This window comes from Rhinolophus hipposideros (assembly GCF_964194185.1).
Source record: "Rhinolophus hipposideros genome assembly, chromosome: 13".
Taxonomy (NCBI): domain Eukaryota; kingdom Metazoa; phylum Chordata; class Mammalia; order Chiroptera; family Rhinolophidae; genus Rhinolophus; species Rhinolophus hipposideros.
Genome location: NC_138059.1, coordinates 57,004,832 through 57,288,788, shown reverse-complemented (window position 1 = coordinate 57,288,788; position 283,957 = coordinate 57,004,832). Strand labels below are relative to the sequence as shown.

Genomic DNA, 283,957 nt, shown 5'->3' with positions numbered 1-283,957 from the left:
TATGGAGGTATCTCAAAAATCTGAAAATGGAACTACCTTATGATCCAGCAATTCCACTCCTAGGTATCTACCCGGAGAAACCCAAAACTCCAATTTAAAAATCTGTATGTACTCCTATGTTTATTGCAGCACTATACACAATAACCAAGACATGCAAACAACCGAAATGCCCATCGGTAGATGACTGGATTAAGAAACAGTGGTACATTTATACAATGAGTATTACGCAGCCATAAAGAAGAAAGAAATATTATCATTTGCAACAACATGGATGGACCTAGAGAACATTATGCTAAGTGAAATAAGTCAGACAGAGAAAGACAAATACCACATGATCTCACTTATATGCGGAATCTAAAGAAAAGAATAAGTGAATGAACTAATCAGAAACAGTTTTGGAGAAAAAGAGGAAAAACTGAGGGTTGCTAGGTGGAGATAAGGGGGAAGGTGAGGGGATTAGAAAACAGTTGGTAACCACAAGATGGCCACGGGGTTTTGAAAATTAATTTGGGGAATGTAATCAATAATGTTATAAAGATTTTGTAGGATAACCGATGGACACGTGTCCCATTTGGGAGACTACCTCAGGGATGATGTAGATGCCTGATCACTGCGCTGTATACCTGAAGCTGAACAATAATGAATGCCAACTGTAATTTTATATATACATATATATATATATGTATATATATATGTATATATATGTATGCATATACTTACAAGAAGCGGAGTACAGCATTAGGAATAGAGACAGTGAAAATGTAATGGCTCTGTGCGATGTCAGAGGGATAGTGGATGGCGGGAGGGAGGTTCATACAGTGTGAGGGATATAAATGATAAACATCTAAGTATTACTTTGTCTTGTGTACCTGAAACTAATAAAATAATTAAAGAAAGAAAGAAAGAAAGAAAGAAGTTTATGGTGGTTTTGGTTTGGGGTACTTCTGAAGGTATTTTCGATAAAGGACCTGAAAAATAATTACTTTACAGTTGGAAAAGGAAGAAAAAAAACATTTTTAAGTTTTTAAAAATTATATTTCAAAGCAGTTGTTTTGAGAATACAAATGACAATGTAGCTCCTAAAAAGTCTTTTAAAAAAGGGTTGTTTGTTTCCATCCCAAGTCCTTAAGGATTCATGTGGTTCAACAGAGTAAACAATTTATTTCTATTTTTTCATTAACTTCTTTGAATACTTTTATGGGAACTCAATATTTTCCTACCTTGTAAACTCATCAAACTATTATAACAGTTGATTATGCATTTTACGTTTTAGGTGAAGAAACTACATTAAATTTAAATAGGCAAAGCACAGCTTTAGTTGAGCAAGTTTAAAGTACAAATAGAAATTTGGCTATCATCTTATTCCCTAAAAATAGTCTTTTCTGGTACTATAGTTTAGTAATCTTTATTAGGAGAACTGAAGGCTCATGTCATTTTGGAATCTTATTATTATTTTTTTAATTTTTTAAAAAAATTTTTATTGGGGAATATTGGGGAACAGTGTGTTTCTCCAGGGCCTATCAGTTCCAAGTTGTTGTCCTTCAATCTAGTTGTGGAGGGAGCAATTCAGCTCCAAGTCCAGTCGCCATTTTCAATCTTTAGTTGCAGGGGGCACAGCCCACCATCCCATGCAGGAATTGAACCGGTAACCTTGTTGTTGAGAGCTCATGCTCTAACCAAGTGAGCCATCCTGCTTCCCTTCCGGCAGCTCAGCTCGTTGTCTTCAGTCTAGTTGTGGAGGGCGCAATTCACTCGCCCATGTGGGAATTGAACCAGCAACGCTGTTGTTCAGAGCTTGTACTCTAACCAACTGTGCCATCTGGCTGTCCTGGAATCTTATCTTGAAGTTTTCATTACTAGACCCAATGGAGAATATTTTTTACTCTTAGTAAAAGGATGTTTTAATTTTCTTTCTCTCCCTTTCTTTTCCCTCTCTTTCTTTCTCCTCCCCCCCTCTCTGCTTCTTTCCTTCCTTCCTTCCTTCGTTCGTTCCTTCCTTCCTTCCTTCGTTCGTTCCTTCCTTCCTTCCTTCCTTCCTTCCTTCCTTCCTTCCTTCCTTCCTTCCTTCTTTCTGTTTTTTTTTTTTTTTTAACATGTGTTTTTCCAGGACCAAGTCAAGTAGTTGTTTCAATCTAGTTGTAGAGGGCGCAGCTCACAGTGGCACATGCCACTGTGGATCCAACTGGCAATCTTGTTATTAAGAGCACCGCACTCTAACCAACTGAGCTGACCGGCCGGCCCTATTTTTTAATTTTCTTGATACTGCATTTGATAGAAATTATAATACAAAACCTCTATTAGAAAGAGTAGATTATTTAACTTTGACATATTATACTTTTTCTTAATTTTTCCTTTAGAAAAATCAATTATAGATCTTTAGAACTAGATCCTGTTTCCTCTCTTTGAATTGACTGAATGCATTTCTGGGTGGTTCTCCTTTCACTTCACCCCAAAAGACACTAAATCCAAACACCAAATGTGTGATTGTCTCATCTGAACCCTGAGATAAGCTATTTTGTTTATTTATAAAAGAACAGACTGAGGTTCTTAAATTACTAATTAAAACACAAAAACTGAATTATTTACCTTTTCTTTCTTGGAAACAAGCAGAGATGAGGAAGTAAATATATAATGTGTTTTATTATGTGACACAGGCTATAGGAAATTGAAAGCGGATTCAGTATATAGGCATTCCTCAATTAACATTAATTCACTTATGAAATTTTTGAAGTCACTAACTCACTAAAGTGAACGACTATTCAGTGATTAATTTAATGTAGCTTTCTAAGAAAGAATTATTTGCGACCTGCCACTCATATGGCAGGTATTCTGCCAGGTGCTAAGGATAGATGTGTAGATTTACCATGAAGCTAATGAGGCTTGAGCTCAGGATCCCTTACTTCCAAGGCAAATGTGTTCACGTGGCATTTTTCTTTTTTTTTAATTCTTTGGATAAAATTTGCAAAAGTAAAACATTTTTAACCTTAATCATTAAATTCTGTTCTTTCTCTCCACTCAGACTTCCTATGGGTCACATGTCCCCTTGTGCCCCTTGTGTTGGGAGGTGCTAGAGTGTCCACATATATATACACACACACACGCACATACTCTGGTTAACGAAGAGTTGAGTTGGGAACACATTTATCTTCATAAGAAATATTTATTCAGTCACTCGTGTGTAGTTGAATTATTGCTAGTTGTTCAGTGTAGAAAAGGCTTCCAGGAATACTGCAAATCCCTGCAGTGCTGACTCACACCACATCATATGGTACAGAGGTCATATCTCAGTGTAAGCATATCCTACTGGATTTATTTTTCTATTGCTGAGTAACAAAATACCACAGACTTAGTGGCAAAAAACAACACCCCTTTATTATCTCACATTCTGTAGGGCAGAAGTCTGGGTAAAGTGTGGATGGATTTTCTACTCAGGGTCTCACAAGGCTAAAATCAAGATGTCAGCTTAGCTGTATTCTCATCTGGAGCTTGGGGTTCTTTTCCAAGTTCATGTGGTGTAGCAGGATTCAGCTTCTTGCACTTGAAGGACTGACGTCCCTGGTTCCTGGCTGGCTATTAGCCAGGCTCTGCTTGCAGTAACTAGAGGCTGCCTGCTTTCTTTGCCACATGGCTGACTCCATCTTCAAACCGGCAATAGAGAATCTCTCTCATTTTTAATCCCTTGTGCTTTGAATCTCTTTGTCATGAAGAGCCCCATCCCTTTTAAAGCATCAACTGGTTAGCTCTGGCCTGCCCAGGACAATCTCCCAATCTTGAAGTCAGTTGATTTGGAACATTAATTGCACCTGCAAAATCCCTTCCATGAGCATCGAAATTAGTATTTGATTGAACAACTGGGAGAAGGTATATGAACGCCAGGGAGTGGAGATCTTGGGGGATATCTTAGATTTCTGCCTACCAGCACTGGACATAGGTAGGTTAGTAGAAGGTGTACCTATTATAAAGCTTTTCAACTCAGAATAGGTATTTTCAAAGACTTGGAAGAATTCAACATAAATAAGGTGAAAATTTATTCAAAGAGTTGGCACAGCTCTAATATACCACTGTAACTGCAATGTTTCTATTAAAATTATTTATTAAAAACCTAGAGATTCTAATTTATTAAACACAAAGAGTTTATGAAAAATTAATAGAATGTGCAGTAAAATCAATAAAGACGAATGATAAATTAATAAAAATTATCCTGTCATAGAGAACTAAATTGTAATAAAAGACTTTACAGAACACACCAAAAGCAGTAGTTCATTACAAAGGAGAAATAAATTTTGAAAATAAGTAATAAGCAGGCTCAGTGCCTGTCTTGGACTCAGAGAAGAGGGGCCTTGCTCTGATCCCTGCCCTTTGGACTCCCTTGCACATCACAAATACTCAAGCACAGAGAGAGCTTTCTTTTTGACCTTCTAGGAGAGGTTCCTGAAAGTCTGGAAACTAGTGAAGGGCCGGAAATTATCAGAAGGGGATGTGTAAGGAGAGCTGGCCCTGAGGCCAGAGGGGAATGGCCGAGAGCAGAACAGAGTGTGTAGGGTTAGGAGGAAAACTGTAACCCAGCCTGTGGAAACCAGAGAATGAGGAGCTGGTCACCGCAAATCATCCAGGAGGGTGTCTAGGCAGATCGGGGTCCCTAGACTCTTTTCTCTCTTCTGCTCTGCTGGTGTAGTGTTGAGAAGTGAACTTCCAGAAGGCAGGGAATTTTTTGTGAGACAAGACGGAGAGTATGTGCCCATGCTGACTCTCTGAGGAGCTTAACCATGTCATTCCCTTCTGGCTTCCGGCTGGGTACATGTACCACTCAAGGTTCCAGGGTCCAGCCAGGTCCAGCTTTCTGGTGTAGTGTGTGTGGAAGGACTGGGGAGAACAGTCAAGCAGATTCCTAGCCATTTTGCCTAATGAACAATGTAACACAATTCACTGAGCCAGGAGAAGAGCAGGTGTGTGGGACAGGGGAGATAACGAAAGATTCTGTTTTTGACATGTTGAATTGAGATGCCAATAGACATCCAAGTAGAGATGTCAAATGGGCAGTTGGATATTTGTGTCTGGAGCTTGTGGTAATGGTCTGAGCTAGAGACAGAAATACCATCACACAGGTATTGTTGTTGGGGCCAGATGTTTTTTCAACTACCTGGTTCCTCTATTACAGATTATATAGTTGTTTCCACTACCTATTTGTCTATTGAGTCTCTGATGATTATTGTTAAAATTCCCTGGAAATTTAATACAACTAAAAATGTGTAACAGATACCCCAAATCATCCAATCATCACAACAGTTCTGATACAGTTATTTTTAAATTTAAAATCCTCATAGAGAAAGAGGGTTCAAGAGATTAAATAATTTCTCACATGATGACAGCTAAGTGGCAGTGCTGGAAGCTGTATATATGGGTCTAATGAGAGTTTTGACCTCCACATACAAATGTAGAAGTTACTAGCTTATAACACATAAGAAAAATGTATTTGTCCTCTAACAGGGAGTGATGAACACTCGATGTTCATGCAGAAAGGATATATTGAGTCCCCAAGGGAACTCACAGGATGGTATATATAGTAAGTCAGGTTTAGAAACCTGATTCTTTTCACAGCAAGAGTGAATCCATCTTTCAGAATGTACCGACATAGTTTATGCATCTGATTTTTAAAAGCAGAATGTCAAATTGAAATGAGAAATCCCTGTCCAAGAGACAGGAGTGTGTAAAAATCCATGCAACTCACTTTTTTCTTATTCTGGACAAAAGGTAAAGTGTATGGAAATACTTAATGACTTTAAGAGAACATGAAGCGTCCATCTCACTTTCGAGATGATCTTTCCAGGGAAGAAAATCTGGCACTCCTAACGCCTTCTGTCAGCTCATTCACTCTCATTTCATCAGTCTGACCACATCCTGTTGTCTCACTCTCAGCTGCATGATGCATCTGTTTCGCCTCTGAAGGCCAATGGCCTTAACCAGGTACCAAATTCTCTGATGAGTGAAAAACTCCCCTGAGTAGTATTTCAATAAAGAATACCAATTCTTATCTCTGAGATCTCCCTGTTGTCAAGGTTCTAAGGCTGACCAACCCTCTTGATGGACAATAGCTTCCGATATTCTAACAAATTCAGTCAGATTACCATGAAGTTCTGGCCCTGGCATCCAATCTGGACTTTTCGGTCACTATTATAACTTCATTTAGCAGGATATTAAGGCTTCTGTCTCATTAATTACCAACTATAGGACTTAGCCAAGCCCTTGATTCCATCTGCACTTCAATGTCTTAACTTGTAAAATAGGGAAAATAAATCAAAGTCATAGGGTTACTGTGAAGTGCTTAGCATGTGTGATGTCCCCAGTGTGTTATCTGTTGTTATTACGACATGTCACCATTTTGTGTTGAATTTTAACATAAACTCAGAGGGTACAAACTATTTTCAAGTCCTTAGGTGAACGCTTGCTGTAAAACCCAATGACTAGAATGTCAGTCACATGTGGTTTGAAGCTTAAAAAAAAAAAAAAAAAAAAGAGGAGGGGGGAAACTGTGGGCCCTGTAATATGAGCTTCAAAACTGAACTGATAAACAGTAATCAGAGAGATTTAAAAAACTATTAGGCAAGAAACATTATGAGGTGTCTTCTTTTATTTCATTTTTTTTTTTTCCTTTTAGCATTAGACCACTTTAGCAGTCTGGTAAAGGTCATGGATGCCTTCTCAGAATAATGACCTTTTTTAAAAAGATTTTTATTAAAATGTAGCTAACAGAATATTATGTTAGTTTCAGGTGTACACCATAGTTATTCAACATTTATATATCTAAAGAAGTGATCACCATGGCAAGTCTAGCAACCATCTGACACCGTACCACACTATTACAATATTATTGACTATATTCCCTATGCTGTACATTATATCAGGTGGATAGCATAATGGTTAGACATTCATATAATTTAAGAAGTGATCCCCCTAACTAGTCTGGTACCCACTTGGCAGTATTATACATAGTTATTACCATATTATTGATTATACTCCCTATGCTTTATTTTATATCCTATTGACTATTTTGTAACTTCCAATTTGTATTTCCTAATCCCTTCACTTTTTTCACCCTATGCCCAAACCCCTTCCCAGCTATCATCCTGATAACTAGTACCCATCTGACACCATATGAGTACATAGTTATTACACTATTATTGACTATATTCCTCATGATATACTTTACATCTCCGTGACTACTTTGTAACAATCAATTGGTACTTCTTAATCCCTTTTTCACCCACCCTCCAATGCCCCACCCATCTGAAACCATCAAAATGTTCTCTATATCTACCGTGTTTCCCCCAAAATAAGACCTAGCTGGACTATCAGCTCTAATGAGTCTTTTGGAGCAAAAATTAATATAAGACCCAGTCTTATTTTACTATAACATAAGACCAGGTCTCGTATAATAATATAATATAATATAATTACAATACAATACAATATAACATAACATAATATAATACAACATAATATAATACAATACCAGGTCTTATATTAATTTTTGCTCCAGAAAACACATTAGAGCTGATAGTCCAGCTAGGTCTTATTTTCGGGGAAACACAGTATGAGTTTGTATCTGTTTTGTTTGTTTATTTTGTTCTTTAGAGTCCACTTATAAGTGAAATCATATGATATTTGTCTTTCTCTGTCTGACTTACTACACTCAGCACTATATATTCTAGGTCCATCCATGTTGTCCTATATGGCAAGATTTCATTCTTTCTTATGGCTGAGTAATATTCCACTGTATACACCTACCACCTCTTCTTTATCCATTCATCCATTCAGGGAAACCCAGGTTGCCTTTTGCCTTCGTATCTTGACCATTGTAAACAATGCTGCAATGAACATATGGGTGAACAGGTCCCCTCAAAGTAGCGTTTTGGTTTCTTCAGATCAATACCCAGAAGTGGGATTTCTGAGTCCTTCTTTGTCTCTTGTTATATCTTTTGTTTTGAAGTCTGTTTTGTCTGGCATAAGTATTGCTACTCCAGATTTTTGTTTGTTTGTTTCCATTTTCATGAAATAAGCTTTTCCATCCTTTTACTTTCAGTCTGTGTGTGTCTTTTGATCTGAAGTGAGTCTCTTGTAGGCAGCATATGTAAGGGTCTTGTTTTCTTATCCATTCAGCCACTCTGTGTCTTTTGATTGGAGCATTTAATCCATTTACATTTAGAGTAACTGTTGATAGGCAGTTTATATGTAGTTAATGCCATTTTATTATTCATATTTTGTATCTTTTTTTTTTTTTTTTTTTTTTTTTTTGGTCTTAAAGAAGTCCCTCTAAGATTCCTTGTAATACTGGTTTGGTGGTGATAAACTCCTTTAGCTTTTTCTTGTCTGGGAAGCTCTTTATCTGGCCTTCAATTCTAAATGATAGCTTTGCTGGGTAGAGTCATCTTGGTTGTAGGTCCGAGCTTTTCATCACTTTGAATATTTCGTGTCAATCCCTTCTGCCCTGCAAAGTTTCTGTTGAGAAATCAGTTGACAGTCATGAGTATGGGAGCTCCCTTGTAGGTAACTAACTGCTTTTCTCTTGCTGCTTGTAAGATTCTCTTGTTGTCTTTAACCTTTGGTATTTTAACTATGATGTGTCTTGGTGTGGGCCTCTTTGGGTTCATCTTGTTTGGTACTCTCTGCACTTCTTGGGCTTCTTTATCTACTTCCTTCGCCAGGTTAGGGAAAGTTTCTGTCATTATTTCTTCAAATAGGTTTTCAATTCCTTGCTTTCTCTCTTCTTCTTCTGGTACCCCTATAATGTAAATGTTGGTACCCTTGATATTGTTCCAGAGGCCCCTTAAACTATCCTCATTTTTTTTTTTTGGATTCTTTTTTCTTTTTGCTGTTATGTTTGGGTGTTTTCTGGTACCTTATAGTCTAAATCACTGATTCAACCCTCTGCTTCATCTAATCTACTGTTGACTTGCTCTAATGTATTCTTCATTTTAGGTATTGTATTCTTTATTTCTGAATGGTTCTTTTTTATGTTTGCTATCTCTTTGTTGAAGTTCTCCCTAAGATCACTGAGCATCCTTATGACCAGTATTTTGAACTCTGCATCTGGTTGGGTGCTTGTCTCCATTTTGTTTAGTTTTCTTTCTGAAGCTTTGTTCTGTTCTTTTATTAGGGACATGTTTCTTTATCTTACCATTTTGGCTGCCTCCCTGTGTTTATTTCCATGTATTAGGTAGAGCATCTATGTCTCCTGGTCTTTTTATTTTATTTTTTTTATTTTTTTAGGTACCGCCCCCCACCCCCTCTCCCCCACACGCCAGCTCTATGTCTCCTGGTCTTAATAGAGTGGCCTTATGTAGTAGGTGTCAACCCTGTGGTACAGTCTTCCTGGTCACCTGAGCCAGGTACTCCAGGTGTGTCCCTTGTGTGGGTTGTGTGTGTCTTCCTGTTACAGTTGAGCCTTGATTGCTGTTTGCACATTGATGGGAGCAATTGACCCTTTGGCTCGTTGGTTGTGAGGACTGGCTGTGACGACAGTGTTGGAGCTGTTGTGCAGGGGCCGACCCTGTGGAGCAGAATTCACTTTAGCAGAGTTCTGGTGCCTGCCGAGTCTGCCCTTTAGGTGCATCATTCTTGGAGATGGCCAGGTGATGCTCCAGCTCAGTTAGAAGCTGGCCACTGGGCATGCCAACCACAAGGTCACCTGGGAGGGGACCCATTGCAGCCCACATTCAGCTGTAGCCTGTGCCCTGCCCAGGGCCACCTGGCATGATCCACAAAGCAATCCGCAGATGGCCACCACCTGCAATATGCTTGGAAGCACCTTGAGAGGTCAAGCTGTGAACCAAGGCCAGCTGCTGCCAATGCTGGGCTTAAGGCTGCACAACCGGAGGTATGGGACACGCTGAAGCCAGATGCTGCTTGTTTGGCTTTTATGAACCTTTGAGAGACTTTAGGAAAGTCTGCAGCATGAGTCAAAGCTGGCAGTTTATAAGGAAAAGCAACTGGAAGCAGCTTGATTGTGCCCGAAAGTTGGACAGGGTGTGGTCTCAGGGAATCACTAGGGTTTGGCAGATGAAAGGTGATAGCCAGTTTGATGGAGACTCAGATATAGTGTCCTCCTGTATCTCCATGCAGGGCAAGGGAGGGCTCAACAAAGAAGCAATGGCTTCAACCAGCTCCTTCGCCTGGGAGAAAGCTGCCCTTCTAGCCCTCACCCTAAAGGTAGACAACTCCGTTCCTCCCAGTATGTCCCTTTCACCTTCTGAGCTGCCGGCCCATTGTTGGAGCTCAGAGCGAGTCAGTCTGTCAGTGAGTAAGTCCATGCATGGGCCCTCCAATAGTAGTACCTCAGAATATAGCTGCCCTCTGTCCCACTCAGTCACAATTTCCACTGGTTTTCACAACCAGCAATTATGGGGACTTCTCTCCCCAGCACTGGATCTCTGGGCTGGAGAGCGTGATGTAGTGCTGGGATCCCTCAATACTCTGGGGGGGGAGGGGACCTCCACAACCGAGATATCCCTCCTGATTTTTAATGGTCACACCCGGGATTGGGACCAGCCTGTTCCCATCTCTGCCCCTCCTATCAGTCTTGAGGTGGTTTCTTCTTTATATCCATAGTTGTAGAGCTTCAGTTCACCAGGACTTCAGGCAGTTCTCAATGACGGTTGTTTTGTAATTTAGTTGTAATTTTGATGTGGTCGCGAGAGAAAGTAAGCACAGCATTTATCTACTCTACCATCTTGAATGGCTAAAAACAGAATAATGATTTCTAAAGGTACAAAATAAAATACAGGTGATTACAGAAAAATTAAGTTATATTAGAACTGTTATTAAAAATTCCCCAAACAAATTTGTGTTAGAGTAATGTATGTGCTTCTTTGTTAACACATTAAATGCCAAGATCTAACAAAAAGCTTATAGTGTCCATACTTTAGCAGTTGGGTTGAGTGTAAATGATATGACAAGATATTTGTACCAATTACATTGTGTAATGAAAATGTCCATATTTCTGTTAGTGACAAAGCCACCGCTACTGCTGGCTAATACCACCATGGTTTAATGACAACAATCATAATTGAAGAAAATGTTAAATTTCAGTTAGAGTTAATAAAAATAAAGATACAGTTTCCCCCATCCACATCTGTGTGGTCCATGGACCTCAGATTAAGAAACTATGCCTCAAAATGTGTTAGTACAGACACCACAATAAGAGAGAATTTTTGAAGGAAGAATTGAATAATACAGTTAACAGAAAAATTAGAAATTACAAAGATGAAAATGCCTATTGGATTTATCAGTTAGGAGTTAATCAGTGAACATTGCTAGTACCGTTTCATTAAAAAAATTGGGGCATAAATCAGATAACAGTAGTTTCTTGCAGAGCAGGCTCTTGAATCTCATTGGCTTCATGAGGAGGTGTGGTATTAAGAAATATATTTGGCAACAGGATGGCCTCAGGGTTTTTTGAGAATTACTTTGGGGAACTTATTCAATAGTGTTTGGGGATTTTGTTGGGTGTCCGATGGACATGTGTCCTGTTTGGGAGACCACCTCAGGGATGCTGTGGATGCCTGGTCATGGCATTGTACACCAGAGGCTGGACATTAATGAATGCCAACTATAATTTTATGTGTATAATGTGATGGCTCGGTGTGAGGTCGGGGTGGTGGTGGATGGGGGGAGGGGGGTTCACGGTGTGAGGGATGTAAAAATAAAATAAAATAAAATAAAAGTATAAAAAAAAAAAAGAAATATATTTGGTCTTTGTCCCTGGTTCATGGCACAGAGCTCCTAAAACCCTTGGAATTTCCTGAGTGATAGGAGTGTCTTATGTAATACATAAGTAGCCGGTTTTTGATAACAAGGAGTTTATGCAAATGAGATGACTTAAGGTGGGGTCCCTACATAGCCTAAGGATGGGGCTGGTCACCAGAAAGACTAAATGATTAGAGGGTTGGAACATTCAGCCCCATCTCCCAACCTCTAGGAAAGGGATAGGGGACTGCAGATTAAGCTCTGTACAAACTCTTGAACAAGAACAACAAGAAAAACCCAAAACTCTTGAACAGTGAGAGAGATTCGGTGAGCTTATGGGTTGGTGAACATGGAGGTGCTTGGAGAGTGGTGTGCCCAGAGAGTGCATCTCTTCCATCTGGCTGTTTCTGAGTAGTATCCTTTTATAATAAACAGGTAAATGTAAGTCAGTGTTTCCCTGAGCTTTGTGAGCCAGTCTAGCAAATTATCAGACCTGTGGTGAGGATTCTGGGAACTGTCATTTATAGCCGGTCAGTCAGCAGGACAGGTGACCCTTGGGACTTGCGATTGGCATCTAAAATGGGGCAATCTGGTGGGACTGAGCCTGTAAGCTGTGAGTTCTAATGCTATTTCCAAGTAAACAGTGTCATTATTGAGCTGTTTGTAGGACACCCTGTCTATGTCCACTGAGAATTGGAGAATTGCTTGGAGGTGTTGGATAACACCTCAAGAGGATATGGATATCTGAACAAAAATCTGGAAGGAAAGGGTAAGTGGGTACAGAGGAGGTAACTAACAATAGCTACTATAGATATTGATCTTAGAAGCAGAGGGCCTGGAGTTTAAATCCTGACTCTGCCACTTTGGAACTGTGTGATCTTGAGCAAGTTAATGAACCTTTAAAAGGCTTATTTTGTTTAATAAGTAAACATGGAATAATAATACCTACCTCATGAGATTACTGCGAGGATTAATGAGACAATGTATTCAAGGAGTCTGTTAAATGTCTTGATCCATAGAAGGGACTCCATGAGTGTTTCCTTTCTTCCTGCTCTTTTGTGCATTAGTTTACAGTATGGCCAGTTGATCGGATCTGAAGGGATCAGTACTTTGCTATTTCCAACAAATTTTTTTTGAGGTGGTAATATCTTCTAATGAGAGCATGAGCCATCATTTAAACCATTAGATTAGGAACATTCCAGATGGTCCCAGCACAATGTGTTCATGTCACAGATGGCTGGCTCATAATATCACGTCTGGAGTAATAAGCAAGAATAGGCATATCAGTTTTAGCTTTGGGCTTTCATCTCCTTCTTAAATATACTATTGCTGTATAAAATAAATAAAATATGCAAGCACACATATGTTTGCCTTTCTACATGTTTCATAATTAGGTGAAAATACTTAAGAAAATGACCTTCATTCTGGTTTTAAATACATTGTCTTCCCTTCAAACATAGGCCTTTGTGCATACTGCTCTCGCTGGAAAGATAACTTTTACTTTTTCTCCCCAAGCCATGTAAATCATCAATGCCTGAGGAAAGGCCTCCCGGTTTTCTAGCCTAGATTGGACCTTTTGTTTGTGTTCTCATAGCCTCCAGTTTTTGTTATCTATTGCTGTGTTACAAACCACTCCAAAATTCAGTGGTTTACCAGTGGTATCATTTCCCATGATTTTTTTTTTTTTTTTGGTTGATCAGGTGGTTTTTCTCCTTCACGTGGTCTTGACTGAGGAGCTGAGGTAGCTGGAAGGTCCCAAGGCTGGCATATTGTGCCGGCCACCTATTGGTGCTCAGTTGGGGTTGTTGGCCAGGACCCTTGGTTGTCCTCCACACGGACCGTGTAGCTGGTGAGCTTCTTCAGAATGACAACTAGATTCTAAGAAAGTGCATTCCAGGAGGTCTAGTCCTATTGTGCAAGTGTTCATTGGACCTTGGCCTGTACCATGTATGTAATGTCCCAATTGTCAAATTAATTATATGGCCAAACCAGTGTCAACATGGAAGGGGGTCACACAAAGGCAAAATATCAGGTGGCGTGGAGGCCCCCAAATCTACCACATCTAGTGAACCCACCCTTCATAGTACTCATGGTTTACAATTATGTAGTTGGATGTGTTATTTTCTCTCTCTCAATAGACTCTAACATCCATACAAACAGGGATCTTTTTTTTTTTTTTTTTTTTTTTTTTTTTTTTGCTAATCATTGTAGGACAGAAACTTAAGGGCAATTTAAAAGTTTTTGAAGAAGCCCAAGTGACTGAGAAACTAACAATAGGTGCCACCATGTAGGTCTTGCTGAAAGTATTGGTCCAAAAATGGCCTCACCATTGTTACCCACTTCCACACTATTTTGGAGAGAGTTTTAGGTGTTCTGTGGTCCCTCCTCCATCATGGCTGAGGGAGGAAGGCTTCCCTCTCACCTGAAGTCGATGGAGAGGGATTTCAAAAACTATTTGGGAAAATAAAAATAAGAAAAACAAAACAAAATCTATTTGGAGAACTTAACATGGGACCTTTGGATTTTGAAGCACCATTCCTGCTAACGTTCCATTGTGTGCAGGCACCAGGATTGTTTGTGGGCATCAGATCCCGTAAGGGGATTGTCTCAGGAACCTCTTTCCAGGCAGTCTCTGTGAATGAAGGAATCTGTACAAGTCCTAGACAGGCACCAGTGATGCCTTCTACCAAACAACATTAGCTCCATTGTTGGACCGCCCATGCGCTAGGGAGATCACATTTATTTTTTTCTAATTTGTATTACAACCCTGCAAGGGTTGTAAATGAAAATTGAAAATTCATTCAGATTTAAAGATGAGAAAGCTAAGTGAGGTTGAATTACTTGTCCAATATCACACAGCTAATAAGTAGCAGAGTTGTGTTTTGAACCTACGTCTTTCTACAATATTCATGTCCTTCCGCTAGAGCCCCACTGTCCCAGCTCAGGGATACATGGAGGTAACACATGTTCAGAGACAGACACGAAGACCAACTTTGGGTACAAAATATTTAACAGGGAACAGAACCTGTGATAGGAAAGGAGAGGGAGCATATTGGGCAGATGGAGCAGGTATGCTGCAAAGCAGTCCTCAGCTACCCTGCAGGATTCTGGACCACACTTCAGTTAGTGTGGTCCCCCTTTGGGTGGAAGGCTGGACCTTGCACTTCTGCCTCACTTAGGATACACATTGTCTTAGTGTGATGGTTAATTTTGTGTCAACTTGACTGGGACATGAGGTGCCCAGGTTTTGGCTAAACATTATTTCTGGGTGTTCTGTGGGGGTGTTTCTGAATGAGATTAGCTTTAGAATTGGTACTGAGTGAAGCAGACACCCCTGCCCCCATGTGGGTGGACATCATCCCATCAGTTGAGGACCTGAATAGAACAAAAAGGCAGAGCAAGGGAGAATTCAGTCTCTGCCTGATTTGGGAGCTGGGACATTGGTCTCTTGCACTTGGTCTGGAGCTCACAGCACTGGTTTTCCTGGACCCCCAGCTCGCAGGTGGCAGATCACTGGACTTCTAAACCTCCATAATCCTGTGAGCCAATTCCTCGTAATCAGTCAACCTATTTCTCTCTCTTTCCCTCCATCCCACCCTCCTTCCTCCACCCCTCACTGTTCTCACAGGTCTGACTGGGCTCAGTTGATTGGTCCTCACCTGAGGTCTCCTGTGCCGATGCTGTGAGATGGCAGCTGAGACCTGGGCAGACGGAGCCTGGGCTGGGTTGGCTGGAGCAGCCACCGCTGGCTGCGTCTCTGTCTCTTCCTGGGCTTTCTCACAGTGTGGTGATCTCAGGGTAGTCAGCCTTCTTACATGGTGGCTGCCTCTCCCTGATGGAGCATTCCGAGGGACAGGAATTAGAAGCTGCCAGTCTCTTAAAGTCCGTGCATGAAAATGGGCATAGCATCACTTCCACTGTATTCTATTGGGCAAAACAGTCACAAAATGCACCCAGACTTAAGGGGAGCTGACATAGAACCCCACTTCTTAATGGAATGAATATCATATAATTGGCCTCATCTTCACTTTGGCATTTGGCACTGTTCACCACAAATGATATGATGTCTTGTTCCCTGTTTTAGCATTGATCTGTGACTATTATCTAGTCTCCTTCAAGGGTGTCTTCTTTCCCCACTACTTGCACAGCCTCTTCCCTCTTCTCTCTCAACACTCCTCTGCCCTCAATGACCATATCTGCTCTGATGACTTCAGTCACCACCTTGAGGCTGATGATCCCAAATCTCTAAAGATGGCTGCTCTACTCTTCTGACTCACGTGGCCAAGCAACCTTTACAACACCTGTGAAAGGTGTCTGAACAGTCTTTGTACTCCCCATCTGTAGGCAGAGCCACGACTTTCGTCCTAAAGGTGACTGGGTCTTCCTTGTATGGCCTTCCTGAGAGTCTCCTGCTTCAGTCCAACTGCACCACACTCATGGCCATCTCCAGGAATGACCTCCATGAATGACAACCTAGGATGACCTAGGCCATCGAACCCAAAAGTGTGGGATGTGGGAAGGCTGACTGGCTGTAAGAACGATTTACATGAACATTTTAAATATTCCACTGTAGGAGCTGTGTTTAGTGATTTCCAGGTTATTCAGCTGTGGGAAGCATACACAGAATGTATGTTTTTTTAAATTGTACTTTGCCATAATTGTACTTTTATAGTTAATAAATGAACAGCTCAGTCAGCCTATTCACGATGCATAGTACTCATTCCTATAAAAACAATGTCTAGCTGGATCCTTTCTCACAGAGCATGTGGACATAATATTCAGTAGTAAAAATGAACTGGTAGTGGCCCCTGAAAACATACTTAAAAACAGACGTAGATTTGAAAAAAAACAGCTTGCTTAAAAGAAAAAAAGAAATAGACTAGGAACATTGTTTAAATAAATCCTAATTTTGTTATATTTATATTTGAATTCTGTGTTGACAGACCATTTCTGTGACATATTACTTTTTTTAAATTAGTTTCAGGTGTGCAAAACAATGTAATAGACATTTATATCCTGCACAAAGTGATAACCCTTCTCCCCCAATCTACTACCCCTCTGACATCTTATATAGCTGTTATAGTTCCACTGACTCTATTCCTTATGCTGTACTCCACATCCTGTGAATATATATATATATATATATATATATATATACATATATATATGTATATATATTAAATTATAGTTGACATTCATTATTATTCAGCTTCAGCTTCAGGTGTACACTGCAGTGGTCAGGCATCTACGCTATCCATGAAATGGTCTCCATAATAAGACAAGTGTCCATCGGATACCCTACAAAATCTTTACAACATTATTGATTATATTCTCCAAACTCTTTCGTATCCCCGTGGCAAGCTTGTGGTTACCGATTGTGCTTTCTAATCCCCTCACTTTCTCCCTCATCCCCACCTCCCATCTAGCAGCCCTCAGTTTTTTCTCTGTATCTCTGAGACTGTTTCTGATTAGTTTGTTCATTTATTCTATTCTTTAGATTCCACATACAAGTGAGATCATGCGGTATTTGTCTTTCTCTGTCTGACTTATTTCACTTAGCATAATGTTCTCTAGGTCCATCCATATCGTTGCAAATGGTAAGATTTCATTCTTTATGGCCAAGTAATACTCCATTGCATAAATGTACCACAGTTTGTTTATCCAGTCATCTACCGATGGGCATTTCGGTTGTTTCCATGTCCTGGCTATTGTGAATAGTACTGCAATAAACATAGGGGTGCATACATTTTTTCAAATTAGTGTTTTGGATTTCTCTGGATAGATAGCTAAGAGTGGAATTGGTGGGTCATAAGTTTGTTCCATTTCCAGTTTTTTGAGATACCTCCATACTGATTTCCATTGTGGCTGCACCAATCTGCAATCCCACCAGCAGTGCACGAGGGATCCGTTTTCTCCACATCCGCGCCAGCACTTGTTGTTTGTTGATTTTATTGATGATAGCCATTTTGACTGGAGTGAGGTGGTATCTCATTGTGTTTTCTATTTGCATTTCTCTAATGATTAGTGAGGTTGAGCGTTTTTTCATATGTCTGTTTGCCATCTGTATGTCCTCTTTAGAAAAATGTTTCTTCGGGGCGGACGGGTGGCTCAGTTGGTTAGAGTGCGAGCTCTGGGCAATGGGGCTGCCTGTTGTACTCCTCAACTCCCCCAAGGGATGGTGGGCTGCGCCCCCTGCAACTAACAACGGCAACTGGACCTGGAGCTGAGCTGCGCCCTCCACAACTAAGCTTGAAAGGACAACAACTTGACTTGGAAAAAGTCCTGAAAGTATACACTGTTCCCCAATAAAGTCGTTTTAAAAAAAATGTTTCTTCATGTCCTCTGCCCATTTTTTAATTGGGTTGTTTGCCTTTTGATGTTGAGTTGAATGAGTTTTCTTATAAATTTTGGATATTAACCCCTTATCAGATGTATCATTGACAAATATCTTCTCCCATTCAGTAGGATGCCTTTTTGTTTTATTGATGGTTTTCTTTCCTGTGAAAAAACTTTTTAGTTTGATGTAGTCCCATATGTTTATTTTTTTCTCTTACTTTCCTTGCCCAAGGGGAAATATCAGTAAAATATTACTAAGGGTAATGTCTGCAAATTTACTTCCTATATTTTCTTTTAGGAATTTTATGGTTTCAGATCTTACATTTAAGTCTTTAATCCATTTTGAATTTATTCTTGTATATGGTGTAAGCAGGTGATCCAGCTTCATTTTTTTGCATGTGTCTATCCAGGTTTCCCAGCACCATTTATTGAACAGACGGTCTTTACCCCAGTGTAAATTCTTGCTTCCATTGTTGTAGAGTAAATGACCATATAGGTATGGATTTATTTCTGGACTCTCTATTCTGTTCCATTGATCGATGTGTCTGTTTTTATGCCAGTACCATGCTGTTTTGATTACTATAGACTTATAGAATGATTGACATATTGCTTCTTAACTACAAGGTGCAAGGACTTATGTTGTGAAATGGGCCATCAGTATGGTTTCTTCCCCATGACTGGTCCAAATCTGGGACTAATCTTAGCAGTCGGTCCATCATACAAGTATCCCCATTTAGTGATGTTCCACAATTTCGCACCTTCAATTTGATGACATCGTCAGTTAAATTCAGAAGACATTTATAAGGCACTGTGTTCCAAGTTGTGGAGGATGTAAAGAACCTAAGAAGTTAAGATAATGAGGGAGAGAGGAGTTACAGACAACAGTTAGACACTGTAGCTGGGTGACAGTGTCAAAGGGATGCGGATCTGTGAACTGCAGGGAATTATCTGTTGCTTCTCATTTGAGGAGAGAGGGATGGGATAGCACCCCAGACAGAAGGAACAGAGGCTTGGAGCAGGAGTTCAGGCTGTGGCTGGTAGTGATGAGTAAACCCTTGGCTAGAACAGAGTATATGCAGATGGGGGTATCAAGGAAATCGACTGAACAAAGGATTGGGGCTGCATCATGGAAAGAGACATTTGGAGAGGGTGAGTCATCAAGGCTTCTGAGCATAAGTGAGTTTTGCTCCTAACAGTGTTTCATGACTGTGTCTCCCAGGGAGTATCATGTCAGTGCTTGATTGCATGGGCGTCTTGTTCTCACTCTTCCCTGACTGAAAAGACTCAGTTTAAAATAAAGAGCAAAGCAAAACAAAACAAAAAACCCTTTCCTTGAACTGAGTCTCTTTCTAATAACTCCCTAAACAGCCAAGCCCATCAAAATAGGCTAGAATCTTGTGTCTGGATCCCCTACTTGTCAAATGTTCTTTCTTTCTTTTTTTTTTATTAACTTTTTTTAACTTTTCAATTGCAGTTAACGTATAATATTATATTAATTTCAGGTGTACAACATAGTGATTAGACATTTATATAACTTACAAAGTGATCACGCTGATAAATCTAGTACCCATCAACACCATACATTATTTATTACAATATTATTGACTGTATTCCCTGTATTATACTTTATATCCCCATAAATATTTTTTTTGTTTCTTTCTAAAGATCCTTATTAAAAATATAACTAACATACAATATTGTATTAGTTTCAGGTGTACACCATACTTATTCAACATTTATGTACCTAAGGAAGTGATCACCCTGATAAGTTCAGCAATTGACTATATATTCCCTATGCTGTACATGACATCCCCATGACTTATTTATTTTATACCTGGAAATTTGGACCTCTTAGTCTCCTTCCCCGTCCTCCCCATTTAAATTGATCAATTATAGTTGGCATTCAATATTATCTTACGCTAATTTCAGGTGTACAACATAGTGGTTAGACATTTATTAATTTAAGAAGTGATTCCCCTGACTAGTCTAGTACCCAACTAGCACTGTATATAGTTATTACTATATTCTTAACTATATTCCCTATGCTTTACACCCCAATGACTATTTTGTAACTATCGATTTGTACTTTTAATCCCATCACCTTTTTCATCCTGTCCCCCAACTCCCTCCCATTGGTCACCCCAACAAATCTAGTACCCATCTGACACAATACATAGTCATTACAATGTTATTGACTACATTTCTTATGCCATACCCTACGTCCCCATAACTACTTTGTAACAGCCAATTTATATTTCTTAATCCCTTTCCCTGTTTTTACTCACCCCACTCTAACTCCCTCCCATCTGGCAACCATCAAAATGTTTTCTGTATCTATGAGTTAGTTTCTGTTTTGTTTGTTAATTTTGTTCTTAGATTCCACCTATAAGTGAAATCCCATTGCATCTGTCTGTCTCTGTCTGACATACCTCACTCAGCACAACACCCTCCAGGGCCATTGGTGCTGCTGCAGATGGCGAGAACCCATTCTCTACCACGGCCAAGCAATATTCCATTATGTATACCACCTCCTTTTTATCCACTCTTCCATTGACAGACACCCAGGCTGCCTTCACATCTTGGCCTTTATAAACAATGCTGCAATGAACATAGAGATGAACATATCCCCTCAAAGTAGCATTTTTGATAAATACTGGGATTAGTGGGTTCTTTATTGCCTCTTCTTACAGCCTTTCTTTTAAAGTCTATTTTGTCTGGTATAAGTATTGCTACCTCAGCTTTTTTTTCTTTTTCATTTTTATGAAATATCTTTTTCTATCCCTCTATTTTTTGTCTGTGTGTATCTTTCAATCTGAAGTGAGTCTCTTGTAGGCAGCATATGTAAGGGTTTTGTTTTCTCCTATATCATTTGATTGGAGCATTTAATCCATTTACATTGCAAATAATTTTGATTGGTAGGTAGCTATTGCCATTTTATTATTCATAATTTAGATATTTTTTCCATCTTAAAGAAGTCCCTCTAGCATTCCTTATAATACTGGTTTTGTGGTGATGAACTCCTTTAGCTTTTTCTTATCTGGGAAGCTCTTTATCTGTCTTTTGATTTTAAATGATAGCCTTGCTGAGTAGAGTAGTAATCTTAGTTGTAGGTCCTTGCTTTTCATTACTTTGAATATTTCCTGCCAATCCCTTCTGGCCTGCAAAGTTTCTGTTGAGAAATCAGCTGACAGTCTTATGGGAGTTCCCTTGTAGGTAACTGTTTTTCTCTTGTTGTTTTTAAGATTCTTTTTTTGCATTTAACCTTTGACATTTTAATTATAATGTGTCTAGGTGTGGGCTTGTTTGGGTTCATCCGGTTTGGGACTCTCTGCACTTCCTGAACGTGTATGTCTAGGTTAGAAAACTTTTCAGTCATTATTTCTTCAAATAGGTTTTCAATTCCTTGCTTTTCTCTTCTTCTGGTACCCCTATGATGTTAATGTTGTTACGATTGATGTTGTATCAGTGGTCTCTTAAACTATTCTCATTTTTAAAAATTTTGTTTTCCTTTATGCTATTCCAATCGGGTGTTTTCTGTTACCTTGTCTTCCAAATCGCTGATTCAATCCTCTGCTTCATCTAGTCTGCTGGTGATTCCTTCAGTGCATTCTTCATTTCAGTTATTGTATTCTTTACTTCTGATTGGTTCTTTTTTTTGGTTTCTATGTCCTTTTTATGCTTATTATCTCCCCCCCCTTTACGTCCTTCCCCCTCCCCACTTCTGTTTAAGCCGTTGTTTCTCAGTCTCGTTGTGTAGGACACAGCTCCCTAGCCCATGCTGATATTATGATCCTTGTGCTCCCCCCCAGCTGAGGCCAGCCACTCACGCTGGCTGCCAGCCACTTACCCTGTCCACCGGCTGCTCCTGGCAGCACACGGTAGCACATGGTAGCACACAGAAGCCCGCGGCAGCACACAGCAGCCCATGGCAGCACACAGCAGCCCACGTCAACCTCTGGATGCTCATGGCAGCCCAACTCCAGGGAGAACTGTTGTTCACAATCTTAGCTGTAGAGGGCGCAGCTCACTGGCCTATGTGGGAATCAAACTGGCGACCTCGGTGTTAGGAGCTCGGCGCTCCAACCACCTGAGCCATTGGGCCGGCCCTTGTTATCTCTTTACTGAAGTTCTCACTAAGTTCCTTGAGTATTCTTATAACCATTGTTTTGAACTCTGTCTCTGATAGGTTGCTTGCCTTCGTTTCATTTAGTTCTTTTTCTGGATTTTTCTCCTGTTCTTTCATTTGGGACACATTTCTTTGTTTCCTCATTTTGGCTGCCTCTCTGTGTTTGTTTCTATGTATTAGGTAGATCTGCTATGTCTCCCAGTCTTGGCTGGGTAGCCTTATGTCGTAGGTGTCCTGTGGGGCCCAGTGGCACAGTCTCCCTGGTCACCTGAGCTGGGTGCTCCAGGAGTGTCCCTTGTGTGGGTTGTGTGTGCCCTTCTGTTATAGTTGAGCCTTGATTGCTCTTGGCACATCAGTGGGTGGGATTGACCCTTAGGCTGACTGATTGGCTGTAGGGTTTGGCCATGTCCACAGCTTATGGGCTTCTGTGTGGTAAGCTTACACCATTAAGTGGGATTTGCTCCAGTTGGCACTGGTGCCTGTTGAGACTGCCCTTTGGGTTTGCCACTTTTGGGGCTAATTGGACGGTGCTCTGCTATGGTCTGAAGTCAACCTCCAAGAATGTTGGTTGAGGGGTCTCTTGGGAGGAGCTCCAGTGCAGGTCCAGGTCAGCCACTGATTGTGACCAGTTGGGGGCTACCTGGTAGGAGCTACAAAGTGATCCACAGTTGTTCCCAGCCTGTGCTGGACCTGGAGGTGCATGGGAGAGGCCACACTGTGAATTAAAGATGTCTGCCATGAGTACCAGGCCTGGGGTAGCTCCTCAAAAACCAGGACATCCAGAGGCCTACTGCCATCTGCCAGCTCCTTTAAGGTTCAACCACTGATAAAGCCTTGTGCCGTATGCAAGTTGGGTGATGCAGGGTCTCAGGGAGCCTCTGGAGTGGGAAGAACTGTAGTAACAAGGTTAATGTAAATTCTGGTTTTGTGCCAGTGCTGACCCTTGAGTGACTCAGCAAAAGTCTTAGAGCACATTGAGGCCAGTCACCGCCCACATGGGGACTGCCGGACTCCGATAGTTTTCCAAGAAAGAATGCAATAGGGGCAGAGCTGGCTGCTCTTGCAGAAAGTGCCTCCAGCAGTATGAGAATTGGGTGGGGCAGGGTCCCAGCTGAGTCATTATGGCAGAGCAGCAGAGCTCACCAAGCCAATCGGATTCAGATTTGGCTTGTGAGGGGGTGGGCTCAACACAGGAAAGATGGTGCCTGCCTGCCGGTTGCACAGAAGGTGGACCCCTCACAGGGAAAATGCCAACTGTCTTCTAGTCCTCCCTGCAAAGCCACATACCTCAGTCTGCCCCCTGCCCCACATATGTGTCTGAGGTCCCTCAAGTCACTGTCCATCTACAGGAGCCCAAGGTGAGTGCCCGTGAGAGAGTGAGTCTGTGCACAGGCCGTTTAAGAAGATGGCTTGGTTTCCTGCAGCCTTTCATCGCACCCAAATGGTCAGATTCCCCATTGTTTTTCACAGCAGGACATTGTGGAGGCTCCTCTTCTGGATACCAGTACTCCAGCCTGGAGAGCCTGGTGTAAGGCTGGGGTCCCTCGCTTTTCCAGGGGGAACAAATGCAGGGGAGATATCTCTCCTGATTCTCAACCACCACACATGGGTGTAGGGCCTGTTCCGTGTCTCTGCCTCTCCTACTGGTTTTGACGTGTCGTCTTCTTTAAATTTTTAATTCTAGGACTTCTGTTCAGCTAGACTTCAGATGGTTCTCTAGGATGATTGTTCTACAATTTAGTTGTAATTTTAGTCTGTTCACAGGATGTAGGCACAGTGTTTATCTACTCTGCCATCTTCAGGCATTCAAGTATTCTTTAAATACCCTCAACCCCACCACCATCAACAAAAATCCACTTAAAAAAAATTACATGATATACCTGTTTATTAAAGAAAATTTAAAAAATACATATGACCAAAAATCTAAAATTAATGCCCACCCATTATTCAATGCCTCAAAAGCAACTATAGTTGAAATATTGGTGTACTTTCCTCTGTTCTTTCTTGTATTCATGTATTATCTATCTATATGTAAAACGCTTTATCTATAAAAATGAATATAGATTATTTTATAATCTTTCTTCCCTTATTAATACTACGTGGTCACTATTCCATGTCATTAAATATTCTTCTACAACTTCAATTTTTTCTGTCAGATTTATTGAGATAGAATTTACATGCAGTAAAACAGCCTTTTTAACTGCTCAATTTGATGATTTTGAAAAATATGTACGGTCATGTAAACCCTAAAAAAAACAAGATATAGAGAATTTCTGGTATGTCCAAATTCTTCCCTCCCTCCCTCTGGCCTTCCCTCCCTCCCTTCCTTCCTTCCTTTTTTCCTTCTTACCTTCCTTCCTTCTTTCCTTCCTTCTTTCCTTCCTTCCTTCCTTCCTTCCTTCCTTCCTTCCTTCCTTCCTTCCTTCCTTCCTTCCTTCCTTCCTTCCTTCCTTCCTTCCTTTTCTTTCTTTTTGGAATACCATTAGAAATCTTGGCATAGATATATATTCATTTCTTTGGGATAATTTTCTAGAAGTAGAATAGCACTGTCAAATGGTATGATCATATTAAAAACTTTTGATATAAAAATTCATCCTATTTATACTTCTAACAGTGTATAAACATTCCCTCTCACCAATTCTGATTGTAATTTTTGTTTCTGCTTTTTAATGAATTCTTTTCCATTTAACTTTAATCAAGTTTCTACCTCCACTGTGTCACTGAAACTGCTCGGCACATCACCAACTACCTGTTTCCCAGATCCAGCAAAATCTTTTCACTTTTTATCTTCTTTATTTCTCTGTGTCATTGAACACTGTTGACCATTTTAGTCTTTTCTTTTTCTTTCTTCTTTTTTTTTTTGGTTTCCATGGCACCATTTCTACAGTTTGGGCATCTCTGTGGTCACTCTTCTTGCACTCTTGCTTTGCCTGGCTCTTCAGTGTTGTGCCTATTAGGGTTCTTTCTTTGACTCTCTTCCTTTTCCATTAATTCCCTTCCCACCTGTGATGGTTAATTTCATGTATTCACTTAGCTAGGCCACCGTACCCAGATATTTGGTTAAACATAATTATAGATGCTTCTTTGAAGGTATTTCTTAGGTGAGATTAATGTTTAAATTAGTAGATTTTGGGTAAAGCAGATTACCTTTATAATTGGGTGGGCCTGATCCAATCAGGTGAAGGCTTTAATAGAAAAAAGATTGCTCTCCCCCAAGGAAGAGGAAATTAAGCCAGCAGACTGCCTTTGGGCTCAAGCTGTATCACCAATGCTTCCCTGGGTCTCTAGTCTGCCTACCCTGCAGATTTTGGACTCACCAGCTTTCACAATCTCATGTGCCAATTCCTTAAACCCCCCCCCCCCTCCAGATAGACAACCTATCTATCTACACACACACCCCACTGGTTTTATTTTCTCTGGACAACCTTGATTAACACACCATTGTCTATCAATGGATCTCAAACTCCAGTTGCATTAGAATCACTGAAGTTGTTGCATTCATTATACGAAGACCCAGTGAGTCCCTTTCTTACCATTTGGCTTCAGTAAGTCTGGAATTGGGCTGGGGAATTTGCATTTTCATAGGTTCCTCAGATGATTCTCATGTATGTGGTGAGAGAATCACACTGGTCTGCATATTCTTTCTGGATGATCTCATCAATTTTCATGTCTTTACCTGTTATATGCAAGATAATTACTTCCAAATCTATAGGTCTAGGCCAGAACTCCCCAGACCTTTCTGTCGGCTAAACATTTCACATAATTCACATAATCAGTTCCTTTAGCAACTGATCTCATTATTCCCCCTGTAACATGCTTTTTAACCCCCGTTTCAGTGAATGATACCTATCTATCCATTCACTTGAAAGAGAAAGCTAGGAGCCCTACTGAACCCCTTCCTCCCACTTATCCACTTACTTAGTATCTTTCATATCTTCTCTACCTTTTCACTCCACTGCTATTGCCATGGTCTGAACCATGGCACCATCTGGAGCCTGGGCAGTTGTAATTAATTCTACTTCCTGTCATTTGTCCCCATCCTCTCAAGCCAATCTCGACTGCTTTGCCAGATCCATTTTCTAAAATACAAATCTGATCATGCTTAAACCCTTTAATTGCTCTTCCTGCTCCCAGGATAAATCTGAATTCCCAGGATGACATAAAGCCCTCCATGTCTAGTCCTGCTTTAATGTAGTGTGTCCCTTCCCATATAGGCTTTAGTGATATCCAGCTGTTACATAGACACATGAGGCTGTCTTTGGCATATTCATGATACTGACCTGTCTTCTTAGAAGGTGTTCTCTGCCTTCCTAAGTGAAATGTTCATCCAGTGATCATTTACTCATCCTTCAAGACTCAAGAATCATGTCTGTTACCAAGCCTTTTCTGATATTCCCTGGTAAAATCAAATTTTCCCAGTCTTCTGGGTGGTGAACACACAATGTGATATATAGATGACGTATTACAGAACTGTACACCTGAAATCTATGTAATTTTGCTAACAATTGTCACTTTAATAAACTTTAATTAAAAAATATTTTCCCAGTCTTACTTTGATCATACTCAAATACTTTAGTATACTTATTTATTTATATGTGTGGCAGTAAATAAATGGGAAATAATTTCCTACTACATTGGGAATTAGTTTTTCACTTTTATATCCTTAGTACTGAGCACAGATTCTGACATAGTATATATGCCTGTGCCTTTTGATTAAATAAATGAATTAATTTTGGTGCAAAGAACATTATTCTGTATTATAAGGTCTGAGGATCTAATTATAACATGGTGACTATAGTTGATAATACTGTCTTGTGTAATTGAAATTTGCTGAGAGTAGAACTTACGCGTTCCCCCTCCACACACACAAATTACATATGTGTGTACTATATATGTGTGTGTGTGTGTGTGTGTGTGAGACGTGATGGATGTGTTAATTAACTAAATGAATTCTTTCACAATATCAAATACATGTATCAAATTATCACGATGTATACTTTAAATATCTTACAATTTTATTTGTCAATTATACCTCAGTAGACTAGAGAAAAAGAAAGAAAACATTGTTCTGTGAGTTCAATTATGAGTCTACCCCTGGTTCAACTAGGACTTAATTTACCTTGGACAGTTGTTAACCATCTTGGAGCTGAGGTAGCTTTGGGATTCGCTGGAAAGGGAGCGGTGCAAACAGCCAATGATGACAGAACTGGCACGCAGATGGTACTGTGACTGTCATGAGCACCTCCCAAACTTATGTGCTATCAATTCTCATTTTATGGCACCAATAACTCATGCATGCTGACATCAAAGGTTTGAGTCCTAAAAGAACTGAGATGAAGAGTAACTCATATTGCAAATGTAATGCAGACCTCCTTTCTGTCAATCTGGAGTATACGAAAGGAAAAACCCTGGGTAACCAGAAGTGAGGAGTGGTGTCCAGCTAGTGATGGGGCTCACATGCGCCTCTGTACCTTCATGATTTGGCTACTGGTGTAGGATTGAGAAGGGATATCCCCTTAGGTACTCCTCCTCCCCGCGCCCCCCACCATAGTGCCTAAAAATGAGGCTGCCCCATCATTGATATTTAATCAGAAACCCTGTGTGGCTGTTGGGTTTTCTGAATCTATCCTAGGCTTTAGGGCACATCTGTTGCTTGAGAAGAACCTTGTGCTCAGGCTTCCTTTCACTCAACCACTGGGGCAAGCAAATGAAAAGAAAAAGTAGGATTCTCAACTAATCTTTGTTTTAATTCCTTTTCCTTGAGGGCACAATTTCCCTGAAAGGTTAAAGAACACTTTCTTTGGGAAATGTGGGTCAGAATGTCCCCCTTTCTTCTAGAGGTCTTACATTTAGTCTCAGATATCACCATAACAACAAACAACAACAAAACAGCAGCGGCCACAGTTGTAGCAGCAGCTACCGTTTAGTGTAAGATATTGTTTTCTGGGCTTTGTGCTAATCATTTGGCCAGTTGCCTCATTTAGTACCTGTGATAACTAACCCTATGTGATAGATACTCTTGTTGGCTCCATTTACAGATGAGTAAATAGGCTCAGACAGATTAAAGGACTTGCCTGAAGCCACGTAGCTAGTAAGTGGCAGAGCTGAGAAATGAGCCCAGGTCTGGCGGATTGCAAATTCTTTCTTATTACAGTCTTCTCTATGTTTCCTGAATCATCCCAATTCTATAGCATACATTCAAAAATTGATATTCATGATTTTATATTCCTTAAATTCAAACCTTTGGATTGATTGAACAAAGTAATATGTGCAGTCATATATAATTATAAGAAAGCTTGTGACAACTTGAAAATATAGGTCCTTGAAGTTTTCTGATAAACAAACAACCAAGATAGCAACAAAACCTTCTGGCATTAGAAACTATGTCTGAAACAAAAATGCATTCTAAATATTGAAGCCATAGGTTCGTGGTTTTGTGAGTCATCTGGCGAATCATTTTTCATTTCTAGTGTGTAATGCATCCCTAGATACCTTTAATGCATGAACTCTGGAAGTCTTAAGAATTATTCACAATGTATCTTATTTGCTCATAAGCTGAATACTTTCCCCACCTTTGGTTCTGACCAGCCATTGCTTCACATAGTTGTATCTCCAGTGATGATGCTATTTAGCCTACTCAGGTTCATTTCTTGAGCCCTATGCCCTACCAAGTGCTTCTTTTAAAAACTGTTCTTGGGATTAATCATCTTTCACTGCCAACTGCTATGATTCATGGGTAATGTCAAGCTTAGAAGGTGAAGGCAAGACATTCTTTATTTTTATCTTGCTGTGGTTGTTCTAACACTGACTTACGTGCCATCCCTCCCACCTATACTTCTGTACTGTGAGGATACCTGATTGTTTTCTGTTGAAATCATAGGTCTGTGAGTTACAGGGAAAGATTAAGCTTGTTCTCTAAATACTGCAGCAGTTGAGACAATTCAGCTGGAAAGACCCATAAGCCCTTATTGCTTGCTATTCCTTATCAGCCTTGGGAATCATAAATACCTTCAGATTGGTTCCTCTTTGTGCCCTTGAAATTGGTAGCCAGGTTCCAGACTGCTGCCATCTGTGACTCACTCAGAATTCCCTCAACCACAAAAATTGCCCTCAAGCAGAGCCCTCACTAGCAGTTTTGGCCCTGGGGCTGAAAAAGACAAAACTTCTCTCAAGTCAACTTTGGAATTTTAACTAGTTATTCTTACTGATTAGGTGCTAACATAAAATCATGGTATTAAAGCCATGTACCCTCTACATTTGGGGGACCTGGCACAAAGCTTTGTCACCTCACCGTTTCTTGTGTGTCCCTGTGGTGGTCTCTGGTTGGCTACCCCAGCCCTGCTTGAGCAAGGGACTTGTGTCCCCGCTGCTGGGAGAGCTGTCTTCTGCCAGTCCCCCTCTGCTATCAGCCCCTCAGGAATCACCGTGCCCACGACCTCTCCCTGATCCAAAGTACTATGCACCTAGTAACTAGTGAATATCTGTGGACGCAATCACGTTGTCTAATAATAATAAATAAATAGAGCCAGTTTTCTTTTTAAAGCATTTTTTCTTTTTTTTTTTTTTTTTTAAGATTTTATTGGGGAAGAGGAACAGGACTTTATTGGGGAACAGTGTGTACTTCCAGGCCTTTTTTTCCAAGTCAAGTTGTTGTCATTTCAGTCTTAGTTGTGGAGGGCGCAGCTCAGCTCCAGGTCCAGTTGCCGTTGCTAGTTGCAGGGGGCACAGTCCACCATCCCTGCGGGAGTTGAACTGGCAACCTTGTGGTTGAGGGCTGGCGCTCCAACCAACTGAGCCATCCGGGAGGCAGCTCAGATCAAAGTGCCATGTCCAATCTTAGTTGCAGGGGGCGCTGCTTACCATCCCTTACGGGACTTGAGGAATTGAACAGGCAACCTTGTAGTTGAGAGCCCACTGGCCCATGTGGGAACCGAACCGGCAGCCTTCGGAGTCAGGAGCATGGAGCTCCAACCACCTGAGCCAACGGGCTGGCCCCATAAAGCCAGTTTTAGTTATTCCTTTTCAACTGTGAGTTTCTTCTTCCCTCTCTCCCTTCCTTTCTTCATCCTTAGAAATATATAGAAATACAAGATACTACTACTACTACAGATATTTATTGAAAATGTACAATGAAACAAATGCCTTTAGGGCTTTTTGTGCACCTTTGTAAAAAATTTGTTGTTCATATATGTGTGGGTCTATTTCTTGAATCTGTATTCCATTTTAATGATCTGTTTGTCTATATGTCAATAGCACCCTGTCTTGACTTAATAAGTCTTGAAATTACGTAGGATTAGCCCTCAATATCTGTTCCACTTTTTCAAAGTTGCTGTTGCTGTTCTAGATTCTTTGCATTTCCATATGAATGTTAGAATCATCTTGTCAATTTGTACCAAAAAAAAACAAACAAAAACCTTTGGGGTTTTGATTGGGATTGTTTGAATCTCTAGATCAATTTGGGGGCAAATTGACATCTTAACATTAATTCTTCCAATTCATGAGCAAGGTATCTCTCTCCATTTATTTAGGTTTTCTATAATGTCTCACTGTGATGATCTGTAGTTTTTACTGTGTAGGTTTTCATATCTTTTGTAGGTCTTTCATATATTTTATCCATAAGTATTTCATATTTTTGATGTTTTATAAGTGGTATTTAAAAATTCAATTTCTGATTATTGCTAATATAAAAATACCTTTGATATTTGTATGTTGATCTTATGTCTTGCAATCTTGCTACATTCACTTATTAGTTTTAGTAGCTTTTTAAATTTTATTGAATTTTATACATAAATAGAAAATTGTGACTAAAGACAGTTGAACTTTTTTTATATTGTTAGATTCAATTTGCTAAAATTTTATTAAGAATTTTTGCACATACAGTCATGAGGGATACTGTTCTATAGTTTTCTTTTTTCATATCTTTGTCTGATTTTATTATCAAGGTGATGCTGTCCTCATAGAGCAAGGATTTCCTCCACTTAAAAATTACTGGAAGAGTTTCTGTAGAACTGGTATTATTATTGTTACCTTAAATGTTTAACAGGGACCCTGTAGAGCTCCCTAGCCCCTTTTGCCATGTGAAGACACAGCAAGGAGTCTGCAACCAGGAGATGGTCCTCACCCAGCCATGCTTCACTCTGATCTTGGACTTCCAGTTTCCAGAACTGTGACGAATAAGTTTCTGTTGTTTGTAAGCTACCTAACCTGTGGTATTTTATGGCAGCCTGAACTAAGGCATCTGACAATCAAAATTATGCAACACATTTCTAAATGTCGCCTTGGAGAGAAGGTGCAGTTCAGACCCTGACTACCTGCATTAGGGAAAGTAAACTGGAAATAGAGGATGTTGTAATCAGGAAATCAGATGCTCCCATTTTTTTATTACTCATATTTTTATCATGGCCTGCAGGATGCTTTGTTTCAGTTATTCATTTCCACTTCTGTCTCCCTCTACTAACCTGTTAGTTCTCTGGTAGGAATCACGGTTCGATTGAGTGTATTGTCTCATTTGAATATGTGAATATACATATATATGTATATATATTTATACTTATGTCTTTTCCCTATTGGACCACCCAGCCTCCACAGCCATGTTCTTTTCCCTACCCTCTGACCCACCCGGTGGCACTCAGCAGGTATAGTGAAACAAAGCAGGGATTTGACATTACACATTGGCTCTGTGTTCCTCCCTGGTCCAGCTGTGAGTCAGAATCTGCTCTTGTTCCTACAGGTGTGATTATCTCCATTTTACAGATGAGGAAATTGAAGCTCATGTTCTTCATCAGCAACTCACTGATGGATAACCAATCAGGTCTTGTAACCTTCTAAACTTGTGACTTTGCCTCCATTCCAAAAAGCTCTACATGTAGCCTTAAGTCGTGATTTTAAGCGAAGGCTCTCCAGGTAGTAGGGGACAATGTTGATTAACAGTGTCATTATTTCAAGTCGGGGTGACTAATAGGCCTGAGTCTTCCCCTTGCTGTGCTGAGGGAGTGTGACCTTTGAGCTGTAGCAGCCACTAGGGCAGGCAGCACCTGTGGCTGCTGATTCTGCTGCTTTGTCTCCTGAGACATTAAGTGACCTGCTCGGATCCACTGAACTAATTAGTAACCTAGCTGGGACTGGAATTCAATATTCCTTTCTCCATGTCACTAGGCTCCCTCTATGCCTGGTGTCTCCCTGATTTCAGATATGCCTTATCTGTTAGGACCCTGGATCTCCATAACCTTCATTAGTCAACTCCCTCCCCCCAAACCCCTCAATGGATATGGAGTATCGCAGCAGGCTTTATCACTCCTGGGGTTTTGCCCTATACTCTTTCACCTTGGCGACTTGGGCTGGAACATATAGACCCTTTTGGTTTAAGGTTGGAGAGGCCTGGGAGAACTTTGGCCTCTTTCTTTTAGTCTGGACTCATATCCCACAATTTTCCCTGTGACTGAGGCATAAAAATATGTGTTCTTGTCCCTCAGGCCTCAGAAAAGCTTCCCCACATCAGTGTTTGCAAACTCTGGGTCATAAAGAGAGTTGTATAGTCAAGGTGTTGGAGTTGATCAGCATTAAAAAATGAATAAAATAGAATACAGCATAAAACATAAAAGTGGTAGTAAAGTACAATTCTGTGAAATCTTTTTTCGGTTGTGTATGTGTGAATGTATATGAGTATTGTATGTGTATGCGAGTACATACTAGATCACAGTTTAAAATGTATTATTACATCTTGTAGTGAAAAAGCGGGGGTTTCTCAAATTGCAGGTGGTAAATATGATTTGGTATAATGTATCAGAACGGTATGCCACTGAAGGCATAACAAGTCTGGAGGGAGGGGATAGGTGAATGTAGGGACAGAGTCCCAGAGAGCGTTTCCAGGCTCTTGGCCTCACATGGATAGGTGCTGGCTCCGTTATTAGATGGTCATCAGCTGCAACTAGTTGGCCATCAACTGTAAACAGTTAGCGATTAGCCACTAATATAAGTGCCGTGGCTATGCTGGCAAGGGGGTTGGTAGAGAAGAGCAGATTGTGGATCATGTGCCTCCTGCTTCCTGTATCTCCAGCCAAGCTGCCAGAGAGAATATAGCGGTGTTCCTTTTGGCCTCACCATATTGTGTCCACCTGCTAATAGTGGGACCAGAGACCCTGCATTACACTTGTCTCAGCGAGCAGGGTCTCAACCAGCACGGGAAACAGGAAACACGATCTGCCTGGGAGAAACATGACCCCTCGGCAAATTGGTAGTTCTCTCGAGCCTCCAGATGGCACACCATCCTCTTGGCCATAGCAAACGTTGCCTGCCTTTTGGTAGTCTGCTGCTCCCATAGGCTCCTAGAGTTGTGGACAGCTTACATGGGGGCCATCACCCACTCGGACACCTGGCGTGGCAAGCAAGATTCTGGCCAGGTAAGAATGATGTCTGACTCTGGGCAGGAGGACATGTGGCCCCCACACAGTGTCTGGTACCAGGTAGCCACTGTTCTCAGGAGTTGGACCCCCGTGGAGTTGTGGGAAGACGTGGATGGCTCTCCGGCCAGCGTGGAGAGGGCCCTAAAGGTTTTAACTGAGCAGTCGCCGGAGAAGGTGAAAAGCGCAGCCAACCATGTGGGCTGGATGTTCCTCACTGCGTTGCGTCTTAGCACTGGGAAGTGCTTACCTAAGCAGCCCAGGTACGGGACCGGCAGGCCCTGGTAGGAGGTGCTGGAAGCTCAGGTCCACCAGTTAGAGGAGAAACTCCACAGTGGAGACTGTGAGGCAGAGGTGGATGACCCGAGTGGAAGTTATGTACCTCCCCACCTCCACGCCTGGCCCACCATGCAGCAAAAGGTGAAGCATGAGCAACCTTTGGGCCTCGGGGGTGTTATTGCCAGTAACCAGCTGTGACTGAGTTCACAACATATACCCCTTATACTTCCACTGAGTTGGAGAAGCTGGGGAGGTGATGCCGACAGCCCCTGGAGAGCTGCACCCAGCTTAGCTGCTGCGTTTATGGGATGAGGAGGCAAACAGCATTCTCTGCTCCCCAGGTGAGATGGAAAAGCTAGCCTTCGTGACAGTACATCTGTCCCTGCGTCAAAGGTTACAGAATTACCGTAGGTTGGCCCAATACCAGGGCAACCACTCTCTAATGGAGTGGCTCACTGCTGCGGTACGCACAGTATGGGGACAGGCTGGCGAGCTGCCAGACATGGTGAATAAATGGCAGTCACATGCAGAACTTACTCAAATCATCCGTGAAATGGGTATGAGACAGGCTATGTTCAACCCTAATATGTAGGGATCAGATGACGAGCGTTTTACAACCAGCATGAGAGATCTGGTTTTGGATACTGCACCTGCAAGTGCTTTTGGATGCATTCTTAAGCCCTATATGGGGCGGCGGATCCATGCAGTTACAATTGCCATGGCCACCCTGGGGAATGTTGAAAGCCAGCGGCAAGGGAAGTTAAGACATGAGGTCCGAGAAGTCAAGGCCTAGAAGCCTAAGTCAAAAGTAAGGGGGTGAGGTCACAGACCTCAGAGAGTAACACACACGCAGATGTGCTGTGATCTTGTGTCAGCGGCGATTGATCAGGACAAAATAGACCGACAACCCAATGTACTCTTGTTGGAACTTTGGAAACAGTTGCGTCTGGAACAGCAATTCTGGTGAAGTCCAAAGGGGAAGTCTGGTAAAGTGCGACCCGTGTCTCTCCAGGACTTCATGATTTAGTGGATCATCTGACTGTCCGCCTGGGGACATATCACTATGTAGTGGACTTGGCCAATGCTTTTTTCTCCATTGACATTGCACCCGAGTGTCAAGAGCAGTTTGCTTTTACTTGGGACAGGCAGAAACGGACTTTTCAAGTCCTTCCTCAAGGATACTTGCACAGCCCCACTATCTGCCACGGGCTCGTGGCCCAGGATTTGGCACAGTGGGATCGTCCATCCTCTGTGGCCTTGTTTCACTATGTTGGTGACATTTTGCTAACATCTGATTCTCTTTCAGATTTAGAGCAAGCAGCTCCCTTTCTTCTCTGTCACCTGAAGTCATATGGCTGGGTGGTGAATGAGGGAAAAGTCCAAGACCCTGGCTTATCTGTCAAGTTTTTGGGTGTTGTATGGTCAGGTAAGACAAAGGTTATACCTGAAGCAATTATTGATAAGATACAAACATTTCCCTGGCCGACCAAGTTCTCTCAACTGAAGACATATTTGGGTCTGCTGGGGTATTGGCGGGTGTTTGTACTCCATTTAGCACTGATAGCAAGGTCCTTGTATTCCATGGTAAAAAAGGGGGCCGCATGGGATTGGACAGAGGCTATAGAGCAAGCCTTCGTTGCCACGAAACGGGCAGTGCAGCAGGCACAGGCTCTGCAAGTAGTGGACCCTGGCCGCCCATTTGAACTTGATGTTCATGTAACCCAAGAGGGGTACGGATGGGGCCTCTGGCAATGGCAAGAGTGTCTCCAGTCGCCAGTGGGATTTTGGTCCCAATTGTGGAAAGGAATGGAAGTCTGCTACTCTCTAGTAGAGAAACAGCTGGCTGCTGTGTACGCAGCCCTAGTGGCTGCAGAAGCCATCACAGGAATGGCATGGGTGTTGATTTGAACAAACTATCCCGTCCAGGGATGGGTCTGTATGTGGACCCCAAGGACTCAAAACGGGTGGCACAGACCACCACCCTTGCCAAGTATGGTGCCTACTTGGAGCAACGTAGCACCCTTAGTTTCAGCCCTTTGAACACAGAGCTACAGCAAGTCTTGGGGTCTGTGGAGTTTGTAGCCCAGGCTGAGCCAAGCGCTCTGCCTAGAGGGGAGGACTTGGAGCCCTCGCCCTACAGAGAAGGAAAGACCCCAATACCTGAAGATGCCTGGTATAATGATGGGGAGCTGCAGCCGTTTGGATGGCTATTAGTGTGCAGCCCATGGGGCTGGTTTGACCCATGCTTTGCAAGTGACACCAGGGGTGGTGACCAAGTGGCCACTGCAAGTGACTGTGGTATACAGAGGTCCTGATGCCGGGATAATTTTGCAGGGAACCTATGTGCTCTTGCTATGGCTTATTATGGGGTCCCCTGTTCTGCTACATGTTGAAACTACGCAAGGGACCCCAAGCACTGCCATAAAGGTCTGGTACCACAAACTGAGAAAGGTGCTGGTGGCAGTGACCCTCCTTTCCCAGGACAAAAAGCTAGCACGTATCCTCCCAGATGGAAGGGATTTGCCATTGACTACTATTTCTTTCTGCACGTAGGTGCCTATGGGCTAATATGATACTGGATTGGGCCCACACTTTTTTTTTTTTAATTAGTTTTAGGTGTACAAGACAAGGTAATACTTAGACGTTCATCATTTATATCCCTCACACTGTGAACCCCCCTCCCCCCATCCACTATCCCTCCGACCTCACACTGAACCATCACATTATATATATAAAATTATAGTTGGCATTCATTAATGTTTAGCTTCTGGTGTACAATGCCATGATCAGGTATCCACAGTATCCCTGAGGTGGTCTCCCAAATAGGACACATGTCCATCGGATACCCAACAAAATCTTTACAACATTATTGAATACCTTCCCCAAATTAATTTTCAAAAAAACCCTGAGGCCATCTTGTGGTTACCAGCTGCTTCCAAATCCCTTCACCTTTCCCCTTATCCCCAACCCCGCCCCCCCACACCCATCTAACAACTCTCAGTTTTTTCTTTGTGTCCCCAAAACTGTTTCTGATTAGTTCATTCACATAGTCTTTTCTTTAGATTCCACATATAAGTGAGATCATATGGTACTTGTCTTTCTCTTTCTGACTTATTTCACTTAACATAATGTTCTCTAGATACATCCATGTTGCTGCAAATGATAAGATTTCTTTCTTCTTTGTGGCTGCGTAATACTCCATTGTATAAATGTACCACACCTTCTTAATCCAGTCATCTACCGATGGGCATTTCGGTTGTTTCCATATCTTGGCTATTGTGTAAAGTGCTGCAATAAACATAGGAGTGCATACAGATTTTTGAATTGGAGTTTTGGATTTCTCCGGGTAGATGCCTAGGAGTGGAATTACTGGATCATAGGGTAGTTCCATTTTCAGATTCCTGAGATACCTCCATACTGTTTTCCATAGTGGCTGCACTAATCTGCAATCCCACCAACAGTGCACTAGCGTTCCCTTTTCTCCACATCCACGCCAGCATTTGTTGTTTGTTGATTTATTGATAATAGCCATTTTGACTGGAGTGAGTGGGCCCACACTTTTAATGGTGTGGTGAATCAGTCATCTTGTTCGGATCCACACGGAACTGTCCGTTATTTCAGCCCCAGGTTACTGCGGAAAATTAGCTGCTCCAGGTGGCAACAGCTGTATAAGTAGACATCGGGGGACACCCCCTGGGACATTACTTGTACTGCGCTGAAACCTTTTTAGTGAGCTGGGTTCCTGGCACAGGGCCCCTCGTGAAAGACGCTGGTTACGTTGAGTGTGAGGTGAGACCCTGGAAGGGTAAAGTCTAAGGACGGAGTCCCAGAGAGCAGTTTCCAGGCTCTTGGCCTCATGTGGAAAGTGCTGGCTCAGTTATTAGATGGCCATCAGCTGCAACTAGTTGGCCATCAGCTGTAACCAGTGAGCCATTAGCCACTAATAAAACTGCCGTGGCTGTGGTGGCAAGGTGGTTGGCAGAGAAGCACAGATTGTGGATCGTGTGGATCCTGCTTCCTGTGTCTCCAACCCAGCTGCCAGTGAGGATAGAGTGGTATGACTCCCTATCCATGGCTCCTTTGGTGTTCCTTTTCAGCCTCACCATATTCTGTGCCCAGCCGCCGAGAGCGAGACCAGAGACTCTGCATTACTCTGCATTAGTAAGTATGTTTTTTAAGTTCCAATTATAACCTACCTCCCTTGCTACTTCCCCAACACACACACACACACACACACACACACACACACACACACAGAGTCTCCACTGTTGTTGAGAACAACCATATCTTAGTCATTGGAGAGCTCCCGATTCCTGAAACAGTGCCTGTCACTCAGAAGGTACTCACTAAATGCTTATTATTGTCAAAGGGCAAATGTTTGAAAGGTAAAAAGTGGAATCTATGTAGTTTTCTTTCACCGGGCCGGGCATATACTTGGCACTTACAGATGCCAGTGGGAATGATCATAATGACTTATGGGAAACAAAAATACAACCATGAGAAGCTCTATGAATAAAACACACAGGTGTGATGAACAACCGCAGAACGGGTCTGGCCTTCACCACTGCAGAAGAAAGCGCCCTTTCCCCTTCAGTGCACTTCAACAAACCAATCCAAGCCTGCAAACCTCACAGAAGGAGTGGTTGTCATCTCCCTAAGTAATAGAGCCTATCTCCTCTTAACCTTTGTGACCCGCAAAAACCAGTAAATTCCTTCTTTTATCTATCCTAAGTCCTTTATATTACCCTCTAAGCCAATTTTCTGTTGTACTGTATTCAATGGGAATTGAAAACAGCTGGTCACCATCTGCTGTAGATTAATTCTTCATGTACTTGAAGCCTATAATTAGGTCATTCCTCCGCCTTCTCTTCTCCAGGCTAAATATCTTATTTCCTTCAGCCCTTCCCAAAAGGTTTTATTTTCCAATTATTTAATTGTCTTCCTAGTGTTACTCTCAACATCAGGTTCTCTGTTCTCCATCCACCGCAAGTTGAGGAGGTTGATCAATGGAAAGGGTTATGAGTATTTAAGGTCACCACTGCCACTTCTGAGGAGTCTGCTTTCTGTGAATTGTTTATTTTCAGAGGGCCATTTAGAAATGAGCAGCAGCCTTCAACTGAGCAGGACTCTGCCACGCTGAAATTGGAAACAGAGGAATCAGAATGTTATGCTTTGCTTCTAACCTGACTCCAGATAGCCTTGACTTTGCACCCCCAAATCTGTGAGATGATCACTACAAATCTCCAGGAAGTAAAATTCTTGATCATGCAGGCATCATTGTAATGGCAATTTGAGTGTTTTGGAAACCTGGTAGGTTGATAACAGCTGGAGAAAGATTTTTAACTTGATAAAGCTCAGGAAACGAGTCCAGTAGCGAGAAGTGTTCTTCCTCTTAAGTCCAGGAAATACACTGCTGGTGGAGTGACACAGGGAAGAAGAAAATGTGTCCAAACACCATTCTCCAAGGCACTGGTTTTTTATCTTTCTCCCTTCTGGTGTTATAATATATGTGCAACACAATCCTTACTATCCTGATTTTTATGAAATAAAAATTTATATATATTTGCACATATATATAGAAATACTTTGTGTATCAATAGATTCTTGAAATGACTGACAGTATATCTTCACTCCTGTGACCCTCGGCTGTGTCTCTTGAAACTGTGTTCCTGCTTTATAGCATGAGTTTTGGCTGGAAGCAGTTACTTCCTGGTTGTCGGTCCTTAAAAAGACTCCATCATTACTCAGAAATGATGGCTAGACTAGATGGTGTTTTTGCCTACCTCTATTAAATATCTGCTCCACGTAACCATGCCTAACTCAAAAACAGCCCAAAATTCATGGCTTCAGTTTATTTCATGTGCACAATCCCTTTATAAGGTAGATATTATCACCCTCATTTTTACAGATAAAATAGATATGGAGAAGTGTGTGTGTGTGTGTGTGTGTGTGTGTGTTTGATGCGCTTATGGTTACTTAGGTGGCAGAGCTGGCATTTGGATCCAGGTCTGGTTGGTCTCTGTAGAGTCATCAAAATCACCTGGGCATGCGTGTTAAAACACAGATATCTGGATCCCATGCTCAGATTCTGATTTCAGAGGCGAGGCCCTGGAATCTGTATTGTCAATCAAGTGTCCCAGCAATGCGGATGCAGGTAACCCAAGTCCTGTACAAAAACACCATCTGACTATCTGATCCTGTGCGGCCTGAAATAGAAAATCTAGGTCATTGTTTCTCAAGCTCTGTTGTGCATCTATATACCCAGGAGGTTGTTGAAAAGAAGCCTAGATTCCACTCTACAGCTACTGAGTCAGAATCAAGGAAGACCAGAGTCCAGAGATTGTATTGTTAACATGCAGCTGAGGGGTATTCTGAGTCATGCTCAAGTTAGAAAACCACTGGGGTGAGCCTTCCTGCCAGTGGTTTCCTATCCCCAGTAATTCTCGGTGCTTTTGTGGGCAATTGAGTCGGCTGGGGAAAGGTGGGATGGTAGTGGCTTCTTAAATGTGAAAGGAAGCCCCTGGCTAAGGGAACAGTGGGAAGATGACCCCTGAGAATGCTGCCTGCCTCAGTAGGCAGGTATCTCCAGAGAAGAAACCTTAACCCTAAGGATAAAATGCCATGGGTTTGAAAGCCAAGTGTTGCATTTGATAGCAGAAGTCTAGTGAAGGGGTAACCATTTGTTAGGATGTCATAACAGGTAGTGTTGCCTTGGCAACATAGCAGGGGACTTACAGAGGAGAGAGACAGGAGAACAGCTGGGCGGGGTGTCATTCTGTGGGGAGCTCAGGGGATACGAAAAGGTTTACTAAAAGGAGCAACATAAAAAAAATACTTGGCACACAGAAATCCAGTCATAGACGAAAACTCAGAAGACCTGGTTCCATGAATATATTTTAAATCTAAAAAATATGCTTTAACAGCAGGGAAGAATCCTCACAGACGTCTGAGAAATTTTCATTCTGCAGACCTCCTTTGTACGCAGCTTTCTAGTAGATCATGCACTGTACCATATGCTAGGAATATATTGTGTGGGGGAAACTGAATATAATGTTTGCACTCAAAAACTAAAGCACACGAGGACAATTAAACTCTCACTAGATGACCTAAAGATAATTGATTGAATTCAGCAGGGCAAGTTTTTGAGTCAGTATGTGTCAGGTAAATAGACGGAAATAATCTTGGAGGTTCACACACATTCGTTTTTAAAGTTCAGTATTATAATATTTATAGGCAATGGTTAAAGACAAATCTAATTTTAATTCTATAGATTAATTTGGATTCATGTTTATTTCATTCATTTTTACTTTGAACCAAAAAATGTTATTACATAATACCTCAACATCTATACTCCATTAATTCCTCAAATTTATTTTTTAAAGATGCTCTCTATTTCAGTAATTAGACTTAACTAGTTTCTGAGATATGCAATTATTAAATTAAAATTATTTCAAAAGGAAGCATATAGATTCTATACAAATGTTTATTTTATCACGTGATAAAGATCAAGCTGGTTTTCCGCCACCTTGGGCAGTAGACAGATGATGACCTCATCATACTGGGAACTGGAATTCCTCATGTTATTCTTGTTTGAATCAGTCTCTTCGCTCTAAGTACTCCTGAGGTTACACTGCTGAGAGACTGAATCCTTCCTCTAGGCACGAGTCTTCCCAACTTACTTTGGGCTGCTTCCCAGACCCCGTGCAGTTGTATTCTTCCAACTCCCAACTTCCTGTAATTCTCCTGTACAAACTTCTCCTTTGCTTCAGAGCCTGGTAAAATGGAACACCTTCCAAGGCAGAAAATAAGAGCATCTCTGCACCTTTCATGTTTTTGGAGGTACCTGATTTTTCCTTCACCCGCCCTGGGTTTCTGTGTGTTCCCTGCTGCTTCACAGATTACATCTTCCCAGGGTGAATCCCCGGACCACTTCCTCCTGTTAGAAGTGTAGCTCCTGCAATCCAGTTCTGAAGCAGGCAGACTTGCTCAGAACATCAGTGAAGAGCTGAGCTAGGTCCATGGCTGTCTGGACCCAAGCTGTCTATTCCTGGCCATCAAAAGCTCACTCATTTCTCACATCAGTGCTAAGGAGTGGTTTTGGAGAAAATCAAGACCTGCTTTTACAGTGTGACTCTGTGAGGAACTTATAATTACATGACGGAAATAGACTGGGATAAAAGACGGTCAGAGAGATCACGATTCAATTAATGATCCATGTGGTCATTCAGCTTCCTCAGTTAGTCTATGTTTGCAATCATTAGATCATTCCTGTGGATAGAAGTCTCGAAATGGAAGTTGTCTTTGCCAAAAAAGGAATGCCTCAAATCGTGGGATGACTTTCTTTATTACTTGGAACTCTACTGGTTACAAATAACAGAAACAGAGTTGAGGTAGCTTAAGCAAAAGGCAGGGGGTTTGTTTTAAAGGTAAGGGACTGTCTCATAAAATCCAAGGGCAGGCATACAACTTATGGCTTGAACAGGAACCACGGAATGGAAGTCCATCCCAGGTCTCTCCGTGTCGGCCTTTGCATGCTTACTCATTCCTCTTTCTGTAGACTGGTTCCCATTGCTTCTCATTCTCCATATTGGAAAGCACGGTCACATCCTAGGGTTTTGTTTCCTCCATTTAGGAGGGAGCACACTGAAGTTGGAATCTTTTGATTGCATTTCCAGTTTCCTCTGAGAAGGAGTATATAGGCTCAGCTTGGGTCAGGTATAGTTTGGGAAAACAGTCACGTGTACAAAAATGGCTGTCAGGAGTCCTGCTGCTCTGGCTGTATGGATGACAGTGGGATTAGGGTGCAGATAGGGCATTTCCAGAGCTAGGTAAACAGGTTTGAGCTGGGTGAGCTGAAACACTGCTCCCCTGCCACACACAGAGATACCTTTCGTTTTTTTCCCCTCATGCACTTAAACATCCCCACCTAAGATGACCTAACTGTATCGTGTCTACATAATTTCCATACAGTATACACCCTTTCCTTATGCAGGATACCCCAAAGTCATGTTCTGTCATTGCATTCAAAAGAGTGCATGGAGCTATTATTCAGAATTAGAGCACAGGATATCTGGAAGAATTTCATCTTACTCTAGTTTATTCCTCTTGTCTACATGTGATATCTCACTATCTTGCGACCCATGGACTATTTAAAGATAGACATTTCTTACACATCTGGTACAAAATGGTGAAGGAAAAATTGGAATAGCCTCAATAAAAACCTCCCACTTAGAAAACAGAGAAAGAAGAGCCTTCATTGGTAATAAGCTCAGAGCTCGTGCCTTCTGTTGATAAATGATAGGCTCCCAGAATCTCGTATGCATCAGTTAGTCATCTCGCTGCTGGCAGTGGAGTGAGCGCTTTGGTTAGCTGACCTGGTCATCTCAGGTTCTGACTTGGCACTGACCTTGTCCAGTACACACGGGATGATGTGGGTGTCTTCAAAGCAGTCCACTTTCTATCAGTGCAAATAGTTGAGCTTTGGGATCGCTTCAGAAACTATTGGAAAATTATGGGTCGCTCTTCACTAGGCCTGAGTTTTTTGGTTGTTCCTTTTTTTCCCTTCTTTTTTCTGGCAATGCAACTCCCTTAGATCATTCATTTACGTTCTGGGGAACTCCATTTGCTAATAACCGCCACCAGAAATCTTGTACATCTGTTTCTTAGCCCAGGGGGCGGGCCCTCTCTTCCTTGCCCCTAGCTTTCAACTGGAGAGGTGAGTTTTCTTCTTAATCTGCCCTGGAATGTTGCTCTAGTCTCCTCTGCAAGCTTTATCACCTTTGTCTGCCATTTGTTACTCCCTTCTATTCAGAGGCTGTCTTCAGGGGAGCCTATGGAGGTGTGGGGTGTGGAGAGTTGAGCAAAGAACAGTGATCATGGACTCCATTCCCCAGTGCTCGAAGCTGCACAGATGGTCCACATGGCACACGGGGGCTGGCTCTCAGAAATGAGCTGCACATGCTATGGGTTGAAGTAGTTGCATGTTTTAAACAATATCCACCACTACATATTGTTTAATAATATTTAAATATTGTGCTCGTTTCTACCCCTTGAAAGTCTGCTCACATTCACTGTCTAATCTTCTGCGTTGAACTCTTACCATATAGCCATCTACTCACAACGAGTGCCCTGTCTCCCTGTGACCTCGGGCTCCCTTCCTGACACTTGGAACTACTGCGGTTTTCGTATTCATCTGCTCCACTCAGGACCTCCCACCCCCATCTTGCTCTAGCCCTGTAACCCAGAAGATCCTGACCGTTGCCAGGCTAGGTCTGCCCTTTACAGGGGATGGGAAAACACACCGTGGGGGAGACATTTCTTTCCCTTCTTTGTCTCTAAATTTTCTAGTGTCTTTGCTCCTGGAGCAGCTGATTAATCCAGAGAGTAAAGTGGAAAAATAGTACATTCCTTAGAAAGCACAGACAGCCTCCTGAAACTTTTCCTCCCAATGGTCCCAGCTCTGAAAGATCAGTTCTGGTTGGGGAATGACAGTGTCATGAACAGACTTCATTTTGTATAAGTATTTGGATTTCAAGTTCTCCCCTGCCATGGCCAACCAAACTGGGCTGTCCTTTTTAAAAGAAGTGAGTGTGTGATGCTTTGGTCATGAAGAAGAGGTCCTTCTTCATCCCCCCACCCCTTCTTCCATGCCTCGTCAACTTGCTTTCTTTTAAAGATGCACTGAGTTCCTGTTATGTGTCGAGTGCAGTTCTCTGTGTGAGGAATAGAATGCTATACACAGACATTGTTCTTGTCTTCATAGAGTTTAAAGTCTATGGGGGGGTGTGTGGAGAGTCAGTGACTCCCGTATTATGATCATGAAAAGTGCTATGACAGGGGAGTGTACAGGGTGCTATTGTGCAGCCCACAAGCGATACTTAATCTGGACACAGGACAGGCCGGGAAAACCATCAGTAATTCTGAAATTGAGATCTGAGCGCTGAATGGGAGTTAACCAGGGGAATTTAGATTTGGTGATGATGGTGATAAATGGGGAGTAAAAAGAATTTAGGTAGCGAATGTCTAACAGATGTCAGCTCGGTCTCTCTTCTGCTAAAAGGTGGTTAGGATAGACTCCGGTGCCTGTTCAACATCTTGCCGAAGTTCAAAGTCTACCACAAGATCTCTGAAGCTGGTTCTTGGGTTTGTGCCTGCCCTTTCCTTAATTGCTACGAAAATCTGCTCACACAAAGAATTTAGTTGTGAATTTAACTTTCTTCAGCATTTAGGGGTCATCAGGAGGGCTACTGCTGTGCATACGGCTTGACCAAATTCAGCAGAAAGACAAATTAGAAAGTTTGTTTTTAAAAGTCCTTTGCTTGCCCCACCCTGGGGGTTCTCTCACTTTGCCACCTTTACCCCTGAAAGGTCCAAACCTTCACCTTTGTTTTTGTTCTCTTCTCTTCCTTCCCCTTTCATTTCTTCTTACCACTTCCTCTCAGGAGAATCCTCAAAATTCCTCTCAGTGTTCATGGGTTCAAAGTCTCACCTTCTACCAGTGGTCTCCTGAACATACAAGCCCTTGATTCTGGTGGTGGGAAATCCAAACACAAAAACTGGCTGTGGATGAGGAACTGTGAGTATTCTTGTCTTCCTAGATTCATCCCATAGATTTTCTCAAGCATACGGATGGTTGTAATATTAGGTACCCATTTAAATGGATTACTTGTTACTGCTGTATTACTACGATTACTACGACTACCTCCTATTTCTACTGTGACTTCTGAGCACTTATTAGATGAAGCATCTTACATCTGTCATTTCATGTTCTAATCACAGTTATGCCATTAAGTATGTATTATCCCCATTTTACAGTTAAGGAAATTAAGGCTTAAAGAGTTTAACTTAATTAAAGTCACTCACCTAGTAAATGATAGTGATAGCCAATCCTAAAGCCATACATTTAATCACCGTAATGGAACAGTCACTGTTACAAAGCACCTTTTCATGTTTCTTGGCTTTCATTATAAAATGGGTCAGGTTGTGTTCCTTTGTATATAGTGATAAGTAGTGCTATTCATACTGCAACAGAGTCTGTAACTGAAAATATGTACGTTAGTTGAAAAAATGGAAAAGTATTTTTAAATTTGTAATGAAAATCAGTGACAAAATATATTTCAAAATTCAGCTCTCATTTAAGAAACATATCTAGAGGGTAAGGCAGACTTGTAACAGTTGAATTGTGTTCTGTTTCAATTTCCTGAAACAGATTTCACTGTTGCACTTATGGAAATGATTTCACATTGAAATAATATTTGCATAAGAAAAAGCTTGTGATTAATTGCATGTTGCTTGAATGTCATCTGTGAACGTGAATAATAAGCTGTTTTTACTTATTTTTTGCTCCTCAGTAATACAATTAAAATCTTGGCAAATGTCTAATATTTTGGGGGACCACGTGTACAAATTTCTGCATTTATCCTCTCACTTCCTGCCTCCAAACTCAGAATCACTATGGTTAAATGTTTCCAAAATGTTATCTGTGAACTGGGATTCAAAATGTTTCACATACTCCCATAGCATCCTGATTTTAAGCTTCTTAAAATAATGCAATTGAAATGCAAGGTTTTCATGGGTAATGGGAAGCAGGTGTGATTTATAATCAGAAAACTAGTGTCCGCATTTTGGCTCCAACACTTAGCAGCTCTTTGACTTACAAGCATCAGGTTCCTTTTCTGTTAAATGGGGTTGTTAAGAAAATATAGATGTCTGGGGAAATATGGACGTTATCAGAGGTGGAGGGTAAGGAGTGGACAAAATGGATGAAAGTGGTAAAAAGGTAAAAACAAACTTCCAGTTATAAAATAGTTGTCTGGGAGATGCACTGTACAGCATGGTGAGTATAGTTTATAATACTGAGTTGTGCATTTGAAAGTTGCAAAGAGAGTAGATCTTAAAAGTTCTTATCACAAGAAACAAAATTTTGGATCTATGTGTGGTGATGGATGTTAACTAGACTTGTTGGGATCATTTTGCAATATGTAAATATTGAATCGTTATGTCTTACACCTGAAACTAATGTAATATTCTGTGTCAAGTATATCTCAATAAAAAACTTGCATTACAAAATTAAAAAATATCTATGGTGGGTTAGACATATGGATAGAGTTTCATAACTACAGAAGTTACTCATAAAAATATTGTGTATCTGTATTAAAAATGAGAAAAGATAAGATCATGTGGAGGTTTGGGGAAAGAAAAGGCATTTACTGGATACCTCATATCAGAAACGTGCCGTATTTAGTCCTCCTTATCTGCAGGGCCATTTAGTCTTCATGACAATCCTCTCTGGTAAATCGCATCGTCCTTTACTTACAGAGGAAGAGGACAAGCTAGGGGAAGTCCGGGCCCATTAACTGTCACTCTCAGGGGTGAGGAGCTGACAGGTGACTTCCTGCTAGGAGAAGGAAGCTCACGGCAGCTGAGTTTCATTTCAGAACCTTTGACTTCCTAGTTCTTTGACCAGGTTTCTCTTCAGCACACAGCCCGGGATGGTGTCCCGCAGCGGCTGCTCTGTGCTCCCTGACCAAGTCCTTTCCCTCTGGGCTTGCAGATAGCAGCAGGCCCTTTCGTCCAATTCTCTTTAGGTTCTTGTTATTACATGTCTCTGTCCCTCTCTCAGTCCACATATGGGGATGTGTGTGTTCATTCCTTCCCTCCGGAGTCTCTTGTCCTCATGCAGACTTCAGGTCTGGGCTTCTTCCTCTTTCCCGAGATGCCTGTTGAGGATCACCGCTTCCTTAACGCATTGTCTAAATATATATATATACACATATATATATTCTAAAATCATATATATATATAATATAAAAAAACTCTTTTGTAAACAGAAAATTATGAATCTAAATTTGTACATTTATATTTCCAATTATTTCCTTGGCTTTTCCTTCTAGATATCTTAAAAGTATTTCAAATTGAACCCTTTGAAAATTGAATTAATGATTCACTTGTGGCCTCTCAAAAATGTCTCCACCCTCCCCTTAACCTTCTCCTGTCTTTTCCTCCTCCTGCCCCTCCCTCACCTCCTTCCACCGTCCCTGTCCTGTCACTTACTTCTTGTCCTTTGGTTCCACATCAGCACCCAAGCCAGAAACACGGGACGTATCCGTAGTGCCTCTATCGCCATCGTCGTCCATATTGGATGCAATATCTTATTGGTAGTAGCTTCTAAATACCCATTTAAATTACATGTGTTTTAAACATAAATAAAATGTAAAGAATATGTAATGAATACCCTTGTACATTCCACTTATCACTTCTAAAACCCATCTTTTCTTCAGATTTTTATAAAAGATATGAAACATTATAATTTGGAGCCCCTGTGTTCTTGACCCAATACCATTGCCCAACATCCTTTCCCAGAGGTAACCATTATCCTTTTCTTTTTGTTACATAGTAGTTTTATTGAACTATAATTCACACACCATATAATTCATTCACTTAAAGTGCACAGTTCCGTGGTGCTTTGCTTCTTATATTCACAGAGTTGTGTGACACAATCACTTTTAGAACATTTGCATCGTCCCATAAAGACACCCATAGCATTTAGCTATCACACACTGTCTCCCCATCTCGACTCCAGCCCTTGGCAACTACAAATTTACTTTCTGTCTCTATAGATTTCCCTATTCTGGACATTTCATTGATATGGAATTATATAATATGTGATACAATTATACATTTCTATCATTTCCATTCATGGCTTCATATTGTTACTGTCCATGGTTTCTAAATTCACATTAATGACATCACACTATATATACTCTTCTGTAGATGGCTTTTAAAAAACTTCAACATTATGTTTTGTGATGTATCCATTTGATAGATTTGGTTCTAGAATTTTTAAAAAATTTATTGGGGTGACAATTGTTAGTGAAATTACATAGATTTCAGGTGTACAATTCTGTATTACATCATCTATAAATCCCATTGTGTGTTCACCACCCAGAGTCAGTTCTCCTTCCATCACCATATATTTGATCTCCCTTACCCTCATCTCCCTCCCCCCACCCTCCTTACCCTCTGGTAACCACTAAACTATTGTCTGTGTCTATGAGTTTTTGTTTCTCATTTGTTTGTCTTGTTCTTTTGTTGTTTTTTTTTTATATCCCACATATTAGTGAAATCATAGGATTCTCTGCTTTTTCTGTCTGACTTATTTCGCTTAGCATTATGCTCTCAAGATCCATCCATGTTGTCACAAATGTTCCTATATCATCTTTCCTTACCGCTGAATAGTATTCCATTGTGTATATATACCCCAACTTCTTTATCCATTCATCTATCGAAGGACATTTTGGTTGTTTCTATGTCTTGGCCACCGTAAACAAAGCTGCAATGAACATTGGAGCACACGTGTCTTTATGTATAAATGATTTCAAATTCTTTGGGTAGATACCCAGGAGAGGGATTGCTGGGTCATATGGTAATTCTATTTGTAATTTTTTGAGGAACCTCCACACTGCCTTCCATAACGGCTGCACCAGTCTGCATTCCCACCAACAGTGTATGAGGGTTCCTTTTTCTCCACAGCTTCTCCAACACTTGTTACTATTTGTCTTGTTGATGATAGCCATTCTGACTGGGGTGAGGTGATATCTCATTGTGGTTTTTATTTGCATTTCTCTGATGATTAGTGATGTTGAGCATTTTTTCATATGTCTATTTGCCATTTGTATGTCCTCTTTGGAGAAATGTCTCGTCAGGTCCTCTGCCCATTTTTCAATTGGGTTGTTTCTTTTTTTGTTGTTGAGTTTCATGAGTTCCTTGTATATTTTGGATATTAGCCCCTTATCAGAGGCACTGTTTGCAAAAATCTTCTCCCATTCAGTTGGTTGCCTCTTTATTTTGTCAATAGTTTCTTTTGCTGTGCAGAAGCTTTTAAGTTTAATATAATTCAATTCGTTTATTTTAGCTTTCACTTTCATTGCCTTTGGAGTCAAATTCATAAAATGCTCTTTGAACCCAAGGTCCATAAGTTTAGTACCTATGTTTTCTTCTATGCAGTTTATTGTGTCAGGTCTTATGCTTAAGTCTTTGATCCATTTTGAATTAATTTTGGTACATGGTGACGGATAGCAGTACAGTTTCATTCTTTGGATGTGTCACAATTGGATGTGACTATCCAATTCTGCCAGCACCATTTATTGAAAGGCTGTCTTTCCTCCATTGTATGTTTTTAGCTTCTTTGTCAAAAATTATCTGTCCATATTTATGTGGTTTTATTTCTGCGTTCTCAATTCTATTCCATTGGTCTATGTGTCTGTTTTTCTGCCAGTACCATGCTGTTTTGATTATTATAGCACTGTAGTACAAGCTAAAGTCAGGGAGTGCGATACCTCCAGCATTGTTCTTTTTTCTTAAGATTGCTTTGGCTATTCGGGGTCTTTTGTGGTTCCAAACAAATCTGATGATTTTTTGTTCTATTTTTTTTTAAATGCCATTGGGTTTTTGATAGGGATTGCATTAAATCTGTATATTGCTTTGGGTAATATGGCCATTTTAACTATGTTGATTCTTCCAATCCATGAGCATGGAATGTCTTTCCATTTCTTTGTGTCTTCTTCAATTTCTTTCAAAAGTGTCTTATAGTTTTCCACATATATGTCCTTCACATCCTTGGTTAAGTTTATTCCTAGGTATTTGATTCTTTTCACTGCAATTGCAAAAGGAATTGGTTTTGTATTTCTTTTCCTGAGATTTCATTGTTAGTATATAGGAATGCAATGGACTTTTGTACATTGATTTTGTAGCCAGCAACTTTACTATATTCGTTGATTGTTTCTAATAGCTTTTTGGTGGAGTCTTTAGGGTTTTCTATATATAGCATCATGTCATCTGCAAAGAGTGATAATTAAACTTCTTCATTCCCAATTTGGATGCCTTTTATTTCTTTCTCTTGCCTGATTGCTCTGGCAAGGACTTCCAACACTATGTTGAAAAGCAGAGGTGGATAGGGGACAGCCCTGTCGTGTTCCTGAACATAGAGCAAAGGGCTCCAGTTTTTCAACATTAATTATGAGATTATCTGTGGGCTTGTATATAAGGCCTTTGTTATGTTAAGGTATTTTCCTTCTCTACCTATTTTACTAAGTGTTTTTATCATAAATGGATGTTGTATCTTGTCAAATGCTTTTTCTGCATCAATTGATATAATCATATGATTTTTGTCCTTTATTTTATTTACGTGATGTATCACATTGATGGATTTGCGGATGTTGAACCATCCTTGTGCCCCGGGGATGAACCCCAGTTGGTCGTGATGAATAATCTTTTTAATGCATTGTTGTATTCGATTTGCTAGAATTTTGTTTAGGATTTTTGCATCTGTATTTAGCAGAGATATTGGTCTGCAGTTTTCTTTTTTTGTGTTGTCCTTACCAGGTTTTGGTATCAGGGTAATGTTGGCCTCATAAAATGAGTTAGAAAGTACCGTCTCTTCTTCAATTTTTTGGAAGAGTTTGAGCAGGAGTGGTATTAGATCCTCTTTGAAGGTTTGGTGGAATTCACTAGTGAAGCCATTTTGGGAAGGTTTTGGGTGACTGATTCAATTTCGTTACTGGTGATTAGTCTGTTTAGATTTTCCAGTTCTTCATGGTTCAGCCTTGGAAGGCTATATGTTTCTAAGAACTTGTCCATTTCTTCTATGTTATTGAATTTGGTGGGATATAGTCCTTCATAGTATTCTTGCATGATCATTTGTATTTCTGTGGTGTCCGTGATAACTTCCCCTTTTTCATTTCTGATTTTGTTAATTAGTGTCTTCTCTCTTTTTATCTTAGTGAGTCTAGCCAAGGGTTTGTCATTTTTGTTAATCTTTTCAAAGAACCAGCTCTTTGTCACATTAATTTTTTCTATTGTCTTTTTGTTCTCTATTTCATTTAGTTCTGCTCTGATTTGTGTTATTTCCTTTCTACTGCTGACCTTGGGTTTCACTTGTTCTTCTTGTTCTAGTTCTTTAAGGTGTAACATGAGGTTATTTATTTGGGATTTTTCTTGTTTCTTGAGGTAGGCCTGTAATGATAAATTTCCCTCTTAAAACTGCTTTCGCTGCATCCCAAAAATTTTGATAGGATGTATTTTCATTTTCATTTGTTTCTATGTATCTTTTGATCTCTCCTCTAATTTCTTCTTTGACCCAGTCATTCTTTAAAAGTATGTTGTTTAATCTCCATGTATTTGTGTTTTTTCCTGCTTTCTTTTTGCAGTTGATATCCAATTTCAAAGCCTTGTGATCAGAGAATATGCTTGGTATGATTTCAATCTTCTGAAATTTGCTGAGCCTGATTTTATGTCCCAGTATATGGTCTATCCTTGAGAATGTTCCGTGTACACTAGAAAAGAATGTATAGTCTGATGTTTTAGGATGAAGTGCTCTCTATATGTCAATTATGTCCATTTCATCTAATGTGTCATTTAGGGCTGCTATTTTGTTATTTATTTTCTGTTTGGATGATCTATCCATAGCTGTGAATGATGTATTTAAGTCCCCTAGTATAATTGTGTTTTGGTCAATTTCTCCCTTTAGTTCTGTTAGTAGTTGCTTGGTATATTTTGTTGTTCCCTTATTGGGGGCATAAATATTAATGACTGTTATGTCTTCTTATTGTATAGTCCCCTTTACCATTATGAAATGTCCATCTTTGTCTCTTGTTATCTTTTTCACCCTGAAGTCTGTTTCATCTGATATCATTATGGCTACACTTGATTTTCTCTGGGTACCATTTGCTTGGAGTGTCAATTTCCACCCTTTCACTTTGAGTCTATGCTTGTCCTTGTAGCTGAGATCTCTTGGAGACAGCGTATAGTTGGGTTTAATTTTTTGATCCAATCTGCTACTCTGTGCCTTTTTATTGGTGAGTTCAGTTCATTTACATTTAGGGTGATTATTGATACATGAGGATTTTCTGTCATTCTGTCTTTAGTTTTCAGGTAAGGCTGTGTCTCCATTGTTTCTTTGCCTTTTTGTTGTTGTCTATTATTTCTGTGTGGTGGTATTCTATGATGTTTTCCTCTGTTTTTTTTTTTTATTACTGTATATATTTCAGTTCTGGATTTTTTTGAGTGGTTACTCTTAAGTTTATGTAAAAGAAAGTTTGATATTTAGAGTATTCCATTTTCTTCAGCACGCTTACTTTCTCCATTTCCATATTCCGGTTCAGGCCTTTACTATCCCCCTTTTTATGTTTTGGTTGCCACAAATTGTCCCTGTTGATGGTGGTTGAATAGCCTCCTTTAGTATTTCTTGTAGTGCAGGTTGTGTATTAGAAAATTCCCTCAGCTTCTGTATGTCTGGAAAGGTCTTTATTCCTCCTTCATATCTAAAGGATATCTTTGCTGGATATATTATTCTTGGCTCATAATTTCTCTCTTTGAATAGTTTGTATATTTGGTTCCACTCCCTCCAGCAGAGTTTCTGCTGAAAAATCTGTTCATAATCTAATGGACTTTCCTCTGTATGTTACCGTCTTCTTTTCCCTGGCTGTCTTGAGGATTCTTTCTTTGTTGTTGATTTTAGACAGCTTCAATACAATGTTTCTTGGAGAAGGCCTGTTGGGATTGAGGTAATTAGGTGTTCTATTTGCTTCTTGGATTCGAGGATCCAGTTCTGTCCACAAGTTTGGGGTGTTCTCATCGACAATTTGTTTGAATATATTCTCTGTTCCCTTCTGTCTTTCTTCTCCTTCTGGTATGCGCATTATTCTTATATTGCTCTTTCTGATAGAGTCAGAAAGTTTTTGTAGAGTTCTTTCATTTGTTTTAGTCTCAAGTCTCTTTCTTCTTCCATCTGCGAATTTCCAGGTTTCTATCTTCGATGTCATTGACTCTTTCCTCCATCTGTTCACCTCTACTATCTAAGCTGGTTATTGCATTCTTTATTTCTTCTATTGAGTTCTTAATCTCCAGAAATTCCATTTGGTTCTTTTTTAAAATTTCAATCTCTTTCGTAAAATGCTCATGTTGTTCTTTGAGTGCGTTTCTGAGTTCATTACATTGCCTTTATGTGTTTTCTTGCATCTCATTGAGTTTTTTTCAGAATTGCAATCTTGAATTCTCTGTCATTTAAGTTACATATTTCCATATCTTTAAGTTCCTTTTCTGGAGACTTTTCACTTTTTTTCTCAGCTGCCTTGTTGCCTTGGTTATTCATGATAATTACTGATTTATTATTTATCTTCCTAGACATCTACAGGAGTGGCTTCTACAATAGGTTGATAGGAATAGGTCTTTTGTTTGTTTTCCAATACTTGTTGGTAGAATGTTTTATTTCCTCTCCGACTGCAGCCTTTTTTTCCTCTCTCACACAGTAGTGCTATGTTTTCTCTGCACTATTTCAGCTTCTCACACAATGGGCAGATTCCCTGGGAAACGGGCTTCTCCTCTGTTAACAGTTCGCCTGGGTCATAGGGCGCCACGTCCCTGTGGGTATGTGGAGAGCTTTTGAAGTTCCAAAGCTCTTTCTGCACCAGATTCAGAGCCCGTATGTTTCAGCAGTTCTGTTTACTCCTGCAGGGATCTGGCCAGATAGGTGGGGCCAGGGGCGGGGTGAGTTGTGAGAGGTGGCCCAGAGCAATGGCAGCAACAACCACCAGAGCTGGTCGTGCTTCCACAGCTCCCTCCCCTTTGCCGGAACTAGTTGGGCTGCAAATCTGTGTCTGTGGTCCACAGTTCTCAGAACACCAAATATTCTGTTCTTTTGATCTGAGACTGCTACTGTTCCGCTTCTAGCACTGGGCAGGTGGGGGCGGGGCGAGCTCTGGGAGGGTAGGGAGGAGGCGGCTCCTCTCAGTGCCTAAGGCTTTTGTTCTCTGCTTGGCAGTGAGGGCTTAAACCACCGTTTTCAGCCTTCTTCCCTCAGTCTTTTCTCCGAGGTCTCTGCCCTGAGCGTTGGGTTCAGCCGTGCTATATGCTGCCTCCTCAGCCCTGTGGGCCATAAGCGGAGCCCTAGCAGTCCGAGTTCTTCCCTGTCCCGCAGCTGCGGAAGATCTGGGAGCAGCGAGCTCGGAGCACTGAGCTAGGTCTGCGTCCTGTGCCCGCGCGGCTCTGTCTCTGCACTTCTCCCTTCCCTCCTCCCCCACTCATGTGATTCTCCCACCTTTAGGTGAATTCAGTAGTGGGCCTCTTCGTCTTGCCTGTCTGCTGTGCAGGGAGTCCTTTGTGGAGTTATTGTTGTTTGATTAGTTGTAAATTTCAGGGGAGCTTTACAGAGGCTCACCTCACGCCGCCATTTTGGTGACTTCTGGTTCTAGAATTTTAATTTTCACTTATAGTATTTGTCCATTATCCTGTTGATGGGATTTTTAGATTGCTTCCAGTTTTTCTTTCTAATAAACATTCTTCTACACATTCTGCCCCTACCTTACCTGTGCTATTATGCAATTATCTTTAGCTGGAAAAGGCTGGATCATGGGGAGTGGGCATCTTCAACTAGACTAGATATTGCCAGATTGCTCTCCAAGATTGATGTACTGATTTACTTTTTTCCAAGTAGCCCATGAGAGTTCCCATTGCTCCAAATTTCTATTTAACTCTGGTATTTTCAGACATTAATTTTTGCCAGTTTGATAAGTATAGAATATTATCTAATTATTGTTTTAATTTACAGTGTTCTAATTAGTCATGAGGTTAAATGTATATATTTTAAAATGTTATTAGCCATTTGTATTTCCTTCTGTAAATTGTCATTTTATTTGTTACCCATAATGCCAAGATTATTTATCTTTTTTAAATGACAGGTGCATTTAAGTTCTAGATCTTTAGTAGGATTTGTAAGGAATCTCTCACTGAACACTCTCTATCAAGCTTTGTTCCATTTAACCTAAGTATTTTGGGGACTTGCTGAGCTCTGTTATAACTTCTTAACCTTTCTGTGTTCTTTTCCTGGAAAACTCTTCTAGTTTCATCTGCCTGGTTGTCGCCCAGGATCCTTCAGGGTCAATGTCAAATGCCTTCCTTCTTTGGAACTCTTCCCTTTCAGACCCATTTCTTCAGAATGAGTCCAGTGGCTTTCCTCTGTGCCCCTTCTCTTTGTTCCATGGACACAATTTTACTATATCTCTGTTCTTTGCATTGTGATCAGAGTTTCTCCCTGGAGACTGAACAAGCCTTGGGGCAGGAACTGTCCTTTTATATCCCCAGTACCTAGCACTGGGCATATCTGATACATAATACATACTCAATAAACATTTGTTGAATGATGGAAAATATGGAAACAGGAATGAAAATACATTGCATCATTAAAGAATGAAAAGGCTATGCTGATTTCAAAAGACAAGGTACTGAAAATATTGGTATTTAAACATGTTTTGAAATACCACACTTTTTAAAAAAAACATGTTTACACCTAACTGGTACATGGGTAGAATAGCAATAGTTAAATATTGATAGGGTATTAAGTCTACTATACTTGGTCAAATGTAATAGGAATAGACGTCCACTCAACACAGAGGCACACTTGATAAACCTTAAGACTATTTACATAAATATAATACAAAAAAAACAAAACAAATGCTAGGAGAATTATCAGTGCATCAAACCAAAAACATGATGGAATGGTATTTGTGATTCAGGATGGGAGGGTGGTGTGCAAAGCTGACAGCATCAGGACTACTGGTAGGCCCATGTGATTCTGGATGCTTTTGCTGCCTGTAAGCTCCCTGAGGGCAGGGGCACGTGGTGTTGGGCACATAGCAGGTGCATGATACATGTGCATTATACCAAAATGTTCTTGAGGATACTCTGAGATATCCTTAATAGAAATGTAAAAAGTTTTAACAACGAAGTATAAACACTGGGGAAGGATTTTTGAAAAAGTGTCCTTCCTAATTTTTATTTATTATAAAGGGAATAATGTGGGAGAATAATCTAATGACTAACAGTAAAAATTTGTATAGCACTTATTTTCAGCTCTACATAAAATACACAGTGTCCTAAGCAATTTTATGTGCAATGACTTATTCAATTGTATACCAGCCTCACCAAGTAGGTATTGTTATCATTCCCATTTTAGAGACTGGAAACCTGAGTGACAAAGGGATTAAGTAACATGCCCAGTGTCTTGCAGCCAGTAACTGGTAGAGCTGGGATACAGGTACGTTACAAGAGCTTTCTTGTTTCCTATTCTCTCCCAGACTTCGGCCACATGTTCACATATTTCCATAGCTGTAGTTGTAATACACTTGAAACCAGATACTCAGACTTTTGCTTAGCATATTCTAAACAGTTTCTCTAATATTGCACAGACCTAAACATTACAATTTTAAATGACTCTATTACATTCTATTGGGTTGTGTATCATAACCAGCTTGATTGTTCCTTACTTGTTGGAAATTTAGATTGTTTTCAATGTTTTCTTTTAGGTATAATACTAAAATGATTATGTTATGCTAATGCATGTAGCTTTTTCCTTTTTAAATTTTTTTTCCTTAGGATAAAATCTTTAAAGTCAGACCAGTTGTAAAAGAATGCAAGTGATTTCATTTCCCTTGATATGTAACAAAATTAAGAAGAGTTATGTAAATATGTGCTGTTAATCACATGTCCGAGTCTATTTTCTTTCCAACTATACTTAATTTTTGCTTATTTTTAAGCAAGTAAGGTATTCTTGCTTACTTTTAAATAGGTATATAATACAGTTTTTCTCTTTTTATTTTCTCTTATTGATTAGGAAGTTTGGATACTTTTTAATAAAATATTTCTTTTCCCTTTTATTGCCATATTGCTGCAAATATCTTTCTAGGCTGTTGTTTGTCTTTACAGTTTTAATATTGATAGCTACCTTCACAGAAATTTAAAACTTTTATATGGGTCAAATAATGTCTCCTATTTCTTGACTTTTAGAACATCACCATTCTATTACAAATATTGTGGGTTGTTTGTTTATGGCCAGAGTGCTGGCCATAAACTGGAGTTTTGGTACACACAGTTTAAATTGGAGTTTTGGTACACACAGTTTAAATTGTTGAGAAATGGTAAAAGTCCCAGAAGTGTCTGAGTGAGGCTGGGAGGGAAATGCTGTTGGAGAGACATAGAAAACTGTGCCTATTGCTGTGACTCACCATATCTAAACTTGCTGTAGCAGTTCTCAATTTAATTTTCTGTGTTACTGAATTTATTTACTGTTCCAAGACCTTGAATCCTTTCCTGCAACACAGATCTGGCCCAAGACAATAATTCTTTCAGTTTTGCAGGCTTCAAGCTGTTTTACATTGTAAAGCATTTGAAGTGTACATGCATACCTAAGACTGTTATTTGTTTACATTTGAATGATGGCATGTGGCCGTGTTGGGATGTCATTAAGGAAGGTGGGTTTTGTCTGTGCCCACGTGTTTCCTAAATTAGCATTTACCTTCTGTAGATTCCACACTATTGATACTTAGTCAAGTTCTGAGAACTGGAGCTTCAAACATTTAAAATTTTAAGCACACTTGGTATGGATCCAGCTCTCAGGGAGTAGACTTCCATTAACCCAGGGGACGAGAGACTGATGTATAAATCAAATTGCCAGTATTATTTTGCATTGGGAACTCTGAGCATCCCTTTGACTGAAATACTATTTAGACCAGTGTGACAAGCGCGTTATCTTACTCTTGGCAGCTCTCTTTGGGGAGTAAAATTATAATACAACCAGGAGCTTCCCTAGTGAGTATAGAATCAGAGCAAAGAGAAGGGGTTGTCTGATTTAGATAATTAATCACATTGGGTTTCAGCAGCAATATATGGTCAAGTGCACTGATGGAATTGCTGGGGTCTGTGGGCCACTCCACCCCAGCTTCGTCAGAGCTTTTGTGAATCGGACCCCTTCTGCATCTTCAAGTTTACCTCTTCTGTGTAGAGTGGCACTGTAGCTTGAAGTCTTTCTCTTGATAGTTAACTAAGTTCCTGCTTTCCTAATTACAACCACACTCCAGGTCGGCCTTCCTGTGGTGATTTTTGTATCCCCTTGCTTACCATTTTGGGTGTTTCTGAACACATTTCAACAGTCTCTTGGAATAACCAGATGACTGACTTCAGACCTTTTGTGTAGACTCACCGGTTTAACTCTTTGGGAATAAACTTTTTCCTATGTTCTTGGGGGGTGGTCCCTCATTGTTACTTCACAACGGCCCTCTACATTGTGGTTCAGGGAAAATGAGGGGTTTGGTCACTCTGTCTCTAGCATCTCCTTGTTACCCTCTCTTGGGAATTTCCCCATCTAGACAGTTGGCCTTCATCTTTCTTTTTCTGGCGAATGTCAAGCCATGCAAATATGGAGCTTGCTTTTCTTCTTTCAAAAATTGCATGGGAGCCCAGACCAATCTGTGGAGCTACTCAAGCCTCCAAAATGCTCCATGTCAGCTGTTTTCCTGACCGTCACTCATTCTGCCCTCTGCTTCTCTCCTTTCTTGGGCCACCCTGCCTGCTCTGCTCACCGGGTCCTGGTTCCTGGCGTCATGCCTGGCTCACCAACCCCAAACAAGCTCTGCCAGCTGCTACGTGATTGATGACACTCCAGGGCTTGCTGGCAGTTTGGTTATATCCCAGGACAGTCTTTGTTAAAACCAACAAAATAAAATGTGCCTGACTATGTAATGTAGTACTTTGGGGAAAAACTTTAAGATTTTTAAAAGTATATTAAGAATAGTAAATTTCAGAATATTTCATAATGCCTAGCACAGTGGCTTAGACTAACCAATCAAACAAGAAACCAAAAGAACAGAAGTGAACAGTTTTTCATTGTAAAGATAGCAAATATAGCTAACTGTGCATAAATACCATGCCAAAACAATAACGTTTTACTTGTCAGAACTCTGTTAAGCAATCAGGACTTTATGAAACTTGTTAAATGTTACACTGTAAAGTTCATCTGCTAACAGTTTTGTCATTTAGTGGGTGAGAACACAGCACTGGCTACAGCCAGGCTGTCTCGAACTTAGAGCTTCTTGTCTTAGTTTGGGGCACTTTCCACTATAGTTGGTGACACAGAATCATTTCCTTCAGTGACCAGTATCCCAAAGGCAAATGGGGTAGGGAGGCCGAGGGGGAAGCAACCAGTTTTGAACTCAACCAGAGCTGGGATCAATCCTGACTTTGCTGGCAACAAGCTGAGAGACCTTGAACAAGTTAAACGATCGCTCTAAGTATCAATTATTTTCAGTTAAGAAAGTGAAATAATGAGAATTATTATTATATAATAAATGATAATAATACATGTAAAGTACACAAAGAGATTAGTCAAAAAAAAGATTTTTTTTTACATATATATTGTGTTATATTATTATGTAGCACTGTTTCATCAACCTAATCAGTGGAGACAGCAAAACTGGGCAGTTAAGGCTTGTGCAGACATAACTGTCTAAAAGAAGCATTTCTTTTAGAGAATAATTGTCATCACGTTTGCTGAGTGCTTCTCGTGTGAGCTCTTGGCTGGAACATCGCTTTGATAGTACTGACCTATGTATTCAATTGTATTTGCCCAAATAGTGTCCTATTTGAATTCCTGAAAAGAAAATTAGGAACTTGAAAAATTAGTTGGAAAAAAGGTAATATTGAATGTAGGTTATAGCGAATCTGATCAGCTGTTTTTTGAAAATGTCCCCGCTTTGAGAAAACAAATATATCTTGTATTTGTAGAGGACTTTTAGGTTTATAAATTACTTTCATGTCTATGATCTCATTACATCTTGTGATACTTTATGAAATGGTATAGTATTCACACTTTCCTGCATAAAGAAATTGAGGCTCATTTTATCAGTGGCACATCTAGGACTCTAATTTCAGGACTTTTCCTCCACATGGCTACCAGCCCTGCAGAAATGATGTCTGTATGTGACTAATGAAAGGCAGGCTTCTCATAAACACATTTTTTTTTTTTTACCAAGAGCCTTTTCATTGGGCTGTTACATTTTGTTGTTAGCAATGACAGTGATAAGCGCTGTGTCTTAGACTGTATATGTTTTTACGTGTGTGTGCTGGACATTTCTTGTTTGCTCTCAGGTCTGGTGTCCATCCATTTTCTCTGTTCTGTATCTCCGGGAATTACAGTTGTCCCTTGGTATCTGTGGGGGTTGGTTCCAGGACCCCCCCCCCCGAGGATACCAAAATCCACAGATGGTAAAGTCCTTTATATAAAATGGCATGGAATTTGCATATAACTTACATTTGCATATAGACTGCAGCAGGATATGCCAACACATCACTTCATTCACATGGATTCGGTATAGTGCTTGGCGTGTGGCAAATTCACGTTCTCCTCTTTGGAACTTTCTGGGATTTTTTCCCCCCAAAAAATATTTTCGATCTGCAGTTGGTTGAATTTGCAGATGTGAAACCTGTAGATACAGAGGGCAGACTGTACGCTTCTCAGGTCACCCTGTCTTCTGACTTCTACCTCCTCTGGGCAAGGAGAGGCACTGGCAGGAGACTGCAGGGTGGGAGAGGAGAGAAGCCAAGGCCTTTCTCCCGTCTCATCTGCCTTGTGTGGCAGCTCCGGAAACAGCAGCAGCAGGCTGTTCCGTGTGGCGATCGCTCTCCTCCTGCTACCACCGGGTCCTAGCTCCTGCTGGCCATCCTGGGCCTCTTTATTCTGTTTGGCTCTTCAGCTCTTCCATCTCCTGTGGAACCCTGCCTTGAATTATTCGAAAGACCTACAGTGGTTTTGTTTCATGATTGGACCATGCTGCGGCACCATGATATCACATTCAACCTTCACAACATTCCTGGGAGGAGGTACTGTTATTTTCTCCATGTACAAGCAAGGAAAGGAGGCTCAGTGGAGCTAAGTGGTGTGTCCAAGAGCATACATTCCGTAAACGGGGGCTCTGGGACTCAAATCCAGCCACCTCCAGGTGGCAGGTGACACTGGTTAAATGTATCCCGGTGCCAGGCCTGGGGCCCAAGTGTGCCTCTGTGCACCATCCCATGTAGTCCTCACAGCACTCTCCCCAACTACAGGTGAGAAAACAGAGTTCAGAGACATTAGCTTGCTACATGTACAGACCTAGTAAGTAGCAGAGAGGGATTCAAACCCAGATCCATCTGCCTGTAAGCCTGTTCTTTCTACTACTACTAGTGCTTCTCAAAAGTTAGTGTGTATCACAACCATGGTGTGGGGGGGGCATTGCTGAAATATAAATTCCCAGTCCCCATCCCTAGAAAAGCCAGTGTAGTACATGTGGGGATGGGCTCAGGAATATGCGCTTTGCCATTGCCCTAAGTGATGCTGAGGCAGGTGTGGGAGCCTCAGTTTACTCATCTAAAGTGAGGGCTTGGATAAATAATCTCCAAGGTCATCCCAGGTCTCTGCTGAGTCCCCTAAACCTGTGTGCTGCAGGAGTGCAAGGCAGGTGGTGCCATACTGCCAAGGGGACCACTGCTGTGCCACTGAGCCGTCCCAGGGCACGGCCGAGGGCTGGCAGTCCGACTTTCTCATGGACTCCCCAGGCTGTGAGACTCAACAGGAACCCTGTGGCTTGAGAGTAAAGGAAAGCCCTGTTTATTGGTTTGCAGTAGTTGGCAAACTGGCATTTTAAAAAGGAAGTGAGTTGTGCGGTGGGAGTTTTAATTCAAAGAAATATTTGAAGAACTCAGTGTTTGCTCTGAGAGGTCATTAAATGAGTTTTGTTCCCACACCCTCTGGAAAAATGATGCTTCATTAAAATGGCAACATGAGGTGTAGTGAAAACGGTGAAATTGGGAACACTGAAAAGACACATTCACTGGATTCCACTTAAAATGTAAAAGGAGTGTAAAGAAAACAAATGGACATTTTCTTGAGGCAGCTGAGCGATACAAAACACAGGCATCTTTGTTTCCTTCTTGAAAACTTCCACAATGCCTTCTCCTTTCTTCCTCTTGACTAATCTGTACTTCTAAGAGGTGTTGAGTTTCGGCCAAACTTTCTGCTCTACTCGCATCAAAGGCTGCCCCCTTGTGAATAGCCAGCTCTCACCTACCGATCCTCTTACCCACTCCTGCCCAGTGGACGCAGGTCATTTCCCATGATTAGCTCACAGACAGAATTTCCAGGCAGGCTCAGGAGCATCCATCACAGGGATGAATGGGAAGTCCATGTGTGGGAACGCGCTGTGGTCCCTCTGACCTTGTCACCACATATCTGTCCATGTGATGCTTCCTTAGTTCCCTTAGCTCCCGGTGGTCTGGCCCCCATCTTTGGTTGACAGAACAGGTTATGCTGGTTACCACACAAATTCAGAGGGTTCTGATGCCCCATGAGAGGGGAGGCATGCAAAGCCTCTGTTTCTGTTGTAACACCATCTCTTTACCTGGTTCCAACTGTGTCTTGGTTTCAGGTTGGGGTTCAAGGTTGCTTACGGAGGGCTTGGGGTGCGTAACAACCAACAGGGTACAAGAGAGATTGGGATTCTGCTTTTATTTTTACTGCTTTCTACTTAAAGTGCTGATTTCTTGTGTTTCGGTCTTTCAACTGGAATATGAACGTGATGGTCCAGAATTAGCTAATAATGAAAAAAAGTGAGGATAAAACATTTTGGAAAAAAAAAATAACATAAATATGAAATCCTTGTTGACTCTACCAATAACCTCTCCTAAGGCCTGTCTGACCTGCCATTCTCCCCTGACCAGGTCGGGGGCCCGTTTATTCTCCACCCGCTCTGGGATGTCTCCTCTCCTCCCCACCAGCCGGTTTCTGCTCCTTTCTGTTCCCTAGCACGTCAGGAAGAACTGGGGCCTGGGAAACTGAATTCAGCGCCAACATAACTTTGGTCAGTTCTGATGCCTGTATATTGTTGATACCTGTGCCTGGTGTCTTTACTCACACCTGTTATCTGGAACCACCCGTCAACACCAAAAGGCCAGCCTCGACCTGCCACTCAGACTCCCCGCCCAGCACCGCACAAGGCCGGCGGAGGGGTGGGAAATCTCAGGACAAGGGCCTGCTACCAGGGGCTCTGGGCGGCTACTCCTGGGGGCACTTTCAGATCCTTCAGAGTTTTCCTCCGGGGGAAAGGAAGGCGCTTTGTGACTAGAGAAACCCAACCGCGAAAACCTGGTGAAGTCTAAAGCAGCATTTGGTCTATGCTTCCCCCTGGTGGTCATACATTGTACTACAGTCAGCTCCCAGAGTGTAAAATTAGAATTACTCCTGTATCGTCTGTTATATAGACTATGGAAGTCAAGAGCTGCGAAGAATCAAAGATGTATTAAAGACAATAAAAGCATATGAAATCCCAGAGCAGGTGCAGATCTAAATTTTCTCATGGGATTGAAGACAGAAGTTTTACTGTGGGAACCATTCAGTCTTCACCTGGTAAAGAGCATAAACTAGTAGACAATGCCAGAATAAAAATAACAAATTTAATGGATTTAAATTGGTTTTGACATCTAAGAATTAAGATAATATTTATTTAAGACATTTTGAATTTTAATTTTAGAGTTCCATCTCATTTTCTTCCCTTTTACAATAGTTAAAGGGTTAGAGGTGATATATTTTTAATCCCCTTTTCAGTGATGTGGAAACAGAGAATGAGGTATAAAGTCTCTGCAGAGTCAGTAGAAGACTCAGGATTACACATCTCTGGGTCCTAAATCAGAAGTCGGATGTGGGACAGGAGGATCTGGGGTCGACCTGGAGAGCTTTAGTTTTGGATTTGTGGTTTCACGCCCTCTACTTTTCCTCATTCCTGTCACAGCACACTAGGAACATTTCTAGTCAGCTGTGTACTCTATGTTAGGCATTTCAAATATGTTTCTGGAAGTTATCAGTGCTGTTCTCTATGAGGCCTGAAGGCAAAATTCAATGTTTGCAGTAAATAAAGTACTAAAATTATATCAGCTATTAAAAGAATGGATTATTTCCAAGTCACTTAGCCATATTGGCTGAGTGTTGAATTCAGCATTGGTGCCAACATATTATGCACAAGAGTTGTTTATTCTTGGGTACTGAGAATGACATTGAAGATGGTACAGAGTCGCTGAGTGGGATATTAAGAAGGAGTTCATGGAGATGCAAGAGCAGGTTCTGGAAACTTTGCTTGGAGGGAACCTCCGTTGGAATACTTCCCAGAGCGGCAGATACAGAACAGACAGGCAGCATCAGAAGCTAAACGCATAGTATTTTACTAAGAGTAGGCCCTAAGGAATATTCCTTCCTGGAATTGAAGGCACCTCCCTATATGGAGTCTCTCTTCCCCTTTCTCTAAGGCTCTGTTGGGGCTGAACTGCACCCCCCTCCACCCTCTTCATTCATATGTTGAAGTCCTACCCTCCTAGTATCTGACAATATGACTATTTGGAGATAAGGCTTTTAAAGAGGTACTTAAGTTAAAATGAGGTCATTAGGGTGGCCCCTAATCCAATATGACTGGTGTCCTTATAAGAAGAGGACGTTAGGAAACAGACAGGCAGAGAAGGAAGACCATGTGAGGACACATGGCGAGAAGACGGCTTCAGAAGGAACCCACCCTGCCAGCACCTTGATCTTGGATTTCTGGCCTCCAGAACTGTGAGGAAATCAATTTCTGTTGTTGAAGCCACCCAGCCTGTGGTACTTTGTTACGGCCCGGTAGAAGTCTAAAACAGTCTCCGTTTGAATTTAGGGAACATGACTGGATGGCCCATGCATTCAGTATCAACACCAACCTAGAAAAAAGTGTCAAAAGCTACTCTATAAGGAACTACAAAATATTTAAAAAACAAAAGCAGGAAAGTGATGGGGGACAGAGCCCCAGAGAGCAGTTTCCAGGCTCTCGGCCTCACGTGGGGGGGTGCTGACTCGGGTAGTAGATGGCCATCGGTTGTGGTTACTTGGCCGTCAGCTGTAGCCAGTTAGCCATTGGCCACTAATATAACTGCCACGGCTGCGTTGGGGAGTGGAGGAGAGTCGAGGGAAGTCAGAGAGTCGGTTGGTTGGCAGAAAAGCAGACAGCAGGTCGCACGTCATGTGAATCCAGCCTCCAGTGAGACTATAGTGGTATGACTATTCTACCTATGGCCCCGTGGGTGTTCCTTTTTGGCCTAGCTGCATCCTGCGTTCTTATGTGGGGAGTGGGAGCAAAGCCCCCGCAGGCCGCCCCCCATGACAGTGACCTGTGAAGTAACATCTGGTTTGAATGGCATCCAGTATCTTTTACTAAACAAGATATATTAACATAATTTCTGGAGAAAAGCCCAATACATGCCCCAAATATATATACCACAGTTATGATTGAATATCAATCTTTTTTTTTTCTCTCCTGGCTCTATGGTGTCCTATGGAAGGAATCCAAATAGTATGAAAAATGTCCTTATGTCTAAATGAATCACAGAGCCAATTTTTATGGAACCAAGCTATAAATTATCAATTGTTATGAGAAAAAAATATTCACTTATGTTACCTTTACTTTTTTCCTTAGCTCTTTGAGATATCTGATGTTTAGTGTATAGATTACATTATTTGATGAAACTCTACAAAAGATTTCATAGAAAAAAGGAACCTAAGCACTGAGGACTTAGCATTCAACAAATCTGAGTATACTTTCAGAGTACAGGGTCTTTATTTTGTAGATTGCCCCTCAGTTTGAAAACAGATTTGTTTTTAATGTGCCCTTCTAGAAACACAGTTACTCTACTAAAGGAATGAAAAGATCGTGGGAATATGTGAGACATCATAACAGACACCAGAGGGGATTATTGAGATCGATGGGTCTTCTGATAATACCCAAATCTAATTACGTTAGTGGATATCACTAACTGATGCGAAAGTTGTTCTCTGTTAGTCTTGGTAAATCAGTTACCTCTGGATAAGGGTTTGGGTTTCATTTTCATGGTCTCTAATATCCTGTCTAGTTCTGGAATTCTTCTGACATTATGAAATTCTGATACACTGCTAATGACGCTATTTACATGCTTTCCTTGTTTAACTGTTCCCACATTGGTTTCTTCACAATGAGGAATATCCTACTTAACATCCCCTATTTCCAACCATTCAGTTCTTTCTTCCTCTAGTTTGACAGTTTTTATTCCACTTTCTCCACATACTCAAACGCCTATTTTGGCTGTGTGTCTGCCTTGTGGCTGCTCTTGGAATGTAGGCAATGCCTCATGTGCCAGGACTGTGATCCCACAGCACTTCCTCTGTAGAGGAAACTACCCTCTCTAGTGGGAAAGCACTGTGCCAGAGCTCCCAGCTTGTCATTCCTGCCCTGGTTGGTTGTAGTTTATTCTTCCCAAGAAATCATTCGCTGTGTATATACACCTGGCAGGAACTGAACCACCGGCTGGATGGCAATATAGACAAGGAATTGGCCTCAATGCCGTTGTTCCCAGGGTTCTCAGTTCTCAGGCACACTTTCTAGTTGTTATTTCCAACTAGCTCTGTCTGCTCCATACTTGCTTTGGGAGATTAAAAAAAGAGAGAGGCAGCAGGCCCAGTAGAATGTTAGTCTTTGGAATGGAGTCTGAGAATAACAATGCTAAAAAAAGATGAACTCTTGCTAACAATTACATAGGGTGTAGAGTTTCTAGTTACCACTGAAATGGCAAAGAATTGACTATGTACTTGCAAGGTAAGGGAGGGAGTCTAGGTAAAAAAGGAAGTTTGAGTTCCAGATAGCCATTTGTGTGTGATAGTTATAGAACAAATGGAAATGTAACAGTTTGCACTTTACAAAGCACTTTCAAGTATCCATGCATCCTTCCATCCATTCATTATTTATTTATTCAGCTGACCCCAGCTCCCATTGTTGGTCCTGAGAATGCAGAGGTGGAAAGAGGAAAGTCTCAGTGCACTCAGTGGGGCAGGCATCACAAAGTATAATTACGATGTGGTGTGGTAAGAGCGGCAAAGGGGCCATTGATAGGATGTTAGGGGGTACAGAAGAAAGACTAAGTCAGGAAATGTATATGGATTGGAGACATTTAGTCTGGATCTTGCAGAATGTGTAGGAGTTTGCTGAGTGGCTGAGTGGAAAGAGAGCATTTCAGATACATGCAGAGGCCTGGAGTTGCAGACAAAGAAGAACTGATCTTGTGAGTTTGGGGGAGGCAGAGCCTTGGATTTTGATGGGTGCTGTGGGTACTTGCAGCCAAGCAGCATCTGATTAGGCAGAACCAGCACAGATAAAATCAGGAAGGGGAGCCACTCACCTGAGTCCTCCATCATCCCTTCCTTTGTCTTCCTGGACTTCTTCTTTTGTCTATTAGTGGCAAGGGGCTCAGAAGGTTTTTGTTTAATGAAAGAGGAAAACAAAGAACAGTTTGATAGAGTTGTTCTTACCCAGGGCTGCACCTCACAGTCTCCTTGGGAAGTTTTTGAGGTTTACGTGGCCAGATCTGATACGTCCAAAAGCTGCATCTCTGAGGACTGGGGTGGGCCCAGCACTCAGCCCCTCCACAGGGCTTCTCAGGTGCGTTCTGGCTCAAGAACATATATTCCGTGCGTTTCCTCTGCCAGGAGTATCTGCCTATGGGAAGAAAAGGACACTGGGTCTACACACCCATCTCTGAAGACAGGACCTGTGGAATCTTTCATAGTAACCACGCACTTTATCTTGCTGTGCTGGGCGTAAACTCTAGTGATGGGAACATCAGCCAGTGTTCCCAGAAGACTGGCTCAATTTCAGGAGATACTTTCAAATAAGATTTTTCTAATCTCCTCTAGAGTCTCAGAATCTATTTACACCCTGTTCCTCTGTTAATTTTTATCATCTGGTTGGTCATCATATTAGAGGCGGGGTGGTGGTGTGTCGAGGGCTTCTGGGAAGCTGGCCATGCTCAATTTCTTGACTGAATGTTGATTACATGGGTGTATTCATGTCAAAATCCATCATGCTGCTCATTTACCACCTGTATACATTTTTAGTAAATGATACTATAGTAAAAAGTAGATTTAAAAATAAAAGAATAATTTTAGAGTTGAAATGGTAATGTAACAAATGTAGAGACCATTTTTCCCCTGACCAGATCCCCCTCAGCAGATGGGCTCCCAGGATGGCCTCCACCTTGGCTCCCCACTTTGGCAAGGATGCAGTTCAGGGTGTAGGCAGGGGCACAGAGTCACCGTGTGTGCAAGGCCTCCCTGGGCTGCGGGAATTTCTTGGATTTTCTAACTTTTGTGCATTGATGGTTTTGCTCACAGAGTCTCATTAACCCAGTTTTGTAGAGTGAATGAAACCATTGGTGACTTTCTGATTTGCTTTTCAGCCTCAGTGGAAGCTGGTAAATAAGGCAGGAATTCCCAAGCTTTCCCAGGCGAGTGTGGAGAAACACAAGGAGGCCTTTTCCTCTTCTCCGTCCATCTGCAGGCCAAGTGTGCATTGGTCAAAGGCAAACTCTGAATCGAGCTTTGTGCAAGTCTCTGGAAAGAGACCCAAGAGCGTGTGGTGGGGAAAAGTGACAGTGGAGGTGGCAGTGACATCTGTAGAGCTAGCCCCGTCTCTATCTGCTGCAGAATGCATGTGGGCATGCTTTATGAGAACAATTCAGCCAGGATAAAATGGGGCTTTTGACATCAGCTGAGGCCCAGGCCGCCTTACAATGAGAAGCCTTTTGGTCAAAGGGAGACTGTTTAATGAACTGAGAATCAGAGGCCAGCTCTGGCCATCTGGACTGTGGGTCTTTGGAGCAACTCTTTACTGTAACTGGCTACATTGAAGCACATTGCCTTTCAAAGAAAGCAACTGCAACAGTAAGTTCGTATTTCAAAATCATGAAATTTTTAAAAAGATGTGTGTGTGAGATGAAAAGCATTATATCAATATTATAGACTACCACTTTATTAGCAAGTAAGCCTGAAAAGTATCTATTAGCTCTGAGCTCAATCATGATCATGGCTTTTTCCTTATACCAGGTAACAATGTCCTAGCAAGGATATAAAAATACTTTATGAAAATGGAATTCATTAAAGCCCCTAGTAATCAGGCGAGGAAGGCAGGTGATCACGATGGTCACCACTCAGCAAGTGAAACAGTGAGGTTCAAGGAGAACAATGACTCATGACCAAGGTTGAATGGCAGGTGGGAGGTGGAGCTGGTCCCCGATTGTGTCCTCCAGCCTCTGGCACTGGAGAAGGACACGCAAGATTTGCCTTGACTTTTCCTGGCAGGCTTGTCATTCCCAGCCGGAATGCAGGTGGCAATGTTGTGATTTCTGGCGTAACCTTCAATGCTTCAATGATAATCTCTGTTTGTGCCAGGAACCAGCTGAGCGTCACAGCGCAAGTCCCAGGCTTAAGCGACGCGTGCCGAGGTTTTCAGAGCAGCCTCTCATTTATTAGTTGTGCTGGAAAGAAATCTCTAATACCTAACTGAGTACCTCTGGATTTTAACAGCTGTGGTTTATACGAGATTTGGGAAGGGGGTTGTTTTCAAAGTGCCTTTCAGAAAGTATCACCTCAGATTGGAGTTTCCATTCTGCTCCAGTAGAATGACTTGCAATGCTTTTGTGCTCATAAAACCAGGCTTTCAAGAAAAATCAGGCTACATTTTCTTATAATTCATTTTAGCAAACGTGCCTTCCACACGATTTTCCTGTCTTTTCCCCTTTATTGGCAATTGTCCAGGTGGAAGGGTCTTATGTCAGATGTTGAGTATCTTGGAAGACGTCCTGCCAAGACAACCGCGTGGCCGGGTGCTGGCGAGTCATGGTGGGATTGGAGGACATGGAAGGTCCCTTCCAGTCTGAGATGTTACGACTCCAGAACTAACTGGTCTCAACTCATAAAATGAAATGATAATAACTACCATTTATTGAGCACTTTCCGTGTTCTAGGCTCTGTGGTGAGATGTTAACATCATTACTCTAAATTCTAACAAAACCCCTGCCAGTATTATCGCCATTTTACACATGAGGAAACGGGGGTTAGAGAAATTAAAAACTTGTCCGATGACACAGAGTTAAGGTTTACAAAGTGGCAGTCACCTAGAAGTTGATTCCAGATCAGTCTGATTCCAAATTCGGAACCCACGACTTAACCAGAATGAAACTGAGCTACCTTGTGGTTGTCCTTTTCTCAGCTTAGCTCCTGCTCTCCAGCTCTCAGCATGCCTGGCATTGATGCTTTGGTCAGATTGGAAATCAGGGAGGAAGGCCTCCTACTAGGGCTGGAGGTGTCTGGGCCCTGAAATCTCCTCCAGGCTGACCAGATAGCCGAGGATTCCTGTCCTCCTGCCAATTAGAGATCCACCAATTGTAAGGAATACAAATGCTCTTGAAGAGGTAACACATTAATTGTCACCCATTAACAGTAGTGTATGAATTAGTGTAATTTAGCAAATGCCCAGAAGAAAGAAACTCAAGGTCCATAGATGCAGAGTAGAACGTCCTGAGCACTAGAGTTGGTGAAATCTGAGCATGGCTTCCCAATGCCCTGCATTAACCCCTGTTCAGTCAACTTTTGTTGACTTATCAATGCACAGTCTTGCTTTCCAGTGGATCAAAAACATAATGTTTATTAGAAAGAGTACTCAAAATTCTGACCTGTATATATGGAGAACATTTATGATAATAAAACTACAATTTATTTTAAAAAATATGGTCTTAGAAGTCAGGTTAAAAAAAAAGTCAGGTTCCTTATATATACATATATATGTACATATGTATATACATATATATGTACATATGTATATAATATGTATATATATATATATTTCCCCCACAAAAAGAAGATATCTATACATGTATATAGAACTCTTCTATCTATCTAAATATATATGTATATGGAAAAATTATCCCTACAATCAAATCCCAAAGGGATCTTATTTCTCATCCAGTCTGTGGCTAATTGTATTATAAAGTAAAGCTTCCAGTCTTTCCTGTGGGGTACAGGTGCAGTAGCAGTCTACACTGATTACTTTCAGCTATAAATGTTTTCTGATGTCAAAAGTCACTTTTCTTCTACAATAGACCCTAGAGGTTTCATGTAAACAACCAAAACATCTTTGTGATAAAGGAGATGTTACTAACAGCAAAGTATTATAGCCTAAAGCCATATGAAATATGAGTATGCAAGTGCAACCTAACACGGTGAGCAATACAATATTTTAGAGCAATTCAAGTTTTTCAGTTTGTGTTAACTTCAGAATTAAAATGAACTCCAATATATAAAAAAGGAAATAGCCTTCCCATATGTCAGAGTATTGAAATATTAAGGATATATCAGATATTGCAAGAAAATATGCTTCATCTCATCACTCAATGCCCATCAAAAATTAATACCTAATGCAGATTTCATCCATGAAGGTAATATCTTCTCAGATTTTATGAGGACTTTTCCACTTTGATATTTTTCAAAAACACACTGGGGCTCAGTTGGAAGCTGCCTGATAACATTGAGTGAGGAGGAGCCGGGCCGGCCTCCTGCCAAGACGAGGGTGGTCGGGAGTCCCCACAGGGCCTACTAGCAGAGCCCCCAGTGGTCACACACAGGCGATAAAGGGCAATGACAAAACTTTTAACAACTTGGGCCCTATGACGTCTGCAAGGATATCACGGAGGCTCTGCAAATCTTGCAAAATAAACAAAGAACGGTGACTCCCATATGTATCTTTCTCAAAGTGTAGGGAGGTGAGGTAAGATCTGTTCCATTTTAATAGCTATGAACTAGTGTGTGTAGGTTTTGTTTGTTTGTTTGTTTGTTTGTTTCCAACAAGCAAGGGGAGCATGGCAAAAATTATTTTGGAAAACATAACCAGTGGAAGTGCTTCATAAATGGGGAGCAGGAAAGGGGGTGTACGAAAGCTCGCTGGTCATCATCAGGCTGCCTCCTTTATCCAGGCTCACGCAGTGGTCAACTCTTTAGGGAGCGCTCCTGCTCTTAGGCCAGTGCTGCTGAAGCTTAGCAATTTCAGCTTGTATCCTGGATTTCTGCAGTTTTCTAGAGCTAGGGCTCATCCCGTATGCTTTCTGTGATTTGAATCTCGGCTGCTTTCCTGATCACTAACTAGCATTGCCTCAGTAGATAGAAAGGGGGAAAGTATTGGAAGTGAAATCAATTCCTCAGTCCATCAGTAAGTCAGTTTTGATTTCATATAATAAAATATCTGGTGCAAGAGAGGCTGGCTAACCTAGGATTTTAGGAGGGTTTGTATTTGAAATTTGATCACTAATCTATGTATTTTTAACACTGACATTTCACCCAAACATCAGTTCTGCATCTCCAATGTCACAATGTTTTTGTCTTATTATGCTTTATTAATTATTTTATTAAAGAAATGGTGCAAGTCTTCAAAATCTTTTGGGGTTGGTTGAATAAGTAAATCCTAAGTTAATGAAAGAGTATACATATATTTCTGCTTGTAGTTATATCATACCAAACCAAACAAGCCCTAAATTGAACTTATCTAGCTAACACATGTCAGTTCTAATTAGGATTTCTTCCCTTCATTCCCTTTTTTTATCCATAGATTTATCATTCTCCTATTCACTCAGGCACGACATTTGGGAGCCAATCACTTATTTATTTATTCATCTATTTGTCTTTCTAATCTGAAAATATTTATTAAAAATACACTAGGCACCGGAACCAGACACTGTTCTAGGCTCGGGCAATATAGAAGTGAACAAACTGAAAAAAAAAAAATCTCTATTTTCTCATAGCTTATAGATCAGTAGTGTAGAGAGTCAATAAATAGGATAAATAACTTTTATATTGGGTAATGATATATCTTCCCATGGCCTTCTTCACTTCTGGGTGCCTTTGTCTTCTCTTCTGTCTCTTATAAAGACATTTGTTATTGGATTTAGGACTCACACAGGTAATCCAAAATGATTTCATCTCAAGACCCATAATTTCATTACATCTGCAAAGACCCTCTTCCCCACTGAGGGCACAATCACAGATTCTGGAGATTTGGTTGTATGTATATCTTCTTGAGGGGGTGGGGAACACCATTCAACCCACTACAGGGGAGAACAAGTAGAGCTCTTTTCATTTATTTAATACTTTATTTATTTTGACATTCAATATTATTTTATATTAATTTAAGGTCTATAGCATAGTGGTTAGACATTTATATAGTTTAAAAAGTGATCCCCCTGACTAGTCTAGTACCCACCTGGCACTACACATAGTTATTACCACAGTATTGATTATATTCCTTATGCTTTCCTTTACATTCTAGTGACCATTTTGTAACTACCAATTGGTACTTATTAATCCCTTCACATTTACACCTGCCCCCAAATTCCTCCCATCTATCACCCCAATAAATCTAGGACCCATCTGACACCATACGTAGTTTTTACAATATTACTGACTATATTCCTTATGTTATATTTACATCCCCATGACTACTGTGCAACAGCCAATTAAGATTACGTCTTAATCCCATTTTTCACTCACCCAACCCCTCTCCTAAGTGGAAACCATCAATATGTTCTTTGTATCTATGAGTTTGTTTCTTTTGTTTATTTGTTTATTTTGTTCTTTAGATTCCACATGTAGGCAAAATCACTTGCATCTGTCTTTCTCTGTCCGATATACTCCACTCAACACAATACCCTCCAGTTCCATCCATGCTGCTACAGATGGCAAGAACTGATTCCCATTCAAGGCCGAGCAATATTCCATTGTATATATGTACCACCTCCTCTTTATCCATTCATCCATCGACGGACAGCCAGGCTGCCTCCACATCTTGGCCATTGTAAACAATACTGCAGTGAACATATGGATGCATTCATGCCCTCGAAGTAGCATTTTGGGTTTCTTCAAATAATTACCCAGAAGTGGGATTTCTGGGTTCTTCTTTGTCTCTTGTTATAACCTTTGTTTTAAAATCTATTTGTCTGATGTAAGTATTGCTACTCTAGCTTTTTGTTTGTTTATTTTCATTTTAATGAAATATCTTTCCCCTATCCCTTTACTTTCAGTCTGTGTGTGCCTTTCGATCTGAAGTGAGTCTCTTATAGGCAGCATATGTAAGGGTCTTGTTTTCTTATCCATTCAACCACTCTATATTTTGATTAGAGTGTTTAATCCATTTACACTGAACGTAGTTGTCGATAGATATGTAGTCATTGCCATTTTATTATTCATATTTTTTATTTTTTATTTTTTTGTCTTAAAGAAGTCCCTCTAAGATTCCTTGAAGACTGATTTTGTTGTGATGAATTCCTTTAGCTTTTTTTTGTCTGGGAAGCGTTTTAGCTGTCCTTTGATTCTAAGTGATAGCTTTGCTGGGTAGAGTAATCTTGGTTGTAGGTCTTTTATTTTAATCACTTTGAATATTTTGTGCCAATCTCTTCTGGCCTGCAAAGCTTGTGTTGAGAAATCAGGTGACACTCTTATTGGAGCTCCCTTGTAGGTAACTAACTGCTTTTCTCTTGCTGCTTTTAAGATTCTTTCTTTGTCTTTAACCTTTGGCATTTTAATTATGCTGTGTCTTGGTGCTGGCCTCTTTGGATTTATTTTGTTTGGGATTCTCTGTGCTTCCTGGGATTGTATATCTATTTTCTTTGCCAGGTTAGGGAAGGTTTCAGTCACTATTTCTTCAAATAGGTTTTTTTTTTTTTGGCAACCTTGTGGTTGAGAGCCCATGTGCTCCAACCAACAACTGAGCCATCCAGGAGGCAGCTCAGCTCAAGGTGCCGTGTTCAATCTTAGTTGCAGGGGGCAGAGCCCACCATCCCTTGCGGGACTCGAGGAATTGAACCGGCAACCTTGTGGTTCAATCCCCTGGCCCACGTGGGAATCTAACCGGCAGCCTTCGGAGTTAGGAGCATGGAGCTCCAACTTTCTGAGCCATGAGGCTGGCCCCAAATAGGTTTTTGAGTCCTTGTTCTCTCTTCTCCTTCTGGTACCCCTAGGATGCAAATGTTGATACACTTGATGTTGTCCCAGCCACCCCTTAAACTATCCTCATTTTTTGGATTTTATTTTCTTTTTTCTGTTCTCATGGGTGTTTTCTGCTACCTTGTTTTCTAAATTGCTGATTTGATCCTCTGCTTCATGTAATCTACTGTTGAATTCCTCTAATGTATTCTTCATTTCAGTTATTGTCTTCTTTATTTCTGACTGGTTCTTTTTTGTGTTTTCTATATCCATTTTTGTGTTTCCTATCTCTTTGTTGAAGTTCTCCCTAAGATCACTGAGCATCTTTATGACCAGTATTTGGAACTCTGCATCTAATAGATTCCTTGTTTCCATTTCATTTAGTTCTTTTCTGGAGCTTTGTTCTGTTCTTTTATTTGGGACATATTTCTTTGTCTCTGCATTTTGGCTGCCTCCCTGTGTTTTTTTCTATGTAGGGCTGCTATGCCTCCCGGTCTTAATAGAGTAACCTTATGTTGTAAGTGTCCTGTGGGACCCAGTGGTGCAGTCTCCCTGGTCACCTGATCCAGGTGCTCCAGGTGTGTACCTTGTATGGGTGTGTGTGCCCTCCTGTAGTAGTTGAGCCTTGGTTGCTGTTTGCATATCAGTGGGAGGGATTGACCCTCTGGCTGATTGGTTGTGAGGATGGGCTATGACTACAATGGAGGAGCTGTGGTTTAAAGGCTGACCCTACAGAGCAGGATTCTCTTTTGTGGGGCTCTGGTGACTTCCTTGTCTTCCCTTTCAGTGAGTCATCCCTGTAGGTGGCTGTGTGATGCTTTGGCTTGATCCAAAGCTGGCCATGGGCTGTGCTAGCCCCAGGGCCTCCTGGAAGCGGCCTCACTGCAGGCCAAGTTTAGCCACAGCTTATGCCCTACCTGGGGCCACCGTGTATTAGTCACAAAGCAATCCACAGATGGCTGCTGCCTACCCTGGGCTAGAGATGCCTCAAGAAGCCAATCTGCAAATCGAGGCTGGCTGCTCAGCCAGAGGTTGGGACACACTGAAGCTAGATGCTCAGCTTCTTAGAGTTTTGTGGACCTTTGAGAGATTTTATGAAATTCCACAGCATGAGCTAAGACAGACTGTTTGTATGGAAAAGCCCCTGGAAGTGGCTTGGTTGTGCCTGAAAGTGTGTGGGGTGGAATCTCAGGGAATCACCAGGGTGGGGCAGACGAAAGGTGATAGCCAGTTTGATGGAGATTCAGATATGATGTCAGCCTACATCTGCAGACAGAGAGGGGGAGGGCTTAACAAAGAAACAATAAAGAAAGAGCTGGCTTCCACCAGCTCCTCTGTCCAGGAAAAAGCTGCCCCTCCAGCTCTCATCCTGAAACTAGGCAGTTCAGTTCCTCCGCACATGTCCCTGGTGCCTTTTGAGCTGCTGCCCCAGCACTGGAGCTCAGAGAGGGTGAGTCCATCAGCCAGTAAGTCCATGCGTTGTCCCTTTAAGAGGATTGCCTGGGACTCTAGCCACCCTTGGACTCACTCAGCCACAATCTCGGCTGGTTTTCACAGTCAGAAGTTATGGGGACTTCTCTCCCTGACACTGAAGCCCTGGACTGGGAAGGGGCTGGGACCCTGGCTCCTCTAGGGGTTACCTGCACAGCTAAGATATCACTCCCAATTTTTAATGGTCACATGCAGGTGTGAGACCAGCCTGTCCTGCAGCTCTGCCCCTCCTACCAGTCTTGAGGTGGTTTCTTCTGCAAGTCCTTGGTTGTAGGGCTTTGGTTCAGCTAGACTTCAGAAGATTCTCAATAATGGTTGTTCTTTGATTTAGTTGTAATTGATGTGGTCCTGAGAGGAGGTGAGCACAGCATTTACCTACTCTGTCATCTTCACCGGAAATCTGTTTTTTAAAATTTTAAACTGGATGTTTTAAGGAAGATGTTTCTGAAAAGGTGACATTTAAATAAAGCCCTAAAATTGGTGATGGAAGGAAGCATGCAGACTTCTGGGGTAGAGTACTCCAGGAGCAAGAAGGGCAAGTGTGAAGGCCTTGACTGTGTTGTTCAAGGAATGAAGAGTCCAGAGAGAATGGATGGCAGGGGTACAGGAAGAGCCAAAGAGATCTGTTCAGACATGGTAGTAAGATAGGAGCATGTGGCAGCTTGAACCACAGCAGTTGCTGTAAAAGTGGTGAGAAGTGGTTGGATTCTGAATGTGCTTTAAAGATATTGCTGACACACAAGATTTGCTTCTGGATCAGAAGTGAGGGTGAGAAGAAAGGAGGAGTCAAGGATGACTCCACATTTTTGGCCTGAGCTGCTGGGAAAACATAAGTTGATGTTTACTGAAATGAGGAAGACTAGAGTGTCAGAAGCTTAGCCGTGTACAGCTAAGTTGTGGAGTTCCAGATGTTGAGCCTGATATGGCTTTTAGTCATCTGAAATCAGGTGGTGAATGGATTGTGGGGTATACAAACCAGTCTGAGAGACAGGAGGTCTGGACTGGAGACTGATGTCTGGGACTTAGAGCATAGAGAAGACACTTAAAGCCACAAGACTGGTGGAAAACCTCAAGTGTGGAAAGAAAAGAGAAGCAGTTCAGGGCCTGGATTCTGGGTCTCATCATACTCTACGGCTTAGAAGTCCAGGAAATGAGGAACCAATGACATCTGAGGAGAAGAGGCCGTGCGTGGTAGGCAAGTGAAGCAAGTGTCTGATTTTCTGCTCATTCTTCCACTTCCTCAGGTGCAGCCTTCAGTGTAGTTGTTTCTTCCTTTCAGTCATTTCTTCTTTTTCTCTTATTCTTCCTGTTCTCATTGTCTCCCTCATTTTATTAGCTCACATTGACGTGATAGTACTAGAGCCAGTTTGAGGTACTAAAGGTGGGATTTTGGACCCCCATTTCATCCATCACGTGGATGTGCTGGTTCCTCCCCTAGCTCATGGCTGTATGGTGCGGGCAGGGGTCCTTTATTACCAATGATGGGGGAGGAGAAAGGATAAGCATAGCTCATGGATGGGTCAGTTTGGAATAAGGTACAAACTAAGACTGGATTGCTATTGTACTCCAGCCCCACTCAGGCTGGTCCTGAAAGACAGATGTGAGGGGACATCCAAGGAACAGTGAGTTGGATGGTGCATCTAAGCATCCACTCAGCGTGTAAGGAGAATGGCCCAAAGCACATGGATTCATGAGAAGTGGCAGATGGCTTGGCTGGTTGGTCAGAGGCTAGCAAGGAGAAAGCCTGGACCATCAGGGACAAACAGGTCTTGGGAAGAAGCAGGTGGATGAGCACCAAGTGTGAAGGGCTTCATTTCTCCTGTGAGAGCATCCACCGTGCACAAGGCGCTAAACAAACGAGTAGGGAATGGCTCACTCAGCTGAAGCCAGACAGCCTCATTAATGGCCACCCAGTGCTGGCCACATGGGCCTGCAGATGGAGCAGCCATGATGGCAGGATTGGTGGCCATGTACGGGCCCAGCAGTGTGGCTCTCACTTACCAAGACTACTGCACTGCAAGTGTCCAGCCAAGACCAGTGCTGAGCCCTGATATGGCACCACCCCTCTGACTGACTACTCGGGGGTGGTGGGGAGCACATTGGACTCTCATGCCTGTGTCACAGTCTAACTGCCTCCTTTGCCCAGTGCCGTTCCCTTCACTCCTTTATGGCGGTCTTTCCTGAGAGCACTCCCCAATTAACGTCTGGCATGCAAGTATCTGTCTTGAGTTTTTCCTGGGGAACCTGCCCCAAGACAGGAAGAGACAGGAAAGGACCAGCAAAAATAGAAAAGGAGAAAAATGAACATCTGATACAATGTCACAGATTGATATACATAATACTACCAACTCTCTGCGTCGCTGTCTCTGTATCATAATACACACACACACACACACACACACACACAGACACACACACACACACACACACACACACAGTTTTTATTTCATTACACATTTTTTGAAACATCCACTAGGTGGAGAACTTGCATCAAGTTCCCCACAGATTGGGCCGTCCAGCCAGCCAGTCAAGGGAGCTGCATTTATTTATTTATTTATTTAACCATTATTGAAATGAAATGATGGATTCTAACCGACAATGAAATGCATTTATGGCTCTTCTTAGTGGCCTAAGCTTTTCAGACATTATAGACCTGAAAAACATTATAGAGAATTACATTTCTCTTGTGATTGACTGTTACTATGGAATATTTTTAGTAGGAAAAGATGAACTGTGTGAGGACAAGGCTAAAATTCCTGCATGATAATTTTTTTTTTGAACACTGCCTCTTGATTAGTTTACTCTGATATATTCTAAGCTCTTTTACATTTGCGAGATGGTTTTTGTTTTTTTTTGAATTTCTGGAACTCTATTCTGGAGTATTGATTGAAAGATAACTGCAGATTAAGAAAATAATTTTATTCATTAAAAAGCCTTATCCGCCGATGTGCTTTTTACCTTTCAATTTTCAAACACTGGGCAAAGGACTTTCGTTTCATATGCATTGTTATTCTTGCTGATGATTGAGAAAGTTTTTGAGGTCACAGAATGTAGGGTAATAGAATTTAGTATACTGTGCATTCTCGGTTTCACTTGGAGCAGTCGGTATGTGGCCCCAATTCAGCTGCCAGCGAGCCGGCCCTGCCACAGGAGCACTGCACCAGAATCCTTGCTGGCTCCAGGGGTGGCAGCTTATTTTCTGCCACCAGGGTCAATAGCCTTGGAGAGCATGGTTTTTCAGATCACATCCATGAAGTGTTCAGATCGGCTAAATGAATGTTGGCTACACCAAACACACCTTTCATTTCTGGAGCTGGCTCCAATTCATCCCTTCTGCAAAGCTGGTTGGAGACAGGTAGCCTTTACCACACCCGCCATTTTGCTGGTCCTGGCCTCGCTTATGCACAATCCCTAGCAGTTCCTACCTAAAATAGTCTAGACCTGGTATCTTTCTCTGGGTGTACTTGAAAGCAGGGATTGGCAAACTATAGCCTGCTTGTCAAGTGCAGCCCACTTCCTGGGTGTTTACAGATGAACATTTTTGATGTTTGATGGTAGAGAATACTAACTGTGAACCACAATTAAGTGAAATAGTGCCCTCCTCGCCCCTCCGCCACCCCTCCCAATTCCATTCTTCTCATTAACAGATCTGTATTACAAAAAGTTGTACTCAATGATTATATTTTGGATTTTATCAATTAAAAATTGTGGGAATTTGTTTTCTCTCTTGTTATAGAAGTACCTAGATAACATCTTTGATTTTCCCTCTTGACCCGCAAAGCCTGAAATATTTATTATGTGGCCTTCACTTAGGAGAAGTTTACTGACTCCTACTTTAGAGGGTCTGTTAATTTTTTACACTTCCTAAAATTATACGTAAAATTGTGTGTGAAGCATGTGAATATTTTCTGGACAGAAGGTACCTGGCTTTCTTTGATCTGAGAGGTGAATGTGATCATCGAAATGTTAAGAGTCACCAGTCTCACTGGATGAGGGCCTATCCATTGCCAATAATACCAATACTAACACTAATAATATTAATAATAACTCAGTGTTATCGGGCCAATGTATAAAGAATGACCAAAGCATTGTCCATAATGAATTTAAGGAACCAAGAGTAGGGCTGAATTGAATTATTAATAATTTGTGAGCAATTCCTTAGTCATAATCACAAAGTTTATTATATTCTGCTGGGAATGATATAGGTGGTTAGTAAGTTAATTTTAATCAACTTTATGCCATAATGTGAAAAATAGGAGCCTCTTTTTGGATGCGCTTGAGAAAAGCACAGTACTTGGCGCTAAATAGGTGTTTAGTTTGGGCTCATGACTGAATGACAACGTGAACACAATTAACTGGACATTTGAAAATGGATCACTGTCAAATGCACAGAATTATGGTTATGAAATCATTTATTCTTAAAACTTTAAAGCTAACCTAACCAGGATGGTGCCTACAAGGAATGAGGATATAAATAACGTTATTTGGCATTTCCCACATTTCGTTGGGCCCATTAGGTAATGACTGTAAGACTGAGGAATTAATGCTTTTTAGAAAACAGAGGGGCAGACAACCTTCTGAGAATCAATAGCAATTCCTTAGAATGCAAGTTCAATATTTTAGTTCCATTCAGTTAGAATCTCTGCAAGGCTGAGTCTATTTTAGTCTTTTCAGATCACATCCGTGTGGATATTCAGATTGGCTAAATGAATGTTGGCCGCACCAAACACACCCTTCATTTCTGGAGCTGGCTCCAATTCATCCTTTCTGCAAAGCTGGCTGGAGACACGTGGCCTTTATAATACCTGCCCATTGGATAAAAACGAGGGGCAGAAAGGAAAACGGAGATGAGACCATTACCTGGAATCAAAGCCAGTATATTCTTGTCCAGCAACCTGGGAAGTGCTGTCTCAAAGGACTGTCATTTTTTCTAACAGAATATTTGCTCTAGTTTATAAAAAGGAGGAGGAGGATATGTACACCTTCTCCTTTGATTGAACTGTTTGTGTAGCTGTGAATTCTGGTAAACGTCTCCTAGGGCTTAGGTGAGTGGCTTGGGTACAACATCACCAACTGTTCCAATTTAAGAAACTCTCACGAGATTGCATGAAGACAAAGAGTCCGCAGAGAGGCACAGCCCCATAGCACTCCAATCCAACATTCTAATCTGAGTTCTGCTCTGAAAGTCCTTTCTAATCCTCTTGTACCCTGCTGTGGCTAGCAGTCTAAGGAAGGGCAGCATGAGCAAAAGCTGCAGGATACAGATTTAATTCAATCTAGCAAACATTTACTGAGCACCTCCTGAGTGACAGACACTGGGCCAGGTTCTGGGGATAGGAAGATTAATAGGATATGATTCCAGAACTCAAAGGGGTCACGGTTTACAGGCTGAGACACAACCACATGAATAATAAAACAGAAGAGAAAGGCAGAAGGAATTCATCACTGAAGGGATGACATGGATGTGTCTTCAATGGTGAAGAGATGCTAACAGGTAGGGAAGGGCAGGTAAGCATCCCAGGCGGAGAAAACAACATAAGCAACGCTAAGAGGGTATCGAAGTCCATGGTATTTGGAGAGACAGTTGAAAGGATTTTGTCTTAAAGAGAGGTAAGAGAAAAGGCTAGAAGTGTGGACTGGGGCACAATTGTTGATTCATTTTCTGCTGGAGCTAGAATAGTAATGATAAATAAACACGCCCTGTGTAGGTTATCATTGGGAGTGAAGACCGATAATAAATACAAAAACCAAGCAGAATATATAGTATGTGTATTAGTTTGCTAGGACTGCTATAACAAAGTACCACAAACTTGGTGGTTTAAACAACAGAAATGTATTGTCTCACAGCTCTGGAGGCCAGAAGTCCAAGAACAAGGGGTTGGCTGGGTGGTTCCTTCTGAGGAACAGATTCTCCGTCAGGGATGGGGAATCTGTTCCAGGCCTCTCACCTGGCTTCTGGTGTTTGTTGGCTTATAGAAGCATCATCCTAATCTGTGCCTTCATCTTCACATGGTGTTCTCCCTGTGTGTGTGTCTGTGTCCAAATTTCCCCTTTTAATAAGGACTCAAACCATATTGAATTAAGACCCACCCTAATGACCTCTTTTTCTTAACTTGGTCATCTGCAAAGACCCTTTTCCCAAAAAAGTTACCTTCACAGGTACTGAGGATGAGGTCTTTAACATCTCTATGGTGATGTGATTCAACCCACAGAAGTATGTTAGAGTATAATAATGTCTTCGAGTAACAGGAAGCAGCATGTGAGCTGGGGTGGGCATCTGTGTATGAGGCAGGGCAAGGGGGAGGTTGGCAATTTTCAATGAGGTGGTTCAAGGTACGATTCCCTGCAGAGGAGATGTTTGAATAAAACCCCAAAGGAGATGAGGGAGTGAGCCTCGCAGATGTTTGGGGGAAGTGTTCTGGACAGAGGGGAAAACCAGTGCAGAGGCATTGAGTCAGGATGTGCCTAGTGGATCTGAGGAGTGAGGAGGAGACCAGTGAGGTTGGGTAGAAGGCAGTAGAAGGACATGAGGTCAGTGAGCAGGGATGCTGGGACATGCAGGGTCTTCCTGCTATTGGGAGCACTTTGGTCATAGAGCCACTGGGCAGTTTTGAGCAGAAGAGTGAGATGATCCAACTTAGGTTTTAAGAGATTTTGAGGTTGTGCTGAGAATGATCTGGGAGTAAGGGCCAGGGTGGATGTGCGGAGGTTAGTTAGGAGATGAATATAAGAGTCCAGGTGAGAAGTTAGTTAGGAGATGAATGTAAGACTGCGGTGGTGAGTGGAGGTGGTGAGAAATTTAAGTTTAGAGTTCAAGCTACATTTTGGCACATGGATATGAAGATGGAGATGGAGGCTGAGATTCAGGCTCTGGAGTTAGATAGACCTGAGCTCACAATAACTGAGGCAATTTCATACTTTTCATGGAGATAATAAGCCTCTCTTTTGTGAGGTAATGGACTTACATACGCCATAGGGCTCTCCAAGAGTGTTTCAGTTATATATTTTCTATAGTCTTCAGTGGCTTAGCTCCATTTTTCTCCTACCTCTAATCTGAAGACATAGACACTTAATGATGAGAATTGTGTACTGTGGACTCTATCTCAAAAATAGAGGACAGACACAGAGCTAAGTTATTCAGTATAATCCAGACATTCTGTTTTTGTATGTTTTGTGTCTGGTGCAATCCAATGCAGTGACTTTCTCTACTGAAGTGGTAGGCTTTGCAATAAGTGTGCCATTGGAACAGACTCTACTAGGTAGCGAGGTACAGACCAATCAGAGTGGCTTTGGGGGCAAAATAACCTCATTCTTATCTACTCCAATTCGATGGCCTGCCAAGTTCTGAATCCTTTTATATTCTTCCTTCTATCACTGCTTTAGTTCAGGCTTGACTCTCCCCTTACCTGTTCTATTACAATAGTTTCCTCAATGATCTTCCTACTTCTGATCTCTCTTTATTTCCTTCTAAACTAATATTCTTAAAGTCATTTCCAGAATGTTTCCCATAAAATATGAAACTGATGACACTCACTACTCCCTGTTCTCTCCTGAAAACTGTGATGGCCCACGTTGTCTTGTAGAAGCCTACATTTGTGTCCTGGCCCATGAAGCATTGCCATTCTGGCCCGGTTCCAGTTGTCAGCCTCCCCTGTCACTGCTTTCAACTTCGGATTTTATTCCTCATTGCACTAGTGCCTTTTTTCCTTTCCCCTTAACCTACCCACCTATTCTTGTGCCAAGAAGAAAACTTTCATCCAGAACAGTTATCATGATTTACTCTCCAGCATTTCTACCTATATTGGGGGTTAGCCAAAAGGGCATGGATATCTAAGCCAGCAAAACCTAGATTAGAATCATGGCTTTGAAAAGGATCAGCTATGTGACCTTGATCAGCTACCTGATCTCTCTGAGACTCAATTTCCTCATCTCTACAATGGAGACAACATCTGCCTCGCAGGGGGATTGATTGTTAAGAGCAAAGTCCTTAAAATGGCAGCTCAGCAGTGGACTTAGAATAAGCACTTAGTGAGGGGTGACTATGATTAGAAAACTTCTAAGTGTGGAGCTCAGGGGAGAAACTGTCTCGAGTCATAAATGTCTGTGGAAGCTGTGGGCAATTTACAATTTTTCTGGGCAGAGCACATAGAGAAAGACACAAATGACTCAGGGCAGAACATGCACAATTCATTGACGTTAGGTTTTAATCTAACACATAATCATACCTCGCCAACTTAAATTCAACTGATTTAGATTTTATGACGTTTCAGGAAAAACTGGGTTGCCACTGACTTCTGTGCTATTTATGAGAAAGTTAATAGGGAGGACGGGATTCAGAGCGCCTAATGTGGGGCTGTGTCACCTACTTAAACAAGTCACCTAAAGTTAGGTTGCAGTCAGTTTAACAAGAATAGTTTAATGTCGAGACAATGTGTTACTTTAAATGAGTTAGAGATGTAAAATTAGAATTTTGGAGCTGGAGAGGATATAGAGATTGCTAGCTAATGCCCCTCATTTTAAAGATGAGAAAAGAGAGGAACGAAAATGTCAGCTGACTTGTACAAGTCCATACGGAATAAACAACAAGTGAGATGAGAGTTAGGCCCACTTGACTCTGAATATGCTGGGCCATCAATGTGTGCAATAAAAGTGATTGGTGTTTTATTCTAGGCCACATCAGGTTAGCCAATAGCAATTTGTTTGTTTGAAAATTCTTATGGTAATTAAGGAAGTACTATTGACAAATGACGTAATTCAGATTTACTAGTAATTCATGCTGGTGTTCCCAGTGCATTCTGGAGTGGACTACAATGAGTAAAGTCTTGCTGGCATCGTCACTCTGAACAAATGTTCTTTATTTTTAAAAAATGGTCTCTAAATATTCAATTTAACTTACTGGTTGTTAATTAGGACCACTGTGAATTTAGATTTTTTGTTCAGAGTAGATTTTTTGAACGCTGGAGTCTGGCTGGCTTAGCCACTTAGTCTCAGCTAAGATCAAAATCATTTTATGAGCAATACAACACCCTCCCCTTGTGATCTGATCGTAGAGAACTCTGGTCAATGTATTTTTCAGGGTCACACTGTCTTAGCCTCTCTTACTGGCTGAAATGAGAGCATGTACTCCTTCGTGTCATTGGGGGGTGCTCTGAGAAAAGTCAGCTGACTGAGGTGAGAGGCCTCAAAAGGTGAATAGTTGATGCAGACCGTGAAACTTTTTTTTTGTTGTTGTTGTTGTTTTGTTTTTGTTTGGTCAAAAGTGTATGGGCCCCAGAATTCCTATTACCTGATTTCAGGAGAATCTGAACAGAAGGAACTCTAGTATGATTCATTTTCAAAAGGTTCATGTATTTGTTTGACTTAAAATTTTGTACCTTTAGTAACATTGCCCCAGGCTGTCAAGACAAAATAAATCAGTGTGTTAATTACTTGAATAATTAACAGTAATAAATAACAGTAGAAAACAGCTGCAACTAATGGAAAGAAAACAAATGGAAGCCATCAGTATTATTCCACTGTGGAAGATTACAAACTAGCCTGGACTTACATACCATAAGAAATCAGTAAAAATGGAAATATCTTAACTCTGCAAACCACACAACTACAGTTAAACAGTACAGACTTACTTCTACCTGGGGATGAAGGAAATTTTGACTCACTCTCTACCATCTGGGATATCCATGGCTTTATCTTGTCTTCTCCTCTGCCTTCTTCTTAGGTTTAATAATTACAACGGGATTAAAAATGTACACCAAACTTAAATATTACATTAAATATTATATACTCTTTATCTTTTTTGTTCAGAAAGATAAAAAACATACAAAGGACACTGGAATGAACCCTGCTGAACTCATAGGTTTTACCCACTGACCCAAACTTCAGCACGTTGGTGGGTGATTATGGGAACTGGGATATCCTGTGCCCCATTCTAAAGTTCATGATTTCTGACAAGTCCATTTTGCTGGTTAATGAAAGGGAATCCAAGGCTTTATCACTGAAAGCTATTTTTTTCAGGCAAGATCATAACTTTCAGGCAACAATGTAACTAGCTAAATTTTTTTTTTAATTTTATTGGGGAATATTGGGGAACAATGTGCCTCTCCAGGGCCCATCAGCTCCAAGTCGGTGTCCTTCAATCTAGTTGTAGAGGGTGCAGCTCACTGGCCCAAATGGAAATTGAACCAGCAACCTTGTTGCTGAGAGCTTGGGCTCTAACCAACTGAGCCATCCGGCCGCCCTTCTTGGGGCTCAGCGGCAGCTCGTTTTCTTCAATCTAGTTATAGAGAGCGCAGCTCACTGGCCCAGGTGGGAATTGAAACGGCAATCCTGTTGTTCAGAGCTCGCGCTCTAACCAACTGAGCCATCCGGCCGCCCCGTAACTAGCTAAATTATAAAAATCATTTATCATTTCTCACACTAAGGAAAATATATTAACATAAGCATATGGCCGGGACCCCAAAGCTCTAGTTAGTTCTTTACTTTGGGTAAAGTCAAGAAAATGTCATGTTAAGCCACAAGACAGTTTTTTCTCAGGCTGAGATATTTTCACAGCTTCCTCTGTTATTTCCTCCAGAAGACTGCAGAGTAGGAAGACTATAGACAATTGCTCGGTTGCTTTCCAGGGGTGTTTCCAGCACGTGTCCAAGGAGATGGCTGCCTGCGTACCTCTCAGGATGAGAGTGTCAGGGCACAAGAATGTCTCCTTCCTTGGTATTTGTCCTTATACCAAGCGTGCTAGATGGGGTATCCTGTGCTTTTGCTCAAATGTCAGCTTTCCAGAAAAGCTGTCCTGGGCCACACTATCTAAAAAGCTAAAAAGCTGTCCTGGGCCACCCCATCCTTTTCTACTCTTTTAACCATTTTATTTTTTCCTAAACTTCTCTTAACTGGCATGATGCTATGTATGTTTTTCTTATTCTCTCTCTCTTTTCCATGAGAATGTGTGCACCATTGGGGCAGGAATATTATTTTTCTCACTACTCTATCTGCTGAGCCTAAAAGAGCTGGCACGTAGTAGGTGCTCAGTAAAAATGTGTTAAATAAATATTATATGTACTGTGTTGAGAATAATTAATCAAACAGGAAAGTAAGGAAAGTTGTTACAGGAGATGTATTTGAGCTAGGTCTCGAAGACTGAGTACGAATTTATCAAACAGGAAGATTGGAAACAGTAATCCAAACGGGAGTGGAAAATACCACTTCCTTTGTAAAGATCCTTGGTTGATTTAGATCATGTGATTCTTTAAAGTGATGGCTAGCAGTGGAGTGAAAAAAGGTATGGTTACTGTGTAGCTGAGGTGGTTTTGAAAATATTTGCTAAAATTTATTGGAGATTTATCTTGAACAAGTTACCTTGGTAAACTTCATCCTCAAAACAACTCTTTGAGGGTGGCCGGATTGCTCAGTTGGTTAGAGCATGAGCTCTCAACAAGGTTGTCGGTTCAATTCCCGCCTGGGATGGTGGGCTGTGCCTCCTGCAACTAAAGATTGAAAACGGCAACTGGACTTGGAGCTGAGCTGTGCCCTCCACAACTAGATTGAAGGACAGCGACTTGGAGCTGATGGGCCTTGGAGAAACACACTGCTCCCCAACATTCCCCAATAAAATTGAAACAAAACAAAACAAAACAACTCTTTGAGGTTTCCCCATCGATTAAAATAGAACCTGGTAGATAGTAAGTGGTTGGGGAGCTTAAGTAATTTGCTCAAGGTCACACAGCTAACATGTAGATTTGAACTCAGTTTTCTCTGGTTTCAGAGTCTAAACCAGTGCTGCTGAATAACAATATAACGTGAGCCATATATGTAATTAGTAAGTTGGTGGTGGCCACATTAAAAAAAAATAAAAAGAAACAAGTGAAATTAATTTGAATGATATATTTATTTAACCAATATATTCAAAATATTATCATTTCAACATAAAAAAATTATTAATGAGATGATTTACATTTTTCTTTCATACTGGCCTTTGAAATCTGGTATATATTTTACATTTAAATTACGCCTCAGTTTGCTCAATAGCCACATTTCAAGTGCACTTTGGACGTAAGCCATGTTGGACAGCTCAGGTCTTAGCCTGGAACCCAATCCTTGGATCCTGTGTGATATTGGTTGGTAATTGGGTTTTGCAAAGGACCGAAATACAGATTTTCATCCTTTTCCTGGGAAACTCCAGATTCAGCATCTTGCTCTCAATGTCCTCAGTTTTATTTATGGAAACCATGTTAAGTCTATTTCTGGTTGTCATTTCTAGGACATCCCTATTTAACTGCATTTGTTCTCTAACCTTTGTTCATAAGAGACAGGATCGGGTTGATTATAAGACACAGGCAACACTGACTTGTAATTGACACTGAATATGATTAGTACTTGTCTCCAAACCAGCTCCGAAGGCTTCTGAGGGGAGGGGCTCACCGTTAGCTCTCCAGGGCCTAATGAATGATAGTCATGCTGTAAAGTTTGTTGGATGTCAAATGAAATGTTTCTACAACAAACACTGGCAACTATTTATTTTGGCTAAGTACTTAGAAATCATGCTAACTACTAGAGATCCTAAAAGGTTTTACCTGTAAAATTAATTATTCAACTCTGACATGGATTTTAGGGCCCAATAAGACCACAGGAGCAATCTATATAAGTGAATTTGCTATTCCTCTTGAGTTACCAGTGTTGCAAAATGGAAAGTTTTTAGAATATTTTTGAAACGTTGAAAAAAACCAGATTGAAGAGTCCATTAACAAGAATATGATTGAGTTTACAAATAATTCATAAAGTTCATGATCCATTTTTACTTTATGTTACCCCAGTTTGAAAGTGTCCTTTGCACAATAACCAAGACTAAGGTCTTCACGAAAACAGTGGACCTCAGCTGTGAGGACCTCACCTGCTGTAGGTGTTTTTTGTTGTATATTCCCACTTAACAAATATGATAGCTCAGGGTGAGACAAGTAGCTGATAGGAACAAAGAATTTCCTAACAGTGAGTTTTCACTCTGCTTTTTTGTTGCTTATATACCTGCAGGAAGTATAAGTTTAATCTAGCAGACTTCTATTTGGTATTTCAGCCACGTTCCCTATACATTCCCAAATGTCAGTTGCTCTCTCTGTAAAACTTGCAATGGAATTTTTACTGGCACATGAGTGTAGATTCAACCTTTTTGCTTTTTCTTCCGATCTCTATCAGCAAAATGAGGTTTGGGATTTGATGGGGTCACGTCAGAATCAAATTCCCTTAATTCTCATTCTAACACAGTGTTCTATCTAGTTGAAAGGTCTTCTGCTCTCTCGACATTTATTTCTTCAACATGGGATGTATCAGAGAAGGAAGTATTAGAGTCTTGGGTTTTAAACATCAATCTGAACTCTGGCAGTGATGGCTGATGTTGGCTTCTCTGTTACTGTCATGGATTCTTAACCACAGTGTATGAGTTCGAAGCTATAATTCTTAAATGTCTTATCTAAAATGACTTTACAAAAAAATCAAGTGTTGGTTACATGTCCAGATTTCATTCATACACTCAGCTGATATTATTCTTTCATCTTGTAAAATATATGTTATAGTAGCAATATGAAAGTATTAATTTTATGTCTATAGTTCCTATTCACCTTTTCTGAGGAATAATACTATTTTCTGTTTTGTCACTGTCTCCATGTTTTTTTGGACCATTTTGGTGGCTTTGTTCCTGATTTTTCGGGAAATATTTCTCCTATTTAGGAGTCTGGAAAAGGGCCTGAAACTCTCTCTCCTTAATGTCTTAGCTGGCAACAGTAGGATTTACCTCCAATGCTAGGACGTTCCGGAGTGAAACTAAATTGTGTGATTTTTTTTTTCTCCTAAGCCATAAACCATAAATGATGTTGAAATCATTTATTATGGAAACGGTTTCATAATCCAAAATATCTGGCTTTAGTAGTCATATAATAAATGATACTGAAAAATGGTAGAACTGTGTGGGATGAATAGAAATCTGGCTCCAGAATTGATACTGGAATGAAACTGTTTGCAGATATGAAACACAATTAGATAGTCAATTCCAATCTTTTCTATTTCACATCTTCCCAGAACATCGTATTTAAGACCTTTAAAATCAATGGGCATTTCTCTTGTTTTGCATTGGTAAAGATGAACAGACAGTGAAATGGGGCAAATAAAGGAAAGCTGACATAAATTATTACCAGTGTAGTAGGTTCATAGATTAAAGGTTAAATCCCTTGTAGGGGTCCCCAAGTCTCTGACTTTGAGCCACTGACTTGATGAAATTGAGGAAAGGGTGGTCTAATCACAGATTGGCACAGTCCTGAGCTCTTCACTGAGGAAGAAATATTCCTGTCAGTGGAAGCTATTATAAATAAATAGTAAATAGCCCCTTGCTCCTGTGAACTAGTCTGTTCTTTTGTTTTCTTAAACTCAGAGTCAAACCACAATATCTGACCAGCACCTCCTAATGGGATCTATTATATTATTTAATGTGAAAATTTTCCATTTGAACTGTTAGTATATTCTTTTTAAAAAAAAGGACTTTTTATTGGTTTTGGAAGGGTCTACATTTTTTTCAAAGTTAGAATAGAAGCAAAATGCTTACTTTTTCAGTTTAACATACCTAAATTGAGAAGGACTCAACAAAATTCCCATCCTGAGTTCCTGAAAATTAATAGAAGCATTGTATTATAAGCAGATCACATGTTTTTTGTTCAATGAAGAAAGAGTGACCTTAATTGACAACTGGCCTTCCTTTGCAAGTATTTCCAGAAAGGTGGACTTCAGAAACCAAAAATTTCATTTTTAGTACACCCTCCACCAACTTGTGGATACTTAACAGTTCTATAAAGCAGGTAAATCCAGACAATTACGTTAGGGCCAATTGAGTCACTTATCCTGTGTGTGTGGGACTCCAGTAAGTTGTCACACTACTTAAAGTTGGATGCTCAATAGGTGCTTCAATGAGAGTATTTTTATGGGGGGGTGGGGAGTTGGGAATTTGGTTAAACAGGTTTTCACACAAAGATGATTGTTTTCATGTTCTAAATAACAGCTTTGAGACTTAACTGCTCATTTTTCTGTATATCAGAGTAGAAAATCTTGCTTGTGTCTTCTGTACGCTCAGCTCACCTCGCTGTAGGAATGATGGGTTGCCTTCTCTTCTGCAGGCAACCTTTTATAGGTGTCTTAGCTTGCATAAGAACCTGTTAACCTTACCCCTCACTCAGTTGACTCTAGAAGTGTGTATCAGCTTTTAAATGGCAACACAGAATACTTGTACTTCTAAGTACTTGTCAAGAACGGTTACTCTGATCCTGGGGCTCTCTGAAGCAGTCTTTATGGAGGTGTGCCTGAAAGCTACGTAGCCCATCTTCTAGCTCTCATTTCTATTTCTGCAGCAAACCTAAACTGTATATTGTCTTTGTTCTCCTACACTGAAATTACTTTACTGAACTCAGTTTGTGTAACGTGCCATAGATACACCTTGAAGGAATTTAAAAAATTACCTTATGAATATTCTTGTGTTTAGTCTAAAAATATTGGTGAAGATACAGGATACTAAGTGAAAAAGAAAACTTTTTTACAAAGATCTATCCATAGGAGACATTTCTCTCAGATGTCAGATACTGAGAGAATTTGCTTATGATTTACATTTTGTAGTGGCTGCTAGAAAGCTTAGAGCCAAATTTTTAGGCCACCTCTAGCAAGTGTACATAAATTTATGGCATGAGTTTTATGCATTAATTTCATCTATTGCTTTTTTTTAAAATTTAAAACATTTTAAAATAATTGTTTTATTTTTCAACTAGAGTGCCATACAATATTATATTAGTTTCAGGTGTACAACGTAGTGATTAGACATTTATATAACTTACGAGGTGATCACCACAATAAATCTAGTATTCCTCTGATACCATACTTAGTGATTACAATATTATTTACTCTATTTCTTATGCTATACTTTACATCCCCATGACTATTTCCTAACAACCAATACGTACTTCTTCATTCCTTCCCCTTTTCACCCACCTCCCTAATTCCCCTCCCAGATGGCTCTATCAAAATGTTCTCTGTATCTATGAGTTTGTTTCTGTTTTGTTTATTTATTTTGTTCTTTAGATTCCACATATAACTGAAATCATATTGGCATTTGTCTTTTCCTGTCTGACTTACTCCACTCAGCACAATACCCTGTAGGTCCATCCATGTTGTTGCAGATGGCAAGGTTTCATTCTTTTTTATGACTGAGTAATATACCATTGTATATATGTACCACCTCTTCTGGACACCCAGGCTGCCTCCACATCTTGGCCATTGTAAACAATGCTGCAATGAACATATGGATGCATGTGTCCCTTTGAAGTAGTGTTTCAGGTTTCTTCAGATAAATACCCTGAAGTGGGATTACTGGGTTCTTCTTTGTTTCTTGTTATAGCCTTTGTTTTAAAGTCTGTTTTGTCTGGTACAAGTATTGCTGCCCCAGGTGTTTTTTTATTGTTTCCATTTTCATTAAAAAATCTGTTTCCATCCCTTTACTTTCAGTCTGTGTGTGTCTTTCGATGTGAAGTGAATCTCTTGTAGGCAGCATATGTAAGGGTAGTGTTTTCTTATCCACTCATCTACCCTATGTCTTTTGATTGGAACATTTAATTATTTACATTGAAAGTAATTATTGATAGGTATGTAGTTATTACCATTTTGTTATTCATATTTTTGATCTTTTGGTTTTTTATTTTTCCTTCTTAAAGACGTCCCTTTAACATTTCTTGTAATACTCACTTGGTGTTGATGAATTCCTTTAGCTTTTTCTTGTCTGGGAAGCTCTTTATCTGTCCTTCGATTCTAAATGATAGCTCTGCTGGGTAGAATAATTTTGATTTCCTTGCTTTCTATCACTTTGAATGTTTTGTGCTAACCCCTTCTGGCCTGCAAAGTTTTTGTTGAGAGATCAGCTGACAGTCTTATGGGAGCTCCCTTGTAGGTAACTAACTGCTTTTCTCTTGCAGCTTTTAAGATTATCTCTGTCTTTAACCTTTGGCATTTTAATTATGATGTGTCTTGGTGTGGGCCTCTTTGGGTTCATCTTGTTTGGGGCTCTTTATGCTTCCCCGGCTTGTATGTCTATTTCCTTCACCAGGTTAGGGAAGTTTTCAGTCATTATTTTTTCAAATAGTTTTCAATTCCTTGCTTTTTCTTTTTGCTGTTCTGATTGGGTATTTTCTGCTACCTTATGTTCTAAATCACTGATTCTATCCTCTGCCTCATCTTATCTACAATTGATTTTCTCTAATATATTCTTTATTTCAGTTATTATACTCATTTCTGCATGGTTCTTTTTTATGTTTCCTATCTCTTCGTTGAAATTTTCCCTGAGATCACTGAGCATCCTTATAACCAGTGTTTTGAATTCTGCATCTGGTAGATTTCTTCTCTCCATTTTGTTTAGTTCTTTTTCTGTAGATTTCTCCTGATCTTTCATTTCAGACATGTTTCTTTGTCTCCATTTTTTGGCTGCCTCCTTGTGTTTGTTTCTATGTATTAGGTAGGGCTACTATATCTCCCGTTCTTAGTAGAGTGATCTTACATAGAAGGTGTTCTATGGGGCCCAGTAGCTCAATTTCCCTGGTCACCTGGGTGGGTGCTCCAGGTGTATACCTTGTGTGGGTTGTATGTGCCCTCTTATTGTAGTTGAGATAGCATTATTTTTATCTTTCTACCATTATGTTTCTCTAAACTCAGTTCCTACTTGTTATCTTGTTTCATTGTACATTTTTTTGGGACTTTAAATCCTTTGGAACCAGATAGTGTACAAATAAAGAAGTAGCACAAAACTAATTATTATTATCACTGGTTTAGAAGCAATTGCAATGTCCATGGGATGCAATCTCAGTAGCCAGAGATGATGCCACACATTCATGTAATGGAGGGGCCTTTATCAGCGTGGCAGGCGGCAGACTGTGGCCCTCCCTAAAGGGAACAGGAGCAGAAGAACAATAAAATGATAGGTACAGGGTGACAGCAGACAGGATATGAGCCATTCTTCCTCCTCAATGAAAAACCTTCTAGAAATAACTGGAGGCAGGGACTTTCTGATGGCGGTTGCTATGATTGCAGGGGAAGGGAAGAATCAGGGGTTTACAGAAAATATTGTTTGGACAGCTTTATTTTAAATTACAAATTGGGCTGGCCTAAGGAGATAAAAATTACATACAAATAAAATAAACAATTCTTCAGAATGAATTTTGAGGAAAACTCCATAACCTGCTACAAATACTGAGATGCCATGATTTAAACTTATCCCTAAGAATGAAAGTTTTATATTTTCAGGAGTCTTTTGTTAAATATCAGATAAGTCTGACGGTAACACAATGATCTTTGGCTATTACACCAATATATGGGAACTAGCCTATCCGATCATATTGTGTCTGGGAGGAGATACAAAAAAAAAAAAGAAAAGTGTGTTATGCAGTAGCCCGCCCCCCCCCCCCCATCCATGGTTTTGCTTTCTCTGGTTTCAGTTACCTATGGATAACAGTGGTCCAAAAATATTAAGTGGACAATTTCAGAAATAAACAATTTGCGAGCTTTAAATTGTGTGCTGTTCTGAGTATCATGAGGAAATATTGACCTGTGCTGCTCCATTGCACCAGGAACTGAATCATCTCTTTGTCCAGTGTATCCACACTGTACAAGCTCCCTGCCTGTTAGTCATTTCATAGCTGTCTCAGTTATCAGACCGACTGTCATGGTATCGCAGTGCTTGTGTTCAAGTAAACCTTATTTTACTTCCTAATGGCCCCAAACACAAGAGTAGTGATGCTGGCAATTCGGATATGCTAAAGAGAAGCTGTGAAGCGCTTCCTGTAAGTGAAAAGGTGTGTGTATATAGGAAAAAAAGTAGTATACGTAGGGCTCTGTACTGTCCGCACTTTCAGGCATCCCTGGGAGTCATCCCTGGGGTAACATATCTCTTGAGGATAGGAGAGGAAAGTGTGACTTTTTCTTGGTTTGGGACAAACGGTGTTGTCAGGGGAGGTGGGAAGCAGTCTGGCACTGAGATAGAGAAGAAATGCCACGAGAATAGAACATAGAATTTTTATTATTATGTTTTAAAAACCATTTTTAAACCGAGGTGGCTAGAAGTGCTGGCGCTAACGAAGGTTGTCCTCAATTGTGTGACTTCTCATTTCTTCTAACAAGCCTCAACCTCCTTTTTACTGGCAGCAGTGCTCAATCAGCTTAACCCTTTACCTTCTTCCCTCCTTCCTTTGCTCTTCCCCTGCCTTTTCTGTATTCGTTTTCTGAGAACTCATGGCTGGTTTTTCCTTGCTGCACAACACGGCAGGACCTCACACAAATACTGACAGCAGCCAAAGCATAAAGATATCTTTTCTCCTACTCTGCTGAGGGCCACCTGTCAATCTGAGCTCCATTTCTTTCCAAGAGGAGTTGGACTCACGTGCCTGAGCATTTACTTTAGGTATCCTGGTGGTGGGCACAGTATTACCCAGGTTTGCCCCAGTAATTCCCTGTGTCTTCAGGAATCCAAGATCCAGGCCTGTCTGCCTGTGAAGCTTACGGAGGTACCCCCACTTGTGCTGCTGTGGCCTCAGTTCCCTGGGTAGTTCCCTGAAGTCACCCTCATGCACTGGTCCCATCCCAGCCACATACCTCGTCCTACACTTGTCAGGATGTTTCCACAGGAGTGCTTCGGGGCATCAGGCCCCATGGAAATTTGGGGTCACACTGCCCTTTGCTTTTTCTGCTCTCTGCCCCTCGTCCGCGGGACTCAGGTACTGCTCTTTGAAGTCTGACCGAGTACCCACGTCAGAACTGACACAGATATTTTCCCAAATAATGGCTTGAGCTCTACAATCACCTCCCTCTCTCTGATAAAAAAACAAACAAACTTGCATTTCACTAGAAAGTTTTAAATACAGGCATGTAACCCTTGTCTGTGGAACTGTTGAGGCATGAATCAAAGCCACATGCTGATTCGTCTTCTGACCCTGCATTCAAGGCCTGACGTTGGCCAAATACACTGACCACAACGTTTCTCAGTAGGAGGTCAGTCCTGCTTCTGGCTTTCATTAGTTGTAATTGAATTTGCCAACTTATTACCCAGTGTGATATTGAAGCTGTTGGGAGTCCTTACAATTTTAGCAACCTGCTGTGTAAGTCATGTAGATGTTCTGTAACTAGTATCTGAGGTCCAACTTTTCAGAAAAGGGGTCTGTTTATTTGTAATCATTTGTAAATGAGTCCCTGATGCCCTGTAAAGCACTGGGGCACATTATTTTAATTTTAACTTAAGAAGGCAGTAGGCAGAGGTTGATCATGTCTACCAGATATTTTTAGCATCTGACACAGTAACATTCTTGCTGAATTATTATATTACTTGCTTTCTGATGGCCTCAACTGGTTCTCCTTCTCAGAGAAAGTAATTAAGTTGTCTATAGCACTTACTGCCTACAGTTTTATTTTTATACGTCGCATGCCAAATCTCCGGTGATGGTAGCCCTGTCCAGTGACTCATTCCTCTGACACCGAGTCTAGAGCATTGCAAGCCTGGGGAGTTCCTCTCCTGTACCCGTACCTGAACGTGACTTGTCAGCATCGCTGTGAGCTCCACGAAGCAGGCATCCTCTCTGAGAGGGCACTAGACTATTTAATGGCAACAGAGCTAAGACAGCGACTCTTCAGGACACTGTGGGAGACTATGGAGTCTCATCCTTGCGATGTCCTGAAAAGCAGTTGATACCTGTTTAGGCCATTCAAGTGACAGCTTGCCTGGAAGTAAAGCAACATAATCATTCAGTAATCTTTCGGGCTTCTTTCTGTGCTCTGACTGTAACAAAGTAACAATTCTGATGTGTCATTATTATTTAAACAATGGAAATCATTGAGTGTTATTTGAAGAAAAAAAGTATATCCGTGGGCTATTATTCAGTAACATATGGATCTCTAAGATTCCATCTAACTGTTAACAATTCTATTATAGTTGGAATTTGTCTGGAATTCCCTACAGGTACCTATGATAAGTTTATCTTCAGTAAGTTATGTATTTGATACAGTACAAATCCATTAATTGTAACTTACTCTCACATGAGATTTAGATGCATCAGATTTCATATAATGTCCCTCAAAATATTATATTAAAATTCAGTGTCATATCCTATCCCAAAGGCTGATTTTAAAAAAATAATTTATAATCCCCACAGTTTACAGGGGAGTGACAGGGTTGATCCTGGGCTCCAGGAAGCCCTTTGTTTGCTCAACATTGTGAATATTATGTCTGAAGGTGGAAGATGGAGATGAGGCAAGGCTGACTTACTCCACATAATAAAGTGGGGAGGCATTTGAAGTTGGGGGAATGAAGCGAGGAGGAGAAAAACAGAAACCCCTGAAGTTGGGCCCTGAGTAGGGGACCGATGGAGAAAAATTACCCTGGTGGGGAGGACTGAACTTTAGAGATAGAACTGTTTAATGAAGAATTTTAAAATAGTATATTTTGCAGTGTGGGATTTGATGTTTCTCTTCCATTTCTCCTGTGAAATCATCAGAAAACTCTATTGCCAACTGTTTTCAGTGTGAATACACTGTTTCTTGGACTTGTGAAGACTGTTGCGTTGAGAAATGAGGTTGGCACAAAGCAAAATAGACGATGCGGATGGCAGGACACCCCACAGTTGGGCGTTGATGTCTCAGCAACAGGCGACAGAACTGGTGCAGAAATGAGAAGAATGGGCATCGTGGTGCGTGGAAGGGGGTCAGAAAAGGAACATTCGAGGGAAGACCAAGCACGGGACCACGGAGAGACGAAAAAAGATGGATAGGTATTTCAGGCCACATTTAAGGCCAGACTGAAATTAGTTGAAATTAGTCCTCAGGATGCGTGCGTGGTCCTTGGAAAAAGCCAGAGAACTGACAGTGAGTTACAGTTACTGTAGTGTTTGGTCTGTTAGTGACCATGAGAAGCCCACCTAGTTTCTACCAGGAACAGTTTCTACAGTCAAGAAGGTCTTAGCTTGTCGACCTGCATTTTCTGCGATTACTAAGCATAGGAAGATAAAAAGGACCACCTAAATCTAGAATCACAGGGAACAATGTACACACTGAGATAGCGTCTTAGGTGTTTGTGGCATACAGTAGTTAAGTAAACCAGAATCCCAGAACTTACTGTAGGGATCATAAAGTTCTCTGTGTGTGTGCTGTGTGTTGTTGGATGGTATAAAATGAGGGGGCCGAGAGGGTGGGGGTGTTGTTCTAATAAGCAGGAGGTCCCAGATGGCTCAGGAGGTACCAATTAGATCAAAGCAAAGCTCTGGAGTTAAGTTTTCTTCCTTAACATCACTAACTGCAGATTTCTTATTGCCTTTACTTCTGTAACAAAAACATATCCATTTTTCAGGTCAGTGGTTTTCAAACTTTCTCTCTTTTCAAAGCAAGAAAACGCTTTCTTATGCAGAGCCTTAATTCATAAAACAGAGCAGTCGAGTTTTCTGAGTGAGGTGGTGTTGGCGGTACTCATAGCCCCGAGCCCTTCCTGGTCAACAACACTCTTGCTCTCCCCTGTCTGTCTCCCTGCCTCCGGCCTTCATCTAAATCCAGGCCTCTTTGAAAACTTCTGGGCTTTGGAAACACTGTGTGCTTTAAAAAATGTAATTAATAGAAAAATCTAAACCGAAATGGCCCTAGCAGAGAGGCAGGAAGAAAAGGTTGAAACATGACTATGTGCGTCGGTGGGGAAAAGCACATTTTGGGTGAGGGTGGGGGGTAAGGGGGTAGGGGCAGCACGTCACACAGGTCTCAGTCGAAGCTGCGGAGGCAGAAGTAAAGTATGTGTATCCTGGGGCCGCCAGGGGCCCAGAAGCAGCATCAGACATACCCCCTCTTTCTTCAGGAGGCAGGAGGTGGGTATGTGGCCCTCCTCCTCCCCCTGTTCCACGTCCTGGGTCCAGCTGCCACCTTTGTCCTCTTCAGTGAAACTAAGGCTTGGCCCTGGGCTGTGAAGATGGTGCCCTCTCTGGACGCTTCAAGCGGTAGAATGCCACACTCTGACCCATGGGAGAGGCGGCCCCTCCTGGAAATCATCCTCCAGCCCCATGTAGATGGGGCTGCCCTGACCCTCCTCCAGGGGGCGCGTCAGAACTCGCCTTGTGGTTCGGAGACCCCTTGTTGTGGCCCAGGTCTGGTGGGTGTACTGGCCCCGCTGTCCCCGGTTGCTTAGGACCCGGCTGGCTCTCTGCCCCTGCCCCCAAGCCTGGTACTTCTGCATGTCCAATTCCAGCCGCTTGGTGTTCTCTGCGTTTCTGTGTAGGAAGGTGCTTCTCCAGTTAGTCTTTAGCGTTGTGTTTGTATTATATATTGGCTAGTCAGCTGCTGTGGGGACAGAGCCCCAGAGAGCAGTTTCCAGGCTCTCGGCCTCACATAGAAAGGTGCTGGCTCAGATAGTAAATGGCCATCAGCTGTGATTGGATGGCCGTCAGCTGTGGCTAGTTGGCCGTCAGCTGTAACCAGTGAGCCATTGGCCACGAATATAACTGCCGTGGCTACACTAGCAGAAAATGGGGGCTAGCAAGAAGATGGTGGCTGAGGTAGCAAGCGCGGATTGCTGTTAGCACGGCGGATGGCAGCTAGCAAGTGAGATTGGTTGGCAGAGAGAAGTGGACGGCAGGTTGCAGATAGTGTGGCTCCTGCTTCCTGTGTCTCCAACCCAGCCGCCAGCGACAATATAGTGGTATGACTCCCCTATCCATGGCTCTGTGGGTGTTCCTTTTTGGCCTCACCATATCCTGCGTTCTTATGTGCGGAGCGGGAGCAGAGACTCCACCTGACACCCTGCGTGACAGATGCTCATGAAGTTCTACTTCCAGCCCCCAGAGGGTCACACTGTAGGTGCAGAAACGAATGTCATATGGCAGCAAGTGTCTAGAAGATTAATTACAGGCTCTGATTCTGACTCGCCGATACTGTACTTAGGACAGGAAGTGATACTGGCTCTGAATGAGTTTTTGTTGTCAGAGGGTCACCTGCGGAGTTGCCCTGAACACACTGTAAGGCTGGAAGCCGTTTTCTTCTTTTTTCCAAGCTGTACTTGCTTTCTGAATTAAAAATATTATCTCAGATCTCAAACCCAACCTAACCCTGAGACAGAAAGAAAGAGATAGAGATAGAGATAGAGAGAGAGAGAGAGAGAGAGAGAGAAGAAAGAAAGAAAGGATGAAAGAAAGAAAGAAACAAAAAACATAAACTGTTACTCTGGTATTCTGGCAGTGAGTTTGTGTTGTGATTTTTTTCCTTCCAGTTGTCAAATCTTACAAATTATATTTTCAATGATAGTTCAACATGTTGAAGCATATTTCACTTAATTATGTTGGGTAATTATTTGTCATCTCTTATGTCTGTGTGGCAGCCGAATTTCTAAATCTGTTTCAACTCCCTCCTTTCTTTGGTGTTCAACTGTCACTCCTAGAATCCCAATGTACTCTGCTTTCTTAAAAATGATATTATCTGTATTTATCTTAAAATACAACTGTGGGGACAGAGCCAGGAGTGCAGTTTCCAGGCTCTCGGCCTCACATGGAAAGGTGCTGGCTCAGGTAGTAAATGGCCATCAACTGTGATTGGATGGCCATCAGCTGTGGCTAGTTGGCCGTCAGCTGTAACCAGTGAGCCATTGGCCACTAATATAACTGCCGTGGCTACGCTAGCAGAAAAAATGGGGGCAAGCAAGAAGATGGTGGCTGAGCTAGCAAGCGCGGATTGCAGTTACGATGGCGGGTTGCGGACAGTGTGGATCCAGCCTCCAGTGAGACTATAGTGCCGCCAGTGAGAATATAGTAGTAAGACTCCCCCATCTATGGCTCCGTGGGTGTTCCTGTTTGGTCTCACCATATCTTGTGTTCTTGTGTGGGGAACGGGAGCTGAGACCCTGCAGGCTGCCCCGCATGACAAACGGTGCACCACGCAGGGTACAGTGCTGGCCAAAGCTCTCAGAAATGCGGTGGAGTAGTTTATGTGTATGAAGGCTCAGTCTCAGGAAGACCAGGAGGAGCAGCTGCCTGGGGTGGAAAGACGTGGATGGTTCCCCAACCAGCATAGGCTGGAGAAAGCAAAGGACATTGCAGCCTTGTGGGAGCCTGGATGTGGAACTTGTCCCAGGAGGAAACGCTTGCTGAGTCCTCCATGGGAACTGAAGGTGAGGTCAAGGTTGTCCCTCACCCCCAGGAGAGCCCTGGCGAATGACTATGGACTAGGGGGAATTGCCTTCCATCCCTAATTTAATGGACTGCTTGACTGTTTGCTTGGGAACGTACCACCATGTAGTGGAACTGGTGGAAGTTTGCTTTTGTGTCTTGACCAGCCGCCGTGGAGAATATGTGAGAAAGACTGGCTGTGCCCAGAAAGACTGGTGGTACCGTGAGAACCCTGGCTGTGTCCAGGAAGTCTGGCTGTGCCCAGAGAGAGTGGCAGTGCCCTGAGAGCCCTGGCTGAGTCCAAGAAGTCTGGCTGTGCCCAGGGAGAGTGGCAGTGCCCTGAGAGGCCCTGGCTGTGTCCGGGGAGACTGGTGGTGCCCTAAGAAGCCCAGGAAGTCTGGCTGTGCCCAGAAGGACTGGTGGTGTCCTGAGAAACCCTGGCTGTGTGCAGGATATTGCATTCACCTCCAGGCTCCTCATACAGGGCCCCTCGTGGAAGACGCTTGTTGTGTAGATTGTGAGGTGAGACGCTGTAGGGGTGGAGTGTGGGGATAGAGCCAGGAGTGCAGTTTCCAGGCTCTCAGCCTCACGTGGAAAGGTGCTGGCTCAGGTAGTAAATGGCCATCAACTGTGATTGGATGGCCATCAGCTGTGGCTAGTTGGTCGTCAGCTATAACCAGTGAGCCATTGGCCACTAATATAACGGCTGTGGCTACGCTAGCAGAAAAAAGATGGGGGCTAGCAAGAAGATGGTGGCTGAGCTGGCAAGCGCGGATTGCAGTTACGATGGCGGGTTGCGGACAGTGTGGATCCAGTCTCCAGTGAGACTATAGTGCCGCCAGCGAGAATATGGTAGTAAGACTCCCCCATCTATGGCTCCGTGGGAGTTCCTTTTTGGCCTCACCAAGTCCTGTGTTCTTGTGTGGGGAGCGGGAGCTGAGACCCTGCAGGCTGCCCTGCACGACAACACCAGTCTGCATATTGAGACATTATTTGGAAATAAAGGCATTTTATTAATATTAGATCACTTATACACTGTCTACAGAATCCCATCTGGCCTGTTAAAGTACAGAGGTTTCTTACAGATATCATCTGTAGTACCCTTAAATACCATCATTCAGCATTTTGGTGTATCAGGGGTTGTCAGCTCAAGATTTAGCTCAGATAATGCCAGCCAGAGTTAAAAGTGATTCAATATCTTACATGCCATGTATTTTCTAGTGTGAATATGTGTGTGTTTGTGTGCACAGAATGCTAGTCTATAGTAAAAGTGAATTTATTGCATTTAGGTACTGCAATAAAGTAGTATGCCCTGGTTTTTAGAACTGTATTCTGTGAAGTCAATAGATATCTCACTAAATTTTGTGTTCTCTATATTTTTAATTCCATCCCTCCCACCCTCCTTCCTTAAACATTTGTTGAGGGGAGGGTGCAAAGCATTATGGTAAGGCTCTGAGGGTATGAACAGTATTGACCCTCAGTTCCTGACCTCAAGGATATGCTAGTCAGGTGGGAGAAAGCCATGGAAACAAAGTTATACAATGGAGAGTGCTGCAGGATAATGTATTTTGGTCCCTAAAATTGATCGTTCTTTTATTATCCTTTTACCCCCTCAATCACTTCTTTGCCCATTTGGGTTTGCAGTAGTTTCCTATTGCTGTTGTAACAAATTACCACGATTTTAGTGGCTTAAAACAACTGAAATGATCATTTCACAGCTTTTGAGGCCAGAAGTCTGAAATAAATTTCACTGGGGTAACGTCAAGGTATCAGCAGGTCTTCATTCCTTCTGGAGGCTCTAGTGGAAAATTTATTTCCTTGACTTTTCCAGGTTTTAGAGACTGCTCAGAGTTCTAGCCTGGTGACCCCTTTCCATCTCTAAAGCCAGAAACTGCATCATTGCACCTCCACTTTCTTTTCTTTTCTGATTCTCCATTTCTGCCTCCCCCTTTCACTTGTAAAATCCTTGTGATTACTTTGGGCCCATCTGGATAATTCAGGGTAATTTCCCTATTTTAAGATCAGCTGATTGGCAACCGTCCATCTGCAACCTTAATTGCCCCTTGCTATGTAACATAATATACTCACAGTTTCTGCAGATTAGGTCATAGCTTTGGGGGGCCATTATCTGTCTAACACAGGGTTATTCTCCAATTGCTACTTTGTAATTTCACTGCCATGTTGTTTTTAAAAGCATAACAATTCTTTAATAACATCAGTTATCCAGTGAGCATTCATATATCCTGGGTTGTCCTGTAAGGTATATTTGTAAAGGTTTTTTTGTTTTGTTTTGTTTTGTTTTTTCTTTTTTTTCCTCTTGGCAATTTGTTGTTTTTGTCATTAAGAGACTGAATCACTTCTGTAAGTTTTCCACAGTCTGGCTTTTGCTGATTGCATTCCTGTGGAATGAGTTGCATGTTCCTCTGCTCCCTGTATTTCTCATAAATTTGTATCTAGAAGCTTGATCAGATTCAGACTCAGTATTTTGACAGGGCTTTAAAAGGTAGTGTTGTATACTTCCACCAGATTTCGGTTTCATATTTTTGGCAGGATGACTTTATAGAAGTGGGTGAATTAAGTCCAGTCAGGAGGTAGAAATCACACCATGTACTGAACACAGAGAATTTAATATAAAGAATTGTTAATGGGAACAAAGCTATGAACAGGTAATGGAATAGGTAAACAGATAACTTTCAGGTACAGAGTAACAATTGTAAGAAGAAGCAATAATACTACGATTAAGACAAAAGAAGGAATAGGTTATATTTGGTAATGCTTTGAAGCCTAAGGAGGAACTCTGAGGAGCTGAAACTCAGACCTGGGGAGAGAAAGCCCTGGTGCTTGTAGGACCCAGAACTCCCGGGAGGGTGTTCCCCAGGACTGGTGTGTCTGAGCTCGGAAGTAGCATTTGTGAGCACTTTATTTCTCTTAATTTCCAAACACACTCCATTTTATTTATCCTTTAATTAATTGAGGGGCATTTTGGGACCACTTTTTGGCTTTTTAAAAAATATTTTTATTAAAATACAGCTAACATGCAATATTGTATTAGTTTCAGGTGTACACCATAGTTTTTGAAAGTTTATATACTTAAAGAAGTGATCACTATGATAAGTCCAGCAACCATCTGACACCGTACTGAGCTATCACGATATTATTGACTATATTCCCCATGCTGTACACTTTTTGGCTATTGTGAATAATACTGCTATGAACATTTGTGTATAAATTTTTGTGAGGACATATGTTTTCATTTCTCATGAGTGGAAATATCAGGAATAGAAATAAGAATTGATATTTTCTTTTATAATTATGTAATTATCTTTACTGGTACTATCTTGAGTCAGTTGGTTTTAGCATGAAGAACTTGATTAATATCTCCTGCATGGTAAGTCCAAGATTTCTCTCAGATTTTATCTGGGTATGTCTGTATTTTGACTTCTTTTATAATTATGTAATTATCTTTACTGGTACTATCTTGAGTCAGTTGGTTTTAGTCTGAAGAACTTGGTTAATATCTCTTGCATGGTGAGTCCAAGATTTCTCTCAGATTTTATCTGGGTATGTCTGTATTTTGACTTCATTTTTGAAAGTTATTTTTGCTGGATATAAGGTTCTTGGTTGACAACGTATTTATTTTACCACTTTGAATATGACATCCCACTGCCTTTTGGTCTCCATTGTTTGTCAGTAGTAGTCAGCTGTTAATCTGATTGGGGTTCTCTCGTATGTGATGAGTCATTTTTCTCTTGCTGCTTTCAAGATTTTCTCTTTGACTTTGTCTTTCAGCCTATGAGGTCAGACAATTAAGTTTGCGAACTCATCCTAGAAAAAGTGCTACGTACCTCATTGCTGAATATCACTACGGTCACCTTTGAAGCAATCCCCCTGGGAAGCTATGCACCAATGCCAGTGCCTAGTCCACCCTGCAAAGCAATTTTGGAACTCTTTCTGGAATGGCTATCAGAGCTGTCATCGTATTACCCTTGATGTCCTGAATATCATCAAAATATCTTCCTTTCAATATTTCCTTATCTTCAGTTAAAGAAAGAAGTCATTGGGGGCCAGATCAGGTGAGTAGGGAGGATATTCCAATACAGTTATTTGTTTACTGGCTAAAATCTCCCTCACGGACAGTGCCGTGTGAGCTGGTGTATTGTCGTGATGCAAGAGCCATGAATTGTTGGCAAAAAGTTCAGGTCATCTAACTTTTTCACACAGCCTTTTCAGCACTTCCAAATAGTAAACTTGGTTAACTGTTTGTCCAGTTGATACAAATTCATAATGAATAATCCCTTTGATATAAAAAAAGATTAGCAACATCATTACAAGTTTGCAAACTTAATAGTCAGACCTCATATTTGCTATGACATATCTGGTGGTGGATCTCTTTAAATTCATTCTACCTTGAGTTTGTTAAGCTTTTTGTATGTGTAGATTAATGTTTTTCAGCAAATTTGAGAAGTTTTCAGCCATTATTTCTTTGAATAAATTTTCTTCTCTCTTTTCTCTTTTCTCCTTCTGGTACTCTTTACACATATGTTGGTGTGATTAAAGATGTCTAATTATTCTCTGAGGCTCTTCATTTTTCTTACATTATTTTTTCTCTCTGTTCTTTGGATTACATGTCTGCTGATCTATACTGAAGTTTACTAATTCCTTCCGCCAATTCAAATCTACCTTTGAGTCTCTAATGGATTTTTCATTTTGGTTGTTATATTTTGTAATTCTATAATTTCCATTTGGTTCTTTAAAAAATACAATTTGTATCTCTCTATTGATATTTTCTATTTGATGAGATATTGTCTGCGTACCTTAATTAGTTTTGGGAGTTTCCTTTAGTTCTTTTAACATATAGCTACTTTGTCTGTTAAAATCTAGCCCCACTCACAGGTAGGTTCTGTTGCCTGCTCTTTTCCTTGTGTATGCCTTACATGTTCTTATTTCTTTGTATGTCATGTAATTTTTTGTTGTTGAAAACTGAACAGATTAGGTAATACGAGTATATTGTAGCAACTTGAGATACTGATTAACTTTTCTTCTCTCTGGAACTTGTTTTTTGTTGTTGTTTGCTTATTTATTTGTTTTGTGACTTAGCTAGGTTCTTCAATGAAGTCCATTCTCCCCCTCCCCCGCGCTGCCCCCCCCAGTGTTAAGCAACTCTTCAGAGGGCACAGCCCTTGGTGTGACAGTGGTTTTACCAGGACTCTCTTTGGTTCTCTTCCCCATCACTCTGCTAAGCTGCCTACCTCCTTTGGAGTTATATTCAATCTGTTAATTATCAATGGATTTCTTTATTGTTTTCTACAATGCCCTGGGGTTATTCCTCAGCAATCTGATCCAATTAAATTCATACAGAGGTAGTTTTTGAGGCCAATCTTTGAAGTTTGTCTGAATCCAGAAAGACTTCTTAACCATGTCTTTCCCTAGTTCTCTTTGGTGAACTAACTGGCATATAGTTTAGGTTGTTGTTCTTAATTAAGATGAACTACTGTTTTGGGGAGCACCCTTACTCTTGAACTTCCCCACAATCTATTTTAAATAAAGTCAGGTTCCTTATGAAAGAGCTTCGGAGCTGTATTTTTTTATGAGCTGCCTTTCCCCTGGTAAAACTTTTGGAATCATACTCTAGGGTGCTGGAAATGTTGATAGCCTCTTGTTTCCTCAGCTTGACTCGCATGGAGTGGCGCCTGTACCCTACAAGTGAGTTGGGTGCTTAGGGCTTTTATGTTACGCTGTGCCTGGGATACAGCGTCTGTCCTGTGGGTAGAGAGGAGGTGGAGGAAGGGAGCCCAGCCGCTCAGCTATTCTCATCTTAGCTTCTTCATCTTATAGTTGGTGGGAATGAGAAATGCTGGCAGACTGCCTCTCCCAGGGAGATAACCCTTGATTGAAAGGTGAGGAGGGGGGGAGATCTGTTTCTTTGCCACACCTGCTGAGGGTGGAGCTTTGGGGGAGTGGCTTATAGCTCAAATGCACATTCTCATTGTTCCTATGAGTTTTAGGAGATTTTCTTGAATAAACGATTCTTCGTTTGCTGTATGCCTTTAGGAAATTCCCAGAGTTTAAAAAAATTGTTAAAAAAAAAAAAAAAGATTTCATGAGCTTTTGTTTCACTGTGGATTGGGTTCCTAGAGCTCCTCATGCTTTTATCCCAGAAGTGGAACTCCAGAAGAGTGCTTTTCAAACATTTTAATTTTGCTTTAAGATTGTTTGAAATATTTATATGGTTCCAAAATAAAATCTACAAACCAAGATATATTCAAAACAGGACTAATTTATAATCTCTCTCTACCCTTTTTAATCCTTTATTCTATAGGGAACAATTTAAAAATTTTTCTTTCTTTAAGTGTATAACAGAATCTATTGTTTAGGAAGGTTTCTGTTTTTGTTCTCATGGTTAACTTTATACTAATACCTTTATGTCACACCCTTAGTACTACTCTCTTTGCTATTGTTTATTTTTTCCATTGTGAACAATATTGAAATTAGCTGGAGTCCTCCTATTTCCCCTCCTATTCATCTCCACATCATCTGACTTCATGTAACATTTCTTACTACTTAATACCTATAAGTGAAATTATTATACTTTCATATACTCTTATCATTCTTCCACCAAGTTTGATAGTTGTTTTATAATGTATATTATTTGATCATATTATTAATTACTGTACTGTCTACCTTGCAAACCATTACTTAGTATTACATCAATTAATGTCTCTTCTCTCATTTTGGTTGTCTGAAGTTCATTTTCTAGTAAATTCTTAGGGAGGATTGATCTGAACTACATTCCTGGAATTCAAAGCCATTATTCTGTGGTTCTTAAAGTTGAACATCAGTTTAGCAGAATACAAAGTTCTTGGCTTGCATTTTCTTTTATCCGTTCTTTCTTCTTTCTTTCTCTCTTTCTCTCTTTCTCTCTCTCTCTCTCTCTCCTTCCTTCCTTCCTTCCTTCCTTCCTTCCTTCCTTCCTTCCTTCCTTCCTTCCTTCCTTCCTTTCTTCTTTCTTCCTCTTTCTTTTATTTTTTTTTTTTGTATTTTAAACATATCTTTCCATTGTCTTCTGGCCTATAGTGTTACTACTAAGAAGTCAGATGACAGTTCATTTTCTTTATTAATGACATGATATTTTTGCTGAATGCCCAAAGTTTCCTTTTTCCTTTTTAAAGACTAACTGTGTTCCTGGAATATGTCTCAGTATTGACAATTCCAGGCCAATTTTCTCAAATATACTAGGTAGTTCAAGTTTTTCTAATTTAGGAAAATATTCTTAAATAACAGATTTATTTGTTCTCTTCCGTTACTTTGCTTGTTTCTTTGGGGACTCCTATATGTATATTGGATCTTATTTTTGCCCTTAAAAATTACTTTTTTAGTTTTAAAAATATTAGTTCTTTCAGTCTTATAAGTCTTTTTAGTGCATTTTTGTATTGTGTTCATTAAAGTTTGCATGATTTTTCTTTATTTTGAATCCTTTTGAGTTCCATCACCTTTTTGAAATACTCCTTTTCTCCAATCACGTTATTTCCAAGTTTTCTAATACTGATTTATGTTATGCTTTAATAATTTCTACAATTATGTTATTTATTTTAGTTCTTGTTGAAAGATTAGGTAACATTTTTTATTCGCTCTGTGGGCATGTTTTTCCATTGTGCTTTCTTTGTTTGTAAGAATATTCTTCTTTACTTCTCCCCTCCCTTCTTTTCTTCTCTCTCCCCTCCTCTTCCTTCCTTCCTCCCTCCTTCCTTCCCTTTGTCCTTGCTTCCTTCCTTCCCTCATTCCCTTCTTCCTTTGTAATAATATTGTATAGAAATTAACCATGATTATTTTCTGTTGCTCTTTTTTTAATGAAATTAATTTTCTGATGCTATTTTCAGGAGGCAAAGGTGGGCCAGGATATTTTTTCTAGCTTCATAGCTCTAGAGTTTCTTCGTCTGTTGTTTTAACAAAATGACTAAAACATGGCCTATTTTCTGAGCTCTGTCTCGTCTGCTCTTGTTCCTCGTGTTTATCTGGACTTCTCTTTCTTTGCCCCACACATCTTTGTCCTACTCAACTTAGGATTCTACTCATCAGTTTCTCCTTACTGAGAGGTTGGCTCTAGAAGTGAGCTGAGGATTGCAAGTTTTGAGAATTCTTGAGACCAAGACCTTTTCAGCACCTGCTGACCTTTCCACAGGTCCCTTGCTCTCACCTGTGAATCAGAATGTGCAGAACGCCCTGCCAGTCCTGCTGCTATGAGTAGGCAGTCACTGGTGTTTTTGGATTCTTCTGTTCTCAGATGCGCCATTTGTCTCTTTCCACTTTCTCCCACCCGAGTGTAGAATCAAGTGGGACTTGTCCTTGTTTCTGGTTCCTCCCCACTTCTCACATTTTGGGGTTCTTAACAACTAGTTTATTGTAGATCCTTTGATAGTGTGGTTTTACCTTAGATATCACCAGGTGAATAAATATGTGCCTTCCTTAGACCACACCTAGAAATCATTCTGTACTTTAAAATTTTGAGATGAATCACAGAATATTGCTTCTGAAGCAGAGAGGAGATGAAAAAACAGAACTATTTAGGTTTTTTTTTTTTTAATACATTGAGGAGGTCTCTGAATCTGGTTAAATCTGATGAACTGGTTTATCTAAATTTTATTATATTTGCATTTTATCTCTGAACAAATTCTAAAGAGCTACAGAATGGAGAAAATGGGAGTTTAGGGTCATTCCATTTCTGTGTTAAAAAATATTCTCCAACCTAAAAAATTAATTTCTTCACCCTATGAAATTCTTAGCCTCTTGAAATCACTGTTTTTGAATAACTAGGCCTTGATCCTCTATTACACATAAAATTACAGAATTCTTAACTGTAAATGTATTTGATGATTTACTTTCAAGATAAGCCTAAAGTTATAAGCTATTCATATATATGAGGAAAGAAATCACAGTTGAATTATGGTCAATTTTTCATTATCAGAGAAGAGGCTTAGAATTTATACTGAGTTCCCAAAGCCAGTTATTTTATATGTGTATGGGTTTAAAAACAGTGAACACTTCTTTGCTGAACTGCTAATGTATAAATGTGGGGCATATCCTACTTTAGGAAGTTGTTCTGTAATAAAATATAAGACTTGGAGCTATTTAAAGAAACAATGTCCTAGTATCACTGGAAGTTTCACTTGCTCAGGGGCAGAGTAATTGATAGGATCTTAAAAATCACAATCGACTATGACATTTTTAGTTTCTTTGGTCCAATTATTAATTACTGTAAATCTCATTTAGATTTTTCTGTGCACTTCCTCATCAACAAGGAAAAGCTCTTGATCTCTATTCCACGTGGAATCACATGAAGAGAGAGAAATAAAAAATAGGAAAGAGTGAAATAAAACAGAAAATGGAAATTATGAAAACATTTGTTTCTATATATTTTAAATATTTGAATTTGCACATCACAAGAAATTTGTTTTCTTTGAAGTTTTTTAAAAAATGGCAATTTAATGGTCTGCAAATAGACTACTTCATTTCATTCAGTATGTTTTACATATTTTTTGTTCTTGTAGTAATATAAAACAGTTTTTAGGTTGGTCTGCAAATTCTCTAGTCGCATGTCTCCCATGGTCCTGCTATCTATTAGAGCAGAGACTAAAGGGAAGCCAGGAAAGTTTGATTCATGATCTCTGCAGCACTATAAGTTTCTGGCAACATCAGAAGGAACATTTTAGTGAAAGGAGAGAAGCGAGAGTGTTAATGAGCAGGTGACCACTGAAGAAGTCCTGATCCCCCTCTGGAGATCACCGTCAGCTTTGTGCCTTTGGAAGCAGAATTTTCTATTACGTTCTCCACTTAGCATGCTACCTTCCATACACCAATGAATAAATCAATTGAAGTCTTGCCCAATCAGGATAAAACTCAAAACACTGCTTCCTCCATGAAGATTGCCTTGATCCCTAGTCAGATACCATCTCTGTGCTTTCCCTTCTCTGACCACCAATGGAGTCCTGACATGAGACATATTTCGTGGTGTTGACTAAATCCAGGGCTCACTCTAAGTTCTTTACCAGAGTGTAAGGCTGTGGCTGCTCCTATGTATTTTATTCCATCACATTCTGTTCTTACAATATCACTGACATTCTTCCCAGTAAGAGATGGGGCTGTTGGAGGATTATGATCCTTCGTCTTGAATCAGGGCAGGGTTAGTGACTGTCCCAACTGCCCCAATGGAGTATGGCTGAAAGGATCCCATGTGATGCTGAGGCTAAGCCATTGAAAGGAGTTCCCCTCCCCCTTCCCAACCCCATGATGCCGTGTTTCCCGAAAATAAGACCTAGCTGTACTATCAGCTCTAATGCTTTTTTTGGAGCAAAAATTATAGTAAAATAAGACTGGATCTTATGTAATATGTAATATATAAGACCCAGGACCCAGTCTTATGTTAATTTTTGCTCCAAAAGACGCATTAGAGCTGATGGTCTGGCTAGATCTTATTTTTGGGGAAACACAGTGCTTATCCTTCGAACCCAGAGCTCGTTTTGTAAGGAAGCCTAGGACTCTGTGAGATTAGTGATCAATGGCTAGCATCAACCACCAGACATTTTTTAGAGTCAAGCCAGTAATTTGCAGTGTAAATGGCAAATACTAGGTACATGATTCTGTTTATGATGACATTCTAAAAACAGAAAACACACAAATACTACAGGTTATTTTATAAATGGACAAAGGAGACACATAAGGGTGAATTGATTTTTCTCTGAGTAGATAGCAAAAGAAAATTCCTAAACCAGACTCTATAGTTTTAGTTGCTTATTTTCCTTGTTTGGGCATGTCTTTTTTGGGTTGTGATTTTTTTTCTTTCACTGAGTTAATTTTCAGAAATAGGATTAATGTATGGACATGAATTAAAGCATAAATGCACTGTCTCTTCATGATTGACTAGAACATGTTAGTTGAAAGAGGAAGAGACGTGAGTGAGTCAGGGAAGAGATAAGACGAGGAAGGAAATGAAGAGTGATCTGGGAATAATGCTGGTCTCGATCTCTTTCTGTTCTTTCAACATGTATTGTTTAACTATCAAGTTTGTGAACGGAAAAAAGTAATTGGCAATAATTTTCCCAAGAAGCAACAGTGAGAAGGATGTGGCATTCAATTTCAGTTAAGAAACAAGAGTACAAAGAGGCATATTCATACTTAAATTCAGAAGTCTAACGTCCTAGTATGATTTGGAAAGTATTATGTTCTAGATTTTCACCTCTGTGGCAACATATCAATGATAAATGACATCTCTTACATATTGCCCACCCATTTCCACATTCTTTTAACACATTTCATCCTGAAATTCATACCCCACCTCAACTCTCCCTTACTTTTAATTACCAACTATTGTATATAATAGTAGTCTCAACTTAGCATGGTTCATTTACCTTTGCTACAAAACTTACATGTAAATTAAAGGAGCATCTCTTACATAGCTTTATGCTAGTTTAGCCTTCTTATTATGGTACTGAAAACCTTCATCGTTTCCTCTCCATTTCAGAATAATAGAAGCATCCTGGTTATTATATCTCATTGCTTATGTTAGTGTGGTCATATCAACAATAAATAAATATGGCGGTTGTCATACCTGGTCTTGGAGACAAATTGAACCTAGTAGATTTAAGAGATACTTTTATATAGTGTTATAAATACAAAATATATTGACACATTGAAGGCATATCTTGAGTTATAAATGGATTAATAAAATAACTAAAAGGGATCATAACATATCTTGCAAATGTTATAGCTAAACAGATGTATAAGTTCTGTTGATAATTACCTAAACTTGGAAGCTGGGAAGGAAAAGATGCAGCAACTGTCAGACAGGGTATGGAGCTTTTCCATTATAGAGCATTGTTATATTTTCTCCCTCACAAGGAAAAAGAGAAACACAGGGTTTATTAAGTGCTTTGGCTTAAAAGGGTTCAAGGGATTACAGATAATTCTCTTCTGGCTAGAGAAGTATTTTGATTTCCCCTGTTGTCAAATCATTTCTTCCCAAGTATATAGGAAGACGTTCAGCTTTAGGTGACAAAGACCAGTGGAAAGCTAGACTTGCTCTGATGGACAGGGGTTGGGACTGTGGCAGGTTGACAGGGTGGGAGGATGCACTGTAAGAAGACTTACAAGGGTGGCCAGGAGGTGGGGCTTCCTTCTGGAACATCTGGCTTGCTCACGTTCTGTTTGCGATCCAATTAGACTCCTAAAACCTCCCCTAAAGAACAAGCCAAGCAACTAGACATGTCTCCCAGGTCTTCAGGTACCAACTCCAGAAGACAGAACAAATGACCATAACTTCCCATGCATTTTCAGTTATATCCATACTGAGGAAGACGTCTCAGGTCAAGATACTCATTTGAGGATCAGTATCAGAAGATTAGGGGAAGAGCAATTTCTTTGTCCAGACACCCAAATAAGTAGGTCCATTTTTCTTTTCTTTTCTGTACTTAGTTTTAAGATGCAGATATATTGGTTTAGCCTTGAGATGGGGTAATGGAGAATTGAAATAGGCTGTCTGTGACATTGTCAGGTGAACTCAAGAATAAAGTTAGTTATACTTTGATTTTTGGGAGGTACATCATATCTTGCAGGCAATTGAAATTTATCCTATTTCATGTCTACTTACCAATGGTTCAGTATCCTTAATATCACTTTCCAAGAAGGAGTCTGAATCAGGTACAAGTTTTACTATTTTTCAATTTTATCTTGGAGAATTTGCAATATAATGAAGTTGGATTAGTGAAGTTAAATTCAGAGCAGTGACTGAAAATAAAGATGCAAAAATTACGAACTGAGCATGAAAAACAGAGATCTGCCTAAAGTCTTTGTTTTTACAATGTATAATTATGATTAAAAAAAAATTCTAGAACTAAAAAACCAATCATCACACATAAAAGAGCAGATAATTCAGTTTGGAAGGAAATGGGAAGAACTGTAGAGTCTGAATTTCATTTTATTTTTACGGTGTCCTAAGTCACAGAATTTCATCAACTCCTTGTTTAACTTTGCATCAAAGAAGAGATAAACTCTCTGGGAAGCGGAGTTTTAGGGCTCCCCTGCATTATTGCAGAGCTATTTTCTCTCAACATTATAAACTTTCTTTGAATTCACATCCAAATTGTTCATTGTTGGAGTTCAGATATTCAGAGGTTGGCAACAAAGTCGGCTTCCTCTGATACATGCTTCTCAAGTGCATTCATATTAATCTTCAAAGAATTGTTCCAAAACCTCATTTGGGATGGCAGCTATAATTTTAAAATAGGAATTGATGAAGAACGTAATGTTTCATATCTTTTCTATAGCAAATAATCATTTTTCTCCTCACATACAGGGTTTTTAAAATAATAAGACAAACAACCAAACAAAAATAACAACATCAAATATCAAGCACACCCCTTTAGGCCTCCTGGACTCCTTCACTCTGATGCAGGCGGACAGTGTGAGGTTGCAGTTACATGGAGGCCTGAAGTTTTTGTCTCCTTTTTTTAATGTGTTTACCACTTTATTTTTTTTTAAATGTTTTTTTTGGGGGGGCGGGGGAAGGGGAACAGGACTTTATTGGGGAACAGTGTGTACTTCCAGGACTTTTTTCCAAGTCAAGTTGTTGTCCTTTCAATCTTAGTTGTGGAGGGTGCCGTTCAGCTTCAAGTTGTCCTTTTAGTCTTAGTTGTGGAGGGCGCAGCTCAGCTCCAGGTCCAGTTGCCGTTGCTAGTTGCAGGGGGCGCAGCCCACCATCCCTTGGGGAGTCGAACTGGCAACCTTGTGATTGAGAGCCCGCCCAACCAACTGAGCCATCCAGGAGGCAGCTCAGCTCAAGGTGCCGTGTTCAATCTTAATTGCAGGGGGCGGAGCCCACCATCCCTTGCGGGACTCGAGGAATTGAACCGGCAACCTTGTGGTTGAGAGCCCACTGGCCCATGTGGGAATCGAACCGGTAGCCTTCGGAGTTAGGAGCATGGAGCTCCAACCATCTGAGCCACCGGGCCAGCCCCTGTGTTTGCCACTTTAAACTTTAGATGTTAGTTTTAGGAAGCAAACGATGAAATCTACTGAGTCTGAGTTTCTTTTCCACGCATCTAATTCATCTGAATCAGGGATGTCCTCTAGGGCGGTTCACTTTGGTGAACTTCATTGCATGACCCCATCAAGCCCTATTCTGTGTGACTGGGTGTGGAGAATAGAAATATCATTCCCTAAATGCATCATCTTTTCCATATACCAAACACTGATTTTGTCTTAAAATGATCTTTCCTTTGATTCTTATACTTGTTCTATTGTTAACTGTTTGGGAGACGTTATAGCATAGTAGTTAATAACTCAAATATTAGAGTTAGGTAACTATAGATTTGAATTCAGACTCCTACACATAATAGTTCTGTGACGAAGACAAGTTTATTCAACTTTTCTGGAGCCTCTAAAATGGTGATATTAATATTTATTTAGCTCATAAGGTTTTTGGGGAAAATAAAATTTGCATATTATCTGACACAATTTTATGTGACAAAAGAGAAAGTTATTATTTCTCTTTGTTCTCAATTTTCTTTTCAAAAACAGTCAAAATGATTTTGCTAATACACTGTGAATTAATTTTTTTTTAATTGGGGAATTTGGGGGAACAGTGTGTTTTTCCAGGTCCCAGCAGCTCCAAGTCAAGTCGTTGTTTTCAATCCAGTTGTGGAGAGCGCAGCTCACTGGCCCATGTGGGAATCAAACTGGCGACCTTGGTGTTATGAGCACTGTGCTCTAACCAACTGAGCCAACTGGCCTCCCCTATTCTGTGAATTTTTGATCATTGGGAAATCTTTGGGTTACTTTCTAGTTTTTCTGTAGATTTTAATTCCAATATGGAGAAGATTGTATCCACTGATTTAATACAATGACAGTGCTTTGGCTATTGCAATTAGGTTACTATTTGTTTACCAGAGGTACATAGATCGGGCTCTGCTAACTTTTGACTGTAGAAAAGTTATTTAGCCTTTCTGAGTTTCATCTTCAAAATGGAGATAATAGCATGCATTCCACAAAGCTGTTTAATAAGTCGATGAAATAATATAAGGAAAGTACTTAAGATGGTGCCTGACGCACACCAATGTCTAATAAATGGTAATAGTGTTTTCACTATTATTGAATGAATAGTGTTTTCATTATTATTGAACATGAAAAGGTTTAAAGAATTTCTGACAAATTATGTGGAGGAAAATGGGGCAGACTGAAGAATGTAAATGATACAAAGTCACATAAGTACTATATATACAGGTCAGAAGTACTCACTGGACATTAGGAATACAGGTACATTTCCAGCTTCAGGTTGATGGTCAACTTATTTTAAGCAATTTTTGGTGACTCAAAGTTCTAGGCAAACAGAAACCTCAGGTAACCCTTTAGAGTTTATTACAGTATGTTGGGCCTTTAGTATCAAAATAGCAGTGGGCAATATTTGGCTGTGTTTATGCAACAGGCTTTGCTTTCTGCGGAGTCATTTGCCAGCTCAGAGCCTAAAGTTTTCTTCTGTGTAACGTTTACTCTCAGGGAGGGCACCCTCCTCTCTCTTATAATCATGTCTTGACTAAAGCACATTTTCTACCCTCCTTTCAGCCCATCCTTCATGCTCATTGGTTCATTAGCACAGATTCTACCAACATCACTGAAACTTCTTTTATTTTCCTATCATTTTCTTTCAGATACTATCCTCATTAAACATAATAGAAAAACTGCCCATTGAACCACAGAACCAGTAATAGCCCAGGAACGGTAGTTTTACCCTGGATTATTTGCTGGGTAACTGAAATGAGCAGTAATAATCAGTCCCCAGATGAACAGTAACTGTTCTTTTACCTTAAAATTATTTTTTAAATTACATTAGCCAAAGGCGTTTCTGAAAAGTTAAGGTTTCGCTGGCTTGATACTAGATGGTGTTTGATTAAGGGACACAAGTTCCTGAATCCTTTGTTGACCTAGCTACCTTGTTTCTTCCTGAGGTTACTGTGAGACTTAATTTCATGGAATAATGGGCATAACAATTGTAATGACATACATCCTCTCAAGATGGGCTTTAGCCCCAAACACCCATGCAGAACAGCAAGAGCTCGGCCAGACCCTTGGAGGGCAAGGCTTACCTCAGCCTGGTTACTCTGACTGGACTGGAACCAGGGCACACTGTTTTCCTGTTTGACTTGCAACACTGTACACATGTAAGTCTGGGAACTTGCTTTTTAACAGAACAAAAACCCATCTTGCCAGCTGGAAGAAAAATAGTAGAGAGCAGATTTTTTCCTTATGGGCTCATTTAACCTCCCTTGTCTTCATCTCTAAAATCTGGACAATTTTCCTTCTTACGATAGAGCAAAGGGGGTGGGATGGGGAAGAAAGAACTCCTAGCGTAGTGTCCTCTACCTGGCCTGCTCATTAAACGAGGTTTAAAAATATTGGCACCTGCAATGTCAGAGAGATAATGGATGGGGAGAGGTGGGTCCACAGTGTGAGGGATATAATGATAAACGTCTAAGTATTACTTTGTCTTGTGCACCTGAAACTAATAAAAAAAAAAAAAACTCATAGACACAGACAATAGTTTAGTGGTTACCGGATGGTAGGCGGGGTGGGGGGTGGTAGATGAGGGTCAAGGGGATCAAATATATGGTGATGGAAGGAGAACTGACTCTGGATGGTGAACACACACTGTGATTGATATTTAGATGATGCATTACAGACTTGTACACCTGAAACCTATGTAACTTTGTTAACCGTGTCACCCCAATAAACTTAAATTTTTTTAAAAAAAAGTAAATAAAAAGAAAAATATTGGCACCTGGGTCCTACCACAGACTCACCAGAATTCCTGGGGGTCGGGCCTAGGCATTTAAAACAAAGCATCCAAGGTGATTATGGGGTGCAGCCAGGAATGACAGCCACCTTCCTGAGGCTAACATTATTTGTTATGAAAAAATGAAAAACTACAGCCAGACAAAATCAAACAAACAAATGCACAAACAAACAAACAGTGATCCCACTACCACCAAATAATGACCATTTTCACTGTGGTCTTACCTGTATCTATAGCTATATGAAGAGATATTTTAAAACAATGTGAAGTATTAATTTCTGTAACCTAATAAGTGGTACATATGAAGTTTCCCTTTTATAATTTGTTCTCTTTCTGAACAGGATTCTTTCCTGAAGCCATTAGCCAAAAATGGCAAAACACCTCTGGCTTCGTCTGTTCAGACTGCTGTAACAAAATACCACAGACTAGGTCTAAACAACAAACATTTATTCCTCACAGTTCTGGAGGCTTTGAAGTCCGAGGTCAGCGTGCCAGCATGGTTGGATGAGGGCCCTTTTCCTGGTTCCTAGCTGGCACCTTCTCGCTGTGTCCTCACAAAGTGCAAGGGCACCGGGAGCTCTCTGGGGTCTCTTATAAGAGCACTAATCCCACTCATGAGGGCTCCACCCTCCTGACCTAAGCACCTCCCACAGGCCCCACCTGCTGATACCATCTGTCTTTCAGGATTAGGATTTCAATATAGACATTTTGTTGTGGGAGGAGCACAAACATTCAGAATATGGCAACCTCTCAAACATATTGCTTCCTATTTAAATTCTTCCTCCATCTTGTCCTTTTTTTATAGAGTGTGTTGCCCCCAGGCTGCAAATGGAGTTTTAGTTCTCTGATAAGCACAGCTCTACATTGCCTTGAGGCATCTGAGGTCCCCAGTTGTGGCCATGTAATTGATTCCCTTGAGGACAAGAGATGATCTTTTTACCACTTCGCATATTTACCCATAAACCCTTTCATCAGAAATCCTGCAGCTTCGTAACTGTGATGTTTTCACAACCCAAATAGTCTTCCATTTAATCTAAAATATTAGATGAGGATGGCTCCACTTCCTCTGGATAGAAGGAATGCCTTTTAAAAGAGTTGGGAGGCACTGTTCTGCAGTTCTCTTTTAGAAAATAATTGCCTGAAAAAAAAAAAAAAAGAGATTTGAAGGTGATTACTCAAGAAAAGGCCCTCTGTGTTTCCTCCCCACAATACTCTTGGGATATGTTTGGTATTTCTCCACCTCAAATTTCATTCCTTTTGAATGTTTCAGTTTCCATTTCCCTTCCACAATGTAGACAAATATCTCCATTTACCGTGTTGAAGAATCTTGTATTAAAATACCTGTATTGCACAAAGCAAGGCTGTAGCATAGGTCCGAGCCTGCACTGGGATGTTAGGGAGGAGGCAGACTGTGGAAGCCCGAATTAGGAAAGGTGTCAGGGAGGAGGTGGCATTTGAGTTGGGCCTGAAATGAATTTTAGCAGTGTACCTGAGTTAGGGGAAATGAAAATGTAAACAGAGGAATGTAGCAGGAGAGGATCCAAGTCAGGATTTCTGGATGTAGGGACAGAGAGCCGCAGAGGTTGTTTTGGCCTGGCCCAGGTTTCAGGACAGGCGATTGTGGGAGATGTGGTCGTGGACAGGTCTCTGAAGATTCTCACTGCCCAGAAAGGAGAGTGAGTGCTTTATTCTGTGGCACTGGGGAGCCATTGGAGAATCTGAGCAGGGGCGTGATAACAGCATAGCCCCTTATAAAAATGAATTTGGTAGCCGTGGGTAGGATGCTTTGGGGGAGGACATGGTGGAGGGCTGGTTACAAAGCTGTTGCCTGGGCTCAGGTGTTAAGAACTGAGGGACTCAACTACAAAAAGGGCAGTGGGAATGAAGAGATGGGGACGCATGTGACAAACACTGCACTGCAGTCTTCTGAGGATGACGTAGTTGGATGGGAGTGGCGTGCGGCATGAAGAGGAAGAAGAAAACAGGTGAAGCCAAGGTTATAACCCCGGGCAACACAGAAACTGGAAATGCAGGCGAGTTTGGGAGTTAGATCATTGAGAGAGATGCTATAGGTACAAGACAGAGCGTTACAAGTCTTTTAGATAACAGCAACAACAACACAAAGTTTAGCAGACCTTTGAACTCCAAACCCCCAAGAGAAGACAAAGTTCAAATGCTATAGTATATGAACAGTGCATTAGAAGACAGTACCCACCTGGCCACATTTGGAAGGGAGTTTCGTTTTTAAATCATCTCAATCCGTTTGGCTCATGCAGGTAAACTTCTTCCTAGAAAATCTCTCAGGAAATTGTGTTTATTGCTCCTTACATAATCATCAAATATTGACTTTCTGGCAAGGAAATTCCATGCCAAATAAAGAGGACCTCTTGTGTTTACAGTTACAACTAAGTAAAAATAAATGCCAAACAAGGTGGTTCTTAAAGTTAAAAAAAAAAAAATTACACTGAAGTGCCCTTTACTGAGTCCTATTACTGCTCCATTTACCGCTGAGTTAGGGTTAATTGTCTCTGTCAAGACAGTTTTACTACAAAACAATTAATTTGCTTCCTCCTTCCCACTTCCAGGTCTCCCAGAGGTCTTAATTATAACCCAACAAACCTGCTGCAGAAAACCTATCGATCACTTTATTTTAAGTTTTTTTTTTAAGTTTGTTTGAAAAAAAGTCATGGCAAAAAAGTGTACTGGCTTATCCGGTAATTTTAACATTAGCTTATTGTTGTAGTCCTTTTTCTAGAGTATTCACTTGCAGTATATGGGAGTCGACACCTTAACGAGGGCTTCACGTGTTTTGCAAAAGCATTTATTTGTTCAGGACCTATTAGGTATATATGTAGCTGTGTTCAATGCTTACATGCATTATTTCATTTATCTCTACAGCAACTTGCTGCAGTAGATACTATTATGACTGTCGATGTTCATTACTTGGGGCTTCAGTATTCGTGAATTCACCTACTTGTTAATATTTGAAATCCTGAAATCCACACTGGTGGTAACGTCACCATCATTGCTGGACGAGCACATGTGCAGAGCAGCAGCAATTCGAGTTGACCGGTACACACCTGCCCAGGTGAGGTTGAACGAGGCTACACTCTGCCCTCTTGTTGCAGCACTCGACTGTAAACAAGTGTCATTTCTGAGATCTATTTAGTGCTATAATGTTTGCATATTTTTTTTGCTTTATGTTGACAATTTCTTTGTTTAAAAAGGCTCCCAAGCGTAATGCTCTTCTTCCTAAGAGCAAGAAGGCCTGATGTGCTTATTTAGAAAATAGGTGGGTCAGATAAGCTTTGTTTAAATCCCAGTTATAGCGCTGTTAGTTCACTGCAAGTTCAATGTCAATGAGTCAACAACATATGTGTTAAATAAGGTGCATTTAAGTAGCAATACACATAAAACAACGTTATGTATGGATGGGTTGAGGAAAATATTGTGACCAGAGGCTCCCAGGAACCTAATCCTGTATTTCCCTTCAAAGTGATGATTTCATCCAGTGTTCACTAATTCAGTGTTTGCAATGAGTTTATAAAACATAACTACAGCTGGTATCAGAAAGGGGTTCTGTGTGTTTGTCACAGGAAGGAATTGAAGGATGCACTGAACAAGCCAAGCCAGCAGTAAATTTATGAAAGAAGCCCAGTCCAGTCTCTACGTGGCAAGAATGGGGAGGCTCAGAGAAGAGCAGCTGCCCTGGAGAAAAGCGGGGCTTGGGAATTTATTCCATTTAAAATGAAGGCATGAACAGTCAAGACTTAGGGGTGGCATTGTAGGTGTTCCTAGATGGGTCCTTGCTGACCACTCCTTCCTGACGGGAGGAGGGATTTTTGTCCTTATTTGACTCTGTTGGAACTGTCATGGCAATATGTGGGTGGGGTGGGGTGCAGATTTTCCTGAACTGTAATGCTAATAACATAATCCATTATAATTAGCTCAAGTTCACCTAAAGTGGCAAGATGGCATCCTGGATCTGCTCTTGGTTGCTGATACCTAGTTCTGGCCAGTCTGGGAGCTGCACTTTTTTCTTAAGAATGATGTCACCTCCTCTCTCCTTTGTCTCCCCTCACCTCCTCCTTCCCTTTCTCCCTCTGTCTGGGGCAGCCCTATTCTTCCTATGTAAGGTAACACAGTGAATATCAGAGTCAACGGGTGTCTCCTCCATTTGTCAATGAGAAAGCTGAGGCCTCAAGCCATGTGCCCCAGGGCTTTAAGTGGCAGAGCCTGGATTAGACTGGTTCTATTTAATGACTTCAGTGCTTTGCTGCCTCCAAAAATCTGGTTTAAAATTGTTCTTTCTCCTTCCCATGGTCTCCATGTTTATATTTTCTATATCAGCCGTTTGCATTCTGAGGAACATGTCTTCCACGTAGAGGATGAAATGCGTAGGAATTGGGGCGGGCCCTTCATCACTGAGTAGGGCTGGCCATTCCAGACTTCCTGGCTGTTATGTCACCCGCTCTCCTGAGTCTATAGCACCTGAAAGTGTGGCGACAGGTTCTTGAGGGCAGAGGAAAAGTCAGTGCATGTAAGAGAGGGTCAAAGGAATTAGCCTTTGTTTTCATCTTCAGGAATTCTGAGCAGAGCACCTGTAGATTGAAACCTAGTGTTATTTTATTCCTGAGCCAACACTTTTATACCTTGTCTCTGCTTCAACTCACCACCAACATTACTCATCCAAAACTTCCTGAAAAAACACCTGTTTTCAACCCCTTATGGGCATTGAAACATTACAATTTGTTAACACAAAAGTGTTAGCAGTAGCACATTTCTGTGTAACACAATACAAAATCAACGCACACCTTAATTTGCAAGCCTTTGTTCTCCCAGAGCTCTGAGCTCCCAATGACTGACTCCAAAATTCACTTTAGTGTTTTGGAAATTGCTTTTTTTCTGAATAAAAACTGATAGATATTTACTGTAGATTATTTGGAAAATATAGGATAGCAAAGAGGAGCCTAGAGAAGGTACTTAGGTGTTGGTCCCATCACATATACTACTTCTTAATGTTTGCGTGTGTGTCCTTTCAGTCTTTTCTCCTTTATAGTTTATGAAGTTCAAAATGTTGCACTTCAAGCTTTTTTATTGAATGTTATGTAATAAATATTTTCCCGTTTGGTTAGATATTACTATTAAATGATAGCAAAATATTTTAGTGTATGGGTTCACCACAAATTATTTAAAGATTTATATAGCTGTATATTTAGGTTTTTTGCTTTTTTTATATTATAAAACAACTCTACAGTAAGAATCCTTGTAGCTAAATCCTTGCACAAATATCTAGTTGTTTTCTTTGGAAAAATTATTAGAAATGAAATTGGTAGATCAACAATATGCACATTTTTGAGGCCTTTGAAAGACTCACACCCAGCTGCAATGTAAATATTGGTTAGCATCCAAACATCTTTTACTCTTTAACCGAATTTCTTTACATGCCAGCAAACATATTAGTGGTATGGTGGACAGACCGGGAGAGGCTTAGAGAAATATACTTCAAGGAGAGTGTGTTAGAAAAAAATTACTACCTTTTAAATCTTCCAAGTATTGATGGCAGAAAGTTAAGGGTCAGCTAGAATTAGATTGAATGTGTGTATGTGGGGGTGGGTGGGGTGGGATGGGGTGTTTGGTGGCTATTATAAGGGGCCCATTTTTCCCCTCAGCATATTTCAGACCGTCTTGATTTAGGATGCGTACTTGAACTCACTGGGAATAGCTGTTGTAACCGGATAGTGACTTTTGAACACTATACTGATTTTCAACTGAGAACCTTCACCTCTCCTTTAACTGACCACATTCCCAAACAGTACTCATCTAGAGCTTGGAACAAAGTAATTTTTGCAGGTGCAGTTGCTGCAGGGTAGAGCTCCATTGGGTAAATTCTTCTTAGTGGTGAAATAGAATGGTTTAGTCCACAAAGTCTGTATCTGCAGCTGCAAGTATCTATTTTCATTTCTTGGAAAGATAACATTGTATCATCTGTGTCCAATATCACTGGCTAACTTGTGACCATTATGCCTAGAGAAAGCCATTACCACATCAGTCTACCTGCTGAGAGAGTAATTAATGATTAAATCTTAGGAAAGGATAGGTGTTGTTTTTATCTAGCAATAACCAAACAGTCTGGCCCACTCGACTTCTCCTCCCATGGTGTGAGATCCATAAAGCATTACACATGGTTTATATGTCCAATCAAAATTTCTTTTTGGGGTCTGAACAAACCACATGGCAGAGAGCAATAACGTTCTTCCTTTTCACCAAGGAAACTTTTGTTGTGCATGGTTTTAGTTTAGGCATACCCAGATTTGTCATGACGACAATAATTTGGTCTTTCCTTTGTCTTCTGAATACCTGGTGGTAGCAACAAATAATATTTATTTTGGGAACTGTGCTTGCACTTAAACTCACTTATACATTGGCAAGTAATTCAAATGCTGGTTGTCAGGGCTGGCACAAGTGTCTGGTAAGCTGTTTGTTTTTGAGGCCCCTACCTTGTTTCTTGCACACTTTCTGTCCTCACTTTTCTCTTTTGCAACCTGGATCACAGAAAAGAAGGATCTGATAAACAAAATTTCAGTAAGATGATAAAAATGTATGTTACTCCTCCTAGGAATATTTTAATCTTAAAGTAGGCCTACAAGATGGAGAACACCCTTACCAAAAAAAGAATTGATTTTCAGTGTGTGATTCAATGCCTGAGCACTGTGTATCTGTTTCGATGCCATTGTCATATGCATGCATGTGTTCATAGAGGTATTTATTTTGGTGGTAAGAGGGTAAGAAATGTCCAAATCAAGAGTAGAAGAATATGTCTCTATAGTGCAGTTGTTTTTTTTTTTTTTCTTTTTTTGGCCCAGTGGATTGTTGATTAATCTGACAAGTTGTCAGTGTAAACAGCCATACGGCTGGTGGAATATTCATTACTTTTTCATTTATAGTTTTGTATACTCCATCCGTTTTCCTACTATTACAGGAGCAGAATTTAGAAGCTGTAAAGATTTGATTACTATTAAAATCACTTGACTATTTTCTTGCATTGTTAAAAAAATTTTTTCATGGTTCATTTCAGCAAATTTCTGCTTGATTATACTGGGCATGTTTTCATAGTTCATTGTTTTCTTTTTGAACTAGGAAAAAAATTGCTACAATTCCTAGTCACCTGTGGAACATACAGAGTTGTAGAAATGATAAGATAAATATATCTGGTCCTCTACTTACACTCTAGCACTTCTCGTTCTTTTAGAATTCACATTTCTTTTTAGGTACAAATATCTATTTGTAAACAGCAAAGAAAGATTAATGAGACTGTATTCAAATAAACAGAAGTTTTTCTTGTACATATCTTTTAAATTATGTGCTTTTATTAAGAAGAAAATTGTCCTTTTTGGTAATAGTATACATTTGAATCTACAGGAAACATTTCATATGTTTTTGTCTTTAATTTTGTTTAGAATAAACTCTCAAAAAATAATTAAAATATTTTTTGTTCTTTTATGACAATTGCTGGTATGTATTGTACAGAAAAAGCTCCACATATATTTTCATTTTTTAACTCGATTTTTAATGACTTTATTTTATTACAATGTACCAGGAGCTTCTCTTTGGGTGAATTAAGCTAAGAAGGTCCTTTATCAGTATGAGAAAATGGTTCAGTGCCACAGAAGAAAATGTGTCTTATAGTTTTTGTTGAGTTTCCCTAGTATTATTCAGTAGCTAAAATACAAGTAAGGTAATAAATATCGCACAACCAGACCAAGACTGTGGTCAGAGGTACTTAGTTTCTTAGACTGTTTTTGAAGAATTCATTTAATTCCTCATGTTGCATCAAATATTGTTCTGGTGTTGTAATTTCTTTGATTTATTTTCTCCAAATGCCAATAGCATTCACCCTGGGAAGCTCCATTTACATGTTGGCATTCTGCTGTTTTCTAAAATGGACCATAGCATTGAGAAAGGGCATAAACACCGCCACCACCACCATCCCCATCAACAGCAACAACTTGCTTCTGGCTTGGATTGAAGTAAATTCATCTTTGTGGGATTTCACAGAGCCAAGGTGGAGTGAAGCTGTATCTCCCCGTCATGCTGTGGTTTATTAAAGACGTGGATCCACAGAGGACTGAATTTGCAGCACTTCAGAAATAGGTCAGGTCAAGCAAATTAATAATTACTTAGCATAAAAAGCATACCATTGAAATGGATGGGAAACTCACAGGAAATTCTTCCTGGAACTGTCCAGGTAAAAAGCAATGCTCTGCTTAGAGAAAGAATTTAAGTGCTGATTGAATGTCAGTCCTTGAGGTATTAGGGCCTTATCTTGTAACTCCATAAAGGGATTAAGAATAGTATATGATGAGATTTCTGGAGAAAGCTTATACTAGTCATTTATCAAGAAGATGAAAGAAATGAATGTTGACATGCGAACTTCTTATAATGTGGAACTCAACCAATTCACAGTTACCATTTTCATGCTCATAGCCCACAGTCTATGTCTTCATCAGTCTAAGTAAGAAGTGTATGGCGAAGTTTCCCATGTACCCGCCATTGGAATAACCATTATAGATAAAAGGTGAATGAAAATCTCTGTGCTAAAGGAGCTTCTGGCCTTGTGTGAAGTCAAGTCTTCACATAAATAACTATGGAAATCGAAAGAGGCATTAGAATTGCTGTATCAGGATGGGCTAGCTAGACCACGGACTAACTCCAGCCTGTGGAGAGTTGGGGAGAACTTTGCAAAAGAGGTGGCATTTGTTGGAGCTTGAAGAATGAGTAGGATTTGGCCAGGTGGAAAAGGCAGGAAGCATTATAGGCAGCGTGAACAGCGTGTGCAAAGGCATAAAGCAGAACTTCTTAACGTCCATCAGAAGTGCCTGGGGTGCTTTCTCAATGCAGATTCCTGGGCTCACACAGATACATGTGAATAGAAATCTCTAGAGCTGGGGTCTGAGAATTTATAAGGCAGCATATTCCACAGCTGGGAATACTGCTCCAGCTCTAATACTGAGCGGAGCAAAAGCCTACTTAGCAGCCTTGAATGTGAGCAGAATTGCAAAGGTCTCTATAGCAGGTATGGGACATATGTGTCAGTGGTGGGAAAGATGCTGTGGGGTATTTGTGGTAAGCCTCGGTGGCAGAATCACAAATCAGGTCCCTAGAGTTCTGGAGTAAAGCCATTTAAACAGTAGTATAGAATTATATGCCTTTGAAAAACATCTTCTGGTGCATTACTGGGCTCTGGCAGAGACAGAGCGATGCACATGGAACACCAAGTGACTGTTCAGCTGGATCTGTCCATCATGAGCTGGGAAGATCTGTCAGTTCATAAGATCAGGCTGGCCCAGTAACTGTCATCGTAAGATGAAATGGGGACATCCAGGATTGAGCACAGGCAGCACTAGTAGGCATAAGCAAATGACGCAAATGGCTAGTCCAAATCCCACGGCCTCCACAACTGTTTTATTGTGTCGTCTCTCTGCTTCCACCTATGGCCGTATACGGGATCCTACAGGACAGGAGGAGGAAAAAGCCTGAGCTTTCTTTGTAGAAGGTGAGCTTGAGCTTAATCTGTGGGTGCAAACTGCAGACGGATGGCAGCCATCTGCAGGCTCACTCAGAGGTTGCTTTGATAGAAGGTGGTGAGAGAAAATCCTCCCAATGGGCAGTGCACCTGGTCACTCACTTTACAATGACAAAGAAGTGGCCCATGGTTAGAAAATAATGAGAATCATGGGAAACAGTGAATAGTATGGCCAGCTGGTCAGGGGTCTAGAAGGAAAAACACTGGACGCATAGATAAGACACATGTGGAGCTGAGGCGGGATAGGTAGCCTAGGAAGTTGACAACCCCCTCCAGGGGACGATGTGAGGGGCCTGACCCATTACAGAAGCAACAAGTGGCTGTATCCAGCACCTGTGGCTAGAGAAAAACAAGTACCAGTTTCATCCAGCATGCTAATCCCTGTGACCAGGACCTGACTTTAACTAATTATGATGTCATGTGCATCGTGGTTACTGCGACTCCCATCATGCACCTGATGCCACGACAGTTCCAGAGAACCAAATAAGAAAGCAAAAGCTGGGGGAGGAGATGAACGAACCTCATCAATGGGATGTCACCTATTCCCTCCCCAGGAGGTAATTACCCATGATCAGGACTTCCTTGGGAGCAACTTGTTCGCTGAATGTGCCCACATTTTCCTCTCAAGTGTTTACTTTCACTTTCTTTATAAAAAAAATTATTTTTTTCTTCCTTTTTTTCAAAAATTAAAGTTTATTGGGGGTGACAATGGTTAGTAAAATTACATAGGTTTCAAGTGTACAATTCTGTACTACATCATGTATATATTACAATGTGTGTTCACCACATCAGTTCTCCTTCCATCACCATATATTTGATCCCATTTACCCTCATATACCACCCCCCACCCCCTTACCCTCTGACAACCACTATACTTTCACTTTCAGTAAATCACTTTCGCTTTCCTGGGTCTGTCTCACTCTTGAATTCTTTCTTGCACGGAGACAAGAACCCAGTCACTGCTGCTCTGGGTTGAGTCCTCTCTTGGACTTTGCCGTGCACCTCCAGAGACAGAGTGGCCTGAAGGTAAAGACCTTTGGATCACATGTTAACATCCACCAGCGAGTGTCCACAGAAGGACCACTAAACAACCGAGCAGTCAGAATGACCCAGCCAGTTGATATCAGCCAGCCATCAATCACCCAGGTGCTGATAGGATGAGCCCATGAATTCAGTGGCTATGATGACCTCACATAGATGAGCCCAACAGCATGGAGCCCCATTCACCAAAATCCATGCCAGAATCCAATGCCAAAATCCATTGTCTGAATGTCTGAACTGCCAGCTCAGAGCGGATCAGTGTGAGAACTTCCATCTTCTCCAGAGCCCTGCCTTGGTATACTTCCAGTCCCCTCGGCCATGCTGGCTTCTGTCTATACTAAAGCGGTCTCAGAGTCACTGTTAGAATAGCTTCTTGAAACCATCAAAGTGTCTTTCAGTGGATGAATGGATAAAGAAGTTATGGTATATGTACACAATGAAATACTTTTCTGCCATAAGAAAACGTGAAATAGTTTGCGACAACCTAGATGGATCTTGACAGTATAATGCTAAACAAAAGTCAGACAGAAAAAGTCGAGAACCATATCATTTCACTGATATGTGGTATATAAAACTGAAAACAATAAATGAACAATACAAATAAATGAAGAAACAAAACTCATAGACACAGACAATAGTTTAGTGGTTACCAGAGGGTAAAGGGGGTGGGGGGAGGGAGATGAGGGTCAAGGGGATCAAATATATCGTGATGGAAGGAGAACTGACTCTGGGTGGTGAACACACAATGTGACATATAGATGATGTATTACAGAATTGTATACCTGAAATCTATGTAACTTTACTAACAATTGTCACCCCAATAAACTTTAAAATAAAAAGAATAGCTTTTTGAAAAATCTGAGAGATCATTCACTATGGAAATATTACCACAATACTTAGAATTCTTAAAACTTTTCAATGGCTGAGCTGCTAAATTGGGCAAATCTGGTTTTAGTCCTAGTAACATGATTTGACTTAAAAATCTTTTGGTTGTCTTTAGACAGTCAATTAATTGACATTTATTGAAGAAGTTGGTTTTAATAGCACTAAAACAGCATTACAGAAATCACATTAGAATAGGTGGAGGGCTCATGCCAAGTGGCGTGGATGATAAGTTGATTTTCTTTAAGATCCCACTTTCCCCCACCATCTTTTAAATCAAATGTATACCAATTACTGTAGGAAAACTCAAAAGCATTAATATTACCTTTTATCAACTCACAGTATCTTATAATAATGGGTTAAAATCTTATAAAATGTGCTTTAAAAGACCAGTGTGTTTAAGAGAAAAAAGCGATCTGTCACAGAAGCCATTGTTCGTCTAAAGACCAAGTCCATAGCTGGGAAAATATAAGAACATACATTTGTAATGTCTGTAATCTGTCAAGATGGCGAATATATAAAGTTTAGCTTTTGAGAAATCTGTTCTTAGCAGCAAAATAATCTCAACTGGGAAAAGAAACCCTTGAACCAGTTATGGAGTTATCTGGAGTTTCAGTGTCCAGATAAAGCCTGCTTATTTGGGATAAATTTGCTTTGGGGTTTCAAGATTAGTAGAACACTGCCCTGCCTTGTATTTTGAACTTTATTAAAGTGACCTACAGCCAGAAAAAGTCTCTATAAGATTTCCCAAAAGAAACACCATCTTTTATTGACCACTGGGGTGTTGCGTAACTGTAACGCATGGCAAAGGCTTCTGATGTTTGCTATAGTAGAAACGATCATCCTGTAATGTTGTAAGCTAATGGCAGAAGTGGTGTCTACACTGTTTTACCCCAGGCAACTAGAAGAGAACACTGAAGTCTCTGAATACCTAATAAATAATCCAATGGGCAAATGGAACTTTAAAGAGAACAGAAATTGCCTCAAGCGTTTTCCAAATATTAATTGTGCCTTTGGGGGACCTCTGATTATAGGGATTTCGGAAGCAAAATGATCAGTTTTTCTCATATTGAATTAATGGGTTAACACCGAGCTAAGGCATCTTAGGAACCTATGTCTTTGCTTTAGGGAAAACGTAGCTTTACATTTCCTGGGGTTCCAATACCCTTCTGAAAACACTGTACACCGCCCTGCCAGTCCCACTTCTCAGCTTGCTCTCTGCTACCTGCTGTGCCCTAAATTCTCCCTGTGTCTCACTGCTTCCAAGTCTTTGTTCTGCGGGAAATCCTCCTCTGTCATCTAAGCCTCTTGAGATCCTACCCATCCATTCTTTAAGGTCTAATTCAAATATCATTTCCTTGAAGAAACCTTTGATTCGCACAACTGGGAACAGTCTCTCCTCGCTAAGATCACTCGTAGCGCACAGGACTCACCACAGCCGTTTGTGTTAGAAAATCCATTTAGAACGTGTATCTCCTCCTCCTCCTCAGAGGAGGCAGGGACTGCCTCAGCCTCCCTCCGCGTCCCTCCCCTTCCCTTCCCTGCTGTGTACACAGCTGGCGGAGGCCTGTATTCCCAGATGGCAACACTTAACACACACCCCTGCCTCCTGAGGGCTTAATTGCCCCCCTCCCCATAAAATCTGGGAGGGGTGGTTGTTCTAGAAGTATCCTGAGAGCCATTGTTTCTAGCCACTAAGTCATTTGAGGAGCCCCCCAGACCCACAGAAGGCATTTAACACATTTTTGTTGCTTTATCCCTCTGCCATTTCTTTCATAGTGCATTGAAATTTATATATATATATATATTTTTTTTCATTTGGGTCAAACTGTATTTATTAATAAACTTTCCCAATCTGTCAAATGCTTTTGGAAATGAAATAATATTATTGTTGTCAAAACCCAGCTCAGTTTCTCTAAAGCATAGTTCACGCTCTGTTATTAATGATTTAAGAAAGGCTCTGGAAGAGTAACAGACTGTTTACATAGTGGAGACTGGACTTCTGTAGGCACTTGGCCTCTCTCAAGTCAGCAAAAGCCACAATGTATGATTAAAAAGAAGGTACACAAAGGAGCACAGGGTACATTTCCAGTGCTGTAGCTGTTCCTTTAACAAAGGGATTATTGGAAAGCAACTTGTAATCCAGTGTATATTCCTGTAACTTCTCAACATGTAAAAATAAGGAACAGTAGCAAACTGAAAACTATCATATGCTAAACTAAGTATATTGGAAAAGTGTAAAATTTATACCTGTGGTTTTCTAATTTTGTAATTTGTAATAAAACTGTCAGCATTTGGTACAAGAGTTGGCAAAATGTTTTAGCCCAAATACTGCTGCATGAACTGAACAGCTGTTCAGAGGAAAATGGAATTTGGGAACACTTCAGCTGAACGGCATGAGTGTGGGGAGTTCCATCTTCTCAGCCACAGTGAAACTCTATTACCCAAGTTTAGAAATTATTTACATAAAATAGCACTAAATCTTAGAACATCTCAGATGTGCAAACCCAAGATTAAACAACAACATAAATAACACATACTGGGGGAAAAAAGGCTGTTACCTCTCTAAAATAGGCCTTTTCATGGAAATAAAATAGATGATTTTTTTCCCCCTGAAGTTAAAATTTGGTTCATTTTAACTTAAGGTTGCTATTTGTTCCTAATATTTGTTCACCATTTTCCCAGCTGCGTAACATCTTTGGAACATTCTTAGAAACCCCAAATCCGGACTTCATTCTACTGAAAAGATACAAACGCCGAGTGGAGATTTTCCACGTCCGAGCATGTATTTTGAATTCTGGAGGGGGAGCCCCACACACTTGCCCTTTCCAATTCCTTCTTAATTCTTACATTTTCCAAGACAAAAACAATCAGGTTGAATTGCAATGAGAGCTGGTTGTATGAATTTATTTGGCTTTACTTACTTATTTGGAATTGGGACCATTTGGGGAAAGGAAAAACCCACTCTAGGCTATCCCTGATAACATTAAAACACAGTGTTATACTTCCTTCCTTCTCTCTTCAACCATCTAACAACACTGTCCTCTCTGGCCTTGCACAGACTTTCCTCTCTGTTTTTAGGTCTTGGCCCATTTTTGCAAACTTCCTTTTTAACTTTGGAGCCATTATAACTCTTGTCTTTCAATAATTTTGTGCATATTAGAAATGTTTGAAGACATCATGATTCGATAAATGTCTTCTTTATAGAAGTATATCTTCTTTATAGTTATAGAAGAGCAGTTAAACGTGTGGGTTCTGGAGGCAGACTGCATAGATTTGAAGCCTGATTCCACTATTTCCTGGCTGTGTGACCCAAGGCAAGTTACGTAACCTCTCTAAGCCTCTGTTTCATCATCTCTAATATGGAGATAATAATGGAACCTCTCTCTTAGGGTTGTTAGGAGAATAACGGAGATATGCCTGTAAATAGCACGGTGTCTGCCAGTTAGCGCTCAATAAACGTTAGCCACTCGCTGTATGTGGGTTATCCTTACTGCACCATCTTCTTAAGTTTTAAAACTCTAGTGGAAATATCATCCCATCATCCCTTCATTATCATCATAATTGGGTCACCCTAAGTTATCTCTGCCAGAGAGGTGCTTCAGGCCTCACCTTACAAAGCGCCAATATTAATTCGGTTCTTGTTAATTTATCAAGGGACTTCCACTAGCTACTAATTTAGCAGAGCTCAGAGTCTCTCTGCATGTCCTTGAGCTGCGAGGTAGGAGATCAAGTGCATAGGAAAAAACCCCCCACTAATTGCTTAGCCTTCCAGCTGTTCATTTTCTTGTTTTTCAAAATGGCTCTTAGCAGTAAGCAGGAGACAGGAAAAAGGTTGTTCTAAACTGGAACTTGATTTAATGTGTCCTGGACACAAAACTTTTACTTTCTGCTGCCCGTTCCCTCCTCTCACACCCCCCCCCCCAATCAAGCCTGAAATACATGAAACACAGTCTGTAATGTATTTAGTAAGTGGTGAGTGGCCTAGAGGTCAAAGGCAATCTGGTAGTAGGGGAAATCCGATCTTGTTCCCAAGTTGCTCTTGCAGGCTGGCTTTAGACTGAATATGCCTGACTGTCACCTTGGTTCTGGGAAGGCAGGAACCTTAATTAATGTTGGCCCCTCTGGATCAGGGAGGGAAAAGCTTTCCTGATTCCTTTCTCTGTATCTTAGACTGAAGCAGCCAGAGCTGAGGCTAAGGTTCCTGTTGGGTCCACGCAGTAAGGACAATTGCTGTGTAGCCTGTGGGTCTCAGGGAACTTCTCTGTCAGTGCTCAGGGGACAGGGTGTGGCGGATACCATTGAATTTTCTATTCAGGGAAAAATACGTACAATGTGCTTACGTTGAAACAGGAATTTTTACAGCTGGAATTATAATTCTGATACTAAGTAGTTGTTTTACTTTGGTCCCTTAATATTTCTGGATGTCTGTTTCCTCAGACAGAAAATGAGGGGCTTGGACTAGATAAAGCTCCTGTCAGATTAAAAAACTTTATGGTTCTGCTAGAGGCTTGATTTATAAAGGAAAATTCTGTCCCCCACCCCACCCGTCATTTGCAGATAATGTGCTATATTTCGCAAACATTGCTAGTAGAGCATCTATTTTCAGTTTCCAATACAATGGAGAACAATGTGATCCATTTAAAAGCTAGCTCATGAGAGAATATTATGCACCAGTTATCAATCTTTCTATTTAATTTTCTTGATAAGGACTATATGATAAAACATTTCTTTGCTGCAAAACTAATAGCAGTCTGGATTGTACTGTATTGTACATGTACTCTGTAATAGCTCTGAAAAAAGGATTTCATATTCATTGCCAGTGCAATTTGGATGTGTTGAGAAAAAGGAAAAAATTCACTGTTGTGCTCATCTCTCCTCACCGACTGAATAGTTAAAAAGACATATGGTTTCTCTAGATCATTAGAAACCATAACTGTTGTTTCCAATGTGGATTGCTCTTGTGTTTATGATCCAGAAATGATTGCTATTAAGATCATAAGAAATTTTTTGTTTAGTTTTAAGAAAATATTCTTCTGTTTACATACATGCTTTCTTAGAATGAGTTAAAGGATGTTTACTAAGAAAGACAAGAGAGTTAACTGAATTAATGGGAAAAGTATTATTTTAATAAATAACTCAGTTTATGGATGTAGTTTCTTAAATTTCATTTCTCTAACCAATAGTCTGGCTAATGTGTATCCATTGGTGATAGTAAAGAGATGGCAAAAATTTGTTTCCTTAGAGAGAGACAAGACTTGGACATATTGGGCATGTGATGTCAATGGTTCCTCATCTTTATATTCAATTGCAGTAACAAAGTTCCTACTCCTGGGTTAGGGGCAAATACCAGAGTATATATTTTTGATGACATGTTAACTTCTAAATGCATAATTTAAAAAATACCTCAAGATGATAGTTTATTAACCAATAGATAATCCGCACACAAAGATGCTTAAGAAATGCTTTACAAAAACAAAAATTAACCCATCAATACTGACATTACTCTTTTTAACGTGTATTTATTACTAAAGTACAGTTGACATACAATATTATACTAGTTTCAGGTGTACGACATAGTCATTCGACATTTATGTACCTTACAACGTGATCGCCATGGGAAGTCTAGTAACCATCCTGACAATACTCTTAATCCTTTCCAATTTCTGATACCCTGACCAGGATACTCCATAAACACATACACACGCATGCACTACATGTACACACTACATGTATACATACAAAGACACACAGATGTGATCATTCACCACACGTGGATACAACCCTCCTACACACACACACACACACACACACACACACCCCTTAAACTGTTGACAGTGGGAAATGAGGACATACCTTGCAGTGGCAGAAGTGTCAGGCAAATAGTGGAAGGACTGAGTGGGCTTGGAAACCTAGTTAGTGCAGGACCATTCTGTGTGCTGCTCCCTCATCTTTCAAGGCAGCTGCTGAAAAAGGTGCCCAGGAGAGTGAAGAGCAACCTGGGGTACAAATCAGGGAGGACTGTCAGCCGGCTGCTCATCAGAAAATCAATTCACGGAATACCCAGTGTTAATAGAATAAAAGACAAAAACTGCATGATAATCTCAGTAGACACAGAAAAATATTTGACAGAATCTACCACTCTTTTATGATAAAAACACTCAACAAACTAAAACTAGAAGGGAGCTTCTCAAACCGATAAAGAGAATCTGCAAAAAACCACCAGCAAGGGTCCCGTTGAATGGTGAGAGACTGAATGCATCACTGAGTGCCCCTCACCAAGGTAGGGCTGTCCAATCTCACCAATTCTGTTCAGCATCATCCTAGAGGTTCTTCCAGGTGGGGGAGTGGCAGTGGCTGCTAATGGGTGCAGGTTTCTTTTGGAGACGATAAAAATGTTCTCAACTTAGATCATGGTGATGGCTGCACAACTCTGTAAACATACTAAAAACCATTAATTGTATACTTTCAAGAGATAAATTTATGTTACGTAAATTATATTTAAAAGTAACTGTTAAAAAGTCATTACAATGCCAAATGACAAATGTTATAATAGCAGCTAACCTTTTTCTAAGCACTGAGGGTGTGCTGAGCGGTGTGGGAAACTCTTTGAATACATTATCTCCATAATCACATATAAGGTAAATGTTCCTATTATATTTTATAGTGTTTTGCAGAAGGGGAAACTGAGGCTTAGGAAGTTCAAGTAATCTGCCAAGGTTACACAGCTGACAAGTGGTGAAGCTGGAATTTTGTCCTAAATAATACCAGGCTGAAAAGTAGAGTAAGCGTAAAGGGAAGGACCTTCCAAATTCTACTGTTATTGAGCACATGCTCTGATTATTCAATATTTGTACCATTACAAGCCTGTGGACTTACATAGGCCACTTCTCTTGGTATGAAGTAGGGGACTTGACCTGGAAGAGGGGGCTCATCTACATCACAAAATGTTCCAGAAGTGGGCTGAGCTGGACACATGGGTTCAGGCCTGGTGAGCTCATGCACCTGTCATTCACCTACAGCAGTGATAACAATATCTTCCCCAGATGATCATTCATACACAGGTGCCTAACAGTAAGACCATCCTCTTCCTGCAGCTCCTGGGAAAACAGCACGGAGATGGATTTGTAGCATCATGTTCTACCTCTTAACAAGGCAACCTTGCCCATGGAGAGTGAGCATTCGTGAGGAAGGGGTGGGACCAGAGCAGGCGAAAGGGACTCTGGGAGGTTTCCCTTGTGTTACTACAAAGATGAGCACCGAAACTCACAGTAGGTCTGCTCCCTTCTTCCACTGGGGCAAAGGGACATCTTTCTCCCTCACCTACTCTTTCTTGCTTCCCTTTGGTGACCTGTCTTTACTTTCAGGGCCCTTGGACATTTCTTTTAATGTAAAAGATACTGAATTGGAAGGTGAAAATGGGTAGGACAGGGTAAGAAATCTGAGTTTGCCGAGCTCATCACCACCCATAAGGGCTGCAGGGGAGCGTGACCTCCACGGGAGCTAGGATGTTACTGCTGCCCTCAGGAACCTGAATTGGTTTCTTTTGAAACTTTCTATTAGTGCTTTTTAATTACAAAATTAAGTCATCTTGTTTTTATGAATTTGATCCTCAGTTTTACCTCACTGTTGATTTCAGAGTGACTGCCCCTTTGTTTTACTCTAGGAAAAACCTACGTAAACTTCAGCATTTGAAATAGCTAGCTATGAGACATCTACAAGGGAAAACAGAATAAGTTGAGAACATAATGTTTAAATGATTCTTAAAAAATAGCTGCGTAGAGTCTTGTGTAGTTGTCCCTTGGTATCCGCGGGGGATTGGTCAGGACCCCCTCAGATACAAATCAGGGATGCCCAAGGCCCTTACATGAAATTGTGCAGTATTTGCATGTAATCCACACACAGCCTCCCGTACAGTTTGAACCATCTCTGGATTACTTATAATACCTAATGTAAATACTGTGCAAATAGTTGTTCTACTGTATTTGTCTGCACGTGTTCAGTACAGACGCAACTACCATAGGCCGAACTGCACAGCACACGTCAGCAACAGCGTAGTTTTGATCTGTGGTTGGTTGGATCTGTGGGTGCAGAACACACAGATATGGAGGTCCAATTGTATGTATCTTTCCTATGAGGGAGTCACAGACATGAATGACATAAGCATTGTGACGTATGTATAAAGCCAGCACTATCAGGCACAGACAACTCTCTGTCAGCAAGTTACCTGACTTCAGAGAAGACTTAGGAGGAAGCCACAGAAGCTTGGGTTCAGGGTCCCTCACTCTCATGGGTTCCCCTGCCAGGACCTTGGAGGGGCTCTAGCAATTATTTTTCTTTTAATTTTCTATTCTTTTGAGGAGAGTCATTTTATTGACGTATAACATTACATAAAGAGAATGGACAATTTTGCATTATTCTTCCTGAAAGGATGCTCCACCCTCACATTATCTAAACTTTAGGCCCCACAACACCTGCACCAGCCTCTGCTTGATCTTGTTTCTGGGGAAAAAATCCCTTCCCTCCTTCCTCTCTCCCATCCTAACCGTGGGAGCAGATCCCGCTTACCAAAAAGCCTCTCGTGTTCTGAGTGGTTTTGGTATTTGGTTTGTACTTTGATAAAGACAAACAATATGACAGTGGTTTCCTCAGGCTTGAAATAATGTGCTCAAATGCTCAACATTAAATCTCAAAGGCATAAAGGTAAGAAAAAAAGCTCTAGCATTTGAGTTAAAAAATAAAAGTGTAGGTTAGGGGAAGCTTGGCTGGAGTATCAGTTGTGAAGAAAATAATTCAGTGTTTGGTTTCACCATAAACTCAGTGTGTCAGTAGTGCTAATGAGGTCATTAGAAAGCTCTGGCGTTATGAGCTGTGGAGTAAGCAGGCAAGCATAGTGGAGACCATGGTGCTCGGACGACGTCTAGTGTGTTTTACTGTATTCTGGGAATCCTGTGTCAACGGTGTCAAAACATAGCTTTCAAAAAAGTAAAATTGCAAAAATAAAATGAATATGTGTCAAATGTTTTATTTTAATCATTAATTAAAATCCACGTAAAATGAGATTGTGACTTACAGAGATTTATATTCTCTACCAGATAAAATTCAGTTGCATAGCCATGAACAGGAATCATTTGCATTCCTATGGTTATTCCACGTTTGCATTGTTACCCATTTTCTATCATTTAAACTCTGTCTCTACAGATTTGTGAAATAACCTCACCAATCAAAGGCAATTGAAAGTACACTGCTATGGCATTAGATAATCTCAGAGTGTCTGGTAACAATGCCCTCAGCTCCACTGAAGAGACACCAGAAATCACTTTGGCCCATTTCCAATACTTGTCCCATTTTTCCTACCTGAGGAATATTACCGAGAGGAGAATGGCCAGCAGAGAGTAACCATGAAAGCAGAAGCTCTTGAAATCCTGTATTATATGGACAAATGATGGTACCAGGGATATTTTCGACCTGGCAAAGACAAGACACATTGCTGATAGTGGTTCAAGTTATAAAATACGGAAGAATTGTCATAAAGCAAAGGGTTGTCCTTATTCTGTATAGTTATGGAGGTCAGAACCAGGAAAAAGGAAAGCAACAAAAACAAAACAGGAAGTTACGGCAAAGTAGACCTTAATTCAATATATGAAAGACCTATTCAGAAATGGAAGAGCTAATTTGTGCATTCTTTGCCATTGAAAGTATTCAAGTGGAAGTTACATAATTTTCTATATGAATTTTGTGGAGCTAATTTTTATATTTTTCAGAAGTTTGCTCTAGAGCAGTGTTATCTTATAGAAATATACAATTCGTATGTAATTAAAATTTTTCTTGCAGCAAGATTTTTAAAAAATTGATTTTAATAATATACATTATTTAACCTATTTCCAAATCATTATTATTTCAACATCTAATCAATATAAAAAAATTAGTAAAATCTTCTATTTATTTTTTTTGTACTGAGTTTCTGAAATCCAATGTGTATTTTATACTTCCTGGCACGACTCAGTTTGGACTAGCCACATTTCCAGCGCCCAACAGCAACATGTACCTAGTAATTATCTTAATGGATAGTAGAGGTCTAGATAGTAGAGATCCATTGTTCTCAAACTTTAGCTTGGAGGATTTGTGGAGACATGATTGCTGGGCTCTACCTCCCAAATTTCTGGTTCAGTGAGTCTGGAATATAGCCCAGGAATTTGCTTTTCTAACAATTTTTCGGGTGAAGCTGATACTGCTATTCTAGGGACTGTCTTTGAAAAACCACTGCTTTAGACAGACCTCAGATCTTTTCACATAAGGTGAGAAATGTTTCTCTTGACAATGGACAATTTGTCTCTTATTTTTGTAGGATGACTGTTTTTCATTCAGTGAAATTGAGACTTTCTGTGTTGACTCCAAATGATTCTGCCTTTCCCAGTCTTTATTCAAAGTTTCCTCTATTACATCATTATCTCATTCTTGAGCTCCTAATGTTTTATTTGCACTTGGCTTTCAACAGGGGTACTTTTCACAGATTTCACTGAGACTATATAAACGTTAACATAAGAATAAGTAAAAGGTGGAATTTCAATTGTGCAGTTGTATAAAAGGCATTCAGCAATGGGACTCAGTTTCCCAATGTGTTAGACCCCAGAGGCGTAAGTATCTTTGTGATTTTCTTTTGTAACATCCTTTGGCTACTGAGCCCATGAATCTATCTAAATCTTTGTTGAAACTATGAATTTGTTAAGTTACATAATTTTTTGAAGCTTATTAATTGTACAAAGTGGGCCTTTCTAGTTTTCCTAAAATTACATCTTTTAATCTCCAAGAGGAGCTTTCTTAATTTTATTATTCCAGAATCTGGCAAACACATCCATATCTAATTTACTGACATCACGTCATTTCCCAACCGAAATGTGTCTAGATATCTGTTTGGGAAGTTTTTTAGTTAGGGTCTTACCTGTTGGTGCTTATCCATTAGCCATATCCATAAGGAATTCCTTTTTCAATGTATGCTATCAAAACCCACATTTCTATCACAAGTTTTTTGGCTTGACCCCTTAAAATTATTCAGGTAGTACCAAAGCAGTTACCGGAAGAGAGAGGAAAAAAGGGAGGAATTGCATTTTAGTGTATTGGAAAAGGAAACCGGCCTGGATATTCTTGGTAGCCAGGAAGACAAAAGTTTTTTCTCAGTAGATACAAAGAAACACAGATCTTTATTTTCATGTAACCAAGAAACAAAAGTTTCTTTCCTTCTTAGGAAGTTCCGGAATACAGCTGGGGCCATTTTCTCACAGTCCTCACAAACGCACAAGGTTTCTATCAACTGCAAATGTAAATGGACTTGGATGTGCTTACTAGTCAGGAACAACGGGTTCTCATCAGGCTTCTCACAGGATTTTAAAAATTATGATTCTTGGCTCTCACTCTCTCCCACACCTTAGAACCACTGCTGTTAATTCATTGGAAAGAATTCTTCTGAAGGTCAAACTGATTTGAAGCCATTTTAGTTTTCCACAAGGAGTATAATCATTGCTCTCAGATATTCTGAACGCGGTCCACAAGGAGCCTCTTTCAGAATCTGCAGAATCATGTTGATAATTTAGAATAGCAGTTCAGTTGTCATATGACTGTGCCCCACTACCTTTCGTGTCTGTTTATTTCACTGTGAGAGATTCCTTTTCTGGGTCACAAAATGAGCTAGGATTTTTTTTCTCTCGCAGAAATTACACACTGACATTATTTAATTTTGTTCACTTGGGACGACTGTAAAAATTAGTCTAGAAAGGAAGACTTCTTTATAGCAGAACAAGACTCAACTCTGTAGATGTTAGTAAAACATGAGGCTGTTTGAAAAACAGATGGTGAAACTATTAGAGTCATTGCTGGAAATGTTTGCATTTTCCATTGTGTTATGAACATTTAGGATAACTCCACCAATTACAAGGGAACTGTTATGGAGTCCCTACTAATAGACTCCAAGAAAGTGTATTGTCAGAGAGAAATTTGGAAACCCAAAGAGCACCAATTAGAGGAGGTAAGAGAAGCTTGCTAGAGTTCTAGGTTGGAAATTTCTAGCTGAAGAGAAATGCTGAAAGACTGGAGAGTAGAAAGAATGTCAAGCATCAAAAAGAGACTTGACATTTAAACTTGGGGGAATCACATGACCTCTCTAAAATTTGTCTTTAAAATTAATGATCTTCCATGATAATTTATAGGCTAGAAATGATCCAGAGTGTTTGCTTGCTTGTTTGTTCAATGAAGGCCATAAGACCTGACTGACTTCCATTTATCTGCCCCTTTTCTTTTTGGGAAACATTCTGCATCAACTCAGATCCCATGGTTACAGTATTGCCCCACCCCCAAGGTCACCAAGATGACATTGATACTGAGACTTCCTAGGAATGGCTTTCCTTCCTAGCGCTGCGACCACACTATTGACCAAAGGGTGGTGATCGGTGCATTCTTCAGACTGATTTATGATCAAAAGGGGAACTGAGGATGGAAAAAAGGGGTTCTATGGAAAGTAACCTCGCAGGATGACCTGATCATAAATTCCTAACTGGCAGATAGTGGTGGGTAGTTACACCCCAGCCTTATAACTTCTTCAGTGAAAGGTTTTAAGCCAGCTCTGTCCATTGTTCTTCTGCATTTAGGTTAACACACCTTTGAAATATCAGAAGTAATACTCCTGAAGGGGGTACCAACCCTCAAGAGAGCACATAACCTTAATCATCCTGTAATCAAATCCCTGCCTTGCTTTCTCCCACCCTCACGTAGTGTAATCTTCCTTGCGATTCCTGCTTAATTTCAAATGCATAAAAAAAGCTGCGAAACTGTTATTCTCCAGAGCATTTGAGATATTCCTCCCTGGCATATGTCGGCAGTTTGGCTCAAATAAACTCTTACAAAAATTCAAAAAAAAAAAAAAAAAGAAACAATAAAATTAAGGAATCTTCAAGATCTCTTCTGTCAGGAAAAGTCATGGAAGACATTTGAAACGGGCAAAAGAGATTCCTGGGTATCCTTTCAGTGGCAATCTGGATATTGTCCAAGGGACCCGCCTAGGATAGTCTGATTCTTTGAGGCTGAATCTTTGATTGCCTTTGGCTGATGTATTTTGTAACATTATAGAGATAGAAATAGTGTCTTAAAGTTGTTAGTTTGTAGATTTATTATGCTTCTATTCTTGGCTGGGAACCAACTAGATCCTAACAATGCAGAAACAGATGAGATACATTTTCAATCAGTTCCTAGCCCACAAGAAGAGGATACACTCACCCATTCTGAGTCTTCCTTCACCTGTGCTCCTGTCATCTTCTTTATCCTCAAATCCACCCAGAAATAGAGAATGAGTCAAAGAAAAAAACGTTATGCAAAAAGGCATGGAGGGCATGAAAACAACCTTGAGTATTTTGCAGTTAATGATAAGTTTTGTGTAGTTAGAGTTTGGTTTAATTATAAATTGCATGAGGCTAGATGGTTGGATTTGGCCAGCTTTTCCAAGGCCTTGTGTTCCATCTTAAAGAAAGTAGATTTTATATACTGCATGCAACAGGAAGTCAATAGGAATTTTTAAGCAGGAAAGAGACAGGCTGTTACTGCCTTCATCACTGATATGGAAGATGAGCAATAGAGAGAGAGTTGTCCAGATGACAGCCGACAGATTGAACTATGACAGTAGCAGTGGCATGAGAAGGAAGGCAGGGGTTGAGAGACATGTTTTGAAATGGAATAAACAGGACTGAATTAGAGAGGAATATTGGAATTGTGAGAAGGAAAGCAGTGAAGGTTGATTCCAAGCTTCAACATGAAATGAATGGTGGCTTCCTTTGTTGCAATGAGGAACATAAGAAAAGTGAGGTGGTGAGGGTAGCTGGGGTGAGTTGGGAATGAATTTTATTTTAGATGTGATTTGAGAAGCAATGTAACAATAATGATTATGAAGCTAATTTACATTTGTATAATTATTTACAATTTTCAAGAAATTTTATATGTATTGACTTTTTCTTTTTTACAATCATAGGTTGATGTTTTTGTAGTATATTTTCGCCTTTCATGTAGAAAAGAATGCTATTCTTGTCAATGTCATAATGCGTGAATGTGAAGGAAGCAACACGTGTGCACAGTTCTTTTACAGTGAAGCTACACAACGTTGTCCTTTGATTTAGGGTCGGAGCTTTCCCTATGGATGACTCTGTGGGAAACCTAAAAGCTTGTCAGCTCTGGGACTTTTCCAGTGGTCCCACCATGATTTGTAAAGCCTGTTTCTCAAGGTCATTGCTTGAGGCATTCTGAGTGTGGGTATACCATTTTCAATGTTGTAAGCTCCTTAGAGACAAAGACCAGTTCTGGTCATCATGGTATCCCAAGCTTTTAGGACGGTATCCATCACAGAACACTTAATAAATGTTACCCGGATGAATGGATGGATGGCTGAAAGCAAGTTCAAGTCATCAAAGCTTAGGTAGAACAGGAGGATTGCAGTAGTGACGGACGACTGCCTGAAAGAACCTAAAGACTTGAGTTTGTATTCTCCTTGTGTCTTCAAAGTAGTTCACATGTGACTTGGGATTTTGAAAGAACTTAAAAAGTAGGACAGAAAGTGTGCATAAAGCTCTCATCTCAAATGATTCTCTTGCCTTCTTCTAGTGACCTCATCTCCTTTGGTGGACATGATTACTTCCTTTATACCCAACGTGTAAGTATCATGCCCCATCTGTGTGATCCCTGGTTAAAGAGGCTCATGGATAACTGGTCCTGAGTACATGTGGTTGTCCAAAACCAAACTATCTTAAAGTCAAATACCTAGAGTTACCTGCTGATTACCATCATGTCCTATTTTATTCTGAGGTCTCAAAGGGGTCAAGTTACTTATATGTGCAATACATCTGACATCTTTAAGATGGCTCTTCCTGTATTGTTTAGTACACTTTGAGCAATTTCACAAATGTACTAATTATAAAGACATTCCTGAACATGAATACAATATTACTACAACTACTACTAACAACAACAGGGATAATATTCAAACTCAGTGATAATAATCAATCAAATTAACTCACACATGGAGTGATCTAAGAAAATATGCAAGATGTATATGCCAAATGCCAGTTTCTTATAATTCCACTGAGAGCTTATTACCTGCCACATATAGCCAATTTTGTTATAATGTGACAAATGTGTTCTTAAAAACCACTGTGCTATGCATACCTGGCAATTACAACGACAGGGTTTATGGGGAAAATGGATTTAGGGGCACAACACTCAAAAACTTCATCAGAAACAAAAAGGAATCTAATAAGATGGAACAGTTTTTTTTTTTTTAACAGATGCTCAAACGTTAAGAAATGGTTGAATGCTAAAATAATGTCATTTTACCTTGGAAAAGACCTGATGTTTGTTTGTGGAAGTTGGTGTTAGAAAGATGACAGCTTTTGAAGGGATAGAAGGAAGATTACCCCAAATCTGACAGACACTTGTAACATCAGATGACAATGGCTTGGTTCCTAACACCCGGTGAACTGAGGTCGCTGCTAGATGTTTGAGATGTGCACGTGTGCATTCTGTGTATTCCACACATGACACTGATCAACTGGGTGCAGTTTTCTGGGTTCATCTCATGTTTTCACAGAGAAAAGTGGCATGAGCAAACAGGGACATCTTGTGCTCAAATTGTTCCCTAATGTATCAACTGCATTGGAAAAAGTGTGCATTTTTAAAACAAGCATTCTAGTAAAACTGACTGTTCTAGCTTAGTGCATTATCTGTCTTAACTTATTTCATCCTCCCAACACCACTTTTGGTTTGGTACTATTATTGTCCTCATTCTTTTGATGAGGAAATCGAGGCAAAGAGAGAATCAGTTAACTTCATCAAGATCAAAATTTATTAAGCAACAAAACCATGAAACCACACTGCCTTTCAACATGATATTATGCTAATGATAACAATACATTTAACAAGATAAGTGTTTCCATCAAGGCTTTTAAAGAGGACCACTTGAAATAATCCTTAATATCTAATAAATATTGTGTGTCACTGACCTCAGTCTCTCCTGTTGGAGTTTTGGTCTATTTTTCTGTTACCACCTTGTCAAGGTGGGGAACATCAAGCTATAATGTCCAGTGTTCCTGTCCCTTAAGTAATTAAGGCCCAGTCGGAACTTGTACAATCAGTCTTAGTGCTTAATATGTACTCAGCACCAAGCTAGACTTTCTCTTCCATCACTGATAGTAATTATGCTAAACGTAATATTCAGTGAAGCCTAATCAATGGGGTTCCAGTCATAATGTAAACATGCTGTGCTCCATTAGTATTAAAAATGTTTATTGTTTTATGTATTTCATTAGTGTCCCTGGTTCCTCCTCATTACACAAACTATGGAACAGAAATATTTAATACAAAACATCTTGAATGTTTTCTGTTTTTGAGGAGTAGCATTTTAGATTGCTAAGTAGCCACTTAATTCATATCCCATTGAGAGTTGGTTGCAAATGTGAATGGATGAATAACTAATGACACTTTGAATGGGCTTTTTGGTACAACGGTAGCAAAAACCAGACTTGTAGGTGGGAAAGCGTTATGAAATGAATGTTGGCTGTAGAGCTGGTCATACCTGGTTCTGATCTCAACTATTCCATTTTTAGCTGTGTGATTGTGGGCAAAGCACTGAATTCTCTGAGTTTCAGTTTCTTCATCTATAAAAATATACCTTTTTCATATTATAATGAATTAATGACCTAAACCACATTACACACATGATAGGTGATTTGTAAATCACCAGCCACTGAGAGAGGACTCTGCAGTCTATCAAGACATCAAATCCTGGGTTGTTTTAGCTGGGCGAGGCTGAGGTTGAAGATAAGGGACTGGGAATGGCATGATGCAAGGCATCAAAGCCAGAGAATGGGCTAAAACAAACGGAATAGAAGGATGTGGTGTGGGTGGGGTGTGGGTGGGGTGCGGGGGTTGCACCTAGAGCAAACAGAGATGGACCAAGGCATGGCTGCAGAGTAGGGCTCGTTTAGGAGCAAATTTTGTCAGCATGGGATTCCAGACTCTGATTCCATTTTCCATACCCAGGTGGAGTCTTAAAATTATACATAGAATGTACAACACAAAGAGTGAACCCGAATGTAAACTATGGACTTCAGTTAATAATAATGGATCATTATTATTGGCTCATCAGTTGTAACAAATGTACCACACCAATGCAAGGTATTAATGAAAGGGGAAACTGGGCTGAGGTGAGGGGGTATATGGTAGCTGTGTCTACTTTCTGCTCAATTTTTCTGCAACTATAACCAGCTCAAAATAAAGTCTATTAATTAAAAAACAGTGTAGTTATTATATGTCTCTTTTTCCAACTTAGTTTCCTTTACCCTTCTCTTTCAGGCCACTGACCCCAGCTGCCAAGACTAGTCCAGCATATCTCCCAATTTGCCCTTTGGCAGGATGCAGGAGGGCTGAAGTGTGCATCGGACTTGGTGTTTGGTTGCTAATCGTGTTCCTACAACCCACCCCACTCCGTTGGTGGAGGTGAATCACATTTGCTGAGTTCACCAACTCTGAAGGCAGAAAGCGTGGTGGTTCCCAGCACAGAGGCTGGAGAGAGACAGACCTCAGATTACTCACCACCTCTGTGGCCGTGGACGAGTCTGACCCTTTGTTTTCTCATCTGAAGATGGGATGATAGTATTGAGGCTCTTCTGAGAATTAAGGGAAACAATCTTTGGGAAGTGCTTATGTAGTACCTGGAATACAGTAAGTGCATGCTTTCATTATATACACTTCGTAATAAACCACTCCAAACCTTAGTGGCTTAAAACGATGATTTATAATTTCTCATGAATTCTGTGGGACAGGAATTCAAGCAGGACTCAGACGGGCCATTTTCCTGCTCCATTTACTGTCAGCTGGGGTCCCTCACTTGGCTGAAGTCAGCTGGTGGCTAAGGTGGGCTGGAAGGTCCCAGAGGGCTTTACTCATACATCTGTGCCTCTGCGCTCCTCCATGTGGGCTTCCTTACAGCATGGTGGGCTCAGGGTAGTAGGGTTTCTTATATGAAGATTGGTTTCCAAGAGCAAAAGAGGGATTGGCCAGCCCTCTTAAAAGCTAAGCCTGAAACTAGCACAGGGTCACTCTACCACAGTCAGTAGGACAAAGCAACTCACCAAACCAGCCCTGATTCAAGGGGGAGATAAAATAGCCGCCCCCTTCAAAGGAAAGAGTAGCATGTGTCTACAGGAGGGCAGGGATGATGGCAGCCAGCTTTGGAGAAAACCACGGTGCTTACATTATTCTGTGAATTGGTTTGCCATCTTGCACAGCAGGCATTCCTGCATCTCCTGTACCCAACCGCATGCTGTGGGCAGAGTGAGGAGTCCCAGTTGCTGTGGGAACTGCAGTATGAGTGTGGCCAAGGGGTGATCCTAAGTGGGCCACTGCATCTTCTCTTCATGTCAGACAGGGCTCAGTACATTTCTAGAATTGTTCTGTCAACACAATGTGCTCATCTAAGCATATCATTTACTTTGTATTTTATTTCATGTCATGAGATTATTTTGAATTACGTTTAAAAAAATCTTTAAAACAGACATACTATTTAAATGTGTCATTTTGCACTTTTATTTACACCATAGAAAACCTTCTATTAGCATCATAGAAAAAATAATCTTGATCAAAAAGTGAACCCACGTTGGCTTCTGTATTTGAGTTTTTGTTGTTTTTCATTTTAATTGCATGTCTTCTTACCTCCTTTCCTCCTCTCTTCTGTGGGCAAAAGAGCACTTAGTTATCTTGCAGGACCCAGCTCACATGTCACTTCCTTTATGAAGCCCCTATTGACACACCTGCCACCAAGTAAACTTTACCACTCCCTTTATGTGTGTTGTGGCCCTTGTATCCTGAAAGCCTCTGCCTTAGTAATCAGAACTTTTATTGCGCTAGTATTTATAAAGGCTAACCAGATTACTGTATGGCTGGTGGCACAGGGAAACTAATTCCTAAGTGCCTCCCATGTGCTCTGTGGGGTGTACAAAGAGGACGAGATGAACCCCTAGCTTCCAGGGAGCTCACTGTCTATTGGACAAGGTCAGAAAGACATATTTAAAACACAATCTTAATTTCAGGGCTAGAGATCTGTACAGAGTATTATGATAGCTTTAAACCACTCGAGTAGGGATTCCATTTGGCAAATGCTAGGAAGGCTCCCTAGAGAAGGGAGTTTTGGAAGTCATCAATAGTGATCTCAAAGATCCCAACTTCAGCTGCTGTCGTTTTCGTGCTGCAGAAGGTGTAGGTTCTCCAGGCATAACTGGTGTGATCGGAGAGAACTGAAGAGAGCAATGGCCCATGCCTACTTAGAGGAGACTGGGATTTTCTACGGAAATGGGCTTTCTCACTGAGTGGTGAGGTTGTGAGGATCCTGGTTAGGACCAGGGCTTCTCAGAAATTTGCAAAGTGTTGATAAGGGCACTGTTTTAGACCTTGCAGGCCAGAGAGGTAAAAAGACATGCAAAAAAGCAGTTCAGCAAATAAAGATTACTCTTGAGCTCACCTTTACCTGATGGGCTACTGTAACAGTCAGCTTTGGGTATGCCACTATAACAAACAACCCCCAAATCTCAGTGGCTTGTAAAACAAAGGTTTATTTCTCACTGAATAACTTGTCGACTTCTGGTTGTCTGCGCTCTCATCTGTGGGTCTTCTTCATTCCAGGATCTAGGCTGAAGGAGCAGTACCTTTCTTGGACTCGGTAATTTGGGGGCAGAGGGACAACAATGATGGTGGAACCACATGGTAATTACTAAAGCTTCTATGAGGAAGTGGTACATGCACTTCTACTCAAAGCTGTGTAGGTATCACCTCTGCTCTTCAGAGCAGAGCAGTGAATGACAATAGTATAATTTGCCACAGGCCACTCAACACAACACTAAAAGCTGATGGTTCTGAAGACAGAAGACCAAGAAGAGTTGAAACAAAAGTAGGCTTATACACACAACTTTAAGCAGACAAAATATAAGACTAATCAGATGAAGAAACAAATATGAAAGAATCAGAATGTCTTGCCTTATAAATGAAGATTGAAACTTTCAGCAATCAAAATGTGTATAACGAGGAAAATTTTGATGTCCTTACTGACAAAACAAAAACCAGACTAGCTAACTAAACGACCAGAGCAGTGTCTTACTTCAGACATAAGCCCACTGAAGCTCACATTTTTTGAGTAATCTGGATTGGTGTTGGCAGGTCACAGAAGGTACTTGGAGGAGAAAATGAGATGCTGACTGCCATTATTCAGCATCATTGCTCATGCCTAGATTGCTATTCGCTCAATCACAGCCCATGCAAATCCCATGCATGTTGTGTAGGTATGGGGAGCTAGGACCAGTCTTAATATCTCTTTGTTCCTTTGACATCTAGATTAGCTTGTCCCTTTTAGGTATTTCTATTTATGTACTCTTAGTACCAAATAGCAATTAGTTATATAGGTGTTATTTTTAATGAATTGTTATACTGATGTGATTTGACCTCAGTTATGCAAACACTAAAAGTGAGTGATATAAAGTTAACTTAAGGAATCAAATATGGTATTAGGCCGAAATGCATTACAATTATTTAGAGGGGTGTATGGAGTACTTATGTTCAAATACAGAGGGTGAATATTTTTAGATTCTCTGATATTAGATTTAGGTGTGCTTGTTCTATTTCATAAATCAAAGAATTGGCCTATATCTTTGATCTGTGTGTTTAGGTTTTACGGTGACAGATACCCTGTAACAGCTAGAAATAGAAATTCCATCTTTAGTGATAATATAGTACAGGGTCCTGAGAGGAGAAGGTCTTAAGGTGCTGTTAATTAGCAGAATTCTGAAGCACACAGTCTCAAAGCAATTAAGGCTGTTAATTGACTATTTGGATGCACAGTGGAATGGCTCGTATGTTGCTGGACAGGGTACCCTAGGCTTGCAAGGAGGAGTTACATTACACACATGATGTTGAAAAATTTAGAAAGATCAAATATGGGTAAACATGTTTGTCTAGTAGTTAACTGCATTTATGAACGGTGATTCATTGTTGGCTACATGCAAAAATTGTCTGTTAGCTGCAAAATTCATTATTAACAATTCAGTCTTTCAGCCTATCTGCTGTAAATATGGCACACTATTTACTCATGGAAAATGGAGTTTTTTGCCATGGCGATTTTGCTGTCCTCCGGTTTAAGAAACATCTCTGTAATTCATGTCGTCCTTTAAGAGCAGTGGGTGGCCACACATGGCTATGAGGTAGCATCTATGTACATTTTGGGGCCAGAGGGAACTGAGCAGTACCGCTGAGCTCAGGGTGGCAAAATGGTTTTATTATGGAACCGTCCATGACCATTAGCTGCAGCATTTGATTAAGGTGTGAACTTCTTTAAAAAAAGCTTAAAAAAAAATTCAACGTTGTGAAAAAGTTTTCAGGAAGGGAGAAAGCAAATGAAATATTCCTTTTGGAAGAACGTCAGTGAAAAATGGTTAATGTTTGGGGTAGTGTTTATTGTTTTTATAGCTATCGCTTTAGGACAACTTCTGCTTCTGTCAAGCCCAGGCTCACTAAGGGGCAGGGGAGAGAGGCTAGGCACTAAAGAACGCCCAGAAAGCAGTGAGTAAAGAATGCATTTAGTTTTTCTCAGACCATGACTCAGTCTGCTCAATGGTGGACTTTCTGGTGTCTGTGTTAAGAGGAAAGAGAAATTATTTGAATTACATGAAATCCACAGGTAATCCTCAAAGCTAAAGCTGACCAACAGTTTTCAGCTATTTTGCTGAACATTCTAGAAAGGGGCAGATTGATCCCCCAGCCCCTTTCAGTCCCAGTCCATTTTCTGGAGAAATTTCTAATAGCCTGTGAAAAAAAGAAGGGCTGAGCAGGCAGTGGAGCACAGAACCCCAAATCCTCAAACTGAGCATCTCCGTCCTTAGATGAGGAATTAAGCATTGATAAGGATGGTATGATTTAGAAATCCACTATTCAAACTGCTAACAGACATTTCAGTGAGTGCATAGAGCATATAGAAATAAATTTTACTGAAGACCCAAATCTGAGATTATGCACACAGACCTTCTAAAAACATGGTGTTAACCCGCTCAAGGGTTATTAGCTAAAGTTTTTAAATAAAAGGCGTTAGAACAGGGGGCTGAAGTCATTAACACTGGATTGGGCGGCTCGTTTGTGAGGTAACTATGAGAGCTTTTTGGATCAGGAAAGTTCCTGTTTGTTATGCAATGTGTGCATTTCATTATTTACACGATTTCATTAGGCATCAGAGCTGTGTACACAGCTAGCTGCGTCGGCAGCAGCACCCACAGTCTGAAACGAAAACCACAACATGCTTGCTTTGTTGCCTTTCCCTGCTCTAAACTTTTTCATGGAAAAATTTCCCTAAATTATACTTACTTCTCTAGATGAACACAATTTTTTTCCTTAAATGTTTTTAGGAACTGTAAGTTTCTTGGAAGGTTTTCCATACTCGTCTCTACTGTGTTCCAAGGGCTAGCAAAACAACAACAAAACCTCAGTAATAAGGATTCAGAGTGGGGAAACCGTCTCTGTGTGTCTCCCAGCCCTCTCTTCTCCGACCCAAGGCCATCCATGTCTCCCCTCCCAGGCCCCTTTCTTTTGCTATTTCCTGGAGTAAGGATGACAACAGACAGGTCCGGCCTGGGCCCTGCACACCAGCGTCCTGTGGACAGACCCTGGTGACTCGCGGGCTCCGGGGTGGCGGGCGCCGGGGACCGATCTCCCGCGGTCAGCGCGGGACACTGGGGTGGGGGGCCCAGCCAGCGGTAAGGGTCGGCGCGGTCCGCTCTGTCTCTCGTTTCGGCGCGGTAGCCCCGGGCCTTTTCCTGGCGTCCTCCCCCTGGTCCCCCGGCCACCGGACCGAGGGGGCGGATCCTCACGTGCCAGACACGCCCCGGCCGGGTTTATAATCCGCCGGCTCCCGCTCCCGGAGCCGTGGCTTCTCCCGCTCCGCTGGGGCTCCGGACGCGCTCCCCGCGCCCGCTCTCACACGCGCGTGCTCACACTCACACTGTCTTTCACCACGCGCGCTCACGCTCGAACAAGTGCTCTCCCACTTCGCACACGCGCTCACACTCACACCCGCGTGCTCCCACGTGCACACGTGCGCGCGCTCTCCCAAGCGCACTTGCACGCGCGCCACACGCACGAGCGCTCACCCTGTCCCTCCGGCCCGTTTACCCTGCAGGGGCGCAGGCACCGCCGGCGAGCGCGCCGAGACGACCCACGGCCTTCCCATGGCTGACCTGAGCTTCATCGAAGACTCCGTCGCCTTCCCGGAGAAGGAAGAGGATGAGGAGGAGGAGGAGGAGGGTGTGGAGTGGGGCTACGAAGAAGGTAAGCCGCGCACGCGGGGGGGCCGGGTCCCGGGGCCGCGCGTCCCGGGCTGCGCGCCGCGTGTGTCCCGCGCAGCGTGGGGCCCCGCGGACCTCGCGCTCCCAGCCCCGCCGCGCCCCCGCCTTCCCACGTGGGTCTCGGGCGCTTTCCCGGTCCCCCGGCCGGCACGGCGGCGGGGAGCCAGGCTCCCTCGTCCGGCGGCACTTGGCACCTGCCTCCACCCGGGGCGCGAGCCCGCGAGCTGAGGCGGTGACACTTCTGCCTCCTGAGTAGCTGCGAGGAGCCACGTTACGTTGTACGCACCACCTCGAGAGTACAATGTTAGCGAAAGTATTACGTTCTTGGTTGCTGCAAAGACTTTGATAGAAGAAAGTATTTCTGCCTCTGCTACCCCCCCCCCCCCACCCCCCCAGGACACTAACAAGACTCTTTCCAGACACGTCCTAAATTTCAGGCTCAATCAGTGGGCTTGACTTTTTAAGAAGTTTAGTTTTCTAAATTTGTCCCGGAAGATGTAGATCTCTTAACAGAGTTGACCACAGGTGCTGATATTGACTACATTGATTGAAAAAAACAATGTAGAATTTGGAGTTTTAACTTAAAAATATGGAAATGGTATGCATGTATGAATAGCATATGCACACTTCAAAACACTGTACTTGCATTTCTGATAAGAGGTGTTTACTCACTTGCTTCAGGTCTGTGGTTTTGGACTCTTACCAAGCATGTGGGGAGTTACAGGTGTTTGCCAAGTACTGCACGTAATTGAACTGATGAGCAGAGGACATTTTTGTGGTATTATCTTTTTCCTAATCATTTAAAGATTACCTGAATTCCCTAGCATCATAAATTGCTACATCTATGTGGACCAATAGAAACAGTATTTTGTTAGTCCAGGGTTTTTTCTTTGTGGTATTTGATAACATTATATCATTCCAAATATGAATGCAAAAATTCACACACTGACCACATTTCACCTATATATAGAGAGAGTAGTCATAACCCTCTTAATAATGTACAGGGTCATAAGCAGTGTTTAAACTAGTTTTTACATGATAAATTTTACTGTAACTTTTTTTTAACCTGTTATAAATGTGTTTCAATTTGTCGTTAGGTGTTGAGTGGGGCTTGGTGTTTCCTGATGCTAATGGGGAATACCAGTCTCCCATTAACCTGAATTCAAGAGAAGCTAGATATGACCCCTCACTGCTGGATGTCCGCCTCTCACCAAATTATGTGGTCTGCCGGGACTGTGAAGTCACCAACGATGGACATACCATTCAGGTTATCCTGAAGTCAAAATCAGGTATTTCACGAGATGCTTTTGTGTGTTCTTGTAGATTCAAAGTCACCTGGGAGCCACTGAACTCATTTAGCTTATATGACCTTAAAAGTAGAACTAACAGCTCCATTGTCAGGATACCTTTATATTAGGCTAGTGCAAAAGTAATTGTGGTTTAAAAGGTTAATTGCAAAAACCATACTTACTTTTGCACCAGCCTAATATACTATAAAATGCATTTTTTTTTCTAAAATTAGGGAATGTTGGGAACAGTGTGTTTTTCTAGGATGTGAAGTTGTTTCTTTTTTTTTTCAATCTAGTTGAGGCGGAGCATAGCTCAGCTTCAACTCAAGTCATTGTTTTTAATCTCATTGTGGAGAGCGCAGCTCACTGGCCCATGTGGGACTCGAACTCGTGACCTTGGTGTTAGGAGCCCATGCTCTAACCACCGAGCCAGCCCGCTGCCCACCAGAGGCTTAGGGCTCCAACCTCAAGCTGTTGCTTTCAACCTAGTTGTGAACTGCGGAGTTTACTGGCCCATGTGGGAATAGAACCGGTAACCTTGTTGTTAAGAGCTCCTGCTCTTACCAGCTGAGCCATCCGGCTGCCCCTATAAAGTGCATTTTGGGAATTATTTTCTGAAACATTTTTGAAAGGATAGAAGGATGAAATTATGAAGATGTCAGTTTGGTTGTTCTATGTTAGATGGTACTCTAACAATCAGTTGGTCAACATACACTTTGTGGAATTTGTGGAAAGGTATATGCAGGTGAACCAATCTGCATTTTGTCCTAAATTGTTGATCAGCTTAAATCATGTAGACAATTATACTTCTCTGTTTTACTGCATTGTAAAACTAAGATTAGGATTTATTGACATTATCTGCCATTCAAGATAGATTTTTCAAGTTCGTTTTCTCTACTATATTAATATGAGAAGAATTTTAACTAACAGCAATCAAGAACATGCTCTAAACTCAGCACAAGACTGAAATGGCAAACAAAGCTCTTGCTTTAATGAAAAAAAAAATTAGCTCACTGTCTCCCTCTGAACCTATTTGAGATGGATTTGAAATGTCTTATGGAAACGGTGTTGGGTCATTACTAAGAAAATTTATTTTTGGCTTAAATGTAATGAAGAGGAAAGCAGAATTTAAAAAATTAGCATTAATATTATGCTTTTCAGAGTGAGTAATAACTGTTATTTTCCTCTTAGAAAGAATGTAAAATTAGAATATGTTGAAATATTAGGAAGTGCTTAATGAACAGAACCAACTGTGCTCAAATTAATTCTGAATCAATAAGATTGATGTTTCAAACCATAAAATTTTTAGGTTTTTTTAGTAGGAAAGGCAGATATTAATTACCAGCTATGGATTTTTTTATTCATTGTGAATGTTCCTGAGCTTTAATTGAAAATAGTTGTAGATTCATGTAGTCTTCCCTGCTGTTCTGAGTTTAATCAAAGTATGGGCGTCACACAAACAGAATCTAGGTTTTATATGTACTTAGTTGAAGAGATAGCTTCAGATCTCTCTTCAGATCTTCAGATCTGATTTAAATTTGAGTTTAAATCAGAAATTTTTTTGGGGGGTTATCTATAATGGGATATCATGTATCATTTTTTAAATATACAGTAAAGTTATTGAATGCTGACTTCTGGCATATAAAAAGCATTTTAAGGTAATACATGTGTGTTGGCATGTTGACATGATTTTGTATATCTGGAAATAAAATATTTGTATATCTGTACAACAAAAATGCATTTCACGTCAGTCACCATGGTGAGTGAGTGTTGGCTGAGTGCAAATGGATAAGAAGGTTCTTGAGGATTCATAGTTTAGGGAAAACACAATCCTTTTTAAAGTATTAGTGTAAATATGGTATGGTAAATATTAGAAAGTTTTATGGGAACATAGAGGAATGACTGAGTACAAATACGATCAGTTGAGACAATGTGTGTCCATTCCTGCTCTAAGATCAAGTTTACTTGATGAAATTGAAGTTAACATTTTCTTATGGTACCTTCTCAGACCCTCACAATTTCCCTTGGCTTCCTACCTCACCCCCCAAAAAGACTATCAAGCATTGTCTTGGCTCTCTAACCGCAGGTATGTTTCTTCCTCACATGGCTTTTTTTTGCCTGTTGATTCTTTCACATCCTCCACCCCAGTCACGGAGGAAGAGCTCACTGTCTCTCTGTCTGTCTGTCTAGGCCTGATTTGGATACACATGCTCCAGACAGACCCCTTACTCTTATGTTTTTGGGGGAGAACTTGCTCCTTCAGGTGCCCTGTGTCCTTTCTGCCACTGTCTCCTTTCTTCTTTGTGGTTTCTCCAAACTTAAAAAAAAGTAACAATAAAAAAATATACCATGTCTGGACCAGTTTATGTTTTTTTCTAGGATATTTAAGCTTCTCAAAGGAATACTTTGCAAGATCTGAACACCCTGTCATTCATTAATTTAATTCACATTTTATCTTTATCAAAATAGAATATAAACATAATTTAAACAGTTGACTAGTACTATATTTCTTTCTGCCTCTGGGTTATACCCCATCCTCCCACCTAAAACATTTTGCTCTGGTGACAAGCACTTTCCACTCGGCTGTTTCTCCTGCTATCACTTCCATACTTCTTAATAACATGTTTATACTGTCATGCTTTGTTATTTAAGATATCTGTAAACTCGCTACTATGGAAGATGGAAGATGAGGCTAGTTTTCTTGTTATGCTCCCCCATCGTGGTTTTGCTCCCTTATTGTCCCTGTATACTTAAATTATTATTTTTATTTAAATCAATACTCAGTGTCTTAGAGTTTCTAGGTTTATTCATCTTCCAGTAACTTCTGAGAAAAGGAGCATGTGAGGGTAAATGTTTGGGTACCTTGTGTGTCTGCCAGTGTCTTACTACACCTCACACTTGACTGGAGTTTGCCTGCGCAAAGCAGTCTGGGCTGGAAATATTGTTCCTCAGATGCTTGATTTTCTTGCGACATCACCTCGGGCCTCCAATGTGCGGTTGAAAGATCTAGGGCTGCCCTGCTTTTCAGGCCTTTGATGTGACCTTTGTTCCTATCTGGAAGCTTTTATAATTTCCTCTTTATTGCTATTGCTTTGAAATTTTACAACCATATGCCTTGGTGTGGTTCTTTTTTTTTTTTTCCCACTCTGTGCTGAGGACTAGGTGGACCTTCTCAATCAGGATTTCTTAGAAATTTCTCAGAAATGCTCTTATATTTGTCAGAAATTTTCTTATGTGATTTCATTGATAAGTTTTCTGTTCTTTTCTTTTTTCAGTAACCTTTTTTCTTTGTCTTTTTCTTCTACTTTCTGTAGATTTCCGCAACTTATATCTTTCAGACTTTCTATGGGACTTTTACCCTCTGCTGTTATATTTTTAATTTCTAAAAAGTTGTGCTTATTTTGTGAATTTAAAAAATTTTTGTTTTTAATTAAATTTTTTTTAAAAATACAGCTTCTACGTAGTATTTGTTTCATGAATGAAGACTCCTTCTCCATTCTTTTCCGTATTGCTTTTTTCCTTTTCACTGCATGTCTCTGTTTATTCTGGGTTCCTTCTATTTGTTTTGGCTTCTTTCTTTTGTTATTGGAGGTTTCCCTCAAATGTCTAGTGATGTTTGGCTCTTTGTTCATCTTTAGGAATGGGTCTAAAAAGTGGATTAGAAGCTCTGTGCACCTGAGCAGGAATTGAGGTCTGGTGGCTGTCACAGTAATGTGATTAGGTGAGGACCTGGCCTTGTTGTTGGTGGAGGCTTCGTAAGTTTTATCACTTTCTTTGGGGGAGGGCGTGTGTGGCCTCACAGCTGGCCATCAGCACTGGTTATTGACCACAGGCAAGAGAGTGTAACCAGAGTGGTATGTTTCTTATGGTCGATGAACCTGCATTGATACATCATCGTCAGCTAAAGTCCATAGTTTACCTTACGGTTCACTCTTGGTGTTGTGCATTCTATGGGATTGGACAAATGTATCCACTATTATAGCACCATATGGAGTGGTTTCACTGCGCTGCAAATCCTCTGTGCTCTGCCTGTTCATCCCTCCCTCCTCCCAACCACTGTCTCCATAGTTTTGCCTTTTCCAGAATGTCATGTATTGGAATCATATATTAAGTAGCCTTTTCAGATTGGCTTTTTTCATGTAATAATATACGAGGTCAGACAATTAAGTTCGTGAACTCATTCTATAAAAAGTGCTACATACCTCTTTGCTGCATATCACTATGGTCACCTTTGAAGTACTCCCCTTGGGAAGCTATGCACCGACGTCAGTGCCTAGTCCACCCTTCAAAGTAATTTTGGAGCTCTTTCTGGAATGGCCATCAGAGCTGTGGTCGTATTACCCTTGATGTCCTGAATGTCATCAAAATGTCTTCCTTTCAATATTGCCTTTACCTTTGGGTAAAGAAAGAAGTCATTGGGGGCCAGATCAGGTGAATAGGGAGGGTGTTCCAATACAGTTATTTGTTTACTGGCTAAAAACTCCCTCACAGACAGTGCTGTGTGAGCTGGTGCATTGTCGTGGTGCAAGAGCCATGAATTGTTGGCGAAAAGTTCAGGTCGTCTAACTTTTTCACGCAGCCTTTTCAGCACTTCCAAATAGTAAACTTGGTTAATTGTTTGTCCAGTTGGTACAAATTCATAATGAATAATCTGTCTGATATCAAAATAGGTTAGCAAATTGTTGCAACAAGTTTGTGAACTTAATTGTCAGACCTCATTGCAGTTTTCTGGGATGCTGTCATTAGAAAAAAAATTAAAGAATAAGCAAATTTTTTTTTTTTTTTTTAGAAATTAAACTCACTTTATACACACCACTCCACTGAATCGTCAGGCCTCACAAAGGTTGTCAGTGGCCTGGCCTACTTCGTCGTTTTTTTCCTGGTCCTTTTTTTTTTTTGCTTTGTTTATGTTAAACAATAATAAAGAATTACCAAGAAGAGTTACAAAAATTGTAGCATAATTTAGATACTAACACCTATTAAAGCTTTCAACATAATCCTAATGATATAATTCTTATATATAATTCCATCGGGATATGTTACCTTAATTTAAATTTGAGGCATGTCCTGAGCATGAAGCCTCTACCCTCTTCCCACCCCGAAATTTCCAAGCAAGGTCATTGACGATCTTCTCATTCCACAATCAAATGGACATTTTAAAATGCTTAAAATACATTAATTCTGCTGCATTTGCAATGGAATTTTTGAAAACCCTTGGCTCCTGTTGGTCTCTGACACATGACCTCCTGAAATTTGTTTTTAATTTTGATGGACTTTTTTCTGCCAGGTCTTCATTCTCCATTATTCTAAAGTAAAGAGATTTCTCAAGGTTTCCTCCTCGACCTGCTTCTCTTGTACAACAGGCACCCCATAATCAGTGCACTTATACAATTTGGTACTTTCTGCAGTGTGCTGTTTTCCAATAAGACAGCAAATGAGTTTAGGACACAGGCTGCAGTCACAGATTCCCCGAGTCGAATGAGCCCTAGGAGGGAGGGCAGCCTGTCCAGCGTCTCGTCTCAGATCCTCTGGTAAGTGGTGGGACGTTCTCGGCTCGATCAGCTCAGAAAAGGAAATTCATTTCTCACTGAGGAAATCCATTTTGCTTTTGAGTAATTTCAAAGATAAAAAAGTGTTCTGATCTCCTTCATTGTTTCTAGTTTGGGATTCTGGACCTACCAGAACAAATATAATTGTGCTTTCGCACGACATCTTTTGAAATATTGATTACCATCGTCATATTGTGAAGTTGCCGTTTTTTCTTTTCAGACATATTAGTTCCTTCACCTGTTCCTCATATGATAGTCCTTCATTCATTAATACTTATTTATTGATCATTGACTACAGGAATTATAAACTCACTTGTCCTTGAGAGCTAGACAGGTATTACAAATGAGAGCAGCCAGGAGAGCAAAACTTGTAAATAGCTGTTGACCCTCTGCTTTATCTGTAATGTTGGAAAGCAGTAGGGACTGGTGGGGACTGTGGGAAACCAGCAAACTGCAGAGAGCATGCCCAGTTTGGCAGATGTTTAAAGTGTCAGGAAACGCTGGAGATATGGACCTGTGAACCAAACACACACATTCACTGGCCGCATCTGGCCTACGAGCTGCAGTTGGCAATCTTTGTTTTACCTCATGCAAGGTACTCCATGCCTTTGATAAGGTAAATAAGGACCACACGCAATGCCGCCTCTCAAGGAGGTTGCAGTGGTAGGTTGTGAAAGATAGGTGTATAGGAGGAGATTATTTTGCCTGAGGTTATTCAGAAAGGATTTGTGGGGGAAGTGACCTTTGCAGTGGTCCTTGCAGCGTGAATAGCATTGGATCGAGGGGACTGGGATGTGTGGAAGAGAGAACAGGGTCCTGTGGCTGTGGATCAAAAGACATGGCTATGGCCATGGGAAGGTCTAGAGAGTGTCAGGAAAAGGCACATCATTAAGGACATTTGGAAGGAAAGCTTCGTTCGTATTAAATGAAGTTAATAGAAAATACAACGGAGAGGTTATGTTGGAGCCAGTTCATGGGGACCTTGAACCAAGTATAAAGACGATAAGTAACTTTTTCTTTTCTGTAGGATAAAGTCGTAATCAGCATGTTGCTTTAGGAAAATCAACCTGGCAGCACTGAATAAGAGGGGATCTGGAGAAACTGGGAGTCAGGTTATTCATGAGACTCAGTTAATGAAGACTGCAGCTATTGTGTGGGCAGTGCCAGTGGAGAGGAAGGGATGACAGAGAGATGTCTGAGATGCCACGCTCAGAATTTCAGTGACTGGTTATGTGGACCAGGGGAGAGGAGGGATGGGCTGGGGTGGAGCCCCTATGACTGGACAATGGTTTGGATCCTGTCACCGTCCTCCCTCTGCTCTGAGCATATTTCAAGGTGGCAGAGTGCCTCCCAACGTGGACTTGAGCCAAGATTCGCATCCCAGGTGTGACCTGACCAGGCGGTCGGTCCTGTTATCTCCCTGAGTATGGAGAGTTTTATTAAGGCTGCCACATATATCATGAATTTCTCTGTGGGATGCATGAATCGCTGCACTGCAGGAATCTTAATTTAGTGTATACAAAGTAAAATGCGACATGCTTATAAAAAGTATCTTAAGTATAAAAATACAATTATAGATACCCACCTGAGTGGTTTCACACTTAAGTTGTGAAAAAGTGTAAGACTGCCCAAGCTTGTGCAATGGAATGTCATTCCATCTGATGACCAGCAGTGTTGAGAGTAATGACATTTTTAATGGGCCATCGGTATGGGAGAAATTGCTAATCAAGATAGGTCATTTGTGCCCTTCACTGTAACTTATTATAGCAACCTTAATTAGAACATTTTATTTCTGGGTCTTTTAGAGTTCTCAATATTAATTTTAGGCTAGATTATTATTATTAATCATCCTTTTAAAAAATGACAACTTTTTATAGTGTTTCTTGGCAACCTTGCTGATTTAAAGATGAAGTTGTCAAAAGTACCTTAAAATTATTTTTACTTAAGAAGAGGCTATGTATTATTTATTTATACGCAATGTTGGGCTTGAATTTTTTTGTGATTATATTTATTATTAGTTAACTTTTGGGGATTTCAATGATCTGGACTGTTGCCCAGTTGCCTTAATCTGCTTCATTTTGCTTGTGTAGACTCAGCTTAACTGGCCTTCTCCCCATATTGTTGATGATATTTATTCTTTAATATGAAATAAAGCTGTAGGTTAAAAGCTGGAGACAATAAAAATAATTTGAGTTTTGCTTTTAAGATGTCAAATGTCACAAAAGAACTACTTAGTCCTATTTTTGGAATGTTTTATGAATACGTTTCAGATTCCTTAAGTTAAACAGGATATAAAATCTTTAAACGTACCGAGAATGACCTGTTTGGGCCTTTGGATCCTTTGGGGGAACATGGGGGCCATTGGTGCTGGTCTCCTTCCCCGTTGGAGACTTGGCTCGGGCAGGCTCTGTCACTGGCCTCACCGATTTTGTCTGGGGTTTGACAGCAGCTCTCTAACCAGTAAAGCTTGCTGTTTGCTGGTCCACTGTCCATGCAGACACATGAGTAATATCTCCAAATGCAAAAATATTAGCCCCCTGCTTAACAGCCATCGATGATTGCCTCCCTGATAAACTCCAGCCCCTGAGCATAGGCTCAGGTCCCCCCCAGATGCTAACACGTTGGGGCCTGCCTTTGGCCATTGGTAACCTGTGACTTTATTCTCTTGCAACACACTCAAGCTGTTTCCTGTCTCTGAGCCTTCCTCAGCCTCTTCTCTCTGCTGAAACATACTTTCTCACTTCTCTAAGCTTACTCTTCAAGGCTTTGCTTAGCTGTCGTCTCCTTTGGAAGGTGCCCTGACTTTCTGATGCCCCTTGGTTTTGGCTTGACCCTTACTGGGTGCCCTCCTAGTACCTTCTATACTTCCCCTTACTCTCCTGATGCGATTTATTTCAACCATTAAATTCAGTTCTGTAAGCACTGTGAATGCCTTGCCAGTACTGAGACTAACCTTGTTTTTACACACTCGGTGTCAGCACAGGGCTGGGCACGGAGGCCATCTTAAAACGTGTGTGTTGACCTCAAATGAAATGAAATGAGGGGGAATAAGCCTTGATTAACAACAGCCTGTGAACTACGGCAAATTTGTCTTCAGTAAAGGATTGTAGAAGCTTAGGTAGATTTAGGTAAATATACATATATCCTGTCTTTATGGGGTTCCAAATTTTGCAGAAGGATCTCCTTTTACATCTCATAAGCATAATGGGCATTTCTGTTAAAGAGCATTAAAGAAAATGGATGCAGTAGCAATGACATCAGTTGATTTTGTATTCTTTTCACAAGTTTGTCATTCTAAAGAAACACAGCATGTCATCGGTGCGAGTATCATATTGTTTCATTGTAATTTTGTTGGGCTTAATGACATCAGTATCATATTGTTTCATTGTAATTTTGTTGGGCTTAATGACATCACGACTAATAAACCTGCCATATAGTGACAAAAAATATCACTCAGCAAAATTTGATAATCATAAATGTAGGAAAAGTGTGTACTGGTTTCCTTATGTAAAAAGAAAGCTATAAAAAGTCAGAATAATGCCTTAAGAGGATGTTGCAAAATGGGTAAAACAGAGCTACTCTTTATTTAATCTATAAACACAGTCATTGTTGGGGGATGAACAGATAATGCTTTTACCTGGCACCTCATAAAATTCTGAATTCAGTATTTTGTCATATTTTATGGCTTTGTATAGCCATGTGATTTTAGTGTGGTTTAACCTTGGATTATTCATCAGCAGAAAAAGTGCAAGGTACCCAGTGGCTGATTCCTGGCTGAAAACTGCCTATTTGTCACCTCTCCCTGGGGACCAGGCCTGGGCAAAATGCTTCCTTTCTTTGTGCTCATTTTCAGCCTAATAGAACGTAAGATCCGCGAGACCACGGAATTTTGTCTGTTTTGCCCAAATCGGTGTGTCTTAAGTACTGAATACAGTGCCGGATGCAACGTAGGTGATAAAACAATATTTGTTGAAGGGATGATTAAATGGACTCCTGTGGGCCTTGAACTTCTCCCTATCAACACATTGATCTGTGGAGTGTGAATTTCCAGGCTATTTAAAATGTAAACTTTATTCCCAAGTTTTAAACTAAAGGCTTTATTCCTGTTAAAGAAATACTAGGCATTGATAAGATGGGGGATATCTTTTTGAAACATGGATCTCTTTTTGGTCCCCTGTAATCACTGTCAACATCAGTTGTAACATCCATATTTATAAAAACATACCAGTAGACTACACTGGAGCAGTTTCAGAAATTGGGGTGTGTGTATGTGTGTGTGTGTGTGTGTTCTGAGTATACACAATGAAGAGGCTTTGGAGAAAGGTTTTTTTTAAATTAAATTTATTGGGGTGACAGTGGTGAGTAAAATTATATAGGTTTCAAGTGTACGATTATATAATACATCATCTGTATATCACATTGTGTGTTCACCACCCAGAGTCAGTTCTTCCATCACCATATATATACTTGATCCCTTTTACTCTCGTCTACCATTCCCCTCCCCCCTTACCCTCTGGTAACCACTAAACTATTGTCTATGTCTATGGGTTTTTGTTTCTTTATTTGCCTTATTCCTTTGTTGCCTTCAGTTTTATATCCCACATATCAGTGAAGTCATAGGGTTCTCGAGTGTTTCTGTCGGACTTATTTGGCTTAGCATAATTACCTCAAGGTCCATCCATGTTGTCGCAAATGGCAGTATTTCATCTTTTCCTGTGGCTGAGTAATATTCCTTATTCAGTCATCTATCGAAGAGCACTTTGGTTGTTTCCATGTAAGTAAAGTAAAGCCACCATAAGTAAAGCTGCAGTGAACATCACAGTACATTTGGGGGAAAGGTTTTTTTTCTAATCTTCCCGTTTCACATGAACTTTATTTCGCGGAACTCCTCTTTCTCTTTCTTTGGCAATGTGGAACTAAGCCTCCTCCAAGACAAATTTTCACTTTCTTTTAAAAGTAGAGTGTTACAGGGCCCATCCCTGTGAAGTCTCAGGTCAGGTTGTGCCCGCACCTGGGGTAGGGTATGTTTTCTGGTTCTGATGAGGTGGAGGTGCAGAACGAGACTTCCAAGAAGCTTTTTCCTCTTTTTGGTTTGGGAGGTGTGGTGCACAGTGGGTAGACTCCAGGCCTCCTTCCTGGTTTTCTTTAAGACCAAATTTGAACAGCCAAAGGAAAGGAGTGCATTTTGAGGTTATTCAGACACTGGTGTTCTGGTTAACATAAGAACATTTCATACCTTCTTCCATCCACAGTGTGGATGGTTATTGAAGATATTCAGTGAGCCTGCACACTGCAGCTCTGGATATCTGCAGCTCTTTGTGAACCCTGTGTTTATTTACTTTTTTTTTTTTTTTTTGGATTGTTCTGGGAAATAGGATGAGGTGTAATACTCAAAGGAGGGACTGCGGTTTCGAAATCTAGGCTTAAAGTACTCTGTTTCTTTCTTTTTTTTTTTTTTTTCCAGTTCATGCTCACAGATACTGCAATGTGGTTTTCCCCATCCCTGTCTCAGTCTGGGATGTGGGTCAAAAGATTCGAGTTCCAGGCTCCTGGAGCTTGCTAGCTGGGTGACCAGGGCTGGCCACCCTTAGCCCCTTTCAGCCTTAGTTCTCGTCCCTGTCAATGGGGATGATGATAACGCTGACCCTTCAGAGTTGTTGTGAGACTTAACTAAGACCAAGTATGAGGAAGCACATTAAAATCATGAGAGATAGTCTCTTAAATGTTATGCATCGGCAACCCCTTCCCCTTAAAGTGAGGTTTATGCACTTGAAAAACTAAAATTACTTTTTGCTACTGATGTCGTTTGTCTTCTTTGAGCTGGTAGAATGCTTAGAAGCCAACTTGTAGGGCACTGTTCTCAAGGACTTTGGGACATTCGTTTTTGTGATACCCTCATTTCTCCATCTATCTTCCTGTCTTTCCCCCCCCACCTTTGCTCTTCTTTCTTATGTATGCTTTCTGGCTGTATTATATGTACCTTGACATAAACAGCCTTAAATTCCCTTCGGAGCAAATTATTAGGTGAAGAACCAACCAAATACTGCAGCACCAATTCTCTTTGAGTTTTTGAGTAAGAATGGACAATAAAACTGCTCCTCAAGAGAACAATTTGGACACTGTTCCTTCCTCCACAACAGCAAGTGTGAACGCTCATCTTTTGGAGAGAGACCCCTACTATGGGAATGGGGTGAATTTTGTCAGCCCTTTGACTGAAAAAGAACCCATAATTCTTACCTGATCTTATTTAGAATGACCAATTTTACAGGGAAAATGCAAACAATCTTTATTTGTATTGAAATTGGCCATTGTAATAAACTTTGTTTCAAGGCTGTCCATATGATATCGGGGAATGTTTAACTAAAGAAAGTATTTTATTGCTTCAAGACAGGTTCTTGTACAAATTTATTTTTCATTATCCTTTAGAGTGCCCTTGTTTGGAACAAAGTTCTGGGTCATATCCAGAAATGAGAAATAGACACAGGGCCCTCTAGAACTAATGTTACTATTATAAGTATTGTTAATATTTTATCACAATTTTGTTTTGTTTGCATTGTATGTGACACTGAATGATTTGCTTTTTAAGTGTGATTTCATTGTAGAAAAATCAGATTGGCTTAATAATAATTCTCTTCATGGATAATTTTGTTAGCTTACACGTATTCTCTAAATTGAAAGCCTACTAGAACAAACAGATGATCTGTAAAGGTTTAATTTATCAATAAGGCCTATAGTAAATTATTGAGACTCAAACCATATTCTTCTCTTCTGATCAGTTCTAAATTTATGTCTCTGGAGTATAGCTATTGCATTTGTTTTCTTTGTCTAACGTTAATAAAGTTAAGGTTAAATGATATACATATCATTATCAAGTATTTCAGATTCTTGGAACTTCTACTGTATCTGGCCAGTATAAGAATTTCAGCCAAACCCACATGGTGTGAATTCATCTCACAATTGTGACATATTTCTATTTTGCTATATGAATTTACTCTATAGAACTAATGAGAGTTTTTTGGCAAAACATGTCCCCAGTGTTTATATTGCTGTGTTGATAAATATGTTTGAGAGGTAATTAAATAGGGTTTATTTTCTTTTTCAGTTCTATCGGGAGGTCCATTGCCTCAAGGGCATGAATTTGAACTGTATGAAGTTAGATTTCATTGGGGAAGAGAAAACCAGCGTGGTTCTGAGCACACAGTTAATTTCAAAGCTTTTCCCATGGAGGTAAGAATAACAAATCATCTCATAAAGTTCTTATTGTTCACATAAAGTATTTAGCAACTTATTGAAAATGGTTTTCTATAAAATTAGACGTATAGCTTTTGAATTTTTATCAATTCACATTAAAATAAAAAAGTGCTTAATGAAATGTAAGCTTGGGGCAGCAAATAGAGCTTCCCAGGACCTTTAGTGGGCTCTTGGCCATGAAGGTAATCCATTAAGTATAGCCATTAAGTTTCATCCTAGTAGCATTACTGTTATAAAAATTCTGCTGCCTCTGCAAATTCAGTAGATCATTTTTGTAGGTGCTCTGAATCAATGATGAACTGAAAACAAATCACTTGTGGAGAAACCTCAACAGTAATTAAAAGTCTAGTTTAGCTCTGATTAAAATTGGTAGGTTAGTTCTATTCTCTCCAAGCAATTAGAGAGAGGAGAGAGATATTTTGGAGAGTCATTCTTTTGTTTAAAGAATTCCCTCCCCCGTTATCTTCTTGGTCAACTCCTGCTCTTTTTTTCAGTATCCAGTTGAAGTATCATTTCTTCCTTGGGAGTTTTTCTGTGTTCCTTCCCTAAGCAGAATTATTTTCTCCCTTCCTGTGCTCCCAGTGTACTTGATAGATGGCTGCCATAGCCCTGATCTCACGGATTGTAAGCTTCATGTCTAAGGTGTCTTTCTCACTGACTGTGGGCTTCTGTTATGGACTGGATGTTTGTGTCCCCCCAATTTCATGTTGAAGCTCTACCCCACCCCTGTGAGATGGTATTGGCGATGGGGCCTTTGGGCAGTGATTAGGGTTAGATGAGGGTGGAGTCTTCATGAATGGAATTAGTGCCCTTATGAGAGTCCAGAGAGAGCTTGTTTCTTTGCTCTCGGCTATGTGAGGACACAACGAGAAGACAGTCTATAAGCCAGAAAGTGGGCTCTCGTCAGATACCAGGTCTGCTAGCACCTTGATCTTGGACTTCTCAGCCTCCAGAACTGAGAAATAAATTTTTGTTGTTTAAGCCATCCAGTCTGTGGTAATTTGTCATACAGCCTGAGCTGACCAAGACAGCTCTTGAAGAAAAAGTCTCCCCCTCCTTCTCTTTTTCACTCGCATCATTTAGTCCAGTGCTAGAAACATCAGAGACAATCCGTGCAGGTGAAATTGAGGAGATGTCTCTGTTGGTCCCAGCCTTGTTTATATTTTGTTCTAGAAGGACCTACAATTCTTTCCAGGAAATAGCCTTTCAGTGGCAGTGAACAGTATATTTTTGGGGATGCTGGGATGCCAGTGTTTGGTCTCTGTCATTCTCAACTGCGCATGTGCTTAACTGTATCTGGAAATCACTACTGTATATATAAATGATATGTATACTTCAAAGAATGAAGTTAGAGGAAGTATTTCTCAATATGACTTTAATTATAATAATAAAAAAACATCTCTTTGGAAGCTCAGGATATCCCTTCTGTTAAAAAAGACAAATCTTAAAAGTGGAAAATTAAATGTTTTGACAATGGAAGGGAAAGACAATTGCAGTATGTTGAGGAATATGTGAGGTATGTGATAGTGAGGACAGTAAGAGATCACTTTTGAAGGCCTTGATGGGGAAGGTTGGGTCTTCAAATGTTACCTTTCTAGAGGTTTTTGTCTCAAAGCCTGCAGACATCCTCTCACTTCTAACTGCCTTTAAACAATTCTTCCTTGTGTCTGTGTCCCCTTTGGCTGTTGCCCTGTGTGAGGAGGAAGAGTTTACATCAAATGCATCAAAGAGGAGGGAGGACCCAAAACAATAATACCCACTGGGTAGTGGAGGGCAAAGTGGGAGGTAAGAAACACCCTGGACTGTCAGGGCCTCAGCCCTGCCCTTTGAGTTGGAAAGACCACTTCATCATTTTGTCTCCACCAGTCCTCAAAGACACACTCTAATAATAAAAACTTTAGGGGAAAATGGGAGTAATTGGGTAGGTAATAACTTCTGGATGGGTATTTAGTGGCTTTGCTTGTGACACACCGAATTTACAGCCTTGAAAATGTTTCATTAGATTAGGCGAGTCAGTGGTGTGTGCTCATTGCTCTGCAGTTGAATAGAATTTCCGGACCTAGTGTCCAGACTGGTCCTGCTCCTTGGTGGCGTTGTCACTGCTCTGGGCCATTAACCACAGGTAATGGTTTGTTTCCAGTGAAGGTTAAATTTTAGCAGTAAGGCTTTGTTTCTGTAGAAATATTTAACATCATGGAATTACTGACTGTAATTTTTCCAAAATAGGTGATGAATAATATTGATATCTTGTGTTATCCCGGATTATCCCTGATCCAATCCTAGAGAAAGTACTTGTATCAGTCATCTGATGTTTGCTCCGTGCTATACCCTACGGAGCCGGTAAATGCTGTGGGTGTGCAGAATTAGAGAAAGGTATCTGCAAGCCAGGTGTTTTCTGTTTTTTGGGGTCGCTTGCCTGGTTGTTTAATGGAAGCTGTGAATACTGATCTGGGATTGAAGGAGGATAGGGCTCGTGTGGTGTGCTCAAAGAGAGGCAAGACGGCTCCACGTAGAATAGTCCAGGAGGGAATGAGGTGGCTAGTGAGAGACGTACGAAGACAACTTGTCACTGGTGCCCTGGTCCTCACCTGCCATCAAGGGCCACCTCGAACACAAAGGCAGAGCCAGCGGGACAGTGGAGTGTGAAGGTACCAGGTACCCTTTATATTTAAAATAATTAAAAATATTTTAAAATATTATATTTAAATGCTTATATTAAAAATATAATGTATTATATTATAAAATAAAATATAATATTAAAATATATTATAAAATATATAAAACTTTTATATTAAAATATTGTTTTAAAATTATATTTTAAATATTAAAAAATATATTTTTAGGGTACTCTCCATATTTTATTTACATTTTAAGATTAACTTCAGTCTCTAAATCACATATCTATACATACTTTCTTTTTGTTGATTTCACTTAAACTTAAATGGATGGTTTATTAAATGAACACTGTAAATAAATATTTGCAATGTCATTACATCTAACACAGGAGTGGCTTTTAACAGAAATTCATCAACTTCCCTTCTTGGCTTTTTAAAATGATAAATGCAGGCATAAAAACAATCCGGAATGTTTTAGATACCTTTCTCTTTGGATACTAGTAGCCAGCCAACATTGCTTCAAAAATTAACACAATTTGTGCCTTTAAACAACTTAAATTCTAGCTCTTCCGTTAAACGAGATGGATAAAGCATGCCGTTTCTGTTTTTCCTTCTTGAGATTTTTAGTTTCTAGAAACACACATTTCTCACCATGCTTTCATCCTGTAAACCTGAGTTCTATTATGAATACTCCAGGTTTATGCTTAAATGACAGTTCCTTAACAAGAAAAATCAACTGTGCTCCATTTTTCTTCCTGTTACCTGGAAACATAATTTTACTTAATGTGTGGATGTTTTCCTTTGTGATATTTAATCAAGACAGCAACCTGAGTAGAAGGCTGTTGATTTAAGTCAAGTTTGAGATCCAGTCATATTAATTTCTGTGTGTTTGTCCTTCTGGTGGCTGTGGAAGCATATTTCCCTTGTACACCATTAGACGTCACCTCTTGAAGTCCAACTTTCAAAGTTATATGGATTTTTGCCATTTTGCTAGCATCCGCTAGAATTGTTTATTCCATTCATATTGATTTGTGTTACAAATATAATGGATGGAAGAACTTCTAGGTACTTAGGTTCATGTTCAACTTTCAGGCTGTACATTCTGTTTTCATCGTTGGTCTGTGGAGACTGCCATCTTCTTTACGTAAGCTTAATTCTGTGGTCTGTATAACTGTTGGTAAATTACGATTAATCTTTATACATGAATAGCGATTTTCATACTTCTGTGGGAGAGTACTTTGCAGGCATTTAGATTTTATGTTGGATCAGTAAAATTAAAAAAAACAAAGGAGATGAGAAGGTCAACGGAGTGGCCAAGTTTTATTTTTTCTTTTCCAAATAAATGTTACTAACTTTGCTACCCCATCATTCTATAAAGAGAGGATCTTTAATTTAAGAGCGAAACGTAGGAAAGATATGATCTGAGAATAAACACAGATCTATAAATTGAGTAGCTTTAGCTTTTAAAAGACTCACTGCGTTATTCCTATGTTTTTCAATTCACTACAGATGAATGATAGTTTTGTCAGGATGGGCACTGGTCCTGCCCACAGACCAGCAGGAGGTCATGTGTGGTGGGCTGACTTTCTTGCCCTTTGCACCTAGATAAAAGTTTATTATTTCAGACTGAATTACCAAGAAGGAGGCACAGCATATTGTAGGGCAGACTCTTATCTTTATTTATATTGTATTAAAAGAGCAGCTATTGCTCTGTGTATTCTGGAAAGGCCCAAACGAGCTATTTATGAAAAGTTGAGTGCATTAGGAAATAGAAAGAAAAAAATGAGTTTCATTGTGCAGAGCAGGGTTCCTTAATTGTGAAGTGTCCAGGTCTTGGTGGCAAAATAAGCCAATAGAACATGAAGAATATATCTCATAATACATTGCCAGTTCCGAATATTACACCTCCCAACCCCGGCCCTCCCAACGGCTCCTCCTCCCCACCTTAGTGTTCCAGGTCTCCAGATAGCCTGTATTTCTTCTTTTCTTTTCAGGCAAAGAATAGTGTCTACCATTTAAGTGTTCTTTTAGTAAAAATGGCCTTTTGGGGTACTGTCTTTCAGACATTTACATTTTCACATTTATTTTACTACTATGAGGAGATACAAGGAAGCGTTTGCTTGGTTAATAGCGAAATGATGATCTTTTCAAGTTGTTTCATTTCCATGGACACCTCAAGTAGAGCTTCATGCTTGTGAATCTTTTCCAAAATAGAGACTTCCATTGCCTTTCCGAAGAAATGTAGGAGGATGACATTAGTGAGACAGGACCTGCTGAGGATTAGACATGAAAGATAAATAATTAGAGTTTCTTTCTAGAAAGAACTTTAGAGATCGCCTGCTCCAAACTCTTGTTTAGCATAGGAGAAATCTGAGGCTCCAAAAGGTTAAGGGTCACAGGGCACCTTCGAGGAAACCATAATGTATGGTCGGGTGAAGAGTCTATTTTGGTTGATGAAATATTTCCTTGATTATCATCTTTTCTCTAATGCTTTAGATTGAAAGAGACAACACGGCAGGCTTCATCCTCACCTCTACCCCTGTGAGGAACTCTTACATTTACATGCACCCCCCTTCGGGTGGGCTGTTTTAGCCTTGCCTGGGTGAAGGTGTGCCATCGCGCCCTGGCCTACAGGCTATGCAGACAAAAACCAGAATGGTTTTGTGAAGGTAGAGGAGTGTGGTATTGTGAAGGTGGAACCCTTGCTGCCCCGCTGAGAACTGGGGTGCATTTAATGGACCATCTATTCCCCCCACGTTGCTGAATGCACACCTGAGGTCAGAGGGTTAGGCGTAACTCAGGTCACACACCTAGGAGATGGCAGGAGCACGTGAGACCTGTGAATTGACTTCTGCTCCAAGGAGTGCTTTTTTTCACCTTCCAAAGCTATTCTTACTAGGCAAGTCCACTCTAGTTTGAGATTTTATTTGCAACGGTTGTTAATACTTAGGATTGAGATTGCTTTATGGGGAAAAAAGAAAGCTTGCCATGAATAGGAGTTACAACTGACACTAAAGGAAACAATTTGAAATTTGAATGTTCAGCTTCTCTGGAAAGTTTTATTATTTTGAACAGAAAAAGGAACATTTTGTCTCTAAGTGTAGTGACTATTATGATTATTATTACTTGATATTCTAAAATCTTCCACAGGGCTAACAGATTGAGCCTCTGAGATAAACAGATATTGGAATTAGAACCTTGTGCGATGGCCTCTTCAGTGGTCATAATTTCGAAACTCCCTCTCACATCTTAGTTAAAAAAAAAATAATATTAATAACAAATTTTATGTTTCCTGAATTCTTCTAAATACTTGCCTTTTAACTCCATAAAAAGCACGGTTCCTGCTTTGATTCTGCATGTTAATTTTTTTCATTTATTAAAATGCATTTAGTGCAGAAACCTCACAGTTTACTGAATGGAAAATAAATGTTAATGCTGAGCAAACAGAAATGTTCTTTTAGCTGTGCCACATGCTGAGGCAATCTGCCTTTCTCACTTAGCAACGGAAGTGTATGATGCCACTTTGACCTTTGAGTGGTCACTGTGAACCTACCTTTGGTTTTTATATTTGTATTTCTTTTAGCGGATTGTTCTTTCTCATTGTTTGAAGATGTGTAAAGGGTTTCTTAGCAAAGTAAATTTGAAAGAAGCATTGACATTGTAGCTGAGTTTATGATGTAAGGCAAATTTGTAGAAAATGACAAAATTAGTTGCAATAAATGAATATGATATATAATTAATTTATAGGTGGTTATAGACTTGCTACCAGTAGAAAATATTTTAAATTGGGATCTAACAGATCTAAATTTTATAGTAAAATAGATCTCTTAACATGCCTTTGATTTAAAAAATTGACATTTAAATATATAGTGCATAACCAAGTGGCCAACTTTAATAACTCATTTCCATTTTTTTGTCCATTTGTCTGTTTGTCCATCCATCCATCCATCCATCCATCCATCCATCCATCCATCCATTTGATCAAGTATTCTTGGGAACCTGCTCTTCAGGCCCTTGGATGAGTGATAGGGGTACAGGCATGAGTGCAATAGACAACTCATGGAGTGTTTATTGCACTGGGGGTGTCCAAATGCATATATGTGGTTTGTCTCCTCCCCCTTTCCCTTAACTTGATGAGTGTTTAGAAGATGCTGAGTGTTTTCATGGCATTTAAAGGGCCTCATACCCTCTGCCTTATCTGTGTAGTATGCAAATTCCAGCCACTAGAAGCTAATTAGAGGAAGATTTTGAAGGCTTTTATTAGAAAGCAAATATGTTATTTGAGATGTAAATAGTTGTCAACCAAACAAAATATTTATCAACTAGTATGTGAAAAGCACTATGCTAGATATAACCCTGTTATAGGTAGTTGTAGGCTAGATTAACTACGACAACCAAACACAATTAGAATCAATGAGATACAGGATAGGAAAGGTTTGATGGCCAGGACAAGTCAGGAAGGGTTTAGGTTCTGGAAAGCTGCTAGAAAACAGGGCAGCGGTGCTTCTTCCCGTATTAACAGTGGAGAGTCTTGTATAAAACCACGTGGGAGTCAGATTGGTACGAATTTAGGTTCAGAAGTCAAAACAACCAGGATTTAAATCCAAGCTCTGCAACCTTGGGCAAGCTAGTAAACCTCTTCCAGCCTTGATGTTCCTGTCTATAAAAAGGGCTGGAAACTAGCCCAGAAGTTGCCAAAGAGTAAACCTTTCAGTATGTGTTTTCTGTTATTAGGAAGAGATCAGGGGACATCAAAGGGACTATTGTGGTTGTGATGATAAAAATCTTATGAAATAATCTGAGGGGGAAACCAAACACTTTTTTGGTACTACAAATAAGAATTGCCGAGAATAAGATGAAAGAAAAAAGTTTGAAGTATTTTTTCCTTTAAATCTTACTCCCCCCTGTAGTTGAATATATTATATTCTATAAGTCTAGTCAATAGGACATTTCCTGGTCATTTTTCCTGACATATCTTTTTGTGATTATTGTACATGCATAGCCAATAAAATTTATATTATCAGATTATAGTGAAAATGAAATAAAATTTTCCTGTGTATAATAGTTGGATAACAGTATGATAAAACTTCTAATTGAATAAAAGGAGATTTTTTTAACTCCATAAGATCTTAACCAGTATAAAAACTATGTATGTCTTTCTGTTTTATTTATGAATGCCAGTTTAACATGGCATAGTACTGTTTGTATGATAATTAGGCTCTAGTCACTGCTTTGCTATGCTTGAATACATTTTTTACCATCATAGGGCTACACACAACAAAAACTCACGATGAAATCCTAGAACAACATACCGTGAATCCTAGGGGAAACTGGGCTCTTTGGTGCCACGGTTCCCTAGGAGGCAGCTTGTTCTGGTGATGTAAAGTAGAAGTCAGGGTGAGCTCCACTCTGAGTCCAGCTCCCCATGGTGTTTCCTATTGGACTTCAGTGAGCTGTTTAACCTCAATTCTTTCACTGGTACAAAAGGATAACACAATTGTACCTACTTTTAGGAAACTTAGGGAGAGGCTGTAAAAACTAATGGTATAATGTTAGAAGCACCATCCACTGAATATCTCATAGAATGGTGGAAAATGTTGTGATAAACACAATCTGATATTCACTTTTTAAAAGTGTGATAAGGGCATAATTACCTCTATTCGATGTAAATGTTGTAACTTAGGACAATATAGCTGTTCTGTTTTTTTTTGTCAGTTTGTTTTTAAATTTTTTTTAGAAACCTTGAAATGAGAAAAAAAACACAGATTTAAACTGTTGACTATAAACATTAAGTATAAAAGGAAGGCATTTATGCTTGTAATACTTGACAAATGAAAGGTGGACTTTTTTCATCAATTAATGTTTTCATTGAGAGACCCTAAGGCAAGTACATTCTCTAAACCCAGCTTAACAAAATCACTTAGAGCTCTGGATGAGAGAGTTCATTCAGTGGAACCAATTTATTTGGCTTCAGAGTTAATGTATTTCCCATGAATATTCCTTGGTGAATTATATAAATCAGTGAGTTCTCTGAAGAGATCCCATAAAGAGATCCCTTCTTCCCAGCCCGAATTCTGAACAAATTAGGAAATAAAGCGTTATTAGAGTCATCAGATGGAGAATAAAACATTACCTCTATTGTGGATAGAACTACATTGGAGACAGCTTAGTGTGAAAGAGGAAAGAAAGGGTCACCCACTAGGTTATAGGCTAGGAAGGGTGGTGTGTGTGTGCGTGTGTGTATGTTTCCAAATAGGGTTTATTAGCCTGCTCTCTAAGGGTAACTCAAATTTCAAGAGGAAATAAAATAGGGAGGAGTGAGTTGAAGGAGTGGAGAGGAAGGCCAGCCTTGTTTAGGGAAAATGAGGCATTTCCTGTTCATAAGACCAACTTTTCCAAATTCTCCCACTTTAAAATTCTATGACATTGGACATTAGCAACAGACCAACTACATCTGGGAATCAGTGAAGGAAGTCCCATTTCCTTTTATTGCAAGTTTGTTCATTTTACCCATCTGGGACCATGTTCCTTTTTGCTTGCTGCTCCATTGTCCCGAAGATAGTCACAGTTTTCCACATTCTAGAAGGAACTGTGGGGATGGGGTGAGCAAGAATTTTGAAGCATGTGTAGCATTTAATTTATTTTTCTTTCTAACTTCAGTGGGTTTTTGCCCAATTCACCAACGCAGCTTGGGCCAATCATTGTTTCAACCAAAGGCGTAACTAAGGGTGGTTTATGGATGTTTCATTTTTCAAAAATTGTGACCTGGGTCCAGGGCTTAAAATCATTAATCTTATTCCAAATTTGGGTTGTACGACACTAGAAATATTTTGCAATAATTTTTAAAAACAAATGTGACTTATCCACCTTGTTATGAAGAACAAATATTACAGATTTTTATCAGTGGGCATTGTTTCTAATTAACTTATCAGCCCTAACATGCTTTAACTGTGTTCCCAATCTTGCCAGTTTCTAACCAGTCTAGAGCTTGACTATATGAAAGAGCTTGACCATGTTTGTTAGTGGTTTGGGTCATAGTGGAATAAAGTCTATTCCATTAGTAATTGGGTTCCTTTTTCCTCAGCTGAGCTCTAGTAGGGCTGCTTCCTGTGTAGCAGTGTCTCTGTTTTTCCTACGAGCAAGTGAAAAGAGATATTATTGAATTTTGAGTCTTTTGGGAAGGCAAGATGGTGAAGTGGTTCAGTTAACATTTAAGTGTCTGTATTTAAAGCAAAATCCTAAGAGAAATATAAAATGTAAAACACAACATTTGTTTTTAATGATTATTTAGTCTGGTTGGAAGAGATGGAATTAACATAGAAACATGTGAAAAGATAGCAATTGAAGGGTTAAACTACAACATAAAAAACAATCCAAAATACACTTAGGAAGTAACTACTATGCATTTGCTGCTGTGGTTGGTGCTGATGTAGGACAATAAATGGGAAATAATCAATGTCTAGAAGAAGTTTACATTCCCAACAGGGTGACAGACATATTAAAAAATGGCTATTACATGTGAAAATAGCTTTAAGGGATGAAATATTAAAGGGGACACACATCCTGGAATTTCTGCCGATATCAAAGAAAACTGGAAAGGAATGAATATTGGGGCTGGGCCTTAGATTAAAAGTTTGCTGGATAAAAATGGCATGGATAGAAAAAGAAGAGGTGGGTGCGAGAGATGCATTGGAGGGCAGATAGATAGGGCTTGATGAGTGATCAGGAAAGTACAGTATGATGCTGAGAAATGGAACTTGCGTACTTGGAATGGTGATGAGACAATAGGGAAAAAAGGGAGTCAGAAGATGAGGTACCATGGTGGGGAGAAGCTGATTAAGTCGAGTTAATAAATGATACTATTTTAACAAAAGTCACTTTCCCTCGTTACTGTCAATACTATCAACACTGCTTTTAATCCCAGAACACTGTCAAATGAGGTAAAGAGCACCAGTAGTTGGTGTCACAGTTCCCTGAAAAGTTGTAAAGGTGCCCTTAGCTGTAGGAAGTAGGATGAGGAGATAAAAATGTGTGAAGCTGTTCTTAGCCTTATGTAATTTGAGTTGTAATTAGATCTGATCTTTTCCCACACAACGGAAGAGTGAATTAAATGGAAGATTACTAGATTTTAGCTTTTATTTATTGTTAATTGGAGTTGATTTGTTTACTTATGGGGAATTTTGCAGCTTTAAATTTTTATCCCCTCTTTTTAGTCTAACCCAGCAGAAACTCTCCTTTTTTGAGGGCCTTTTTCTTTCCTTTCCTCCCCTCTTCTTCCCCCACTGGTTCAAGCTGTTGTTGCTCAGTCTAGTTGTGTAGGACCCAGCTCCCTGGCCCAGGCTGGTATTATGAGCCTTGCGCTCCTCTCCCTGGCTGAGGCAGTCGGTCACCTGCCCACTCATGCTGGCCACTGACGGCAGCCGGTGGCGGCTCATGCCAACCTCTGGCTGCTCACGGCAGCCCAGTTCCAGGGAGAGCCGTTGTTCACAATTTTAGCTGCAGAGGGCGCAGCTCTCTGGCCCATGTGGGAATTGAACTGTGACCTCGACGTTAGGAGCACGGCACTCCAACCACCTGAGCCACCCGACTGGCCCTGCCTTTTTCCTGATATCTGTGCTCCTTGGAATTTCCAGAGCTTGCTGTTATCAGGTGCTGTTCCTGGAGCCTCTCTCTTCCTCTGGCACGTTTCCCAGGGCCCGTGTTACTTTTCAACCTAGATGTCCAAATCCTGTCAGTGTGCCTGATGACACACTGTATTTCTGTATTTTAAAACTTAGAGGAAGTGGCAGATAAAAAAGATCTCGACTGTGAAAACAACAAATGAAGATGCATCGAATTACATGGATAGTTACATTTGCATGTATCTAAATTTTAATAGAGCTTTATTTTGAATTTGGTATGAAAACCACATTTGTGCAAATAACAGATATTTTTGGTAAGATTATTAGAATTGGTCTATTGGCATTATTGATCTAGGCAAGCTAAATGCCTCTGGAGAAGATTTTTTGCTTCTTGATGCTAGTTAAATTTGAGCCCTCTTTATAGGAAGAATTATCCTTGGTTGCTAGAGTCTAATGTCAGAAATATGTATATCACATCTCTTAATTGAATAAATATTGAATCCTGTGGGGACAAAGATTTGAGAGAATGGCAGGTGACTGCCTTTCTTTCGCCAACACATTTTTTGGGGGGTGAGGGGTGGGCTTGGGGAAGATAATGGGTATAAAATTAGACTGATCAACTACTATAATATTTTTTGGAATAATATTCAGTAAGTATGTACATAGTGTTTTATGCTTAGCAAAAATTGGGGTGGCCAGATGGCTCGGTTGGTTAGAGTGCGAGCTCTGAACAACAGGGTTGCCAGTTCGATTCCCACAGGGGCCAGTGAGCTGTGCCCTCCACAACTGGATTGAAGACAGCAAGCTGCTGCTGAGCTGCCGGAAGGGTGGCCTGATGGCTCAGTTGGTTAGAGCGCGAGCTCTGAACAACAAGGTTGCTGGTTCAGTTCCCGCGTGGGACGTTGGGCTGTGTCCCCTGCAACTAAGATTGAAAACAGCAACTGGACTTGGAGCTGAGCTGCGCCCTCCACAGCTAGACTGAAGGACAATGACTTGGAACTGATGGGCCGTGGAGAAACATACTGTTCTGCAATAAAAAATAAAAATAAAAAAATTAAAAAAATTAAAATTAAAAATAAAATGAATGAGATTTTGAGCAGAAGGTTTGGGAGCACTGTGTGTTGTTAAATGACACGGGATGCCAGGAGAGAGAGGGAATTGTAGGGAAGATGTCAAGGTCAACCATAGTTATGCTGAATTTGAATTTGACATTGGTTGAGATTTGTACATAATTAAACTGAAAGATAAATTCTAGGAGTTTTCACATTTGGAAGTTTGGTTTGACTTCTAATAGAATTTAACTTCCTGGCATATAGTGGGCTTTAAGTAAATAAAATCAGGTGGATGAAAGAGTAGATGGAAAGTTCTAGGCATAGTGCCAGGTGCTGAGGATGTAAATAGGACAGAAATATCCGTCTCCCACCTTGGGGACTCTGCCCTTGCTCTGTACTTTTCCTGGAGTGTTCTCCTCCCTGGTAGCCACATGGCTTGCCCCTTCAGCACCCTTGGGTCTCTATTTAAATATCACATAGTCAGTTAGGCTAACCTTAACATGCAGCCCATGTCCCCTTTCTCTAATTTGTTTTTCTCCATAGCTTTTCATAGTAATTTAATAATATATAAGTATATAGTTATTTATACATATACAAGGTCACACAGTTAAGTTTGTGAACTTGTTGCAACGACGTTGCTAACCTTTTTTGATATCAGAGGGATTATTCATCATGAATTTGTACCAAGTGGAGAAACAGTTAACCAAGTTTACTATTTGGAAGTGCTGAAAAGGCTGTGTGAAAAAGTTAGACGACCTGAATTTTTTGCCAACAATTCATGGCTCGTGCATCATGAAAATGTACAAACTCACCGGGCACTGTTTGTGACGGAGTTTTTAGCCTATAAACAAATAACTGTATTGGAATACCCTCCCTACTCACCTGATCTTGCCCCCAATGGCTTCTTTCTTTACCTGAAGATAAAGGCAATATTGAAAGGAAGACATTTTGATGACATTCAGGGCATCAAGGGTAATACGACGATAGCTCTGATGGCCATTCCAGAAAAAGAGTTCCAAAATTTCTTTGAAGGATGGACTAGGCACTGGCATCAGTTCATAGCTTCCCAAGGGGAGTACTCCAAAGGCGACCATAGTGATATTCAGCAATGAGTTATGTTGCACTTTGTCTAGGATGAGTTCACGAAATTAATTGTCAGACCTCGTATGCTGTATATATAGAACATATAAACATGGCTATTTCATAGTAATCTCTTCTAGCTACAATTTAGGTGACCTTGAAATTGTGTGTGTGTGATGCGTCATGGAGTAGGCTCTGACTTCTGGCGACCCTGTGGATGAGTGACGTCCACAGTGTCCTGTCCTCACAGCCTGCTCAGCCCCTGTAGACTCCTGCCTGCGGCTTCTTTTATGGAGTCGATCCATCTCATATTTGGTCTTCCTCTTTTGTTGCTACCTTCTATTTTCCCCAGCATCATTGTCTTTTCTACAGAATAGTACCTTCTCACGATGTCTCCAAAGTAGGACAGCTTCCATTTTGGCATTTTTGTCTCCAGCGATGTTAAGTAGCTGGAGATAAGCTTAGAATGAAAGTCGGGGACAGAGTGGAAGATCTTGAATGTTGGGTTTTCATTGAAAAGATCTTCCTTAAGGCAGTGTGGAGGTTCCTCAAGAAATTACGAATAGAATTACCATATGACCCAGCAATCGCTCTCCTGGGTATCTACCCCAAAAATATAAAAGCATTTCTCTATAGAGACACGTGTACGCCAATGTTCATTGCAGCTTTGTTTACGGTGGCCAAGACATGGAAACAACCAAAATGTCCTTCGATAGATGAATGGATAAAGAAGTTGTGGTACATATACACAATGGAATACTATTCGGCGTTAAGGAAAGATGATATAGGAACATTTGTGACAACATGGATGGATCTCGAGAGAATAATGCTAAGTGAAACAAGTCAGACAGAAAAAGCAGAGAACCCTATGATTTCACTGATATGTGGTATATAAACCAAAAAGAACAAGACAAACAAATGAGAAACAAAAACTCATAGACACAGACAATAATTTAGTGGTTACCAGAGGGTAAGGGGGTGGGGGGTGGGTGATGAGGGTAAAGGGGATCAAATATATGGTGATGGAAGGAGAACTGACTCTGGGTGGTGAACACACAATGGGATTTATAGACGATGTAATACAGAATTGTACACCTGAAATCTATGTAAATTTACTAACAATTGTCACCCCAATAAAATTAAAAAAAAAAAAAAAAAAAAAAAAAAAAAAGAAAAGATCTTCCTTGTCAGATGTATAATGTTTATGTGGTATTTTACTAAGAGCAGTGGGATCACTGTTCTGTACTTTACAGTTACAAATTTTTCATTCAGTCACCAAATATTTATTGAGCACCTAGTATATACGAGTATGTTCCAGGCAAGTACTGGGAATACACAAATGACAAAATATGCAAAAATCACTACCCTTTTAAAACTTTCTTTCTAGTAAAATATAATCTGTTTCATGGATCAGAAGAGTTGATGCCCTTTGAAAAATCATTTAAAAAACCAGGCATGATGTTCAGATCCTGTCAGCTAGGATGATGGCATTGACAAGGAAAAGAAGGGAGGATACGAATCGGTGTGGATAGAGAACATTTAGAGCTTACTGAGGACTTGGATTGTTTGTTTGGAGATCAGGGGAAAAGAGAAGTCTGATTCCTCTAAGATTTGAGCCTTGGCAACTGGAAGAATGGTGGAGCTCTTAAGGAATGCCACAAAGGGGAATTGTTTTGGTGGAAAGTTCTGGTGTGTACTTGGATATATTTTGGATTTGACAGTTGCCATTCATCCAGTGGAAATGCCCAGGAAGGGAATGGATATGCAGATCTGTAACTCAGAAGAGAGATTCCCACACCAGGATTTACTGCAGCAGCTGGTATTTGCTTATGTATCCATTTAAATGTGGCTCTAGGTAAATGAGTGAATATAAGAACACACAGTATCTTTTCTTCAACCAATGTCATGGGATAACAGTTGCAATTTTAATTTGATATCCTATTGCCACTGCTTATCGTTGTCACAGGAATATGTAATGTTCCTGCGTAAGCCCTAAATGTACGTCGTACTTTACCAAGGGGAAATTATATTCCTGAGCCTGGGTAATGGCTATTTTCTGTCCTTAGTTTACACACTATGATTATAGCTGTAATAGTAGCATATGTTGTCCTTATCCACATCAATAATTAATCCATTCTTGAAATTTACTAAGCTACTCAATAATAAACCAGTAATACAATCGACTGTTTATTATTAAGAAATATTAATGTGAGTGTAAAAGATTTAGGATCCTAATATTGTGTTAGCTGATGATACATTTTATACTCATTGATAACTAGTTTATGTTCTTCATGTCTTTACTTTTCAGGGTATTATAAAATGGTGATACAGAAAATGCCTTATAGCCTATTTCTGTGAAAAGACCAAAATCAGGGCAAGAAGCTCAATCCACTTTTGTCTACTCTTAAAGCTTTATTTTCAAGAAATATTACATTTTGTCTATTGGAAGCCCAAATTTGGATCATAATAAAAATTTTCTTGTATTTATTAAAGTATTTAAGCGATGTACACATCTAAAATATTTGATGTAAGTAACTAATGGAGTACGTTTGCTTAGCCTCCTTACACATCTCTTTTTATAGGGGTGCCTTGGTTTCAGGCAAGTAATGGAAGACACAACTAATAAATAATAAGAAAGTTCTCCTCCCACAAGAAGTCCTAAAGGGCTGTTCCAGAGTTGATTAATTCAGCTTCTCAGTTATATTTCCAAAGGCCAGTTTCTTTCTGTTTTTCTGTTAAGCCGGTTCAGCATTTTGGCTTTTTCTTTTTTCATTCAAGGTTGCAAGATGACTGTGTCATCTCTAAGCATCAAATCCTCACAAATTAGTGGTTAAAGGTTGTAAGAGGAGAAACTTTATTATCTTGCATTAAAAATGGCTTTATTGAGATAGAATTTACATACCATAAAATGTACCCATTTAAAGTGTACAAGTCAATGACTTTCGCATATTTACAGCATTTTGTAACCATCACCATGTTCTAATTTTAAAACACTTTCATTACCTTAAAAAGAAAGTCACACTGCATGCCTCATTCCCCCAGCCCTAGGCAACCACTAATCTGTTTTCTGTCTCTATGGATTTTCCTATTCTAGACATTTTGTATAAACGGAATCATACAATATGTGGTCTGTTCTGACCGCCTTCTTTAATTTAGCATAAAGTTTTACCTATATTAGTTTTACCTATATTATTACTTCATTAATTTTTATTGCTGGAGAGTGTTACATTGCATGGATATACCACATTTTGTTTATTCCTTCATCAGTTGATGGATATTTGGTTTGTTTCCACTTTTTGACAATTATTAATAATTTGTATAGTACAAGTTTTGTGTGTACATATGTTTTCACTTCTCTTAGGCGTATACCTAGGTGTGGAGATGCTGAGTCATTTGGTAACCCTTTGTTTAGCATTTTAGGAATTGTTAATTTGTTTTCCTAAGTGGCTGCACCATTTTACAGTCTTACCAGCAGTATCTGAGAGTTCCAATTTTTCCACCTTCTGGTCAACACTTATTATCTGTCTTTTTGATTATAGCCATTCTAGTGGGTATGAATTGGTCTCTCATTGTGGTTTTGATTTGCATTTCTCCAGAGAGTAATCATACTGGACGTCTTTTCATGTGCTTATTGGCCATTCATATATCCTTCTATTCAAATCCTCTGTTCATTTAAAATATTGGATTATTTGTCTTACATTGAGTTGTACGAGCTCTTTATTCTAGATACAGGTGCTTTATCAAACATATGATTTGTAAATATGTTATTTCATTCTGTGGGTTGTCTTTTTACTTTCTTCATGGTATTGCATGACATCCACAAGTTTTTGGTTTGGATGAAGTCTAATTTATCAGTTCTTTTTTCTCTTATTGGTTGTCCTTATGCTCCCATCTCTGTTTTTCAAAGTAAAATTTTTATAGCTAAATAACATACATAAAGAAAAGTGCCCAAATCACAAGTGTACAATTCATTGCCTTTTCACAAAGTGAATATATCTATAAAGTGAGCATTCAGATTAATAAACAGAACATAACCAGTATCCCAGAAGTGTCCTTCATTCATGGCTCCTCCAAGGTTAGTCATGGTCTTCACTTCTAACATCATAGATAAGTTTTGCCTGTCTTGGGGTTTCATATGCATTGAATCATACAATTTGGGTTATTTTATGTCCAGCTCTTTTTTATTCAGCATTATGTTTAGAGATTCGTCTACATTGTGGAGTGTACTTTTCATTGGCTCATTTTCATGTATCATATTTCATTACGTGAATTTTCCACAGTATGTTTTTTTCTACTGTCAATAGACATTTGGATTGCATTTAGATCTGGTCTGTTAGAACAGTTTCTGTGACTACTCTAGCCTTTTGGTGAACGTAGATGGATGGCCTGGGTTATAGGATAGGCATAGTTCAGTTCTAGTGGATACTGCCAAGTAGTTAAAGTGGTTGCACTAATCCATGCTGTTTCTAGTTTGTGAATCTTTTTTCCTTTTTTAAAGAGCTAGGAAACATTTGCCAACTTCCTAACCTCTACCCTCCAGCAGAATCCCCCTCATGTATCATTGGCTGCAATTCCTGTCTGTGCAGATTCCTGACACAGCTATTTCGAGATCAGTGACAGGGGTATAATTGTCTTAGCTTAATCAAGGTTCACCCTGTGAGGCTGAGGAAGGGCCTAGCCTTCCTAGAAACACTTGATGTCCTGATTTATAAATGCAATTGAGGTTCTGTTCTCATGGAGGAAAAGGGGAGGGGAGTGGATGATGAGTGGAAGTCAGCTGTGTTTGCTGAACAAATCAGATGCCTATCTGGAAAAGTGACATTTTTGCTCCATAAGATATCTCTTCTGCAATCATTTTGAACATTTACCAGCCCTTTTAGTTTCAGAGTAGCTAAACACGGTAAGTGCTCAATAAATACTTTTTATAGTGATTATGTTTTCTCATTTTAATTTACATTTTTATACCATATTAGCACTGGGCCTGCAATTCTAAATGGAATGTCCACCCTTGTAAAGTGTCGCTAGTCCTCACTTTTCCTTCCATCACAATGCCTTTTGGGAAATGTGCTGCGAAGTGCCCACTTATAAAGTGGTTACCATTTTCCCACAAACTGTTTTTATTAATCTTTCATTCCTGTTTGAAGCTTAACAGCAAATTAATTAAAAACGTCTAATACTGTGTAATACAAATGCAAAGATGATAACTGTATACGTCTATAATAATTTTAGGGAGCAAAATTATCTTCTGAGTTATGTTACTTTAGAGCAAGGAAGGCTCTTACTTTTCTAAGGGGCCCATCTCAGTATACACTTAAAAATACAGTTTTGTTGATTGATATACTTCACTTGTATACAGACTGTACTATCTATAACAAACACTTTTAGAAAACAATCATTTTGTTTCCATTATTTGAATTTACATAGGGTTTTGGAGAACGGTTTGGGTAACTAAAATGATAAAGGCATTGTGTAATGCAGTAAGTGTACTAGTTTGACAGCCATGACTACGTAGGCCAGGGGAAGGAGAGTGTTGTAAAGCAGAGACTCCAGCCAGTCCTAGAGAGGCAGGCCCGGTGGTAGGCAAGATCAGGCGTAAGTGAGGTCCTCATTTCCTAATTGGTGTTCCCATAACTGCTCTCTGAACATTTCAAGCGCTTTCATCATTGAGGATTACACGTTTGGATTATGTATGAAATGTAATCATCTCATTTTAGAAATGTTTTTCTCCGTGTCAGTATGAGTCGTACAAAATTGAAGTGCATTGCCATACAAATGTAGGTTAGGTTTCCTATCTGAATTGTTGTGTGCTGTTTCTGGTTCACACCCATTGATGCCTTTCCTGTTCCTAATTGACCTTTTTTTTTATGGGAACTGTTTTGGTACAAGTTCCACCTCAGTGAATGAGAGTTTTACTTTACCTTGTCACAGCATTGAAAAGAAAATTGGACTTGGTGTTTTCGGTTAGTAGTAGGTGAAAATCCAGTTTTCTAGGATGTCCTTTAGAATGATTTGTATTTGTTTCCCTATAGCATTGCTCCTGTGTTGGCAGGAAAGTCTTCCATAAACCTCAGGGATCATGATCCCCTTTAGTTAGCACTAGAAGTGATGTGGTTTATGGTGACTTTGCTAAAGAATGGTTCTTTGTGCAATTCTCTTGAGCAACAGTGACTTGGATTGGTTCATTATGATTTTAAAGTAAATTACAAAACTTACATAAATAAGGAAGTACTTTTGTGGGAAAAGCATGGGTGTAGATTTTTACTATAAGCCTTTTATCTGTAAGATTAGGAAAACCTTCCTCTGTAGTCATCTAGTGGTAGTCAGAGGAAATTCCTCCCTTCCATGAGGAATGTATATGGTGAAATTCTGTTATATATGTTTCTATGTATACATTTATTTGTTTAGCCTGTCAAAGTTCCCAATGTTTTGTAGATCCAGGATGTTTAAATTGTTGGAAAGTTTTATGTCCCTTGCATTAGCTCATGGCCAAAGAGTTAATGCAAGATCCATTTTATAGCAATGCTCAGGGAATTGTGGGGGCAGAGTTAATGCTTATGCAGACCATATATGTGCCAGACACATGCCATAATCTTATTTAATCATTAAAATAACCCTGTGTGGTAGATGTTATGTCTATTTTTCAGCTGCATAATCAGGTCAAGAGGTGTTAAATAAGTTGCCCAAAGTGACATTGGTAGTGCTGAGATTCGACCAACTACCATTCTCTTCCCTCTACAATATGTGCTTTCTTATATTTCTAATAAAGTAGTTCTGATTTTTGCTATAGATAATTGCAATTCAAAAAGTGAAAACCTATGAGTGTGCTGTGTTAGCAGAGAGGATTAAAATGGTTTTTCTTTAACATTTTCAGATAAATGCATTTTACTATAAATTGTAACATTTTGAATATTGTAATTTAATTTTTAAAAATATCATTCCTGAAAATTAGGTTATTAGGCAATGTACTAGATATATAAAATCGGGAGTGTGAAAATTGACAGTGGTGTATTTCACAGAGAAATGAAATGGTGCTGAGTTTTAAATTCAATTAACATTGCTTTCTATTCATTCTTATTACTAAAAAGAGCTTATTATTGTAATTGTTACCATGGAGTTACCTGAAACAGTTAATGCATAATAAACCAAAATTGTCTCATTTTCAAAGATGATAGAAGGACATATTTTTTTAGTGCTTTGCTTATGAAGGAGTTTGGACTAAACCCTATGGACGGTAAGAAGCCCCAGATGACCTTTTCAAGGAGGGTGACAAAACTGGATTTGCTTTCCATAACTTCAAGGTGGAAAATGAATTTGAAAAGTGAACTTTGGAGGCACCGAGACTAGTTAAGAGACCTGGGTTGTAATTCTAGCAGTGAGTTAACAGATATCTAAACTAAGGAATTGCATATGGGAATAAGCCAAGCAGATGGATTTGGGAGATTTTAAGGAGGTAGAAATGGCAGGACATAGCTCTTGGTAGTTTGTAAGGGTGATGGAAGAGATTTCTGGCTTGGGTCCAGTAACAGGTAGGAGCAAAGAGAGAGGCATATAGGTCTGAGAGGTAGTGGAGGGACTGAATTATGAAATACTAACTTTAAAATATTTCAGTTTAGTAAAGGGATCTAGACTCAGGACAGAAAGATGTAGATTTTGGAATCGTAGGCATCTAGATGACAATTGAAGACATAGGAGTGGATAAGATCACCCAGCAAGAATACGAAGTGTGACAATTAAGTTCACGAACTTGTTGCAACAATGTTGCTAACCTTTTCTGATATCGGAGGGATTATTCGTTATGAATTTGTATCAACTGGACACACAGTTAACCAAGTTTACTATTTGGAAGTGCTGAAAAGGCTGCGTGAAAAAGTTAGAAGACCTGACCTTTTCGCCAACAATTCATGGCTCTTGCATCACGACAATGCACAAGCTCGGCACTGTCTGTGAGGGAGTTTTTAGCCAGTAAATAAATAACTGTACTGGAACACTCTCCCTACTCACCTGATCTGGCCCCCAATGGCTTCTTTCTTTATCTGAAGATAAAGGAAATATTGAAAGGAAGCATTTTGATGACATTCAGGACATCAAGGGCTCTGATGGCCATTCCAGAAAAAGATTTCCCAAGTTGCTTTGAAGGGTGGACTAGGCACTGGCATCGGTGCTTAGCTTCCCAAAGGGAGTGCTTCGAAGGTGACCATAGTGGTATTCAGCAATGAGGTGTGTAGCACTTTTTCTAGATTAGTTCACAAACTTAGTTGTTAGGCTTTGTATACTGATTGAGAAGAGAAGAGGTGAGAGGATGGAGAGCTCCCACAGAACCACCATTTGGGGAGTATCAGGGCAAAGCAACTAGTAAAGGAGCCTGAGATGAAATGGCTGTGGAGGAAGAGGAAATTTGGAGAGTGTGATGCCGAAACCACGGGAAGGGGGCGGTTTGAGAAGAGCAGGCAGGGCTCTCAGATGTGTAGAGCAGTCAAGAAAGCCAAAGACAGATTTAGCAGAAGGTTCCTGGTGGACTTGGGGAGAGCAGTTTCACTCAGGTGATGGGGATGAGAGCCGAATTCAATGGATTGTGGAGGAAAAGGGCAGAGAGGAAGTGGTGATGGGGAACATAGATAAGTTTTTGAAAAAGTCTGCTGCCAAGAGAAAGTAATATGTGAGGCCTAGGAAGTATTTGCTTTTTTTAAGAGTGAGAGAAATCTGCAGATTGAAATGATGATGAGAAAACGAGCTAATAAGGAGACATCAGGTCAAAGACTCAGGAGAGTGAAGAACTGATGGCCCAGAGACCCTTGAGAGGGTAGGGGAAGAATGGAGCAGAGCAGAGGTAGCTGTGACTCCTACACAGGAAGATCGACAGCTCAATCGGCAAGTCGGCAGGAAGGAGGAAAGGACGGTGGGATGTCTGGGCAGGAAGCAGACAGCTCCTTTCTGATGCTTTTATTTTCTCTTCCAGGCAGGAGATCTTGGTGTTAGAATATTAACGATGTACATGAGTGTTTGCAAACTCGTGGCCTGTGGGTTGGATTTAGGGGTGAATCCAGCTGGTTGTATGCTCTTTTAAATTTTGGAATTTAAACACCTTTGGGCAAGGGCTCTGATTTCGGGTTTTCACAGTTCTGCTCCTCCCTGCTTCATGCCATGCTCTCTCTCAGTTATCAGCCTAGTTCCTGGAGGTGTTTGAATTTGTGACTCAGATGGTAGTGCTGCTGCTTTCTATGATGGAATGCATTGTTAATTGCCTTTAAACCTTAAGAAAATGAACAGTTCAGGAAGCATAATGCGCTCGTAACCTAACTGAAGGTGGATAAGCATTTTAGTTTTAAAGACCATGCTCTGCATTTTTTTCATTTATATTAAAAAAAATTATAGCTGACATACAATATTATATGAGTTTCAGGTGTACAACAGTAGTGATTCAACTTTTATATACCTTATGAAGTGATCACCACATAAGTCTAATAATCATCTGTCATCATACATAGTTATTACAGTATTATTGACTCCATTCCCTATGCTGTCCATTTCATCCTGTGACTTATTTTACAACTGGACGTTTGCATTTCTTAATCCCTTCCCCTTTTCTGCTCATTTCACCATCCTTTCCCTTCTGGCAAACATCAGTTTGTTCTCTGTATCTATGAGTTTGTTTCCGTTTCATTTTGTTTGTTCATTTGTTTTGTTCTTTAGATTCCACATAAAAGTGAAATCATATAGTATTTGTCTTTCTCTGTCTCACTTACTTCACTTAGGACTGTGGTCTTTATTTATTTATTTAGATAAAAAAATATTTACTGAATGAACGAATGAACACATTTGTTACTCCTGTAAAGACCAAACAGGTTACATCCAGCCCAAAACATATACTCCATTTGGCCAGGCCTGGCCGGGCCTAGTTGGTCCAGCCCTGGGGTCCGGGTCCCGCGCGGTGTGGCCCTCACCATCTGAGACGATGGCTGCACCGGTTCCTCCAAGACTGTGGTCTTTAAATACAACCCTGTCTACCCTTCCGTTGGCATTTCCTGCTTTCCCCCACTCTAACTGGCTCTAGTCAGCACTTCCGTGATATTCACCAGACGCTTTCGGATAACACCTCTTGCCCTTGTAATGCCTTACATGTTAGATAGTGTCATTTCTCGTTGATGCTGAGACTCCGAGAGCTCAGGGAGTTTTCCGAGGAGAAGTAGTAAGAGTGTTTATTCACACCAGGTGTGCGTGTTGTTGGCGCCGGGTTCAGCCTGACAGGATTATGAGCTGTTTATTTCTTGGGTTTCACATTCCATTTCTTTCCCCTGGTTATCTTGTCTCTACAGAGAATGATGCTTATCATTCCTCCACGCTTTGTGTGAACATTCACACTGTGGACTGTACCCTGATCAGTCTTCTACTGTCCCTCTGTGGAGGGGGGAGCTGGCGTAGGGGTGGTGGAGCCACACTGCCTGGTGCATGTCCTGGCTCTGTCACCTGTGAGCTGTGCCACCTGGGGCAGGCTACTGCCCCTTCTGTGCTTCCAGCTTCTTGTTCACACTGGGTGTTGCTGACTGTCATGGCATCTGCTGTTGTAAAGATGAGAGTGAGGACTGAGTGAGGAAATGTTTGCAAAGAGCAGTGCCGGGGGCGGGGAATGTAGCGTTAGAGCTCATTAAATAAATACAAATACCCCAACCATCTTCTGTCATTTATGTTGCACACTGTCCCTTTCCACTCATCTTCTTCATCTTTTGAACTACCAATTTTATATTCTTATTGATTCACACCCTGGATTCTTTTATTAAAAAACACGTGAGGCCTTTGTATTTCCAATGTTGAAAGCAGTTAACGCCACAACCCTAGATATTATTGGGACTCAATAAATGTTGAGTCCTAATCTCAACATTTCACAACTTTTGTCAATGGTAGTTCTCATTTGGGGATCCGAGGAAGAGAATACAGGCTTTATTCACTGATTCACCATACAAAGTGAACAGATGCAATCTATACATGACTTATGTTCTGTAACACCAAGACCCTTTAACAATCTCTTTATTTTATAGAATAACAAATAAAATACAGAGTTAAATTGTTACAGCAATTTAGTTGCAGACATAACCCATAATTCAGATTTTTAATTTTTTTTAGAAAATAAGAGAGAGGGTATTTCTTGGAAAGCCAAGAATCCAATGTGAAAGAATCATTTTTAATTGTTTCTGATCTTATAGTAAACATAGAATAGAACTAGTACCTTTTAACTTGAGAATTCTAAGAGCACTATAAATACCTTTTGATATTAATATATTAATGGATGAAGTTGCTCTGAAATGCTCCAACACATCCTCCTAGTTCTCTTTTAAGTGTATAGGAAGATACATAATTAAGTTTAGGCAAATATAACAAGTAGGTGACAGTTAGAGATAGAATTTCAAATAATTTATTTTCCATCTCCTGCTTTACAGCACCTTGTCACTATTCTATCTGTCTACACCTTGAATGTCCTTCTCTGAGTAATAGCTGCATAATGTATTGACAATAACATCTTAAAATGCGGCAGCACCTGAAAATAATATACACTAAATCTCAGTTTATCTGCAGATGAATGGCTGCTTCATATAATTAAGAGTGGATCTGGACAGAGGGTGCTTTCTCTGCTATTTTTCAGTTATTTAATGCTCCTGTTTTGTTAAACATTTCACTTCTAGTTTCTTGTTCTTTTTTTAAAAATTTCAATGCTTAATATCTTCTTTCTTTCAACTCCCAGTATCATAGGCATAGTTGAGATATTAAATTTTTTTCCTTTTTCTAATTTTCCAGTTCTTTGTGAGTGCTCTGAGAATGGATATTTTGGAAGTGATAAAGCATGGGTGAGGTGAGATACTTGCTTCTAAAACTCAAAATCTAGCTGGATTTTTTATAACTCTCCATAATTGAGTTTTTTGGGGACTGAGGAAAGAATGAATTAAGCCATGTCAGGACACAGAAGCCGAGATCGGCTCTTGATGACTCGTTTTCCTCTGAATCTATGTAATATAGTGGCCTAGCTCAGAGGAAAGTTCTTGATGACTATAGTTTGGCAGAAAAATGGTTTTCAGGGTCAATTACATCTGCGTTCATAGGTGCACCGAGTTCTTCTGACATCAAAATTTATAGCAGTCTGTGATTCTTTTAGGTTTTACGTTTTCCCGTTAAAAGATTAAAAAATACTAAAAGTGAAAGGTGAGTTTTGCTTAAACTTAAGCATACCGATTCTCCTTATTAAAAACAATCGCTTAGCACTCCCTTCACCTAACTTTCCGTGTCTTTTCTGCTCCTCACTGCCCACTTTGCCTGCTCCTTTTATCCTAATGCCTTAAGGTTCTGCCTCTGCTGCTTTTGTTACCTTCCAACTGCCTTCTGGATAATCGTAAAAAACAAAAAAGATTCAACATCTCTTTCTGTCCTCATTTTCTTTTGTTTCTTTGTAGGCCTTGACACTGTTGACCATACTTTCTTCTGGAAAGTCTTTTCCCTTTGGTTGTAACGGGATTTTGGAATGTGCTCGGTTTTCTCTTGCATTTTTGATATTCGTTCCCCTTTTCCTCATCTCACCGTTTCCCAAAGCTCAGTTCTTGCCCTTCAGTCAGTCTCTTTTGTGACTTGATCCCTTGGGGAACTGACATCGTAAGGCTATCTGTAGGTACCTAGGGATATCTGCAATCTGTGAGTTTAGCCCTTTCTTAAGGCAGTTTTGGTTCAGCATCGCTTACTTATGGGAGACCAGATTGACTGTTTTTTTTTTATTTTATTAGTTTCAGGTGTACAAGACAAGGTAATACTTAGACATTCATCCTTTATATCCCTCACACTGTGAAACACTCTCCCCCCATCCACTATCCCTCCGACCTCTCAGCGAGCCATCACATTATATATATAAAATTATAGTTGGCATCAGTTTGACTGTTTGGAGGTAACTTGAACTCCTCTAAAACTGAACTCCTCTTACTTTTGGTAAGTGATTTACGGTGGAAACCCCAGTTATCCCTTTTCCTTCATATCTATTTGTTCAAGATGTATCTGCCTCCTCTCTATCAGCTCCATCTCCAATCTATCTGTCTGTCTGTCAGATGCCTGTCAAGACCTAGGAGGACAGGAAGAATTTGGATAAGGGGCAGGACAGGGTTGGGAATGCATTCCAAGTGAGTGGAACATAAACAGAATGGGGGTGGTGGTGTGGTAAGGGGTGAGGAGACACACTTGATTTGAGTATTTTAGGGATAGTTAGCATGGAGTTAGAGAAATTTAAGCCTGATAGGGTAGGAAATAAAGGAAGTTAGACATTTTCGATTAGAGAAAAGGTGGTGAAAGCTGCATTAAAGAAAGATTAGTTGGGCTTTGTAATGCAAACAGTTAGGGGCCAGGAAAGGCCTTGGTGAGTTGTAGATACAGGCGTGGAGGTCCAAGGTCTCAAGACTGGGAGGTTGGGGACTCCATCAGGAGATGGTGGGAGGGCACATATTTTTTAAGGGAATTGATGTGAGTTCTGGAAATATTCAGCTTGAGGTGACCTCAAGCCATCTGAAAGGAAATGTCCATTAAGCATTAGAAGATGGGATGCTGGCTTGGTGCTCCTAACGCAGAGGTTGTAGGTTCGATTCCCACATGGGCCAGTGAGCTGCGCCCTCTACAGCTAAGACTGTGAACAGTGGCTCTCCCTGGAGCTGTGCTGCCGTGGGAGCTGCTGTGAGCAGCCGACCTACGACTGGCGACCAACCGCCTCTCCCACAACTGGCGATGAACTGCCTCCCTCCATACACAACTAGACTGAGAAACCATGGCTTGAACTGGAGTGGGTAGGAGAGGCGGAAGAGGGGGAAAAGAAAAAAAAGAAGATGGGAGACTTCACAGAACTTGTGTGAGCGAGTGCACAGGGCTGGGGAAAGATATTTGTGGGTCATAATTGCCTTTTCAGTTTTTACTGCTTTTTCCATTCCTCATGATTCATTCTTTTGTACTTTAATGCTGCCATGTTATTTATGTTAATAATAAACCTCATTCATCTTGAAGATAGCTTTCTGGTAGGTTGCCATGAAATCTTCAAACTTATTTTTCTTAGTGACAAATAAATGATTATAAGGCTACAGCCTGTCACAGTTTCATAACTTCGGACAAATTTATCTATTGCTGTGAGTTAAGTACATTAAGATTAACGTTTCACAGGTACTAATAGCAGAACAGCATAATCCATTTGCAGGCAATTTGAATTTGTGAGCCCTGGGCAAAAGCTCAGTCAAGGATTTTCTCCCAAACTATACAAGGATGTTTACAGTTGTCAGATTTTTTAATAGGAAGGAATGATGGTCATGATGCTGATAGGGTAATGATGTACCTTTGCTCTTTTATTTCTTTGTAATACATACATTGTTAACACACACGAGGCGACTCTGTCCACGTACACGGAGGCCTCAGTGGTTGGGTGGGGGAAGAACAGGAAGAGGTGAGGAAAGACTCAGCTTTAATTGTTATAGAAAACCACTTTCCTCTATTCTGACATTACCTGAGTTGGGAGGAAGCCAAAACCTTTTGCCTTTTGGGGGAGAATCAGTGAAGGGAGAGTGTAGAACTGCTCATTGTTTCAGTTGAGGAAGAAGTCTTGTCCCTGTTTTTTGAACTGTGGTTGTTGGTAGCTATCATAGGTATTTGGGTTCAAACTAAAACAGACAACGCCTCTGCCATCCTTTGTACTGCGTGTTTACAAGGCGAAGAAGGTCTAAGTTTCAGAAGGCCTTGGTGAGGCTGAGTCCCACCTGTGGTCATCTTTAGTCCAGTGGACCCTGAAAGACTGAAGTGACTGAGCAGAGTTGAGTCTAGGCAGCAGATGTAGTAATAATATGATTTAACCCTTCTACTCCTTAGACACACGGTAGGGGGCATTTCTGTACTTGCTCTTCACTATAAATGGTAGGCTGGTCTCCATTCTCAAAATTCATCCCCCTATTTCTATGCCTTTGCTGGCTACATATAACTAATGCTAATGACAACAAAATGTGGTAAGAATGTAGAAACAAAGAGAGTACTATGGGAGGACAGAGATAGGTGTGAAGAAGCCAAGCTTTTAAGATTACAGCGCTCCTTAGGTTAGAGAGACTGATGGCTCAAAGAAGTTAGTGTCGTGAATTTCACAGAGCTAAAGAGTTGTGGCACTGAAACAGGACTCTAAGACTTGTGATCCTGGCTCAGAGGTCTTTTCTGAGAGCATGTTGCCTCTAAGAATTCATCACTAGAGTAGTAAAAGTGCACTGTGTTCCTGCCTCTCCATTCTGTGCTCTGCTGTAGACCAGATGCACCCCAGAGCCCAGGCTGGGAAGTTCGTCTTCTAGGACTCCTGGACTGATAATAACTGTCTGCTGGGACCTCTGCAAGCCCCCCTTGGACTCAGTGGACCATTTCTTCATTTTTTAAACCATGTTCTTAGTATCATATGCCTTTCCATTCAAACCCATGTTTCTAAAGAAATTTTGGAGCACATACCGTATTTCCCTGAAAACAAGACCTAGCTGGACTACCAGCTCTAATGCATCTTTTTGGAGCAAAAATCAATATAAGACCTGGTATTATGTTATATTATATTATATTATATTATATTATATTATATTATATTATATTATATTACATTATATTATATTATACCGGGTCTTATAGTAAAATAAGACCAGGTCTTATGTTAATTTTTGCTCCAAAAGATACATTACATCTGATTGTCCGGCTATGTCTTATTTTTGGAGAAACACGGTGTCCTTAATATGTGCATATTTATTAATAAATTGCATTCATCAACTAATATCTATCATCTATCATCTATCTATCATCTATCTATCTAGCTAGCTATCTATTAAATCTATTTTGTGAAGCCTAGGAAAATTGAAATAAAAAAGACATTGCATTAAAATAAACATGAGTAGAAGTTCTAATATGTTCTTTCTGATCATCAGTGGATTGTTATGGCTCCCATTTCTCTTCCTCAAAAGAACTGTGTTTAGTCATAGGAGAATAAATTCCAAATATTGTCACTTTAATTGTTAGAGCCCTTTTTCTTTATTCCTATTGCTACTGCTCTTGTTCAGATTTAAACCTCTTTTTATCTTCATACTTTTTGTTTGTTTGCTTGTTTGCACAACCTGTAATAGTCAGGTTCGTCCAGAGAAACATATATATTTAAACATATATCTATATCTGTCTGTCTCTATGGCCTTGCTTTATGGACCAGAGCAACACTAAAATAAGGCAGAATACAAGATGATATAAGTAAAGAAGGGACTGCGGGAGAACAGAAATTGATATGATTAACTCAAGTTTTGAGATCTGAAAAAGTTCATTATGGTGGGGAAAGGGTGAGATATATGGTCTTAAAGGCTGAATTGGGTCCCCTCCACCATTTGTATGTTGAAGTCTTAACTCCTAGTACATCAGAATGGGACCATATTTGGAGACAGGATCTTTACAGAGGTAATTAGGCTAAAATGAGGTCATTAGGGTATGCCCCTAATCAAGTTTGACTGGTGTCCTTATAAGAAGAGGAAATGTGGACACAGACATGTACAGATGAAAGATGATGTGAGGACACAGGAGAAGGCGGCCATCTACAAGCCAAGGAGAGAGGCCTCAGGAGAAACCAAACCTGCTGACACCTTGATTTTGGACTATAGCCCCGAACTGTGAGAAAAGATACCTTGTTTGCACCATGCAATCTGTAGTACTTTGTTACAGTAGCCGTAGGAGACTAATACAGGTGGAGTGAGGAGGTGCTCCGGGGCACAGAGTGAGCTAAAGCTACATACTAGCTTACAAAGGATTTCCAGAATGTGTTGGAAATTTGCTTGGTACTTGAATTAGCCATCCTCTACTGGTTTGGAAAGGGGATCTCTAATGATGTTTTATTTGGTTTTAAAATGGGACAGAGCCTCCAAGAGAAGAGAGTTTCTCAGTAAGCACCAGGACAGCTTTGTTTTCCAAGCTTGGGTCCCTTGTTGGCTGTGAGGGCAGAATCCCATCTGCCACTGAAATGCCAAGTCTCACATGAGTATTTCAGGCCTGGACGGTATACGGAACAACCGGTGGTAGAGGTTCTCTTGCTGTTTTCATTTTGTGTTATTGTGCTACTCACACAAGGGTCATGGCAACCTTCCTTTGTACTTTTTAGCTTGGGTTGGCTGAAGTGCCAGCATTTCCCTTAATTTTTCTTTTCTTTTTTTAATAGACTGTATTTTTAAAGCAGTTGTAGGTTTATGTGAAAATTGTGTAGCTAGTACAGAAAGTTTCCATGGAACCTATACCCTGTTTCCCTATTACTAACATCTTACATTAGCATGTTACCTTTATTATAATTAGTGAACCCAAATCTATACATAATTAAGTCCCTTTTAAAATCAGTTTTAGTTTTACACTAATGTCCTTTTTCTGTTCTAAGATCTCCCTATTCTACCACATTACATTTACTTCTCATGGCTCCCTGGGCTCCTCTTGGCTGTGACATTTTCGCAGACTTCTTTGATGACCTTGGCAGTTTTGAGGATACTGGCCAGGTATTTTGTAGACTTTCCTCTACTGAGATCTGTCTGATGGCTTTTGTCTTGTGATTAGACTGGGGTTACTGGGAGGAAGATCCCAGAGGTAAAGTGTCATTTTCTTCACATCATATCAAGGGTGCACACTATCAACTGTTGAGGTTGACCTTGATCACTTGGCTCAGGTAGTGTTTGTCAGGTTTCTCCACTGTAAAGTTACTCTTCTGTACTATACACTTTGAAATGAAGTCACCATATGCAGGATACACTTAAGGGATGGGTACCCTCAATTTTTTAAACACAAAAGAAAATGTAAAGCAGTTTTTGAAGAGTTGGTGTGAATGATGTTGCTGAAGTGTGAGGGTTGGCAAAACAAAACAAAACAAAACAAAAACCAAACCAAAACAAAACACCATGCCTTTTTGGCTTATTTGTTTTTTTATCAGAAAAAATAACCCCATATTGTTGCTGTGAGAAGTAAGAAAAATGTTGATTTGAATTATGTAATTTGTCTAATAAAAATACATTTCAATCTTGGCCCTTTTTTCTTGATCTTATTATGGCAATCAGTTCTTATCTGTGTCACTATACACTTACCTGTTCCACTGGGACTCCTATGCTATTGTTGTAGCCCGAGAAGGAAAGATTAAAATTGGTCTGTCTTACTTTAATAACGGGAAGGTTACAAAACATTGTTTTCATAGACAATGAAAGCAGTGCCTTGACAGTTAGATTTATTGGGCAGTCATGGTCCATGTGAGTTTTTCCTAGCCTGGCCTTTTTCCTAGTCTTTTCCTAGGCTACCTGTTCTATTACAGTAGGGCCGAAGGCTTCATTACCTCCCCCTAGTGTTCAGCTTTATAACCTCAGATTCTTGGACAAATTTTAGCAGTAGAAAAATCAAGTTTGTGGGAATCCTCATGACGATTTTCCATAATATTTTAATATGGGTACCAAAATGACATGGTGATTGAATTTTAGCTATGTCTCTTTGGATTAGGGCTGATTTTTAAATTAGGCAGTGTTTTAAGGTGGTAAATAATTATAACTTGATTAAAAACCATAGTGATGAAGAGAATATGCGAGGCAGAGAGTTTTCCTAGCTACGGTTATACTAAGAACCTCAGTGGCCGTTTAATTTTAACCAGGGAATTGAATTTGGCTTCTTGCAATGTTTTGTCAGCCCTGTAGGAACAAGTGCATATTCTAGATAAACTTGAAAGCTACAAAGCTTTATGAAGCTAGGAGTGAGGGAGTCTTCTGGAGCATTGTTTGTCATTCCTTCACAGATAAAAATCTTATCTCCAATGCAGGAAATGGCCTTCTTTTAGAGCTCTATATCAGCATTCATTATTTTACCATGGCTTTAAAAAGATTCAGCATTTTTTATAGGGTCCTATTTCTGGATATACTTAGAGGGTTGAAATAATTTGCCAGACTTTGAGACTGGTTTTGTCTTATCCCTGATGGAAATACTACAGATACTAATCCTTTGAACGAGTTCTAGTGTTTGTACCCAGGCCCAGAGTTTGGTTCCATTGAGATCCAGAGGGTGTGCCATTTACAAAAAGGCAACTAAATCAGTGTGAAATCTGCCAGTCCCTTTAGATGTGGTCCTGATTAGGACTAAAGCAGAACTCGAGAGGCAGCAATCTGCTAAACATTGCTTGTGTTCAGAAATAAGGAGGAAGAATTCCTACAGAGACCCTGTATTAAAGCAGTAGTCTGCTTGTGTCTATTTCTGATACTCTTGTTGCATATGATATCCTGTAAATACAATTCAGGATAGTTGATGTATCTTTGGTTTTCCAAATAGATGTACATTAAGTCACGAAGTGACCTGTCTATTTTTGCCCACCCAGCTCCATCTGATCCACTGGAATGCCACCCTGTTTGGCAGTATTGATGAGGCCGTGGGGAAGCCGCATGGAATTGCCATCATTGCTTTGTTTGTTCAGGTAAATGGTCTTCTATGACTGTTGTATTGTTCAGATGCTTATTTCTAATTTATTTTGCAGAATATATATAGTTTAGAGAGCAATATATTTTATTTTTTATTGAAATATAGTTGACATATACATTATATTTCAGCTTCATAAAATAGTCATTTGATATTTGTATACTTATAAAATGATCACCTTGATAAATCTAATATCCATCTGTCACCATACAAAGTTTTTACAATATTATTGACTATGTTCCCTGTGCTGTACATGCCTGTGATTTACTTATTTTTTAACTGGAAGATTGTACCTCTTCATCCCCTTCACTATTTCACTCATCCCCTCTGGCAACCATCAGTTTGTTCTCTGTATATGTGAGTTTGTTTCTGTTTTGTTCGTTCATTTGTTTTGTGTTTTAGATTCCTCATACATGTGAAATCATATGACATTTGTCTTTCTCTGTCTGACTTATTTCACTTAGCACAATACACTCTAGGTCCATCTATGTTGTCACCAAAGGCAATATTTCATTCTTTCTTATGGTTGAGTAATATTCTATTGTGGGTATGTGTGTGTCTATATATATCTCACATATCCTTTATCCACTCATTTATCAATAGATACTTACTTTGTTTCCATATCTTGGCTATTGTAAATAATGCTGCAGTGAACATAGAGGTGCATACCTTTTTGAATTAGTGTTTTCATTTTCTTTGGATAAATACCCAGAAGTGGAATTGTTGGATCATATGGTAGTCCTTTTTTTCTTCTTCTTTGTATTAGTTTCAGGTGTACAAAACAACATAGTGGTTAGTGGTAGTCCTATTTTTAAATTTTTGAGGACGCTCCATACTATTTTCCATAGTGGTTGCACTAATTTACAATCCCCCAACAGTGCACAACGGTTCCTTTTTCTGCACATTCTCGCCAGCACTTGTTGTCTTTTTGATACTAGCTATTCAGACAGGTGAGAGGTGATATCTCATTGTGGTTTTGATTTGCACGTTCCTGATGATTAGTGATGTTGAGCATCATTTCATGTGCCTTTTGGCCGTCCGCATGTCTTCTTTGGAAAAATGTCTATTTAGATCCTCTGCCCGTTTTTTAATCAGGTTGTTTTTTGATAGTGAGTTAAATGAGTTCTTTATATATTTTAGACATTAATACCTTGTTGGATATATTATTTGCAAATATCTTCTCCCATTCACTAGGTTGCCTTTTCCTTTTGTTGAAGGCTTCCTTCACTGGCTTCCTTCAAACTTTAATTTGATGTAGGTCCATTTGTTAATTTTGCTTTTGTTGCCCTTGTCTGAGGAGACAGATAAAAAAAAAAATAGTGCTAAGACTGTTGTCAAAGAGTTTATTGCCTATGTTTTCTTCTAGGAGTTTTATTGTTTCACATCTTACTTTTAAGTCTTTAATACATTTTGAGTTTATTTTTGTATATGGTACAAGAAAGTCATCCAGTTTCATTCTTTTGCATGTAACTCTCCAGTTTTCCCAACGCTGTTTATTGAAGAGACTCTTTTCTCCACTATGTTTTCTGCCTCTTTTGTCATAGATTAATTGACCATGTAAGTGTGGGTTTATTTCTAGGCTTGCTATTTTGTTCCATTGATCTATGTGTTTGTTTTTGTACCAGCATGATACTATTTTGATTAGTATAGCATTGTAGTATAGTTTGAAATCAGGAAGTGTGATACTTCCAGCTTTAGTCTTCTTTCTCAAGATTGCTTTGGCTGCTTGGGGTCTTTTGTGGTTCCATACAAATTTTAGGATTATTTCTCCTAGTTTTTTTTTTAAATGATGTTTTCATTTTTTAATTTAGTTGACATACAATATTATATTAGTTTCAGGAATACAGCAGAGTGATTAGACAATTACATAACTTATGAAGTGATCACCTTGATAAAACTAGTACAGTCTGACACCATACATAGTTATTATAATATTGTTGACTATATTCCTTAGGATATAATTTATATCCCCATGATTATTTTGTAACTACCAATTTGTACTTCTTAATCCCTTCATCTTTTCCACTCATCCTCCCAACCCCCTCCCATCTGGCAACCATCAAAATTGTTCTCTATAACTATGAGTCTATGTCTGTTTTGTTTGTTTGCTTGTTTTTTTTTCTTTAGATTCCACAGACCGTGTTTCCCCGAAAATAAGATCAGGTCTTATTAAGATTTGCTCCAAAAGATGCATTAGGGCTTATGTTTAGGGGATGTCATCCTGAAAAATCATGCTAGGGCTTATTTTCCAGTTAGGTCTTATTTTTGGGGAATCACGGTATAAATGAAATCATAGTGCATTTGTCTTTCTCTGTCTAACTTATTCCACTCAGCACTGTACTCTCTAGGTCCATCCATGTTATTGCAGATGGCAAGATTTCATTCTTCTTCAAGGCTAAGGAATATTCCATTGTATATATGTACCACCTCTTCATTATCCATTCATCCATTGATGGACACCCAAGTTGCCCCCATATCCTGGCTTTGTAAATAATGCTGCAATGAACATAAGGATGCACATGTCCCTTTGAAGCAGTGTTTTGGTTTCTTTAGATAAATACCCAGAAGTTAGATTATTGGGTCCTTCTTTGTCTCTTGTTATAGCCTTTGTTTTTAAATCTATTTGTCTGGTATAAGTTTTGGTTTGTTTATTTCAATTTTCATGAAATATCTTTTCCCCATCCCTTTACTTTCAGTATATCTGTGTCTTTTGATCTAAAGTGAGTCTCTTATAGACAGCATATGAGGTATGATCAAACAATATGGTGAATGTTGAAATAAGAAATATTTATTGCAGTAAAAGACACATTGCCATTAATCTCCCTTACTTTGAACACACTTATCCCATCATTCTTGCCACTTTCTGAAGCAGTTCTGGAAGTCCTCTTTTGTGAGTATCTTTAGTTGCGCTGTTGTGTCTGCCTTGATATCCTGAATCATTTTGACTTTGGGGAAGAGCAAGAAGTCACACAGTGCCAGATCCAGTGAAGAAGGTGGATGAGGACACATGTTACTGTTTTATTTGATAGAAATTGCCATATACCAGAAGCGATGTGTGACACAGAACGTTGTCATGATGGAGGATGGTTTATGGCAGACACTAAAACTTACCTCTCAACCGTAGCTCACACCCAACTGACTGCCCTGAACAAGTTGAAATTTGTCATATACTGTTACTAAAGTTTGATGCTCCACTTCCTATATTGAAGATCCCTGCCTTTTTGTTGGATGGCACTCAGCAGCAGCATTCACCATATTTTGTGATCACAACGGAAAGACTCCGTGTCACACACTGCTTCTGGTACAGCAATTTCTGTCAAATATAATCATTACAGTGTGTCCTCATCCACCTTATTCACTTGATCTGGCACCATGCCACTTCTGGCTCTCCCCAAAGTCAAAATGACTATGAAAGACAAACATTTTGAATTGATTCAGGACATAGAGACAGCCATGACAGTGCAACTAAAGACACTCACAAAAGATAACTTCCAGAACTGCTTCAGAAAGTGGCCAGAATGATGGGATAAGTGTGCTCCAAGTGAGGGGGAGTATTTTGAGGGGGATTAATGGCAATGTGTTTTTTATTGTAATAAATTTTTATTTATTTAAACATTCATCATAGTTTTTAATCACACCTTATATGCAACTGTTTTGTTTTATTTCCATTCAGCCATCCTATGGTTTTTGTTTGGAGCATTTAATCCATTACAATTAAAATTAATTTTAGTTATTGCAATTTTATTATTCATATTTTTGATCTATTTTTCTTCTTCTTAAAGAAGTCCTCTTAACATTTCTTGTAATATTGGTTTGGTGGTTATCAATTCCTTTAGCTTTTTTTTTTTTTTTTTTTTTTTGGTCTGGGAAGGTCTTTGTCTGTCCTTCCATTTTAGATGATAGCTTTGCTGGGTAGAGTAATCTTGGTTGTAGGTCCTTACTTTTCATCACTTTGAATATTTTGTGCAAATCTCTTCTACCCTGCAAAGTTTGTTGAGAAATCAGCTGACAGTCTTATGGGAGTTCCCTTGTAGGTAACTGTTTTTCTCTTGCTGTAGTTAAGATTCTCTCTTTGTCTTTAACCTTTGGCATTTTAATTATGATGTGTCTTTCTTGGTGTGGGCCTCTTTGGGTTCATCTTGTTTGGGACTCTGTGCTTCCTGGGCTTGTATGTCTATTCACCAAATTAGGGAAGTTTTCCGTCATTATTTCTTCAAATGGGTTTTCAGTTCCTTGTTTTCTTCTCTCTCTTCTCCTTTTGGTACCGCCATGATATGAATGTTGGTACACTTGATGTCCCAAAGGCCCTTTAAACTATCCTCATTTTTTGGATTCTTTTTTGCTGTTCTGATTGGGTGTTTTCTGCTACCTTATCTTCTAAATTGCTGATTCGATCCTCTACTTCTTTAATCTGCTGTTGATGGAGGCTCAGATATGGTGCCTGCCTGCATCTGCACACTGGGTGACTGGGGAGAGCTCAACAAGAAAACAATGCCTTCTGCCAGCACTTCTGTCTGGGAGAAAGCTACCCCTCCAGCCCTATCCCTGAAGCCAGAGAACTCAGTTCCTCCACATATGTATTGGGTGCTTTTGGAGCTGCTGCCTCAGTGCTGGGGCTGAGAGCAAGTGAGTTCATCAGCAAGTAAGTGCATCTGCAGGCCCTTTAAGAGGAATGCCTGGGACTGCAGTAGCCCTCTGTCTCACTCAGTCACAATAGCTGCTGGTTTTCACAGTCAGAAGTTATTGGTTCTTCTCTTCCTAACACTGGAACCCTGGCTTGGGGAGCCTGGTTTGGGGCTTGGACCTCTTGCTCCTCTGGGAGGACCTCCACAGCCCTATTCTGAGTCTCTGCCCCACTGACCAGTCTTGAGGTGGCTTTTTCTATATATCCTTATTTGTAGGACTTCTGTTCAGGTAGACTTTAGGCAATTTTCAATGATGGTTGTTATGTAGTTGTGTTATTGACTAGAGACTCTCTTTTTAACTCTTCTTGTAAATCCAGTTTAGTGGTGATGAACTCCTTTAGATTTTGCTTGTCTGGGAAACACTTTATCTCATTCAATTCTGAATGATAACCTTGCCGAGTAGAGTAGTCTAGGAAGGCTTTTTATTTTTTATTTTTATTTATTTACTTTTTTTTTTTTTTTTAGCACTTTGAGTATATCATGACATTCCCTTCTGGTTTGCAGTTTCTCGTGAAAAATCAGCTGATAGTCTTATGGGGGTTCCGTAGTATGCAACTAGTTGCTTTTCTCTTGATGCTTTTAAGATTCTCTCTTTATCTTTAATTTTTGACACTTTAATTATAAAGTATCTTGGTGTGGACCTCTTTGTGTTCATTTTGTTTGGAACTCTCTGTGTTCCTGGACCTGGATGCCTGTTTCCTTCTCCTGATTAGAGAAGTTTTTAGATATTTTTTATTCAAGTAAGTTTTTTGCCCATTTCTCTCTCCCTTCTCCTTCTGGGGCCCCTAGAATGCTATGTTAGTATGGTCGATGTTGTCCCAGAGATCCCTTAAACTCTCCTCATTAAAAAAAAACTTTAAAAAAAATTGTGCTGTCCAGCTTGAGTGATTTCCATGGCTCTCTCTTCCAGATTGCTGATCCATTCTACTGTATCAGCTCTCTTCTGTTGATTCCTTGTGTAGCTTCCTAGTGTAGTCATTGTATTCTTTAGCTCTGATTCGTACTTTCTTAATATTTCTGTGTCTTTGTTGAAGTCCTCACTGTGTTCATCCATTCTTCTCTGATTACAGTGAGCTTCTTTATTACTATTACTTTGAACTGTTTATGAGATAGTTTGCTTAACTCCATTTTGTGTAGTTCTTTTTCTGAGGTTTCATGTTGTTCTTTCATTTGGAATGTATTCCTTTGTCTATTCATTTTGCCTAATTCTCTGTGTTTGTGTGTATTGGGCAGATCATCTATGTTTCCTGGTCTTAAAGATGTGGCCTTATGTGGGAGATGTCCTGTGGGGCTCAGCATTACAGTCCCCTTCTGGCCACCAGAGCCAGGTGCTCCAGGGGTGTCACTTGTGTGGGCTTCATGTGTCTTTCTGTTGTGGCAGGGCCACATCTTCTACAAGTACACTGCAGTAGGATTGTCATCCATCCCACTGCGAGGTCTGGCTGAGTCATAGGGGCCAGCAGGACTCACAGAGGGCTGTGTCCACTGGCTCCAGCAGGCTAGCCAGAAGATTCTAAAATGGCACCCACTGGCTCTGTGGTCAGCATTGCAGCCACTGGCTGAGGTGTGGTTTCCCTTAGTGGGACCGTATTTCTGCCTTCCCTACCTTTCTCAGTGCTGTCCGTTTTTGTGGAGACTCTGTTCATTCAGTTTCCAGGTCCCCTTCAAAAGGACTTGTTCCCTATGTTGTAGATTTGTTGTGGTTTGGGGAGGAAGTGAGCTTAGGGTCTTCCTACATTATGATCTTTAACCAGAACCTAGAATATTTTTTGTTCTCTCTTAGAGGTGACATTAAACACATGTACAGAGAACACTGATTATTTAAAAGTAGAAAACTCAATCTTGAGAGAGCAGCCTTATTCATTGGTAGAAATTGATTCATTTACTTATTAGAAATTTTCTTCAGAGTGGCATTCAGGGTCTTTGGAGAAATGATTTAGAAATGAAATCAGAGATGAAAGCAGAGTTCATTTTATTAATAAAAAAGACTTTCAGAAATGTTTTTGGACTTTGGCTTACTGAAAAAGCTAAGAAAAATCAATAACATAATCATGTAGTAGATTCTTTTAGTTCTTTGTTAGTAATAATTTTTTACTCCAAGATGATTTGAAGTGCCTTATAGAAAGCATTGATAAAATAAGACTGGCAAAGACCTTGGTAGATACAGTCAATAGTCAAGGTTTAGATTTGAGCTCTCTGGTAAGCAAAGAATGTTATGTAAATTTAGTGAAATGTACAAAAGCAAATCACATGCTTTCAAAGGTAAAACTTTAACCTAGTTCCTAAGATGAATCTCTTAAACTTTGTCATATCATCTGCTTGATGTGATAAACAATTTACAGGTAAAAGAGATCCTGGAAATTTTAGACTTTCCTCTCCCTTATCTTACAGAAGAAAAACCAATGGCCAGAGAGGAAAAGTCATTGTTTATAGTGACACAGCGATTTTGTGTCACCAGTCAGTACCAGAAACTGTTCTTCCATTCTGTGTGGTTCCAGGCTGCCTTTCAGATAATCTGGGAGTAGAGCAGTAATGTTAGCATAGTGGTCTTTAGTAACTTAATATTCCAAAGAGAGTTGGGTAACAGGTCTTTTGAAACTTGCCTTTTTTTTGTGTGCCGTATATTTCAATATCATTTATTACAAAAATTTTCTATTAGAGATATCTCTAAGATATTTCTTTGTTGATATTTGAATATAGTCATTCAATTTTAGCCTTTTAACATTTTAAAATCAGTTTCTTGAAAGTATGGCACATGTCATAGAATTTAAGAACAAATCCTTACATTTTTTAAATGAATCCTCTTCTTACAAGTTATTTTATGGCTTTTTCACAGGCAGGGCCCTCTATTCCTTCTATTTTACCACTGCATTGTATAAATAAAATGGAATCACAAAATACTGATAAAAATGTTTTAAATTATACAAATATATTTTGATAATCTCTAATACATTGAAGTAATAACTGTTAAAGTCCATTTTTTGTAACCTGAAAAAATTAATAAAGCATCTTAAATTTGAGAAGTTGAGGCAGCAGAAGTAGAAGACAATGTCTCATTACTAAAAAACAAGAATAAAAAATAATGAAATGAAATAAAAATAAGAATATAAAAAACCAAATAGTCATATGTAGAAGGGAAGGGAAAAATGTTAGTTTCATCTTTGGAATTGGTACTCAATAAATATTTGTGAATAGAATTAAATATGATAACTTACTATTTTCACTTAGCTGATTCTTTGCATGTACCAGGTGATGGGGAGTATTAGAGCACTGTATTAAAAGCAAAGACTTTCGGAACTAGCATCGGTATCTCCAGGAGCAAGCTCCTTGTTGGAGGCAAGGGGAAGCTCGAGAGAATGCACACTTGTTCTAAGTTTCCATAAGTTTGCCTTGAGGGAAAATTCAGGTTCTCTATGTGAAAATGCCTTTTGGGAGAGACTAAAACTACAGAAACTAGGAGAGCAGAATTTCGTGAAGGGAAGAATGTGTGATCAGGTATGTCAGCCGAAGCAGAGAGGAGAGGGACTGAAGCCCATAGGGTGTCTTGCGCTTCGGTGAAGGGAGTGAATGGGAGGTGAGGGATCGGAAGCAGTGAGTGTAGACTTCCCTTTTAAGAAGCCTGACTCCAGAAAAGAAAGGTGGAAGGGGTAATAACTAGTGATTTACAGCACAATCCTATTTGTTTCATTTTGAGATCTGAATTCTGCCTGTGTTTTTATTCTGAGCAAACAGAACTAGTGCAGACATAGAGTTCAAAAATACCAGCAAGAAAGGGGATAGTGGACGTAGCAAAGTCCTGAGGATGGCAGGAGGACACTGGATGGAGACCTTATGTGGACGCACTAAACTTGGACAGGAGGGGACCCACCCTTTCTTCAAAATAGAGGGTCATGAGAAAAGGGTGAGTACAAATGGGATGAATTTGTAGGTGAAGGCAGGAAAATAGGGGAGCTCATGCGTGATGACCTTTATTATTTCTGAGAATACAAAGCAAAGTCATTTATAGAGCAAAGGAAGCGTAGGTTTGGGAAAGATTTTGAAATAGCCCAGGAGAGGAGTGATACAGTAGCCTTGATAGTCAGTGTGGGAGACCCACTTGAGGTTGGATATTTCACGTTGTACAGGACAGTGGCTTGTGGATTGTTGTCTAACCAGGTAGAGTAGTGGAGAATTCTAGCAAATTGTTACATTGATCCATTGCTCAGCAATGACTTAGGAGGACAAAGGGATTAGAGAATCGAGAGTGGTTGAAGAGATGTCATTCAGGGCAGGCAGGAAGGGAACGAGACAAAGCCAGAAGCTCCCGAGAGCCTTGGCTCCTTGTCATCCACTAATGGGAAGAGAGAGAAAAGAGGAGAGCTGGATGGGTGAGAAGTTTTCAGAAAACAAATACAGGGTGTGTTCTCAAGATTGATTTGCTGAGTAGTATGGGGCTGAAAGCCATGGACCAAGGGGTAAAGAGATAGGACAGGGAGGGGACAGGTCACCCACGTGGATGTTGAAGTTCTCCAGAGTGATGGGAAGAAGTGATCGCTGTGAGGGAGTGACCAGTGGGACAGTAAATGGCAAGGAGAGCATGATAGCTTCAGTGGAGGACGGTCCACTCAGTGGACAGCCTTATGCATGTGGGTCAGAGTACCCGTCTGAAGGTCACAGCAGGGCACTGATGACCACAGCTTCCCATTCTATGTGATGGAGACTGCACAGTGTCCACTCGAGGCCTGGGAGAGCGGTGGCCATGGCAGACCTGGGGGTTCACACAGACCGGGAAGTGGTGGGAGAGCTTGTCAAAGATGCCCAGTCATCCTGTTCCAGAGGGGACAGTTGAAAATGAGGAGAGGTTAGAGTTCAAAGTGGAAAAATACAGGGCCATGGAGGGCTGAGATTCTAGGAGATGAACTGACCAGATGGTTTGCATAGTGGGTGGTGGTGAAAGTTGGCAAAGGCGAGAGGTAAGAAGTTAATTGGTCTCACGGTTCTTGATGTACTCTTGGCACCAGGTTGTTTTGTCACCTCAACGGCTGTAGGATTTTAGGGGTTGAGGTATGCAGAGTATTATCTATACTAGCCTTTTGGTGGTTGTAACCTCTGCAGACAAAAATTTGGCAAAGGAGGAAAGGAAAGAGATGGAGTAATGGCTGCAGTCTGTGGCTGGATATAAGGCTTTGCCAAAAAGTAAAGAATCTTTATAGCTAGACGGAGTTAGTGATGGTTATTAGGGGCATGTAAACACTGTATTGATGCTGGATGGCATTGTGAGTGAGAGTAATATGGGTAATCTTGATTGAATTATGATGCATAGTGCCCTGTTCGAAGGTCTTTGTTTGATTTAGTCTTCTCTTCAACCCTGTCACTTTCATCCTCCCCACTGTATAGATGAGGCATAGAGGTTAAGAAACTTGCTCAAGGCTAAGAAGTGAGTCAGAATCAGAACCCAGGCATCCAATGCAAATGACCTTGCTCCTGAATCATGACTTTGTGCGTCCTTACACCATTCAGATGTGGCCTTTTCAAAAAGTTATAATCTGACAGGAGGTGCACAAAATGAAAACAGATCCCAACCCTAGGCATAGGCATCTTAATGGTACATCATTGTTAAACCAGAAAGCAAAGCAAGTCCATTTCCCCCAAGATCCAGTGAAAGCTTCTGCCTAAAGGTCCAGGCTGTTGCACTCATGAATACATTTGCCTTAGGTATTTTTTCTTTAATTCAGGGAATTCTTTCCCCTGTGTTTAGAGCTTATTGCAGGAATTGCAAACACTTGGATAATAGTTAAAGTCTTGATTATTCTGAACCGATTGGCCTTAGATTATGTAAGTTTCTTGTCTGTTTTCTTTCCTCTTTCATGCCCTTTCACCTAGCATGTTTCACAATTGGTTCACGTGGAGAGAAACAGAATGTGAAAATGTTGACAGCTCTTCTAGCTCCTTATAGGTCATTCTCTAAAAATTTATGTGTGGAAGAGGAAAAAATGAACAATAAAATGGTTGTTTATCTGAGGTTATAAATTGTCCCTGCTACAACTGTCCTCCATTAGCATGGACCATTAAAACTTGGTTGAAAAGTGGAAATCAGATTGCACTTATCCTTTGCATACCCAACACTAATAAAAAATAAAGAATACTTTTGTAAGATTCTTTTTTACAGTCTCAAATTCTTTGCAGTATTTTATACACTAAAAATATGTAATGATATATAAGGTTTTAAAATAGAAAACCATGAACAGCATATTCTTATTATTTGAGAATAAAAAGGTGATTATAGAATTATGTCCAGTGGTAATCAAGACATATCCTGATTTTGGTGACTTTAACCTATGAAATCACATACCCACTTTCCTGAGTTAATAAAAAAAAATTTTCAACATTGATAAAATCTCTAATAACAATCTAGAGATGCTAGAAGCAAAAAATGGAAGAGTTTGGGCATGCAATGAGTAATTTGGTTCAGAAATATCCTTGAGACTTTTATATCGCAGTATTACCTGCTTTGCTCTATGAGCATGTGTAGCACAGTGTGTGATGCTTTATACTCAGGATGATGAATTTAGAATGGATTCTTGGAAACATCCAAGAACATCTCCAATATTTGACTGTGCTAAGCTTCTGTTTAACTACCTTCAGTAGACGTTGACCTGATTATTAATGAAAAGGTCATTTAATCATTCCCCAAACAGGACATTCAGGTGGACCTGAGCCTCACTTCTATTAGTTATTTTAAGTTAAAGCTAAGAACGTAACAATTTCGTAGTTATGGCTTATGCTTTATATATTTCAGATAGGAAAAGAACATGTAGGCCTGAAGGCTGTGACTGAAATCCTCCAGGACATTCAGTACAAGGTAAGTAAGTCATCATTTAAAAGAAAATAAAAACACTGGTTGTGTAAGAGTTCCCCAAGGCCACCCTCAGGCTCGATGATTCACTAAAAGGACTCCCAGAAAAGCTATTATTCTCATGGTTGTGGTTACAGCAGAAGGACACAGAGGAAATATCAGCATAGTGAAAAGGCTCAGGAGAAGAGTCCGGGAGAAACCAGGCCCAGCTTCCCGGTGTCCCCTCCCAGTGGAGTTGTGGGGAGACGCACCTAATTCTCCCAGCAATGGTGTGTAACAATACATGCACATTGTCACCAACCAGAGATGCTTACCTGAGCCTTGGAGTCCAGGGATTTTATTCGGGGTCAGTCATGCGAGCATGCAGTGCCTGTGTGACTGACCTCAGCTGCTCTGACCCCAGCCCTCCACGCCCACCCTCAGCAAATCCAGCAAGCACCATAAATCACTTACTAGAATCGATTTATCTCTTCAAGCTGGTACAGCATGGCCCAAGGCCTCCCGCACGCAAAACACTCTGTAAAGTAGAATATTCCAAGGGCTCAGAGATTATCACCCAGGAGCCAGTCAAATGCCAGTCTTGAAGACAATCCTTTTTTTGAAATGTGAGGATTTGAGCAACCCACGCCTGCTGAGTTAACCCTTTCCACCCATTAGTTAGAGGAAAGTTGTGTAAATGAAACACATAAAAATTGTGGCAACCATACTTCAAAGTATTTATGTTAAGAACAAAAAGACAAGTACACATAAGCCATAAGATAGTACAGCGCAGAGAAGGTGATGCACGTTTATTTGACCCCTTAGTCAGCCTGGTGTTGCTAGGAAGTCAAGTTGTGCTATGAACAACAGTCTGTTTTACACTTACATTGAGTGAGTGCCATCTGAGTGGCCTTGGAGAGGAGTGGTTAATCCTGTATGGCTGATGGGTGTGAGCACACGGACCCAGAGACCCAAAGCCAATTCTAAAATCAGTCTGGGAATGAAATCTGATTAGCTCTATGCTAGCACAAACCCAGGGCATCCTGAACCGGGCAAGAAGCTTGTCATGCGGGCTCTCTGGTCCCGCTCCCCACACAGGAACAGGACATGGTGAGGCCAAAAAGGAACACCCACGGAGCCATAGATAGGCGAGTCATACCACTATATTCTCGCTGCGGCTGGGTTGGAGACACAGAAGCAAACATCCTCCAGTACCCCAACAAAGGGTCTTCCTGCACCCCAGTCTCCCTGGCGTCTGGGCGAGTCATAGGAAATAGGATCCACTCGATGTGCAATCCGCCGGCCGCTTTTCTGCCTGCAACCAACCAACAACCAACCAACCCAGTCACCGCAATTATATCAGTGGCTAATTGGCTCACTGGGTACAGCTGATGGCCAACCAGCCACAGCTGATGGCCATCTACTACTCAAGCCAGCACCTTTCCACGTGAGGCCGAGAGCCTGGATACCGCTCTCTGGGGCTCTGTCCCCATAAAACTCTGCCAAAGATCTCCTGAGCTAGCTCAGAATGAGTCCAGCTAGCAAGGGAAAACACACACCAGTCAAAGAGGTGGTAGAAACGGTGTGAAGACACATTTTGACTGATATTCGTCCAATAGAAATGGGTCGAGAAATTTTCCTTTATATCTTCAGCTAAATGATGTCAGTCATTGTGGAATACAGGAGAATGGAAGGCAAGTAAGCTGGATGCTTGAATATGTCAAATAGTCTCTAGAAGTAAGGATGAGATGTAGAGATTATGCATTAATGTTCCCTGTTATGTCTGCATTCACAGAGTAATCTTATAAGAGATACCCAACTACTGTGACAGATTTGTCTGCCTCAAAGGCCGGAGCAATTTAAATGGCACTATTTAAAATAGGGATCATAAATGTGAATTATTGAATAAGGGCACACATATTTTTCTTGAAAATTAAATCTAGCTTTGATAAAAGTTGATTGAAATTAAATACTTTCATCTGAGTGTCAGGTTTTCCTCTCTGGAGAAGGAGAGTATCTAGCATGGACCTTAGACCTGAGTTACCAAATTCAAAAGGATAAAACGAGAACCTGGGAGGCAGGTTGTATGCCAAGAAGGTTAGGGGCTGAGATCAAAGTACTAGGAGGAACGTCATTTCAAAAGAATTCCCTGAGCCAGGGTTCGGGCACTTTACACCAAGACTCAAGTCTCTGGTCTGGACATGCTAGGAGCAGGAAAAGTAGCAGACAGACACTAGGTAGCCAGTTGTAAGTTTCATACAAGGAATTATGGGAACACTGAACTGTGGTAGCAAAGAAAATAGCCACAGGCTCAGAGCAGGATTATCTTGTGGAACTAGTCAGTGTTGCTCCCATGAGAAGACAGAACGAGACACTCACAGATCGATAGGGTCTGATGATGTCATTCAGAAAAAGCATCCACTTGGATTTTAGTGCTAATAATTTTTTTAATTAAAATTTATTGGGGTGACAGTGGTCAACAAAACTACATAGGTTTCAAGTGTATGATTCTATAATACATCATCTGTATACTGCATTATGTGTTCACCACCAAGAATACATTTTTATTCTAAAATTAAGAAATTTTATGTTACCATGGGGTAATTTTTTCTTTTTTAGGGGAAGTCCAAAACCATACCCTGCTTTAATCCTAACACTTTATTACCAGGTAAGTGTGCATCCGATTGAGTAAGATACATTTTCAATGTGGACATGAGTGCACTGTTTGCCTCAGAACATATATATATATATATATATATATATATATATATATATATATAACTATATATTATTAGTTTATAAAGTTTCTTTACAATATATGTATTCTCTGTAGTAGGTACCCCTCTTCGTGCTCTAAACATGGAATAAACCTTTTGAAATAATGAACATTTTGCCACTAGTCCCATTAATCCATGAAGAATTTCCTTTAGATTTTCATTTGTAAAAATTGCTACCTCTATGTAAGCACCAGCATAGTAACAGAAATACGTCTAAAATTGATGAGTGAGGTTTTTATTAATCTCTAAAATGAAATAAACTTTATGTCTCATTTTGTAAGGTAACCTCTTTGCAATGGCACTTAGCTGTTATTCTAATTATTTAGGGCTCACCGAACAGGTAAGAATTATGTATAAAATACTCAACATATAATTTGTAGTTAAAGGTTATCTTGTACAAACTTTGGTCTTCATATATCTCTGCCTAAATTATGTGAAATTTCTTAGTGTTTCCAACAAAACCAAATAGGTTGGTACTTTGTATCCTCTTAGTTTCTATATTTAACTGCTCTACAACAAACCAGTTTTTGTCATATGTTGAACATTTATCCATCTTATTTAATCGTGAGTTCCTCTAATGAAGAGCTAAAAGATTTCATAGGAATGATTTCTTTTATCCGATCATAATATGCTTTTAATATTTTGCTGTTGGACCAGCCATACACAGGTAGTTTGAACAGAATGGTTAAGAACATTGACTTTGAACCCAAATGCTTTGGTTTAAATCCTGGCTCTGCCAGTTTCTAGCCCAGTGGCCTTAGGCAAATTATGTAACCCTCTGTGATTCAGTGTCGTTGTCTGAAAAATGGGGCTCCTAACAAGACATATCTCATTGGTTTGTTGTAACGGTTCAGTGAGGTTATAAAAAATGAGTTAATAAAAAATGTTTAGAACAGTACTTCACATGTAATAAGCTTTCGATAAATATTAGGCATATTAGTCAAGTAAATCTTCCAATACAATTTAAAAATACATGGACACACTTCCCCTAAAGTGACTTGATATACATATATCAAGTTTATAGAGCCAGATATGGACATGCATAATAACCTATTGATAGAAATCATTATAAATAATAAAAAGAGGATTCATAATGTTGTCCATTGATTGTTTTCTCTATGATGATTAGTTTAAGAATACATATGTGAGGCTCTAGTTTAAAAAATGACATCAGTCTGGGAAGTGTTATTTTGGACAGTTTGTAATTTTGAAAATTATTGCTGGAGTCTTCATAATTATTATTAATTAACTTGCCTTCTTGTGACATGTCCACGGCTTGCACAGATCCTCTGCTGCGTGACTATTGGGTGTATGAAGGCTCTCTTACTATTCCACCTTGCAGTGAAGGTGTTACCTGGATATTATTCCGATACCCTCTTACTATATCCCAGCTACAGGTGAGTGTGGTACTTTAACTCTTTTAGAATGAAGTTCTCAGTTAAAGGTTAAATTCTGTTTCTGTAAAAGGGAAATGTCTGTTTTATGTTTCAGCTTTCTTTAGATCAGTCACATCTTTGCAGATGAAAGTTAAATGTCTCGAACTAGTGAAAGCAATTGAAAGGTCAAGGAAGAACAGAACCCAGCTATCATTTATATCTGTGTTTTAAAAGTCTGTTTTTACAGAGTAAATAGAAGTCACTGAAATAGTCAAACTGTCAATTCATCTAGTTATTCCCTTGTATGGTTTTCCCAAGCACGGAGAGGAAGAAGGTCTTAGAAGTAAAGTGAGATGCTACTTATTTCCAGTTAAGTCACACATGGGCTTTGTAATATTTCTTTCTTGGCTTGCACAGGAAAATTGTGTATGAAGAAGGGTGAGGGAATTAGAAAGAATACCTTGGAAAGTTCTGGATTGTTCTGTAGCCTCACTTTTTGTCACCTACCTCCCACCTTGGGCTCTGGATAGGTGCTTTAAATGCTGATGCACAGTGTATGGGGGCACCGAGGTAGATCGTCCCTGGGGTGTTACCTGGTGAAACATGAGGCAACATAACAATAATGCATTTAAACAATGATTTTCATATTATTACTTTCTATGTCTCTTATCCCTCAGGGCCTGAGGGATGTATTCTGGAAGGTTTTAATTTTTCTTCATGATCTACCTCAAAAAGCTGGAGCAGTAAATAAACCAGTTTCCTATAGTATTATAACTTTTTACAAACTCTTACCATATCCCTTATCATTTTATAAGAAGTTCACATTTCCTAATTACTCAGTAAATCCTCCTTTTGCTTATCCTTAAATCTTTAAAATCCCTTCTTCAACCTTTAAGAATTTCTTCTAACTCTTCTGTTTCTAAAGATTAATTTTAAAAGTTCCTCATTCAGCGTCTCCATCCTTTCATTATTTTATAAACTTTGACTATACCACCTTTGGACCTTTCTATTTTTAATATGACAATTCCTAATTCCTTTATTAATTCATTCATTTATTTGTTCTTACAAGAAACTATTCCTGAGTGCCAACCAGGCACAGAGGATACAGAGATTAAAACACAGTCTTCACCCTTAAAAGTTCACCAGAGGGTTGGGAGGTAGACGATCACACAGGTAATTGGGATCAGTAAGGTGGTTTGGAAACATATAGGAAAGAAACCCAACCCAGACTGGGAGGTCCGGCACTCACTCCTGAAAAATATCAGGGGTCAGTCTGATGCAGGAGAGGGAAGAAATAAGAAATCTGAGTCTAACATTAAGAACAGAAGATTGGACTAATGATATATAGGTTGGGATTTAGCAAAGATGGTAACTGCTGTCACAGATACGTGTAAACCTCAAAATTTTAGTGATCTGTCACAGTAAAAATTTATTTCTTACATAAAATCCAACAGATGTGTTTTTGATTCACAGTGAAGGCTTTTCTCTGTGCAGTCGTTCAGGAGATCAGGTTGAAAGACTCTCTGCCATCTTTAGTGCCTCATTTCCAAGGTTGCCCTGGGTGTGGGCAGGGGACCAGCAGGAAGGTGAAGAGCTTGGGAGATCTCGGGGAAGTTTTTTAAAGGGCCACTCCTAGAAACGGTGAACCCACTTATGCTTACTGTCTGTTGGCTAGAACTGAATCACATGGCCACACCTGATCGCAGGGGAGGCTGGTAAGTGCATTCTAGCTTCATGTCCAAGAGAAAGAAGAAATGGATTCGAGAATCAGATCAGCTCAAGTTGAGGAGGAAAGTCAGCCCAGCTGAGTGCAAAACCTTATTGCAGGTAGAGGAGATGGCACCACACAGGAACTAAGGAATTGCCCGAGGGCCTGAGGACAGCTGAGGGCGTGGTGTCCTGGGATCCAGGACTGGAGAGAGTATTTCTGAGATGTGGAGAAGGGAGGTTAATAGTAACAAATGCTACAGAGAATATAAACAGGGCGACTGCTGCTCACTCCATTGGCAATAAGCAAACCCTCTAAAAATATGCCCAGCTGTCACTTCTCAGTTCATACCCTTCACTCTTGTTTCCTTGGCCATGTGCAAACGCTGCTTGATGCTGATGTTAGCACTTCTCCGTGGCTTGGCTGTGGCTCCCCTTCTCCATTACCATTCCCCCACCATCCCTTCCATCATGCTGCTTCTCGTTGCTCCAGGTAAACTCCCTGACCCATCCAACCAGTTGTTCTCGAGGCTCCTATCATGGAGAAAGCCTTTCTTTCTTTTCAGAGTTGCCTCATCATTGTAAGCAAGGTGCATGAACTGGAACTATAATTGCCAAATAGGCAATTGTTAACTGAAGCGAGATGTTTTCATAGAATGTTGAGCTGTAAATAGAACACCAAGGATAAATACAGACCAAAGACTATCTTTCAAGAAGTTTCATGGGAAAAGCAAGGAGAGACAATGTGGAAAACAACAGAAGCTTTGTAGGCACAGTGGGAGGAGCCAGAGAATGGAACAGTCAATGCTATTATTCTCAGGTTTCAGATGAGGAGACTGAAGCTTATGGAGATTAGGGAACCTTTGCCTGGGCCACACAGGTAGTAAGAGTAGATTTGGGACCCAGCTCAGTTCTCTGTGATCTCAGTGCTGCGTGTGTAATCACTGCCCCTTTTCCACTCTTGCCCTTTTCAACATTACAATTCCTTTGAGACCCTCTTTTTGTGAGAGACCTTGTCAGGAAAATCTCAATAGTATTAGAGAAGCTTTCTACCTCCATCCGTATGTTTTGTGCCCCCAGTTGGAGGGGTTTGGTTTCTTTCAGTCAATTAGAAACACAAAATAAGACCTTCAGAGGCTGAGGACCAACATACAGATTTAGGAATCATCGGCATAAAAGGAGGAGCTGAATGACAGAAACAGATGAGATGCCCAAGAAAAGGGTATGGACAAAGAAGAGCAGAGTCGAGAAAATGGGAGAAGACACCATGCTGGGACATGTTCCTGAGGGTAACCTTTTTTTGATAAGAAAGCTCTTCTAAGCTGGTAGGGTCCCATGGACCTTAGTACTCTCTATGTGCCATCTGGTTACTCCAGGTCCCTTCTCCAGCTGATGTCATATTTCCAAAGCAGGCAGGAATTGTGGGATTAACAGGTGTGTGTGTGTGTGTGTGTGTGTGTGTGTGTGTGTGTCTTTGTGTGTGTGTGGAGGCCTTGCTTGCTGTTGGCTGCCCTGTGCTTGCTGTCAGACTGGAAGAGATTGCAGCCTGAGCTGTCGGAGCTGGGCTGATGCAGTTGCTATTATTCTGTGAATGACACATGTAAAAGATCAAACATCCCTCTGCATTGATTGTACTTTCCCTACAATTGGATTCTAGGACAGTGATACACATTTCCTTATTGTTGCTTCAGGTAGCACAAAAGCTTACATGGCTTAATTTCAAAGCACTGAGGCTTAATGCACAGTGTGTTTTGTGATACTGGGATGTACTCACCAGCCTTTATATGTCATTGACACTATTAATACAAGCAACTTATTGATATAAGAAGGTAATATATGTCATCGTTCTACCTTCCTTTTCTTTATCCTTGTCATAGGCTGATGTTAACATGTGGAATTGCTCTTTTGAGATTGATCTGGATAATTTAATCACTAGTTCATACACTGCTTCATTTTGTAATTGAAATCTAATGTTTTCCAGGCACCATAGTAGGCACTGAAAGTGGAGGTCCAATAGGGTGTGGCCCTTCCTCTAGGAATTCATCACCTAGGGGGAAAGCCGAAGATTCACACTTAAAAAACAGTCATTTCATGTGCTCAGTGCCATGGGATAGCATGAACATGGCCTTGTGGTATCAAACAGGAAAGGTGCCTGCATGAGATGTAGCCTGGTGGACCTTTCTCAAACCAGGTGAAGGGATGTGGCATGGGTGTTGGTGGGCACTGCCAATAGGGGAGAAGTGCGTGCACAGGCTTGGAGGCAAGAGAAAACACAGTGCCTCTAAAAATGCACACTGTAGTGCAAAGGGCCAGTGACATGAGATGAGGTTCAGGAGGGGAGCATGGGCCCGACCTCCATCACAGAGCACGATAATAACCACAATAATTTCTATTTTTTGAAACTCCATTAGGATTAGCCTTGTTGGGCCACAAAAAAGAAAATTCTCGGTTTTACTTAGAATTCTCTTTCAAGAATTCCCTGCTCGCATGGTATTGGGAACGTTAGTGTGGAGCTGTGTTGTGAATGTTACCTGATGTCCCATAAACATGAGATACAATATTTTACTACCATGCTGACCAGTATGTGATGCTACAATTCAGAGACAAATCATTGTGCCTTTGGGTCTCGCTGGCTACAGAGAAATCCTTGCTTTGTGTTGTCCCTCCAAGTAAGGCCAGTGACAAAGTCTAACTCACCAAGTCATCCTCCTCGATTATTGGCCAGGTTTTCTGAAAGGGGATGTGTGTTGGAAGGAATAATCTCAACTACTCTGGAAATAGATGATTTTCCAATGAGCTGTAGCTTTTTAAGAAAAAAGATTTAGGTGCTAATAGCACAAAGCGCTGTTACAGCATCTGTTCAGAGGGCAGCAATGTTAAAACGTACACACACACACACACACACACACACACACACACAAACACACTCACACACAGACACTCAGACACATGCATATATTATATATTAAAATATAATTAGGTGTGATTTAGAAAAACATTATCATCTTAAGAGACTATAAGTCAGTCTGCCCTTGACTTGCATGTTTCACTGTTGCTGCTCTTATAATTTCAGAGAAAGCAAAGCAAACGTAGGAAAGGTTCAGAGAGGGCAGTAAAAATGAGAGGAACCAAAGGGAGAGGATGTGATTCTAAAATCTAAACCATGAAAAATTGCAAAGTCTCATATTATCGCACTTAACGAAAAGCAGAGAAAGATGGAGATACAGAGACAGCGAATGAGAATTGACATGCAAAATAAAAGGAACAGCAAATGGTAGGTGGAATCTATGCAGCTGATTATATTGAGAAATATAAAACTACTATTCGGCGGTAAGAAAAGATGATATAGGAACACTTGTGACAATACGGATGGATCTTGAGAGTAAATGCTAAGTAAAATAAGTCAGACAGAAAAAGCAGAGAACCCTATGATTTCACTAATATGTGGTATATAAACCAAAAACAACAAAAGAACAAGACAAACAAATGAGAAACAAAAACTCATAGACACAGACAATAGTTTAGTGGTTACCAGAGGGTAAGGGGGGTGGGAGACAAGGGTAAGGGGGATCAAATATATGGTGATGGAAGGAGAACTGACTCTGGGTGGTGAACACACAATGGGATTTATAGATGATGTAATACAGAATTGTACACCTGAAATCATGTAATTTCATTAACAATTGTCTCCCCAATAAATTAAAAAAAAAAAAAAAGAAAAAAACCTGTATTGAAGAAAAATGTTTCCTCTTATGTCATAGGGTTAACATGTATGTGATTAAGCTGCTGGGTATTATTATGGAAACAACTGGTATCTTGAATAATAATGTTCCATAGAATAACGATGTGTCTGCACTAGCACATAAAGAAAAAGTTCTCAGTCTTACTGCTCTCCTCTGAAATGCACAGCAGCTTGATTCAAGGAGGAGTGGTTTTCTGCTTAAGTGTAGTGCTCACGATTAAACCTGTAGTGGAACATTTATATCTTCCTGAATACTAAGAATTCCAGATTACGGAACTGGAAGCCTTGCATTTTTCATATTATTCTTGGTTTAGCATACCATGTGCTGGGGGAAACACACACACACAATTGGATGGATTTGAATGAGTGTAATTTTCTTTTTTTAATGATCAATAAGCATTGCATAAGATGAACAGTGGTCTAAGCATTAGGAAGCCAAAATGAAAACAGTGTTTTTTCAGTTATATTGTTATGTTTGGAAATGAGATTCCAAGAACATAATCATTCATCAAATCTGACAATAGAAATTGTAAGACCCATTCTGACTTCACAGAGACATTAAAATGTGAACAACACTCAGCATGATAAGATGTGGTGTTTTGATACAATGGCATATGTCTGAGTTGTGTGCACACACACACGCACGGAGACGGATCGATCGTTAAGTTTTACTCTCCTTTTCCTGCTTCCTCCTCTGCCCTTTCCCCCTTACTAATCTATTTCTTAACTTACCTACTTTCTCAAATTAGATGTGTCTGTTATTTCCTTTCTCTTTCAAGTAACACCAGTGAAACAAAAGAATATGGAATATGTTCATTGTTTTTCACTGTGTGGCTCTATGTCTTTTAGAACTTGGAAAACCATGTTCAGTTTTGTTTCTTCTCCATCTCGCCTCTCCTCTCCATCCTTCCCCATTCCGTATTTCCTATGGATTGAAAGTGGGGCTCTATCTAGCTCCCCACAGCCATGCCACAGTAAGGCATGGTGTGTGCCTGGCCTGTGGGACCTGGGAGCTCACATGGTCTTAGAGAGCTGAGGAGTCATTATGTCCAGGGCTCAACGGCAGGCCTTTCTTGTCTTTGTGTTCCTTATGGGATTTGAGGGGCTGTTAGCCCTAAAACCAGGTTGTTGCAGGGCCACGGCATGATCCTGTTTGAAAATGATTTCAAGTAGTTCGGAACATTTGTTGTAAATTTACTTCTGTATCCATGATTCTCAAACCATCCCCTGGAGAGATTGTGAAAACACCGATTGCTGCCCGCCCTCCACCCCTTCCAGATGCTGATTCACTGGGTCTGGGGCAGGAACATATTCCAGGAGGCACAGTTTGAGAACCACTGTTTTTTATCCAACAGCACTGATCTCCATGTATAACTTAGCTCAGCACTTAACACCAGAAGCTGAGTTTCTAAAGTGTACCACCAGACCAGCCCTGTCCCATGGAAATGCGATGTGAGCCAAATATGTAAGACTAAAATTTCTGGTACCCACAGTAAAAAAGTCAAAATAAAAGGGGAAATTAATTCAAGTAGTATATTTTAACACAATAGATCCCAAATAGCATTTTAACATGTCAGCAGTATAAAAATCACCGATGAGATTTTTTATAGTCTAATTTTTGTCCTGCATCTGACTTTCAGTGTGCTCTGCGCTTACGGACATTTCGACACAGATGAGCCACATTTCAAATGCTCAGTGGCCACAGAGGGCTGGTGGCTGCTGTGCTGGACAGTGCAGTTCTAGGCTTTTCTCTCTCTCCTTGGAGACTCCCTCTTTCCTCTTTTAACATGGGTTATTTCTAGGCTCTTGTGGGAAATTTTGTATATATTTCCTCAGTGTCTTCGATGGTAGAGAGCACTGCCTCTGTGATCAGATATTCCGTGATCTGTAATTCTTGAGTAAGTGTCAATATGTCTGGCTCATCAGTAACTATCCTAAAGTGATGATGGGAAGATAGTGGCAGAAACCAGGGCAGGGGACTGGAATAAGAGGAAAGTTTACATGAATGTTACTGGGAAAGGATGCTCTCTTCTCTAAGATCGTCCTAAAAAAAAATAGATCAGATTAAGGAGTGAGTGATAGAATGAGTGTTGGTTTATAGACAAGAGGTCAGTAAAAAAGAGGAAGTAATGACTTTAGAAAGACAGACAAATTGGGGTACAAGAAAATGAAACAAATGAAAACAACAAAGCTGCAATATATGAAAGGTGGATATACATATATATGTATGCATATAAATATATGTATATATAAAATTTCACTCTATATATGTGGACTATTTTACAGTTTGATTTTGGCTCTTTTATTTGATTGTTACCATAAGGAATGATATTACTCTAATTCATGTATCATCATTGATTGATGATAAAATGAGACCACCACCTTTTATGTGTTATTTTTCTCTTTTAACGTGATGATACAACAGATGAGATATAAGTTCAAATAAGTCAATTAGAGGATGTGCGTGTGAACTTGGGTACTCCTAACAATAGTAAGTGCCAAACCTCAAACCCCAGACATAAACCCTTTAAATGCACCCATAAAGAAAGCAATTTTAAAAGCTCAACTTTCAGTGAGTAATCTGGTTCATAAGTCAGTGAGGGTTGGACTAAATGTCTTACTTAATCAACTGGAATGTAACCCAGATTCAGAGAACAGTGGCTATTCAACTCTGCTACCTTCAGAAGAGGAGGATTTGTCTCTGAAGTGTTGGATCTTTGTTCTATCTCTTTTAAATTGGTTAAAAACAAATACCACAGTTAAGTAGAGTAGCATTAAAAATGGACAAAATCATACATACTGATAATATGTGATAATGATAGTCTTTATAGTGCCTTGACGTTTGAATTTTGTTGAAGACTTTTATCCTGGGATTGTATTCTGTTCATTTCTCACCATCTCTCATTTCAGTGTGGGATAATGCAGTACACATTGGAAACCATTTGAAGTGACTAAAGGGTTTGAAGGGTGGTTACTTCAGAAAAATTGGCATTTCAGAAGAACGTGTTTTTCCCTTGATCTCTGTTGATGTTTGAATTATGACAAATGTTGCTATGATCAGGGAAAAACGTTTCTTGTGAAACAGTTGTCTCCAAGAACGCAATGATTTGAGACCAGCTCACAGTGGGTTCAGATCGTCTCTCTAGAAGCTGTTTTCACAGAAGGTGCTTCAGGCTGAGGCCTGGAGCTTGAACTATTTATCTTCAGTTCAGAATATGTAAATACAAAATTAACCTGGCGTTAACATAAGCTTCCAAGTCAATAAAAATGGAGAATTTCTTAAAATATTCACGTTTCTAGCCCGCATTGCTCATCAGTTGAGGCTATTAAATATAGTAACATGTAAAGTGAATGCAAAAAGAGATGACTTTCTATTTTCCCAGTCAATTGGTTTATTATTTACAGTGAATTTTTCGCATATAAAATTGGAGTTAAATATTTATCCAAAATGCTACAGGTTTGACTTCAAAAGAAGTTGTGCTAGTATTTATCGAATACTTCATGTGTGCTTAGAACTGTGCTGAATGATTTTCATGCATTATCTCACTTACTTCTAACTTCACCCTTGCAAATACTGTTATCTTGTCTCCCCTGTATACGTGTGGAAACTGAGGCTTAAAGAGGTGAAGTAATTTGGTCATTTGGGTCTCAGGTGGCAGAGCCAGTATGAGAACCAGCCTTTCGATGCAGAGCCCACTGCCTTCACCTTCATATTCTTCTGCTTGAAAAAACATAGGGTCCTTTGACTGACCAGGTTCATTTCCACTCCACATTTAGGGGAAACTAAGTAAAAATACATTCCAAAAATAATTATAGGGGATACTCATGCAACCTTGGCTCTAGAAACTTTCCAGATGCAGCAAGCTGTAGGTGCTACCCATATGCTCACTCTGACCCTAACAAGGTCTAGTGAAAGCCATTATGTAGTTTAAATAGCTAATTGCTTATTTGACTGGCACTTGTATATAACTACAGCATGTAGGTGTTACTTAAAAAAAGAAAAACAGCACAATTGTAGTTGGGTCAAATTTATCCCATGTAGGGAAACCAACTAGTATTTGGAGACATGGGAAAATAACATTAGAAGTCAGATTTCTAACCTGGGTTCTAATCTAGCAAGCCATTTAATTTTTCCCCAGTGCTGTTTCCCAACATGTACATGAGTGGAGTGAATTAGAATCTTGTGAGATGCACCTATTTTGGTGTCAAGGAACCTCCACTTAGGAAAATTCATGAAAACTTTTGCATATCATTCAGGGGTTTCATGGGCCCCCTAAAGTCTGTAGGGGTTTCTGGACTTTTATGAGAGCCCCTGAATTAGTTGATCTCTTGCATTTTCTTTCACTTTATGAATGGGAGAATTCTCTTGCTGTGCTGTCTGAAGAACCTTTGTAGATATAACTTTCTGATATACTGTGAACTTTTGGTGGATTGATGCTGATCAAATCATGTTTGCTCACCATCCTGGGATATGTACAGGATATAGGTCTATTGATTGGACTAGAATGTCTGAAGAGGTGGCTGTAGACCAGGGGAAAAAAGCAGGTGGACTTGGAATTGTCAGATCTAGTTAGTTTGGAACCTTCCTAGCCTCAGCTTCCCCTTTTGTGCAAGGAATGAAGAATGTCTATGTTATGTGATAATATAGTATTTAAATGAAATAACAGATGGTGAACCCTAATAGAGGTTTTTAATTTACCTTTAGTAGTAGGTAAATCATCTAATAGATAGGAATGAGCCTAGCAAATGTTCTTCACATGCTTGCTTGTTGCTTAGATACTTCTCAGAGGGTCATGTCTGGCAGGCTACGGGTTCTTAGGAAGTGCAGACTTGGCAAGTCAAAGAAACTGCAGTGCGGCTGATGGGAAAGGTCCCTGGGCTCTGTGGGAACCTCTTCATAGGTAATGGGAAACCACAGGATCTGGAGAGGCCACTAGAGAAGGGGAGATGAACTTGAAAACCGCTGTTGCTCATGGAGGAAGTTGGGCTTAAACTTTTGGAAACTCAGAGGTATTTTTTTGGACCTGTGCTCTGTAAAGGGCTAGAACAGCAGCAAAGAGAATCTTTTGATGAAGGAACCCTCCACCTAATAAATCTAGAATCTAATCAATGTGAACATACAGCAACATCAGAACTCATTAATTAAAATATTCTTGGGAAGCTTATTAGCTTAACACATTCATTCATTCACTCTTTCTTATTATCCTACTGGCAGGTATAAAAGATTTGTGAGAGGTGCGTATCATTTTTGCATTAATTAACCCAGCAGGTTGCTACGGCTGTTGGGTTGATGTTGATACCTCTACTTCTGTTGTCTTTATTTCTCTTGCAAGGTTCTTGACTAATGTGTCAGGTCTGGCAGAATTAAGTCTGTTTTCCTTTTTTTGAAGTTTAGTTTTAATATTCTCCTTTTTAATTGAGCTTATTTATGTATATTTTAAGTCACTTATGAAACTCCAATCTTGTTACTATCTGGTAAATGATTAATCTATTTTTTTCTGCTTTTATTTTCAGATTGAAGAATTCCGAAGGCTGAGGACACATGTCAAGGGGGCAGAACTTGTGGAAGGCTGTGATGGGATTTTGGGAGACAATTTTAGACCCACTCAGCCACTTAGTGACAGAGTCATCAGAGCTGCATTTCAATAGCCAAAGAGAACAAGACAAGTCCTCCTTCTTTTGGGTACGTGCAGATTAAGTAAGGAAAGGTGCACACAATTAACATAAACCTGTCATATCAGAGTTACTCTCATGGTGATCCTGATAATTTTGCAATTTGAGTGTACTTTATTTTGATAAAATTTATGACACATTCTCAAGCCTCATTAATTACAGGTCAGGTAAGCATTGCTTCTAAACTTTCATGCAGTGTTGAAAAAAAATCTGCAATCCTTCTATTTTCTCATGAGAGCAGCCTTTCATTCCAAGTTTTGCTTTCATAAGGAAAGGGACCCCGAGGCAGAGAAACTGACATGCAAGCACCCCTGTAGTACTTCACTATGTTGCACCCTTGAACCTGCAGCAGTCACTTCCTCATGGCTGAGAAACACAAAGGAAGGGACTAGAGGTCGTGAGCCTCAAAGCTGACCCTCACTGTCTGGTTTATCACCTCGTTTATGGAGATAGGTGAAGGCAGACCTGGCATGAATGGAGATATGTGTCCTAGGGAAGTACATTTATTTGATAGGGCAAGAAGCCCTTGTTAATGATCTGAATTTGGTATATTTCTTTATTAAGTGAAATATATTCTATACATTTTAATATATTGAGTTCAATGTATGTATTCCTAACAAAATAAAACATTGCAAACATGGAAAAGATAAAATATACATAAATGAGTATTGACTGGATTATTTCCTTACCTTGCAAACTACTTAAAAGCGCATACATAGGTCAGTGTGCATGGCTGACAAAACACTGCTTCCCATAAGAGAGAAGTATCTGTTGGAATAGTTTTGTAGGTAACAGGACAGAGCTTTGACTGTTTAATGTAGCATTGGGAGTATGTACTCACACTCTAGAGTGGTACATGGGCCTGGGGAGTCACACATGAATAGAAATCTCTGGCCTCAAGGAGTTCAGTCTCATGAGTTAGACAGTCAACACAGGAATTTAAAAAGGTGATCATTTTGTGCATGTGTTTCCCAATCCATTTTCCTGCCTCTCTGTTGTTACTGTGTAGGAGGTACCCAGAACTCCAGCCGGAGAGTTGTTTTGCCTTCTGCGATTGTGCTTTGCTCATAGTCTTTCCTGCCCTACCTTTTGCCTGTTGAAATCCTAGCTACCCTGCAGGCCCAACTCAGATACTGCTCTCAGCATGAATTCTCTGCTTCTCCTTTAAACTGTACCTCTCATGTCACATTCTTTCTTCCATTTAGCTGTTGGAGTGTTTCTTACTTTTTCTGTTACGGTGTTTCCCTGAAAATAAGACCGGGTCTTATATTAATTTTTGCTCCAAAAGACGCATTAGGGCTTATGTTCAGGGGATGTCATCCTGAAAAATCATGCTACAGCTTATTTTCCAGTTAGGTCTTATTTTGGGGGAAACACGGTAGATTTCAGCTTCTTAAGAGTTGAAACATATTTATTTTACTTTGACTCCATCATGACACATAACAGTTTGTATCTTAAATGTCTAAATGTCTTTAGACAAATTAGCAGTCGTTTAGAACTATACATGACCCGTAGGGGCCAGCCTCATTCCAGTCATTCATTCACTCATTCATTCACAGTTTCATCTTTTCCTTCTAATTTTGTAGATGATGTGGGCCAGACAAAGTTGCCTTTGGTGTGAATGAGAAGAAACTTTCAGTAACATATATGGTAACAATGGAGAAAATCCAAGAGTGCTGAAGCTAAGCCTTGTAGTAGATGAGCTAAAAAGCCAAAAAAATTCCATCAAAAATCATTATTGAGCACCTACCTTGTGATTGGTTCTGGGCATATAGAGGTGAAAAGAACAGATATGGTCTCCGCCCTCATAAAGCAAAGTCTGACGTGGGGAACCTGACAATGGAAAAATAAAGACTTCAGAAACATACAATGACAAATTGTAATTAATTCCATGAAGAAGAAAAAATGTCATGAAGGAGATTTCTGATAGAGGGAATACGTTTTGCAAAGGTGCTGAGGGGCTACTCCCTGTGGAGGATGTGAGAATTTGATGTACTGAGGTCCCTGAAAGAAGACCCTGTGAGTCTGGGGGACAGAAGTTAAATGGCAAGCTAGGAAGGGCCCATTTCTGAGAGGGCCATGTCAGCCATATTAAGGCATCTTAATTTCGTTGTGGATGCGTTGAGAATGTATAGACTTCCACTCAGGGGAGTGGCCTGATCACATGTGTGTTTTCAGTAGATCATGGGGTCTGGAGAATGAATGCATTGGATTATAGAGCCAGGGTAAGAGTGGGAGGATACTGTGATGTCTGCTGAGTAAAAGACGCGGAGGTTCAGATGCTAGAATAGGAGAAGTGGATATGGAGAAACATTAGTGCATGTGAAACAGACCTTGAGAGTGATATCTAGTGAAAATTGGACAAGGGTGAAGGAAGACAGAAACATCAAAGATAAATTCTGGGGTTTGGGCCTTTGGAAACTGTGTGGATAGCATGTCATTGAGTGAGAGCAGCAAAGCTGGAGGAAACTCCGTTTGGGATGGAAAGATAGAGTTGGAGCATGTTGAATGAGAAGCCTGTCAGTCACAAATAGTGGACCTGTCATGAAGGTAGCTGGAATTTTGAGAGTGGAGATCAGAGGAGCAGTCTGAACTGAATATGGGAGTTTTGGCATAGAGATTCTATCTATCTATCTATCTATCTATCTATCTATCTATCTATCTATCTATCTATCTATCTATCTATCTATCTATCTCATCTATCTATCATCTATCTATCAATCATCTATCTATCATGTATCTCTAGCTACTTTATCTATCCATCTATCTATCTATCCATCTAGCTATCTGTCATGTTCTAGTACTACATAGGGATTACATCATTGAGTGTTCATAAAATCTTATGTGAATCTTTACAATGTGTTAACCAAAGCACAGAGAAGTTAGGTCACTCGCTCAAAGTAATGCAGTAATTTTGCAGCATATCCAGAAATTGGACACAAGCGGCCTGACTGGCAGAGCTCTTTTTCTTAAACACTACATGACAGAGGTCAGAAGGTGTCCCCACACTAGTGGTCAGGGTGGCATGATGATGAAAGATGCTATCGCCATGGGACGAAGTGGAATATGAAGGAAGAAGGGGACCAAGATGCCATGTGGCCGCAGCTCTTGAACAGCTGGGCTGGGGGCTGCAGCTACAGAGAGGAGATGAGATTGAAGGAGACTTTTTGTTAAATTGACATACAGCATTGTGTAAGTTTAAGGTGTGCAATATATTGATTTGATACATTTATATATTGCAATATGATTACCACTGTTAGCTATCACCTCTATCATGCCACAGCAGATAGGTCATTTCTTTATTTGTGGTGAGAACAAGACTTGTTTTTTAAACAAAAGAAATGCTGGAACTTTTCTGTATACTAGCAGGAATGACCCAGTAGATGGGGGAGGGACTGAAGATGCTCTGAAGATGCTGTTTCTTTTTTTTTTTTTTTTCAAACATTCTTTTTTTTTTTTTTTTTTTTTTTTTTGTTGAGAGCCCACTGGCCCATGTGGGAATCGAACCGGCAGCCTTCGGAGTTAGGAGCATGGAGCTCTAACCGCCTGAGCCACCGGGCCGGCCCGAAGATGCTGTTTCTTAAAGGGACGAGTTTTAGCCGTGAAGTCTGAAAAGTTGAAAGGGGATGGAACCCTAAGCAAATTTGGGGACTGACTTTTGTTAAGAACATGGACACTTTATGTGCTGTAATAGAAAAGAAGAAGAGGTGGTGTTTTATAGGCTTAGTGATTTCATGACGTGGCTTTATTATTTAAGGAAGAATGGCAAAATGTGGTAAGGGGGCAAAGGCAGCCAGGAAGATGGGAGATTGGAGCAGAATGAAAGGTGGAAGGGTGGGCTTACAGGAGCGACCCAGTAAGAGGGGCAGGTAGTGAGGTGTGGTGAGGTTTGGTGAACATGAATTTCTCCAGTCTAGGTTATTATACCTCTGTGAATATCAGTAACTAGAAAGGACACTGTTTAATGAAATAAGATTATTGCCTTGAAGTTTTGATCCATATTTGGTCCTAGACCAGAGTTGTCTCTCTCTAAATATTTAAATAACCATCACTGTTTTATCTCTCTCTTACACACACACACACATACACACACACACGCACGCACACACACACAATAAGAGTGTAATGTTAATGAGATTATGTATATTTCAGATACTTCATACTCATTTTTTTTTTTACTTTTATTTAGTTAAGTGTGTTTTTCCAGGACCCATCAACTCCAAGTCAAGTAGTTGTTTCAATCTAGTTGTGGAGGGTGCAGGTCACAGTGGCCCATGTGGGGATTGAACTGGCAACCTTGTTAAGAGTACTATGCTCTAACCAACTGACCTAACAGCCTGCCCCATATATTCATTATTTGATAGAAAGATAATGTGTAATTTTCAGTCTTTAAATCAGTTACAGTTTAGGTATTTTAAAAAGTAGGATGGATTTGTGTCCTTGTCTTGGAGTCTGAAATTACTTAAAGGGGGTCATTTTTCCAAAAATTCCTAAAAATTGTGTAGGAATTCTTTCAAAGGCAACTCCAATTCTGACTTCAACCTTTTATGAATACATTTTTGATCCTTTTATCTTGAAATATGTTATACAAATCTAGTTATAGTTCTACATAAAAATTATATTGGGAAATCAGACTTATGGATATGTGCTTTTTATTTGATATTTAATAATGCCCTAAGGCAGGTAATTCAAATTTTTATTAAAGTGAAATGATTTGACAGTCAGACTTTGAATTTAATGCATGAATGTTTCATTTAAGCTCTTGGAACTGAAAAGAAAAAAACTTTTTTCCTGGTAGTTCTCTAAAAAATGTTTAAAATAATTTAGATTTATTTTAGCTATGTTTTACTAAAATAACTTTAGTTTTTAGACTTAAAATGACATTTTTTTACATGACATGTCTAGACATCTGAAGGACTTTGATAACCAAGACTTATTATTCCCATGAATAATCTGTGACTTTTTATATTACCGTTTAGAAGTATGAACTCTGATTTTGTACTTCCATAGAGAATTAGCATATAACTCACCCAGATGCAGAGCTAGTTCAGATTTCTTGGAGCCAACTGACATTGAATGATTATTTACCCAGTACATTTTCTGTATGATGTGGGAGAACCAAATTTTGATAGCAACAAACGAAAAATAAGACCAAGCGTTATGTCCAGTTTATGTGTTGCTCTCGGTATCATGATATGGGCACTACTCTATCAGTGAAATGATTATTTGCCTATTTGTTTCATTAAGTATTAGCCCATTTTTAAAAGTCCATTCTGACTGTTCAAAGACACACCTATTTCTTCTGTGACTCAAGTATTGTTAAACCACACACATATTTAAGATAACTATAATTAATTATAATTATTTACTTTTTGGAAAAAGCAATGCCACAAATCTCTTTAAATAGTTTTCCTTTTTCCTTGTTAAAAGGGGAAAATATAAGTATGCCCCAAATGGATTAGGAAAAAACACCCAAGCGTAGAAGAAAAAACCAGCATTATTAATCAAGCATCTCTGAATGATCCCTTTGTAAAACTTGCCCTCATTTTTCTTCCTGGATCTTTGAAGTCACCCTGGACTGTGTTGAACTCCTCCCCACGTATACGTTTTCAATTAATAGTGTTGTCTCTTAGCTTTGATGAAGCTATAGCTAGCATCCATTCCATATCAGTTTTCTTTTATAACCTAGAAGAGTTATAGACTAGGAAAGGATAAGGCATTATAGGAAAGGAGGGGCTACATAGGGAGCGGGAGAATGTCAACTTGGAATGACCAAGTAGGTAAAAGCTATTATCCTTACAGGATAAATGGGAAGCTCAAAGCCATATTTTCAGTCAATACAACTTAGACTCTCCTCACTCTAACAATTTAACATGATGCACAGCATTAGGGTGAGAAATGAAAGCTCGATGGATATAGCTGTTTTCTATTTACTGTATCATATAGAATTTCTCGAAAATGGAATGGATTTCCTAAAGGATTTCAAAATGATTTCAGGAAAAGGCCACAATACCAAGGGTACTCAACTTATCCATTATATTTTGATTATGTGATATAAAAGTTGTTATTAACCTAAGCATGAAAAATATCAAAACTGTATAGGTGTTTCTTTCAGATTACTAAACAGGGAGACTAATCCCTGCTTCCACATTATGTCCTTTTTCCCTTTTTATGTTTTGGAATTGTTAACTATTTATTGTGGGTAAAAATTTCCCCAGTGATTTAGTGTTTTTCTGCCCCCTCCCCCCCAAGAATTCAAACAAAATTGTGTTTGGGCAGAAGAAATGAGAACATTTTGCCATCAAGGACCAACTTGTATGTTGAATGTTAATATATACTGCTGATACCTTTAAATATAGTAGATTGCAAGATTTTAAACCTAAAGGATATATTTTCCAGAAGAAGATCACTGAGACCAGGTTATCTCCTCTAAATATATTCTGCTATGCCTTTCACCTCATGGATGCTTCTTTTTGGTAATTTCCCCTAATCAATTTTTTAGCTTTATTTTCCACTTTGAGACGTATTAAAAAAACCTTATAAAGAGGTATTCGTGTCAATTTTTTTCTCCTTTACCTTCTGCCTATTCTCTCTAGTCCTCTTTCCTGTGATCAAGTTCATAGAGTTTAGCTCTTTCACTGCATTAATTGATTTCAAGTTTTTTTCAAATTGTGTCAAAAATCCACAAAAATAAAAGTTGATATTTTGACTCTTTTATGCATGTAATAACATTTTGAGCTGCTTTTTACATAAATGACATTCTTTTTATTTTACACTTTTATTATATGGTAATAAACTTATCATTATATTGCATTTTAGCAAATAAACACTCAAAACATACTAAGTGGCATCAGCTGGATAGTGCAAGCCACAGGAAAGCATATCTGAATGTCACAGCAAAAGAGGAAAGCAGAGTCATCACAGAGGTAGGGAATTTCAGCCCTCGCTCATGGTTTCCTCGTGGCCCTGCCTGTGGGGCCTGCTCTGTCTGTAGGTGACTCATCTGCACCCACAGCTTTTGGTACCACTACATACAGATGACCCACTCATTTATATTGCTAGACCAGGTTCTCTGCTAAGTTCTAGAATTGAATGCTCGATTGTCTGTATGACTTTTCTCATGGATGTGTCAAAAGCTTCTTAAACTCAATATATATACAAGATTGCATTTATGATCTTCCTTCACAGACCTGGCTCTCTTCCAGTTTTCTTAGAAACCCGAGTCATATTTGACACCTGTCTTCCTCGCCTCACCTCACATCTCCATTTATCATCCAGTTCTGCAGGTTTGCTTTCTGATAGCTCCCAAATCCATCTATGTGTTTGCATCTCCATCAGCACAACCCATAAAGCAAGCACAGTCTCTCACCTAGACTGTTGCAAAGAGCATCCTCTCAAAGAGCATCCTCAATCTACATAGGATTGTTAACGAAAGATTTATAATAAAAATATAAGACATGGATGACATAGAGCACTCAAACGTGTGTTTCATCACTGATTGATTGGTATGAGAGTGTTGAGAAGGATTCTGAATCCATATTTGAGCACAGTGGGAAAGAGTGCTCAGATATGGATTCAGAATCCATAACTAATTGGCACCATCTGCCATTGGGGATTGGTGGTGGTACTTTAGTTTGTTGTTGCTGTCCATATAAAAGGTAGTGTTTATTGGCATCTGATTTAAATGTCTCAGCTATTCAGGTGCAGACTCTTTGGAAAATGGGCTTTGGAAAATGTATCTGCGTTAGATCTAGTGATGCATAGCTTGATGTTAGCAATTACAAGGAAATACAGAAACATGGAATGATGAAGTTCCCTGATTTAGCTTTTTAAAAAATATTTTCATTTCATTATATAATAGTTATGGTCCTGATGATTACACATAGCAAGTTGCTTATCTGTAGCAAAACCTAGGAAATCTGAAATCTTAGCATGGAAATGAAATGGCATGAGGGTGAGGAAAGGATTACGGCATGATGGTGTGCAGGAACTTGGCCAGGCCTCTTTGTTAGGGATGGAAGCTATCTCTTGAAGAAGGGAAGGCGTAAGTTAGAGAAGGAGCCATGTAAGAGGAAAGGTAGATACTGACATGACCCTCACCAGGGTGGGAAATGATGTGTTTTAAGATATTTTAAATAAAAATATGCCATACAAAATTTTTGCTCATTTAATTATATAGGTCTTGGATATTTCTGTTAGTACAAATAGGTTTGCCTTATTTTTTTGGCTACTTCAGTTTTAATTAAACAAACATTCCCATTAAAACTTGTTAACGTATGAAGCTACAATAATCTAGACAATGCCCAATATTTTGGACAAAATATGAAATATTTATTAGATAACATGGAGGTTTTCCTAATGAAGAAATTTGCCACTAGGTAACACATTCTAAAAAATAAGTGAATTGTTAAAACAAAACCCCATTGGTCTTCGATGGGTCTGTTTTCCATTGCAGTGCTTCTTTAAACCCCTTCAAAATTTCTGAATTTGTTGTACTTTTAGCGGTTAGATACTCACAAAGGGAGTTAGCCTTATCTGCAGAAAATATTTTCAGGGACAACTTAGAAGCATGGAGTTCAACTGGATCTCAAAGTTACTTAATCTAGTGTTCTGCCGGAAGAGGTCTTCAACTAAATTAGCCCAACTGAGTACTACACATATCTAGAAACAAACAGGCAAACAAAGCCTTTTTGTCTGAGAACGTCTACTTCAGACTTTTTCACTCCTGCCTAATGCAAAAAGGAAAAAAAAAACCCTCATGATATACTGTCTGTAAAGTATTAACTAAATTGGAATGCCATTTTGATAGTAATATTTTTATGGTTTGCCATAAATAAATATTTTTTATTAATGTAACTGGTTATATTCCAAGATTTATAGTTTTCTCCTTTTTGCAGCTTGTAAAGTCCCATAACCTTTATGCTGCAGAGAAAATCGTGATTTTTCAGATATGAATGTTTGTTCTGATTTTACTATGGGGACAACCAATAGTTCTCTAATATCTTTTCTTTAAAGAATGATTATAGTTAGTGGGTCCCAGCAGTAAAAATCACTGTAATGAGGAATAAAAGATTGTAAATAAGAGTAATAATGTTATTAATCATCCAAGTTAGTCATTGGTGGCACATTCCTATACCTGAAATATTTCCATAGGAAATAATGCTAAAATCCACATTTATAATTAGGCATAATACAAACCTTCTCTCATTATAATAGTTTCCCAAATCCCAATTCAACTTAATTTCATTGATTTTGGTTTCTGAACTAAAAGAACTAAACTTGAACTAGTGAAAAATATATAATATGTGCATTCAATTAAGAAGTAATTAGATGCTCAATCACCCTTACAACACACCAGGGATTAGGGAAGAAGGAAGAAAAATGTGACTCACTGTAGTGTATAAAATAGTTTTGTTAATTAGTTTTGTGCTAATTGAGATTGGAAAAGTGTCAAAGTATCATAACATAGGTTTATTTCTGAATAGCCTTAAAAGCTAAGTTCAATGTTTTATGGTACTTTGATGTAGAATAATGTAGAAATGACCAAGCTATATGACTTATCCTAGAGTTTTAGTTAAAGTTTATACATTCATTCTTAGTTATACATATTAGTGAGTATGGGAAGGTGAAAACCAAATGCTTTTTTTATATTTCAGACATTCTGCTGTATTTTATCTAGATAAAATCCTCACAAAAATTAGATAAAATCCTCACAAAAATTCCGTGAGGCATGTGTTTTTATTTTCATTTTAGAGATAAAGAAACAGACTGAGAGGGGTTGAGTAAATTGCTTAATGTCATAACCAATTAAAGTGCAAAGCAAGGATTCAAACCCAGGTAGGTTTAACTGCAAACTCTGAGTTCTTTTCACTACACAACATTACAAACAATAAAGGGCAGAAAATTATGAAGTCCTTGTATATTTTTACCTTCTTATCTCTTTTAAATAAGTTTCTGGGAATGAGATTTCTGGAGGAAAAGGACATGCATGTTCTCATTTTTGGTAAAACATTGCTAAAATACCCTCTATAAAGGGTTGTGCTGATTTATGCATATACCGTTGATTGAATATTTTATAAAAGGCATTTTTGCCATTTTTAAAAATCAATCGCTCTGTATTCTTTTCACCGCTCTCATCTCCTTTTTACTCCTTAGTTTCTTGAAAGGTGTTTATCTCCTTCTACCTATTGAAATTGCTGTGGCAAGAATCACCTTTGATTTCTTTTTCTTCTTGTTCTTTGTTGCCATGTCTCCAAATATAAGACATGTTCATGGCAGAAAATTCAAACAATGCAGAATAAAAGGAAGAGGAAGCAAACATCTCTCAAACCGTCCTCAGTGACAGTTGTCACCAGACTGGGGTATCCTGGTGAACATGGATGTCCTGTCACTCAGTGGGGGATGGCTCAGGTTCTAGTCTGACTTCACCACCAATTAGTTGTGTGACCTTGAAAAAGTTACTAATATCTCTAAGTCTCTTTTCATCACATAAAAGGCCATAATAGTGTCTGCCTCATAGGGTGGTTGTGAAGATAGGATGAGATGAGAATCAAAGGGCTTAGCATGTTTTTGTTCCACAGTGTAAGTATTCAATAAATGTTACCTTTAACATTTTTTTTTGTCCATTGGATCTCTCTTTATGCATATATATCTCTTATGGATATGTAGACATGTAATGTTCCTTATGGGATTATATCATGCAGGCTATTTTTCTGTCTGCTTGATGACATATCTTTTCATGTCATTGAAGAGATATATGGCATACTTTTAAATGATTGTACATAAGTTGCCTTGAAGTATGTACCAAATTTATTGAGCTTTTCTTCTGTTATTCTATTTAGGTCATTTTCAGTATTTTGCTATAATCAACAATACAGTGGTTAACTTATGCCTTTATTTCCTTACAAAATTCTTAGTAATGAGATTATTGGGTCAGAGACTTAATTGTTATATATGTATGCAAATTGCCATCCCCAGGAGTTATATCAGTTTATGTTCCCACTACCATGTGTTTAACTAGACATTTATTTCTCTTTACCAACATTGAGTATTTTTTATTTTTTAAATATCCATTTCATGGGATATTATTTATTCATAAAAAAGGAATGAAGTGATGACATATTTTTCAATTTATATCCTTGCCAATCAGGTTAAAAATGACTCTGTTACATTAGCACAGGGGTTCTTGTGAATATTTGGTTTTATTCCTGCATTTCCTGTTCTGTTCCACTGATCTGTCTATTCATAAACATCGACCATAATGTTTGTGGCAAGAGTGTATATTTCAGTGTTTGGTAAGACAAGATCCCTTACTAACCTTTTTGGCAGAATTTTCCTGGCTATTTTCACATGTTCAATTCTTCCAGATAAATTATAGGATCATTTTATCAGAAAGATTGAAATAAAGAATAAAACAAAGAGAGGGTGGGAAAAACATAGAGAAAGAAAGGAAAAATAATCTTGTGAGAAGTTTTCATTTGGATTGCATTGAACATATAGAGTAATTTGAGGAGAATTGACATCTTTACAATATTGAATCTTTCTATCAAGGAACAATGCATAAATCTATGTTTATTAAAGTTTTTTTATACATTGTATAGTTCTCTCTTCTCACTAAATTTACTCTAGGATGTACATTTGGGCTCTGGAGTCTGTCTGGGGTGTGGCTTGCTGGGGAACACTGTACTTGCACCTGCTGTACCACAACTTGAGCAAATTAGTGATATTCTTTCAGCCTCAGTTTCCTCATTTATGAAGTGGAGATGCTAAGAGTCATACTTTTTACAGCTGTTGTGAGGGTTAAATGAAACAGGAAAATGCACACTGCAGTCTTAGTAGAGGGCTTACATTCAATAAATGTGAGTTATTACGAATATTGTTATTATCATTATCAATTTTGATTAGTATCATTTTCCATTTTTATATGGGTTAATATTTCATTGAAAAAATAGTTGCTTAAGTCTGTGCTGGCTTTCTTACTAATCTTTCCTATAGTTTCCAATAATATTTTAACGGATTGTTTTGCATTTTCTAAATAGACTGTGATCACATCTGTAAATAATGATAATTTTATCTCCTTTCTAATATTACTTTATTGTATCATCTAGTACTTTCAGAGTAATGTTAAATAATGAACCGTGATGTCTGCTATACCTTTCTTATTTCTGATATGCTTGGATTTCTATTTCCAAATCCTGTGGTATTTTTCCCATTCGCTTTTTTTGAATCTTCAAAAGCATTTAACACTCTTGACCTCTCTTTCTGTATTTATTTTCCTTCCTCATGACCTCCTACTGTTACCAGTGGGTATGTTGAAAAAGAAGGTAGCTATATGCCCTTGCTTGTGATGGAAGGACATTTATTTTTAACCTTCTGTTTTGTGAATGACAGTATTCAAGGGGCTGTGTGAAAATATAAACATAATCAGACATACACTCTCCCCAAAGGAGTTTACAATCCTCAGATCTAGCATATCACTATTTCTTAAAAGATTCTTATTTTGGAGATTTTACATTGAATTATCTTAGTTAAAGAGGGGTGCTTTAAGAGGGCCCCAATGGCCTCAACCAGACTCACTGGAACTTAGGTCAGCTCTGCAGTGGCCTCTGAGAATTAGAACATGTGTGCACGTGTGCTTTTTTTATTTTTGGTAGCTTTTCAGGAAATTCTCTACTAGTGATTTGATTTGCATTCATTCCCTAGGGTGTCTTCGTAGAAGATAATGTAAGGTTCAGAAATAGTTACAAGGAAGATAGCATCTGTTATAACTATATCGAAATAGCTGATAATTTAGAAGACTTCTTAGGATATGGCCATATTCAAGTTCTCATTATGAACAGTGATCATTATATAATGGAACATTTCCTTTTATAGTTAAGCTTTCTTATTATTTATATACATATATATAAATGGGTATTTGAAGAAAGTCCCAAAGGGGAGAAAGTCAGCCTGATTACTTTTGTATGTTCAAAGTCTCATTTCTTTGGGTTGTTTTACCACGTAAATTTATATTCTGATTACTAAGTAATGCAGTTATTATAGAAAGTTTAAAAATACACAAATATATAAAAAGGAACTTTTATATCAAATAATAACAGCCCATTAAACATAGACAATTAATTTTGTTTCCACCACAAGTTGCAATAAAATAACAGGAAAGATATTTTTTTTTAAGTGCACAAACCTACAAGCATAGAGAAAACAAAAGAGGAGACAACAGCAACAATATTTTGGAAACTGGAAACAGGTGGTTGTGTGGTGATGGATTTAGCAGATGTAGGAGCAAGCTTGTTTACATGACAGAGAATCAAAGTCCCAGGAATTGGTAGCAACAGATATCTCTAGAAGTTGGAGTGAAAGGAGACTAAAATAATCAGTACTGGTAAAAGTTTAAGAAGCAGTTGCATCTCCAAATCCTCTCCCAATCTTTGGTAGATGCCTGGAGATACTTACCCTCTGAAGATGATGAAGGGAGAGTCTGTCTATTTGGAGACATAGGCATAATTGAGGATCAGGATTCCTCACTGAAAAAAGGATGAGTAAATGACATTCTCATACCTGGTGTTCTCCTCCTCCCCCATTTGGCCTCCAATATGTTGGCAGAAAGTCCTCTACTCAAACAAGGGCCCAGAAGGAACCTTCTGGAGAATGTGACACCCAGGGACTTCTCTACTGAGATAGCCCAGTCGGTTCACACTCTGGTGAGGCCGCCCCCTGTGTGCTTGGAGTCTCTGTGCAAAGAGACTCTGGTCTCTTTGTAGTAGTTGTTCCCTTTCTTAGGTATGAACAATTAAGGATATTTGCAGAAAGTCTATAACATGTAACAGTCCAAAACAAACACCAGAATGCAAGGTATGAGAAATAAATACTTAGGAAGAGAAAAACTTCAAAATAGGAATCATTCATATCTTCAGAGAGGTAAGGAAAGAAATTGCAATCGTGGCATTGGAATAGGATGTTATTAAGAAAAGGAATCTTTTTTTTTTAAAGGAGCTTTTTGAAATTGAAAACATGAAAGTGGAAATGAAAAATTTTATAGCAGAATCAGAAGGCAGAATTGAAGAAATTTGTCAGAAAGTAGATCAAAACCAGGAGAGAATAAAATAAGACTATTGGAGGACGAGTTTAGGAGCTCCACGATCCCAATCAGAAAGGTAGAGAAAGAACAGAGGAAATGGAGCAACAAAATCATTCAAACCATTTTCTCAGAACTCATGGACATAGATTTACAAATTTAAAGACCCACTGAATTTCCAGCGCGGTAGATCAAAATAACACCCACACCAAGGTACTTCATTGTGAAATTTCTTGACACTGAGGGAAAATTACAGGGAGAAAAAAACCACAAATCAAAGAACCTGCAATTTGAATATGAGACTTGTCAACAGCAACACTGGAAGCTAAAAGTCAGTGAAGCATGACCTTCAGATTTCTGAGGGAAAATTACAACCCACCTAGAATTCCTTAGCTAGTCAAACTTTCAATAATTTGAAATAACTTTTCCACATCATTTTCAGATATCAAAGTCATTGAAAATTTACTTCCCAGGAAACTACTGGAAGATATGCTTCACCAAAATGGAGTAAGCCAAGAAAACATGTGGGATTCAGGAAACAGATCCAACAAAGGAGAAAGACAAAGGAGATTGCCAGAATGATGGTGGAGTTAGAGTCTAGGCATACAGGATGCCAGTCTAGATGTGAGCATATGAGAAGGTTCTAGAAGAGTTTTGTTTAGGAAGATGAAATTGACAGAATGCATGATATATTGTAACTTCTTGAGAGTCAGGCAACTGATAGGTAGTTTTGAGTTGAGTACGTAGAAAACAAAGGTGGAAAAAAAATCAAGATAATTATTAACTCCAGAGAAAACAAAAAGATATGCAGGAAAGGAAAATTGAAATATGAATACACATAGTTCGTCTCTGAATAATATTTACATTTTCACAATAATCGGAACTGAATATTGATTTGGGCAAAATTACTCTATAACCATATTGGGAAAATGGAGTGAAGGGTAGAGTTGATGTGTGCATGGGTGATGTGTGCATGGGGTAGGGCTGACATGATGAAAGAGGGTCACATCTTCATTCTCCATAGGAAAAAGCAACAGACAATAAATACTAAAACAGAAAATTGAAAAGGAGCAATATAGTCATGCTGCTTAGCTCCATGATAATAATCGACTGAAAGAGTTGATGAGGAAATTGGTGGCATATGGGACAGGGGACTGATTGTTTTTGTAACCTTTTAGAGCTATTTAACCCATTCAACTATGTGCATGTATAATTTTGATGCAAATAAAAACATTAAATACAAATAGGAGCAACTGCTACTGTCATTTTGTTATACTTTTTATATATGTACACGCGCACACACACACACATTTTCTTGGAGTGTTTGCTTCAGGCCCGGTATTGTGCTGGACCTTGGGAACACAGTGCCGATGAGATGGAGTATGATTCCATCCCACAAAAGCTTTCTCTGGTATGCTGAAAAGCAAATTTCAAACATTTGCTATGAAAAATAATAGGTCATACAGTAATGTAGGTCTGTTTTCAGCAGTGACATGTCTGTAAAATCACCTGAGATTGTCACTGGTAGTTCAGTTATATGCCTGGGAGGCACTGTTGTCACATATCTGCTCTCATATTATATTCTTACACACAAACTCTCTGAAATAGGTGTTGTTATCTGAGGCTCAGAAGGGAGAGGTAGATTGCCTAAACTCTTACAGCAAATTAGTGGCAGAGCTGGGATTTGAACTCGGGTCTCCCACATTCAATATCCATACCCCAGACTGATCAACTGAATACCAGGTAATCTGGTATCTGCAGTGAACAAAGTGAAGCATTCATCTTTGGGTGGAGCTCATACAAAGATCATCTTCAGGGTTCTTTGGCATTGGGAGATGACGTTTTCTTTTTAAAAAATTGAGGAGAAAAAGCTCAATAAACATAGGGTATTATTACTTTCAGTTTCTTCTGTGAGAAATTTTAGCAGAGTGAGTACCTAAATTCACCAGCAGAGTGCACACTTAGGTAAATTAGACTTCATTTGGCATTTATTGAGAAACCTGTAAATCAAACCCTTAGAGCTTCAAAAATGAAAGCATCACCAAAGAACACATGCATCTGTTGCCATGTCGATGTACAATGTTAAAGTGCTGTGGATTAAGACATGATCTTGTGTGATTAGAGTGATTGCATATTTACTTACCTATATATATTTTGTTTGATGCTTTGGACCATGGTTGCTTAATTTTTGGAATGGTTGGATATATTCTTAAAATGAAATTTTATTACTTTCACAAGCTTGGGATATTTGTCTCTAGACCAGCCTTTCCTGAATGTTCTGCAGAGCCACATTGGGCCATCAAGATGTTTGTGAACTCAAGAGGTGACTGTCCACATAAATTTGGAGTATCCTGGATCCAATGTTCTCCTATTGGAGATTTACGTGCATATTAGCGTATTAGAGACTCTGAGATGGTTTTCTATGAAAGAACCATATTTTATTACATTTAACCAGAGTTTCCACTAGTTTTTTTTGAATTGACTCAATTGACTTCTACGGTTGCATGGAATGCATTTTAGGAAATGGGGAACTTCGGGTTATATTCCTTTTGCAGAAAATTCACACGACGTGAACTTCAGGCTCCTTTTAGCTCTGAAATACTGTGGCTTTACAATTGTGATTATTAGTCAGTTTCATGTTAGTCATTTTGATTCATATTAATAATTTGTTGGGTTATGTTTAGTTAAGAATATGCGTATTAGGACGTGCTAGTTAAGGAGGCACAAACCACCCACACGGGGTCGGCAGCTCACTCCCTCTGTATCTGAGCCCCCACTTTGGGGGAGTGAAAACCCTGCGGCCATTTTGATTGAAGGCACAGGTTCAATACCCTCACACAGAGGAAACAAAGTTACGAGGTTTATTGCTTGCAGAGGCACGATGAGCTTTGGGCAAGGTAGTCCTCTGTCCCCGGGCCTGAGCGAGCAGGACATATAGAACAGGGCAGTAAACACTTATTCTAAGGTGGTTGGGGTGGCAACCACTAATTTTTCATGGGCTCAACTCCGAGTGGTCATTTAAAAAGGTGACCCGGGAGAGTAAGGCCGGAACTGGTGGCGGGAATTCTAAACTTGGTTCCTTATCTAAATGTCCAGACTCTGGGTGTGAGCAGGACTGTCATACTGTAAAAAGCTTAGGCAGCAACTCAGAATGGCAGATTTCTCACAACATGGGTTGTAATTGTCAAATATATACATAAACAATGTCCTATTTTACCTTTGAAATTATATCTTAGAGGCATAATCTTAAAAATTTGGTCGTGATTTAACTATCTTATTTGAAATGATTTTGGAAGTATATACCCCAGCATTATAAATATTTTCTAATAAATTGTAGAGATTATATATATTTATATGTATATATGCATACGTGTATATAGACAGACACATCCATACACACACCATATATGGACAATTTTAAAGTGTACTCCATTGTATCATAATTTATTAAGGAAGGAAGTCACTTGGTTTGTTTTCAGATTTTTGCTGCAGTGAATATCCTTACACGAAATCTTTGTCTGATTGGATGGTTATATCTGTATGGTAAGCTCCTAGTAGTATAATTCCAGGTCAAAAAGTACATGCCTTCTAAATTTTAATGGATGTTTATTGTCCAAAAGATTAGAACAGTTTACATTTAGTAGCAACTGTATGAAAGTGTCAGTTTCACCACTCCCCTCTCTGGCTACAGGCGTGGGATGTTATTAAAGTAAAAGCTGATGTCATTTTCCTAAATGGGAAATTCATGATCTCAAAAAGTACTATTGTTTCATGTATTATTCTCCATTTATTATATATCCATTTATTTAATAGAATTGTAAAGTTATTTGGGGATCTGGAAGAAGTGGTTTTTGTGCTGAAGCAGTTACTATCTGCAATTATTACACAGGAGGTTAATGACAATAGCTGAAAGCTCTATTATTAAACATGATATGTAAATTTTTGTTTAGAACACAGTTCAAATATTAATTAATTTATTTGACTTGAAAATGTTTGTTTCTGTGAAATTTTGCATGCATAGTTTCTGCCATAGCAATAAAATCATGGTAGACTTTGTGAAAAATTTGCAGAGATGACAGACTTGAGCCTGAAGATAAGTTTGAAATGTCCACATTTCCTTATGAAGTTTTCAGTTTTCACTGTCTCTTGTTGGAGTGTAAAAAAGGCTTTTCAGTCTGCTGTGGAGGAATGTCAGTAACACAATCGACTCATTCTTTTTGCATAAAGGAGGAAGACAGTGGTCGTATAGTGCCCTCGGATGAGAAATGGAAACCTTTGAGCTGCAGCTTCGAAGCCTGCATTGTTTGTCGTCATCTGACCCAGCTTTGATGGACATCTGTGGCAGTTGCCTGCACACGTGCTCGAATGAAGTATTAGAAATGGCTATACATTCAAAAGAAACCCCATATTATATATCCACATCACTGCTGCTAGTATTCATATTTTTGCACATACTGTTTATTGCTTATGTGTAGAAGAAATGAAACTAGTTTCAGAGTTGTTATTCATATGAATATATATCATGTATTAATATTGAGACAAAAAAATACATTTCCAGCATTAGCAGTCCTTCATTTCCTGTCTCCAACAGAAAATTCACTCCTTCGGAGAATAATGTAATTCTTGATAATAAAATAAGAGTGTTGATCAAGAACAATATACAGCTTACAAGTGGAATGTAAAGGATGAGTAAAAATCATATTGCACGTCATTTTTGAGCCCTCATACCACAATTGACGTCAGGCTGGTTTGTTATTATGGAAAACAATTTGGGAGTTAATGCAAGAACATAATACTCACTTTATATTACTTTCTTACTAACAGGATTTATTTGAATATATGAATCTAACTATATTTATTTGATAGAAGCTGTGGTTTCTGGGATTTTGGTAAAGGTATAGGAAATAAATAGGACAAAAAGAAAATGGGTACCTTGAATAGCATTTTTTCCATGAGAGAAACATAAATTTAATAGTATCCTATAATAATTTACTGCTGTACATTTTTTAAGACTTTAAAGTATTTTATTCTATGGATTTCATGTCTTCAGTATATTCAGATGTGTCTTTCAAAGATGACCAACAGTACCTTTATTTTAATTTTTTAAGTGCTACTGACAAATTTAACCATATGCTTAGAACCAGTTAGATGTGACAAAATGAGATAATTTATGTAAAGTAGTAGAGTGGCACAAAGCAAGTATTTAATATATGTCTGTTGTTATAAGTATTGTTGTAAAACTAATAACTTCCATAACATAGTCCCAATTTGGAGGGATTTTGTGATGCAAATTATCTAAGTTAGAAATATAAATAATACAGGTGGCATAAGCATGTGTTGAGAGATTTTAGAGTTTTTAGGTAGAGATAATAATGAGAGAATTAAGTTCAAATAAAAATCACACCAAACATCCCTGAAAATGGAAGTGTAGAAGATTCGTGGTGGAGCCTTGGGCGAGGAGAGAAATGGCTGGAGGCTCAGCAGAGTGAGGCAAAGGGGAGGCTGTGTAGAGTCAGGAGCAGTGGTTGCCCTGGGCCACCTAGGGCAGCATCAGGCGGGGCCTCTGACCGGCAGGGGCAGGCCCTGGATTCTTCCTTCCTGTGGTTTCTTCTGCGTGTACAGAAATGAAGAAATGGCACAGCATGGCTACGAAAACCGTGACATATTTAAACACATCTTACAGGTTAAAACTGATACCACATGCTTGCCAGACATGGAATGCAGGTGTAGCCTCGTTTGCAGTTAACATCAAAAGACAAAGTGTGAAGCCTTTCACGAATGAGAGGCCACATGGGGCTGCGGGCACTCCCTTTGCTGACCCCGTATTCAGGCCCTGCAACAACATGGTACACAGGCCCCCAGCCTCTCTGCTCCCCACATGGTAGGTATTGAGCAGCCAGGGGCTTTTCTTGGACCTAACTCTGATGCTTCTAGTAGTCGCTACCCTGTCGCCTAAAATTACAAAATAAGCAAACATAAAAACTAATTCAAATGACTTTCAAGGTGATAATGTAGTTTCCCATGTTTCCCCCTCCTTCATCTATCCATCTGTCTATCTATCTATCTATCTGTCTGTCTGTCTGTCTGTCTGTCTGTCTGTCTGTCTGTCTATCTATCTATCTATCTATCTATCTATCTATCATCTATCTATCTATCATCTATCTCTATTTTTTTATTTGAAGCAATCACATTTATTTATGGTATATTTTCTAAGTCAAAAGACTAAATGGACTACGTGGTTCGGTGTGTGGTGTCCATTGGGAAGTGCGTGGAAGCTTAGCATTCTGTCATATGAAAACTTCATTCCTCAGCTAGGTACCGGAGACTCAGACTGTGAATGCTGTTTATACGATGCTCTTGCAGAAATGAATTTGAGAAGGTAATTTGTCAATCAACAAAAGTGCATGTAACTGATCTCAAATCTATCCTGTTTTGATGGTGGCATGGGAACGAAAAGTAAAAGGTATGTAATGGACCCTGAACTATGGGATGGAGCCTCCCAAAGCAGAAGTGTGTGTGAGTGTGTGTGGTTGTGTGTGTGTGTGTGTGTGTGGGGCAGTTAATTAGGGATAAATGACAAATTTTAAAGATCTTGATATCTAATTTAGGGTAGATTTTGTTTACCTTGCAAAGGAAAAAAAGCATTTAAAAGCACCTCTGATTTATGGTAATTAATGTACCTGATTGTATGTAAAGTAATACTGTTCTCAGAAGGTTTGCCAGTTAAGATAATTTGAGTCTTCTCTTTTTTTGTTGGTCGGTCTAGCTAAAGGCTTGCCAATCAATAATGTTCTTCCTTTTATAAAACCAACATTTGATTTTGTTGGCTTTCTCTACTGTGTTTCTGTTCTCTATTTCATTAAGTTCTGCTGTAATCTTTATTATTTCCTTCCTTCTGCTAGCTTTAGGTTTAGTTTGTCCTTTTTCCAGTATCTTAAGGTGAAAGGTTAGTTTATTGATTTGAGATCTTTTTCAATAAAGTTATTTACAGTTACAAAATTTCCTCTAAGCATTGCTTTAGCTGCATCCTATACATTTTGGTAAGTTATATATATTTTGTTTTTATTTCTCTCAAAGTATTTTCTAACTTTCCTTGTGACTTCTTTTTCGATCCAATGGTTATTTAGGTGTGTGTTGCTTAATTTCTATATATTGAATTCCCAAATTCCTGATATTAGTCTGTAATTTCCCTTCATTGTGGTCAGAGAACATACTTTGCATGATTTCAATGCTTTTAAATTTCTGGAGGCTTGTTTTGTGGCCTAGCGTATGGTTTATCCTGGAGAATGTTCCTGTGTGCACTTTAGTAGAACCTCTGCTCTGGGAGTGGGGGCCAGGTGGAAGAAGGGGCCCATGACCCTGTGGTTGTAGTCCCTAGGGATTTAGACTATGGAGCCTTTTTAGTAACCCTCGGATAGGAGCTAAGGAAAAAGGGAGCCCCATCTTCTTGGCTATACCCAACTAGTATGGAGATTTTCTCATGCCAAGCTGGGGGAGAGGCGGGAAGGAGTGGGTTTGTGGTTCAAATTCTAAATACTTTGACTGTTCTTACTGAGATTTAGGAGATTTTCTTGAATAAATGTCTCTACATTTGCTGTATGTCTTTAGGAGAATTTCCAGATACTTTAATTTTTTTTTTTTTAATTTCACCACTTATGATTGTTTTACTGGAAGCAGCAGGTCTGCGGGGCTCTTCATGTTCCCATTCTGGATGTAATTCTCTCATTTAAGGTAGCACATTACTCAAACTGTCAGACTCTCCATTCTCTTTTGGAATTTTCACTTAAGTAAGCACATTTTTCAGAACTTTGTGTCAAATATCATCATGGTGATTAAGGGTAGACCCATACTTCTTAGTAATTTAAAGTCTCGTTTTTAAAATCTCATTTTAAAAGATTATTTTTTTCTGTTACGTTTGGCATTCAATATTATTTTATATTAGTTTCAAGTGTACAACATAGTGGTTAGATATTTATATAATTTTTGCAGAGATCCCATCTGGCACTATACGTATTTGTTGCAACATTATTTCTATATTCTGTATGCTATATTTTACATACCCGTTCTTATTTTGTAACTACCAATTTGTATTTCTTCATCCATTTACCTTGTTCATCTAGCTCCCCACCTCCCCTCCCATCTGGCAATCATCAGTTTGTTCCTTGTGTCTATGAGTCTGTTTCTGTTTTGTTTTTTCAATTATTTTGTTCTTTAGATTCCACATATAAGTGAGATCATACGGTATTTGTCTTTGTCAGTCTACCTTACTTCACTTAGCATGATAAACTCTAGGTCCATCCATGTCTCAAATTGCAAGATTTCATTCTTTTTCTTATGGTTGAGTAATATTCCATTGTATATATGTGTATATATATCTTATCTTCTTTATCCAATCATCTATTGATGGGCACTTAGGTTACTTCCATATCTTGGCTATTATTAACAGTGCTGCAATGAACATAGGGGTACATATATCTTTTCAAATTAGTGTTTCGGATTTCTTAAAATGAAAACGAAGTTGGCATATCAGTTATTAACTTATTAAGTTAATTACTCTGCAATTTTATTTCACTATTTTATTTCTCTATTTAACTTATTAAAAGCTATTAATTAGTATGTGCTGGTTAATGCTTTTCATATCTTAACTCTACAATCTTAATCCCGGTGGAATGTGCACAAATAGACATCAAGAAAATCTCATTTTCCTTAGAATCTATGTACTTCTATTGGAAAATATTAGTATAGCAAATATTGCCATGATTAAAAAGCAACCTATATTAATTTAATGCAGAATGTTATCTTGGATCATAGTATAGAGCATGATGAAAAAGATGAAGCAGTCTATAAAAGTGATGTAATGCAGCCCCTAAGGGTATGCACAGAGAAACAGTCCTTGCTTTTTTTCTGTTTCTTTTCTTTGTTTAGCGTTCTTTCCTGTGCTGCTTCTTTATGAAACTCTTAACAGGCACTCACTGAGGTAATGAGGTGGTGAGACATGACCCTTCAGACGTTTTTAGGAAAGATAAAAACAACAAAGAAAGGATTTTAAATTAGAAATCTTGTATCGTATCAAACTTAGATTATGTTTTAATAAAGCATACTTAGAAGTTGCATTACTTCAGATTGTACAGGAATGTCCATTTGGAAATGATGCTATAGAGTTTTAAGAAACTTTTCAATTTCTGAAACTTAAGTGAATCTGCATAAACTACTGTCTTGTAATGCTTTTACTCCCCAGCTGGAACTCTGCAGTTTCAGTGAGTCAATAGAACTTAAGAAATTTCTTGGAGCTGCTCTAAAGACCCGAATATGCTTGTTTTACTCCCTTTGGGCTTGATTCATTTCCAGAATAACTCTACTGCACAATTCCTTTGTTAAACTTTAATTGCTTTCAAATTATATTGGAATTCAGTCATCCTCAATAGGAATTTTCCTGTGAAATTATATTAGAATCTGGCCCAAAGGTATTTTTTAAAAAAATGAAGTTCAAAGCCTATACATTACATGAAAAACATTGTATCTTTTATAACACAAAGATGCTTCTTTATGGTATAAAGGAAATCTACAGTATTATTATAGCACAAGACTATAATAAAAATTGATCCCTTGCAATTTCAGTCATATTAAATAAATTTCCTTGCAAATACCTTTTGGAACAAATCTCATTTGAATGAAATAATCTTAATACAAAAACCCCTATAATATACATGATTTTGTTTCCCTTTTTTCTACTCATATTTAGAAGTTACATGAAATAATTCCAAATATTCAATAAATATGTTCGAGGCCCTATTCCAAAGAAATTCACATACAAGTCCAGGGACACCTCTTGGGATGATTTTGCAGATAGGGCACTGCCTCTGCTCTTAGGCTCAGTAGTCTAAGCTCAGCCTTCACACACAACAGGAAATGAGAAGCAGTTTGGGGAAAACAGGTACCAGGTAAAAAAAGCCAATAATTCCACACATTTTTATTTTCGAAGTCTACAGAAAGGAGATGTGAATACAGTTCTCCTTGTGGGTAAATTCGCCTCCCCAGGAAGAGGAATGAATGCTTCTAGAGCACCAAGGAGGTGATTTCCTCATTTAGCTAAGTGTGAGAAAATGTCCTAAGTGGTATTCTGTTGTGAGAGACAAGCAGCAGCTGAGCAGTTAACTCCAGGGGACAGTGCACCCCACACAGATTAGGACCATTATTACTGTTAGTCTTTGCGCAAAACTACGTATTTGAAAACGTTTTTATGGACACTGATTATGCCTCGTATTTCTTAATGCCATTCTGATCCTTGGGCTCTGGCCTTGCGTTCTGTCCTCAGGGCCTCCCAGAGAAGACTATAGGACCCACTGTGGCTAACTGACACATCTTTGGCAAGAGGGCACATGGTTCCCAGACTATCCTTGAGTCCTTTACTTACATCTGGATGACTGACAGTTGGTCCATATTTTTACCATTTCATGCATTTGTATTAAATATGTTTTAATCATAATCACTCTATTATAGGAATTAGCTCAAATGTTTAAGCCAGAAGAAACTTCCCCCCCCCCTTTTTTGTTCTAAATCACCATTAAAAACAGGCCAGATAGGATGACATGATTGATTTCTGGGGTTTGTTTATTCTGTCCTCTGATTTAGCCAAGGGAAACCTTTTTTTTTTTTTTTTTTTTTTTCCTTTTTTGACCAGAAAGAAAAATGTGTCAAATATGTGTGCGGTCAAACCTGTGTATCTGATGAAGAATTATTTTTATCTTGAATTCCTTTAGGATATTTCCAGTAGGTTGCACAATACTCTTAACAATACAAACTTCCCTCAACAGCATTAGTTCCCACCATCACCTTGTGAGGAAGAAAAATAAGTAATAGGAACCTATGGTGCATCATCTCTGGCTGAAATGTGCAAAGAGCCACAACTCAGCCAAGTGGAGGGCAAATAGCCTTCAAGCAGGAAGTGATCTATTATATAACACGAGAGTGTTCCTATAGGTGCAGAAATGAAAGAAGCCCTGAAGACTTCACAAAAGAAGCAGACATTTTCAATGAAGCGAGACCCACAGTGGAGCAATAACTGGTCGATACACCTTAGATGATTCAAAGTGGTGTTTGTAAACACCATTCTCTGGGCAACGTTTTGTGACCCACTCCAGGTAACACATTCTTGTGCTCACATCACATCACGTGGCCAGATGGCAGGAATTACGGAGCCTCAAGGCACAGATGGAAGCCAGACTCCTTTAAGTTGAATACTGGATATCTGAGTTCTGCTGGCATTGTGTGACCTTGGTCATTGTACTTAATCTCACTAGGCTACAGTTTGTTCATCTTTAATCTCAACACTTAAATCTTAAGGTGTTTAATTTTTATAAGTGAAGCACTCATGGGACTATTTGAATAAGTGCTATTATTATTCCATCACTTCTAGGAATGTCTAAAACATTGGAGAAAACTTTTTATCATATATTTTAGTAGTTTATAAGAGTGCATTCACTCAGTCAACAACTGTTTACTGAGCACCTTTCGAAGTTCCAGGCACTGACAACCTGTGGTGATAATGATCTGGTGATGAAAGGGCAGGAGCAACCTCTGCCCTCATGGAGTTGATGGGCATTAAGTGGGTAGGCTGTCTGGCAACTTCAGCTTGTCAACCCTTCCTCTATTCTTCCTGGAGACTTTGCAATGGACATGCTTCTGTGTTTAGCCTCTCAGCATCCCAGGGTTACACTGACCTCCTCCTCAGGTCTCATTTCATATCCAAGATGATTGATAATGATGACATCCAGTTATAGCTTTTCATTCCCCAGTCAGAACCGAGAGGTGGGTTTTATCGAACCTTTAATAGCAACATGAGAAAGTAGCAAACATTGGAAACTCTCATGTCATTAAGACACAAAGACTGAAAAACTAGAACTGTTTTGTACTTCATTGCCTCACTGTGTTATGACATATGTGAGCTCTGTCATGAGAATGGAGTGGACCATCCTTGTGGTTCTGTGCTCCCTTAGTGATGGTTGGCAAGTCCATGTGTTGGAAATTGTGTTGGTGATGGGGGTCATATCACCAGTGGCCACGAACTCTGGGCTGTTGGAGCAGGACTGCCTAACAGTTACCTTGTTTCTCTGCTTTCTCACTCACTTTTCCTTTTTTTCAAGGACAATCATTCCTGTGCCCATTGGCTCCGCCAGGGGTCTTCTGCACAGACAACCATGTATGTCTCTCTGCAGCATGTGCTTGTATTAGTACATGCTCCAGTACTGAGAGAGGAATGACACTCCCCAAGGAAGAATCTCCTCAGGTGCTTCTCATCCTTTTTTTTCTTCCCACAAACTAGGTGCCAAAAGTAGTGGTATTTCTTAGGAAGGACCAATCTCAAATAGGTGCCTGGATATCGAAATACTTGAGGGAAGATGATGAAGTAATTTGGGAAAGATGAGTGCAGCTGTACTCTGAAATGAGTAAATAATTGCTTATCATGTGTAAGTTTGTATGCTGTTGTTGATGAAGACAAGTAATTTAAAAGTTAACTGTGCCTGCCTCTTCTGTACTTTGGCTACAACTTCCTGGTGTTTCAGAGTCCCTGAGAGACATCTCTTAGAGATGCAAATGTAGGCAACTAGGCACTCATTGCTTGGAGGAAGAGCACAGAGGAAAGCCTGGACTTTGACGAAGGGTTTCTCACTTGGGTTAGGAGAGCGCTGATATGGAGTTGAAGCTATTTTCACAAGGAGCTAGAGTCCTACTGGGAGTGAGGGAGCCAAGCATTTTAATGAGTTTTAAAATGAGAGAAACATGTGGGAGTTCACTGCTTAGGAAGGGGACCCCACAGCCCAGCAACTCCATGCACCACGTGGAGTGGCAGGCCAATCCGGTGACACCTGGCGAGAGCTCAAGCCTAAGGGTTATGGACTAGGACTGCCCCAGCATTTTGGGGGCGTGTTGTGAGTGCCTGTAAGGGCAGTCGCTACATTTCAGTCTCTTCCTGAAAGTCAAGGGGACATTAACCCCTGGGTAGGGGGGCCGTATGTCCCTGTATAGTACTTGCGACTCGAGTGGGGAACAAAGTCCTGACACACAGGTTCAGATAGAGTGAGTAACACAGCTTTATTTGGGAGCCAATGTCCCTCCAGAGGTCAATGCTCTGGTAAGCGCAGAAGGTTACACAGAATAGAATACAATTTAATAATGAACCAAGCCCCAGAGTCAATCGGGATGGAAAAGGTTCCTGGTCTGGGTGAGGCGACTGGGCCCACGACTGGTCTGAGGTGAGCTGGTCTTGCAAGGAAGAACTTTGGAGAGTCCCGGAGTATCGCGGCTTGCTCCTTGCAGAGGGTCTTAGCCGGAGTGCCCAGTCGGACCACTGATGGCATTGCTCTGGAGTTCTGCTTTTATCATCTTTTTCTTGGACTTGTTTACTTCTTAGGTAATAACCAGAAGTTGTTTGCCAGGAGTTGTTTACCTTGTAGGTGATAACCAGAAGTTGTTTGCCAGGAGTTTTCACCTCTTAGGTGATAAACAGGAGTTGTTTTGGTGAAGGTGTTTATCACTGAATTTTGTGATGCTCAGTTCCACACAAAAACATTGTTTTCACTCCACTCTTATCAGTCTCATACATGTGCAGCCATAGTCCTGTCCCTACTAGTAAACAGTTTGCTTTGCAAACCTCAATCCAACATATATAATACACTTTATATGCTCTATACAGGGCTGAGGCTGGAATCATGTCAGGGTCTTTCTACGACTCATAACTTCAGATAACAATGCTCAGTGTGAGCTCGCCTGTTAGCCTGGCTCCCTTTGAAAACACTGGATGCTTGGACACCTTTGGGGTGACAGATGCCTCAAGATGGTTCTTGGACTTTCTACTAATAAGGATATGTGGAGGTACAAGTGCCTCATTAAGAAAACAAGAGTGGTGTTACCATTTTTGATGCCCAAACTAGTAAAGGGAGTCACACCCATTATTTATACACAAATTGTAAAGAAAATGAAGTAGATTCACATACAAATCTACAATTACTTCTCACTAGGGAAGTGTTATTAATCGTTAAGCAGTGTGACAAAGGGAACAAATGTGGTTCTCTCTGATCCTTCACTTGTGTTTCATATTGTTCTCTTCTAAACCAATTACTTTTTTCTTCTTATGTTTTTTACCCCCTGCACTGTTAGTTCTTAGGTTTTTGCTTATGTACTTGCTCAAAGTGCAATCTTGGAAGTCCTGAGTATCTTTCAGTGGATTCTTCCAGAAGCTTCCCTTTCCTCTGTAACGTTCTGTGGGATGATGGCTGCCACATGAACTTGTTAATGAAAACGGCCACATGAGGCCACAGCTCTCTGCCTCTCTGTGTCCTGTAGGCAGCATCTGTGTCCTCTATGGCAGCTTATTTCTCTTCAGTGACATCAGTATTCTCTACAATGTAATGATAGATGTCACATTTATCACCATTCTGGTGGGAAAAAAGTCAGTTTCTGCTTGGAACCTGACTGGAATAAACACTTGCATTCCTTCACAACACACCAAACTTCCTATGCATGAATCTGGGTAACACAGGGCATTATTTTTTAATCAGTTCATTCCCAGTTTTGTGTGTGCTAGAGAATGATTAGGTTCAGAATTCTTATCTTTTCTTATCTCAAATGGAAATTGAAAGAATATTTAGTTTGCAAGAGACACTTAAGTAAGAAGGAGTTGAAAACAATGTGAAGGTAAGTGGAATTGTTGCTATCTGGTGAAGTTCCTATATCCACTAAATAGCAACACTCATTGCTTTTGCTTCCAATGGAGAGTCAGCATTTGGACCTCATCTGTGGACTGTTCGTTGTCCACATTAATGAGGCATCTTTTAGATGCAGAAGGGGAAATGAAAGTAAGCTCCTCAATTGCCCACCTCCATTGATAAATTAGATTGTTTCACAATGATAGAACATCAAAGACAAACAAATGCAATGCACGGACTATTTGCTTCATCTTGGTGTGTGCACAAGGGTATTATTTTCAGTTGCCCTTCAGCCATCAAGAAAATACACAACACTAACAGAACTTTCCAAATTTTCTGTCTGGAAACACTCTAGGAAGAGAATCTGAAGCAGACAATATAAATGATCATTTGATTCATACGAATCATAGGCTACTGAATTTGTTCTAGTTCTGGTACAATAAAATTTTAGTAGCTTTGTTTTAACTGGATTTTAGACAGGTTCTAAAAAATCATCAATTACTGAATTGCATAGTTCGGAAATGGGCAAAACTCTGCAGCAGCACGTTGAGTCCAAGAACAAAAGGACTTGAGGGTCACTTTGGGACTAAAACTCTTATTCACTTACATAATAGACAAGTCAAATCTTGGACAGGGTATCAGTTTGCGGGAAGTAATCCAGAGTATAAGTGTGAGTCACGAGTAGTACCTTTAATTCTATCCCCCCAACATTCTTGATGACCCTATTGAACCATTACTTTACTTTGGTCCTTTACAAATTTATATCACAAAACTCCAATTTATTGTATCAGCATTAAGCTTTCTTAATATACACATTCCATTTTTTACATGCACAGTCTCTAGTAGGATCAGTGAAATTTATACAGCAATATTTATTATATGCCTTTCAATTTCCACCCATCAGAAATACTCAACAAATGTCCCCATATATTATTATGAAACTATTCCCAAAGCAAAGTATTTTCATGATTGTATGTAATGATGTATTGTCTATTTTTAGAGATATAGAGAATTCTGGAAGGGATTCCAACTGACAGGGGTCCCTATGTGATGGGGGTAAGTGTTGCTGCTCACTGAGATGCCTCCTGTGATGATGGCCAGGCTCACTTTGAAACAGAAAATAGAATAAAAAAATCAAGTTTACATGTTGTTCGAGTCACAAAAGCCCATTCTGAAGATTTTAGTTAATGCCTATCCTATAATCTATCGTTATCTTTAATATAATTCATGTACTGATGTAAATTTTGTGTTTTGGTGAGCTGGTATCTGTATCGACAAGTGCAGGAGCTGCTGGACAGTAGGAAGGGTGTGTGGAAGATGGCTGTAGATGGCATGGGAAAGGTGGGGAAAGCCAAGTGCAGTAATTAAGCACCTCCCTCTGTCTTGTTTCTCTTCTTCCTCTTTTATTGTTGTTAATGAAACATGATTGCTAATGTCTGACATTTCTCTCTTGGCAATGAGGGGGACAGGGTGCAAGTCGGTCATTTATTTATTCAACAAATATTTATTGAATTCTTACCATGTGTCGGTCAGTGTGCTGGTGGTAAGGAACATTCAAGTCTTCCCTTAAATACATCTAATTATAATCCAGAGCATGTTCTAAAAGCTATATGGATGGCACGAATTATATGTTCAAAAAATAAACAAAAAGAACATCCTTAGGTGATTAGGGAATGTTTCATGGAGAAGGTGCATAAGACTTGAAAGTTGGAGAGGAAAATTGGAGAGACATGTGAGGAGAAATGATACTCCAGGTATGTAGCCCAGCAGGAGAAAAGATGTGAGGGTGAAACAGGTGGTTTGATACAGAGTTGGTGAATAGACCATGTTAGCTGAATCTAAATATGTTCAAGAAAATAGAGAGATGTTATGATAAATGGCAGGGTGAAAGGATCAGACAGAGTATTTTGAGAGCTAGAACATGAAATTTGACCTTTATTTATAGGAAAAAATGGATCCGTTATGCAGGTTAATTATTGAGCATTAAGTAGCAGACACTGGACTAGAAATGGAGATACTAAAGGATAAAGATTACACAACCACTTCCCTCTCTGGGAGTCATCAGAGTGGGGTAAGTGGTGTTCACTAGGTTAATGCAGATTCAGATTTGGCACCTGTGTCAGGCCTGGGGCTGCTCAGCAAGAGGCACATGGCACACTGAGGCCAGCTGCTACCGGCCTGAGGCCTGTGGACCTTAGGGAGTTTTTAAGAAAGACTGCAGCACAGTTCATGCCGTGGCTGGCTGCCTGCCGCTGAAAGAGCCCCTGGCAGTGAGTGATTTCAGTGATGCAGGGTCTCAAGGAGTCACCAGTTTGGGGTGAGCTGTCTTTACCAGGTTAATGCAGATTCAGATTTGGCACCCGTGTGCACCTGCAGGCTGTGTCGAGAAGGGTTCAATACAGGAAAAATGGCGTCTGCCTGTCGGCTGTGTGGGAGGAGAACGTAACACAGAAACAAGGGCTGCTGTCCCTTCGGCCCTTGCCTTGAAGCCACACAATTTGGTTTCTCCCTATATGTCCATGATGCCTTTCTAGCTGCTGTCCCTTCCCTGGAGCTTAGAGTGAGTGTTTGTGAATAAGTGAGTCTGTGTGCCAGCCTGTTAAGAGTACACCTGGGTTTCCAGCAGCCTCCCATCTCACCTCTCGTCTCAATCAGATGGAATCCCTGCTGATTTTCACAATCAGAAGTTATGGTGACTCCTCTTCCCATCACTTGAATCCTGGAGTATCAGAGTGGGACTGGGACCTCCTTGCTTCTCAGTGGGGACCTCTGCAGCAGAAATATCCCTTCTAATTTTTAATGGTCACATATGGGTGTGGGATCAGCCTGTTTCTCTTCTCTGTGCCTCCTACCAGTCTCAACATGCATTAGTTATAGTTTTGTTTACCTAGTCTTCAGATAGTTCTTCAGGTTGATTGTTTTGTAATTTAGTGGTTGTGGGGACAGAACCCCAGAAAGCAGTTTCCAGGCTCTCGGCCTCACGTAGAAAGGTGCTGGCTCAGGTAGTAAATGGCCATCAACTGTGATTGGATGGCCATCAGCTGTGGCTAGTTGGCCATCAGCTGTAACCAGTGAACCATTGGCCACTAATATAACAGCCGTGGCTATGCTAGCAGAAAGAATTGGGGGCTAGCAAGAGCGGATTGCAGAGAGGCGGATGCCGCCAGGGATAATATAGTAGTATAACTCCCCTACCTATGGCTCCGTGGGTGTTCCTTTTTGGCCTCACCATGTCCTGTGTTCTTATGTGGGGAGCGAGAGCTGAGACTCCGCCAGATGCCCCGCATGAAAAATGGCGCAGCGAGCAGGTAATTTTGATGTGGTCTTGGGAGGTGTTGAACACAGCATTTACCTAATCCACCACGTTGCTGAGAACTCCCACAGCCATTTCCCTCAAACAGAGGCAGCAAGAAGGCCCAGAAGAATTTTGAACATGAGACTGATGTTTGCTGGAGATTAGCCCCCATGGCCCTCATGTTATTCATGGTGGATTACAATGGGTGAGATCTAGGGGCTGGCAAGCCTTTCCCCCAGAGCTTTGGGCAAGTGGTGAGAGATCAGGGCCAAGAAGCAAAATGGAGAAGCAGGTGAGGTAGGATGGGTGCCTGCTCTACCTTCTGTTTTGAGAACTGGTGTCTGAGGCTGCCTCCTTCCTCTCATCCCAAGTTCTTCTCTTCATGAGTCATTATCTAACACATGGATGAATCCAGACACAAATGAAGTTGCTGCCCTTCAGTTTATCTTTTGGAGGGAGTCATTTGCAATTGTTTTTACATTACTCCTCAGGCTCTAAGAAGTATAAAATAGTGATATCTCTCTCTCTCTCTCTCTCTCTCTCTCTCTCTCTCTCTCTTTAAATGCCTTGCTTATAAATTGTCCTTAACAAATTTTACTGTGCTCATGGCTGATCTTCCCAGATAACATTTAAGCACCTCAGAGGTAAGGACTGTGTTTTCAATCTCTTTGATATGTTCCTGCCGCAGTGTTCCCCCCCACACCTTTGATGTCGAACAGATTTCCCAATGAGATAAAAGATTCTGAACTTATTATTAGCAGACACAAATATACTTCAGTAACAACTAAATACAAATTTATCTTTTTGAAAATATAAAATATAACGTGTATGTGTGTGTGTGTGTGTGTGTGTGTAATTTTACTCCCATATTTTCTCAGCAATCAGTGCTGAATTCACGGTAAAAGTATTTGCAATCTGAAAAACACCCAGAAGCTTTTTGGTCTTTAATATTATCTTAAGGTCACTTCACCCCTTTTCAACTTGCTGACAACACAGTTGTTTGGGGTCATACACTCAGGATGGGTGCATCTTCTTGATAAAAACTAATGGACATGTGGTTGTCCTATCAGTTTCTGATCTTGTTTTTATTTTCTAAAAGTGTTCTTTAAGAGGTTTCATGGATCAACTGTGATACACCCAGTGCCCTCTGCTCTTCTTCAGTATCCTGTAACCATGTAGGTCTCCATTTTCATCAATCAGGCCCATGCAATATGAGACAAATCTAAAAGGACTTTGGAGATGGGAAAGTGGAGGAGGTGGGTGCTGGCTGTTCCTCTGTCAGCCCATGGAGAGTTGGGTGTAGTGTCTGGTCGAATAGGGAGGTCCACAGGCTGAAGGAAGTTCAATCTTGTGAGACTCAGAGCCTGGGAGAGTTCGCAAACCCCCCCGGGTGCTCTGTCTGGACCCATCTTTACCTTGTCAGCATCCAGTCTTCTAATGTTCTTTTTTTTGTTTGTTTTTAAACAGCACTCCTTTGAATATTTGTATTAATTTAAAGATTAATTTATTCTACCTGCTTTATGCCACATGAATGATTTTTCATTTAATGTGAGCTAGTGCACTATTTCTCATTTTGATGGGGATTTGTCTTCAGAATTAATTTCAGTCATTTCTTCTTCTCTTCATATCTTTAGCAATTCACAAACATTACTTGGAAAGACTAGTTTATATGATTTATTGGATCTTTTAAAAACCATTATTATCTCTTCCTATTCTATAATTATTTTACTGAAAATGTTATAAAGCTACATATTTCTTATTTAAAAGTGAACATAAAAAAAACTGTCACTCTCTTTATGTGGTAAATACAGGATAACAAAATACCAGGATTAGTTTGTTGTGTCCACATATTTCAGTGGGTTTTCTTCAGCCTTTGAAAATACAGGAGCAATACTATTATTTTTCTTTTCCTTTAATCTACCAGAGAAAAGAAAGAGCCCCAAGCAGTTTTTCAATTAGCTTAGTCTTTCTTTGTACAATGGTCTGAGGAGATTGTTGCCCTAAAGACTTCTCCCTTAATATTGGAGTGATGAGCCATGCCTGGCACATTCCATTGCTTTGCCATGACGTCTTTTTCTGCACAAGCATTCTGAAATAGCTGTGGATGGACGAACTGTCTTAAAAAGACAGCCCACTGTGATTCGTAATCCTAGTACTGCAACAGTGGACATAAAACAAAAAGGCTTTTTCCAGCTTGTGTGAATCATCACTCAAGCATTTAAAAACATAGAGTCTGTTCTTTCAGTGCAAAGCACTCCTGCTAATGTTAATCAAAGTCCCACATTTACCTCAAAGCCAGACAAGATGCCTCAATCTTTCCCCAGGAGTCCTAGATTATAAAGAAAGAATATCTGTCCTTCTTTTCCTTTTATAGTAGAGCAGAATGGAATAATGAAGCTTAGGTAGAAACTAGCAACTTTTAAAATAAAGCTTTCCATTTGTTGACACCGGAAAAATACCTTAGTGTTGGAGCATAAATGCAAACGTCTCCATTTGTGCTTGATACTTTTCAGATTTATCTCTCTTTTTTCACTTTGAAAGGAAAATAAAAATTATTTTTATTTTGAAAAGACAAAACAGCTTTAAAAAACATTTTGCAGATACTAGCCACTCAATTTCTCACTAATTCAAATCAAGCATTCTTACTGATAGAATCTGAGAAAAAGAGAAGAGATTAAACACAATAGATGAAACACACAGAAATAGTAGTAGCATAATGGTCCTGTTCCTCATATCCTAAGGTTGTGTATTCTGTCATTCTTACTGAGCTAAACTACCTCTGATGTTGCTGGGCTGAATGTACTGAAAATGCTTCCTTTTCAAGTTATTAGCAAGATCAGTTAGCAAATCCTTACATCCAAGAGTAATAGAAAGCATTTGATGATAGGGAAGTGTCGGGTACCATTGTTCTAAGAATTTGCATTTTAGCTTTCAATTTTCTATGTCAATCCACATGGTGAACCCTATACTCTGAGAATTTTGAGGTTCAGTATTTTGCTCAAAAAAAAAAAAAAACACACACACCAAAAACACCAGGCTGTGTGTGTAGTGGAAAGTGCATGGGTTTGGGGGTTACAACACAGACACAAGTTTAGTCAGTAAATAACTTAGGTGTTATATATTCAAGTGCTCAGCCTCTCTGGCTATGGAATTTTAGGTATGGAACTGCGTTTTTTCTGAGCTTTGGTATTGTAGAGATCTATCACATTTAGTCTGCGCAGCAATTTTCTTTTAAGAATTACTTCTCTCCTACCTAACAAAGTTGCCAATACCTTACCTTCTTCCTAATATGACTCAGACTGCGCACTCAACCCTAATGGCCACAGTGATTATTCTGGGAGGGACAACTGGCCAAACCTGGGCCAATCTAGGAATTTTGCTGGAGCTTCCTGGAAAGGGGAGTAATTAGAGCTATTCTCCAGGATCACAAGCTATAAGTGTGATATTAACTTAGTTTCTAGGTATGAGCTTACCTGAGAATAAATTTCAACCAACAGAAAAGGAAGTCCACTAGAAAGAGTCCACACAGAAGAGGTCTGATAGTAAGTTTTGAGTCAGTGTATCTAAACTTACCTGGGTCCATCTTTCTTTCTTTCTTTCTTTCTTTCTTTCTTTCTTTCTTTCTTTCTTTCTTTCTTTCTTTCTTTCTTTCTTTCTTTCTTTCTTTCTTTCTTTCTTTCTTTCTTTCTTTCTTTCTTTCTTTCTTTCTTTTTTTCTTTCTCTCTTTCTCTCTTTCTCTCTTTCTCTCTTTCTCTCTTTCTCTCTTTCTCTCTTTCTCTCTTTCTCTCTTTCTCTCTTTCTCTCTCTCTCTCTCTCTCTCTCTCTCTCTCTCTTTCTTTTTTCTTTCTTTCTCTCTCCCTCCCTCCCTTCCTCCCTTCCTCTCTTCTTTCTCTCTCTCTCTCTCTCTCTCTCTCTCTCTCTCTCTCTCTGTCTTTCTTTCTTCTGGTTTTATTGTATCATGAGGCATTGAAACATCTGAACAAATCAACATCTGGGTGGCGAAGCAGCTTCTTTCTCCTTCACTTCTTTGGATTACTAGAGCAACTTGTCAGTAGATTAAAAAAAAAAAAGACAAGCTTTTGCATTACTTAAGTCTTTCCAAGGCATGCGCTGGTACAACGCAAACTTCTCCTGTCAGATGCAACTAGTCTAGCATCCAAATGTCTTGCACAATACCTCACACTGCACCCACTCCCACCGTGGCCCTGCTCGTTTGCGTATGATGTTTGGAGCATCTGGAGGAGAGTGAATAGTGTTGGGAAGAGGAGGGAGGAGGAAACAGCATGAGTGCCTGGCTGGGGGGAGGTCAGCGGAAGTTGTGCAGGACAGGCCTGAGCACATCATTGGTGCAAACCCAAGCACCGTTGATGTTCTTTAATAGGAACATCTGATGGAACCCCATGATGGGGCCTTCATCAGCCTTAAGCTGGCCCACAACCACGCTGATGATGCAGCTGTCTGCTGTGGGCTGATAGTCCTGTACCGTGATGCTGTGTTGGATTTTCTGGAACGGAAGGCTAGACAACTTCTCCACAATGGCAGCTTTCCCCTGGAAGTGCAGTCCTTCCCACGTGGCATGATGCATCAATGTAAATTGCGCCTTGTTGGGTTCCGTCATTATCAAATAACTGGTAGTAATGTCGAATGAAGCTAGTTCCAATCTGCTCCCAAACTGGCTTGTCTCCCATTCTGGAGCCTCACCGGCCTCCTTGAGACCCGAGGGGCCGGCAGAGTCTGCCTCTGGACATTTCAGTGATAAGGAATCAAACGTTTTTTTCTCCTTTACCTCTTTTGTTTCATTTTGTTTAGACTAGTTGAGTCCTGACAAGACTATTTCGGTCTTTCATTGGTAAAATTGGAATAATAATGCTGTTTAGATTAAAGATATGGTGTGATGTTTGAATGAGATAGCATAGGTAAGAGTGAAATGCACAGCCTACCTATGGTATGCATTACCTATGTCATGCGTCAGTGACCAGGGGTGAAGGACTTGGAACAGCCCCTCTGAGCTCGAAGTAATGAAGGTAAGAGAGTGAGCACTGTGGCTAAGCTCTTATGTACTCTAGGGAGATACTCAGCTCTTAAGATGAATCTTCGTCTTCTGCTCAAAATATTCCAAGTGAGTTATGTTTATAATGCATACTAATAAGAAAGGAATAAATCCTCACAGCCACTAGTATTCATTAATTCAACAAATGTTAATGAGTGCCCCTACTGCTAGGCACTGTTCTAGGTGCTGGGGATACAGCAGTGGGGAGATGATGAATCAGCTTCTGCTCCCTCGGTGCTTCCATTTCAGTACAGGTGCAGGCCTGTGCACAGAAACATACTCCAAATGGGGTTTGGGTCAGCGTTTGGATCCTGGAAATAGAAGTAAGAAACCTGGTTTCATTGCATAGCTGCTTATGTTTCTGATCGGGAACAGCCGGAGGTTAAATGCCAGGTTATTTGGCCCCTTTCTTTAGTTATCTATTTGTACATTTGATGCAAATCTGCATTCATTTTCTTTTCATTCAAATTGGCAAAACTGGGAGGTTTTTGCAGTTGGTTTCAGGATCCATGACTGAGGCCTCACTGGTGCAGAGGCAGCGAGGCAGCTGTAACTGCAGCTGTTCAGCACTGGCCCGTCCACACTGGCCGGAGGCCGCAGGCAGCGTACCAGGTTTATTTGCTCACCCTCACACTGCTCTTACTTGGAAAAATGAAAAATAACCAAATGAAATACACAACTGACCTCTCAAGTTTAAATAATCACATTAGGGCTTGCATAGAGTTTGGCTTTAGCTCTGTTTACTCCTTCTAGCACTGTGTACAATGCAGCGTTCAGAAAGGCAATGTGCAGTGTTCAGTGACAGGAGGGCAAGATTTGGAATCAAACAGACTCATTGGAGTCCATGCTCTTCTACTTAGCATGTGGCAAATAGGTTTCCTTAGTCCATTTCTAAGTCCACAGAAGACTCAACTGAACTCAAGCTACATATTTTTGTAGAGTTATTGTTTTTCCGTTTATTCTTTTTTTAAAATTAATGTTCATTGGGGTGACAATTCTTAGTAAAGTTACATAGATTTCAGGTGTACAATTCTGTATTACATCATCTATATCTCACATTGTATGTTCACCACTCAGAGTCAGTTCCTCTAGAGCCCCCCTTCTTCTTTACCCTCTGGTAACCCCTAAACTATTGTCTATGTCTATGAGTTTTTGTTCCTTGATTTATTTCTCTTGTTCTTTTCTTGTTTTCAGTATTATAGACCTCATGTCAGTGAAATCATATGGTTCTCGACTTTTTCTGACTTATTTCGCTTAGCATTATAATTTCAAGATCCATCCATGTTGTCACAAATGATACTATTTCATCTTTTCTTACCACGGAATAGTATTCCATTGTGTATATATACCACAACTTCTTTATCCAAACATCCGTCAAAGGACACTTTGGTTGTTTCCATGTCTTGGCCACCGTAAATAATGCTGCAATGAACATCGGAGCACATATATCTTTACAGATAAATGTTTTCAGATTTTTTTTTTGTAGATACCCAGGAGAGGGATTAGTGGGTCATATGATAATTCTATTCTTATTTATTTATTTATTTATTAAAATGTCTTAAATATTTTAATATTTAATTTTAATAACAAGATATTCTAATTTATTACAGGTAATAAAGTTGAGAATAAGACAAATTTGCAAGTTTGAATTTTGAAAGGCTCCATAAATTCTATTTTTTTAATTTATTGGGGTGACATTTGTTAGTAAAATTACATAGATTTCAGGTGTACAATTCTGTATTACATCATCTATAAATCCCATTGTGTGTTCACCACCCAGAATCAGTTCTCCTTCCATCACCATATATTTGATCCCCCTTACCCTCATCTCCCTCCCCCCACCCCCTTTACCCTCTGGTAACCACTGAACTATTGTCTGTGTCTGGGTTTTTGTTTCTCATTTTTTTTGTCTTGTTCCTTTCCTGTTTTTGGTTTATATACCAAAATACCTTTGCTGTTTTTGGCTTATATCAGTGAAATCATAGGGTTCTCTGCTTTTTCTGTCTGACTTATTTCGCTTAGAATTATACTCTCAAGATCTATCCATTTTTTCACAAATGTTTCTATATCATCTTTTCTTACCGCCGAATAGTATTCCATTGTGTATATATACCACAACTTCTTTATCCATCCATCTATCGAAGGACATTTTGGTTGTTTCCATGTCTTGGACCGTAAACAAAGCTGCAATGAACATTGGAGCACACGTGTCTTTATGGATAAATGTTTTCAGATTTTTTGGGTAGATACCCAGGAGAGGGATTACTGGGTCATATGATAATTCTATTCGTAATTTTTTGAGGAACCTCCACATTGCCTTCCATAACGGCTGCACCTGTCTGTATTCCCACCAACAGTGGATGAGGGTTCCTTTTTCTCCACAGCCTCTCCAACACTTGTTACTATTTGTCTTGTTGATGATAGCCATTCTGACTGGGGTGAGGTGATATCTCATTGTGGTTTTTATTTGCATTTCTTTGATGATTAGTGATGTTGAGCATTTTTTCATATGTCTATTTGCCATTTGTATGTCTTCTTTGGAGAAATGTCTTTTCAGGTCCTCTGCCCATTTTTTAATTGGGTTGTTTGTTTTTTTGTTGTTGAGCTTCATAAGTTCCTCGTATATTTTGGATATTAACCCCTTATCGGAGGCACTGTTTGCAAAAATCTTCTCCCATTCAGTTGGTTGCCTCTTTATTTTGTCAATAGTTTCTGTTGCTGTGCAGAAGCTTTTAAGTTTCATATAGTCCCATTTGTTTATTTTAGCTTTTACTTCCATTGCCTTTGGAGTCAAATTCATAAAATCCTCTTTGAACCCAAAGTTTGTAAGTTTAGTACCTATGTTTTCTTCTGTGCAGTTTATTGTTTCAGGTCTCATGTTTAGGTCTTCGATCCATTTTGAGTTAATTTTGGTACATGGTGACATATAGCAGTCTAGTTTCCAATTCTGCCAGCACCATTTATTGAAGAGGCTGTCTTTTCTCCATTGCATGTTTTTGGTACCTTTGTCAAAAATTATTTGTCCATATTTATGTGAGTTGATTTCTGGGTTCTCAATTCTATTCCATTGGTCCATATGTCTTTTTTTCTGCCAATACCTTACTGTTTTGATTATTGTTGCCCTGTGGTACAAGTTGAAGTCAGGGAATATGATTCCTTGGGCATTGTTCTTTTTGCTTAGGATTCCTTTGGCTATTCAGGGTCTTTTGTGGTTCCATACAAATCTGATGATTTTTGTTCTGTTTCTTTAAAAAATGCCATTGGGATTTTGATAGGGATTGCATTAAATCTGTATATTACTTTAGTCAATATGGCCATTTTAACTATGTTGATTCTTCCCATCCATGAACGCGGAATGTCTTTACATTTCTTTGTGCCTTCTTCAATTTCTTTTAAAAATGTCTTATGGTTTTCAGTGTGTAAGTCTTTCACATCTTTGGTTAAGTTTATTCCTAGGTATTTTATTTTTTCTGTTGCAATTGCAAGAGGAATTGTTTATTTTATTTCTTTTTCTGAGGTTTCATTGTTAGTATATAGGAGTGCAATGGACTTTTCTATGTTGATTTTGTAGCCTGAAACTTTATTCGTTTTTTGTTCCTAATAGCTTTGTGGTTTTCTATATATAGCATCATGTCATCTGCAAAAAGTGACAATTCAACTTCCTCATTCCCTATTTGGATGCCTTTTATTTCTTTCTCTTGCCTGATTGTTCTGGCTAGGACTTCTAATACTACGCTGAAAAGCAGAGGTGATAGGAGACAGCCCTGTCATGTTCCTGAACCTAGAGCAAAGGGCTTCAGCTTTTCACCATTAATTATGATGTTAGCTGAGGGTTTGTCATATATGGCCTTTATTATCTTAAGGTGTTTTCCTTCTATACACATTTTATTAAATGTTTTAATCATAAATGGATGTTGTGTCTTGTCAAACGTTTTTTCAGCATCTACTGATATAATTATATGATTTTTGTCCTTTTTTCTGTTTATGTGGCATATCACATCGATCAATTTGCATATGCTGAACCATCGTTGTGCCCCTGGGATGAACCTCACTTGGTCATGATGTATAGTCTTTTTAATGCATTGTTACATTCGATTTACTACAATTTTGTTTAGGATTTTTGCATCTGTATTCATCAGAGATATTGGTCTGTAATTTTCTTTTTTTGTGTTATCTTTATCAGGTTTTGGTATCAGGGTAATGTTGCCTCATAAAATGAGTTAGGGAGTATTTTCTTTTCTTCAAATTTTTGGAAGAGTTGAGTAGGACAGGTATTAGATCCTCTTTGTTTGTTTGATAGAATTCACTAGTAAAGCCATCTGGTCCTGGACTTTTGCTTTTGGAAAGGTTTCAGATGAGTGATTCAATTTCCTTGCTGTTGATCAGTCTACTTAGATTTTCCAATTCTTCGTGATTCAACCTAGGAAGGGTATATGTTTCTAAGAACTTGTCTATTTCTTCTAGGTTATTGAATTTGGTGGCATATAGTCCTTCATAGTTTTCTTGGATGATCCTTTGCCTTTCTGTGGCATTTATGCTAACTTTCCCCTTTTCATTTCTGATATTATTTGTGTCTTTTCTCTTTCTATCTTAGTGAGTCTAGCCAAGGGGTTGTCAATTTTATTAATCTTTTCAAATAACCAGCTCTTTGTTGCATTAATATTTTCTATGATCTTTTTGTTCTCTATTTCATTTGGTTCTGCTCTGATTTTTATTTCCTTCCTTATACTGACTTTGGGTTTCATTTGTTCTTCTTTTTCTAGTTCTTTAAGGAGTAATGTGAAATTATTTATTTGGGATTTTTCTTGTTTCTTGAGATAGGCCTGTAATGATATAAATTTACCTCTTAAAACTGCTTTTGCTGTATCCCCCAAATTTTGGTAGGATGTATTTTCATTGTCATTTGTTTCTATGTATCTTTAGATCTCTCCCCTTATTTGTTCTTTGACCCAGTCATTCTTTAAAAGTATTTGTTTAATCTCCATGTATTTGTGTTTTTTCCTGCTTTCTTTTTGCAGTTGATACCCAATTTTAAAGCTTTGTGATCAGAGAATATGCTTGGTATGATTTCAATCTTCTTAAATTTGCTGAGGCTAGTTTATGTCCCAATATATGGTCTATCCTTGACAGTGTTTCATATACACTACAAAAGAATGTATAGTCTGATATTATAGGATGAAGTGCTCTATAAATGCCAATCATGTCCATTTCACATAATGTGTCATTTAGGGCTGCTATTTCATTATTTATTTTCTGTTTGGGTGATCTATCCATAGCTGTCAATGATGTATTTAGGTCCCCTACTATAATTGTGTTTTGGTCAATTTCTCCCTTTAGTTCTGTTATTAGTTGCTTGGTATATTTCGGTGCTCCTTGATTGGGGACATAAATATTGATGACTGTTATGTCTTCTTGTTATATAGTCCCTTTTATCATTATGAAATGTCCATCTTTGTGTCTTTTTACCTTTTTTATACTGAAGCCTGTGTCATCTGCTATCAGTATAGCTACACCTGTTTTTCTTTGAATGCCATTTGCTTGGAATGTCAATTTCCACCTTTCACATTGAGTCTATATTTGTCCTTGCAGATGAGATATATCTCTTGGAGGCACCATATGGTTGGGTTTAGTTTTTTGATCCAATCTACTACTCTGTGCCTTTTTTTGGGTGTTTCAGTCCATTTACATTAGGGTGATTATTGATATATAAGGATTTCCTACCGTTCTATCTTTGGTTTTCTGGTAGGACTGTGTGTCCATTGTTTCTCTGTTTTTTTGTTGCTGTCTATTATTTCAGTGTAGTAGTATTCTATGATATTTCCCTCCTATTTTTCTTTTATGTTGTTTATTTGAGTTCTGGATTTTTTTTTTGAGTGGTTACCATTAAGTGTATGTAAAAGAAAGTTTCATATTTAGAGTACTCCATTTTCTTTAACATGATTACTTTCTCCATTCCCTTGTGTCAGTTCAGACCTTTACTCTTTCCTCTTTTATGTTTTTATTGTCATAAATTATCCCTATTTATGTTGTGAGTTGATTTCTGTGCTGTAGTACCAAGTTGTCTTTTTCCTCTTTTTTATAAATGTTTTTTTTCCTTCCTTCCTTGTATGTTATGTTTAAGTGTATAGTGTAGGGTGTAGGGGTTTATTTGGTGTAGGGGTTGCCATTTCCTGCTTCTGTTACTACTCATGGTTTTGTATTCTTTTGCTTTTTTGTTTCAGGTCGAATAGCTTCTTTCAGTATTTCTCATAGTGCAGGTCATGTGTTAAAAAATTCCCTCAGCTTCTCTATGTCTAGAAAGGTCTTTATTTCTCCTTCATATCTAAAGGATATCTTTGCTGGGTATATTATTCTTGACTCATAATTTCTCTCTTTCAATAGTTTGAATACTTGATTCCACTCCCTCCTGGCTTGTGGAGTTTCTGCTGAAAAATCTGATACTAGTATAACGGGCTTTCCTTTGTAGGTTACCATCTTCTTTTCCCTGGCTGCCTTGAGGATTCTATTTTTTGTCATTAAATTTTGACAGCTTCAATACAATGTGCCTTGGAGAAGACCTGTTGGGGTTGAGGTAATTAGGTATTGTATTTGCTTCTTGGATTCTAGGATCCAGTTCTTTCCACAAGTTTGGGAAGTTCTCATTGACTCTTTGTTTAAATATATTCTCTGTTCCCTTCTCCCTTTCTTCTCCTTCTGGTATGCCCATTATTCTTGTATTGCTCTTTCTGATGGAGTCAGAAAGTTCTTGTAGAGTTCTTTCATTTCTTTTAAGTCTCAAGTCTCTCTTCTTCCGTTGGTGTCATATCCAGATTTCTATCTTTGATGTCACAGATTCTTTCCTCCATCTGGTCAGCTCTGTTACCTAAGCTGGCTGTTTCATTCTTCATTTCTTTTACCGAGTTCTTAATCTCTAGAAATTGTATTTGGTTCTTTTTTAAAACGTCAATCTCTTTGGTAAAATGTTCGTTTTGTTCTTTGTGTTTCTGAGTTCATTATACTGCCTGTCTGTGTTTTCTTTCATCTTGTTGAGTTCTTTGAGAACTGAAATCTTGAATTCTCTGTCACTTAAGTCACATGTTTTCATGTCTTTAAGTTCATTTTCTATAAACTTTTCATTTTCTCTCTGAGCTACTTTGTTACCTTGGTTATTCATGGCATTTAATGAATTATTATTTCTCTTCCTAGGCATCTACATGAGTGGGTTTTACAACAGGTTGGTAGGAAGAAGTCTTTCTTTTGCTTTCTAGTAGGTGTTGGCAGAATGCTTTATTTTTTCTCCAATGCAGCGTTTTAATTCTCTCTCTCACTGTAGTGAGCATTGTGTTCAGCCATGTTATATGGTGATCCCTCAGGAGGGATTGTGGGTCATAAAAGTAGCATTCACAGTCTGAGTTCTCCCTCTCCTGCTGCTGCAGTAGCTCCGGAATGGAGGGAGCTCAGAGCTCCAGTCTGCATCCTGTGGCATGCGTGTTTGCACTTCCATTTTCACTCCTCCCCTGCTTGCCCAATTTACCCACCTTTAGATGATTTCTGTTGCACGTCTCTTAGTCTTGCCTGTCTGCTGTGCAGGGAGTCCTTTGTGGAATTATAGCTGTTCAATTTGTTGTAAATTCCATGGGAGATTTCAAGAGGCTCACCTCACACCATCACTTTTATGATGTCATTATTTCCATTTATTCTAATCACTTTCTACCTAAAGCCAAAAGTTCTCTTTAGGTTACTGTTGCCACAATGGGATGGAAAGGAGTGTGAGTCTACAAAATTATTATCAGGGGTCTGCAGAATCAGAGATAGTTCATATATTACCTATGAAACAAATAAATCATTCTATCTATCTATCTATCTATCTATCTATCTATCTATCTATCTATCATCTCCTATCTATATATATCAATCTAATTTCTTGTATGCTACTATTTTGTAAGTATGTAAAGATAATCTTGAATTAGTGACTAAATAAACTTTATTAAGAAATGCTACCAAATTCAAAAAAGTTTTTTGCAGTTGTTTTTCAATCAGTAGATGATAACTGCATAAATAATATCATATGTGACTTATTGAATTTTTTAAACTTAAAAAGGAGATCTCTAAAAAGTTATGAATATTTTCAAAAGATTTTTCCCCGTTTTTTTGTTCTGATTCATTTGTGCTGCTTCCAGTTCCATACTTCCTCCTCCCACCTTTTTTCCCCCTCTAACTAAGTTTCACTAATTTCTATGTCCATAACCTCATTTATATGTCCCTATAGTGTTCTATGGTTGACACTATAAAAATAGCCTGAAAAACAAAGCAAAACAAAAAAAAAATTAATTGGCTGTTGCTGCTTCCTTTGACCTTTCTTTCAGTGAATGCTGAAGTATATAAATTGTATGAGCACTTCTCTCCCATGCTACTAGAATTTTTTTGTCCCCTCTGCCAGGGTCACTCCTTGGAGGTTCACAGTATACATCTCAGCATACCAGTTTTGTTATACACATGTATAACTGGATGTATAACAGCTTCGCCTTCAGATTCCAGGGTGCACAACACACTGAAATTTTTCCTGACACAGCTTGAGAGGAATGTCATATAAAGTTACGTTTACTCAGCTCAAATCTACTCATGATCCCAATGTCTTCTCTCCATTTCCACTCCAAACCACTGAAAATTGCTGCTAAGTTCTCAGACTTTGTGTGTCTTTTTACTTTACTTTTATTTTGAATGATAACTTTGTAAATTTAAAATTTTACAGAAAGTTAAAATCACAATAAAATTAAGAATACCTATTTTCCTACCATCAAGCGTTAACTATTAAAAAAAGTTATATTTGCTTATTCTGTTTGTTAAAGATGTGAAACATGACATTAAACAAAAGTCCCCTTTAATCACCATTTCCAGTCCCACCCCCAACTCGTTTTTCAGAAACAATCACTATAATTAGAGTGTAGCTTTCCAGTTCATCTAAATGCATACATATGTATATATGACTATATATATTGCTGTTGCATATTTTTACTCATTCATTCATTATTATATAAATATCCCTTTATTTTATTTTTTACACCTACCATTATGTTTTTGTTGTCTCTCCATGTTGTATTCTATTTTTGAGAATAGAATTATTTTTGTTTATTTGTTCCTAACTTGGTGGTCATTTTGATTGCTTCTATTCAAAGATGTCATAAATATATATCTTTGTACCTGCACGAGAATTTCCTAATATACAGCACTTACATATTTTGCAATATAGGAAAGATTATGATAAAGTCTTAAAACCTTAGGATTCCTCTTGTGGGAGAGTTATAGTGATGCTAAAATTTTCTTCACCTTTTCAGCATTGATGTTTTGCTTTGCCAAATTGTCAAAATTTATCTTTCTCTTGAGTTCTGAAATCCTTGCACATGTCTCCTATCCCACCTCATAGATATTCAGACACCAACATCCTATTCTATTAATTCTTAACCCAGTATGCTTACTCAGAGGATGTACAAACATACTGCTTTCCTGTGACATTTTCCTCAGAAATAGCAAAAATAAATCTGATGGAAAAAATCACAGAGAAGATCTATTCTTTAAAATGCCAGCTATCAGGCTGATATGAATGACTCAGATTCAGGAAGTGACAAGTAATGTATTGTCATTTTTGAAACAGAAATTGCTAATCTTTAACCCTTGACCATCCAGATTGTCACAGATAAGTTTTCCTTGTTACTCCCTAAATGAGGGCAGCAGGTAGCCTAACCAATACAATGGATATCCATTTCTCCATATATCAGAACTCATCATTGAATTTTATGAATTTATCATCATTTTATGAGGATAGCCAGGTTATTAAGCATATATTTGAAAAAGCAAAAGGGGATAATGCAATCAAGTGACAGGATAAGGAGAAGGAAGAAAACCTTAAATGCTAACAGCACCTCCCCCCCCCAGAATTTGATTGGATTAAAAACACTCCGACACAAATGGGCAAGATATTGTATTTTTACATATAAAAAACTTTTATATTTTACTGTTCTGGTTATATGTGGTTCATGAAGAGAAAATGTAGGCCTGGATAAGGTCACACAGACCCTACCAGAGGCAGTGGCATTTGAATACATATCAGCTGCTTTGACTTAAGTGCTCTCTCCATTGCACGATTATGAGGGTCACAGCTCAGTCCATGAAACAGTTGTGTCAGAAAATAAATACTTCACTTTTGTACTCATGTTGTATGTGCTAAATGTCATTGTGATAAACAGGGGGCACTCAGTGTAGGCAAGTAATGGTTTGAAAGGAGTTTGAACTTGCAGGAAGGATGACAATGGCCTCACATTAGCTGTGTGACCTTGGGCAAGTGATCCTTTGTCTATATCAGTAAAGTGAGCTCTTATTTTATGAAATCCTCGGATTTCACCACTGTCGAGCATCAGTTTCATTGCTTCTAACTTTTTTTCCCTTTAAAACTCCAGTAAGTACCAAATGTACTCATTGAAGTTTCAGATATAAAATTAGTACTATTTAGAAAAGCTGTGGTTGGGTGAATGAATGAAAAAAAATATTTATAGGATTGTTCAAAAGAAATTCAGATGTATTAATTAAAAAGAATACATGTATACAAATAGAGTACTGCTAATAGCTCTTTTAAAGACACTTTTCTTGATGGAAAAAATAATTTGTGATTATTATAATTCTGGAAATAAATACCTGTTGGTGTATGCCATTTAAATAAGTTTAAATATTGATGACATTTGTACCATTAATGACTAAGAAAGCATAAAATAATAGGTATTGCAGAATACCTATTGCAGAAGGAAAATGATGGACTGAGTCCTACAATTGGCCCAATTTACTGCTTAGAGGCAGTTTTCAGTCTGTGGTATAGGGCAGGAGAACAAAAAGGAAGTCTGTGGTTTGCTGACTTGAGACAGAGATTGTCATTTAGGAAGGCCGAAGGAGTCACAGTGTGTGGGCAGAGTCCCAGAGAGAGGGAGCTGCACAGACAGAGCTCTGGAGATCTGAAGAGGGTTCCCTTTGAGTTTGTAGCTAAACACTGATCTGCACGTGCTGAGGGTGAATCTTCATAAGCCAAAAAAAGAGCCACCAGAAAGCAGAGAACCAAAGGATTTCCAGAGCTCACATGGAACTGGGGAGCAGTCTGCATTCTCATCAGCCTGAGTGAAGAAATTGGGTACAATCTAGGCATTGGGAAGAATTCTCAGAGGGACCACACCAGCGTCTCAGGGCTTAATTAGCTTTAGAGTAGTCTGCTATGGGCCCACACTAATACAACTTAACAACAAGACTTGAAAGGGTCAAAATGATGTGTAAGTATAACTGCCATAACAAAATCTAATGCTGACTAAAGGAAAACACTGCAATGCAACCCTCAATGACATAAAATTCACAAGGGCCAGTAAATGATTTTTTAAAAATTACTCTGCTTACAAGTAAGTAGGAAAGTATGTCCAATGTCCAGGAGAAAGATCCATCAGTATAAAAGAACTAAAAATGAGAGATGAAGTTATTAGGAACTAAAGATCTTCACATAACATTTATACATCTTAAATATTATCAAGGTAAAAGAAAAGATGGGAAAAGAAATGGTAGACATGATAAAGAACCAAATGAAACTTTGAGAGGTGAAAAATACAATATCCAGAAAAAAAACAACAAACAAAAACCAGACTGAATGAAATTAACATCAGATAGACACTGCAGAAGATCAGTGAACTTGAAGACAAAACAATAGAAATCATCCAAAATGAAGTGTGAGAGAAATAAAGGCTGAACAGAACAAAATCTTTGTGACCTATGGTACAATATCAAGCAGTCTGACATATGCTCACTTAGAGTCGCAGAATAAGAGGAGAAAGAGTGGGTGGTATAAAATATTTCAGGACCCAAGAAAATCAACAAATCTCAGCAAAAATAAAAATAAAGAAAACCACAGTGTGTTAGTCAGGGTCCAATTAGAGAAGAGAAACCACACAGTCATTTGAATGTAAAAGGAATTTAAAGGGAAAGTTTAAGATAAAGCATTATTGGCTAAAGAATGCAGGAGTAGCCTCTATAAGGCACAGTCACTACCTCTATGGCTGAGATAAAACACTTAAGGAAGGAACCTCTCCCAGGGCTGAGATCCAGGTTTCACTGGAAAGGGCACAGCTGTGGCTCACTGATGGCAGAGAAGTCTCTGTGGTGCCATGTGGAAGTATGCCCTTGAATCTTCCATAATATAGGGTGCTGGGAAAAGATATTCATGGGTAGGAGTTTCATTGAAGACACTCTGCTACAAAACCATCTGAGGGAGGTGCCCAGGGGGAGTTGCTGGCCGTGGAGTGCTTCTGGCTGCATGCTGCAGGCTCCTGCCAAATAAGTATACCACAGCCCGATGGAAAGCCCTTTCCTCTTGTAGTGTAGCTCCAGCACCCTTTATTGACAAAACTTACAACCACCTGGCGAAGGAAAAAAACAGTTAAATGGTTCAGATCCATTCCTGCAGAGTGGACAGTGAAGGATGAATCTGGAGCTGAAAGACAATAAATTGGTAACTGGCAGCCCACCTATTAACTGCTCAGCTTCTTCATGCAGTATTCTAAACACACTTGAGCTTCTGTATGTGAACAAAACAACCCTATATTTGCACCTAACAAGATACATCCATCCATCTGACAAGTCAAAATTCTAATCCTTTCCCCAAAAGGAGAACAACACCCATTCCCAATAATCATAGTATTCATTGCGGACTATATTAATTCCTCCTCAAATTTAGCCACTGACCTATTGAATATTCTGTTACTTAAAAACTGAAGTTTAAAGTCAACTTCTAGTAATTTACATATGAAATAAAAATGGGAAGAAAGAGAAGCTGTCAAAGATATACAAGCAAAATAAGCAAATAACAGAGAAAATATGCTACCACTGTCCTCATTTTTGTAATTGGTTACAAGATTGTAGTTGTTATTTGTATTGCTTCTTCAACTGCCTATCTTATATCTTCCTTGCTCTCTATCAGAATCTCAGCTGCTTTAGGTTCTTTACCTGATGGAATGACCCAAACGTTCTTTCCCGAATGATCTAAGTCCTCAAATATTCTGAGTTTTGTTGTAGTTTTTAAATAACTTTTACTGTTGGGCGTGGAAGTACCAAGAGGCATCTCTGAGGATCCTGTGAGTTCTCCACGTAGTTTTCCTTGGCTCCACTGTACAGCAGCAGACCAATTTCCCTTTGGTTATTGGGAACAATCACTCTGGTCAGTAGGCTAACATGCTTTTTTCTTTTGCCTAGTGGTTCAGTGGTGTAAGGAGCCCAAAATGGCCACGTATGAGTTTCAGTGACACCATTGTTGTGTCCCTGATAGAAGCATTTCCCTTTGAGAACCATTGCCCAAACCTTAGACCCAGCAAGACATTTTTCAAAACTAAAATCAAAATACTTTTACAGACCAACAAAAGCTGACAGTCATTCTTATCTTTGTTTCTTTGTGTGTATAATTTATATAAACCTATCCTTTATTTACCAGCTTCTTTTAAAGTTGTATATTTGCTTTCAATTTTTTTTGCAGTTTCACTGTAAATACGTAAATATTTCTTTTATACTTTCCAGCTTGGTATTCATTAGGCTTCACAAATATGTAAATTGATATTCTTTGTCATTTCTGGAAAACATTTAGTCATTGTTTCTTCAAATATTGCTTGTTCTCCATTTTTTTCTTTTCTTCCTTTCTGGGTCTTCAATTAGACAAATGATAGACCTTCTTTTTACCATATATACTATGTCTCCTATACATTTATTTTGAAAATATTTTCTATTTGTTTTTCCATGTTTCATTCTGCTAATTTCTTCTAACCTATCTTCTGTTTCACCCACTCTTCAGCTGTAAATAATCTGATAACCCTTCCCATTAAGTTCTTCACTTTAGTTACTGTAGTTTTCAATTTTATATTTTCTACTTTGTTCTTCTCCAAATAATCTATGTCCCTATTTAATAGTTACTATTTTGCTGCTTATAATTTCTGCTTGGCTTATTATAATGATAGTTGTTTCATAGTATGTTGTCTGATAATTCTACTACCTAGAATTCCTGTGGATCTATTTCAATTTTCTGTTATTTCTGTTGATTTTTGTTCATAGATTCTTATTTTTTTGGATGCTTGGTTATCTCTGACCTTGTTAGACAGTAAAATTATAGAAATAACTTGAGGTCTCAGATGATATAATCTCCTCTTGAATATCTTTAGGCTCTCTATAAATTATAAAATTCTGTGGTATCTATCTGAGTTGATTAGTGAGCTACATATTAATGAGATTCCATTATATTGTTGAGAAATGTATGTGTATATCTTTCTTAATCTGTCCATATCATTAAATGCTTTAATTTTGGGAAGATAACTTGATCTAATAGCTAACTTTGGAAAAAGCATTTATATTCCTCCCTTTTTCTGCATAGTTGATTAAAACTGATTTGATTAATGTTCTAGTTTCCATTTAAGCTTTTTGTTGTATACTGCAAACATTTAAAAATTTTATTCTAAATTTAACATTCCGTGTGACATGATTTTTAGAGTTTTAATTGATTAATAAATGTATTTATATTGCCTGAGTTTAAAAGTCATGTTCTCTTTAAAAATACATTTCTACACATGATATTGTTTTGTTCATACTACTTTGGAAAATGGATGTGCAACCAATAGGACAGTAATAACACTTTTGCATGAGAACAGTTATGCAGATATTATACTGTAATTTGTCTTGATTATATTGATGGCATCTTACAGAACCTGAGAGATTTAAAAAAATTTGTTTTTATTTGGGAAATATTGGGGAATAGTGTGTTTTTCCAGGATGTCAAGTCGTTGTTTTACAATCTAGTTGTGGAGGGCGCAGCTCACTGGCCCATGTGGGACTTGAACTAGCAACCTTAGTGTTATGAGCACTGTGCTCCAACCACTGAGCTATCCGGCCACCCACCAGTCGCTCAGCTCCAAGCTCAAGCGGTTTTCAATCTGGTTGTGGAGGGCACAGTTCACTGGCCCATGTGGGAATCAAACTGGCAACCTTGTTGTTAAGAGCTTGCGCTCTAACCAACTGAGTCATCCGGCCACCCGTTACCCGAGAGATTTTTCATCACAAAGATATGATCTCCTAGAGATTCTATTCAATAGCTACTGCCTAATATTATAAGAATGCTGTAGATAAAAGAAATGATTTAAATGTTACTTTGAAAAAAATTTAAGTTTATTAATCATTAAGCATAGAACTCACTCTTTTCTAAGAGCTGCTAGTAATTGTGCCTTCTTGAATTCAATATTCATTCCAATAAAAAACGAAAACCAAATTGCAGCAAGTCATAAAAATTCCTCTTCTTTTTTCACTCATTATTTCTTACCAGACTATCATTATATTTTAACTCTTTCTTTAACATTATTACATCTAACTATAAGTATCTTACAGTCATCCCTCTGATTAGAACATTGTTCCTTTGGGGAAAATGAAGCTTTGAATTATACTATTTTTCCAAATGCTTCTAGGATTAGAAATACAATATTACTCAAATAAGTAATATATATGTATGTATACACATTTTAAGAAAGGAAAAAGCTGTATTAAAATTACACTGATGATAACCACTTTGAGGACCTCCTGTAATTGCAGAAAGCAAAAGTGACTTGGATTCATCTTTTGATATCAATATATATTGAGGATTACATTTTTAATACAGTTTTTTTCTTTCTTAAAATGTGTATACATATATTGGCACCCCCTGTGTGTGTGTGTGTGTGTGTGTGTATAAAATCAGTTTATTTAAAATGTATTTCTTTTGAAACACAAGAAAAATATGGGTCTATTTCTAAGTGGATCACAAGATATATTTCTCTTTTTTCACCAGTGACAGTATGATACCCAGGCTTTAGATATAGGAATATGTATACATGACAGAATTAAATGTTTTTTGAATCTATTCCTTTCTTCTCCATACCTCTTTATTTCATTATATTATTATACCTTCTCCTCATAGAAATTCCAATGGGGTGCCAAAAAAATGTATACAAATAGACACTTTGGTCAATGTTGCTCAAGCAGTAGTTCACTGTAATCAGAAGTGTCTGGACGCTGATGGTAACCACTTTGGGCACCTCTTGTAATTGCAGAAGTCAAATGTGACTTGTATTCATCTTTTCTTATAGGTGTATATGGAGTATTGCAATTTTAATGGCTTTTTCCTTTCTTAAAATGTGTATACTTTTTTTGGCACCCTCTGTATATTGAAATAAAACTACACAAAAATGATATAGATATAGAAATGGATTTTTCCTTCATTCACATACAAGAAACTCCTGCATTTTGGTGTACCAATTATATATATTTTTTTCAATAATTCAAATACTTTTTTGTCTTCTGTGAAGTTTGCTCTTAAGATACTTTTAATATTTTTTTCTTCATAAACAGGGCAAGTTCAGAGGGGTACAAAAAAGGGGGGAATAAAAGAACAAGGTAACTACATAAACATCTTAGACTAAGGTTAAATTTCACTATACTTTTAGGTTCTTTAACTACAGAAGGTTCACTGAATATTCAAGAAGGAGCCAGACTTGCAGCCCTGCAGCTCTGGGTCAAGAGACCAGATTCCCCGTCAGGTGTCTGATTCTCAGCACCACGTGAGGGTCAGCTCCTGTGTTCATGATCTGATCTTTAGGATGGATCTATCAACTAACAAACTTGAGACAACTTGAGTACTTTAACTAAACTATTATAGTACTAAATTAGATAAAAAAAATAATCATCAAAAGTCCTGGATTATATTATGGTGTCTGTATTAATTAGCTGAAAATATAAAATGGTGTTTTTAAAGAACCAAATTCCTTCTCGCTGTGGAAGGAATAATATGAGTCTTTTCTCTTTTTACCTGATTAACCTGTATGCTACCGATTGTCTATATGAGTCAGTGTGTATTCATCATATCGGTAATGACTGCATCTTGAAACCTTCATTATGTTCCCCTCAGTTCTTTCATGAATACAACGTTGATTTCCCATTTAATGCCATTAAAGATTTTGTTGTTTAGGTTTTGCTTTGTGAAGTTCATTGTTACTATCATTGTAATACCTTTGATTCTTAAATCTGGACAGAATACTTAACTGTATTGTGTTAAGAATAGTTAACAAATGGGATATATGGGTTCCCACAAGTCATTGCTTTAAGAACTCCATTGACCAATCCTGGTCTAAGTTACCATAACATAGACCAGAAGTCCACCATGATCCAGTTACTGCCCTGGCATATTTACCACCCTTTCCTCTTGCTAACACAATCTGGAACTAACAAGCGAACACTGTTGTTTGAATTGTATGGTATAGGTGGGAACAGAAGTGCCAACTAACTCATTCCAGCATTTACAGGAGTCAGAGAAAAATCTTGCTTCCCTTTTGACCCTTACATATTATCAGGTGAAGTAACAAAAAGACGTCAGTACCAAATGGCTCCAGAGATCCTAATATCATTATATTGCTATTATTGCACTCATCATAAAGAAAAGTCTTGGCAGTTGGTGGTGCCATTCTTATTCATCTGGTCAAAATCTGTATCACACAGTTCAGACCAGCTTTATCATTCCCAGGAAAACTAATACACTCATTACATATTGTCAGCAACCAGCACACAGTCTCTTTTGTAACAAACACTTCATCTGAGACTGGAAAGGAGGCAGTAAATCTGTGGGCTAACAGGTTGGCTGGAACTGGGGGCAGGCAGGTTCTAGTGGTTGTTGGTGGCATTCGTTTCCAACAGTTTACATCCTAACTCTGTGATAGGCAGATTAATGGCCCCTGAAAGATGGCCATGTCCTACTCTCTAGAATTAATGAATGTGTTTGCTACATGGTAAAAGGGATATAGGTTACACATGGAATTAAGGTTGCTAATCAGGTGACCAGTGTAATGACAAGAATCCTTAAATGAGGAAGGGAGAGGAGGTCAGCATAATGCAACGTGAGAAGGGCTGGCTTTGCAGACGGAAGAAGGAGTCACAAGCTAAAGAATGTGAGTGGCTTCGATAAGCTAGAAAGGGCAAAAGAATGGACTAATATCAAGGGGACATACGGGCTGCATTCATTTCTGGAAACTCTAGGGAAGAATCCACTGTCTTGCCCTTTCTAGTCTATAGAAGGTGCAAATGATAAATTTGTGTTGTTTTAAGTCACTAAGTTTGGGGTAATTGATTACAGAAGGAATAGAAAGCTAATACAACGTCCTTAATTATCTCACCATTCATTCAGCTGGATCATGAAGCTTAATGATGCCAAAGTGGATAAATCATGTTGTTTAAATGATTTTAAGTTCACTTATACTGTTGTCAGAGAGACGGTGTCTATCATCTAGTCATCCTAGAACTGCTATTGCTGTTACAGAAATTTTAAGGGACATCAGGAGCACTTTGTGGAATTGAGAGGTTTTAATATAATTCAGGAAATTTCTGCCTCTGAAAGGTCCATGAATAATTCCTTTTTTCCCCATATTTCTTTTTTTTTTAAATTGAAGTTGATTAGGATGACAATTGTTAGTAAAGTTGCATAGGTTTCAGGTGTACAATTCTGTAATACATCTATATATCACACTGTATGTTCACACCCCGCGTCAGTTCTCCTTCCATCACCATATATTTGATTCCATTTACCCTTATCTACCACCCTCCTCCCCACTTACCCTCTGGTAACCACTAAACTGTTTTCTGTGTCTATGAGTTTTTGTTTCTTCATTTCTTTGTCTTGTTCCTTTGTTGTTTTCAGCTTTATGTACTGCATATCAATGAAATCATATGGTTCTCGACTTTTTCCGTCTGACTTATTTCACTTAGCATAATAATCTCAAGATCCATCCACGTTGTCACAAATGTTCCTATATCATCTTTTCTTATGGCAGAATAGTATTCCATTGTGTATATGTACCACAACTTCTTTTATCTAATAATGTATCAAAGGACACTTTGGTAGTTTCCATGTCTTGGCCACCATACATAAACCTGCAATGAACATTGGAGCACACATATCTTTATGGACAAAATGCGTTCAGATTTTTTGAGTAGATACCCAGAATAGGGGTTGCTGGGTCATATGGTAATTGTATTCTCAATTTTTTGAGGAACCTCCACACTGCCTTCCATA

General features: G+C 39.6%; 1 protein-coding gene and 1 pseudogene across 5 annotated transcripts; one reads left to right on the top strand and one right to left on the bottom strand.

Moving 5' to 3' along the window:
• The first annotated feature begins 45,358 nt into the window (after nucleotides 1-45,358).
• CA8 (carbonic anhydrase 8) lies at nucleotides 45,359-247,200 on the top strand. Of its 4 annotated transcripts, none has more exons than XM_081070898.1 (13): nucleotides 45,359-45,457; nucleotides 145,239-145,287; nucleotides 147,984-148,352; nucleotides 150,309-150,389; nucleotides 153,841-153,989; nucleotides 155,104-155,295; nucleotides 167,947-168,071; nucleotides 200,839-200,934; nucleotides 212,400-212,462; nucleotides 215,055-215,103; nucleotides 216,497-216,609; nucleotides 227,552-227,720; nucleotides 246,012-247,200. In XM_081070898.1, exons 5-12 carry the CDS (start codon nucleotides 153,890-153,892, stop codon nucleotides 227,684-227,686), a joined length of 873 nt encoding a protein of 290 aa, XP_080927024.1. In that variant the 5' UTR covers nucleotides 45,359-45,457; nucleotides 145,239-145,287; nucleotides 147,984-148,352; nucleotides 150,309-150,389; nucleotides 153,841-153,889; the 3' UTR covers nucleotides 227,687-227,720; nucleotides 246,012-247,200. The 4 variants fall into 4 exon arrangements, with proteins under 4 accessions (XP_080927024.1, XP_080927025.1, XP_080927023.1 ...); XM_081070899.1 differs by lacking the exon at nucleotides 45,359-45,457 and adding an exon at nucleotides 122,155-122,180; XM_081070897.1 differs by lacking the exons at nucleotides 45,359-45,457; nucleotides 145,239-145,287; nucleotides 147,984-148,352; nucleotides 150,309-150,389 and having other exon boundaries at nucleotides 152,482-153,989.
• A 16,890-nt stretch (nucleotides 247,201-264,090) lies between these two features.
• Nucleotides 264,091-264,472, bottom strand: LOC308506560 (nuclear transport factor 2-like; annotated as a pseudogene). The gene has a single exon. The product of its transcript is annotated as a nuclear transport factor 2-like (transcript).
• Nucleotides 264,473-283,957: the final 19,485 nt, after the last annotated feature.

Bases quoted from the DNA above. Each gene is read 5' to 3' on its own strand.
- CA8 (XM_081070898.1), top strand. From the start codon at position 153,890: ATGGCTGACCTGAGCTTCATCGAAGACTCCGTCGCCTTCCCGGAGAAG. The intron at 168,072-200,838 runs GTAAGAATAACA...TTGCCCACCCAG, and splicing joins TCAAAGCTTTTCCCATGGAG to CTCCATCTGATCCACTGGAA. The intron at 216,610-227,551 runs GTGAGTGTGGTA...TTTTATTTTCAG, and splicing joins TTACTATATCCCAGCTACAG to ATTGAAGAATTCCGAAGGCT.